The sequence below is a fragment of the Oryctolagus cuniculus genome, chromosome 1 (genome assembly GCF_964237555.1).
Source record: "Oryctolagus cuniculus chromosome 1, mOryCun1.1, whole genome shotgun sequence".
In the NCBI taxonomy this organism is placed as follows: domain Eukaryota; kingdom Metazoa; phylum Chordata; class Mammalia; order Lagomorpha; family Leporidae; genus Oryctolagus; species Oryctolagus cuniculus.
The window spans coordinates 56,878,838-57,126,170 of record NC_091432.1 but is presented as its reverse complement, the minus strand read 5'-3'; the positions used below and the strand labels follow the sequence as shown (position 1 = coordinate 57,126,170).

The window sequence follows — 247,333 nt, the reverse complement described above, 5'->3', positions numbered from 1 at the left end:
AGGGCTCAGGCTCCGGAGTCCGCCTGCTCGCCGTGGCCTCTAACTTGACCCAGCCCCGAGTGTGAGGACCCACAGCCCTTCCGGCCGGGAACGATGGGGCACAGGGGCCCCCAGAAAGTGTCCTGTAAGCCCATGAACCCCAACGCCATCTTGGGGCTCCCGGGAGGGTGGTCGTGGAGGAGAGAGAGAGAGAGAGATCCCCGAACCTTGTCTGGCCGCAACACACACTCTGCGCACTCAGTCCTCATGTGGCCCTCGCAGCTGCTGTGACCCCGTCACAGCGCGCCGAGGGCGCCCCCCACCCCCGCCGGATCCCGTGGTGAGGCACCCTGAGGCTGGCTCCTCCCTGACACACTGCCGGGTGCCGCCACCACAGAAGATGTTCACTTCACTCCAAACCTGCCGAATGTATCTTTGGGGCAGCCTAAAAAGTAATGGGAAATGTGGCTAGAGGTCAAGGGTGGGCCACCAAGAATGAGAGCTAGCCCCAACCTCGCCCCGGGGGGACATAGGTGGCATCTGTGACCACTTGAACTCCTACACGCCAGCTGCAAATCCAGCCGTGCTGGCCCGGTCCTCCCAGCAGGACAGGGCTCCAGGGGCCAAGGGCTCCCCGTGCACAGATGGCTGCAGCCTGTCACACACAGCACCACTCTGGGAACAAGTGCAGTTCACGTTTAGATGCAACCAAACAACATCCTCGAAGCTTCTCCGCACGGCATGTGTTCCATATCCTCCTGCCCCACGCCCCGCCAGAAAGTCTCTCTCTTGTCAGGAAAAAATGAATGTCACAAAAACTAGCTTGTGCACAAAAACATAGTCGTCTTCCTGGGGGCCAGCCACCACCCTGAGCCAGCCGCACCCTAGGCTGGCCAGCGCCTCCAGCTGCCAAACATGGCTGGGGGCGGGGGGCATGGCTGAGCCTGCCTCTTTGGGGTGTTGCAGATGAGAGTCTGAGAAAATCACTTTTCTGTGCCTGTTTTCCTCTTGACCTTTTCCCGGCCAGCGAAGGCAGGCAGGTTGCGTCCCTTTCTGGCTTCTGCCCCTCCCGCCCACCCCCTTTTGTTGGGTGCCGGGAGAAGCACTCAGCTATTTCTCGTCATCGGGGTGCATTTCGCCCATTTGTAAATCTTCACTTAGTGAAACGTCCTCTCGTCCTCTCCGCCTTTGTCCCTGTGTCCCTAATGGTGGCCATAAATTACCGCCTTCTTTTCTCTCTGCTGCATCAGGCTTCATTGCTCTTGAAACGATCAAAGTTATTTCTTTTAAAATCCAGCTTGAAACTGCCCATTGTGTGGCACAGACCTCGGCGGCTCCAGTCAAAGCGGAGAGATACAGAAAGCTGCCCATTAAACTCTGAAGGAGCCCCCTCGGCCCCCTGTGCCGAGAAGCCAGTCATGGGTTCTCCATTCCTTTCACTGGTTCCCCCAAATGTATATCAGTAAGAGCACCGATAATAAGACTTGGTGGGGTTTTGGGGGGAGGAGGGGCAGCCCATGAGGGTCAGTTTTTGTCATATTTTCTGGCAACGTTCACCACTGACCCAGATCTCAAGAAGTGTTCTGAGTGCATTTTGGAACGTGCTTTCGGCTGGTTGGCTTCCAGAGTCCTGGGCAACCTCTCTGAGACGTGAGGGTAATGTGGATGTGGTTTGCAGGGGGATTTCCGTGGGAGGAAGGCGCCGGGGCAGAGCTGGGTGCAGAGGTGCACGCGTTCTGTGCCGGGAGCCGCTGGGCTGGGCCTGCGCTGGCTGCTCTCTGTTGTACAGCCGAGTCCCGGGCTTCTCGAGAGAGCCTGCTCCTGGACTGAAGCTGGCACTTCCTCTCTCTCTCTCCCTCTCTCCCTCTCTCCCTCTCTCCCTCTCTCCCTCTCTCCCTCTCCCTTCTCTCTCCAGGATGACAGGTTGTGAACCAGGTGTGAGCGGGAGGCTGCCCAGCCGCTGAGCCTGCGGGGAGCCTGGACATGGCCGGTGACCGAGTGAAACCGCATTGCCAGGCACACTCAGCACCCACCCTTCACGACCCCTCAGTGGCCTCTGGGGTGCTGACCATTTCCTGCGTGTGAGAAGCCCCCTTCCCTGGGCTGCCAGCACAGCAGGCAAGCTCCTGGTTTTCCTCCTACCTCTCAGGAAATTCCTTCTCCATCACCTTGTTGGGATCCTCTTTTATACCCACTCCCTGGATGCCAAACTACACACCTCCGGTCCGGATCCACCCGCCAGCTTCAGTTCCACGTACGCGTCAGATGGCTGGCGGGTCCCTACCTTGATTCCCAGTGGCTCCCGCCGACTCAGCTGTTCCAGCTGGAGCCCATCTTCTTGCTGGAGCTTGCCTCTACTCTCCTCGAGAGAAGTGCACCTCCGTTCTGCCAGCACCATATCAGAGACCTAACCTTTGCCCCGGACCCCAGTCTCTTCCCTGCCCACCCCATCAGGGCAGTCCAACCAGTTCTACCTTCCCACCATCCCTCTCAAAACCATCCCCTCCCTCCACGCCTGTTGCCTGGGCTCAGGGGCTCATCAACCCAGCTTGCTTCTTACTGGTCTCACCATGTACAGTCTCTCTCCCCTTCAGTGCCTCTGACACAGGGGTTGCCAGGGTAAAATGTAAATGTCCTTACGTGGCCCCCAGTCTTCCTCAGACTAAAGGCAAAAACTGCCCTGATAAAGTACCCTGCAGAAGCACTGGGCAGCGACTCAAGAACAGCACACGACCCACTGCTCGGCGTATACCCGAAAGCACCCGTGTTCACTGAGACGTGTACAATGGTGCTCACAGCAGCCCCACCTACACTAGCACACAACTGCAGGTGCCCCAGGCACCCAGCGATGAGTGAAGGAGCACATCATGGGGTGCTTGCTCATGGGATGAACAAACTGACTCATGTAACAACCGGGAGGCAGCTCATGAGCACCATGTTGAGTGACAGCGGCCAGGTGCAACAGGCACATATTGTACGAGAACTCCCCTTCTATGGAGCTGAAGAAGAGGCGGAACTGATGAGCACTCATAGAGGCCAGGTAGTAGCTCCCTCTGGGGATGGCAACTGACTGGGAAGGAGATGAAGGAACCTTCTGGAACGATGGAAATGTTCTAGATCTTGATCTGCGTGGTGATTATATGGGTTCCTACATATGTAAGTTTTGTTTGGAATGTTGACTTAAGCTTAATGCACTTCATACACTTTGCTGCAGGCTTGTCTTCCCTCAATACGTACATTGAAACAGGGCCTGCCTAGCCAGACCCGTGTGACCTACTTCCCTCCTGTCTTCCAGCCTCCCTCCCCGCTCTACCCCACCCCCCGGCTTATATCAGCAGTTGGCCATTTCTCCCCCAGATGTGTACGTCTCTTCCTTGGCTCACGCTGTTCCCTTTGCAACAAGTAGGTCTCAACAAACATTTGCAAAAAGAAAGTGCCACTTGATTAATAAATAGCCTGACACCCCAAGGAAGAGGTCTTTATTGAGCTGTCCCCCCGTAAAACAATGACATATATGTGAGACTACTTGAGTCTTCCGATGCCCGAGAATTAATGCAGAAAGGGAAAACTCTGCTCTCGCGCACCCATCTAGTAATCCACCCCCCCACCCCCACCCCAGGATGGCTTCTGTTTCTCCGGGAAAACTCTCCCAGGCAGTCTGAGTTGGATGTGCATCTCCCTGTTGTTTACCCACCCTCACCTGCTCCCCCCTCCCTGGGGCAGCCTCCGCATCCCCAGCTGCAGGCTCTGGGGTGGGCTTCAGGCCGGGTCTCTCCCTCCATTCCCCCACCCCCACCCCACAGCCGCAGTTCAGGGATAAGCAGTGACAGCACTTGCCGCGAAGGCTGCAACGGAAGAGCGCTCGCCTCTCCCTTGCCATGCGGTTGTGGTAAATGAGAACCGTCGCGGCCGTCATGACGCACCGGGAATTTTGATTTTAATATTGTCTTCCTGCAGATGTCATGAAATGATTCAATGGCGTCCCCCTAGATGGCTTCACTCTGAGCATTCAGCTTGTCACCTCACAGACTGACCCACAGCAGAGACCTGCACCGAGCATGCCCAAGGCGGGCGTGACCAGAAGCTGTGGCCCAGGGGGTTTTGATGGTGGCACCAGCACCACTGTCCGCTCTGGCATCTCATGGCCAGCTGGATGCCCACACCGCCAAACTGGATCCCAGGCAATGACAGAGCGGGCAGCCTTGTCCCTGCGGCTGGCGAGAGGAGGTGACGCCTGCTGTCAGTGTGGTCAAGGATGGGTTGCCTTCGTTTATGTTTTAAAATAGGATTTAAGAACTCAGGCAAAGGTGGTTTTGTTTGTTTAACATTCCAAAATAGACCTGTTTTGTACTGGGTTGTTTTGGGTCTAAATGTGGAGAAGGTGGTGTTTCCACTTTTGCCATAATAAAATAGAAATGTAGGAAGGGGGACAAAGAAAGAAAACTGTCATCCTTGGTAACAATTGGTTTTCTGAAGTTTTATCTGAAAGTAGCATTTTTTTCCATCTAATATAGTGATTTTTATATTTCATTTCTATTTCTATGCTTGCAAATATTTGCTTTACAATATTACAGCAGTTTTTGAAAGCAGAGATTCAAAGCTCTTCAAAGAATTCGAATCCTGCCTGGTACACTTTACCACAGCATCCCTGGGTTTGTAATAATTTACTGACACGACTTCCTGCCTGAGTGCCAGCAATGCCTGCCCTGCGCTCAGGCCAGACCGTTACTGTTTCTGCAGACGTCACAGGGGCCGGGGCTGGGGCTGCACAAGCAAGCCAGCTTCCTACTGAGCATCTCCATGTTATGTCCATGCAGACTCCAGCTGACCTGATGGGCCCAGGGCCCGGCCCAGCTGCCCTGGGACATGGGGGGCTGTGGCTCTGTCCCGAGGCGAGTGCTCGTGCTCTGGGCAGGTAGGCCTGAGCCCACAAATGCCTGTGCTGGCACCCAGTATATCTCTATATCTGTGTGTACCACTGCCCCACCAGCCTTTGTTTGCAAAACACAAACTCAAAGATGAAAAGGTCAGGAATTTCAAGATGGCAACAGCAGGACATACAACCAAAGCAGAGACCCTTTGGAAGACCAGGTCCTATCTGTCTGCCCATGCCTGCTGCTCAGCTGAAAGCCAGCCGTCCTCGCTGGAGCTTCACGGGGCCCATCCCGCCCGCGAGTGCACTTCACTCCCAGCCCTCAACAGTCTGGGACAGCACGGCAGCTCCAGGCCCTCGACCTGGCCCTCAGCCTGGAAAACTCCTCGTGGCCGTGGCTCGTCCTGTGAGACTCACTCCAGGGTCATGTCCTCAAAGTGTTTCTTAACAATGCACAAATGCTGACCATAGCATCCACCGCTCGGCTCCGTTTGTTCGAGTCCCCGCTGTCTGCCCGGCTTGCCTAAGAGCAGGTGGTGTCTCTGATCTGTCTCTGCTTTCCCCAGGCCAAGCTGGGCCTGGAGCACAGGCGACACTCAGCAGAGATTTGTTGAAAGAGTCAAGCTCTCAAGGATAAAGTATTAGGATATAAGCTAATTTTATTTTGTTTATTAGGATATAAGCTAATTTTTATTTATCTTATAAGAGGGAAGTCATCAATGCTATCTAAAGAAATGGAGACGGAGGGGCCGGCACTGTGGCATACCAGGTGAAGCCACTGCCTGCAGTGCCAGCCTCCCTTATAGCACCAGTCTGAGACCTGGCTGTTCCACTTCTGATCCAACTCCCTGCTAATGCACCTGGGAAGGCAGCAGAAGATGGCACAGGTGCTTGGGCCCCTGCACCCACATGGGAGACCCAGAAGAAGCTCCTGGCTCCTGGTTTCAGCCTGGCCTAGCTCTGGCCGTTGTAGCCATCTTGGGAGTGAACCAAGAGATGGAAGACATTTCTCTCTCTCTCTCTCTCTCTCTCTCTCCCCCCAAACTGTTTCAAATAAATAAATAAATCTATTAAAAAAATTTTTTTTTGACAGGCAGAGTGGACAGTGAGAGAGAGAGACAGAGAGAAAGGTCTTCCTTTGCCATTGGTTCACCCTCCAATGGCTGCCACGGCCGGCACGCTGCAGCCGGCGCACCGCGCTGATCCGATGGCAGGAGCCAGGTGCTTCTCCTGGTCTCCCATGGGGTGCAGGGCCCAAGCACCTGGGCCATCCTCCACTGTACTCCCGGGCCACAGCAGAGAGCTGGACAGGAAGAGGGGCAACCGGGACAGAATCCAGTACCCCGACCGGGACTAGAACCCGGTGTGCCGGCGCCGCAAGGCGGAGGATTAGCCTGTTGAGCCACGGCACCGGCCTATTTTTTAAATTTTTAAAAAAGAAATGGAGAGTGAAGAACATCATAGAAAGTTATAAAGGCAACTACAAGAATAAAAATCCAAGATTTCCAAATAGCAGAAGAGCCATGCACATGAAATTGACCCCAGAAGAGAGGTAAATGATAGAGACCAGTTTGTATGGAAGGAATAGAGAAAATTGTCAGAGCTGCCTACTCCCATAAAAGCAACAGGCCCAGATAACTTCACACAGGGAGTTCTGAAAAATGTATACAAATATAATCCTAGTGTTTTTAATTGCTCCAAACCATAGAAAAATATTTAAAATTTTTTTATGAAACAGGTATACCACTGATACCAAAATGTGGTAATACTGTACAACAGAAAAACAAACTGCAGATCAGTATAATTTATGACCAACAATTAAAAACTCTCAATAAAAAATTATCACCATACCTAAGGGGGATATATTGCAGGGTCCAGGGATTGTTGAATATCACAAAACTAACTTACATAATTAATCATAACAGATAGATTTCAAAAGGAAAAGCACATAATTTTTCCACAGATATCAAATGGCATATGAAACATTCTTGATAAAAAATTAATAAGATAATTTCTTTTTTTAAAAAAGATTTATTTTATTTATTTGAAAGACAAAGTTACAGAGGTAGAGACAGAGAGAGAGGTCTTCCATCTGCTGGGTCACTCCCCAGATGGCTGCAACAGCTGGAACTGTGCCTGATCTGAAGCCAGGAGCCAGGAGCTTCTTCCAGGTCTCCCATGTGGGTGCAGGGGCCCAAGGACTTGGGCCATCTTCTACTGCCTTCCCAGGCCATAGCAGAGAGTTGGATCGGAAGAGGAGCAGCCGGGACTAGAACCAGCGCCCAAATGGGATGCCGGCGCTTCAGGCCAGGGCGTTAACCAGCTCCTTCACAGTGCCGGCCCCGTAAGATATTTCCTTAACATGAAAAAAATCTTTATCAACCCAAAGCCAACATCAAACTTAATGAGGAAACCCTATAAGCATTTCTATTAAATTCTGAAACAAAAATGAGATGATCACATCAACATTGTTTAATACTTCACTGGATTTGCTAATTTACTTGTGTTAGTCAAATTAGACAAAAAGGTATAAAAATTGGAAAAAAGGAAATATTGTAAATGATATAGCTAAATATGTGGAAAACAAGAAAATCAACTAAAAAGCTATGATAAGCAATAAGAAAACACAATAAAGTAGTAGGGAGCAAAATTAATATACGGAAATCAAATTTTCTCAATATGAATGATAGGATAGATGAAAAGACCCTATTTTATAATAGCAACAAAAAATTAAATACCTGAAAAGAAACTTAGCAGTATTTTATTTACTAAGGCCCATATGAAGAGAATCTCTAAAACACTACTAAACAGAACTCCCCCCCCCGCAAAATTAAAGCAAGTAATAATATAATGTGTTCTTAGATAGGACTACACAATATAAGATGCCAATTCTCGACAATTCAATTTAAAATTTTTGTTGCAGTCTTTAATAATTTTAATTGACATTATAATTGACCATATTTAGAAGGTACAATGTGATATTCAATACATGTATATGATGCATATTTCAAGGTTTAATGTGATACAACAATTGTTTTACAAATAGGATTTTTTGAATTACAATAAGTTCATACAGAAAAATGAAGGAGCAAACGTTGGAACTAAAAAATGTGAAAAGAAGAACAAGGTTTGTGGATATGGATCAGCATAGATATTAAATGATGTTACGAAGTCTCAGTCATTAAACTAGTGCAACACTGGCATATAAATAGACAGATGGACTACAAGAGTAGAACAGCAGATCCAGAAATGGGGTCAACATCGCACATAGATATAAGATAACAAAGCTGCCAGATCAAGTTACTGGAGAAAATGTGCACCATGACATAAGTGTTATTGGAATAAACAGCCATTTAGACAAATATGAACATGAATTCAATCCTCGTGTCTCACAAGTTTAGCTTCAATTAGATAAGACTTAACTTTAAAAAAATTTAAAAATACTAAAAGAAAAACAAGAACATGCCTTTCAACCTGTAGTAAGAAAAGCCTTCTGTAACCCAAAATCCAAAAGCCATAAAAGATCATTAAAGTCAACTCTACACACATGAAAAAACACTTGGAAGCTTAGAAAAACACCGTAATTAAAATTAAAGAATTAATAATATAGGGTTGTCATTGTGGCACAGTAGGTAAGGACGCTATCTGCAATGCTGGTATCCTATATGGGTGCTGGTTCAAGGCCCAGCTGTTCCACTTCCAGTCCAGCTCCCTGCTAATAATCTGGGAAAGCAGTGGAAGGTGGCTCAAGTGCTTGGGCCCTGACCCATGTGGGAAACCCAGAAGAAGCTCCTGGCTCCTGGCTTCAGATCAGCTCAGCTCTGGCCATTTCAGATGTAAACCAATGGATGGAAGAGCTCTCTCTCTCTCTTGCTCTCTCTCTCACTTTGTCTCTAACTCTACCTTTCAAATAAATAAAATCTTTAAAAAAAGAATAAATAATGAACTGGGGAAATAATTTCATAGAAAAACAAGTAATCTCCTTAATATATAAAGAGTCACTAAAAGTCAATAAGTAACCCAACAAAAAGTATGCAAAGGCCATGAATAGACAAGAAATATAAAGGAATTTTAAACATGAGAAAATACTTTTGACCTCTTCCCATAATGAATAAAATACAAAATAAAGTACCAAAATAGAAATGTTTACTTAATACACTGACAAAAATTCAAAGTTTGCTAATACATTCTCATGGCAAGACTGGAAAAAAACAGGCATTTCAAACCTTGGAAGTAAGACAATATACTGATACAAGTTCTACAAAGATAACTCTTAAAATATCCTTTTTTTAAAAAAGATTTATTTATTTACTTGAAAGTCAGAGTTACACAGAGAGAGAAGGAGAGGTTGAGAGAGAGAGAGAGAGAGAGAGAGAGAGAGTCTTCCATCCGCTGGATCACTCCCCAGTTGGCCGCAACGGCCGGAGCTGCGCCAATACGAAGCCGGGAGCCAGGAGCTTCTTCCCAGTCTCCCACGTGGGTGCAGGGGCCCAAGCACTTAGGCCATCCTCCACTGCCTTCCCAGGCCACAGCAGAGAGCTGGACTGGAAGCGGAGCAGCCGGGACTTGAACCAGCGCCCATATGGGATGCTGGCACTGCAGGTGGCAGCTTTACCCATTATGCCACAGTGCTGGCCTCTAAAATATCTATTTAAATTTAAATATTTCACCCAACAGTTCCAATTTGTTAGTTTATTCCACAGATACACTCTCAAAATAAATATGTGTGTGTATATATATATATATAAAGTTATTCATCACAGCATTATAGCAGCAAAATATTAGAAATAGCTCAAATGGCCATCAATAGGGGATTAGAAATATAAATTATATGACACCCATAAAGTAGAACATCAAACAGCTGGAAAAATGAATAAAAATACTCCATATGTTCTCATATGTCCCAGACAGACTTTTAAATGGAAAAAAAGGTGGGACCGGTGCTGTGGCACAGCAGGTTAACACCCTGGCCTGAAGCGCCGGCATCCCATATGGGCGCCGGTTCAAGACCCAGCTGCTCCTCTTACTAACCAGCTCCCTGCTATGGCCTGGGAAAGCAGTAGAAGATGGCCTGAGTCCTTGGGTCCCTGCACCCACGTGGGAGTTCCAAACAATCTCCTGGCTCCTGGCTTTGGATTGGCGCAGCTCTGGCCGTTGCGGGCTTCTGGGGAGTGAACCAGCAGATGGAAGACCTCTCTCTCTCTCTTTCTCTATGTCTCTCTGTAACTCTTTCAAATAAATAAAATAATTAAAAAAAAATAAATGGAAAAAAAGGTACCTTGATGATGTGTATGCCTTTTGTGTAACAAACATTGGCTTGTGTATACCTAAGGCATCTCTAGAAAGATATGTACAAAATTAAGAATCTGGTTACCAGTGCAGGGATAGAACAGGTGGGTGGGGGTCAAGGTTGGGAGGGAGACTGTCAGCGGTTATCTCCCTATCCTCTTTAGTGCAGAGATAAAGTGACCATACTGTCATAAAAGGAGGAGGAGGAGGACCGCAGTGGAAGTGCTTTTTATTGTCCTACTGCCAGGGCAACTCAAAACCAAATGGAGTCCAGATGCCAGCCATGTTTGAGAATCGTAGTGTCCATTATGAAGGACTTTTCAGATAGTTCCCCACGGCTCAGTGTTAGCCACAGAGTGCAATACAGACTTTTTACTGCTGCCCTACAGTTGTTGGCACGATCATGGAGAATTATCCTCCTGGAACAATTTACGACAAACAGGCAACAGACAACATCTTTCAAATTCTTGTGGCAACACTGGTAACTATCACCTACAGCCCGTGGGAAGAGAATAGGCAATCAAAATACACACACACACTCACACACACACACTTTGGTCAGTGTGATTTTATATGATTAAAATCACCATACCAGATTTCTGATTATAGAAATGCCGCAATCCTTTGAAATTAGCTCACAGAGCCTATTAATATGATAACAAGTTAAGATATGGCCTGTGGTTTCTTTCAATTACCTGGTGATCCGTTTTGCAATTTTATTGCAGGTAACTGGCATACCCTTTCATTTATAATGGGGCAACACAAAGCCAGTTTGTCTACCATTTATCTCTAAAATATTGTTCATACCAGTGTTGAAGGGAAAATAAAATAGAAAATAGACCTCATTCATCTTGCATAAAAAACTGGACAGCATATATGATAGAAGCAGGGATTATAGCAATTATGCAAATACATGTGTTGAAAAAGTACCCCCAGCTTCCATCCTGCTACTTTGGCATCAAAGGGGGAGGGGAGCATGCCAAAGTTTCTTCAAACATAAGCTAACCGCCTTTATAATTAGGAAAAGAAGGGGCATCTTAAAAACAGGGCCCATGCTGTGGCACAGCAGATTAAGCTACCACCTGCAGCGCCGGCATTCCCATGTGGGCACCAGTTCCAGCTGCTCCACTTCCAAGCCAGCTCCCTGTTGACGGCCTGGGAAAGCAGTGAAGGATATCCAAAGTCCTTGGGCTCCTGAATACACACAGGAGACCTGAATGGAGTTCCTGGTCCTCGGCTTCCTCTTGGCCCAGGCCCAGATGTTGTGGCCATTTGGGGAGTGAACCAGAGGATGGAAGATCACTCTCTGTAACTGCCTTTCAAGTAGATAAATAAATCTTTTTTTAAAAAATGTAAACAAGTATCAGCTGAGCATGCAGTCAGACGGGAAGGGTAATGCTGATTCTGTCATTTTCTACCTACAGGATCTCAGACAGGTCACTTGAACATCTCCAAGCCTCAGTTTCCCCATATTGAACAGAGGATGACCATACCTGCTGTGCGGATTGTAGTGAGTCACGGGTGAGATGATGCCAGTGAAGTGCAGAGTGCGGGCTCTGGCAGAGTGGGCGCGTGGTAAAAGGGCCTCCCACCCCTTGCCCACCTGATAGAGACAGGTCCCCTAGAGGCCACGCCCGGCCTGAACTCTAATTCCCAAGTCCCTCTACTCAGGCTACGCTCTCGCTGTGCCAACTGACAGATGCTTGCCCCTGCTTGTTTGGAGAAACCTGGTTATTAATCTACACCCGTGACATGACTGTAGTTTCAAAACCTAGAATTTGGGGAGATAAGCTAGCTCTGTCCAGATCCACAGGGTGGATCCCTCATTATGCTAGTGAGAAGGTGTCAGTGCAGAAGACTCAAGTGACCCCAGGTATTTTAAGCCGAAAGTTACACAATAGGAGAAAAACCGAGAGCTTGCAAAATAACTGGAAGCACTGGAGGGGTGAGCTCTCGGCTGGGCCTTGAGGAAGGGTTCCTGGAGGACACCAGAACCGGCGACCAGAGAAGCCACTTCCTCCGCGGCAGCGGGCGGCCAACGTCAAGAACGCACCGGGTAGCCAGGAATGCAGCCCCTTGAGCTTGAACTCTGTCTACGGAAACCTGGACACATGACTTAACCTCTCAAGCATTGAGACAAGGACGCTGTCATCACAATTATAGCTTCTCACACCTCTACGCTGGTTAGCAGACTCATCTCCAGTCTTGCTCGCAAACCAAAACAAAGCCAAAAGCAGGTGGAAATAGCCACAGCTTTCGCATCTCCCACAAGCGTATTTCAAAGGCAGAAAGTCAGTCACATTCGGAAGCCCAGCTGCAAGGGTTTGAGCTTGTCACTGTTTGAGCTTGTCGGCCTAGGCAGCGCAAAAAGCCATAGTGGAAGCCCTTGGAGTCAGTGCTGAGTGCCAAAGGAACAGATCCATCACAGAGAGCCGCCCAGTCCCTGGGAAACAGGGCAACCTCCCACAGCACCTGTCGGTGGCGGAGCCCACGCTGGAAGCTCACGGTGCCCACGGGATGTGGTAGACATTTTTTGGTTCCTCTGTGAGTATGCATCTCTCTTGCTCTTTTGCTACAAATGCATACATTTTCATGTATTCATTTCATTCAGGCACCTGCTCTCCCCTTAGCAAACTCTTTATAAAACCAAATGGATTATAAACAGGGCCAGGCGAGACAGGTCTGGTTCCTCTCAAGCACGGCTTTATTTCCCTTTTTCACCACACGTGTATCAGAACTCTGAGTGCATGGAGTCATTATACTGATTTAATTTTTTTTGACAGTTAGACAGAGAGAGACAAAGGTCTTCCTTTTCTGTTGGTTCACCCCCAAAATGGGCACTACGGCCGGCACGTTGCGCTGATCTGAAGCCAGGAGCCAGGTGCTTCCTCTTGGTCTCCCATGCGGGTGCAGGACCCAAGCACTTGGACCATCCTCCACTGCCTTCCCGGGCCACAGCAGAGAGCTGGCCTGGAAGAGGAGCAACCGGGACAGAATCTGACGCCCCAACTGGGACTAGAACCCGGGGTGCTGGCGCCACAGGCAGAGGACCAGCCAAGTGAGCCGTGGCGCCGGCCTATACTGATTTAGCAAAGTACTGATTTAAATCCTGGTGACACACAGACAACTTTGTATCTTACAAAACTTGATAGAAGTGCTTACAATAAAACGAAGAAAGCAAAACCCATGTGAATTGCCTCCTACGTTTTTGAATTGCGTTCTAGTACAGGTTGTAAGTCTCACGACTGCACACCAACAAAGTGTGACTGGTGCTAAGGAGAGGAATTTATATCCAAGTGATTTTCAAAATTGATGCTTATGGGTGGTTGCTGTGAAAATCTATTTTTTTCAAGCCTTCTTCCATAGTATTTTGCCTGTCTCTGAAGAGCCTCTTGGAGTGAATAACCAGTATACTAACTGATGGGTTAACCACATGTATGAGAACCCTTAAGCAGCAATCAGGAAAAACTGGGAATATTCAGTTATGTTTATGATGGCATGAAACGCTGGCGAGAGTAGAATAAAAAACTAAAGAAAAATTTCTGCAAGCATTTTTCATTTTTAAAATACAAATATAAAACACTGTAATCATGGCTGGCGATCAGTAAAGGTAAAAAAGAGAGTTGGTTGCTGTTTTCTCTCTGTGTAACTCTGCATTTCAAATAAATAGCCTCTTTTTTAAAAAGTGCAAAGGTCCAACATGGGTGTGATGGGATCCTAGAAGGTGAACCGAGAAAATGTGAAAAAGCAGCATCTGAAGGGTCAGCTGGTAAAAGCTTCCCAAAACTGATAGAAGGCGGCTGGCGCCGTGGCTCACTTGATTAATCCTCTGCCTGCGGCACCAGCATTCCATATGGGTGCCGGTTCTGGTCCCGGTTGTCCCTCTTCCAGGCCAGCTCTCTGCTGTGGCCCGGGAGTGCAGTGGAGGATGGCCCAAGTCCTTGGGCCCCTGCACCCACATGGGAGACAAGGAGAAGCACCCGGCTCCTGGCTTCAGATCAGTGCAGTTCCAGCCATGGTGGTCATTTTGGGGGGTGAGCCAACACAGGGAAGGCCTTTCTCTGTCTCTCTACCTCACTGTCTATAACACTACCTTAAAAAAAAATTAAAAAAAAAAAAAAAAACCTGATGGGAGATGAGGCCCATTGTGAAGCCTGGGTTAAGTCCACCTTGAAAGCAGCAGAGAATAAAAACAGTTGACCTTGAATGGGACAAGGAGGCTGCCAGGCAATTTCTCAGTGAACAGAGTGGAAGCAGAGACCATGGATATCTTCAAAGTCCTGGAAGAAAATACACACCTCTTCAGAGCCCTCTCCTTAGTTAAAATGGGCTTCCAAAGGATGAGGTGGTCGAACTCCAGCCAACGGACATTAATGGAAGGTCCTACAGGATGCTCCATCTGCAGAAGGAAGATGACCCCAGGCAAGCGGCAAGGAGAGGCAGCCAGATGCCTGTCACAGGAATAAATCAGTAATAACAACAACCCAATAATAGCGTCCGATGGGGTTTAAATACACAGAAACTATATATTCATCAACTATCAGATATTTTACTGTATAATAGATATAAGTATGCAAATACATACACATATAGAGAGAATTAAAATATGTAACAACAATAGCATTTAAGAGTAGAGAATAAATGGAGTCATTATTCTAAAGTTCCTTACACTGTCTGGAAAAAGTAGGATTGATCATTTGTATGGGACATTGATAAATCAACACGTATTATAATTGCATGGGTAACCACTAAAAGAAGAGCAAAAAACACAATTACCAAGCTAACAAAAGGGGAAAATAGAATAGCAGAGGCATCAAAGCATTGAAATTACACAGATAATTATCTTGAGCTAAAATTAATAACAAGAGAAAACATAGGAAATAAAACCCCAGGAAATAACCCGCGTAATTAAGCACATTGGTACAGGAAAAGAGGAAAAATGATGAATTTTATGACCATCTCAAAGGTGCACAGAATCTTTTGATAAAGGTCAACATCCTTTCACGATCACAGTGCTTAGCAACCTAGGAATCAAGGGCAACTTTCTCAATCTGACGAAGAACTTCTACCCCACAGCTAACAGCAAGGCTGTATTTTATGGTGAAAAGTTAAAAGCATCTCCTTTGCAACTGGAATCAGACAGGACCCCACCTGTCATCTAACCCTGGGCTGGAGATTCTGGGTAAGTCAGTAAGAGAGGGAAATAATTAAAAGCCTAAAGGTTGGAAAGAAAAGCTGTGTTCATCATAACGTAGATCATTCAAAGTAGAAGTAGAAAAATATTTAAATACAGATAAGTCATAGAATATGGCAAACGGTATTACTGAAGGCCTCCATGCCTTCTGGAATTTCAGCATAGCTATACAACTTGTTGTGACCAAATGGTATATGAATCTTCCTGGTAGAAGCTGTAAGAGCCAGCTCATGGTTATCCCCATTCTCTATTTTCTGTGTCTCTCGAACCAGGAAGAGGTGGTGGGATGGATCCTCCACTGGGCTGGGCCCATGAGTGACTGTGGAGGGCAGAGCCTTCACTCAGAGCTGCAGTGGACTTATAATGTGAGCGAAAATCAAATGCTAGTGAGGATGTGAGCGTGTGTTTGTTAGTGCAGCATAACCTGGCCTATCCTGATGGGTACACTTAATGAGTTTAGCAATGTATCTGAATGCAAGAAAAATCAAATGTATTTCTTTATAGCAGCAACTGCAAAGAGGAGGTAAAAATTTCAAAGGTATCATTTACAATGGCATAAAAAGTAGTGAGTACCTTCAGGGAAAATTTAATGAAAAACGTGTTACCTTTACCAGAAACTATAAAACAGAGAATCAAATGAGACCAAAACAAATGGAGGGATACAACAACAAGTTCATGGATTCAAGGCTCAATATTGTAAACATGACGTTGCTTCCCATATTCACGTATAGATTAAATGTAATATCAACCAAAATACTAGCAGTTTTGCTTCTGGGAATTAACAAGCTAACTCTAAAATGCCCAGAAACATGAAGAATCAAAAATCATCAAAACAATCCTTTCTTTTTATTTTTTTGAAAGGCAGAGTTAGAGAGAGAAGGAGAGAAACAGAGAAAGAGATCTTCCATCTGCTGGTTCACTCCCAAGATGGTCACAACAGCCAGCGCTGGACCAAGTTGAAGTCAGGAGCCAGGAGCTTCTTCCAGGTCTCTCATGTGAGCAGCAGGGGCCCAGGCACATGGGCTATCCTCCACTGCTTTCCCAGGTGCATTAGCAGGGAGCTGGATCACAAGTGCAGCACCTAAATGGGACACAGGCGTTGCAGGCAAACAGCCTTACCCACTATGCCACAGAGCTGGCCCCAAGAAGATCTTGAAGAACGCAAGATGGAAAATCTTGGATATTGATTTATGATACAGCCATGGCAATTAACCTTGATACTGGCAGGCATGTGGACAAATAGATGAACAAAACAGAGTTTAGGTAAGGATCCACATACTTAGACCCTTAATTTTTTAAATTAATTTTTAATTATTTGAGAGACAGAGAATGAGCTCCCATCTACCACTTCACTCCCCAAATGCTCACAACCGCCAGGACTGGGAACTCCATCCAGTTCTCTCACATGGGTGGCGGGAACCTAATTACTGCTGCCTCCCGGTGTCTGCATTAGCAGGAAGCTACAATCAGGAGCTGGAGCTCGGACTTGCACCCAGGTACTCCAGTGTGGGATGTGGGCATCTTGGCTTCTCAACACCCACTCCCAGACTGCCAGTTTTGTGTTTTTTTTTTTTTTTTTCAAAAGATCGTACTAACAACGGTGGACAGGGGAAAATCCTTTCAATAACAGTGCTGAATCAACTGGAAAAGCTTTTTCCTTTAAATTTTCTTCTCTTTACATATTATTTGCTCCAATATTTCATCTACTGGGTATCTATATAATTTTTTAAACCTTAAAAATAAAATAGGGGGCCGGCGCCGCGGCTCACTAGGCTAATCCTCCGCCTAGCGGCGCCGGCACACCGGGTTCTAGTCCCGGTCGGGGCGCCGGATTCTGTCCTGGTTGCCCCTCTTCCAGGCCAGCCCTCTGCTGTGGCCAGGGAGTGCAGTGGAGGATGGCCCAGGTGCTTGGGCCCTGCACCCCATGGGAGACCAGGAAAAGCACCTGGCTCCTGGCTCCTGCCATCGGATCAGCGTGGTGCGCCGGCCGCAGCGCGCTGTCCGCGGCGGCCATTGGAGGGTGAACCAACGGCAAAGGAAGACCTTTCTCTCTGTCTCTCTCTCTCACTGTCCACTCTGCCTGTCAAAAAAAATAAAAATAAAAAAAAAATTAAAAAAAATAAAAATAAAATAGGGGTCAGCATGTGGGACCCCAGATTAAGCCACCACCTGCAACGTCACAGCATCCTGTATTGGAGAGCTGGTTCAAGTCCCCACTGCTCCACTTCTGACCCAGCTCCCTGCTAATTCCTGGGAAAAGCAGCCTTTGGAAGATGACCCAAATGCTTGGGCCTCTGTTACCCACGTGGGAGACCTGGATAGATTTCCTGGCTCCTGGCTTCAGCCTGTCCCAGCCTTGACTGTTGTAACCATTTGTGGAGTGAATCAGTGGATGGAAGATCTCCTTGAGATCTCTCTCTGTCTCTTAGTCTTTCAAATAAATAAAATATTTTTTAAACTTTTATTTAATAAATATAAATTTCCAAAGTACAGCTTTTGGATTACAGTGCCTTTTCTCCCCCATAACTTCCCTCCCACCCACAACCCTCCCCTTTCCCGCTCCCTCTCCCATTCCATTCACATCAAGATTCATTTTCAATTATCTTTATATACAGAAGATCAATTTAGTATAAATTAAGTAAAAATTTCAACAGTTTGCACCCACATAGAAACACAAAGTGTAAAGTACTGTTTGAGTACTAGGTATACCATTAATTCACATTGTACAACACATTAAGGACAGAGATCCTACATGGGGAATAAGTGCACAGTGACTCCTGTTGTTAACTTAACAAATTGACATTCTTGTTCATGGCGTCAGTAATCACCCTAGGCTCTTGCCATGAGTTGCCAAGGCTATGGAAGCCTTTTGAGTTCGCCAACTCCAATTTTATTTAGACAAGGTCATAGTCAAAGAGGAAGTTCTCTCCTCCCTTCAGAGAAAGGTACCTCCTTCTTTGATGGCCTGTTCTTTCCACTGGGATCTTACTCACAGAGATCTTTCATTTAGGGTTTTTGTTTTGTTTTGTTTTTGTTTTTGTTTTTGTTTTTGTTTTTGTTTTTCCCAGAGTGTCTTGGCTTTCCATGCCTGAAAGACTCTCATGGGCTCTTCAGCCAGATCTGAATGCCTTAAGGGCTAATTCTGAGGCCAGAGTACTGTTTAGGACATCCACCAGTCTATGAGTCTGCTGTGTATCCCGCTTCCCATGTTGGATCGTTCTCTCTTTTTTAATTCTATCAGTTATTATTAGCAGACACTAGTCTTATTTATGTGATCTGTTTGACTGTTAATCCTATCATTATGATCAGTTGTGAACTGAAACTGATCACTTTGACTAGTGAGATGGCATTTAAAAGATAAAATACCATGTACACACAAAAATCAATTCCAGGTTAACTGTGCATTAAAATGTGAAAGGCAAAACAACATTCTAAAAGACAATATAGGAAAATGCCTTCATGACCTCATGGTAAGGAAAGACATCTTCAACAGGGTTCCAAAAAAAGCCAGGCCAGCGCCATGGCTCACTTGGTTAATCCTCTGCCTGTGGCACCTGTATCCCTTATGGGTGCCAGATTCTAGTCCTGGTTGTTCCTCTTCCAGTCCAGCTCTGCTGTGGCGCAGGAGTGCAGTGGAGGATGGCCCAAGTGCTTGGGCCCTGCACCCGCATGGGAGACCAGGAGGAAGCACGTGGCTCCTGGCTTCGGATCGGCGCCGTGCCAGCCGTAGCAGCCATTTTGGGGGTGAACCAACGGAAAGGAAGACCTTTTTCTCTCTCTCTCTCTCTCTCTCATTGTCCACTCTGCCTGTCAAAAAAAAAAAAAAAAAAAAACAAACAAACAAAAAAAAAAACCAAAACCACACAAACACACAAGACACCACCACACTCCCAGCAAAGTGGCTGAAAACAAGGAGATTGGTGGCATGAAGCGTCGTGTGGGATGCAGAGCAGGAAATGCACTCACCAAGCTGGTGGGAAGGAAAGCTGACACAACCACTTTGGAAAAGAGTTTGACACACAGTCCTGCCAGCAGTCCCCAGTATGTTTGCACAAAAGACTCTAACAGAATGATCCTAGCACTGTTATTCATTATCATTAAGCTTACAAACCCAAATACCCAATAACAACAGAACGGACAAAGAACTCCACATCGGATGGCTTCTCTGTAGTACAGTGTTTGGCAATTAAAATGAATAACTTCAGCCACATAAAAAATACGAATGACACAAAGCTAATGGTGAGCCAGAGTTCACACCATATGATGCCATTTGTGGTGAGCTGAAGGTGAGGTGAGGGGCATGAGAGGCTGTGGATATCAGTAACGTTCTCCCCCTTGGTCGGGGCAGGAGTTATGCAAGTGTTTTCAGTTTGTGAGAATCTGCAGAGCTATAGATACATTTGTGATTTGTGCACTTTGCTGTTTGTGTGCTGTGTTTCACTGTAAAAACTTAAACAGCAGGCCAGGTATTCAGCGCAGTAGTTAAGATGTCACTTGGGATGCCCACAGCCCATATGGAAGTACCTCGGTTCAAGTTCCTGCACTGCTTCCTATTGAGTTTCCTGCTAATGCATACTCTGGGGAGCATCAAGGATGGCTCAACTGCCTGAGTCCCTGTCACCCATGTGGCAGAACTGGATGGAGTTCTTGGCTCCTGGCTTTGACCCAGCCCAGGCCTGGTGGTTGTGGACATCTGGGGAATGAACCAGAGGATGGAAGAAATATCTCTCTCTTCTCTCCCTCTCCCTCTCCTTCCCTACCCTAAGACACTCTGCTTTTCAAATAAATTATAAAAGAAAACAAAGAAAAAAAGAAAAATCTTACTAGGAAAGTACTGAATGATAAAATGGAGGAAATCTTCTAAAAAACAAAGCCAAAACAAAAACAGAGATGAAAAAATGAGCAAGTGTTAAGATGAAATCCAGGGCATGTGATATATCAAAAATTGATATTTCAGACAGAGAAAAGAAGGAGAGACCATCCAAGAAATAATTTAATAAAATTCCCCAAAACTAAAGCTCAAGAATTTCCCAAAAAATTCTGAGGGCCTATCCAATGCCTACAATGTGTGAAAATACACATACACACACCTAGCAAATTCCATCAGGAGAAACAAAAAGATCCTTCGAGCTTCCAGAAGGAAAAACCAGATCTCATGCAAAGGATCCAACACTGGAATAGCTTTGGATTTCTCAGTAGCGACATTAGAAGTTGGAAGGCTCCAGGCAGCGCATTTAAAACTGGGGCAGTCCTAGAAGTCTGATTCTTCTCTAAAGCACTCTGTAAGGGAAAAATAACAAAACTTTCATACACATAAAAAAAAACTTTAAAAAATGGGGTATTTCTAAAAGATTATTTATTTATTGAAAGCAGAGTAACAGAGATAGGGATAAACAGAGAGAGAGAGAATGAATGAATATGAATCTTCCATCTGTTGGTTCACTCCACAACAGCCGGGGCTGGGCCAGGCTGAAGCCAGGAGCCGGGAATCCCATCCAGGTCGCCCATGTGGGTGGCAGGAGCCTAAGTACTTGGACCACTTTCCAGTGCCTTTCCAGGCACATTAGCAGGGAGCTGGATGGGAAGCAGAGGAGCTGGCACCCCGATATGGGATGCTAGCATGGCGAATGCAGCTTAACCCACTGTGCCCCAACACAGACCCCCCTGTGGGGAGCAATCCGGACTGGACTGAGTTACTGGAATTAGGACTTATTCTATGCATCTGCTCTCCCACAATATGGCGCTGGGAGAGAAGTAAACAGCTTCCGCACAGCTGCCTCCAGTTCAACCAATAAACTGTAGGACCTACTCCTGATTGGAGGAGAGCAGCGTACTCGGCGTGTGGGCAGCCGAGTTAGGATTGGTGGAGGAGGACTATAAAGGAGGAGAGAGACGGCATGCACCAGGAACATCTATGGGGAACATCTAAGGGAACCCGTGCAGCCCCCGAGAAAGCCGGCCGGCGGTGTGCCGCTCCCCTGCGGAAGTGGGGAATGTGGCCAGGGGGAACTGCCCTTCCACGGAGGTGGAAGGGATAGTAGCCAACCCGGGAAGAACCAGCAGCAAACCCGGGGAGGGCCGAGCAGACGAAAGAACAGCGCAGGGTCCTGTGTCGTTCCTCCACGAAGAGGGGGAGCGACATAATGGTGCCGTGACTCGGATATGAAGCCTAGGCAGGGTTTAGTGTCGTTCCTCCACGAAGAGGGGGAGCGACATAATGGTGCCGTGACTCGGATAGGAAACCTGACTCGGATAGGAAACCTAGGACGGATAGGAAACTTAGGAGGGAAGAAACGGGAAGAAGCAGGAAAATACCGGAGAGAGAGAGACTAGCGAAGAGCCTAGGGGAAAGCCGGACGAGAAAGGTGCCGGAAGAAGCTATTGAAAGCCTAGGCATAGACTTGGATACGGACTGTGGGAAAGAAGTTAGGATTGAAAGCGAAAGTGAAAGCTTTCATAGACTCGGATGCGGACTATGGCGGGAAAGCTAGGAGACTGAAAGCGAAAGTGAAACCTGGAGGAGGCTTGGACTCGGATACGGACTGTGGGGAGAAGCCAGGAGAAATGAGGGAGGAATATTGTTGGAAGAAAACTTAAGGAAACATACCGGGTAGAGAGAAATGTTAGGGAGGATGAAGCCGCGAGTGCAGGCCGAGGCGGAGATATAAGCCACCTTGGAATTCTTCAAGTCACCCCGGGGAGCAAGAGGCGAAGATCTGGAACCAGAGGCAGAGACGTGGGCCGCCAGGTTGAAATTCGCCAGGTTAGTCCGGGGAACTTGGACTGAATGCCGGTGGTGGCGGAAACATTCGCGGAAGCCGCTGCGTGCAGAGAGAGCACAGAGCGTGAATAGATGAGAGAAGCGCGGGCTGAAGCGGCGCAAAGCCGGGAAGCCGCCGCGGGGCGGGCGCCGGCGGGGCGAGGCGCCGGGAAGCCGCGCAGAGCCGTGAAGCTGCCGCGGGGCGAGGTGCCGAGAAGCAGCCTCGGGCGGGCGCCGGGAAACCGCGGGGATAAGAGAAATAGAAGTTTAGAAATAAAATGAGAGAAATAAGAATGCTGGGAGATAGAAGTAAAATGGGAGAAATAGGAATGCCCGGAGATAGAGAAATAGAGAAATAGAAAGGCCTCCCCTCAACATGGCAACGAGAAAGTTTGGATTCGGTCTGCCTGATTAAGTGAGGCGATGAGCACGATGAGCACCTGCGGGCAGCTAGCAGCTTATGCACCGCAGGTCACCGAAGACAGGCACGAATTAACATCAGTAAGGCTTCCCCACAATACAACAATGAGAAAGCTTGGATTCGGTCTGCCTAATTAAGGCGGTAAGCGCCAGCAAGCAGCTCGACCAGAGTATGAGCTGCAGGTCACCAAAGATAGGCACGAACCAACACTAATAAGTCTCCCCCACAATAAGGCAATGAGAAGGCTTGGATTCGGTTTGCCTGATAGGGCTTGTAAGCCCCTGCAGGCTCGACCAGAGCATGCGCTGCAGGGCACCGAACACAGGCACGCATCAGCGCCTAAAAACCTCCTCACAACATGGCGAAGAGAGGACCCGGATTCGGTTTGCCTGATTGATAGGACTTGTAAGAGCCTGTGGCAACTCTAGCAAGTAGAGCAGAGTGTGTGCCGCGGGACACCGAAGACAGGCGCGTATCAACGCCAAAAAATAAAAAGAAAGGGGGATCTGTGGGGAGCAATCCGGACTGGACTGAGTTACTGGAATTAGGACTTATTCTATGCATCTGCTCTCCCACAATATGGCGCTGGGAGAGAAGTAAACAGCTTCCGCACAGCTGCCTCCAGTTCAACCAATAAACTGTAGGACCTACTCCTGATTGGAGGAGAGCAGCGTACTCGGCGTGTGGGCAGCCGAGTTAGGATTGGCGGAGGAGGACTATAAAGGAGGAGAGAGACGGCATGCACCAGGAACATCTATGGGGAACATCTAAGGGAACCCGTGCAGCCCCCGAGAAAGCCGGCCGGCGGTGTGCCGCTCCCCTGCGGAAGTGGGGAATGTGGCCAGGGGGAACTGCCCTTCCACGGAGGTGGAAGGGATAGTAGCCAACCCGGGAAGAACCAGCAGCAAACCCGGGGAGGGCCGAGCAGACGAAAGAACAGCGCAGGGTCCTGTGTCGTTCCTCCACGAAGAGGGGGAGCGACATAATGGTGCCGTGACTCGGATATGAAGCCTAGGCAGGGTTTAGTGTCGTTCCTCCACGAAGAGGGGGAGCGACACCCCCCTAGGGGCATTTCTGGAATGTTTGCTCTGCAGGGAATAAACTGGGAAAGAAGAAAGCATGGGATCCAGGAAGAGAAAGCAGCTGGCACAGTTGAGGACAGTGACCACAGCCTCTCTACAACCGGCTGTCCCGAAGCCCAGTGTGACAGTGGGCACTGGGCAGCCACCAGTCCAGATGGATCAGGTCAGAAGGTCCAGGAAAGACACCTCTAGGGGCTTTCACTATGGCTTAATGGTTTAAGCTGTGCCTGTGATGCCAACATCCCACATGGGCACTGGTTCAAGCTCTGGCTGCTCTACATCCAATCCAGCTTCCTGCTAATGTGCCTGGGAAAGCAGCAGAAGATGGCCCAGGTGCTTGGGCCCCTGCACCCACATGGGAGACCTGGAAGAAGCTCCTAGCTCCTGTCTGGCCCAGCCTTGGCTATTGCAGCCATCTGGGGAGTGAATCAGCAGATGGGAGTGTTTCTCTCTTTCCTTCATTCTGTGTGTAACTCTGCCTTTCAAATAAATGATAATAAATCTTAAAAAAAAAAAAAGACATATCTGAGAAGATAGGAATGCATAGAATAACTGAAGCAAAGGAAGGAGAGGCGATTGGAGATTTTGACAACCAGGCTGGAGTTTGGGGTTAAATGAGTAATTAACACAAGAAAACTGAACAAACTCAGAAAGGCTACTTGGCGTTAGGGCTGTGCTGGCGCCGACAACACTCCCTGGCCTCTACATCTGCAGGCTTGTCTCCTTGCCCCTCTGTCCATGGGCACTGGCCTCAGGACACTCCCAAATAAACACCCTGGACCCTAAGGGCCATCTTAGAGTTCGCTTTCCAGAACCCAACACACAGTACAACACAACTCCAAGGGAAGGCGCTGTGCCACACAGCCAGCAGCAGCATTTACGGTACCAAGATTACGTAAATTCTGCTGCCCAATCAACCAAAACTTCCATCGCATCTGGAGGGCGGGAGGATATGGAGATGGGTTAAGCCACCATCCTGGGCACAGGAGGCAAGTGGGGCAAATCCTTCACGTCCATCACGAGAAATACTATCTTAACATGAAAAACCAACACGCAGCAATTCTAGCCAGTTATTTAGTGCCAGAGTTAAGTACTAGAATAATTCACCACAAGGAAGGTGAACGTGTTTGCCTCTGGGGAGGCAGAAGGAGGGAGCATGGGTAAGGAATTGCTATTTTTCCAAGCAAATTTTACAAATTGCTTGATGCAAGTTGAGTCTATCTAGCCTTCTAACAACACTGCTAAAATCAAAACATTGAGTCTTGGCAGGGAGATTGGCTGGATCAGTAATTCTCTCCGTACAGGACAGCACACAGGGCCTGGAAATGATGCTGAGGAGGACTGTTTATTAAAACGGAAAGATGCTCATAATATCATGCTAAGTGGAAAAGCCACATTACAAAATGAGGTGTGTGGAAAGCCTCTGAGGGCCAGACAGCAAAGCGCAGGGAGCGCCGTGCGGTTTCCATTTCCTTCCCTCTGCTCATGCTGGAAGCTCAGGGGCCTGCTCTCTGTGTGTCCCCGAATCTTCTAGTCTCACAGGGGCATCCTTTCTCTGAACACTTAACCGAAGAGGGCTAAGATCTGCCACACACTGTGCAAATTCCAGAGCCCTCCCCAGCGTTGCTGCCTGTTTCCAAATCCTCAGTGTGCAGGTTCACTCTCAGTTCTTCTTCCTCTGCTCTCGGTTTCCCTGGCATCCTGCTCGCCACAGCTGTTCCCTTCTCTCTGTCCCCAGTTAACCCCAGCATGAAGCACTGCTCCTTGTCTGCGTTTTCTCCCAGAGACGATCCCAGACACGGCACTGCTGAGGCCGGCTGTTACGCGTGGCCCCGAGACAACTTCAAGTCAGCAGGCGCATTCCTGTTGCTGCATGTCCTGGTTGTCCTCACTTCCCGGAGACTCTCACTGGACAATCTCTTCCTCGCCTCCACCAGGGGAGATGGATGTCCCATATCTTTCTTCCTTCCTTCCTTCCTTCCTTCCTTCCTTCCTTCCTTCCTTCCTTCCTTTCTTTCTTTCTTTCCTTTTTTGACAGGCAGAGTGGACAGTGAGAGAGAGAGACAGAGAGAAAGGTCTTCCTTTGCCGTTGGTTCACCCTCCAATGGCCGCCACGGCCGGCGCGCTGCAGCCGGGGCACCGCGCTGATCCGATGGCAGGAGCCAGGTGCTTATCCTGGTCTCCCATGGGGTGCAGGGCCCAAGCACTTGGGCCATCCTCCACTGCACTCCCTGGCCACAGCAGAGAGCTGGCCTGGAAGAGGGGCAACCGGGACAGAATGCGGCACCCCGACCGGGACTAGAACCCGGTGTGCCGGCGCCGCAGGTGGAGGATTAGCCAAGTGAGTCGCGGCGCCAGCGGATGTCCCTATTTCTGCCACCAGACCCAACTCTGTGTCTCCTGGCTCCTCACCTGCTACGGAGCTGCCAAATCTCCAAGCCCTTCCTTGTCTCGTGCAGAGCACGTGGTCTCTGTTGTGGAACCTACTTTTTCCAGCAGGAAAATCCTGGCCTTTCACACACAAAAGATCATCAAGAACCTTTATGAGTCATCTCTTCCATCCTGAACAAGCAGCTGGGGTCCAGGCCTCTGTCTGTCTTCCTATTACACATGTAATGGCTGCGCAGTTTCTATAATGACTCTGCATCGCTTTTGTAATTATTTTCCTATCAGAGGCACCATGGAAATCGGGAGTTGGCTGTTTAAACAGCATCAGCTGGTGAGCGAGTAGAAATGTCAAGTCCCATGACCCCAGCAACTTCCCATGGGCTCCTGCTTTGTGCTAAGCTGGGGCCAAGTCGAGGCTGGAGCTTGGGCAGAGTTCTGCAGGACTGCCATGCCCAGCCAGACAGCCCGGCGGCAGGACTCTTGTGCAAAGTGTGGACTGTGCACCAGCCGACCACAACACCTCTCTTGATGTCACCTGCCCAGGCCTGGCACAGCTGCAGTCCCTTCCCTCAGGAGCTTTCCCCGAGAGCCCCTCCCTCACCAGCCTATATATCAGCTGTGTCAAGTTTGCTCACCTCCCCCCAGGCCTCAGTTTCCCCACCTATAAAATGAAGATAATAATATGTATAAGAACACAGAGCAGGCATTGTGGTACAGCCAGTTAAGCCACCACTTAGGATATCAGCATCCGATATAGGAGTGCCGGTTTGAGTCCCAACTACTCTGCTTCTGATCCAGCTTCCTAGTAACGCATCCTGGGAGACACCAGATGATGGCTGAAGAGCCTGACTCCTGTCATCCACATGGGAAACCCAGATTGAGGTTCTTGGTTTTGAGCTGACCCAGGCCTGGCTGTTGCAGGCATTTGAGGAGTGAGCCAGGATGATTCTCTCTCTCTTCCCCCATCACTCTGCCTTTCAAGTAGATGGAAATAAACAAACATCTCTAAAAGCCAATAAAAATACTAAAAAGGACATAATTTTAAAAATAAAAATTTTGAGAATCTAATGATACTGGTAAAGTGCTTGGAGCAGGGCTTGGATGTTTCCGTCCGGTTAGTGATCATCACCATCGTTGTGACCGTCACGGGTCCCCACACTCTGCCCTTGACCAAGACATCACAGAGTTTTGTGCAGGTGTTATTCACTTCTCTTTTTTTTAAGATTTACTTATTTTTTTTTTTTTTATTTGAAAGTCAGAATTACACAGAGAGAGATGAGAGGCAGGGAGGTTTTCCACCTGCTGGCTCACTCCCCAATTAGCCACAACAGCTGGAGCTGCACCGATCTGAAGCCAGGAGCCAGGAGCTTCCTCTGGGTCTCCCACATGGGTGCAGGGGCCCAAGGACTTAGACATTTTCTAATGCTTTCCCAGGCCATAGCAGAGAGCTGGATCAAAAGTGGAGCAGCCAGGACTAGAACTGGCACCCATATGGGATGTCAGCACTGCAGGCTGCGGCTTTTACCTACTAGACTACAGCGCTGGCCCCGTCATCCACTTCTGTTCACAGAGTATCCAGCACAGGCTAGCAGTTCAGAAACTGCCTGAGCAGCTATGTCCTGAAACCCCAGTCACTTCTGTGATGTCCCTTAGAAAATTCTGCTTTCTGTCCCCAGACTTAGTCACGATTTCTAACCAGATTCTTCCATTAGCCACGCATCAGAGAAACATTAAGAGCAAGATAAGTAAAGGTCAAATTGGGCCCAAAGCATTGCCTGCTTACAAAGGGAACCTCTGAGTGAGATCGGGTCCCTTCCATGTGGCCGCTGCGGGCTGGCCCCTCTTGCCAAAGGGCGGCTCCTACTCAGTCTGAGCTGTTCCTGGGGAACAGTCTTCCCAGGCAGGTGAAGGAGCCCCCCACCCCCCCGACCCTGTAAGGGAGGAGATCACCCACCAGACAACAGAATACTGTCTCCCCCTCGGAATTCGCATGTTGAAAGCCAGCGGGCAGAGATGGAGCAAGACAGCCACGGACTGAGGCACTGGGCGGCCGTCTCCCCACGAAGACGACTGGGAGTTACTCATGCACGAGCTGCCCTCAGAGTGAAGGGCGCCAGGGAGGAGAGGACTTTGCTCAGAGCTCAGGGCTGGGCCTGTGGCAGTGAGACGCAGCACCAGCACCAGATAAAAGCCGCAAGCCCTCTATCCCCAGGCCACTGCCGCAGATGGAGCCTCTTACACTTCATTCGGAACAGCACACCAGATGCTCCTGTGGGGCAGACCTGGGATAGGGGAGCCCTCTGGGGCTAAAACAGCCACAGCGCGTCCACAGCAGACTTGAGGCAGACCTCAGTATAGGGCGCCACCTACTGCTAAAATACCAGAAGTGTCCATAGGCAGAAAATCCGGACAGAATTTGCAGAAGGCAGGTACAAAGAAAGCCAGATTACCAACGTTGGAAAAAAACCCTAATCCATCACTGCACAGACATTGTCACCTGCCAACAAGCATCAAGAACGTCCAGGGAACCAACCATTACGCCACCTAATGAACAAAACAAAGTGTCAGAAACCAAACAAACTCTCAGATCCAGAATTTAAACCAGTCGTGTGGAGATTGGGCCTAGCAGTGAAGCACCAGTTGGGACACCCACGTCCCATGACAGAGTGTCTGAGTTCAAGTGCTGGCTCTGCTTCCAATCCGGCTCCCTGCTGATGCACACCCTGGGAGGTGGCCGATGATGGCTCAAGTGGTGGGGTCCTGGCCAGCTATGTGAGAGACTTGGGTTGGGTCCCCAGATCCCAGATTTTGCCTAGCCCAGCCCCAGCCATTATAGGCATTTGGTGAATGAACCAGCAGGTAGGAGTGCACATTCTCTTTCTTAAATAGGTAAAAATAATTAATTACTTTAAAAATAAAATGTTTCAAAGAAACAAACAAACAAAAAAAGAAACACAGAGAATGATTCATTACTGTAGCAAAGAAACTTAACAGAGAGAGGAAAGTAATTTCCAAACAAATTTTTGAGTTGAAAAGTACATTAAGGGGCCGGTGCTGTGGCATAGCTGGTAAAGCTGCCGCCTGCAGTGCCGGCATCCCATATGGGCGCCAGTTCGAGTCCTGGCTGCTCCACTTCTGATCCAGCTCTCTGCTATGGCCTGGGAAAGCAGTAGAAGATGGCCCAAGTCCTTTGGCCCCTGTACCCGCATGCAAGACCCAGAGGAAGCTCCTGGCTCCTGGCTCCAGATCGGCATAGCTCCGGTTGTTGCAGCCAACTGGGGAGTGAACCAGAGGATGGAAGACCTCTCTCTCTCTCTGCCTCTCCTTCTCTCTCTGTGTAACTCTGACTTTCAAATAAATAAATCTAAAAAAATATACAGAGGAAAAAAAGAATGAATATGATAGCATTACAAGAGAAAATATCTGGGACTTGAGAAGGCCAGAGGAGTAGAAGGTATATTCAAGTAATAGCAGAAACTCTCTCAACCTACAGAACTATCCAGATATGTGAAGGTCAGAGGTCACTGGTCACACTCAACTCAACCGAGGATACCCCAAGACAATACAGTGAAGTTCTACCAGATTAAAGATGAAAAGAAGATTCTTAAAACTGCCAGAGAAAAGAATCCATTAACACATAAGGATGTCCCAGTTCACCTAATTTCTCAACTGAAACTACAGGCAGAGAGAGATGAGACTTTGACAGTACTAAAGGAGAAAAAAAAAACACCCCAAGAATACTGTACAACAAAGGTATCCCTTAGATATGAAGTAGTGACAAAATTTTTCAAACTGAAAGAGATGCAAACAAGTAAAAATATCATAAGATAGGGACTGGCGTTGTGGCACAGTGGGTTAAGCTGCCACCTAAAATACCAGCATCCTGTGTAAGTGCCAACTCAAGTACCAGCTGTTCCACTTCTGATCCCAGCTCCTTGCTAACACACCTAGACACAGCCCAAGCACTTAGGCCCCTGCCACCCACGTGGGAGACCAGGAGGGAGTTCCAGACTGCTGGCTTCACCTGGCCCAGCCCTGGCCATTGCAGTCACTTGAGAACTGAACCAACAGAAGATCTCTCTCTCTCTCTCTTTCTCCTCCCTCCCTCTCTCTGTTAACTCTGCCTTTCCAATAAATAAATAAATCTATTTAAGAGATAAGAAATCCACTGAATAGAGTCTAGAAATAAACCCACGTATCTACAACTAACTGATCTTTTTTTTTCTTTTCTTTCTTTCTTTCTTTCTTTTTTTTTTTTTTTTTTTTTGACAGGCAGAGTGGACAGTGAGAGAGAGAGACAGAGAGAAAGGTCTTCCTTTTGCCGTTGGTTCACCCTCCAATGGCCGCCGCGGACAGCGCGCTGCGGCCGGCGCACCACGCTGATCCGATGGCAGGAGCCAGGAGCCAGGTGCTTTTCCTGGTCTCCCATGGGGTGCAGGGCCCAAGCACCTGGGCCATCCTCCACTGCACTCCCTGGCCACAGCAGAGGGCTGGCGTGGAAGAGGGGCAACCGGGACAGAATCCGGCGCCCCAACCGGGACTAGAACCCGGTGTGCCGGCGCCGCTAGGCGGAGGATTAGCCTAGTGAGCCGCGGCGCCGGCCTACAACTAACTGATCTTTGACAAATGTGCTAAGAATGCTCACTGGAGAAAGGACACCTTTTCAATAAATGGTGCTTGGAAAATTGGACAATCACAAGCAGAAGAATGTAGCTAGACTTCTTTCACCATATTAAAAAAAAATTAAGAGTTGACTAAAGACCTAAATATAAGATCTGAAACTACAAATTTTAAAAGAAAACATAAGAGAAATGCTCAGCACATTGAAATGGGCGAGGGTTTTATGGACCATACCCCAAAGGAAAGAAAAGCAAAATAGACATATGGAATTTCATCTAACTATAAAGCTTCTGCACAGCTAAGGAAACAACCAACAGAGTAGAAACCATCTACAAAATGGAGAAAAGTATTTGCAAACTGTGCATCTAACAAGGGGTTAATAACCAGACTATATAAGGAGCTCAACTCAACAGCACAGGAAAAAATAATCCAGTCATAAAATGGCCAATAAAGACACTTGCATCCCACATTAGAGTACCTGGGGTCACTTCCAGGTTCCAGCTCCCGACTCCAGCTTCCTGATGGTTCAAGTGATTGGATTCTTGCCACTCACATGAGATCTGGATTGCACTCCTGGCTCCCAGCTTTGGCCATGGCCCAGCCTTGGCTACATTGTGGGAATTTGCGGAGTGAACCAGAGAATGGATGGAAACTCTTTGTCTCTATCTCTCTCATACACACACACACACACACACACACATTTTGAAAATATCTTAAATGGATAATATACCTAAATAGAAATTTTTTCAAAGGAACATATGCAAATGGCTAATAGGTACGTGTCAAAATGTCCAACATCACTAATCACCAGGCAAATGCAAATCAAAACCACAATGAGATATCACCTCACTCCGGTTAGAATGGCCATTACCAAAAGGACAAAAGGTAACAAGAGCTGGTGATGATGTGGAGAATTTATCACCACCATACCTATCCTACAAAGGGAGTTTTTCAAACTGACATAGGAAGCACATGTTGTGGGGCCAGCGCAGTGGCGCAGCAAGTTAATGCCTTGGCCTGAAGTGCTGGCATCCCATATGGGTGCTGGTTCGAGACCCGTCTGCTCCACTTCCAGTCCAGCTCTCTGCTGTGGCCTGGGAAGGCAGAAAATGGCCCAAATCCATGGGCCCCTGCACCCGCATGGGAGACCCAGAGGAAGCTCCTGGCTCCTGGCTTCAGGTCAGTGCAGCTCCAGCAGTTGCGGCCAATTGGGGAGTGAACCATTGGATGGAACACCTCTTTCTCTCTCTCTCTGTAACTCTTTCAAATAAATAAATAAATAAATCTTTAAAAAAAAAAAAAAAAAGAAGTACATGCTGTAGTATAGCAGGTTAAGTTGCTGCTTGGAAATGCCTGTACCCAATATCAAGTGCCAGCTACTCTGCTTCCAATCCAACTTCTTGTTAATATGACTGAAGGCAGCAGACGATGGAAGCCAGTCCTCACCACACAGAGCCTGCTGGCATCTTGATCCTGGACTTCCCAGCCTCCATAAACATTTGCTGTTTAAGGAGCAGGTATCTGTCATAGTGGTTCAGATACCCACATCCTACATCAGAGTGCCTAGGTTTAATGCCCAGCCGCAGTGCCTGACTCCATCTTACTGCCAATGCAAACCCTGAAGAGGCAGCACTGATGGCTCCAGTACTTGGGTGCTGCCACCCATGTGGGAGATCTGCATTGAATTTCCAACTCTGGTTCCGGCCCAGCCCGACCCTGGACATTGCAGGCATCTGGGGAGTGAACCAGCAGATACAAACTCCCTGTCTCCCTCTCTCTGCGTCTCTGTCTCTGAAGTTAATATTAATGATAAACTTTTTTTTAACTACTCAGCTTAACAGCCTTGAAACCAGTCATCCATGTGCATCTCCAGGTATTAGAGTTTGTGTTTAAAGTAGAAGAAAGGGCTGGCCCCGTGGCTCACTTGATTAATCCTCCGCCTGCGGAGGAAATGATTTCTATAAAAATTGGAGGCCAGTGCTGTGGTGTAGCAGGTAAAGCCACTGCCTGCAGTGCCAGCATCCCATATCGGCGCCAGTTCAAGATCCGGATGCTCTACTTCCCAACCAGCTCTCTGCTATGGCCTGGGAAAGCAGTGGGGCCCCTGCACCCACATGGGAGACCCAGAAGAAGTTCCTGGCTCCTGGCTTCAGATCAGCACAGCTCTGGCCATTGTGGCCATTTGGGGAGTGAACCAATGGATGGAAGCTCCCTCTCTCTCTCTGCCTCTCTGTAACTCTGTCATTCAAATAAATAAATCTTAAGGAAAAAAAAGTCAAGAAGTTGGAATAAGGGAAACAGCTAGCCTGGGAAGTAAATACAGTGTGTGGCAAAGGGTTGTTGGTAAAGTTTTATCCTTAATCTGGGTGGTTATTACAAAGGGTTCTCTCTTTATAGTTCACTGAGTTCATCTGCTTGCTTGCTTGCTTATTTATCAGTCTGGAAAGCACTGAATTAGAGCAGGTGCAGAAGCCGAGGCGGCAGGGCTGCTTGCTGAGTGAACCAAATGCACTTGATTTACCCAGGGCTGCTGAGAGCCTGGCTGCGTGCAGAACGCAGCTGACCCGCGTGTCCTTGAAATACTCAATGTGTCTGTTCTGTTCTATCACACTTCATTCCAAAGAGGGTTTGCAGCAGACTAAAACAAAACACAGTGGAAAGGGAGACATTCACCGCAAAATCAGCTGTTAGAGGGGCAGAGAAATAGATGGTCCCAGGCAAGCCGAAATTTATAAAACATGTTCACACCCACCTTCTCGGCAACATCTGCTGCACAGTGTTGCTCTTCTGCTGCTATGGCTGACCGAGGCCACCAATGCCTCCGCTAAAGCATGTAACTGAGTGCTGGGCGCAGCACAACCACCACGCAGAGCCATGATCCGCTGGCCAGGGACACCCATCATCACACACAAGAAGGGTCACTTAACTGAATGGCTTGGGCACTGGTTCAGGTTGCCAGCACCCACAAGCTGAAAGTAAGTGAAGGAGGGGAAGCACTCCCAGGTTATGTTAACAATACTCCCCTGCCCCATTCCCCTGAGACTACGGCCCCCTCACAGTGAGGGCGGGAGAGAAGAGGTCTGTTAAGCATGGGCCACCAGGCTCTTTGGTTACGAGCACACTGTCGGTGACTTGGGCAGGCCACGCTCTGAGACACACTGCACTTGAAACGAGACATGCACTCACCTGTGTCACACAGCCTGGCAGTTGTGTTCAGGCCAGGAGTTTCTGCTTCTCACACCCAGGCATCACATTCCTAAGGTGTAAGTGTGCATGAGGAATGCCACGTACCAGTGATATGGCTCCAGCTTTTGTGCCTGCAGTATGTTCACTGATCCAGTCCGTATCTCCTGGGCACCTGCTCCAGGTCCTGTAATACTCATCAGCCCTTGGTCTCCCACTCTGGATTTGGGGCCCACAACGACACCCCTCCCCAGCTCAGACAGACTTTTGACTCTGCCACGCAGCCCTTCCAGCCCTCCATGCCTCTGCTCTGACTGTTCTCTTGATACACAATGCCCACTTGTCTAGCAACCCTCAACCCTGGGCAGCAGTCAAAATGCTCAAGGCCTTCACAGGCGTCATACACCCCTACAGCACTTGCCTCTGAGTTCCTGGAGGGCAAGTCTAGGTCTCGGTCATCTGTGCAGACCAGGAACCAGGGCAGGCCTTGACACAACAGAGCAACAACTGACACTACACACTCATATAAACCCGATACTGTTCTAGCCATGGTGAGGCATGTTAAGCGGGTTCTATGGCAGGTTCATGAAAAATGAATCTAAAAGATGCTTGCTTCAAGGCAAAAAACAAAACAAAATCCATCCCTATCAGAGATCTTCAAAAAACTCACGGAATATGTATACCATGAAAAATCTATGCATGGGTTTCTAATTTTTTTGCATCAAAATACACAATTTTTTTTTTAAGATTTATTTATTTATTTGAAAGAGTTACACAGAGAGAGAAGGAAAGGCAGAGAGAGAGAGAGAGAGAGGTCTTCCATCCACTGGTTCCCTCCCCAATTGGCCACAACGGCCAGAGCTGTGCCAATCCAAAGCCAGAAGCCAGGAGCTTCTTCCAGGTCTCCATATGGGTGCAGGGGTCCAAGGATTTGGGCCATCTTCCACTGCTTTCCCAGGTCATAGCAGAAAGCTGGATGGGAAACAGAGCAGCCAGGACTCAGATCAGCGCCCATACGGTCTGCTGGTATTGCAGGCGGCAGCTTCACCCGCTACGCCACAGCGCCAGCCCCTATACATGCATCTTTTAATTCCATTTTCCCACAGACTTTTTTTTTTTTTTTGGAAGTCCCCTCAGAAATTCTCACTTATTCCTCACAACACTAGGACAAGCTCTGTCCCTGTCCCCACTGTATAGGTGAGTACACTGCAATTCATGGAAGGCAGGGCACTCTCGCTAGGTCACAGTAGCACAAGGATTCAGCTCTGCAGTCTATAATCTTCATCTACCAGCAATGAAGTCACTTCTTCAGATGTTTACTGCGCCCATAGCACGTGCCAGGTACTAAGTGAGCAGAGCAGGCCAAGTTCTACCCTCATGCAACTTATACTGAGAATTAACAATTAGTATAGTGCTTGTGTCAAGAAGAAAAATAAAGAATAACCTACATAAATAATGTGACCAGCAGGAAGTGCAGATCTTTTCGAGGGGTCATAGCAGTTCTCGCTGAAAACATCTGAGCAGAAAGTCAAGCAAGGAGCAAGCTATCAAGAAAAAGCCACAAGCTTGGAGGGAGGCCATCCTGGAAACTACAAACTACTTATGGACTGTGTGGTCCTGGGCAAATGACTCAACTTCTCAGCTTCCATTTCCTCGCCTATAAAACTGGGATCATCTACACTTGCCTTATTGAGTTGAGAGGAAACAGAAGAGATGCAAGACCCTAAGGTATGGTCAGCTTAAGCCCAGGCCCACAGTATGCATACAAAGCTGAGTTCCAAGCTGCTCTTCCTGCCTGGCCAGGAGTCTCCTTTTTTGCTCCAGAGGATGCCTGCCTCCCTTCACTATGCCTCTCCCACCTCCTCGGGCAGCGGCTCACTCCCACCCGCTGCTGACAGGATGCCACACTGCAGCCGTCCTCAGGCTTCCGATTCCAATTCCTTTTCTCACTTCCTGCCAAACCTTTTACCACCAGCACTCACCACCAGCCAAGCACAAAGGGACAAGAGACAGTCTCCATTACCTAGGAGCTCCGGGTCTAGGGAATAGGCCCAATGGGGAAACAGGCAGTGACAATCCAGAGGGGCCACATTAGGAAATGACTGGCTCTGCCCAGGAGGTCGAGGAAGACTTCACTGCAGGCGACTCCAAAGAACACCATGAGCAGGAAGTGGATGAAGGGAAGGCACTCTAGACAGAGGGAACAGTACATGCAAAAGCAGAGAAGCTGGGCTGGTGCTGTGGTGTAGCAGGTAAAGCCACTGCCTGCACTACTGGCATCCCATATGAGCGCTGGTTCCAGTCCCGGCTGCTCCACTTTTGATCCAGCTCTCTGCTATGGCCTGGGAAAGCAGTAGACAATGGCCCAAGTCCTTGGGCCCTGCACCCACGTGGGAGACCTGGAAGAAGCTACTGGCTCGTGACTTCGGATCAGTGCAGCTCCAGCAGCTGCAGCCAACTGGGGGAGTGAACCAGCGGATGGAACACCTCTCTCTCTCACTCTGCCTCTCCTCTCTCTGTGTAACTCTTTCAAATAAATAATATTAAAAAAAAAAAAAAAAGGCAGAGAAGCAAAAATGACAACACTGATTGGTTGGAGGTGCTCCACCAGATCATGCTATACTTTTGGAGCTTCCTGACAAAGCAGCAATCTTGGTTCCCAAAGCACTGACAAAGCTCTACAACCTGGCATCACTGGAACATCAAACACTTCTTTCAAGAGTTTTTTCAGGGGGTCAGCATTGTGCATACAAGGTTAAGCTGCCATCTGTGGGTGGCATCCCACAATGGGTGCCGACTGAAGTCCTACCTGCTCCAATTCCAATTCAGCTCCCTGGTAACACCCCTGGGAAAGCAGCAGAGAATGACCTAAGTCCTTGGGCCCCTGCACCCACATGGGAGACCCAGATGCAGTGCCTAGCTCCTGGCTTCAGGCTGGCTCAGCCCTGCCCATTGTAGCCATTTGAGGAGTGAACCAGTGGATGGAAAATCTAACACTGCCTTTCAAATAAATAAGTAAATCTTTCAAATTAAAAAAAAAAAAGCTTTTCTTCCCCAAGGTAGACAGGGTCTCCTGTGTCCTATATTCTCATAATTGGTCTTCCTTACCCTCTCAGGAAGTAGTGCATAATGCCAATCAAGTGACAATCTTTACAACACTGGCCAGACCTTGTGCCTTCTGTGCCTTAGTCTACTCCTCTATGTAGGAGGAAAATAATCTTTGTCTAATCGCTCTCAACTAGACACGAGTTAACAGCTCTGAGAGCTGCTGGCACTGCAAGGGAAAGGACCCAGGAGGTACCAGGCGTTCAGGGAATCCTGAGCAGCACAATAACCCTCAGTAGGTTGGTAGAGGGAGGTGGTGACATAGTCACAGCCTTCTCGGGTCTAACTGTGCCCTCCCCTATCCACTGCTCAAAACACCCCCCGAAAAGTCAGTATCCCACACAGTTTGTTTTCAGGTGTTTTATTAAGTGGGCCATACTGTAGCTGGTTTCTAAGTTGCAAAACAACATAAATTTAACAATAATAACACAGCCAGTTAGATTGTGACAAGCTTTTCCTTTCTTTAAAAAAGAAAAAAGAAAAAACATACAATGGAGGGTTAAATAAATAATATGTTAAAAAAAAAAAGAAAAAGGTAAAGAAAAACTTGTTAAAACATGCTCATGTTTACTTCTGTGCAACTGTGTGCCAACAGGAAACGTGATTCTCAGCACGGTGACAGGTCCCAGCATGTCTCCTTCCCAAATAATACTGATAACAAAGAAAAGACATGGGACTGACTCATCAGTGCCTGTTCAGAGGCACACTAAAAATCCCTTTGACTGGAGCATGGGGCTTCCTGCTCAGCACACCTGGGTGTGGCCGTGAAAGCCAAATATCCTTAATAATGTTAATATAGAAAACATTAGTTTAAAAACGATGTGGAATGGCCTCATTCACGCCACTGAGCAAGGAAGTGGAACTACCCTGCACGCGGCGCCAGGCTCAGTCCAGGGAGGCCTCAGGCTCCCCGTACGTGGCCATGCAAGGGAGGGCACCAGCTTCAAAATAAGCGGCACCAGCCTCGCTCCCTCTCCATATCACTCTTTCACATGAAAGTGTGTAAAAAGTAAATCGGCAAATAAACTCTAAAATAGATTATTTGTTCCAAAAATCCTCTAGTTTTCTTTTTACATTGAGTGTACAGCTCCTCTCCGTCTCCTGCACAACTCTAGGAAGTCCCTCTGGGAAGGAGGGGTTGAGTTGCCAGATGAGTCTTTCTCCGTCCTGCTGATAGCTGGTGCTGGCAGGTCAGATATCGATGCCCTTGACAAGGGATGTCTCCAGCGTGATGTTGAACTCCTGCAATGTCTGCAGCACGCGGATGAGGGAATTGACAAGTGTGTGGTCTTTGATCAGCGCCACATCCTCATACATGTGTGCAGTGATGGGGCAGTCGGCCAGTAGAGCAATCCAGTGATGTAAGAGGTGATCTCTGGTGGGGTAGGAACAGCCCACGTGGGTCAGAGGAGCAAAGGACAAGAAAAAGAGACAGTTAGTGCAAGGCCAAGGGAGAAATACTGAACTAAGGCTGAAGCTGGAGAAGTGAACAGCCTCCTTTTCCTCCCTAATACAGCTCAGCAAAAAGGTCTTCCAGCACTTTAAAGCCTCCCACTAGCAGCCACCCAGCCCCAGGAACAACGACCCAACCAGATGCAGATGGGCCCTCTCATCTGCCAACTAGGTCTGCTCTTCCTCCCCTACCTGCCTCATACTCCGTGGGCAACTCCACTACCAATCAGACAGGAGACTGTAGGCAGCACTGCTCCATCCATCTCAACAGCCATCTTTCCCAGAGCACCACTCCTCCCCACAGCTACCACCACCAGGAATAATAGGCATCAACACTCACTTAGTGCATGTTGCACTCATGAGAAACTTAACCTTCATGACAACCCCACGATATGAGTAGGCACTGTTATTAAATTAGTGTACACAGAGATTAAGTAGTTTGTTCAAGATCGTACTGCTGTAAATGGCTGACCTGGGACATGAACCTAGTGAGTGTAGTTCTAGAGTCTGTTTTGTTTTGGGGGGCTTTGTTTGTTTATTACAAGAGGCAGAGAAAGAAAGAAACACAGACAAACAGATAGAAAGGGCTCCCATTTGCTGGTTCACTCCCCCAGATGCCCACAATGGCCAGGGCAGGGCCATAAAAGGAGAACATAAATCATTTCTTCTATGAAGGTAGCTGGGACCCAATTACTTGAGGCATCACCACTGCCTCCCAGGGTCTGTATTAGCAGGAAGCTGGAGTCAGGAGTTAGAGCTGGGAATAGAACCCAGCCATTCCAATGTGGGACATGGGCCTCTTAACTCTTAGGCTAAAAATCCATTCCTACAGTCTTGTTTTTAACTACTGTGCCAACTCCTTCCCTTTTGTGGCCTGAATAAACTGCAGCCTTGGGGCCAGCATTGTGGCTTACCGCCTGCAACTGTGACATCCCACATGGGTACCGATTCAAGCCCCGCTGTTCCACTTCTAATCCAGCTGCATGCTAATGTGTCTGGGAAAGTAGTGGAGGGTGGCCCAAGTGCTTGGGCCCTTGCACCCACATGGGAGACCCAGAGGAAGTTCCTGGTCCTAGTTCAGACTGGCCTAACTCCAGCCATTGTAGCCATTCAGGAAGTGAACCAGTGACAGAATATCTTTCTCTCCAGCTCTCTCTATAACTCTGCCTTTCAAATAAATACATAAATAAATAAACCTGCTGCCTTAACTTTATCTGGGCTTCATGTCTCTCATCTGGTCTACTTGAATAGCCCCTCAACAACTGCATCACTGTATCACTTTGATGCATACCACCCATGACATAAAATTAACATTATTTCAGTTCCCTGATTAAACAATTTTTGTCATAATAGAAAAGCAATCTTTCTCTGTCCCAAGTCCCCAGAGCTCTTACCTGCCTTTCAACTGTTTCCTATTACTGGCCTTACTAAACATTCCACCTGTCATTTCCTTCCATTACTGGCTCACCTCAAACACCACTTCACCCTGGATCCTCTGATCCTTCTCCTCTGTATGTTCAGCACACCTTACGAATGGGCACTTCTTTTTTTAGACTCTCAACGAATTTCCACCTCATATTGTATTTAAATTAGGACAAATGAACTTCTGAACAACAGACACCATGTTTCATTCTGCTCTCTTCCAGTGACCTTCCATAAGGCCTGGCATGTTCAAATGTGCCTTGAAGGAATATCAGATACACTCTGCTTCAAAATTTCCTAGTGAGGTAGTTTTGATCCTTCCCATCAAAGTGTGGCCCACTGTCCCCCAGTTACACTCACACTCTCCTCCATACTCCCACAGCACCCACACATACACAGGATACATGAAGGAAATTAAGGGCCCCCCACGAGGCCCTCCACGAACTCCTCTGCATAAGAGCACTTCCTCTTGCCCACCCCTGCACCATGTGAGACCTCTGGCACCACCTCCAAGGTTCACTGCTGCACACTCTGGGCCCTAGGGCTGTTAAGTACCTGGCTCCCAAGCACACCAGCATCTGGAATTTGCCATCTTTGCCGATGTTCCGGGGATTGTTGTTGATTGCAGTGACAAATCGGCAGAAGTTCCGGGCCCTTGTATGCCAGTTTTCCTCAGGTACTACTTCATTCTGCTCCAATGTCTCATAATAGGTTTGTGCTTTTTCTGTGAAGAGTAGAAAAATTTTCCAGTGACAAAGGTTCTTAAAACAGAATTGTCTGGGCCAGCGCCGTGGCTCACTTGGCTAATCCTCCGCCTGCGGCGCCAGGACACCAGGTTCTAGTCCTGGTTGGGGTGCCAGATTCTGTCCCGGTTGCTCCTCTTCCAGTCCAGCTCTCTGCTGTGGCCCGGGAAGGCAGTGGAGGATGGCCCAAGTACTTGGGCCCTGCACCTGCATGGGAGACCAGGAGGAAGCACCTGGCTCCTGGCTTCAGATAGGTACAGCGCGACAGCCGTAGCGGCCATTTGGGGGGGGGGGGTGAACCAACGGAAAAGGAAGACCTTTCTCTCTGTCTCTCTCACTATCTAACTCTGCCTGTCAAAAAAAAAAAAACAAAACAAAACAAAATAAAACAAAACAAAAAAACCAGACCTGTCTGGGGCCGGCACTGTGGCATAGCCAGGTAAAGCCACTAGCTCCAGTGCCGGCATCCCATATGAGCGCCGTTTTGTGTCCCAGCTGCTCCACTTCTGATCCAGCTCTCTGCTATGGCTTGGGAAGGCAGCAGAAGATGGCCCAAGACCTTGGGTCCCTGCACCCGCATAGGAGACCCAGAAGAAGTTCCTGGCACCTGGCTTCGGATCAGCGTAGCTCCAGCTGTTGTGGCCAACTGGGGAGTGAACCAGGGGATGGAAGACCTCTCTGTCTCTCTCTGCCTCTCCTTCTTTCTCTGTGTAACCCTGATTTTCAAATGAATAAATAAATCTTAAAAAAAAAAAAAAAAAAAAAAAAACACACACACAGACCTGTCTCTGGTGGTCCTGCAGTCACATGGTATGGGCCTCTCCAAGTCCATGCAAGTAACTTAATGAGAATACCATGAATGTTTGGGTATCACTGGTCACATTTCCAAATGAACCTATGTTTTCTATGCTTATTTTTAAAATTTATTTTTATGTGACCCTTGACATAAAAATGGTCTTTTCCCTTGTCTGAATATACAAGAAAACTCCAAGGATGGTTTCTTGCATAAAAATTCTTCAACTGAGTACTACAGGGCTTGAGCTCCAATAATTGTAAACCAGCTTTTTGAATACAGAAGGAGAAAGTATGAGAACTCAGGACTAGCCCAGGCAAGATAAGTGATAGCTAGAAAGAATCTTTTCTGTCTGTTCTCAGGAGAATCCAGGGCTCTTACCATTCCCTCAAGGAAAACCCGGGCAAACAACAATGGGTCTAATCTGGGAGCCACCTGATTTGGATTCTGCACTGCAGCCCCAAGGGTCGGCACCCAGGCTATGTTAGTGAATTCCACTATTTCTATGCATGCTCTTCCCACCCTCATGCCCGAGCCCAACTCACCCAGAAAATCCCAAATGAAGACATTTTTGAAGAGCCGTGGTGATTTAAATCCATGCTGGAAAGCCTGTTCCAGGGCCGAGACAAGGCCACACTCTCCACAAAGCAATAGTGTCAGACTGCCTCGCTGGGTAAGGAAAAAGGGGAGAGCACCAGGCTTGTCTCAGCCAAGCTGCACCATACACCAATGCACACCCAAACCCTCAGTCCAGAGCTGAAAGGGCAGCAAGAAAACTGCAGGGACCACGTAGCACAGTGGTAGCTCAAAGCAGCTCCCAGTGACAAGCTGTGAAGTGAACGGACGAGTAACTAGATGATGGATCTGGGACACACACAGGAAGAATCCCCATCAGGAACACAAAGTTAGTAAGGTCACTGTTCAGAGGCCTAGGAAATCCAGCAGAGGACAGGAACAGGCACTGCTCACTGGGGCCCAAGGGACTGGGTCATCAGTGTAGAGGGAAAACAGCAACCCAAGGCAAAGACACCCACCAACCCCTGCTTAGCAGGGAGTTTGTTTGTTCTCAAGTAGCTGAGGTACACACATTACAAGTCTGTGGGCTGTCCATGCTCGTGGGCCTGGAAGAGCACAATGAGATATCCAAGAAAACAATGTAAGGCCCTGGAGTGGAGGGCAGGAAGGCTCACCTCTTTCTCAGGCTTATGAAAGTGCTTCACAATGCCATTCACTGCCTCCCCGATGGACTCCTGGATCTGCCCAGTGTTCAGCTCTGATAAAAAATCAAGCAGACATCCCTAACCAATCTGATAGGCTAACAGGACTCAACTAACTGCAGGAGACTGGGGGCATAGGGAGGGCTCATGGGTGGGGCAGGGCTGCTACACCCTGGGAAATAAAGGCTTTTCCCTATCCAACTAACTTGTCCCAAATTTTTTGGGGGAAAATGAAAAGCCAGTAACTTAAGAGATCTGCCTCTGATTGATGCTGGTAAAGTTTAATTTCAATTTTACCCTGGAATTTTAGGCAACTAAAATAGGGACAATACTTGACTGGGAAGCCCAGGAACCAGGCAGAAGGCCAAAAAGCAGACTCCTCTCCTCTACAGGATCAAACATAATCGAAGCACCAGGCTTGGCTGCATGAGCTCTCCTCTCCATCCTGGCCTCCAAGGAGAGTGTCAAATGCCTGTGGCATTTTGCAAGCAGAGGTGGTTCCTGAGGCAGCCGCACAGGCTGTGATCTGGACTCCCATTCAAAGGTTCACAGAGATCTGCCCATTCTCAGGCTATGTGGCTGGAGGGCCCAGCCCTTATCCCACTTACTGGGCTTATTGTTGGGCGAGATGGTAACAAGCCTCCTGATGACGCTGGGGGACTGCTGCAGCGGCGGGGTCCGGCATGGCCTCTCATCCACCTCGGGCTGACATGTGAGCAGCTCCCCAACCAGGATCCTCTCCAGGCTTCCGTCATCCATGCCCTTTCCCAACCAGCGGCCACAAGGGAACCTGAAAGTCAGGCAATGGCCTGTCAGAGCTGCTAGCTCCTCCAGTGCCCTTCCAGCAAAAGCCACCAACAAAGGCCATCCCTGGGGACAGGCTCTGAAACCAGACTGTAGAATTCCTCATGGCTCTGTTTGTCCCACCGTATGCCATTACAATCATTACATGAGTGGCATGGGTGGCCTGGACCTGTGTCCAGCAATACTGTACACCTTCACTTGGAATTTCTTTTCAGGTGCAAGAAGTCACCTGAGCACATCACAGCCTGAAGGGTCTCCTTGAGAACCCCACAGGAGCAAGCAGCAAAGACAGTTCCTGGAGGCACACTCTGCCCCCCATGTCAAAGCACAGCTGAGGGAACACTTACTTATAGGTATGTCCTGTGATCTCATTCCTGACCAGCACGTACTCCACCAGCCATTTAGCATAGAGTCCTGAGTTATCATGGCCAATCTGTACAGTTGTGAGCTTCCCCAAGTTCTGGCACTGAGTGAGAACAGAGAGGATGGGATAGGTCAGGAAAACAGGAGAAAGGAGCCACAGTCCTTGGAGGCACCATAGCAGCTGCGGGACACAGCTCATGGCTCAGCACTATCCGATAAGCTGCCCATGGCTGAGAAAGAAAATGCTGCTACATGGAGAAAGAATAGTGTCTATGAGCAGGATGCTCTGGCAGAGGGTTCCATGATCTCTGGGCTCAGGAACCAAAGAATTTTTGTAGAGGAAGGTATGGAAGTCCGAACATGTAAGTGTCTTCCAGTCAGAGACTACGCAGCCAGGGCAGGCTTCCCCTCCTCAGGGATAAGCCTTGGCTCCAGCCCCAGATCATCTCAGGACAGGTGAGCTATGCTGATGCATGACACTGTACAAAGAATAAGGCCTCCATAAAACCCTGCAGAAAACTCCCCAAAGCTACGGTTGCAAAATCAAATCCCCATACAGCCTGAGGGTGTAGCCTCCAGCAACACATACCTCAAATGTCATCTCTAGCACATTCCTGGGAATCTGCAGGATCTGTGTCTCACCCAGTTCTCCCGAGATACAAATCCATGGGTTGGCGGTAAACATGGATCCCCCCAACTTCTTGCTCGGTACTATCAGAATGTGGTACGGGATCACTGTTAAGAGAAAACCACAAAGGTACTGAGGGGATCAGGAATCCCTCCTATACCTAATGGGACCCTGACTTGCCCCAGGCATTCTGGTATTATTATGGCTGCTGCTGCCCTGGCCCCAGAAAAGCCCTGGCAGAGCAGGGCCCAGGACTTAGGCCCTGGCTGGCTTAGAATACCAACCACTCCCTCCATCCCAATCTTTCTCTTCCCAGGGTTACCATCCAAACATCAAAGATCAAAGCTCATTTTCAGGCTCAGAACTAAGTGAACTTGTTCTTAAAACAATATTACCAACTCATGACTTGTACTGAATTGTTTGTCAGATCACTCTTCAACCTACCATAAACCCTAATGACAATCACAACAATCTTAGGAAAGGTCACACAGGTAGTGTGACTGTTCCAAGGCACAGGGAGGGAAACAAGTGGCCTCAGGCCTTCTAAATTCATGTCCAGAGCTACCACTCTGAAGCTCATAGCCTTAGTTTCTGAGAGGGAGTATACAGTGTTAGAATGAAACAAGAGTCTGTGCTACTGAGGAACTGGTCGAAGAACTAGCCAGGGGTCAAGTTCAGACTTGTGGCGAATCTGACATCAAAGGAAGATGAGAATGGAAGAGCCTTAGACCATATAAAATCCCCTTTCTCAATATGCAAAATACGGAAAGTGAGGCCTCACAAACAGTGAGGTGGGGAAGAGCCGGGTCTGGACTCAAACTTGCCATCTGGAGTTCTTTCTGCTACTTCAGGAAGAGCTCTTTTTCCCTTTGGCCTGATCGGAAACCTTTTGTGATGCCCTTGGAAACCTTTTGACACTCTGAGGTCAAAACAAAACGGACATTGCTTGTAGGAATGCAGGGAAGTGAACCATACCACCCCACCAACTTCACTCTTCTTTCATGGTCTCAGGCTTCCAGAGCAGTGCCTAGGTTGACACTGACAACACCAGGCCAGGAGGACCAAGCCCCTGTGTTCAGAATGAATAAGAAGTTTCACAGAAAACACAAGGCAAGGGCACCTGTCACCTCACAGAAGCAGAGGCAAATATATATAGAAAGTGTAAGGGACACTCTTCTTTCTTTAAAAAGGGAACAGTGAGTGAGCCTTAAGTAGGTTCATGAAGACCCCTTAAGAAGGGCAGTGGGGCGGGCAGGGCTACTCACGGATAGTTGTGAAGACATTGGTGAAGCAAAAGTAATCGACGGCATTGAAAGAGAGGAGGTGATAGAGGAACTGCTCCTTCTCGTCATCACAGCGCAGAAAGGCATAGCGCTTGTACAACTTTCTGTTGGAGAGGAGGCAACACATCAGTCTCCCAGTTAAAAGGAAGGCAAAGAAGCTACAACACTCAATTCTGGAAAGAGACAAGAGAAGCTTAAGATCTTATGCTCCAATTCCCTCAGGGCCACCCTGTAAAGGAACAAAGCTCGCTACTCTATTTAACAGAAGACCAGACAGAAAATGACTTAAGCCACCACAGGAACAAGGAAAATCAACACTATATGAAGGTTGATTTTGCTATAATGTCAGGTGTCAGGGGTCATGCAATCTCCTGTCCTAAACTGAGGGCTGAACTTAAATTTCATCAGGAATGACATGGATCCAACCAATCTCCTAGTGAGGGTGTCACCCTGTGTATGGTGTGTGAGTAGCAATGATTAGAGGTCTGTGACCACCACTCATTACAAGGCCTACTCTTGAACCCTTGGCAGGCCTGAAGGCCAGAAGACAAAAAAAAAAAAAAAAAAAAAAAAAAACTGGACGTACCCCACAGCAGCTCCTGAGGTGATAAAGGACAGTCCTCAGCTCCTGCCTTTGATCCAGGTCACAGGCAATGAAAAGCTGTGCAATCACCCTTCCCATCTTTCCAAACTTTGTCCCTGTATTCCCTGCATCCTACCAAAGACCAACTCCTTTGCCTGACATCTCAGGCCTTCTGCACCTCAAAGCAATGATACCTTCCCCTAAAAAAGGGGACATCAAGAGTCAAATATGAAGGTCCCCATGAGAGAAATATGCACATACAGAGAACAAAAGAAGGCAACTATGCTGCTTGCCTGGATAGCATTACTGTGGCCAGAAAGGAATTTGGTTCAATAGATCTACAAGGTCCCACCTAGACAGGCTGGCTAAGATAATTCAAAGATTATTCACCAACTGAGGCCTCTTACAGAGAGGTGTTAGACAGGGAAGGACCTACCCTCAAATATAATCTATGTGAATAAATCAGGTAAAGGCCGTGGTATGAGAGTGTCCATGATTCCCAAATCAAAGGCTCTGGGAATTTAAAGAGCCATAAAATGGTACTGGAAGGCCTTCCAGAACAAGAGGGGTCTGAGGGACAGGACATATTTAGACAAGTGTTGTACAGGATGATGGTCAGGTATGGAAACCAGTTTAGCTGGAGCTGAAGACTCAGGGAAGTGATCAGTTAACAATAGAGGCTGAGAAGTTTGGAGTCAAGGAAGGAAGGCATTAAATTTTCAGGCTAAATGGTTTGCAATTTGTCCTGTGAACAATAGGTTTCTGTAATTTACCCCAGAGATAAAAGAGAGCCACAACCAACTTCAGGAGATTTAAATTTAGTGAAGGTGAGAGATGAAAGGAGAATGAGGATTAAGCCAAGACAGAGTGACAAAAACATAAGGAGACAGGTGGGGCAGAAACTAAAGACTTTAAATCTGTATGTAGGAGATAAAGCAAAGAAAGGAGTAAAAAATGACTCCAGATTTTACATGTAGGTCGGAAGAAAGAATGGGAGGGTAGACATTTAGAGAGAACAATGATGGCATTAACAAAAAGTCTGGGAGAAAAGTAGTTACGGTAAAGATTCTGTGAGGTCTGCTTTTGTTCTCTCTGAGCTACAGGTAAAATATCTGAATGCAACTAAGTGCAAGCCTGAGGCTCAGAAGAAAGGTCAGAGCTAGAGCTTCATATGTGGGAGTCACCTGCTCAGCAGTGACAGAAGTCATGAAAATGAGTGAGATCACAGGTGAGAGAGAGAGGGAGAAGAAGACAAAGACAAAGAAAACGCATGCGCACAGAGAATGGAGGACTGTGGAAGCCAACACCTGGAAAGGGTTACAGGGGAAGGTAAACAAGATGGTAGAGGTCGTGGCAGCCATACAAAGTGAGTTCAAGTGAAGTGGACACTATGCAGTACTAGTCATGGCAGAGAGATCAAAGAAAAGAACTTCAAGGCTCCCTCTACAGGAGTTACCTAATTTCTCCCTTTAGATTTTATAATTCATTGAGTCCCATAAATCTATGTCCTCCTTACCTTGACTCCTCCCTACCCCGTCTCCAAGGTGCTAACAGTGTTGGGGACTAACTGGAAATCCCAGAGATTCAGGAACATTCTATCAGGACATCCTTTCCCGAGGCTGTCCTACTAGGTGCCAGGCAACAAGCTCAGCACTAGGAAAACCACATGATTCATGCTCTCACATAGAGTGAACTTTAATACGTGGCAAGCACATAGATTAGGATAACACAGCACCTTGGTGGTAAGCAGGGATGAACAAATGCTCTAACAACTGTTGTGCATCTGTGGTGGAGAAATAGACCACATCACCAGGGAGTCCAGGAAACTTTGGCAACAGAACATTTGCCTAGACCCCGAAGGAATTTACCAGGTGGACAGAGGACAGAGACAGGGTCAGCAGGCAAAAAGGGCAGAAGGCATCCTGAGAAGGGTGAGGGGCACAGTGTGACTGGAGAAGGATAAGTGAAGACCAGATGGAGGGGTAGGTGGCTTTGATTAAATTCCTCTTTCTCTCTCCCTACACCCCATCCAAAGTGCAATTTGTGGCAGCAAAACTCTCCTCATTTTCCACTCACTGAAGTAGGACAGAGGTCAGAATATCAGGTGAGGAGTTAAAAATTACTGAGTAAAGTCTAAACATATCATCTCTAAAGGCTTTCAGTTCAAAGAAACCAAGATTAGCTTCTCCACCAAGGTCATGCCCTCGACCCTAGATCGACCCATGTCTTGACCTTCATAAAGTTCTTAAGTTTGACCCCCTCTTAGTTGCCTCTCTGCCTCATCCTCCTGACTACAGTCTCTCCTAATAGCCACTGTGGCTCAAAAACAAAACAAAACAAAAAAACAAAAACAAAACGATGCCTGCCCTGTCAGGCCTTGGAGTCCACATAGCTACAGCAAGTGGTATTTCCAGGACACAAGACGGTTCTCTAGATTCTGATGTGCAACATGTCCCTTCTAAACTCTGGACTTACGTGTTCACTTGCTCTCTTTCAGTTCTCCTCCAAGTCTCCAAATTTTCTTCCTAAACCTTTCTGTTCCTTTAGAGAATCAAACTGAAACACTAAGAATTGAGATTTCCTGTGGTAAGAGTTTGGCACAGGGGTTAAAACACCACTTCAGATGCCAGAAAACCAAACCAGAGTGCCTCTTTGGAGTCTTGGCTCTACTTCTTATCCAACTTCCTGCTAATGTACATCCTAGGAGGCAGCAGGTGATGGCTCAAGTGGTTGAGTACCTGCCACCCATTCAGAAACCATGATGGGAGCTCCTGTCATTGGCCTGGCCCAGCCCAGCTGTTGCAGGTATTTGAGGAATGAAATGGAATCTCTCACTCTTTGTCTATGTACCTCTGCCTTTCAAGTGAACAACAACAACAAAAAAGCAAACACAAAAATAAAGATAAAAATTGTTTTTAAAACAACAAGGCCAGCATTGTGGTATGGCAGGTTAAGCCACTGTCTGGGACACTGGCATCCCACAAGGGTACCAGTTTACATCCTAGCTGTCAGAATACTTATCCAGCTCCCTGCTAATGTGCCTGAGAAAGTAGCAGAGGATGGCCCAAGTACATGGGTCCCTGCCACCCATGTGGAAAACCAGGATGGAGTGCCAGGCTCCTGGCTTCAAACTGGCCCAGCCACAGCCACAGCCTCAGTGGTCACAGCCATGGGGCAATGAACCAACAGATGGAAGATTTTCTCTCTTTGTCTCTCCCTCTCTGTAACTCTACCTTTCAAACAAGTAAATCTTTTTTAAAAAAAATAAAAAGAACAATGACTGCTTCTTAATTTCTCAAGTCAGCTCTCTAATCCGTCAAAGTTCTAAATCTGGTTTCTTACTACAGTTCACACACACACAAACATTATATTTAACTCTGCATAAAATCAGATCTGTAGGTTTAATCAAACAGCTTACATAAAATTTTCCCAAGGTCCACTTCTCTGATTTATCATCCACAGAGAAATCACATAATAAAAGCTATAAAAGGATAATACAAAGAGATAACTACAAAAAATCTTTTTATTAAGATTTTTATTTATTTGAAAGGGAGAGTTACAGAGTGGCAAAGGCAGAGAGAGAAAGAGGGAGAGAGGGAGAGGGAGAGAGGGAGGGAGAGGGAGAGAGAGAGAGGAAGGTCTTCTGTCTGCTGGTTCACTCCCCAGAGGGCCACAATGGCTGGAGCTGTGCTGATCAGAAGCCAAGAGCCAGGAGCTTCCTCCTGGTCCCCCACACAGGTGCAGGGGCACAAGCATGTAGGCTATCTTCCACTGCCTTCCCAAGTGCATTAGCAGAGAGCTGAATCAGAAGCAGAGCAGCAGGGACTTGAACCAGTGCCCATATGGGATGCCGGTGCAGCAGGCTGGGGTTCTAACCTGCTGCACCACAGCACCAGTCCCACCTACAAAAATCTTAACCCAAAAAAATCCCACCATATTTGCCAGTGAAGAAAAAGCCAATCAAATTCCACATAAGAAAAGACAGAAAGGTGGTAGGAATGGAGGGAGACAGCCTACAAGAGTTATCTGAAAGCCCTGGTAATCTCTACAGCTTCTCAGGCAATGGCCAGAGAGGAGGAAGCAATTGTTTGCTTTGGGCTAAGCGCTGGGCTTCATGGAGAACAAAAGGGATACAGCAAAATCTCAGAAGTTTCCTTTTTTTCTTTTTAAGATTTATTTATTTACTTAAAAAGCAGAGAAAGAGAGAGAGAGAATAGAGAGACATCTTCTATCCACTGGTTCGTTCCCCATATAAACGGCTGCAACTGCCAGGTCTGGGCCAGACTGAAGTCAGGAACCTAGAACTCTATCCAGGTCTCTTATGTGGGTGGCAGGGACCCAAGCACTTGGGCCATCCTTCACTGTTTCCTATGTCGCACCAGCATGGAGCTGGAGTGGAAGCAGAGCAGCCTGCCATGAGTCAATGTTCATACGGAATGCCAGCATCTTGCAGCAGCTTGCCCCACTGCACCACAATGCCAGCTCCAGAAGTTTCCTTTTAATTCTCCACTCCTTTGCTCATCAGGACAGGAATGAGACAGAGGATATGCATCATGTTCAGGAAGTATGAATGTCACCTGAATGCACTCTTTAGGAAAGCTACTTTTGGGCATACAGGTTGAGGAAAGGGAAAGCAGATATAGCAAAAATAGTTTTCTATAGATCAAAAGAGGAGAAGAAAACTGCATACACAATTTGACTGCAGGTGGATGTTACAGCAATGTCACATTGAATACTCCCCCTTCCCAGACAGTTTCTAGTTCCTCCCCATCAGTCCTGAAAGCCTCATTCTATTCCAGGTGAGCAGGCTTACTTGGTGAGCTCGTGTTCTGACAGAAGTTGCTTCAAGTGTCTGGAAAGTAACTTTTTTTCCATGGAGAGTCGCACCCATGCTCTGGCCTTTCCCACGTCAGTCTTGATTTCCCCGATGTTCTGGATATGCCTAAAGAAGGAATGAGAAGCAGAGGATATGAAGCAACATGAACTCAATGCCAAAACCTCCCGGTAAAGCCAAGGGAGCCTGGTGCAGCAGCCCTAATGCATCCTGGAAAAGCCCGTGTCTCTTGTCCAAATTCTGAGTTCCCATATAGCACTGCCAGATATGCTCACTGTAGTTGGGGTGGGATGGGTAGGGAGAGGCAATATAACCCTCAAAAAGTCAGGCTAACCCTTCACCCTGGTATAGTCCTCCCAAAATGCCAGGAAACCCAACTCTACATATGCACCTCAAAGCAAAAGATCAATTAGGAGGGTTTCTTGGTTAACTGAGATGCTACCACAGCCACTAAAAGTCTGTTCTGCAAGGTGAACACCTAAGCAGCAACTGAATACAGGATTTTAGAGGCTTATTACATGTGAACCCAGACTGACCTCATATCCTGAATCAGAGAGATCCTCAGGGGAGACATGACTGCACTGGCATCAGACTTCCTCCGTTCTGAATCGAAAAATATTCCTAGAACAACAAAATTGGTCACATCCAAAGAGATGTGAATATCCGAACAACTAACTACCCTCCTTTATCTCAAATCATACATTTCCACAGGAAACAACTGATTACATTGGTAAATTTATAAATCACTTCATAAATATTAGTTTCCTATCAGAGATCGTATTTTATATTTTTATGCATATTATCTCATTTTGTTCATTAACAACTTATAAGGCAGCCAAGATATTATCATCATTTTCCCAATTTCCACTCTGAAGTTCTTAGATGTTAGTTGCTTTGCCTAGGTCACCAAGTAGCTAAATCAGGACTGGAATGCCTGTCTCCTGGCTTCTCCTCTCTTGTGCTCTCAACATAACACAGTGAAGCAATGCTTCCACTTGGAACTACTATTCATGCCCTTTTTTAGCTTCAAAATGAACTATAAAGAACAGGCATTTGGTGCAATCGTTAAGATACTACTTGAGATGCCCCCATCCCACATCAGAGGGCCTGGGTTTAAGTCCTACCTCTGCTCCTGAATCCAGCTTCCTGCTAACGTGCACCCTATACCTTCAAGTACTTGGGTTATCTGCCTCCAATGTGGGAGAGCCAAAATGAGTGAGTTCTGGGCTCCTGACCTTAGCCTTCCCCAACTCTGGCTCTTATTGGCATTTAGGGGAACAGATCTCATTTTTCAAATAAAATGAAAATGAACTTTCAAAAACTTTTTATTCTTAGAATTGTATCTATTGGGGGCCGGCGCCACAGCTCAATAGGCTAATCCTCCGCCTGCAGTGTTGGCACACTGGGTTCTAGTACCGGTCGGGGCGCCAGATTCTGTCCCAGTTGCCCCTCTTCCAGGCCAGCTCTCTGCTGTGGCCCGGGAAGGCAGTGGAGGATGGCCCAAGTCCTTGGGCCCTGCACCCCATGGGAGACCAGGAGAAGCACCTGGCTCCTGCCTTCGGATCAGCATGGTGTGCCAGCCGCAGCGCACCAGCCGTGGCGGCCACTGGAGGGTGAATCAACGGCAAAAGGAAGACCTTTCTCTCTGTCTCTCTCTCTCACTGTCCACTCTGCCTGTCAAAAAAAAAAAAAAAAAAAAAAAAAAAAAAGAATTGTATCTATTGGGGTTGGTGCTGTGGTGCAGCAGGTTAAGCCTCCACCTGTGGTACTAGCATCCCATATGGGCACCGGTTCGAGTCCCAGCTGCTCTGCTTCCAATCCAGCTCCCTGGTAATGTGCCTGGGCAAGCAGCAGAGCATGGCCCAAGTGCTTAGGCACCTGCACCCACATGGGAAACCTGGAAGAAGCTCCTGGTTTCCTATCATCCTAACTCTGGCCCTTGCAGCCATCTGGGAAATGAACCAGTGGATGGAAGATTTTCTCTCTCTGTCTCTCCCTCTCTCTCTAACTCTGACTTTCAAATAAATAAATACATTTTTAAGAAAAAAAACAATTGTACCTATGACCTAAATTAAGTCTCTTCTGTTCATTTTAATAATAAATTTGAATTTAAAAGGGCTACATAAGAGCTAAGGGAACGTGTAAAGAAACTATTCTACAATGCTTGGTACCTCTGAAAGGGAAGACTCAATACCTTTATAAGCTCATGTCTGGCTCAGTGTGTGAAACAGTGTTCTCAGCACCAAGCTGATCAAACTTTCTGGCTACTGCTTATCCCTTAGTAGTAATTCCTATAGTCTTCCTTCCCAAGAAGACTAGGCTCTCACAACCAGAAAGTGGACCAAAAAACTCCTCATACAGCTACCTAGGAAGCCATTATGCCTGGTTTTTAGACAATTATCTCCCCAGATTCATGCTGAGAATAAACAGTTCAAGGGCAAAGAGTTCATGCCTATCTTGAATCCTACCTAACCTATTTTTATCAGTATGAGAACATCTGGGGCTGGCACTGTGGCAAAGCAGGTTAAGACGGCACTTATGATGCTGGCATCCCATACCTGAGTACCAGATGGAGTCCCAGCTCCAGCTCCTTGCCAATATACATGGAAAGGCAGAGGAGGATGATCCCAGGGCTTGGGCCCCTACCACCCATGTAGAAGACCCAGATAGAGTCCCTGGTTCCTGGCTTAGGCTTGGCTCAGCCCTAGATATTGTAGCCATTTGGGGGAGTGAACCAGCAGATGGAAGATTTCTCCCTCTGTCACTCTTCTTCTGAAGGAAGGAAGGAAGGAAGGGGAAAGGGAAGGGGAAAGGGAAAGGGAAAGGGAAAGGGAAAGGGAATGGGAACGGGAACGGAACACTAACTCTCTGGCATACAGGGAAGAAGGGAGGATGGTATGAAGGAGGAGTGCAGCCAAGTGAATGAAGTGAGGCTGTCCTTGAAGGGACTGTAAGATGATGGAATAAAGAACACAGACTAGGAGACAAGAGGCCTGGCTCCTAATCTGGCCTCTTCCAATGACTCACTATGCAATCTTAAGTAAATTCAATTCCTCTCTGGACCCTTTACCTCTTTTTGTAAAATCAAGGGGCTGGACTAGATGTTCTCTGGAATTCCCACAAACTGACATGTTCATTAAGCTAGAAACAAAAGGAAGAATAAGGGATCATTTAAACCAGGCCTTAAATTTGTGGAGTTGCAAGGAAGGATACTGACAAACAGTTCTCTTGCTTAACAGGACAATCTCAATGCCCATGTCAGAGAAATAAGACAAAAGACTAAAAACAGTTTGCTCTAAACCTAAGACACCAATAGTGGAGTAAAATCTCAGCTCAGAAAAGACTGGCCTCTTGCTGATAGAAGTTTTCTATCTCACTGATCAAAGGGTCTAAAAACACATAATGAAAGCAAATCCCACAGCTTTGGTATGCTCTGTGGTTCAAAGAGCCTGGTGGCTCAATATTTAAAATATAAAACATTCCAGAGCTTCATCAACCTGAAAGAGTCTGCTTCAGAAGATCACTCCAGGATGTGGGAAAGTGGCTGCAGGCACTCTGTCCAGTGGTACAGAGGCTGCCTTACCTGAGGTACTGAGGCTGCCCGACGTGAGTTTTCTCTGCCGATTTTCCTGGTAATGTAACAGGTGGGACCACAAGGCTGATTTGCCCTGGAAACAGGACAAGGAGAAACACCTATCAGTTTAGATTTCAGCGATCAAGGCTGTGAATATATACAGGCTTTTGCAAAAAAATATCAGCACAGTTTCTTGTTTCAATGTATAATATATTTCCTTATTAAAGCACAGGAAAAATATAAAGATTGGAAAGGGAACAGAAAAAGGAAATGATTCCCTAACAGGAACAGAAAAGAGATACCAAAGACAGCCTGGGAAGGACTAGTGGGTAAGAAAGAAAAAAACCAACAAAATGAAACAATCTGTTGGGCTCTGAACGATCTGTTGATGGTTTTGCTTGGGCAAAGCATGATGGCTTTTGCACAGAGGAATGGACATCCAGTCTATATGACTCTATGATAGTTCCTGAATTTCCAAAAACATTGAAAGTACTCTTGCCCTTAGTGCAGGCTGGGTAAAATAAGTCATCACTACGATGAGGATTCACTACTGGAGACAAGTTGAAAAAGCCTACAGTAAAAGTAAGCTTGTACTAACTGCAGGGTAGAAATAAACTATGGTCAATAAAATAGTACTCCAGCATATGGAACAGTAAGAGTTCCAGTTTGGGGGCCAGCATTGCAGCACAGCAGCTGTTCCACTTCCAATCCAGCTCCCTACTAATGGCCTGGGAAAAGCAGTGGAAGATGACCCAAGTGCTTGGATCCCTGCCACATACTTAGGAGACCCAGATGAAGCTCCTGGTTCTTGGCCTCAGCATGGCTTAGCCCTGGCCATTGCGGCCACTTGGGGAGTGAACCAGCAGGTGGAAGACCGACACCTACCTACCTACCTACCTCTCTCCCTCTCTCCCTCTCTCCCTCTCTCTCTCTCTCTCCCTCCCTCCCTCCCTCCCCCCCTCTATAATTCTGACTTTCAAATAAATAAATACATATTTTTCTTCCAATATTGTTTTCAGTTGCATTTTTTTAAAGATTTATTTATTTATTTGAAAGGCAGAGTTAGGGGCCGGCACTGTGGCGCAGTAGGTTAATCCTCCACCTGCAGCACCAGCATCCCATATGGGCATCATTCTAGTCCCAGCTGCTCCTCTGCTGATCCAGCTCTCTGTTATGGCCTAGGAAAGCAATGGAGGATAGTCCAAGTGCTTGAGCACCTGCACCAGCGTGGGAGACCCAGAAGAAGCTCCTGGCTCCTGGCTTTGGATCTGCTCAGCTCCAGCCATTGCAGCTATTTGGGGAGTGAACCAGCAGATGGGAGACCTTTCTGTCTCCCCCTCTCACTGTCTGTAACTCTACTTCTCAAATAAATAAATAAAATATTCAAAAAAAAAAAAGGCACAGTTAGAGAGACTGATCTTCCATCTGCTGGTTCACTCTTTAAATGACCACAACAGCTGAGGCAAGGCCAGGCCAAAGCCAGGAGCCAGGAGCTTCTTCCAGGTCTCTCACGTGAGTGCAGGGGCCAAGGACTTGGGCCATCCTCCGCTGATTTCCCAGGCACAGGGAGCTAGATCAGAAGTGGAGCAGCAGGGACTCAAACAAGCATCCATATAGAATGCTGGCGCTGCATGCCGTGGCTTTAACCCACCTCTCAAATAAATGAACATCTTTTTAAAAATTTTCTGTTTCTGGGGTCAGCGCTGTAGTGCAGTAGGTTAATCCTCCACCTGTGGTGCCGACATCCATATATGGGCGCCAGTTCTAATCCTTGCTGCTTTCTTCCAATTCAGCTCTCTGCTGTGGCCTGGGAAAGCAGTGAAAGCCCAAGTCCTTGGGCCCTTGTACCCGCATGAGAGTCGAGGAAGAACATAGCTCCTGGCTTCAGATCAGATCAGCTCCAGCCATTTGGAAGTGAACCAACAGAAGGAAGACCTCTTTCTCTGTATCTCTCTCTCTCACTGTCTGTAACTCTACCTCTCAAATAAATATATAAAATCTTTTAAAAAAAATTTTGCTTCCTGGCATATTCACAGAGTTATGCAACCATCACCATTATCTAATTTTAGAAAATTTTCATCACCTCAAAAAAAAAAAAAAAAACCTACATACACATTGTCACTCTCCAATCCTCGCTTCCCATAGCCTCTGAAAACCCTTAATCTACTTCTGTCTATGGATTTGCATATTCTGAACATTTTATACAAATAAGGTTGCACGATATAGGGTCTTTTGTGTCTGACTTCTTTCATTTGGCATGTTTTCAAAGTTCATCCACTTTGTATCATGTATCCACTGTATGATTCTTCATCCCCTCTATTGTTGAATAATATTCCACTGTGTGGTTACAGCACGTTTGGGTATGCGCTCATTAGCTGATGAAGGCTTGGGCTGTTTCCACTTTTTGGCTACTACAAACAATGCTGCTCTGAACCTTTATGTGTAAGCTTTTGTGGAGACATGTTTTCACTTCTCTTGAGTACCTACCTAGAAATGGACTTGCTGAATATAATATAACTGTTTATATTACTACCAGACTGTTTTCCAAAGTTGCTGCAACATTTTACATTCCCATCAGCAATATATAAAGGATCCAATGTCTCCACATCCTTGCTATCTTTAATTTAGGTATCCCAGTGGCTATGAAATGGCATCTCATTGTGTTCTGTTGGATTTTTAAATATACAGCTACACAATGGACAGCACAGGTACACAGGAAAATGTTTTTGCAGGATAGGTATGGCCAATTGTTTGCCATCCCCCATTAAACGGAAACTCTAAGAAAGCAGAAATCTGGATCTGTTTTGTTCACTGAAGTCTGTCAAGTGCCTACAACAGTGCTTGACATTCTGTAGGCTCCCAACAAATATTTGTTGGATACTAACATGTACTTTATAATTTTTCCATGATAAAACTGCTTTTTAAATTTTTTCAAACTTAAAAATATATAAAAGTTGGGGCCAGTGCTGTGGTGTAGTGGGCTAAACCTCTGACTGCTGCACCAGCATCCCATATGGGTGCCAGTTCAAGTCCCAGCTGCTCTACTTCCAATCCAGCTCTCTGCTATGGCCTGGGAAAGCAGTGGAAAATGGCCCCTGCATCCATGTGGGAGACCCAGAGGAAGCTCCTGATTCCTGGTTTCGGATTGGCTCAGCTCCAGCCACTGCAGCCATTTGGAAGTGAATGAAGACTTCCTTCTCTGCCTCTGCCTCTCTGTAATTCTGCCATTCAAATAAATAAATCTTATGTTTTTTTAAACAAGGACTATATTTCCTTTTTAATGATAGGTAGAGTTATAGACAGTGAGGGGACGAGACAGAAAGGTCTTCTATCCTCTGGTTCATTGCCCAAATAGCTGCAATGTCCGGAGCTGAGCAGATCCGAAGCCAGGAGCCAGGAGCTTCTTCTGGGTCTCCCACATGGGTACAGGGGCCCAAGCACTTGGGCCATCTTCTACTGCTTTTTCAGGCCACAGCAGAGAGCTGGATCAGAAGAGAAGCAGCTGGGACTAGAACCCGTGCCCATATGAAATGCTGGCACTGCAGGCGGAGGATTAACCTACTGTACCACAGTGCTGGCTCTATCAAATACACACACACTCAACTTCCTGAGGATTTCTTTCAGATAGTTAAACCACCTGCATAAAAGGAAATGTTAATACCAGGTCTTTTCCCACTGGCTAAGGAGAGTCAATGAAGGCCCTTGGAGCATGTTTGGTAATTCCAGTGCTCCAAGTTCTCTTTCTTTTCTATCTCTGGATTAGGCCAGTGATAAACAAGATCTCTCAGGTTGGCCTCCAGCTCTACTCCTGGGAAGGAAAAAGCAACTTTGAAAAAGTCTGACAGAGATTTACAAAGTTTATTTTTAAGTAAAATTGCTTGGATCACATTTATTTACTAATTTGTTTAACTATTTTAAGTCTCACTCAATGAGTGCTGTCATTCCCTCAAAGCCAATCAGCTAAAAAAAAAAAAAAAAAAAAAAAGAATGTGGGAAAGAGCCAGTGAAAATAGGAAGGAAAACAACATGCTTAGCAGGGAGAAGTCATGCATCAATTACCTGTTTCACTTGTAGCCCATGACTCCAGATTCTCTCCAGGAGGTCACAAAGGCTGGCAATCAAGGTATTCTCCTCCACTCCTGTGATATTCACCTCCCCATGCCCTAATTCCACAGCCTCACGGCCCATCTTCTCCACCAGCATCCTCTTAGTCTAGGAATCAGTAGATAGATAACCACAATAAGGAGGATCACACACAATCAAAGAGGAGTATGGCAACCTCACAGCACATCTGCTGGGCTGAGAGGGACAAGATGAGTAAACCAGAACAAAGTATATAACTACGTAGGTCAGGTTGTAAGGAATACATGCTTCAGAAGTTTAGTTAAGAAGGAGACAAGAATGCAGCAATCACTGTATGATTCTTGGCAAGTGACTTCATCACTCTGGATTCAAATTGATGAAATAAAACCTTTTGGTCATGCTCATCTCTGACACTCTCTGGTTCTTACTGCTTAAATAACTTTACTAAACAAATCTTTAAGCATACATGTTAGTATTTAAGCTGTCAAAGGGATAAAAATTTGAGGAAGACCATATACTTTTTTTTTTTTTTTTTTTTGACAGGCAGAGTAGACAGTGAGAGAGAGAGACAGAGAGAAAGGTCTTCCTTTTCTGTTGGTTCACCCACAATGGCCGCTGCAACTGGCGTGCTGTGACCAGTGCACCACGCAGATCCGAAGCCAGGAGCCAGGTGCTTCTGGTCTCCCATGCGGGTGCAGGGCCCAAGGACTTGGGCCATCCTTCACTGCACTCCCGGGCCACAGCAGAGAGCTAGACTGGAAGAGGAGCAACCGGGACAGAAACCAGCGCCCCAACCGGGACTAGAACCTGGTGTGCCAGCGCTGCAGGCAGAGCATTAGCCTATTGAGCCGTGGTACCAGCCAGATCATTTACTTTTAGGCACAAAAATTTCAATTGCTTATTTTAAAACCATTATCAAAAACACACACTGTATAATGATAATCAGTTTTAATTAAATACTATGTGCCAGGCACTATATGAAGCATTGCATTATTCATTTGGTAGTTTTAACAATTTTATGGGATAAATACTACTATCATTTCCAGTGTATCAGTGAGGAAAATGAGGTCAGAAAACTCAAGTAATTTGTATAAAATCACACAAGCGAGGCTGACACTGTGGTGCAGCGGGTTAAAGCCCCAGCCTACAGTGCCAGCATTCCCATATGGGCACCAGTTTGAGTCCTGGCTGCTCCACTTTCAATCCAGCTCCCTGTTAATGTGCCTGGGAAAGCAGCAGAGGATGGTATAAGTGGGCCCCTGCACCCACGTGGGAGACCTGGATTAAGCTCTTGGCTCCTGGCTTCAGATTGGCTTAGCTCCGGCCGTTGTGGCCATTTGGGGAGTGAACAGCAAATGGAAGCGCTCTCTCTCTCTCTCTCTCTCTCTCTGTATCTACCTGCCTCTATAACTCTGTCAAATAAATAAAATAAATCTTAAAAAAAAAGAAAGAAAGAAAAATCACACAAGCAAAGTTAGCAATCTGTCTTTTGAACTCAAATTTGCCTCAATTTTGAATTCAAGTTCCTAAGTAAGGGCCAGGGCCAAGATTGTGGTACAGTGGGTAAAGCTGCTGCCTGCAAGGCAAGCATCCCATATGGCCACCAGTTTAAGTCCCAGCTATTCCCCTTCCAATCCAGTTCCCGGTTAATGGCCCCAGAGCTTGGGCCCCTGCTACCTATGTGGGAGACCTAGAAGAAGCTCCTGGTTCCTGATTTTGACTTGGCTCAGCCCTGGCTACTGCAGCCATCTGGGGAGTGAACCAACAGACTGAAGATCTCTCTCTCTCTCTCTATACACACACACACACACACACACGCATCTTTCAAATAAATGAAGAAATTTTTAAAAAAAGGAATGAACCAGTATATGGGGGCTCTGTTTCTTAACAATAACAACAACAAAAGATTTAAGTGTACCTATTAATTTGTGACATATAAAAACCTAAGGGGCTGGTTTTGTGGCACAGTGGGTTAAGCCTGTGGCACCAGCATCCCATGTGGGTGTCATTTCGAGTTCCGGCTGCTCCACTTTCCAATCTAACTCCCTGTTAATGCACCTGGGAAGGCAACAAAGGATGGCCTGGGTCCCTGCCAACCATATTGAAGACCTAGAAGAAGCTCCTGCCTCCTGACTTCCACCTAGCCCAGCCCTGGCCATTGTAGCTGTTTGGGGAATGAACTAGTGGATGGAAGATCTTTCTTTCCCTCTGTCTCTCCCTTTCTCTGTAACTCTGCCTTTCAAATAAATAAATGAATCTTAAAAAAAAAATACTAAAATGCAGGGTAAAATAATCACTTCTAATCCTACTTTTCAAAAGCAGTAATTCTTAGTATTTTGGCACCACTTGATTCCAGCATTAATGGTTTATTATAAAATATATCATATATACAAATATTATTATAACCAGCACCCAGGTCAATAAATAAAACACTAGTCATCTATACCTTTGAAGTACGCCATATGATCTCTTCCAATCACCTTTCTACTCTTGGAGTGATCACTTACACAATGAAACTACAGAAAAGCAAGGAAATTACTATCACCTATACCTGTTTCCCTAAACAATACAACTTGGGTTTGCCTGAATTTTTTTTTTTTTTTTTTTTTTTTTTTGACAGGCAGAGTAGACAGTGAGAGAGAGAGAAACAGAGAGAAAGGTCTTTCTTTTGCCGTTGGTTCACCCTCCAATGGCCGCTGCAGCCGGCACACCGCGCTGATCCGAAGGCAGGAGCCAGGTGCTTCTCCTGGTCTCCCATGGGGTGCAGGGCCCAAGCACTTGGGCCATCCTCCACCGCACTCCCGGGCCATAGCAGAGAGCTGGCCTGGAAGAGGGGCAACCAGGACAGAATCCGGCGCCCCGACCAGGACTAGAACCCGGGGTGCCGGTGCCGCAAGGCGGAGGATTAGCCTGTTGAGCCACAGTGCCGGCTTTTTTTTTTTTTTTTTGAGTAGAGTTATAGACAGTGAGAGAGAGAGAGAGAGACAGAGAGAAAGGTCTTCCCTCTGTTGGTTCACTCCCTAAATGGCTGCTACGGCCGGCGCGCTGCACTGATCCGAAGCCAGGAGTCAGGTGCTTCCTCCTGGTCTCCCATGCAGGTGCAGAGGCCGGTTTTCTTTTGTGATAGGCTTTTTCACTCACCTTTACGCTTGTGAAATTCATCCATGTTGATGGGCTTAACTACTCTCCATTTCCATCATTGAATAGCATTCCACTATATGAATAAATATACTATATTTATTTTTTCTCTTACTGATTGGTCTTTGGGCTATTTCTAATTTAGCTTTTTTTTTTTTTTTTTTTTTTGACAGGCAGAGTGGACAGTGAGAGAGAGAGAGAGAGACAGAGAGAAAGGTCTTCCTTTGCCATTGGTTCACCCTCCAATGGCCACCGCGGCTGGCGCGCTGCGGCCAGTGCACTGCGCCTATCGGAAGGCAGGAGCCAGGTGCTTCTCCTAGTCTCCCATGGGGTGCAGGGCCCAAGCACCTGGGCCATCCTCCACTGCACTCCCTGGCCACAGCAGAGAGCTGGCCTGGAAGAGGGGCAACCGGGACAGAATCCGGCACCCCGACCGGGACCAGAACCCAGTGTGCCAGCGCCGCAAGGAGGAAGATTAGCCTACTGAGCCGCGGGCGCCAGCAAATTTAGGATTATTACAAAGAGTGCTGCTAAAGATTTCTTGAACATACACCCTGGGACATGCTCTCAAAGTTTCTCTAGGGAACATATCAAGGAGAAGAATTACTAGGTATAATTTTGTTTTCCAAAGTAATCATACAAATTAATACTTCTAACAATACAAGAGTTTCTATTTCTCTACTTGTTAGTCAATACTTTGTGGTGTTAGACTGATTACTATATTTCTTCAATTCTAAGATGCACATTTTCCCACAGAGTAACAGCTGAAAATGGTATGTATCATGGGGAATGAACCAGCAGACAGGAGTTATGTGTGTGTGTATCAACTAAATAAGTAGTTTTTAAATGGTATGTGAAAGTATTCCTCAGTCATCAATGGCCAGGCAATAGACATAGGAAGTTGTTACTGGCGTGGCATGCATCTCAAAACTTGAGAATGAAGACAACAAAGGAGCACTCTTATAAGACATGCAGCATCAGCAATTTTCTTGATAGCAGAAAAGACAACATTATATAGGAAAATAAGGATGTCAATGACTCAGAGTAACCAACTTTAGTTTTTTTAAAAAACACTTAAAAAATCAGTACTAATATACTATTCTAATTTTTAGCATTAATAATTTCTTCTGCAAGAAAAATCATTGGGGGTCAGCGTTGTGGTGTAGTGAGTAAAGCTGTCGCCTGCAGTGCCAGCATCCCATATGGGAACCAGTTAGAGTTCCGGCTGCTCCACTTCCAATCCAGCTCTCTGCTACAGCCTGAGAAAGCAATAGAAGATGGCCCAGGTCCTTTGGCCTCTATACTCACATGGAAGAGTGACTCCAGACTTCAGATAGGCTCAGCTCTGGCTGTTGCAGCCATTTAGGGAGTGAACTAGCAGATGGAAGACCTGTCTCTCTGTCCCTCCCTCTCTGTAACTCTGCCTCTCAGATAAATAAATAAAATATTTTTAAAAATTTATTTCCTCCTATAAATGACTACTACTTCAACCTATAAATGAGTGTCACTTAGAAACCAAAAACGTAAGAAAGTATTTTATTCCACTAATAAATAAACATACTATTCCAAATTAGTTGAACTGCCATAAAAATCACAGTATGCTGACTTGATTGAAAGACTTTTTTTTGCTAGAAGACAAATTTAAATTCATAAATAAGATGTTAAAAATTAAGAATGATTGTCTTTATAAAGAAAAATATCTAAACAACCTGAGTAATACACTTTGGCCTGGCACATATGAGGTACTCAGTAAGTTCCTGTTTCTGAACCTAAGAGATTACTGCCATCAGATTAAAACAGAGAAGTAAAACATTTTCACATATGTAAGATTAATCTGCTAAAGTCAGTGAAAACTAATCTGCTGTAATATGTGAGAATGAAGACTAATCTGATTTCAAGTAACGTAAAACATCCAGAAACTGTCTCTCTCAGTTTTAAATATGTATATTGTTTACATCAAGCAAATCATACTTCTCTCAATAAATGGTATATTTTATTTTTTAAGGTTTTATTTATTTATTTATTTTTGACAGGCAGAGTAGACTTTTATTTAAAACAAATATATCCAATTCCAAGTTAACAGAATCTTGAAATTAGTATTAGATCACTTTTATTAACAGTATTTTTAAAATCAAGAAGGGTTTCCAGGGTTGGCATTGTTGTATGATGGGTTAAGCCACCATCTGTGATGCTGGCATTCCATGTGGATGCTTGTTTGAGTCCATGCTGCTCCACTTCCAATTCAGCTCCCTGCTAATGTGCTTAGGAAAGCAGTGTAGGATGGCCCAAGTGCTTGGCCCCTGTATCCATGTGGGAGACCTGGGTGAAGCTCCAGGCTCTTGGCTTTGGCCTGGCTCAGCCCGGCCTGTTGTGGCCATTTGGGGATTGAAGCAGTGGATGGAAGATCTCTCTCTCCATCTCTCCCCACCGCCCCCCAACTCTGCCTTTCAAAGAAATAAATGAATCTTTAAAAAAAAAAAAAAAAGTAGTCAGAGCCAAGCTTTGATCTCACCTTTTCTGCCAAGCAAAACAACACACACACAGAGGAGAGGTGTCCATGGCTCACCTTGTTGCGGCATTCCTTCAGCAGGCCCTCTACAAATTTCCAATTTGTTTGGGCAATCACTGATGGCGAGAGGTTGGACAGTTTGGGCTGGCGGATGGTGCTGCCCATATTTCTGGCTTCCTGGATGTACTTCTACATCAAACAAAAAATGCAAAGGCCCTTTGTCCATGCAAACCAAACCACAGGTGACAAGTACTGATGGGTACCTGAAGAGGGCACTATCACCCACCCTTTCTGACTTAACTTTTTCTAGGATCAGATAAAGTTTGGAGAAGAAAATTTAAAATAAAATTTTCCTACCCAAAGAAAAACTGAGATAATTATTTGCTTCTGCTAATGTAAAGTCTTCTATGAACTTATTTAATGATATGAGGCAAAGATCGTTACACATAGCTAAAGGATGTGTAGCTCACCGTGCAAACTCAATCAAATCTTATGGTACCACAGAGAAAATCACCTTCCCAACCAAGATGGGAAGAATTTAACTCTTCTGTCCAAATCAAAGACATCTATCTAACCTTTCTAAATTAAAACTTGGAAAATAAGACTGCAAATTCAAAACAATGCCATGTCTTGCTTTTCTAAAATGTGCTGGCGATTCTCTACACATTGTTTTAACAAAGAACCCACCCACTGCAGCAAATTGCACGCTGACATCCTCCATATCTCAGGTTCAAGACCAACATTTTTATCCCAGAGTTCTCCCACTCCCCCATATGTTATTCCAGCAATACTATGTCCACTCTCTCCCTTGGTCCCTTAATCTTCCCTTGCTTCCAATCACAAAGTTAGGGCTCAATTACCATTACTGGGGTTATGGCTTACCTGCCTCCTAACTTGTTAGCTATTTCCATAACTCCCTCTTCCAAATTATTCTGTCCATAGCCTGTTACACAACACACACCAAGCCTTAGATCACCATTTTCTCTCCTTGAAATGTTCTTTTTCTTTAACAATCCTATCATCCTCCAAAGCTTAAACAAATATTGGCACCTCCTCCAAATAGCTTTGTTTGATGATTATTTCAAGTACAACTGATCTCTGCTTTCTCTAATCAGTGACAAAACCTTGTTTTGGACCTCAAATGGCCATTTCAAAATAGTGTTGAACTGAAGTTATTTGCGTACCTGACTATGCTCCCTTAAAAAACTGGTATTTCCTGAGGGCAAGGCTGCCTCCTTGTCATTTTCATATTTCAAAGTGCTTACCTCAATAACTTTGACCAAGAAAATGTGCTCAATAAACACTGCTAAAATAGTAATACACAGGTGAGAGGTTTATTTCCATTTAACCTGACGAGATCCAAGGGAGACTTTAAAACAATATCAAATACCAATATCCCTGATGTTACCTTCACAATAAAAGCAAGCACATCTGTATCCTGAAAATCAGTAGTTAAAAATTCATAATCATATCTTGCAATTTTAATTTATTTCTTTAAAGAAACAGCAATAGTATAATAGGCTATTTATTTTCCTATTCACTGAGGTGTCAGACATATATGAAAAACAGTATGCTTTATTGGGTTCTATGTCTGTAGGATGAAAAGTAAAGGGCCTTTTCTCAAAGAGAAATTTCTGAACAGGTTTCTGAAGGTGAAGCCCCATTTTTACAACTTCTCTGCACCTATAAAAGGTGGGGTATCTAACCTGAGATTTATAACTAGAAACTGTACTAGAAACAAGTGGCAGTAGAGCTGAGATATTCAACTTATAATGAGGACTCGGTAATTCTATTCAATAAATCCTTGGGGCCAACATCACAACACTGTGGGTTAAGCTGCCACATGTGACACCAATATCCCATGTGAGCGCAGGGTTGAGTCCTGGCTGCTCCACTTCTGATCCAACTCCATGCTAATGTGCCTGGGAAAACAGTGGAGGATGTCCAAGTACTTAGGCCCCTGCTACTCACGTGGGAGACCAGATAGAATTCCAGGCTCCTGCCTTCAGCCTGGCCCAGTACCAGTCATTGTGGCCATTTAGGGTATCTATCTATCTATCTATCTATCTATCTATCTATCTATCTATCTATCTATCTATGTCTCTCTCCTTCTCTCTGTAACTATCTTTCAAGTAAATAAATGAACCTAAAATCTAACTAAATAGAGGCTGGCATTGTAGTGCAGTGGGTTAAGCCTCTGTCTGCAATGCCAGCACCCCACATGAATGCTGGTTGAAGTCCTGGCTGTTCCCCTTCCAACCCAGCTCCCTGCTAATGAGCCTGGGAAGGCAGCACAAGATGGCTGAAGTACCTGGGCCCCTGCCACCCATGTGGGAGACCCAAATAGAGTTCCAGGCTCCTGGTTTCAGCCTGGCCCAGCCCTGACTGTTGCAGCCATTTGGACAATGAAACTCTGCCTTTCAAATAAATAAATAAATCTTAAAAAAAAATAACTAGAACTTAAAATAACATTCCTCTCCTTTAGTCCTCTTAAAAAAAATCAAGATTGCCTGTTTAAAGATACAGAAAAAGTAGGAAAAGGGTATCCCTTTCATGGGGTGGGCATTGTGGGGCAGCAAGTTAAGCTGTCCCTTGGGACCTCATCCCACATCAAAGTGCTAGTTCAAGTCCCAGCTACCATAATTCTAATCCAGCTTCCTGATAATACACCTAAGAAGAAGCAAAGGCACAAGTACTTGGGTCCCTACCAACACATGGGAGACCAGATGGAGTTCCTGGCTCCTGGTTTTGGCCCAACCTAGCCCAGTTTTTTGGCATCTGGTGAGTGAATCAGCAGATGAAAAATCTCTCCCTCTCAGCCTCTCTCTCACTCTGCCTTTCAAATAAAAAAATTAATAATTTTCACAAAAACAAGATTAAGTATCCCTTCCTTAGAATCAGAGATTCACAGCACTAATCCAAGTTCAGTTTTTCTGCTTTTCCCTCTAACTTTTTTCCCATCATAACACACAAAATAGCTTCACCAATTTAAAAATAATTTCACCCACATTTCAGACTCTCACCTTTTAAGGTTTTTCTGGCACCCACCCAGGGAGTGAATATTACGCATGAGTAAGTATGGGGAGCACCTACAGGGTCAGTGACTAGCTGCCACTTGGAAAATCACCTACATTCTGATTTGTCATAAGCAAGGCCTAGCATCAAGAACTAGATCATTACTAACTCTTCTTAATGGAAAGAGATCATTGCTGGGGCACTTGAATCACACCAGAGACCAAGGAAATGAAAAGGAGGAATGCAAAGCATGGTAACAGAGTCATTCTTAAGGTATCTTACCTCTCTCTGGTCATTATCTAAACGCAGGTGTTCTGTGTGTTGCTTCTGCCGATCTTTCCGCCTCCACTGAGCAGGGGCATTCCTTTTTGTCCACCTGACAGATTCAAAGCAGGCGATTAAAAGCACCCACTAGAAAAGGAAGGTCAACTGATAGGGGGCTGGCATTGTGGCACAGCAGGTAATGCCAAAACCTCTAACACCAGCGTCCCATATGGGTGCCGGTTCAAGTCTTGGCTGCCCCACTTCCAATCCAGCTCCCTGCTAATGCACTTGATAAAGCAGCAGAGGATGGCCCAGGTGCTTGCGCCCCTGCACCCACATGGGAGACCTGCAAGAAACTCCAGCTCCTGGTTTTGGCCTGGCCCAGTACTGGCTGTTGCAGCCATTTACGGAGTGAACCAGCAAATGAAAGATCTCTCTGTCTCTCTCTCTCTCTGTAACTGCCTTTCAAGAAAATAAAATATATCACAGCCAACGCCATGGTGTAGTAGGTTAAGCCTCTGCCTGTGGTTCAGGCATCTAATCTGGGTGCCGGTTTGTGTCCTGGCTCCTCCTCTTTCAATCCAGCTCTCTGCCAATGGCCTGGGAAAGCAGTGGAAAATAGCCCAAGTGCTTGGGCTCCTGTACCCTTGTGAGAGACCAGAAGAACCTCCTGGCTCTTAGCTTCAGATCAGCCCAGCTCCAGCTATTGCAGCCATTTGGGGAGTGAACTAGCAGATGAAAAAACTTTGTCTCTCCCTCTCTCTGTTAGTAACTCAAATAAATAAATAAGTCTTAAAAAATATATATATATATATTTAAAAAAAAAAAAAAAAAAGGTCAACTGACAGGAGAAAACTTGAATGTCCTGAAGCCAGCCTTGGCACAGGTAATCACCAATGTCACCAGAAAGAGCTCAAAGACCTTCAGGAAGAGCAGCTTAAATAACTGTGACTGAACAAGAAACAGATAACTCCCTGGAGAACACAGATATAGGTGTCTTGAGACATCTACAAAAACTTCACATGCAGATCCAAAACAAAAGTCACTCCATTCTGTCTGGGCTTTGATACACTCACCTTTAAAAGTAATCTAAGATATCTACTTTCTATTCAAGTTCCAATGATTTCAATCACCACTTTATTGATGACACAAAGCTAGCTTAGCTATTGTACAGGAGCTAGGCATAAAAAATTATAACTGACTTGCAGTCTGGCTTTTTGCAGGTCCTGGGTATGTGGGATATTGGACACAGGAGCTGACAGGTATTCTGTCACCTGTTTCTAGTCTAAACAGGGTCATCTCGGTCTTTTCCATACTTGTTTTATAAAATTCAGGGGTCATCTGGGGATACCAGCTCCAGCCCAGATACTGGATGCTCCTTAGTACTATGGCTTGGGAGCTGGAACAGGGAATCTTTGGGATTGACTTACTTGTTGCTGGCTGGCCCCGTGGAAAGCACATCAGACTGCAGTTTAGGGAAAAAGCCTGGCTCATATTTCCCTTGTCCAATCTTCATGTCAAGTAAATGTGGGTGAACTGCAGTGTGGTCGATTTTTGCCAGACGCAGCTCAATTGCTTTTTCTGAATGAGAAAATAAAATAAAAGTCAAAACTTTTTTCAAACATTGTTTTTGAAAAGCTACCTACCCTTCCACTTTCCAAGATAAACTGAAAAAGACTGATTTTTACCCTTCTGCCTGAAATAACAGGGAGAAAACACGGGTAACATGCAAAAATCGATGAATTTCAAAACACTGGACAATGGTGCTGCGATGTAGTATAGTAGGTTAAGCCTCTGCCTGCAGCACAGGCATCCCATATGGGCACCAGTTCTAGTACTGCTGCTCCTCTTCCAATCCAGCTCCCTGCTAATGGCCTGGGAAAGCAGTGGAAGATGGCCAAAGTACTGGGATGCCTGCAACCATGTGGGAGACCCAGAATAAGTTCCTGGCTCCTGGCTTCAGACCAGCCCAGCTCTGGCCATTGTGGCCATTTGGGGAGTGAACCAGCAGGTGGAAGACCTCTTTCGCTGTCTCTCCTTCTCTCTAACTCTGCCTCTCAAATAAATAATCTTGAAGATAAGAAAGAAAGAAAGAAAGAAAGAAAGAAAGGAAGGAAGGAAGGAAGGAAGGAAGGAAGGAAGGAAGGAAGGAAGGAAGGAAGGAAGGAAGGAAGGAAGAAAGAAAACACTGAACATCATGCAATGAAAGAAGCAGAAAACAAATAAGGTTATCCCTACAACTGCCCAAGCTAACGGCCTTGTGGTGGTTTTCAGACTTTGCTACAGAGAAGGGAATCTAGGCAGAGGCACTCACTTAAGAACAAGGTGGCTGAATTAAGAGGACCAGAAATGGTAACCCACATTAGATTCTGCTGTTATTACGCAAACCTCTTTAAAATATAAATAGCTCTCTTTCTCTCCGTCTCCTGATCTCTCTGTCTCTTGATCTTTCTCTCTTTCTCTTCCTCTCTTTTTTTCCTTCTTTGCCCCTTCCCTCTGGTCTGTCTGGTTTCCCCCAATAAATCCTTTCCCTTACTCCAGTGTTTGGTGTGCTTAGTAGCGGCCTTACATTGGTGCCATGACTTGGATCCATGCTCCCCCAGTGACTCTCCTCTCCCTTCGGGGATCTCTGAGCTGCCCTGGGGTCCTGGATTTCTGCCAGTCACAAAACACACCCCCGGAACTCCTTCGACGCCACCAAACACTCCATGATCTCCATCCACACATCGGCCTTCCAAATTCTGAGGTAAGATGCAGAATTCCCACGGCAACTTCTACAGGTTATGGTTCTTCTCTTGTCTAAAAGTCCTGGTACTGGGCACCAACCACAACTCTGGTCTCTACAGACTCTGTGTACGGGCAACAGTGGATGTGAGTGATGACTCAACCTCCTGTTTCCCTTCTATGGGCTAAGCCCTGGGCTCCAGTGGGTGCATGGGTGACGACCCCATCCTCTGTTCCCATATCCTCTCATCAGACAGCTGAGATCTCAGGACACCCAATATCTGCCGATCTAACTCTACAGGTCACCATGGGAGCTTCTTTCTTCCTGCATTCCAATTAAGTAATATGGTCCCTCCCAAATTGCCTCCAGACCTGAAATGCCAACCCTGATAGCTCTATCACTTCTGTGAGTGAGCAGGAAAATGGAAGGAGATCCCATATGTTCAAGCCTTTTCTATCTTCTATCTAAACCTTCTATGTGTACTTCCTGCTCTCTCACCCAGGTCCTATTGGCCTCCAAAGTTTCTACTAGAGGTCAAGGGCCTGAGCCAAACCCTCTGCCTTCTATGTCCCCGACTCCAGCTCTTCACTGTTTCACTGTACATCTATCTTCCTCCCACCCAAGAATTCCAACTTTATCTTAGAACCAGGCCTGGTCCAAAGCCTTAGCAAAGGATCCTCCTGCAAGTTTGGGAATGGCCATCTCCATGCTTTCACTTTCCAGCCCTGGTCCTCCAACTGGTCTTTGCCCCTCCCTCTCCTGTTCCAGTTTTACCATAAGAATAGCAAGGGAGTGGTAATCCTATCCCGAGCTCCCTGCTAACAGAGAAACAAATTAGGTATCCCATCCTTCCAATCGCTCTTTTGTTTTTATCATGAGCAAGCCAGACAGGAAAATTAGGTCTTTTGACCTCCACCCCAATGGACTTCTTGTCTTTGGTCCTCTAGCCCACAAGCAACTTTACTAGACATTAAATTTGAAGAGGTTTCTCTCTCTGAATCTAGGAAGATTACTACCTTTAGAAATATTGCTTTTAACTCGATGAACTTATTTTTCAGTTTATTTTTAACAGGTTTCCGGGTAATCAGTATTCAATGAAACAGCAATGGATAATCAGTACTTGTTTTAGATGAATGCAATTTTAATTGAATACTGACAGAGATATACTATCAGCATCTTAAGTCATTTAGGTGTAACTGCTAATTTAAATTGAGTAAAGCAAATGAAATAAACGCCTCTAAATGTAAGCTTTGGTACTCTCAGCATGTTATATTCTATAGAAAAACTATTTGGGTTTGTTTAACAAATATGTTTTCATAAACTGTCTATGAAAAATAGTTCAACACTACTTAAGGTAACTCATACTGAAATCTGATGTGTTACCTTATTTAAAAAATGTTGTCTTAATTCGGAGATTTTTAACAGGTTATTTAAAATGTAAATCAAGGAAATTGGCAGATGGAAAACATCACAAGTATAGATATGTGCGCTTGGTAAGGAAGGTTAAGAAGGAAAGAGTTCTTTTGAATAAAGAAAGGACATGGTTTGTAAGAATGACTTCATCCTGAAGGTTAGTTTACTTTAGACTGGAATGGAAATGACAGAACGTTTCAAGTAAGTTGAAGAGGGTGTATGGAAGTCACAGAAGCTTATGAAATAAAGAAATTTTGGATATAAAAGCTATTAATCTATTTCTCTTTGACATAAAATCTGATCCTCTCGTAAAGCAATCAAAGTAACCTATTATGTTCTCTTGATGTCTCTGTTAAATTCTAATTGTTTAAAAACAGCTGAGTTTTTTATTAAGAGCTATGGGTTATTTAAATATATGTTTATTTTCAAATTTTGAATAATCACTTTTTTTTTTTTTTTGACAGGCAGAGTTAGACAGTGAGACAGAGAGAAAGGTCTTCCTTCTGTTGGTTCACCCCCCAAATGGCCGCCACGGCCGGTGTGCTGTGGCCAGTGCACTGCGCCAATCCGAAGCCAGGAGCCAGGTGCTTCCTCCTGGTCTCCCATGCAGGTGCAGGGCCCAAGCACTTGGGCCATCCTCCACTGCCTTCCCGGGCCACAGCAGAGAGCTGGACTGGAAAAGGAGCAACTGGGACAGAATCCAGCACCCCAACTGGGACTAGAACCCAGGATGCCGGCGTCACAGGCAGGGGATTAGCCAAGTGAGCCACGGCGCTGGCCCAAATAATCATCTTGCAACAATGACCAAATCTGGTCCATATCATGTCATGATATTAAGGGATCCTAATTCAACAAGATATTTTGGATTTCGAGCATTCTAGGCATCTTTAACAGGCATTCAAAAAAAAACTCCAAAAAATTTGGACTTTGACAATTTCCAGATGGGCTCCTGGAAATGTCAAAAACACGTATCTCTTATCTTGTAGAGACACCAACTAATCCGGCTATTTGGATTATATTAGAAGTACTGTCAGGATGTGAAGTGGTGCTAAATTTTAAGTTCTCGTAATATAAAATGCTACTGATACAAACATCTGAAAGTTAAATATGTCTAATGATCTTGAGTTACTAGAATGATGGTTATCTTAATGAGAAAGGCCCAGAGGCCTAAAAGGGTAAATGCTTTGTAAAATCCTACAGGTGCTTTTGAAAATACTGTGTGAAGTATTGTTGGTTAATGAGTTTATAATTTTAAACATGGCTATTTGAAGCATTTTGTCATCCACAGTTTTGTATATCAGATCTGCTACTTATGAAACTAAAACATTGTTAGTTCTGTGTTTAGCTATCCTCCTATAGGTTCCAATGGACTTTTTCCAGCCACTTCTACCATATTCAGTACTTTGGGATGGCTCTGTAAACAGATGAAGCCAATAATGCACTACAGGTTCCAACTAGAAGAAAGTATGGTTAACTGAGGTTACTAAGAGCAGAAAGTAATTTGAATCAACTGGTAATTTAAAAAACAGTTAAAGAGTTTAAAAAGCTATTACTGAAACTGCTTTGGTGTTCTATCTTTCATGTTATGTTATATGTGTATATATATTGTATGTCTACATGGGAAAATTTATTAAGAACTTTGTTTTAATTGGCTTACAGATAAAAGACTGACCATAAACTTAAACAGCTAAAATTAATCAAAGATACATTTTGATTCATGTGACCTGAATCTTTGTATCAGATATTTTAAATTTGTTGGTAGACAGACCAAAAACATTTTATATGCTTGTGCTTGAATTTGCTGGTTAAACAAGCTACACCATGTCAGATATTTAAGAGATATTTCCAAATACATGTATTCTTAAAATTTATAGAAGGCATTGGACCTTCTGGTAAATGTTTTCATAAGTTGTTATTTAATGGTTGAAATTGCTTGCTAAGTTTTCATTTGATATTGCTATTGTCAGTAAGCAATCTGGAACTTGCTCCCTCATTTCTTTATTCTAAGCCCTACTTTTCCCCTCATTTCTCTATTCTCTTTGAGGTAGGAAATTGACTATACTGAAGGACTCTCTAGGATACACAATTTGATTTTTAGATCTTATAAAAGGGACGACTAACATTTTCTATAATAGCATAGCCAAAAGGAGAGCTTAAATTATAATTTCACAGCTAGATTTACTTCGCCCTTAGCGCAGTAAACAGGCAAAACCTCCCTTTCAAACAAAGGGAGAGAAAGTTTTAAAGTGAAGACACAGCTTTCCTCATGGGCACTGTCTACCTCAAAATAAACCACTATCAGAACATGCCTGTGACTATAGACTTCTAGTTTAGGCCACCGAAGATTAGAGATGGGACTTGAGCACCCCCTTGATTTGCATCCTCTGGTCTGCTTTAACAAAAACCAAAAGGAAAAGAAAGCTAGGCATCAGAAGCAATGCAAAGATAGCTGGCAGGCCAATTAATGGCTGCTTTACACAGCAATCTACCATCAAGGAGACCCAACAGGCCAGTGCCCGAATTGCTTTTCGATGTAGAAAGCCAGGGCTTCAGCAGAAGTTAGCTTATGAAGGGCCCTGGCAGCTTTGTCAGCCAAGAGTTGGATCACTGGAAATGGAACTGCCCTGGAGTCAAAGGACTCTCAGGTCAGAGCCACAGACCTTGCTGGCTCCAAGCTGAAAAGCCCTTCACTCAGCCCAGCTTCCAAAGTGATCACTGCTGCTGAGGGGACGGCCAAGTAGGGTCAGCAACATTGCAGGCAGAGCTGTAAATTTCCTGAGATATGCCACCTTTACCTGGCCAGCTCTCCTCCCAGGCCAGCTAGGTAATGGAAGTCAACAGGGTGCCTTTCCCAAGGAGGTGCATACCTCCCTTAAGATGTACCCCATATGAAGAGAGAAGTCTGGGCCTCATAACTGATAAGACCTTAAAGCCCACGAGATTATTTTTTTTTATTTTACTTGTTTTAATCAAGTAATGTAGCTGTTGGAAACAGGAACTTTTTTTTTTATTTGACAGATAGAGAGAGAGAGAGACGGAGAGAAAGGTCTTCCTTCCATTGGTTCACCCCCCACATGGCTGCTTCCAATCCAGCTCCCTACTGATACACCTAGGAAAAAGCAGTTTATGGTGGGAAATCCAAAGGAAACTTCAGGCTCACACCTTTGGCCTGGCCCAGCTCTGGCCATTGTGGCCATCTGGGGAGTAAAACAGCAGATGGAAGCTCGCTCGCTCTTTCTTTCTCACTCTCTGTAACTCTGACTTTTAAATAAAGAAAAAAACCTAATAAATCTAAAAACTGGATATTTCAGAAGATCCATAAAATTCATAAAATTGATCAGGAATCTTTTTTAAAAACACACAAACTGCCAATGCGAAGAATAAAATAGGAGCTGGTGTTGCTGTGTAGAGGATTAACCCACTGCCTGTGATGCTGGAAACCGATATAGGTGCTGGTTCAAGTCCTGGCTACTCCACTTCCAATCCAGCTCCCTGCTAAGGTACCTGCAAAAGCAGCAAAGGATGACCCAAGGACTTGGACCCCTGTCATCCACATGGGAGACCTAGATGAAGCTCCTGGCTCCTGGCTTTGGCCTGGGCCAACCCTGGACATTGCAGCCATTTGGGGTGTGAACCAGCAGATGAAAGTTCACTCTCTCTCTTTCTGTCTTTCCTCTCTTGGTAACTTGGCCTTTCAAATAAATAAATAAACTAACTGGGGAAAAAAGAATAAAAGAGGTGACACTGCTATAGATGGAACAGACAGTAGAACAGACTATTACAAAAAAGATAAATTTCTTTTTTTTTACCAAAATCAACTTATCTTTTAATTCTATTTTCCATGAACATTCTGATGTATACTCACATGATCGAATATAGATATAATAATTAGATATTTCATATATATATATACAGCAAATGTAGTACATTATTCTGGTATGCCTTAACAAAAAGAGCTACAAAATTCTGCAAATAATGGGGAAACTTTAATATGGATTAGCTATCAGGGAATATTAGGAAGTTATTACTATTTTCTTAATTCTGATAATAGTGCCTGTTAAGGAAAATGTTCTTATTCTTAGGAAATGTATACTTAAGTATTCAGGGACTGAAATATCATATCTAAAAATCAGTTCCAAATACTCTCACAGAAAAAAAAATACATATGAAAAAGATTTGTAATCATTGAATTTGAGTCATAGACACAGAAACACTTGTTGCACTATTGTTTCAATTTTGCTGTGTGAAATTTTTCATCAGAAAATATTGGAGACTGGGTGAAGTTTCCATAATCATGGCAGAACCTTTTCAAAGAAGGTTACTGTGTGAGTATTCCACTGAGACTCTTGGTGCCAAGGACGACAGATCCAATTAGGTCACAAGAAAGAGAAAGAAAGATAAGGAAGGAAGGAGGGAAGGAAAGAAAGAAGGAAGGGAGGGAGGGCGGGAGGGATTATTTTTTAAGGATGCAGGTGGACTGGACCTCAAGCAGGGACCTGGCCCTCATGGGGTACTCAGATAGCTCTGGGAACTGCCTGCCCTCCATGGCTCTCCGAGGGACCACCACATGCTTCCTCTGGGTCTCCACATTTGTCGTCCTTTCCAAACTTCCGTCACCTTCTCAACTCTCCTGTAAGTCTCCCTTTGCTTTCCTCAGTTTCAGATGACCACAGTCAGAAACATTACACACATACACGCCCTTCTGAAAACCTATCGATCTCTCTCCCCCTCTCTAACTCTGTCAAAATAAACAAATAAATATTTTTAAAAAGAAAACAATATGACCATTCTCAGCACTTTTATTTGACCACGTACTACAGATTGTAGCCATTGTACCAAGACACCTAAAATGAGGAGATGGGTATTTGTCGCAGTGGTTAATATGCTGCTTCAGATACTCACACCACATATTGAAGTGCCTGGGTACAAGTTCTGGCTCCACTTTCTTTTTTTTTTTTTTTTCTTTTATTTATTTATTTGAAAGAGTTACAGAGAGGTAGAGACAGAGAGAGAGGTCTTCCATCCGCTGGTTCACTCCCCAAATGGCCTCAGCGGCCAAAGCTGAGCGGATCTGAAGTCAAGAGCCAGGAGCTTCTTCCAGGTCTCCCACGTGAGAGCAGGGGCCCAAGCACTTGAGCCATCTTGTACTGCCTTCCCAGGCCATAGCAGAGAGCTGGATCAGAAGAGGAGGAGGCCGGTGCCGTGGCTCACTAGGCTGATCCTCCGCCTTGCGGCGCCGGCACACCAGGTTCTAGTCCTGGTCAGGGCGCCGGATTCTGTCCCGGTTGCCCCTCTTCCAGGCCAGCTCTCCACTGTGGCTAGGGAGTGCAGTGGAGGATGGCCCAAGTGCTTGGGCCCTGCACCTGCATGGGAGACCAGGATAAGTACCTGGCTCCTGCCTTCTGATCAGCGCGGTGCGCCGGCCATAGAGTGCCAACCGCGGCAGCCATTGGAGGGTGAACCAAAGGCAAAAAGGAAGACCTTTCTCTCTGTCTCTCTCTATCTCACTGTCTACTCTGCCTGTCAAAAAAAAAAAAAAAAAAAAAAAAAGAGGAGGAGCCAGGACTAGAACCGGCACCCATATGGGATGCCAGCACCCCAGGCAAGGCTTCAACCCGCTGCGACACAGCGCCGGCCCCCTGGCTCCACTTTCAATTCCAGCTTCCTGCTAATGTACATCCTGGGAGGTAGCAGCAATGACTTGAGTAATTGGGTCCCTGCCACCCATGTGGGAAACCCAAATTGAGTTCCAGACTCCCAGCTTCAGCCAGACCCAGTTCTGATTGCTGCAAGCATTTGGACAGTGTACCAGTAGATGGAAGAGTTCTCTTTGACTCTATGTCCCTCTTTCAAAGAAATAAAAATAAATAAAGTCCTTGGGCCCCTGCACCCACGTGGGAGACCTGGAAGAAGCTTCTGGCTCCTAGCTTTGGACTGGCACAGCTCTGGCCGTTGCAGCCAAGTAGAAAGTGAACCAGGATGGAAGACCTCTCTTTCTCTCTTTGCCTCTCCTCTCTCTGTAATTCTGACTTTCAAGTAAATATACAAATCTTCTAAAAAAATCTGTGGAATGTACAAAAGATAATTTATATGGTTGTAAACAAAATATAAACTTACAAACTATTATATGTCTATGTATGAGCAATAAATGATCAGAAACTAAAATTAGTATTACATTAGCATCAAATTTAAAAAGCACAAAAAAATCTTTAAATACTTGGGCTAAGATTTGACAAAAGATGTGTAAAACATGTATCCTGAAACTATGTAACACTGTTAACAAAATTAATGAAGATTTAAATAAATGAAGAGATATGCCATGTTCATGGATCAGAAGACTCAATATTGTTAATATGCCAAATACAAATCAAATCTTAGAAGGTTTTTTGTAGAAATTGGCAAGCTGATTGTGGATATATATAGAAATAAAGAAACCTAAAATAACCAAAACAACTGTGAAAAGAAGAAAAGAGTTGCAGACTATCACTATCTGAGTACAAAAATTAACATAAAGCTATAGTAATCAAAACACTGTAGAATTGGCATAAATTGGACTAACAGAAAAATGAAACAAAACAGAATTCAGGAAAATACACACACATATAGATCGATCACTGACATGTACACCAACCCATAAAGGCAATTTTTTAAAAATTTATTTCATTTACTTGAAAGGCAGAGTTACACAGACAGAGAGAGATGGAGAGACCGAGAGATCTTCCATCTGTTGGTTCATTCCCCTGATGGTCGAAACAGCCAAGGCTGGGCCAAGCAGAAACCAGAAGCTTCTTCTGGGTCTCTCACATGGGTGGCAGAGGCCCAAGCATTTGGGCCATTTTCCACTGCTTTCTCAGGGGAATTGGCAGGAAGCTGGATCAGAAGTAGGGCAGCCACGACTCAAACTGGCACATATGGGATGCCAGCATCACAGGCAGCAGTTTTACCAGTTACATCACAATGCCAGACCCAAAGGCAATTATTTAGAGAAAGGACAATCTCAACAGATGCATATCCGGGGCTGGTGAAGTGGCCTAGCACGTAAAGCTGCCACCTGCAGTGCTGGTACCATATGGGTGCCAGTCTAGTCCCAGCTGCACCACTTCTGATCCAACTGTCCATTATGGCCTGGGAAAGCTGCGGAAGATGGCCCAAGTATTTGGGCTCCTGAACCCATGTGGAAGATCTGGAAGAAGCTCCAGGCTCCTGACTTTGGATCAGCTCAGTTCCAGCCATTGTAGCCATTTGAGGAGTAAGCCTGTAGATGGAAGATTCTTTCTCTTTCTCTCTCTCTCTCTCTGCCTCTGCCTCTCTTTAACTCTGCCTTTCAAATAAATAAATAAGTCTTTTAAAAAACAAACAAACAAAAACGGATGGAGGGGCTGGGCCGTGGCTCACTTGGTTAATCCTCCACCTGCAGCGCTGGCATCCGATATAGGCGCCGGGTTCTAGTCCCGGTTGCTCCTCTTCCAGTCCAGCTCTCTGCTGTGGCCTGGGAAGGCAGTGGAGGATGGCCCAAGTGCTTGGGCCCCTGCATCCGCATGGGAGACCAGGAAGAAGCACCTGGCTCCTGGCTTTGGATCGGCGTAGCTCCAGCCGTAGAGGCCATTTGGGAGGTGAACCAACAAAAGGAAGGCCTTTCTCTCTGTCTCTCTCACTAACTCTGTCAAAAAAAAAAAAAGATGGATATCCAAATGGAAAAAAAAATGAACCTGGGTTCTATAGCTTACACAACTTTCAAAATTAATTTGAAATGGGACTGGTGCTGTGGCGCAGTGGGTTAATGCCCTGGCCTGAAGTGCCGGCATCCCATGTGGGCACCAGTTCGAGACCCAGCTGCTCCACTTCCCATCCAGCTCTCTTCTATGGCCTGGGAAAGCAGTAGAAGACAGCCCAAGTCCTTGGACCCCTGTACCCACATGGGAGGCCAGGAAGAAACTCCTGGCTCCTGGCTTCGGATCCAACTGGGGAGTGAACCAGTGTAGGGAAGACCCACCCCCCTTCCCTCTTTCTCTCTCTGCCTCTCCTCTCTGTGTAACTCTGACTTTCAAATAAATAAATAAATATTTTTTAAAAAATGAGCACTGCCACAGCTCTTTAAAAAAAATAACTTGAAATGGATCATAGGTCTAATACAAATATAAAAACTTCCCAGGGGAAATACAGAAGAAAAAAAACTATGTGACACCTTAAATAGGCAAAAATTTCTTAGATGCAATAAAAGCACAAACCATAAAAATTAGGGTTCATCAATATTAAAAAGTTTGCTTTCCAAAAGACACTGTTGAGAGAACAAAAAGACAAACCACAAAGTATGAGAAATATTTGTAAATCACGCATTTGATTAAAGGATTTATATCTAAAATATACAAAGAACTTTCAAAACTCAATAGCAAAACAAATAATCCAATAAAAAATGGATTAGGGGAGAGCACTGTGGCTCACTTGGTTAATCCTCCACCTGTGACACTGGCATCCCATATGGGCGCCAGGTTCTAATCCTGGTTGCTCCTCTTCCAGTCCAGCTCTCTGTTGTGGCCCAGGAGGGCAACTGAGGATGAACCAAGTACTTGGGCCCTTACACACCCACACAGGAGACCAGGAAGGAGCACCTGGCTCCTGGCTTCGGATCGGCACAGCACTGGCCATAGCGGCCATTTGGGGAGTGAACCAACGGAAGGAGACCTTTCTCTCTGTCTCTCTCTCACTGTCTATAACTACCTATCAAATTAAAAAAAAAAAAAAAAAAGGACTAAAAATCCAAATAAACATCTCACCAGAGAGGATGTATCAATGACAAATAAACAGATGAAAAACTATTTACCATCAGTAGTCACTAGGTACACACAAATCAAAATCATGGTTAAGATTCTGCTTGAGGGGTTGGCGCTGTAGCATAATGGGTTAAAGCTCTGGCCTGAGGCACTGGCATCCCACATGGGTGCCAGTTCTAGTTCCGGCTGCTTCTCTTCTGATCCAGCTCTCTGCTATGGCCTGGGAAAGCAGTACAAGATGGCCCAAGTCCTTGAGCCCCTGTACCCACATGCGAGACCTGGAGGAAGCTCCTGGCTCCTGCCTTCAGATCAGCTCAGTTTTGGCCCTTGCGGCCATCTGGGGAGTGAGGAGGACTTCTCTCTCTCTCTCTCTCTCTACTTCTCTCTTTAACTCTTTCAAATAAGTAAATTAAATAAATCTTTTAAAAAATGATTCTACTTGAAGCTATTAGAATGGAAATAGAAAATACTAACCAATGTTGGCAACAATATGGGAGAACCAGAACTCACACACTGCTATGTACAATGTAAAATGTAAATGTAAAATGGTACAACTACATTCGAAGACAGTTTGGCAGTTTCTTTTAAAAGTTAATATACAGATACCATATGATCTGATTGTTCCACTCTAAAACTAAACAATCTCTTTGACACCCATCTTTCTGAAATGAATATACAAATGAGGATTAGTTAATTCTTTCTTCCACATTTGAAACTACATTATCTAGCCACAACTGAAACCAAAATAACTCTAATTAGTATGCTGCAATGTTGTTCAATACATACATTACAGATAGGATGATAACTGATTGCCTCAAACCTCTGCAGACAGGTAGGACCTCAAGGGGCTAGAGAGCTTCTGGGTTTTATAGTCTCTAGCTATAAACAGACCTTTCCCCCTTTACTTCAATATGCCACACAAAATATTGTCGTTTTCAAGTATAACCCAACCTGAAAAACATTGTGAAGTCCTGATTTAAAGCAACAATACAGTTTGGGAGATGGCACTTTAAAACCACAGTCCTTTAAAATCTCCATCAAGTTGTCCAGGTACAAAGTCTTAGACAGGGTTCACAAATCTGAAGCCTAATGTGTTCCAGGATGCAAGGATGACTATGAAAGAGTAATTAATCTACCTGCACAGGCAATATGTCCTCAAGCCTTAGCCAACAGGACTGTCTTGGGCTGGAAAGGAGTTAAAGTTAGACAATAAAACATATAAAGTCACTGGGGCCCGGTGTTGTGGTATAGTGGGTAAAGCCGCTGCCTGTAATGTTAGCATCCCATATAGGCAACCGTTTGTTTCCCAGCTGTTCCACTTCTGATCTAGTATCAGAAGATGGCCCAGGTGTTTGGACCCCTGCTACCTAAGTTGGAGGCCTGGAAGAAGCTCCTGGCTCCAAGCTTCTACCTGGCCCAGCCCTGGCTGTATCTGAGAAGTGAACCAGCAGATGGAAGTGACTGTCTGTCTGTCTGTCTGTCTCTCTCTCTCTCTCTCCCTCCCTCCCTCCCTCTGTAACTCAGACTTTCAAATAAGTAAATTTTTAAAAACAAATGTTAAGATCACAAACAAGACAATGTCAAACTGTCACCAGTTATATCTTCCAAAGCTAAAAAAAAAGTTCATTCATTAGGCAAATATTTGTTGAGTACTTACCATATGCTGGGCATTTAGTATGTAGTTTTAATACTTGGTAAATGAACAAAATCTACAAAAAAGGCTATAACAAAGACATTGAACATCTCACAATAAACTTAAAAACACTACTAAATCTAATAGTTTAAGCTGAGACTATTCTGAGCTAAGATGATCTAGATGGCAGCCTCTGGATAAAAAAAGGTAGGTCTAATCATTCATGCACCAAACAACTTCTTTTTTTTTTTTTTTTTTTTTTTTTTTTTGACAGGCAGAGTGGACAGTGAGAGAGAGAGAGACAGAGAGAAAGGTCTTCCTTTTGCCGTTGGTTCACCCTCCAATGGCCGCCGCGGCCGGCGCGCTGCGGCCGGCGCACCGCGCTGATCCGATGGCAGGAGCCAGGAGCCAGGTGTTTTTCCTGGTCTCCCATGGGGTGCAGGGCCCAAGCACCTGGGCCATCCTCCACTGCACTCCCTGGCCACAGCAGAGGGCTGGCCTGGAAGAGGGGCAACCGGGACAGAATCCGGCTCCCCGACCGGGACTAGAACCCGGTGTGCCAGCGCCGCTAGGCGGAGGATTAGCCTAGTGAGCCGCGGCGCCGGCCACCAAACAACTTCTAATATCTGCATGTGCTATGTGCGATGTTCCAGAGCTGGGGGAAAAAGAATGAGGAAACACAGTCTCTGCCCCTAATCTGTTTCCTGAGAATGACAGCTCAAAAGAACAGAGACCAAACTGGCGGCAAGAACAAAGCACCAAAGCACCTCAGGAGCAGGGAGGAGTAATCAAGTGACTCAGCCTGGCAGCATCAGAAAAGTTTCACAGTACACAAACTGGCTAGGCTTTTTCAACAAACACTGTCAACTGCTTATTTATAATTCATTTACCCCTAATATTGTTCAGGATAGCATTATACCCAGTTCCATGTCACAGCCTTTCCTGCTCTTAAGGATGGTCATATAACATGATTCTGGCCTATGAGAAATCAAAGTTTTGAATTTCTGAGGAAGCTCTTGCTTTCTCATAAAAGGGGGAAAACAGAGCTAGCATCAACCTTCCCCTCCTCTTGCACTGAATATGAATATAAAAAGCCATTTGTAACTGTGAGGCAACAGAATGAATACAAAAGTCAACATGCTGAAGATGGCCAAATAAAAAGACAGAATCTCAGTTTCTGATTACACTATTTAGCAGCTGAACAAACACCGGTAACCACCAATTCTGCACTTCTTGCTAATCTGAGAAAAATAAACAACATTTGCTTAACTATTGCTGATTACCATCTACCACAGTGGGACTCATTCTTAACTGACACAATGTTAAAAAGGATGAGAAGTTGTTTATCAGGTGGGGGGGGGGGCACTGCAGGCAAGGGTAACAACATGCAAAAAGGCAGAAACAGGGACTTTTTTGACATAATCCAACAGGTTACAATGGACAGCTGAAAGGAAGCTTTACCTGCTTCGTTCACAGTGGTACACTTCTGGTACATAGATGTGCGGAGAGTAGGTGTCCGAACATTCAACAGCCTGATCTTGTCTACTCGGGAATCAAACACCCGGAGCACAGGATCTTTATCATCATCATCATGACACATGATTTTGTTGTCAATGAAAGAAGCAAACATCTGCGTCTCCAAGAATCTTGAGAGGAAGGGCAGGTAGGGCTCAGGCTGATCTGACAGAAAAGATGCCTGTTAGGACCAAATGAAGAGTTATTATCAGCTTTGACCAGCAAAGATAACAGACCAAATGGATGTAGGTTAGTTCTTCTCTGGAGCTTCCTAAGTCTTTATGAAAAGCTGGAAAATTCTTTCTTCATACACACACACACACACACACGTTCAAACATCCTTCAACACTGGCCCAAACTTACTCAGGTACTAATCAGACAACCAATCTTCCCAGAACACTGATTCAAACCAAATGGGCATCACTGCCTTGGGAGAGCCCACCTGTTCTTTAAAAGTAACAAGCTCTATTTTAACATCAGAAGGACCATGAAACTTGTTTCCAACAATATTATGAAAGAAAAGAAAATCTCATATTGTTACTTCTTCAAGATATGACTCTAAATTCTCTTCTCCAGAAGGATTACACTCACTTTATCAAAATTTTGCATCTGCTCCCTGTTGGTAAACCAGGATTCCTTATCCTGGCTCGGCTGAATGACAAACACTTCATAATCTGCAAACATCTGAGTGAAACGATTTGCAAAAACTTCCCGGATCTGAATGTTCAGCTGGTAAATCCTGAGTTCTTCTTCATCACACTGAACCTTGAGATCCTTATTACTGCTAGTATCTTCACATACTTCCAGCTACAAAAAAGAAACGATGTGAATACACAAAGAAATCCAACTCCTCTGATTTTTTCACAGTGGTCATTTACCTAGCAGCAAGTGGTTAGAATAAATGAAGGGAAAAAATAAAAGAAAGAAACTGATTTTCACACAAAGAAATAAATAATGAAAGAGGTTCACTTGAAGGTCTCCAGCAGAGAGACCCCAGTTCTCTGTCTGTCTCTCTCTCACTAACTCTACCTGTCAAAAAAAAAAAAAAAAAAAAAAAAAAAAAACAGGACTAGAAGTCAAGAGGCACAGTGCTAGCCTCAGCCTAGCTACTTCTGAGGCATTTAATCTTAAGCAAAACACTTAAGCTCCTGAAACTTCAGTTTCTTAATAATAACAATCACATACTATTATTAATACCTGCTTCATATGCTTTAGGCTGCAGTGAAACTCTAGGGAAAAGGATCTGAAAGAGATCTGAACATAAGGATCACCATCGTCATCCCTCCAAGTCACTCTTAGTGTTCACACAGAATGACAACAGGCTCTCTTTGATGTCCAAGTGAGAAGCTATCTAGATTTATATCCAAGTAGCATTTAGTAAGATAGCGTCATGAGTCCAGTGCTGTGGCGCAGTGGGTTAAAGCCCTGGCCTGCAGTACCAGTATCCCATATGGGAGCCGGTTCAAGTCTCAGCTGCTCCACTTCCGATTCAGCTCCCTGCTAATATGCCTGGGAAAAGAGCAGAGGGTGGCCCAACTTCTTGGGTCCCTACACCCACGAGGGAGACCAGGAGAAAGCTCCTGGCTCCTGGCTTTGGATTGGCTCAGCTCCAGCCACTAAGGTCATTTAGGGAGTGAACCAGCGATGGAAGATCTCTTTCTCTCTGTCTCTACCTCTCTCTGTAACTCTTTCAAATAAATAAAACAAATCTTAAAAAAAAAAAAAAAAAAAAAAAAAAAGATAGTGTCTGCCTGAGCTGAATCCAGAGCCTCTCACACACAGCAGTCTTTTACTACTCCTTATGCCTCACCCTGAACTGGATGCCTTCCCATCCTATGCCTTAAACCAGGTCAGTACCTTAGCACAGACCAACCTTGCCGTAGACTTCCACACAAAAGCACCTTACCTTTTCCAGGCTCACCCCAGTCCTCTTGACCAAGGCTTGTAGCCGGGCGATAGTTTCATTCTCCTTGAGGAGCTCACAGGAATGCAGAGGGGAACCAGCAATGTTCCCATTCCTCTTGTCAGAGACAAACTCAGAGGCTCGGAGCCTCTTCAGCTTGGAGGCACTCTCGCTGCAGTGAAGGTTGCCCTCAGGGGGAATGCCAAACGCCATGAGAATCTCAGACACTTCCTGGACAAACTCCAATTTATTGGGAAACTGAGGCAAGTCCTCTGGCAGTTCAATGAAGTGGTTGTCAATGTCCACAAAGCAGAGGTTAGCCTGGGAGTTACAACAGAAGGAGGTTGTGAACCCCAGGTTTTTAGAAAGGATAATGAACATGAGAGAGAAAACACCTAAAATGGATATGTATGAAATTTATTTAAATAAATAAAGATGGGACTCAGAAATCAGACAGACCTGAGTTCCACTCTTCCTTTTGCCAGTTTCTAGGATGTATGATTTAACCTCTTTGATTTTATTTCCTCAGCCGCAAAATGAAGATAAAGTGATAAAAACACTTATGTTACAGAGTGGTGAGAATATTACGCTATCACAGTTGTTAACACAAAATTCTTACATATGATGTAAATACTCATTAAATGTTTGACAAGAAGCAGACATTGTAGTGCAGTGGGTTAAGCCACCACTTATGACACAAGCATCTATGCCAGTTCTAGTCCTAGTTGCCCAGCTTCAGATCCAGCTCCCTGTTAATGCACCTGGGAAGGCACAAAAGACAGCCCAAGTGCTTGAACCCTTGCCACCCATCTGGCAGAGTTGGATGGAGTTCCTGGTTCCTGGCTTCAATCTCACCAAGCCATATTGTTCCTGGCATTGGGAGAGTGAGGCAGTAGAAGGAAGATGGATCTAGATCTTGATATATCTCTCTCTGTGTCTCTCCACCATCCCACCCCCCAAGCTCTACCTGTAAATAAATAAATAAATATTTTAAAAATAAATGTCTGACCAATTTTTGAACGTTAGGAGTGAGTTAGAATGTCTAGGTGAGTTAGAATGTCTAGGGGCCGGTGTTGTGGAACAGCGGGTAAAAGCTGCCATCTGTGATGCTGGTATCCATATAGGCTAGCTTTAACATTGCTCCTGGCTGGCGCCACAGCTCAATAGGCTAATCCTCCGCCTGCAGCGCCGGCACACCAGGTTCTAGTCCCGGTCGGGGCGCCGGATTCTGTCCCGGTTGCTCCTCTTCCAGGCCAGCTCTCTGCTGTGGCCCGGGAGTGCAGTGGAGGATGGCCCAAGTGCTTGGGCCCTGTACCCCATGGGAGACTAGGAGAAGCACCTGGCTCCTGGCTTCGGATCAGCATGGTGCGCCGGCTGCAGCGTGCCGGCCGCGGCTGCCATTGGAGGGTGAACCAATGGCAAAAGGAAGACCTTTCCTCTCTGTCTCTCTGTCTGTCTAACTCTGCCTGTCAAAAAAAAAAAAAAAAAAATTTGCTCCTGCCCTGGCCTGAAGAGCCAGCATCCCATGTGGGCACCAGTTCTAGTCCTGCCTGCTCCTCTTTCGATCCAGCTCTCTGCTGTGGCTTGGGATAGCAAGATGGCCCAAGTCCTTGGGCTCCTGCACCCACGTGGGAGACCTTCAAAAAGCTCCTGGCTCCTGACTTCAGATCAGCGCAGCTCCAGCCATTGCGGCCATTTGAGGAGTGAACCAGTGGATGGAAGACCTCTCTCTCTGTCTCTACCTTTCACTGTAACTCTGTCTTTCAAATAAATAAAAAATAAATCTTTAAAAAGAAAAAAAAAAAAAAAAAGAATGCTCCTGGAGGAGCCACAGCAGGTTAAACTGACACCAGCATCTCATGTGAGTACCAGTTCAAGGATCAGTTGCTCAGATTCTGATCCAGTTCCCTGCTAATGCTCCTGGGAAAGCAACAGATTGCCCAAGTGCTTGGGCCACTGCCACCCATATGGAAGACACAGAAGAAGCTCCTGGCTTCAGCCGGGCACAGCACCCACCATCACAGCCATTTGGGGAGTGGACCACTAGCAGATGGGAGACATCCATCTCTTCCTCCCTCAATCTGTAACTCTGCCTTCCAAATTAATAAATCTTCAAAAAGAAAACAGACTATTCCTGGAAGCAAGACAGCACTATTATACACTGCTGACAGGGTAAATAAGCTGAATTAACAAAACAGAATTCAGCAATATCTAGTTATCCCTATTCTACACAGAAAACTAACAAAAATAGGTTAAATAAATGTCTGTTCTTGTGTCTCTTTTTCTCTCTCTGCCTTTCAAATAAAATGAAAATAAATTTAAAAAATGGAAATAGGATATGAAAGGCAAACAGAACAACTTTTGAATAATTAACTTCAAATACATGAAAAGATGTTCAAAATCTTGTAGAGTTGTAGAGTAAACTGTCACCTGTGCTGCCGGCATCCCATATGGGTGCTTGTTCATGTCCCAGCTGCTCCACTTTGGATCCAGCTCCCTGCTAATGGCCTGGGAAAGAAATGGAAGATGGCCCAGGTACTTGGGCCCTGTCACCCACATGGGAGACCGGAAGATATTCTTGGCTCCTGGCGTCAGCCTGGCCAGCCCTGGCCATTGCAACCATTTGAGTGAACCAGAAGATGGAAGCTCTTTCTCTATCTCTCCCTCTCTCCCTCTGTAACTTTGCTTTTCAAATAAATAAAAAGAAAATGTCACCCCTCCCAAAAAAGTGTTCAAAATTTCAATTCAATCAAGAAATAGGAAAAAAAAAACTCACCTATGGGACCAGCAAATATTACAGATTTATAATGTCCAGTGCTGACAAAGTTATTAGGAAACACATATTCCACAGATTGTTATTGGGAACGTAAACTGATAGCTTTCTAGGGATAATCTTAAAGGCCTTTTTTTCCCCAGCTCAGTCCAAGAACTTAGAAAATTCTAGTACTTTTATCTGCCTATGTGTTCCTCCCTAATCCCATCCCCCGGTTTATACATTCCCATTCCCAGGTAATCACTTTTCTGAATGCTATGTTTATTAATTTTTGTCTTCTGAGTTTTATCACATGTGTGTCTGCCTTTACATTTTTACATATTTTAAATTTTTCTATTAGGTTTTTAAATGTTGTACAAGGTTATTATTACTTTAGCAGTCTTTCAGTACTTTCAATTCACATTAGGTTGAGATTCAGCCATTTTGTTGTGTGTAGCTATACTTCACTCACTGTCACTTTCACATTACATTCCATCATATGAATTTATTAATTTTTCTATTAAAAATTGAGTTTCCAGATAACTGCATTTCCACTGTTATACATGTTTTCACATGTGTAAGATCATTTTGGATATATCTTAGCAATGAACTGCTGTTATATGGTATGAAGATGTCCAATTTTCTAAGATATGCCTAGTTGTGTTCCAAAGTGGTTCCAACAATTTACATTTTTACTGGCAACCTAAAGGGATCCTTCTCAAAACATATTTCTATGGCACATTCCAGGTTGGTTATTGGGAGAAAATGCAGATCTCTGTATACACAGAAATGGCTCTGAAAAGTTGTCCTTTTGTAAAAAAAAAAAAAAAATCTATTTACATTGATAAATAGAGGATGCAGAAAGAAACCTTCCCATTTGATACCTCTCTTTCAGCTCATGAAGACATTTTCACAAGAAGAAGAGACTGGGGTCTTTGTAACCTGGCTGAGAGGGATTAGCACAGGTTTCTGTGACTGTCATCTGCATAATAAGACAGCTCTGGCTGTGTACCTGTTAGCCCACCTGCCACAGCCTGTGCCACCTCCCTTTGCAGAAGTCCAAACCCCAATCCCTTTGTTAAACTCTAAATAAAGCTTAGCCATCTGCCCCTCTTGGAGTTCATATCGAATGAGCATGGCTCCTGCGCTTAGGCAGATAATAAAACCTGCATGTAATTTTTCCAGTTGTCAGTCTCTTATCAGTTTATTTCACAGACTAAAATTACAGAAACTTCAGAGGGAAAAAAGGAAATTTAAATCTTTTCCATGCTTTTCATCCAATTTCCTTCTAAATTTTGTCAATGAAATAGGAAATAATATTCTATTGTGCATCTGATTTATATTGCCATATTTAGTGATAAAGTTAAGAAATGTATATTTTTTGTGCAATTCTTGATCATATCTTATACCAGTTTTCTATTGGGTTGTTTATCACCTTATTGATTTGTACAAGTTCTTTATATTCCCTCAGTGCCATTTGTAGGTCACATGTTTTGTGTGTGTGTGTGTGTGTGTGTATCTTCTAGTTTTTATCTTTAAGATGTGATTCTTAATTCAGAAAATCAAATTTATCAATCTTTTATTTTATGGGTAGTACTTTCTGTAACTTGTTTATAAAATCTTTCCCTACCCTGAGGTCAGACAGGTATTCATTAATATTGTCTTCTAAAACATCTAAACCTATGCTTTTGACATTTAACTTTTTTTCAGACAATTTATTTATTTTTATTTGTAAGACAAAAAGTGAGAGAGAGAGGGAGAGATAGAGATCTTCCATAGGCAGCTGGTTCACTCCCCAAATGGCAGCAATAGCCAGGGCTGGGCCAGGCCAAAGCCAGGAGCCTCCATCCAGTCTCCCATGAGAGTGGCAGGGGCCCAAGTATTATTGGAGATAGGCTACTCAGGGTTCTTGTCTTCATACAAGAAAACAATTCTGACATTAGAGTCGTGGAAAGCAAAGAAGCAGGGTTTAAAGAAAAGAAGTAATGAGGAGAAGTACACCTGGTAGGCCAGCCAGGTGGACATCTCAGTACATGGCTGAGAGCCTAGACTACATTCAGACTCAGGTTTTTATGAACATGAGTATGGGTCCCCTGTTTCTTCTCCCCACCACTCTCTTCTGAGAAATTGTGAGTGGGGATTTCTGAAAGTGGAGTTCCTGAAAATCTTTCCAGAAATCTTATCAGCACAATGTTATGGGACCTAATAGCCCCTTTAGTGCAGGGCTGCGGAATAAAGGATTAAAACCCATTTAACAGAGTTAAAAAACAAGAGCAATTACTTTAGTCATGATTTCTGGTCTGCTTTCAGGACCTGTTTCCTTATTTCATTGTGCAAAAAATCATTTTCTTTAAAAATTCCCATTTTCAGGGCCGGTCTTGAGGTTTAACAGGTAAAGCTGCCACCTGTTACACCAGAATCCCATATAGGTACAAGTTTGTATTCCAGCTGCTCCACTTCCAATCCAGCTCTCTGGGGAAAGCAGCAAGATGGTCCAAGTGCTTGGATCCCTGCCACTCATATGAGAGACTCAGATGAAGCTCTTAGTTTTGGCCTTGCTATGGTTAGTAAAATGGTGCAGTCTAACCTAAGGCGTGATCTACACCCTGACACCATCCTAGGCTCTAGCCCTGGGCTGGGCTGCCATTGCTGGAAGCCAGGTGACCACGTGGCCCAACCACCTGTGTCAAGCTCCACCCCCATCCTAACAGGATTCACCGCCCACCTCCTGGCAAAGTTTTAAAAGGACCTGTTCCTAAACACATCTCTCTCTCTCTTCATCTTCTGATCTCTGTCTCCCTATCTCTGTCTTTTGATCTCTCTTACACTCTCCTCTTTCTCCTTCTTCATGTCTTCCCTCCAGTCTGTCAGGTTTCCCCCAATAAACACTTTCCCTTACTCCGGTGTTTGGTGTGTTCTGTGGCAGCCTTACAGCTATTATGGCCACCTAGGGAGTGAACCAGCAGATGGAAGACCTCTCTCTGTAACTCTTGACTTTCAAATAAATAAATCTTTTTTTTTTTTTTTTTTTTTTTGACAGGCAGAGTGGACAGTGAGAGAGAGAAACAGAGAGAAAGGTCTTCCTTTACCGTTGGTTCACCCTCCAATGGCTGCTGCGGCCAGCACGCTATGGCCGGCGCATCGCACTGATCCAAAGCCAGGAGCCAGGTGCTTCCTCCTGGTCTCCCCTGCGGGTGCAGGGCCAAAGCACTTGGGCGATCCTCCACTGCACTTCCCTGGCCACAGCAGAGAGCTGGACTGGAAGAGGGGCAACCAGGACGGAATCCAGCGCCCCAAGCGGGACTAGAACCTGGTGCGCCGGCAACGCAGGCGGAGGATTAGCCTATTGAGCCAAGGCGCTGGCCTCAAATAAATAAATCTTTTAAAGTAAAATAAAAATTCTCATTTTATTTGGCCTCTCTCATACACATAGGCTAACACCTACCTGGCTATCTTAACACAAGTATTTAGGCCATCTTCTGCTGCTTTCCCAGGCATTAACAAAAAGCTGAATAGGAACCAGCACTCCCATATGGGATGCTTAACCTGCTGTACCACAATGCTGGACCCAATATTGCAACTTCTTAATCCATCTGAAGCTGATTTTGTTATGGCATGAAGGATTTTTTTTAATTTTTAACTTTTTTTTCCTATAGATATGCAGTTTTTCCAGCTTCCCTTATTAAAAAAGAGTCTAATCTTTTGGCATGGTACTGCTATTGTAGATCAAAATCATGTTCAATTTATCTATTTACCCCCATGCCAGTCAATACTGTATTCTAAAAGAAAAGGTAGAAAGATAACGTATCCAGCTCACTGTAACTATTCCCTAAACTCTCAATCTATTAAAACTGCATGCTTTAATATGTCCATGCATATCTCATTCAGTAAGTATTTGTTGAGTGCATAAACTACCCTATCAATCTATAACTAAAAAAAAAGAGTTTTCCCATCTCAAAAATTCAAAGACTAGATGAATCACTCTAAATTTCACTTTCCAGAATTCTTGCACTAGATAACTTTGAGCCCTGCCCAATTAAACAGCCAATAAACATTTAACACCTAAAATTAGACTATTTTTTTTAAGACTATAAATGTTGGGGCTGGTGTTACAGCATAGCAGGTTAAGTTACTGCCTGTGAAGCCAGCATCTCATATGGGTGCCAGTTCAAGACCCAGCTTTTCTACTTCTGATCCAGTTCCCTGCTAATGTGCCTGGGCAAGCAGCGGAGAATGGCTCAAACTGCTTGGGACCCTGCACCCAAGTGGGAAACCCAGAAGCAGCTTTAGGTTCCTGGCTTTGGTCTGGCCCAGAGCTAGCTAATGTGGCCATGCGGAGAGTGACCTAGCAAATGGAAGAGAACTGCCCCATTCCTTCTCTATCTAATTCTTTTGTTCGAACAAATAAAAATAAATCTTTAAAAAAAAGAAAAACCCTCACCTCCTCTGGGAAGCCTTCCCTGATTACTTCAGTTTACTTTTACCTTCTTCTTCTTTAAAAAAAAAAAAAAAAAAAAAAATTGAGCCGGCGCCGTGGCTCAATAGGCTAATCCTCCACCTTGCGGCACCGGCACACCGGGTTCTAGTCCCGGTCGGGGCGCCGGATTCTGTCCCGGTTGCCCCTCTTCCAGGCCAGCCCTCTGCTATGGCCAGGGAGTGCAGTGGAGGATGGCCCAGGTGCTTGGGCCCTGCACCCCATGGGAGACCAGGAAAAAGCACCTGGATCCTGGCTCCTGCCATCGGATCAGCGCGGTGCGCCGGCTGCAGCGGCGGCCATTGGAGGGTGAACCAACGGCAAAGGAAGACCTTTCTCTCTCTGTCTCTCTCTCTGTCCACTCTGCCTATCAAAAATAAAAAAAAATAAAAAAAAAAAAATTAATGCTATCAATCCATTAAAAAATACTAAAAACAGAATTAAATCATTTAGTCAAGAAGATCATCTGTCTCCTAAGCCCTGACAATACAGGTAACAAAACAAGGTACTGTGTATGACCCACCAGAGCTGCACAACACGATCATTTACCCCCTCAATTCTCTCTTTAGAGGAAATAAAAGCAGTTTCTCCAACAGGAAACATAAAGGCAGCTAAAAATAACTGCAGCTACTCAACAATGCTTGGTTGGCTTTTCCCTCACTGCTGTGAGCCAAATATAGTGTCTATAAAGAATTTTAGAAACTCCAAAGGCTGTGTCCACATTTATGGATGCTCCTGGTCAGAGGTGGCTATAAGAAAGAAAGCAGCTCAGGCACACTTTAGAGATGGGTTAGAGTGTGATGCACCAAGAACCATTCTTTGCAAAACTGGCTGAAACAGAAAAAGGTAAGAAGACAAAGTAAAAGGTCATTTAATTTATTAAGCTTGCATAATAGTCTCATGCTATATCTTCCCAGCGTAGAGGGCTCAGACAAGCAGCAACAACTTACAAAGCTACCACAAACTCCTCAGCTAAGAAGAGACCAACACCTGTAGAATAACTTTAAGCAGTGGTGTGGAAGAGGCACTAAATCTCAAGTGACCAGTTTTCCTATGTTAAGTTGTTGCCTTGCTGGGAGAGTCCAAGGGAAGACTTGGTTGCTCTGGGGAAGTGACCATGTGGATTCCCCAAAACCAGACTCTCCCAAATCCCTTCCTGCAGGGGTCATAGGGCCCCTTCCCACCCCCACATTCCTAACACCAAGTCCCAACCAGCCTCTCCCTGCAGTCTATCCTTGCATTCTTTGTTGACAGGGAATTCACACAGAGAGGCCAGAAGCTTAGGCATAAAGACTTCAGCAATGATGGGAATACCAAAAAAGTAGAAGCTTCAATACCCCAGAACAAACACACTATAAGGTTTCTTAACCCATGACATCTCAAACAGTCACATTAAGAAAATGGCTGGGGGCCTGTGCCGTGGCTCACTTGGTTAATCCTCCGCCTGAGGCGCCAGCATCCCATATGGGTACCGGGTTCTAGTCCCGGTTACTCCTCTTCCAGTCCAGCTCTCTGCTGTGGCCTGGGAAGGCAGTGGAGGATGGCCCAAGTGCTTGGGCCCCTGCACCCACATGGGAGACCAAGAAGAAGCTCCTGGCTCCGGATTGGCGCAGTGCCAGCCGAAGCAGCCATTTGGGAAGTGAACCAACGGAAGGAAGACTTTTCTGTCTCTCTCTCTCTCTCACTGTCTAACTCTATCTGTCAAATAAAAAAAGAAAGAAAGAGAGGAAGAGAGGAAGAGAGGAAGAAAGGAAGAAAATAAATGGCTGGTCTCCCAGGAGCCTTTTCATACATCCACATACATGAAGTACAAAGGAAATGATACCATGAGATCTTACAGGGAACAGAACTTGCCCTGAGTACACAGCAAGCTGATGCCAAAGATGAAAATAAAACTGGAAGGGACATGCTGTGGTATATTGAGTAAAACCACCATACTGGCATCCCATATGGGAGCTGATTTGAGTCCTGCCCGCTCCATTGCTCCACTACGTGATCCAGCTCCCTGCTAATGAACCTGAGAAAACAGCAGAACATGGCCCAAGTGCTTTGGCCCCTGCTCCAACCTGGAAGACTCAGAATAAGCTGCTGGCTCCTGGCTTTGGACTGGCCCAGCTCTGGCCATTGTGGCCACTTGGGGAGTGAACCAGAGGATGGAAGATCTCTCTCCCTCTCCTTTTCTCTCTAACTCTCTCTCTAACTCTTTCAAATACATAAAAAAAAACTTTAAAAAAAAACTGGAAAATATGGCTTCTTGCTTAGTGATCTACTGTCTAGATTATGTACAAAGCATGCCTTATTTGTATTTCTACCCTCAACCACTTTTTATTATAGCTCTTATTTGGACTAAAAACTCCTCTTTTTCTAATCTTTGACAGCTACTCTTCAGGTGCATTTATGAGGACAGTAGGCAAGTACACACACACAACACACACAACACACACAAATACACAAAAACAGTATCCCAACTCAGTGGGTTTTTTTCCTATCATTTAGATCTTTTCCTCCTTATTTAATCTTGTCTTCCTCTAAAGAGTACAAAGCTCTATAGAGTCAAGAGAAAAAAGGGTAAAAATGGAAGAAGGTACAAGAAAAACATTTTGATTCTAAAACCATTGGAATGAGAAAAAGCTAAGGAGTACATTTGATTATAATTTAAGTATCACATGTGTGGTCCCATTATCACAGCATTCATCAAAAATGCTGCCCAGATCCAATTCCATGAGAAAACTTTCTTTTTGGGATCCCTTACTTATATTTCTGATGTATGTAAAATTCTCTCCACAAAGGAATTTGTGGCAGAGAGAGGAAACAGAGTCATGTTAACACTGGTTTATATATTCTCCAAAACCTTCTCATTAGGCCTTTCTAATGACTAAGAAATTCAGAGTAAAAATGTCCATTCCCCCCCCCCCATTTCATATTGGCCACAAAAATAACTAGAGAGGCTGGCACTGTGGCACAGTGGGTTAAATCCCCAGGCTGCAGAGCCAGTATCCCATATGGGCACCGGTTCACGTCCCAGCTGCTCCTCTTCCGATCCAACTCTCTGCTATGGCCTGGGAAAGCAGTAGAAGATGGCCCAAGTCCTTGGGCCCCTGCTCCTGGCTGCTGACTTTGGATCAGCTCAGGTCTGGCCACTGTGGTCATCTGGGGAGTGAACCAACGGAATGGAAGACCTCTCTCTCCCTGGCTCTACTTCTCTCTGTAACTCTTTCAAATAAATAAATCTTTTTAAAAAATACTAGAAAGGTAGATCAGTTATATGTTTAGCTGCAAAAAAAAAAAAAATGAAAAATTTGGGCTGGGTTATGGTGCAGCAGGATAAGCAGCCATCTGCAACACCAGCATCCCATATGAGCACCAGTTCATGTCCTGATTGTCCCACTTCTGATCCAGCTCCCTGCCAATGTGCCTGGAAAAGCAGCAGAAGATGGCCCGAGTCCTTGGGCACCTGCCACCCATGTGGGAGACCTGGATGAAGTTCCTGGCTCCTGGCTTCAACCTGGCCAACCCTGGCCAATGTGGTCATTTGGGGAGTGAACCAGCAGAAGAAGATCTCTCTCTCTCTCTAACTCTGCCTTTCAAATAAAATTCTTTAAAAAATTTTTTTTGAAAAATAAACCAATCATTCTGATCATGCTTTAAAACTAATTTAGAATGAAGTAGGAAATAAACATTTTTCTAATAAATTCTTCTGGTATTTGAGACAACAGGAAACAGAAGCAGTCCATCCTCCCAGCCAAAAAGCAAGAGCATTCTCTCAAGGCCTTCCTAAGTTTCTAAAACTGGATCAAGCACCACAGGAATCACTATGATCAGGTTAATTTATACGGATCAACTGTGTCTTTAAAAGAGAACCACTATAAATGTCCAACTACTCAAGTAGTTATGAAATTATATAGGGTTTGTTTAAAATAATAGGGAGTGGGAGGAACAGAAATAAAATACAATTTAATATGATAACTGATAGGGCTTGTTTAAAATAATAGGGAGTGGGAGGAACAGAAATAAAATACAATTTAATATGATAACTGCTGAAGCTGAATGCTCAGAAAACAGGGATTCATTATACTATTCTGTGTATTTTATTTAAAATTTTACATCATAAAAACTTTAAATAAATGTCTTCAAAAATATCTAAAATATTGTTTGAAAAATATGTATAAAAAAGCAATTCACCATAGTATAAACATAGATTATAATATATATACATCTAATGATAAAGATGACCAGTGTTTCTAAAATACTACAAATTGAGCTAAAAGTTCACTGTTTTCACTTTTTTCATGTTCCACATGAAAAGTTATTCATGTTCCACAAAATGAAAGAAAATAAACTTGACGACACCATACTGGGCCCAAACCAAAGCCCTTTGTCTCCCCAGACCCAGATCAAACCAAAGGAAACACTGACACTCTCACCTCTTGAGGCAGTTCCAGCTTTGAGCGGTCATCCAAGCCATTGGAATGCAAGCCCATCAGGTATGGAACAGGAGCATCTAGGAAATGCAGGAGAGAAGCCGGGAGAATAGGAACATAGACATGCTGCCACTGGAAAGGAAACATGAGAGCTGTAATTGTCTCTGCCACGGTCATCAGTCTCTGGTAATCTAAGTAAAAAAGAAAAGAAAAGAAAAAAGGCACATAAATGAACCAGTCAAAAATGAGTCACTTGCTTTTTAAAGTAAGCTAAAACCTCCAATATGATTTCATACGTACAAAGGATCAGGATAAATTTGCAAGGGTGTGTTCAGTGTGATTTCCCTGTGGATGTCAGACAGACAACTCAGAGACCCTGGTGTATACCAACTTGAAATACACCAACACACATATACACAGGTCTCTGCTAGTATATGGAAATCTGAAAAACAATAAATAGCACCTTGCTCCAAATACTACCCCAAAATGTTAAGTAGGTTCTGTTAAGTAGAAAGGGAAGGGGGGGAGGCGGGGAGTGAACAGAACAGAAAGAAAAGGAACAGCACTTTGGATCTCTGTTCAGCATGGAAGGTAAAACAGGTTCATCTACCAGTCAGATATATCTCAAAGCATCCTGGAATAGAGTTTATGTGAGCTTCGCCTTCAAGATCAAGCACAAAAACCCACACATGCAGAAGCCGGTTTTCCACACTAGCCAAGTCTGCCCTACACATGGCTACCCTTCCTGAATGGGAACAGCACAAAGTGTTATTTAACATTTCAGTAAAAATCTTCCCTAAACTTGAAAGATCCAGATCAACTTCAGTGACTCGAAACTCTTGTTGCAGGTCAGAGAACACAGCCTGTAAGGGAACACTCGTACTTAATGTTTGGCTTTTCTTCACAATATAATTATTACTTTTTTTTTCTTGTTTGCTTCTGTTTGGCTTATTTATTTATTTTAAATTTATTTGAAAGGCAGAGTTACAGAGAAATGGAGGAAGAAAAGGAGAGGAGGGAGGGAGAGAGAGAGAAAGAGGGAGAAAGAAGGGAGAGCGAGAGGGAGAAAGGGGGTGGGGGGAAGAGAGAGAATATCTTCCATCTGCTGGTTCATTCCTCAAATGGCCACAAAAGCCAGGACTGGCCCAGGTCGAAGCCAGGAACCAGGAGCCAAGAGCTCCATCTGGGTCTCCCACATGGGTGCAGGGGTCCAAGTACCTGGGCCATCTTCCACTGCTTTCTCAAGCATATTAGCAGGTAGCTGGATAGGATGTGGAACAGCTAGGACTTGAACCAGCAACCACACGGGATGCTGGCACTACAGGCAGCAGCTTAATCCGTTGTGCCACAGAGCTGGCCCCTGTTTTTTTGTTTTGTTTTGTTTTGTTTTGTTTCAAGCGAGTAATAAAATGGTAAAGCCAATAAAATGACTGTTTAAAACTGAAATTTAGGGAGCAGGCATTTAGCCTAGAGATGAAGATACCCACATCCTTTGTCAGAATGCCTAAGTTTCATTCCTTGCTCCAGCTCAATATCAGTTTTCTGCTAGTGCAGACCCTGGGAGGCAGTGATGAGGGCTCAATTAATTGGGCTCCTGCCACCCACACTGGAGATCTGGATCAAGGTCCCAGGTCCCAGCTCTGGCCCAGCTCTGGCCACCATGGGTATTTGAGCTATGAAGCAGCAAATGGGAATTCTATCTATCTTCCTTTCTCTCTCTTTGCCTTTCAAACAAAAATAATAATTTTACAACTGAAATTTAAGAAACAAATGGGATAATGGGTTTAGGCATTTAAGAATAAAGAAAGAAATTAATTGTTAAAAGATTTATTTATGTATTTATTTGAAAGGCAGATTTCATAAAGAGAAGAAGAAATAGAGAGAGAGAGAGAGAGAGAGGAGAGAAACTTCCATCAGCCATTCACTTCCCAAATGGCTATAACATTTGGGGCTGGACCAAGCCAAAGCCAGGAGCTAGGAGCTTCTTCCAGGTCTCTCATGTGAGCAGCAGGGGCCCAACTACTTTAGCCATATTCCACTGCTTTCCCAGACTCATTAGCAATGAGTTGCATAGGAAGTGGAGCAGCCAAGACTCAAATCAATGCCCATATGGGATGTCAGAGCTGCAGGAGGCAGCTTAACCCACTGTGCCACAGCACCAGCCTCCGGTAAATGGATTTTAAATTCATAAGAGTACTACCCTTCTGGCACAGCTCTACTATTACAATAACTACTTGGAATGATGGCATCTCATATCAGAGCACAGCACCGATTCAAGTCCTGGCTGCTCTGCTTCCCACCCAGCTCCCTGCTAAGGCTCCAAGGAAGGCAGCAAGAAATAAACCAAGTGCTTGGACCCCTGCCACCTTGTAGGAGATCAGGACAGAATTCCTGATTCCTGGCTCAAGCCTGGTCCAGCCCTAGTAGCCCTAGCCATTTGGGGAGTGAACCCGTGGATGGAAAATTGCTCATTGCTCGCTTGCTCATTCGCTCACGCGCTCTCTCTCTCTCCCTCCCTCCCTCTCCCTCTTTTTTAAAGGGAAAGGGTTTATTGCAGGAAACCTGATAGACAGGAGGGCAGAAGGTAGGAGTCAGGAACACCATCTGGATTTCCAACATGAGTGGCAAGAATCCAGGTACTTAGGCCATCATCTGCTGCTTTCTAGGTACATTAGCAGGATGCTGTATCAAAAGAATAACAGCCTATCTGAGATCTAACTGGCACTGGGTTATGTGATACAGGTGTCCCAAGTGGTGGCTTAACCTGTACCACAACGCCCACCCCTGTAAGTAACTTTTTTAAACTAATCTGCTAAGCACATATTTGGTGCCTGTCCCCAGTTCCTAGCACAGATTTCTAACATTCTTGACATTTTTTGCATGCAAGTGAGGTAATTTGTGACCAGGGGCTCCTGAACAGTTCAGGACAGGTGCTGGTCATCAAAAATGTCAAAGCACAACACTGACCTCAGGGAAGGGGAAGAGGGCTGGAGATTGACTCAATCACCAATGAGCAATGATTTCATCAACCACACCTTACTAGTGAAGAGGCCTCCATAAAAAACCAGTCAATGGGCCGGCGCCACAGCTCACTAGGCTAATCCTCCGCCTTGCAGTGCCGGCACACCGGGTTCTAGTCCCGGTCGGGGCACTGGATTCTGTCCTGGTTGCCCCTCTTCCAGGCCAGCTCTCTGCTGTGGCCCGGCAGTGCAGTGGAGGATGGCCCAGGTACTTGGGCCCTGCACCCCATGGGAGACCAGGAGAAGCACCTGGCTCCTGGCTCCTGCCATCGGATCAGCACGGTGCGCCGGTCGCAGCGCGCCGGCCGTGGCGGCCATTGGAGGGTGAACCAACGGCTAAAAGGAAGACCTTTCTCTCTGTCTCTCTCTCACTGTCCACTCTGCCTGTCAAAAAAAAAAAAAAAAAAAAAAAACCTGTCAATGATAGGATTAAAAGAGCTTCTGGGTTGGTGAGCACACTGAGGTGTTGGAGGGCAGCACACTCAGAGAGGATATGGAGGGTCCACACAGCTCTCCCCAGCCTTTGACTAGACATCTCTTCCATTTCAGTATTCCCCAGCTGTATCCTGATAAATGGGTTAATGGTAAGTAAAGCACCTACCTTGGCTCTGTGAGCCGCTCTGGCAAATTACCAAACATAAGAAGAGATTCTAAATTTTATATATATATATATTTTTTGACAGGCAGAGTGGACAGTGAGAGAGAGACAGAGAGAAAGGTCTTCCTTTTGCCGTTGGTTCACCCTCCAATGGCCACCGCGGCCGGCGCGCTGCAGCCGGCGCACCGCGCTGATCCGATGGCAGGAGCCAGGAGCCAGGTGCTTTTCCTGGTCTCCCATGGGGTGCAGGGCCCAAGCACCTGGGCCATCCTCCACTGCACTCCCTGGCCACAGCAGAGGGCTGGCCTGGAAGAGGGGCAACCGGGACAGAATCCGGCACCCCGACCGGGACTAGAACCCGGTGTGCTGGCGCCGCTAGGCGGAGGATTAGCCTAGTGAGCCGCGGCGCCGGCTTTTATATTTTTTAAAGATTTATTCATTCACTTGAAAGTCAGAGACACAGAGAGAAATGGGGAGAGGGAGAGGAGGAGAGGGAGAAGGAGAGGAAGAAGGACAGAGAGAGAGAGAGAGAGATCTGCTTTCTGCTAGTTTACTCCCCAAATGGCTGCAATAGCAGGGGCTGGGACAGGCCAAAGCCAGGAGCCAGGAGCTTGGATGCCATACGCGTGGATGGCAGGAGCCCAGGCACTTGGGCCATTTTCTGCTGCTTTTCCCAGACCATTAGCAGGGAGGCAGGGAGCTGGATCAGAAGTAGAGCAGACGGGCCACAAACCAGCAACCATATGGGATGCCATATTGCAGGCCGCCGGCTTTACCCACTACACATCGCCAGCCTCAAGTGGTTGTGAAATTTATAACCTGATGATCAGAAGTACAGATGACCCAGATTGAAAAACCAGCACCTTTCCTGGAGGAAGGTAAGCAACAAATGAATGTTAAATTTAGACCATCAGTAAATTTAGACCAACGCGGTAAATTTAGACCAAGGAGGTAAAAAGCCACCGCCTGCAGCGACGGCATCCCATGTGGGCATGGGTGTGAGTCTCCATTGCTACACTTCCGATCAAGCTCTCTGCTAAGGCCTGGGAAAGCAGTGGAAGATGGCCCAACTCCTTGGGGCCCTGTACCCGTGTGGGAGACCTGGAAGAAGCTCCTGGCTCCTAGCTTCGGACTGGCCCAGCTCAGACCACTGCGGCCATTTGGGGACCTCTTTCTCTCTGCCTTTGCCTTTCTGTAACTCTGCCTTTGAAATAAATAGCAAATAAAAAATTCTAAAAATTAAATTTAGACCATTGCGAGCTCTGCTTCAGTTTCTTCTGTGATGCTTCAAAACCAGAGGGCACCCAGACACTTCTTCACCTGTTTTCTGCTGAGAGCCTCCTGCTCAACTATTACCTTAACAATTATTACATAAAGAATTCTCATGATTCTCCAGATGAGACTTCAATTCTTACATTTTTCAATTTTTATTCCAGATATTAATGTTTGTAAATAGCCCACTCAAGAACAATTTTTTTTTTTTTTTTTTTTTTTTGACAGGCAGAATAGACAGAGAGACAGACAGAGAGAAAGGTCTTCCTTTGCCACTGGTTCACCCTCTAATGGCCGCTGCAGCCGGCGTATTGCGCTGATCCAAAGGCAGGAGCCAGGTGCGTCTCCTGGTCTCCCATGGGGTGCTGGGCCCAAGCACTTGGGTCATCCTCCACTGCACTCCCTGGCCACAGCAGAGAGCTGGCCTGGAAGAGGGGCAACCGGGACAGAATCCAGCGCCCCGACCGGGACTAGAACCCGGTGTGCCAGCACCGAAGGCGGAGGATTAGCCCATTAAGCCATGTGCACTGACAAGAACAATTATCTTAATAAGACCCTTAGGCAACCTAAGAATTCTTTTTGAAATTCAAATTTAAGATGAATCAAAAAAAAAAAAAACTCAAAAAAAAAATCTTCAGGTGATATTTAAAGCTGAAGGTCTAGAGGCAGGCATTTGGCCTATTTGTTACACTGCTGACTGGAACACCAGCATCCCAAATCAGAGTTCCTGGGTTTGAGTCCTGGCTCTACTCCTGATTCCAGTGTCCTGCTAATGTACACCTTGGGAGGTACCTGGTAATGGCTTAAGCAGTTGGGACCCTGCTACCCTTGTGGAAAACCTGGGTTGAGTTCCAGGCTGCAGGCTTTGGTCTGAACAAGTCCCAGTGATTACAGGCATGTGTGGGGAGTGAACCAGTGGATGAAAGAACTGTATGTATGTATGTGGCTATGTCTACCTGCCTCTCAATTTTTTTTGAAGAGCAGAACATTTAGTCTTACTGTGCCCCAATACTAACTCTTCAGCTCTTCAACACATATTACACAGAATAATCCGCCCCCCTTCAGTGTACACACACACACACACACATAATATCTAAGAGTTTTTTCCAAAGGCTAAAAGTCTTTTTAATCACTAGAAAACTAAAAACCTCTTCCTCCCTTACTGTAGGTCAGTAAAGTAGGTGCTACTATTTTATGTGGCTGACCTTCTTAATAAGTCTGCTTAGGGACAATAAGATCTCCTAGAGGGCAAAAAGATACTCTAGGTAGTCCCTGAAGTGCCACTGCTTGGAGGCTTCCTGGGCACTGCACAGCACACAGCTGCAGTGTCTGGGAACATCCACTCTGTAACCATAAAACAGGGCATGTTGAATGCAAGCAATGGGCTTTCTCAGCTCCTTAATAGCACATTTTTCTTTTCTTTTCTTTTTTTTTTTTTTTTGACAGGCAGAGTGGACAGTGAGAGAGAGAGACAGAGAGAAAGGTCTTCCTTTGCCGTTGGTTCACCCTCCAATGGCCGCCGCGGCCGGTGTGCTGCGGCCGGCGCACCGCACTGATCCGATGGCAGGAGCCAGGAGCCAGGTGCTTTTCCTGGTCTCCCATGGGGTGCAGGGCCCAAGCACCTGGGCCATCCTCCACTGCACTGCCGGGCCACAGCAGAGAGCTGGCCTGGAAGAGGGGCAACCGGGACAGAATCCGGCGCCCCAACCGGGACTAGAACCCGGTGTGCCGGCGCCGCTAGGCGGAGGATTAGCCTAGTGAGCCGCGGCCAATCCAAATCAACTGTACACACTTCAGCTCTAAGCAACTGTCTAGGTTCTGTGTCAGTTCCCCAAACACTATAATAGGCAATTATTTTTAATAAAGGAGACAATGTGCCGGCGACACGGCTCAATACGCTAATCCTCCACCTAGCGGCGCCGGCACACCGGGTTCCAGTCCCGGTAGGGGCACTGGATTCTGTCCCAGTTGCCCCTCTTCCAGGCCAGCTCTCTGCTGTGGCCCGGGAGTACAGTGGAAGATGGCCCAAGTGCTTGGGCCCTGCACCCACATGGGAAACCAGGAGAAGCACCTGGCTCCTGCCTGCGGATCAGTGCGGTGCTGGCCGCAGCGCACCAGCCATGGCGGCCATTGGAGGGTGAACCAATGGCAAAAGGAAGACCTTTCTCTCTGTCTCTCTCTCTCACTATCCACTCTGCCTGTCAAAAAAAAAAAAAAAAAAAAAAAAAAAAAAAAAAAAAAAAAAAAAAGAAAGAAAGAAAGAAAAGAAAGAAAGAAAAAAAAAGGAGACAATGTGCCGGCACCACGGTTCAATAGGCTTATCCTCCGCCTGTGGCACTGGCACACGAGGTTCTAGTCCCGGTAGGGGCGCCGGATTCTGTCCTGGTTGCCCCTCTTCCAGGCCAGCCCTCTGCCATGGCCCAGGAGTGCAGTGGAGGATGGCCCAAGTACTTGGGCCCTGCACCCCATGGGAGACCAGGAGAAGCATCTGGCTCTTGCCTGCGGATCAACGTGGTGCCCCGACCACAGCGCGCCGGCCGCAGCAACCATTGGCGGGTGAACCAACAGCAAAGAAAGACCTTTCTGTCTATCTCACTGTCCACTCCACCTGTCAAAAAATAAATAAATAAATAAAAGGAGACAATGCAAAGTGAACTGAAATAACAACCACCACTCTGAGTAGTGAGGAGGGAGTAATCAGCACATGTTAATGACTCTCCAGGTAGAGAGAAAAAGACACTAAACTTGGGATCACTCTACAGATAAGCAAACAAACTAAGCATAGTGCTTTACATTAGAAATCTAATTATAAACTGATCTTAGACACATACTCCTATGAAAAATCTAAGAATGTGGGTGCTTCTAAATATTCTTTGTTCTCAGATGACAACCTAATCTGTATATCCTGGTATGTCCAAGATGCATTATTAAATGAAAGCAGCAAGGTGCAAAATAACTAGTATGCTCCTGTTTGTGTATAAAGTGTACCTGGAAAAAAATAGTGGTAACCTCCCTGAAGGAGAACTAGGGGCCAGAGATGGAATCTTAAACTTCACCTTACATTTTTTTGTAATGTTTTAAATTTCTACCACATATGACTGAAATGCTATTCTGCAAGTTCTGTATTAATATATCATAAATATATCATAAAGTACATATATTTAATAAATTAAAATTCATTTATATACACTTAATACCTAACATAAAAATAATGCATTGTTTAAAAATATTGAGGAGGAGGGAATTTTAAAAATTGAGAATATTTCTCAGTGATAGGATTCTGGGTCAAAGAAAAAAGAAACTTAACTTTCTCTGCATAGTTTACTCACATTTCATGTATTTACTTTATTCCAGAGGTAGAGAGAGCGAAAAAGACAAACAAAGATCCCATCAGCTGATTCATTCCCAAAATGCCTGCAGTTGACAGAGCTAAGCCAGACTATGGTTAGGAGCCAGTAAGCCAATCCAAGTCTCCCACATGTGTAGCAGAAGTTCAACCATCATAACTATCACCTGATGCCTCCCCAGGGTACTTTAACAAAAAGCTGGGATTGAGAGAATTCAAATATAGGCACTCCTATGTGGGATCCAAGTGTCTCAACCAGCACCTTAATTGTAAGCCAAACATCAAACCTTACATATTACTTTTTAAAGAAACTACTATATTCATTAGAAATTCATAAGAAACTTGATCTCAGGCTACCGCAAGAGGCAAAGAGATTTCATTTTATTCCCTTTGGAGTTGTTTGATTGTATGCCTTAAGCATGTATTACTTTTGCAATTAAAAAAAAAAGTTTAAAGGTAGGTGTTTGGCCTAATGATTAGGCCCAGTTGTAAAGGTTAGTAAGTCTCCACCAGCAACACTGGCATCCCATATGGGTGCTGGTTTGAGTCCCAGCTGCTCCACTTCCAATCCAGCTCCCTGCTAATGCATCTGGGAAAGCAGTGGAAGATGGCTTAAGTGCTTGGATCCCTGCACCCACGTGGGAAACCTGGAAGAAGCTGCTGGCTCCTGGCTTCAGATCAGCCCAGTTCCAGCCACTGTGGCCATATAGGTAGTGAACCAGCAGATGGAAGACCTGTCTCTCCCTCTATAACTCTGCCTCTCAAACAAATAAATCTTTAAAAAAATAAATAAATAAGAGATGCCTGTATACTATAATGGAGTGCCTGGGTTTGATACCTAGCTCCAGTTACTGACTCTAGCTTCCTGCTAATATGGATGCTGGGAGACAGCAGGTGATTGCTCAAGTAATTAGTTCCCTGTCACCTTCCTGGGAGAAATGGATTGAATTTCCACCTCTTGGCTCCAGCCCTGGCTGCCACTGATTGAATTGTACATGTAACAAGCATCAGTTGGTTACATTTGTTGCAAACTTGTTTTGTTACATTTATTACTAGATTATACAATTTAGCCAAATATTATGCAACTAAGTGGTAAAATATGAGGACAAACATAGCATTATAGTGGTTTGAGTCCCAGCTACTCCACTTCTGATCCAGCTCCCTGCTAATGCAGCTGGGAAAACAGCAGAAGATGGCCCACGTAGGACCCTTGCACCCACGTGGGAGACTTGGCTCCTGGCTTCAGTCTGGCCCAGCCCATTTGAGGGAGTGAACCAACAGATGAAATTCTTTTTTTCTCCTTCCTTTCTTTCTTGTTTTCTTCCTTCCTTTCTTTTTTTCTCTCTCTCTCCTCCCTCCCTCCCTCCCTCCCCCTCTCCCTCTCTGCCTCTCTCTGTAACTCTTTCAAATAAATAAATCTTTAAAAAAAAAAGGAATGGTTGTTTCTTTGAAAACGAAATTAAATACTTTAAGAATACTCAGCAGGCCAGCGCTGCGGCTCAATACGCTAATCCTCCGCCTGTGGCGCTGGCACACAGGGTTCTAGTCCGGATTCTGTCCCAGTTGCCCCTCTTCCAGGCCAGCTCTCTGCTGTGGCTCGGGAGTGCAGTGGAGGATGGCCCAAGTGCTTGGGCCCTGCACCCCATGGGAGACCAGGAGAAGCACCTGGCTCCTGCCTTCGGATCAGCGCAGTGGGCTGGCTGCAGCGTGCCGGCCACGGCAGCCACTGGAGGGTGAACCAACGGCACAGGAAGACCTTTTTCTGTCTCTCTCTCTCACTGTCCACTCTGCCTGTCCAAAAAAAAAAAAAAAAAAAAAGAATACTCAGCATGTGGTACAGCAGATTAAGCAAGAACTTGCGACACTAGCATCCCACATTGTCGGTTAAAGTCTCAGCTGCTCCATTTCTGATTCAGCTTCCTGCCAATGCGTCTGGGTAGGCTATGGAAGATGGCCCAGGAAGCTTGCGTTCCTGCCAGCCATGTGGAAGACAACAAAGGAGTTCCTGGTTCCTGGCTTCAGCCTGGCCCAGCTCCAGGTGTTGCAACTATTTGGGGAGTGAACCAGCAGATAAAACATCTCTCTATCCTCTCTAAATCTCTCTCTCTCTTTCTGCTCTCTTTCTCCATCTCTGTCCCTCTGCCTTGCAAATAAATAAATCTTAAGAAAGCATCGTAAGATGGGGCAAATGCTTGGGTCCCTGCACCCAGGTGGGAGACCTGGACGAAGTGCTCGGCTCCTGGCTTCAGACAGACCCAGCTCTGGCCGTTTTCAGCCATCTGGGAAGTGAACCAGCAGATGAAGATCTCTTTCTCTGTCTCTCCTTCTCTGTACCTCTGCCATTCAAATAAATAATTTTTTAAAGGTTAAAATGGTGTATAAAAAAATCTACAGGTAATCTCCACTCAGGTTCTGTAATATTCTTTAGTTCTCACTCCAAAGAAAGGAAGAAAGAAAGGAAGAAAAAAAAAACCTAGAAAACCTAATCAACACATTATGGATATAGTTTATCCAAGGAAAACAATGTAGGCATCTGATTTGTGGACTCATAATCTAGGGAAATACATATACCCTTCATCAAAAGTTAGCTAACTATACAGTTACATGTTTTGAGTTAAACTGAGTTTAATGGATGTATATATCATTTTTAGGATTACCAGACTGAACTTTTTCAATTATCCAATCAATTATCCTACTAGATCACATCAGATAAAGAGCTTCTGCTCTGTATGTAATTTTAAAATAGCCACTAACAAATTGTATTTTTAAAAAAACAATTTCCATATGGGCCAAAGAACATGTGTTTCCAGTAGTAAACCAAGACAATATCACATAAAATGTCCACTTCAGTCATCTAAAGTTTTACACTTTCATAGTCTTACAATTTAGCACTTATTTTTCCTGAGTAACACCTCTTTTCCATTCAGAAGGCAGGTCATGCAGCAGGCAATACCACTTGCAGTGCTGATGGCATGTTTTTGGCCCACAAAGATTCCCAACCACAAAAGGATGATGCCTTTGAATCACAAACAAAATTACTTCCAGAAAACCAACCTGAATCATTTCCAGAACTCTATTAATAAAAGAGCATAATAACTTCCAACCAATAAAAGGCAATCCACTTCCTTTTAGCATCAGTTATACTCAGCAATGCACAAGAAGAGTTTCTGGAAAAGCTTTTCCTTGTCCATGTTAATTGTGACATTAGGTCTTGAGTTCAATTTGATTCTACACAAAACCAACTCAACCGCATTTCAACCTTTTACAATTCCTGTTACAGATACAAGATATTCTGTGAAACACAGAAGCAGCTCAAATGGAAGACTATATTTTTTCAATCAAATTCCTTGTTTCAATCCTCCATTCCTTGTTGTTAAGCATTCTCACTGTATTGCATTATAGGTACCTAAATGCCAGCTGTATCTTCTAATACCCTAAATACCTAGTTTGGCTTCCTCTTTTCTATTCTGTTCTAAACCAGACAAATCTTGGTTATTCAACTAAGTCTCTGTTTCAAAGTACTTTCCCAAGCTCCAGCCAAGAAACAGGAGCTAGGAAGCAACATGACTTGTCTGAATCTATACCTGATCTGAAACAGGAGTCTGCAACTTCATATTTTAAGCCAAAAGTTACAAAATGAAGTCTCAGGAACCACATTCAGCCAACAGATGCTTTTTCTTTGATCTACAGTATTTAACGAGAACATTGCTGCCAATATCTAAAAATCAAAGACTTTATATAAAAAATATGAGTCCTTGGGGATGACATTATGGCACAGAAGGTAAAGCCGCTGCCTGTGACACTGGCATCCTATATGGGAGCTGGTTCATGTCCTGGATGCTCCACTTCCAATCTATCTCCCTGCTAATGGCCTGGAAGATGGCCCAAGTGTTTGGATCCCTGCCACATACATGGGAGAGCTGGATGAAGCTCCAGCTCCTGGCTTTGGCCTGGCCCACCCCTAGTTGTTGCAGCCATCTGGGGAGTATACCAACAGGTGGAAGATCTCTCTCTGTCTCTCCCTCTCTCTGACTTGAAAATAATTAAATAAATAAATAAATAAATCTTTTAGGAAAAAAATCTGAGTCCTCATGAGAAACTGGAAGATTTAGTAACATCAAAAGGGCATCCCCATAAGAAATTAACTAGAGCTGATTACTGGCTGTGCACTTTAGATGGAGAATGTACTCTTCAATTAAACAGTCTCCATTACTTCACCTTCAAACTATATCCATAACTCAACCATTTCATACTAATTCATGGTTATCTACTTAGTCTTAGCCAACACCATCTCTCACCTGATTATTACAATGGCCTCCTAACTGAACTCTTCGTTTTCTACCACTTACCCTTTTGGGGGCTAGAATGATCCTATTAAAGTTAGAAGCTATTCATTCATTTATTGAACACCCTTATATGTACCAGCTACTGCTCTAGTACTTATAACACATCAGCAAGCAAAAGGCAAAAGTTCCACTACTGTGTGGTTAAATATCATTCTTTTGCCCATGAACCAATCTGAACACTAAAATAATTATAGTAATGAATTATGACCTGAGTAAAATAAACCTCTCAGTCCATACAATAAAAAAGCATGAAATATTTTTCCTTATAGCACAATGCCAATTAATAAATACAAAGACAGAAAATCATCTTTCAACCATCACAGAAATAACTGATTCAGACTAGAATTATCAATAGATGTTAAAACTATTAGGCAAGGGGCCGGCACTGTGGCACAGCGGGTAAAGCCACCGCCTGTAGTGCCGGCATCCCATATGGGCACCAGTTCTAGCCTCGGCTGCTCCAATTCCGATCCAGCTCTTTGCTATGGCCTGGGAAAGCAGTAGAAGACGGCCCAAGTCCTTGGGCCCCTACACCCGCATAGGAGATCCAGAAGAAGCTCTTGGCTTCAGATCAGTGCAACTCTGGCCTGGCCATTGTGGCCAATTAGGGAGTGAATCAGTAGACAGAAGACCTCTCTCTCTCTCTGTAACTCTTTAAAATAAATAAATAATCATTAAAAAAAAAAAACTATCAAGCAAAACTTTGAAGAGAAACAGTATAGTCACAAAAGCATTTCAAAGTATCTCCATTTAAATTATTTATTAATTATAAAGGAAAAAATTATGAACCGGTGCTGTAGCATAGTGGGTAAAGCCGTTGCCTGCAGTGCCGGCATCCCATATAGGCACTGGTTCGAGTCCAGGCTGCTCTACTTCTTTTTTTTTTTTTTTTTGACAGGCAGAGTGGACAGTGAGAGAGAGAGAGAGACAGAGAGAAAGGTCTTCCTTTGCCGTTGGTTCACCCTCCAATGGCCGCCGCGGCTGGCGCGCTGCAGCCGGCGCACCGCGCTGATCCGACGGCAGGAGCCAGGAGCCAGGTGCTTCTCCTGGTCTCCCATGGGGTGCAGGGCCCAAGCACCTGGGCCATCCTCCACTGCACTCCCTGGCCACAGCAGAGGGCTGGCCTGGAAGAGGGGCAACCGGGACAGAATCCGGCGCCCCGACCGGGACTAGAACCCGGTGTGCTGGCGCCGCTAGGCGGAGGATTAGCCTAGTGAGCCGCGGCGCCGGCCCCAGGCTGCTCTACTTCTGATCCTACTCTCTGCTATGGTCTGGGAAAGCAGTAAAAGATGGCCCAAGTCCTTGGGCCCCTGTACCCACATGGAAGACCTGGAAGCTCCTGGCTCCTGACTTCAGATCAGCTCAGCTTCAGCCATTGCAGCCATCTGGGGAGTGAACCAGCAGATGAAAGATCTCTCTCTCTCTCTCTCTCTCTGTCTCCCCTTCTCTGTAACTCTGTCTTTCAAATAAAGTAAATGAATCTTTTTAAAAAATGGTAACTTTCCAGTTAAGAAATCCAGCAGAGGCAGGCGTTTGACTTAGCAGTTAAAACACCACCTGGTTTGGTGTCTACATCCCATACTGGTGTGCCTGGGATCAAGTCTCGGCTTTGCTTCTGAGTTATTTCCTGATAATGCATATCCTGGGAGAAAGCAGGTGATTACTCAAGTACCTGGGACTCTACCACTCATGTGAGAGACCCAGACTGAGTTCTAGGCTCGTGGCTTTGGCCTGGCCCAGCCCTGACCGTTGAGAACTGATCCAACATATCAAAGATATTCTCTGTCTGTCTGTCTGTCTCTGTCTCTTTCTCTGGCTGCCTCTGTGTCTCTCTCTGCCTTTCAAATAAATTTTCTTAAAACACTAGCTGACACCAATCTTAATTGAGTTAAAATGGTTAAAACTAAAATCATGGGGCCAGCATTGTGGCATAGCAGATTAAGCTGCCATCTATGATGCTGATATCCCATGTGAGCACTGGTTCAAGTCCTGGCTGCTCCACTTCCAATCTGGCTCTCTTCCTGGGAAGGTAACAGAGGATGGCCCAGATACTTGGGCCCCTGTCTCCCACATGGGAGACCTGAATGGAATGCCTAGCTCCTGGTTTCAGTCTGGCCCAGCCTCAGCAGTTGCAGCTACTTTAGGAGTTAACCAGCAGATGGAAGATCTCTTTCTCTCCTCTGTATCTCCGCCTTTCAAATAAATGAAATGAAATTTTTAAAAAAATTACATTAAACAAACAGAAAGAAACAATACATCCTCATTTTCTCAATATACAAAGGTTCAACCTTTATGAATCCTCAGTTTTACTGTCAGACTGAAGACAGAAATAACTCCACAGAATGACAGAACTGACCAAACATCAGCTTCCAGTGACCATCTCCTCCTGTGGACTTTTAGTTCCTTTTGAGCTTCAATCAGAAAGGATACAAAGAGGCAGGGTTCCCCTCCCAGACTGCCATAGCAGTCATCATAGCATGATGATAGCCAATCAGAAATATGAACCTTCTTGTATTCCATCAATTGGCCATCCACCACCTGCAAAAGATCTAGGTTTTGCTCAAACTGTCCCAGCCCTTGACCATTATAGTCAGCTTCACTGATCTGAGCCTGGAAAGCAGGGAGGTACTATGCAGGAAGAGACCTCTAGTAAGCAGACTTACGCTGTGAGTAGAGCAGGATTTGAAACTCCAGAAGGGCACAGGTAAAAAGCTGGAACACATTTTCCACCCCAAGCAGTTCAAAGACTTCTCTGACGGGAAAGTCGAATAGGGGAAGCTCATTGGTACTTGGCCTCTGGCAGATTACTGGCCCATAGACTCCGGAAAACTTCAAGGACCGGCCAGGAGGTGGGAGTGGCACCTCATAGAGTACATTATATATGTAGCTCTCAAGGGGCAGTGGAGGTGGCTGAGGTGAAGTGACTGCCTGGTGGAGTTGTTCCAGCACACTCCGGCATGCCTTCATGAAGGACATGGGTGTGATGAGACAGATGCACTTAGAGACGTAGAGAGTGTCCCGGCTAATGTCGTAAGAGTTGAAGCGCTGCAGCTTGGTCCCAGGAGTGCCATCATCATCCTCCAAGCCACTCTGGTCTTGGCCACCAGCAAGGGCAGTGCGTAGGCCATCATACTCAGCATTGTGCATGTGGTAGAGGGTCTGCATTGCACTGCAGATCTGCTTGCTAGTCACTTCTTCATAAAAGGTGAGGGCAAACCCAAATGTCCGAGAGCCATCCTCCCTTGTGATAATAAAGGCATGGAACTGGGGCTCCCTGGGATCAGCTTGGGTCTTGAATGCCAGCCCTTTGGGCATACACAGCTGCAAAAAGCAACAAACAGTAAGAATATTTACTGATGAATTCCTTTTCAAAACTATCAATTTATTCCTTCACTCACTCATTCATTTATAGAATACCTATTATGCTAGGTGTGTATCTTCCCTAAAGCTCTTCCATTCTAAGGCAAGACAAATATTAAATAAAATGATGATGTACTTATTAAGGCTATAGATCAGAAAAAGCTTCTTCAGAATGAGGTTATGCTAGAATTCATCAGGCAGACAAAGGAAAGAAGGGTATTTCAGGAATAGGGAGAACACATATAGATACGGAAATAAAAGAAAGATTGGAGAATTTAGGAAAATAGTAAATAGTTAAGCATAACAGCATGATACTCAGTAAGATACATATTTGGAGATGATGCTAGAAATACATCTAGGCTGGCACCGCGGCTCACTTGGCTAATCCTCCACCTGCGGCGCCGGCACCCTGGGTTCTAGTCCCACTTGGGGTGCCGGATTCTGTCCTGGTTGCTCCTCTTCTGTTCCAGCTCTCTGCTGTGCCCCAGGAAGGCAGTGGAGGATGGCCCAAGCGCTTGGGCCCTGCACCCGCCTGGGAGACCAGGAGGAAGCACCTGGCTCCTGGCTTCAGATCGGCGCAGCACGCTGGCCATAGCGGCCATTTGGAGGGTGAAACAACGGAAGGAAGACCTTTCTCTCTCTCTCTCTCTCGCTAACTCTGTCAAAAAAAAAAAAAAAAAAAAAAAAAAAAAAAAAAAAAAAAACCAACTCTCTAAAAATCAGATACATGAAACTTCACAGCTAAAAACAAAACAAACTTACCTAACGGCTTTAGACTCTAACCAGCTCGCAAAACTCTTTTAATATTAAAAGAGTGTTCAAGGGTAGGTGCCTGACATAGTGTTTAGGATATCATTTGGGATACCTGAACCCTACAATGGAATGCCTGGGTTTGATTCCTGGCTCCAGCTCCCAATTCTAGCTTCCTGTTGATGCAGACCCTGGGAAATAGCAGATGATGACTCAAGTAACTGAGTCCCTAACACCCATGTAGAGACTTGGATTGAGTTCCTTCCTGGTTCTGGCCCTTGGTTCCAGTTCCTAGCTCCAGCCTTTGCCACTGTGGGCATCTATGGAGTCAGCCAGCAGATAGGAGTTCTCTTTCTCTCTCTTTCTCTCCCTGCCTTTCTCTCTCGGCCTCTCAAGTAACATATATTATTTTAAAGCATTCATTGGGGCTGGTGCTGTGGCACAGTGGGATGAGCATCTGCCTGTGGTGCCAGCATCCCATATGAGCATTGGTTCATATTCTGGCTGCTCCTCTTCTGATCCAGCTCTCTGCTATTGCTAGGGAAAGCAGTGGAGGATGGCACATGTGCTTGGGCCCCTGCCCCTGCATGGGAGTCCCGGAGGAAGCTCCTGGCTCCTGGCTTTAGACTGGCCCAGCTCCAGCAATTGCGACCATTTGGGGAGTAAACTAGCGGATGGAAGATCCGCCTCTCAAATAAATAAATAAATCTTTAAAAAAATGTTCATTTCATATAAACCAAGGAGCTTACATAATCAGTATAAAAATATACTTTTTTCACTGCAACTCAGATAGGTTATATAAAGAAACTTGGACAGTTAATCAAACTGACCTGAATCAATCAGTCCCCATTTTCCAATTTTACATGAACCCAGCTATTCAAATAAAATACCAACAGCCTGAGTTAATACAAGGACATCACATATTATGTTATATCCATTAGTCTTGAACTTGACTTCCCAAACCCAAGGTGTTTCTAGAATACAGAATATTAAAATTAAATAAGCTTTGGATTAGGAGTCAAAAAACTTTGATGGTGATACTTGATTTCTTCATCTGTGAAATGATAATGACATAATTTATTCTACTTACTTTGAAAAATAACAGTATTAAAAATTTAACAGAGAGGGAAGGTGTTGTGGTACAGCGAGTTAAGCTGCTACTTGGGATGTCTGTATCTCAAAACAGAGTGCCTAGAATTGAGTCCTACTTCTGCTTCCAACCCAGCTTCCTGCAAATGCATAGCCTAGGAGACAGCAGATGATGGTTGAAGTATTTAAGTCTCTGGCATCCATGTGTGAGAACCAGTGGAGTTCCTGGCTCCTGGTTTCAGCCCAGCCCAGCCCAGTCCCTGCTGTTATGGGCTTCTGAAAAGTAAATCAGAAGACTGGTATCGGTATTTCTCTCTCTTTCTCTGTCTCTGTCTCCCTGCCCCCCGCCACCCCACCGTTGCTCTGCTTTTCAAATAAAAAATAAATACATAAAATTTTAAAATGTAGCAGAAGCAATACAAAGATGTAGTTAGAGCAAAAGGCTGTAATCAGATTACATGTCCAAACTCCAAATCAACTACTTATTAGCCATATGAACTTGAACACATTACTTAATGTCTTTGGATCTTCGTTTCTTCATCTGTAAAATATGTACACTTGTGTATTTATGTATTTATTTACTTACTATTACTGATGTAAGGGAACCATGAAGATTAAATGACTTAATTCATATAAAATGATCACTGAAGTGCCTAGCACAGGGTGAATATTCAATGAAGATTGGCTTATTTGTAGCAGTATTCTATGATACTGTAAATGCTGTCCTATCTAAAATCATGATGAAACAAAAATACTTATTTCTGCCATATCACTGAGATACATACAGTGCAGAATTACAGAAAACTTCAAACTTCACTCAAGTAATCAATGCGATAAATAATCAACAGCTCAGTACTACAATATTTATTGACCCAATACTGTTTATCTGATATAATAGAAGCACATTGTGACTTTTAATATATCTGATATATTCTAAATATTTGATATATTGACCAAAATGCAGAATCATGAATAATATGCATTTTAATTCCTTCTTCAAAAGTGATTAGTTCTTGATAGGACCACTGGAATCATAGCCTCACTTCACATGCCTACTATAAATTACTCTGTAAATTATCTAACACTTGTAGCTAACAAATACTAACCATTCCCACTGCATCTTGGTCAAAGGGATTCCATTCTACATTCTCAGGATATCGTGCAAGGACCTTGGACTTGAATGTTCGTCTCAATGGTGTCTGCTCAAAATTTTCCCCTGTAAGAAAAAGAATGAAGCAAATTATCTCTCTAATGTCCCTTTAAATCACAGAGTTATGAATGTCTGAGCTTGGTACTCCAGCAAGGTACAGAAATGAAGGCAAGGAGGTTAGTATGCCAACCATCTAAGAACAGGAAAGGCATTAAAGTTATTAGGTCAGTAAAGAAGCTGAAAAAGTATAGCAGAGTTAATACTGGATACCCTAGCTGTCTTTGCTTTTCTCCAAAATGAAATTATTACTACAAACCCAATGGTTAATTTTCTCGGGAGAGAAGAGAAAGCACACAAAATAATAAAAGACTGTATCCATCTTTTTTCCAGTCTGAAAGTCACATTTAATTTGTTTAAAGTCAACTGAAAACATAACAGAAATATTAATTATTTTAAATTCTTAAAAAATGCATTCCTATGATCCTGAAAAAATAGAGACTAAAAGATACAGGAATATTAAGGAAGCAGATTTCAAAGTAAATCTAATGAGCTATTTTGTCAATTCAGAATCATTTGAAATGTCTAGAATTCTACTTTGTTTTCTCCTTCCCCCTCCTAAAAACACTAGAGTAAATTGAATTTAGGAATATTAAAGGAAGAACCAAAGAACCCACCACCTAGAAGGATACAAATCTGAAAAATATGGTCAAAAAAGGCACAAGAAAGTTAGAAGGCCAAAGGGTACAAAATGACACTAGGGTGATATATTTAAGAACCACCAGAAAGTGTTAGGTGTTCTCAATTTTTTGTGTTTACCTTCAGTCGTACTTGAAATGAAAAGGCTGGCACCATCCCTGGCTTTAGAAGCCTGTATGTACTGGCATAATGCTATATGATAAATGAAATAACAGAGTATTACAACAAAGCAGTGTTATTCAAACTTTTTTCACCGTGCCTCCAGTGTAAAATACATTTTATATAACAGAGCAATAAGTATATGTATATATATATAAATTTACTTAAAATTTTCACAAAACAATACTTACCTTTACTGTATGTGATGCCCTGTCATATTTTCTATCCCATATCATTAAAACAAAAGAATGCTGACTCGAAGACCTACTAATGGTCACAATTCACAGTTTGAAAAACATTAAGATTTAATAAGTTTGAAAAACAATAAGGTTTAATAGAATGAAGAGCTCAACCAATTCCAAATTACTACAAAGTCACCAGTGCTTTATCCAAAAAATATTGCCCCAAAGGGTTAGAGAATTGGTGTTAAATTAAATATGTCTAAATAGTACAAACAAGTAAGTTTAGTAGATGTCATAGAAAAATATACGGAAACATGATCAAGGACAATTCAGGTAACCGAATCTCATGACTATTTACTGAGAAACCATGTAACACACCAGGGTCTTCAGTACTGGAAAGGATAGAGATGACCCAGATAAGGCACCTACCCTCAAGAATGTCACTACCAAAGCTACAGGACAAAGCACCTTACAAAGAGCCACTTTGTATGGTGCTTAATTATTATCTGGGAGGCTCCAGATCTTTAGCCTATGTGTTCTAACCACAGAGAGTACACCTGCCCAGAATCCTGTTAACCTGCCCTAGCTGACAGAACAAATTCTGATCCAATTAGATAGTTTCTCAGAGTGGTATTTGGAACTCAGAGTAACTGGCAATTATTAAGGAAGATGCATTCTTCACCATTACAGGATGAGATGAACTTAAGTCAGAAAATCCTTCACTCTAAATGCTACCAGAGGTACCTAAAATGTTTCTTACAAAAAAGTTTGTAATACTTCTAGAGCACTTATTCCAGAAACAAATAATAATTCCAATTAGACAATTATTGTTTTTAAAACTAAAATGTCTATTCTACTTACCCTGAGGTTATGTCCATCCTCAGAAGCAATCACTTATACCTAATTTTCAACTTTCAACAAGACCTTTCTGTTAGGAAAGCAAGTACCACAATTTCAATTCCCCTCCTTTCCTGATCCCTTCTTCTGAAACTTTTCAAGCAAACTTTATCTCTCAAGATATGTTTGGGCCGGTGCTACAGCTCACTGGGCTAATCCTCCGCCTGCGGCACAGGCACCCTGGGTTCTAGTCCCGGTTGGAGCACTGGTTCTGTCCCAGTTGCTCCTCTTCCAGTCTAGCTCTCTGCTGTGGCCCAGGAAGGCAGTGGAGGATGGCCCAAATGCTTGGGCCCTGCACCCGCATGGGACACCAGGAGGAGGCACCTGGCTCCTGGCTTTGGATTGGTGCATCGCACCAGCCATAGCGGCCATTGTGGGGGGAGGGTGAACCAACGGGGGAAAAAAAAAAAGGAAGACCTTTCTCTCTGTCTCTGTCTGTCTGTCTCTCTCTCTAACTCTCCCTGTCAAAGAAAATATATATATATATATGTTTGTTATTCTTCTCTAAATAAAGGACTAACAAAATCAGCGGGGAGCTGGTAAGAGCTGCAGAAAGGAAGGATTGCAAAGAGCTTTCTCAGAGCTTTCAGCAGTACCTGCAAAGGGCCTGCCCATTTACTGTACGGCAGCAAGCAGCTATCATAATAATGATCTTCTCTATGGTCTAAACTTCTCAGAATGTATTTTTAAATTGCATTCAGTTCGGAGAGAAGATAAATATTTCTTTCTCCTAAGCTTCTTCACTTCTAGTTGTCAGTTTACTCATCATCTTCCTAACTAGGCTAGAAAATCCCCTCAGTTAAAAACCACAAAATAGCTGAGCATACTTAAGAATCAGAGCAGTTACCACATCCTGTATGAAAGCTTTTCAAGAACGATGCTCTCCTAAGATGGTTAAAAGCTTCCTCCTAGTAAGACAGGATGAGCTTTCAGAGAATGGATTGCACTGCGGATGGGGAGAATTATAAACCAGTGAGATGAAGACTGGAGCCAGAGGTAATAAGCAAGCTGAGCCGATTTGAGTGGCCAGAGAAGAGAGGGGAGGCCATGAAACTGAGCAGAAGTATTGATGGAGCCTGTCTCCACCATGTCTCCACCACTACCTCTCCACCTCACATCCCTTATTTTTTTATATGTATCTATTCTTTGTTTCTTTTTTGTATATTTTCATTTTATTTGAAAGGTAGACAGAGATACAATCAGACAGAAATCTCCTATCCACTGGTTTATTCCCCAAATGCCTTCAACAGCCAGGGCTAGGGAAGCCAAAGCCAGGAACACGGAACTCAATCTGGGTTGCCCACATGGGTGGTAAGGACCCAACTACTGGAGCCAGCATCTGCTGCTTCTTAGCATGTGAATAAACAGGAAGGTGGATTGAAATAGTGAAGCCAGGACTGGAACCAAGCACATATGGGATGCAGACATTCCAAGCAGCAACCTAACTGCTGTGCCACAGGTGCCATCATGCCCTTATTTTAATAAAAGCTAAGAGAAAGATGTCTTATGAAAGAATCAGGTTCGGAATAAAGGGACCATGCAGATGCCAATCTTAGATGAAAGTCATTCTATGAATTAGACCAGACTAGGAACAGGAACATACAGTATTTTCACAGCAAGAAAGGAGGCATGTAAAGGAGGTGTGTATGAGGGCTCTGACAGGTACCCTATAAAGAATGTCAGAAAAGTAAGAGAATAAGAAGATATACAAACTAACATCTCTTACTGAAACAATTTAATTTTTCATCATTTACTGAGGGCTTGAGTTTTAAAAATAAACATTAAAAACACCTGCAGAAACCCATGTCCTGAAAACTGTGTCACATACAAATATTTTAAATTCTCAATTATTTAGACCTCTGGAAATTCAAACAATATTAGAAATAAGACATCACAATCACACTGTTCAACTATCTTAGAAACACCGGCTAATTATTTTTTTTTAATTTTTTTCTATTTATTTATTTGACAGAGTTATAGACACAGAGAGAGAGAGAACGGTCTTCCTTCCATTGGTTCACTCCCCAAATGGCCGCCACGGCCGGCACTGCGCCGATCCGAAGCCAGGAGCCAGGTGCTTCTTCCTGGTCTCCCATGCCTGTGCAAGGGCCCAAGCACCTGGGCCATCCTCCACTGCCCTCCCAGGCCACAGCAGAGAGCTAGACTAGAAGAGGAGCAGCCGGGACTAGAACCTGGCGCCCATATGGGATGCCGGTGCTGCAGACAGAGGATTAACCTAGTGAGCCACGGTGTGGCTTTAATTTGTTTTAATACAGAGTATACAAACATCAGCAGGTTTGGATATACAGGTGCATTTCTAACAGCAACTTAAAAATTAGTCAACTAGGAGCCAGCATTATGGTGTAATAGATTGGAGCTACCACCTGTGATGCCTGTTTCTTACGTGGGTACCAGTTCAAGTCCCGGCTGCTCCACTCCTGATTCAGCTCCCTGCCGAATCCTGGGAAGGCAGCAGAAGATGGCCTAACTGCTTGGGGCCCTGCCACCCATGTGAGAGACCCAGAGGAGGTACCTGTCTCCTGGCTTCAGGGTGACCCAGCCCTGGTCATTGCAGCCAATTAGATAGTAAACCAGCAGATGGAAGACCTCCATCTCTGTCTCTAACTCTTTCACTGAAAAAAAAAAAAAAAAAAAAAAAAAAAAAAAAAAAAAGTCAACTAAAATTTGCCTCTGGGCAAATAAATCAAAACAGGTCTTTTTTTTTTTTTTTTTTTAAGTCTACATGCCTTACAAAGTCTACTAATGGGTTCTTTTTTTTTTTTTTTTTTTTTTTTTTGACAGGCAGAGTGGACAGTGAGAGAGAGAGACAGAGAGAAAGGTCTTCCTTTGCCGTTGGTTCACCCTCCAATGGCCGCCGCGGCCAGCGCGCTGCGGCCGGCGCACCGCGCTGATCCGATGGCAGGAGCCAGGAGCCAGGTGCTTTTCCTGGTCTCCCATGGGGTGCAGGGCCCAAGCACCTGGGCCATCCTCCACTGCACTCCCTGGCCACAGCAGAGAGCTGGCCTGGAAGAGGGGCAACCGGGACAGAATCCGGCGCCCCAACCGGGACTAGAACCCGGTGTGCCGGCGCCGCTAGGTGGAGGATTAGCCTAGTGAGCCGCGGCGCCGGCTCTACTAATGGGTTCTAATAGGTTCTTTGTGCTGCTATTGGTATTGGCCCACCATTAGTACTAACATGATTTGAACAACCCTAAATGGAGGACATTTAAGCTGGGAAGCTTCCAAAGAACCCCTAAATTCTCTTAGGTGATTTATAAAATGCTATATGAATATATGTGTATTTTTCTGGTGCAAGAACCACATTTTCATCAGATTTCAGAGTTCCATAACTCAAAATAGTTAGAAACTCATGGCTTCAAATGTTTCTCTTAATTGGTCAGGAAACATTTGACAGTATATAGATTAACCTAAATGTCCAGGTTTTCATACAAGCTAAACATATACACTATTAAAAAACTGCTTTCTAAGCTGATAATGACCAAATTAGAAGAACGTTATTTTCTCCTGTCCTATCATGAGAAGCTTAATGTTGACTAAGTGCAAAATTTTCTCCTTTTAAACAAAAACACAAGTGAAGAAATTAAAAAAAAAATAGATCTCCAAAACTTCTGCCTGAAGTACAGTGACATTTCTGAAAATCGGAAAATGTAGACCAAAATCTCAAAGTTGTACATTCATGCTAATGTATTACATTTGCAGAGACAATGACAGTTTTAAAATGGTAAAAGCAGATATAAAAGGTATATCCCACACAGGTACCCTGAGAGAGACCTATGTGATGAAACCCATGCTGGTTTATGCTGATTCACAGGAAGCAACTACAAAACATAGTGCCAGGTTAGATTCAAGCTTCATTAAGTAACCATCTCCTACTCGGGTGCAGGGGCCCAAGGACTTAGGCCATCTTCCACTACTTTCCCAGGCCATAGCAGAGAGCTGGATGGAAAGTGGAGCCGCTGGGACTCAAACCAGTGCCAATATGGTATGCTGGCACTGAAGGCGGTGGCTTTACCTGATATGCCACAGCACCAGCCTCAGAAATTCATTGTTTAAAAACCATCTAGGGGCTGGCACCGCGGCTCAATAGGCTAATCCTCCGCCTGTGGCACCAGCACACTGGGTTCTGGTCCCAGTCGGGGCGCCGGCCGGATTCTGTCCCAGTTGCCCCTCTTCCAGGCCAGCTCTCTGCTGTGGCCCGGGAGTGCAGTGGAGGATGGCCCAAGTGCGTAGGCCCTGCACCCCATGGGAGACCAGGAGGAAGCACCTGGCTCCTGCCTTCGGATCAGCAAGGTGCACCGGCCGCAGCGGCCATTGGAGGGTGAACCAACAGTAAAGGAAGACCTTTCTCTCTCTCTCTCTAACTCTGCCTGTCAAAAAATTAAAAATTAAAAATTAAAAAAATGCATCTTGGCCGGCGCCGCGGCTCACTAGGCTAATCTTCCGCCTTGCGGCGCCGGCACACCGGGTTCTAGTCCTGGTCGGGGCGCCGGATTCTGTCCCGGTTGCCCCTCTTCCAGGCCAGCTCTCTGCTGTGGCCAGGGAGTGCAGTGGAGGATGGCCCAGGTGCTTGGGCCCTGCACCCCATGGGAGACCAGGAGAAGCACCTGGCTCCTGCCATCGGATCAGCGCGGTGCCCCGGCCACAGCGCGCCAGCCGTGGCGGCCATTGGAGGGTGAACCAACGACAAAAGGAAGACCTTTCTCTCTGTCTCTCTCTCTCACTGTCCACTCTGCCTGTCAAAAAAAAAAAAAAAATGCATCTTTCGGATGTCGCAAATCTCAAAGAGAAAAAAATAAGGAATAGTTAGGTTAATAAAGTTTTCCTGATTATATATCATCTAGAAATAAAAGTAAAAAGAGGAACAGTTAAAGCTCACTAGAATCCTAGTGACTTCAAATCATGCTTAGACCCTTACTTAACTCTACATAACTTAAGACATCTGAAAAGAGACAAATTGTGATTTATGCCATATTTCAAAAAAATAAAGGTAGTATAAGAAAAATCATTTTCAAAAAATTTAAAGCAAGGTACTGGCACTCTGGTATAGTGGGTAAAGCCACCACCTGCAGTGTCCACATTCCATATGGGTGCCAGTTTGAGTCCTGGCTGCTCCATTTCCTATCCAGCTCTCTGCTATGGCCTGGGAAAGCAGTAAAAGATGGTCCAAGTCCTTGGGCTGTGTACCCATGTGGGAGACCCAGAAGAAGCTCCTGGTTCCTGGCTTTGGACTGGCCCAACTCCAGCTGTTGTGGCCATTTGGGGAATGAATCAGCAGATTAAGAATTCTCTCTCTCTCTCTCTCTCTGTCTCTGCCTCTCAAACAAATACATAAATCTTAAAAAGAAAATTTAAAGACAGAATGCTAAAGGAAGAAAAGAGTTTGGCCTAACAGGTAGGATACTGGTTAAGATCCCCTCATCCCATACTGGAAGGCCTGGGTTTGGGATGGAGTTCTAGCTCCTGATTCCAGCTTCCAGCCAATGCAGATCCAGGGAAGCAGCAGTTGATGACTCATGGATTTGGGTCCCTGCCACCCACATAGGAGACCTGGATTGAGTTCCTGGCTCCTGGCTTCAATTTCAGCTCAGCTCCAGCTGTTGTAGGCATCTGGGGAATATGTTAGCAGACAAGGGATCTCTAAGTAAAACTGCTTCCTGCAACACTAGTATGTTCACGTCCGAACTACTCCACTTGTGATACAGTTCCCTGTTAATGGGCTTGGAAAAAGCAGCACAAGATAGCCCAAATGTAGGGCCCCTGGCATCAACATGGGAGACCCAGATCCTGGCTTCAGTCTGGTACAGTGTTGGCAAAAGCAAATGGAGGAGGGTGAGGACCTGTAAGGCTCATCTGTTCAGAGTCTTCTTGGACTCTGTGTAGAGAATCCAGATGAAGCAGGACCCCTCAGGAATGATGATGTGGAGGAAAAAGGAGAAGAGAGTGACCCTTTTTGGTTTTATACTTTGGAGATTTTTTTCCCAAAGATTTATTAATTTTTTTTTTTTTTTGACAGGCAGAGTAGATAGTGAGAGAGAGAGAGACAGAGAGAAAGGTCTTCCTTTGCCGTTGGTTCACACCCCAGTGGCCACTGCGGCCGGCGTGCTGTGGCCAGCGCACCTCACTGATCCGAAGCCAGGAGCCAGGTGCTTCTCCTGGTCTCCCATGCAGGTGCAGGGCCCAAGCACTTGGGCCATCCTCCACTGCCCTCCCGGGCCACAGCAGAGAGCTGGACTGGAAGAGGAGCAACCGGGACAGAATCCGGCGTCCCGACCGGGACTAGAACCTGGTGTGCCAGCGCCGCAGGCAGAGGATTAACCTATTGAGCCGGGGTGCCGGCCAAAGATTTATTAATTTTTTTGAAAAGCAGAGTTACAGAGACACAGAAGTAGAGAGAGAGAAAAAGAGAGAGACATAGACAGAGGTCTTCCATCTGCTGGTTCACTCCCCAAATGGCCGCAATGGCCAGTGCTGGGCCCTCCTGAAGCCAGGAACCAGGAGTTTCTTCTGGTCTCCCATGAGGGTACAAGGGCGCCAAGGATTTGGGCCATCCTCTACTGCTTTCCCAGCAGAGAGCTGGATCAGAACTGGAGCAGCCGGGACTTGAACCAGAGCCCATATAGGATGCTGGCACTGCAGGCTGCAGCTTTACCCACTACGCTACACTGTCGACCCCAAGTTCTAGTTTTTGTGACTCACCTTGGAGAAGAGGAATTCTGTTTTCCACCACTCACTTCTGGGGAGAAAGTGGGGTAACAGGATGGCATGAAAAAGTCAAAGAGATTTAGCTTCAGAGGCCTTCCGATCTCCTTTAGGTCAGGTGTCATACTTTCACATATTGCTTTCTAAGCCCCAACAATTTCTTGTAAACTGTACAGATCACAGCTTGCTTGTAATATATGATACTCTGAACTAATTCAAAGCAAAATATTACAGACTGGGGTGCATATTTGGCCTAGTGGTTAAGACACCCATATTCCATATAAGATATCTGCCTGCAGCTACTGACTTCCAAATTCCAGCTAATACAGACCCAGGGAGAATAGTTCAAACAGTTTCGTTCTTGCCAACAAATGGGAAAGCTGGACTGAATTCTCAGCTTCAATCATGGCTTGATCCATTCTGGCCATAGCAGGCATTTGGGGAATGAATCATCAGATGGGGGAGTGCTTCTATCGCACATGCTCTCTTTCTTACTTGCTCACTGTCTCTCAAAAAAAAAAAAAAAAAAAAAAAACAACTAGGGGAACAGGTATTTGGTGTAGCAGTTTGTGTTGCCACTCAAGATACCCACATCCCATGGCAGAGTGCCTGGTTCAAGTCCTGGCTACTCTGCTTCTGATCCAACTTCCTGCTAATGTGCATCCTGGGAGGCAGCAGGTGATGGTCCAGGTAAGAGGTCCCTGTCACCCATGTGGGGAACTTGGATGAAGTTCCAGGCTCCTAGCTTTAGCCTCCCCAGCTCTGGTGTTATGGTCAACTGGAGAGTGAACCAGCAGAAGGAAGATTTCTCTCTTTCTCACTGCCTTTCAAATACAAGGAAAATAAGTTAAAACAATTTTTTTTTAAATATTGCAGTGGTAGTGCTAGTGTCAGGTAAGAAGTGGTAGATAAAAATAAAATTAATTAACTTATCAATTAATTTTGAAAATAAAATACGCTGGGGGTCAGGATATACCATCTAAAAATATGCCTGTAGGAACCAGATATGGCAGTTCAAACTATATTGTTAGGTATTATTTCCAGCAGGTTATTTTGGGAAACTGCAGACATAAGCCAGCTAAAAAGCTGGCTTTATGCAAAGGAAATTTACATCTATAAAGAAAATCTACATTTGTAAAAAGTACCAGTATCAGGAAGATGGCTATTCTCAGACAACTTTTTATCTGAAAACAAGACAAACTTTAGTCATCACAATGCCTCCCCTCACCCTCCCATAATTTTTGTTCCCATCACCCACAAAAGCCCCAAGCCACAACTCCTCTATTTTTTCTAACCTTTATGGTTTTTTTTTTTTTTTTTTTTTTTTTTTTTGGTTTTTTTGAAAGGCAGAGACACAGAAAGAAGTCTCCCATCCTTTGGTTCACTTTTCAAAGGCCCACAACAATCAAGGACAGGCAAGGCCAAAGCCAGAACTGTCTGGGTCTCCCATGTATGTGGCAGAGACCCAAGTACTTGTCATCTGTTGTCTGTCAGGGTACACATTAGCAGGAAGCTGGAATGGGATGACAGCCTGACCTTGAACCCAGGCACTCCATCATGGGATGGGAGCAAATTACTACACCAAATGCCCACCACCACTGCCTCTTTTCTGTAGCTCAGGATGCTACACAGACTTCAATTACTTAGACCTTTTTCAAGTTTCATGTTTTGAGGAATTCCCACGTGTATGCATGTCATTAAAATGGTTTTCCCCTGTTAATCTGTCTTATTTAATTTGTAGCCCAGCCAAGGAAACTAGAAGGGTGAAGGGAAGCCAATATTCCCTCCCCTCCAGTGAAAGGAGGTAGAATATAAAAAAATAGCTCATCCTGCTCATTTGTGCCTAAAAAAAGGTGAATACTAGAGCATTAGCATGTCATGTTTCTCCATTAAAACTGAAATGTAATGAAGTATTTATACAATATTAACAAAATATTTGAAAATTTAAAAGAACAAAACTTTAAATTCAACTCAAAGCTGAAACAACTGTAGGAGTCCTGACTCATCATCTGTGAAGAGGTTTGCACAGCTGTGTTATTCAGAACAAAAGTAATACCCATCATTCCCTATCTTGTTACTAAAAATTTCCCTGGCAAGAAAAAGTATGTGTAATTCATAACATAATACTTCTTTATGGTAGAAAATCTACCACCAAGACTCTGGATTTGGTTTCCAAATTCAGTCAGCATTGGTCTCTCATAAAATACCAGATATGAATAAAAAAAGTCCTCTCAATTAGCAGAACAGGGATAGCCCCTCAGAGTCTTTCCACACTGCTCCAACAGTAAAACCCCAGGTACAAGTAACAAATGAGGCTAAAACAGAAGTGCAATCTACCAGTAAATGAGCTTATTAAGAGGAACATAATAGACAAGAAGCTAAGGTTTTCTACGAGTCCTCAGAAGAAAACAAAGACTAAAGCCACCACTGCTGCCAAATCATTAAGCAGAAAGCTACATGTTCTTAGAAGGAGAATAAGAGTGAAATTTTTTATATATATTAATTTACTTCAAAGACAGAGTTACAGAGAAAGAGAGACAGAGAAAAAGATCTTCCATCCACTGGTTCATTCCCCAAATGGCCACAATGGCCAGAGCCAGACTACGCAGAAGCCAGGAGCTTCTTCTGGATCTCCCACAAGGGTGGCAGGGGCCTAAGGGACTTGGGCCATATTCCACAGCTTTCCCAGGCACATTAGCAGGGAGCCGGATCAGAAGTAGAACAGCCAAGACTCAAACTAGCACTCATATGGGATGTTGGCACTTGTAGGTAATGGCTTAACCCACTGTGCAACAGCATTGGCCCTGCAAGTTATTTTGTTAAAGACTTATTTATTTATTTGAAAGTCAGAGATACAAGGACAGGGAGAGAGAGAGAGAGAGATAAAGAGAGAAAGAGAGAGAGAGAGATGTTCCATCTGCTGGTTCACTCCCCAGATGGCTGACAACACCAGGAGCCAGGAGCTTCATCAGGGTCTCCCACATGTAGGGGTCCAAACACTTGGGCCATCCTCCGCTGCTTTTCCCAGGCCATCAGCAGAGACCTGGATAGGAAATGGAGCAAACGGGAAACAAACTGGCACCCATATGAGATGCCAGCATTGCAGGCAGCAGCCTTACCTGCTACAGCACAACATTGGCCCCAAGAGTGCAAATGTTATAATCATTCTACCTTTTCTATGTCAAGTATCTTTTACATCTCTCATGTTTTCTTATTCAGACTATGAAAATTAAACTGCTCCATTTAAATCAGCCTCTCTAAAAACACCACTCTTCCTTTCTTGGAGAATTATTATGCCTATTAATGCTAAAGGGGGGACCCCAGCAGAATGACTAACGGAGTAGAAATTTCCCGGCAACAGTGGCAGTTGATAGTCTGCAAATTATTACAAATACCATCATCTTCTGGATAGCCTATGTTCTGACTATGCTTCAATATTACCTAAACATACCTCATGACTGCCTACTCATCCACCTTCCTTCCATCCCATTCACATTCTCCTTGCTGAAGTTCTTACTATCCTTCAAGACTCTGCTCAAATGCCATCTTTTTTTTTTTTTTTTTTTTTTTTTTTTTTTTTTTTTTTTTTTTTTTGACAGGCAGAGTGGACAGGGAGAGAGAGAGAGACAGAGAGAAAGGTCTTCCTTTTGCCATTGGTTCACCCTCCAATGGCCGCCGAGGCCGGCGCCCTGCGGCCAGCGCACCGCGCTGATCCGAAGGCAGAAGCCAGGTGCTTCTCCTGGTCTCCCATGCGGGTGCAGGGCCCAAGCACTTGGGCCATCCTCCACCGCACTCCCTGGCCGCAGCAGGACAAAATCCGGCATCCCGACCGGGACTAGAACCCTGTGTGCCGGTGCTGCAGGCGGAGGATTAGCCTAGTGAGCCACGGCCTCAAATGCCATCTTTATTATGCATTTTCCCTAATCGCACTTAACATACATAACTCTCCTATCTAGTATCGAGTACTCTCTAAAAGAGCTAAATGGCAGTATCATACTGAGACTTAACTGAAGCAAACATTTACATTTAATTCATTTCAGTTCTTATAACTCAGTTTCCAGTCAAAGTGTAATTCATTAAAAAGAACCAAATTTATGCTTTTTCCCTAGTACATACTAAACTTTGATATCAGAAAATGCAACACTGAAAAGGTCCCAACCAATAAAGGGGTCAACCATAAAGTAAGTTCAACCAATCAGATAGCTGTTTAAAAAAAAAAAAAAACACCATACTCTTTGATCTGCTAAACCTACTACAATATTACCCAAAAGGCATCAGAAAAAAAAAAAGACAGTATACACTAAAATAGCACTCAAACAGCAATAAAAAAAAAAAAAAAAAAAGTAGTACCTCACAGCACAGCTATTTACAACTTAAAAGAATTTAAAAAAGGCAGAAGCAAGTGTTTAGCTTAGAGGTTAAGACACCAAATGCCCATGTCCCATATCATAGTACCTGGGTTCAATTTCAACTCCAGTTCCTGACTATAGCTTCCTGCTAGTGTAGATCCTAGGAGATGGCAGTGATGGCTCGAGTGTTTGAGTTCCTGTAATCCATGTGAAAGACCTAGATTGAGTTTCTGGCTCCTGGCTCAGAATGTGAATGGCCTCAGCCCATCCCCAGCCATTGCAGGCATTTGGGGGAGTAAACCAGCAGATTGGAGCTCTGCCTCTATTTCTCTAATTTTTTATAAAATCCAAATTAAATGTATAATAACAACAGAAAATCTGGCACATCAATGTAATGAAATGCAATGTAAGCATTAACTCAACATATAATGGGGAAAAGTTGAAACCATTTCCTCTGAGATCTTAAATAAGATGTCTACTTTCACCATTTTTTAAATTACTTACTTTCATTTATTTGAAAGGCAGAAAGTTAAAGACAGGGATAGAAAGATCTTCCACCCACTGGTTCACTCTCCAAATGCCTACAAGAGCCAGGACTGGGCCAGGTTGAAGCCAGGAGCCTGGAACTCCATTAAGGACTCCCACATCAGCCGGTGCCACGGCTCAATAAGCTAATCCTCCACCTGCAGCACCGGCACACTGGGTTCCAGTCCTGGTCGGGACGCCGGATTCTGTCCCGGTTGCCCCTCTTCCAGGCCAGCTCTCTGCTGTGGCCAGGGAGGGCAGTGGAGGATGGCCCAAGTGCTTGGGCCCTGCACCCCATGGGAGACCAGGAGAAGCACCTGGCTCCTGCCTTCGGATCAGCGCGGTGCGCCGGCCGCAGTGTGCCGGACACGGCGGCCATTGGAGGGTGAACCAACAGCAAAGGAAGACCTTTCTCTGTCTCTCTCTATCCACTCTGCCTGTCCAAATAAAAAAAAAAAAAAAAAAAAGGACTCCCACATCAGTGACAGGGACCTAAGTATTAGAGTTCACCTGCTGCCTCGTATGGTACACATTAGTAGGAAGCTAGAATTAGAAGCAATGCATGATGTCAAAGATGTAGGAAAATGGAAATTCTCATATAATATTAGCAGGAATGTAAATTACTGCAGCCCCTGTGGAAATAGTATGAAGATTTCTTTTTTTTTTTTTTTTAAGATTTATTTTTTTATTTGAAAGGCAGAGTTACAGAGAGGCAGAAGCAGAGGCAGAGAGAGAGAGAGAGAGTCTTCCAGCCGCTGGTTCACTCCCCAGATGGCCATATCGGGCAGAGCTGCACTGATCTGAAGCCAGGAGCCAGGAACTTCTTTTCAGGTCTCCCACATGGGTGTAGAGGCTCAGGGACTTGGGCCATCTTCTATCACTTTCCCAGGCCATAGCAGAGAGCTGGATCAGAAGTGGAGCAGCCGGGACTTGAACCAGCACCCACATGGGATGCTGGCACTGCAGGCGGCGGCTTCACCTGCCATGCTACAGCACCAGTGCTGGAGATTTCTTTAACAACTAGAAATAGAACTGCCGTATGATCCAGTAATACCACTACTGGCTATATACTCAAAACAAATGAAATCATATCAAACAGATACCTTTACCACCATGTTTATTTGCAGTACTATTATAATAGTTAGGGAATGGAATCAATCAATGAATGCATAAAGAAAATGCAGTACACACAAACACATACACATAGAAATATTTAGTTATCAAAAAGAATGAAATTCTGTCACTCTCAGAAAAATGGATGGAACTGGAGGACATTACATTAAATCAAATAACCTAGACACAGAAAGACAAATACTATGTGTTCCTTCATATATGGAAGCTATAAAATTTTTTTTATTTTTTTTTTATTTTTTTTTTTTTATTTTTTTTTTTTTGACAGGCAGAGTGGACAGTGAGAGAGAGAGACAGAGAGAAAGGTCTTCCTTTGCCGTTGGTTCACCCTCCAATGGCCGCCGCGGCCGGCGCGCTGCTGCCGGCGCACCGCGCTGATCCGACGGCAGGAGCCAGGAGCCAGGTGCTTTTCCTGGTCTCCCATGGGGTGCAGGGCCCAAGCACCTGGGCCATCCTCCACTGCACTCCCTGGCCACAGCAGAGGGCTGGCCTGGAAGAGGGGCAACCGGGACAGAATCCGGCGCCCCGACCAGGACTAGAACCCGGTGTGCCGGCGCCGCTAGGCGGAGGATTAGCCTACTGAGCCGCGGCGCCGGCCCTAAAATTTTTTTTATTGAACATAGTAATAGGAATTACTAAAGCCTAGGAGGTGGTGGAAGGAATATGATAGAGGAAGGTTTAATAATGAGTACCAACTCAGAGTTAGATAGAAGGATAAGTTCCTAGTGTTAGCACAGTAGGGTGACTATAATTCACAATAACTTATGAAATATTTTCTAAGCAAATTTTAGAGAGGTGCTCTAAGGCTACAATCACAGAGTAATGACAGAGGAGGAAATGTTAATTGCCAGGATTTGGTCAGTACACATAGCATACATGTACTGAACTGTCACATTGTACCCATAAAAATGTACATTATTGTAAGTCAAAAAAAGCAGCAATTTACGTAGTAAAGGGGACTGAAAGTATCCATTCATTACTATATAATTTCTGAGTTAAGAAGTCTAGACACAGGCCGGCGCCGCGACTCAATAGGCTAATCCTCCACCTAGCGGCGCCAGCACACCGGGTTCTAGTCCCGGTCAGGACGCCGGATTCTGTCCCGGTTGCCCCTCTTCCAGGCCAGCTCTCTGCTATGGCCCGGGAGTGCAGTGGAGAATGGCCCAGTGCTTGGGCCCTGCACCCCATGGGAGACCAGGAAAAGCACCTGGCTCCAGCCTTCGGATCAGCGCGGTGCGCCGGCCGCAGCACACCGGCCTCGGCGGCCATTGGAGGGTGAACCAATGGCAAAAGGAAGACCTTTATCTCTATCTCTCTCTGTCCACTCTGCCTGTAAAAAAAAAAAAAAGTCTAGACACAACAAGGGTAGTCAAAATTTTTAACATCAGTGGCTCTCAACTACTAATGATAGCATCACCATTCTTAATATTCAAAAAGCTATATATAACATTTATGAAAATATTTTATAAGCCAATTAAAAGGTCAGACTTTTTTTTTTAATTTATTTATTTATTTGAAAGGCAGAATTACAAAGAGAGAGGAGTGGCAGAGTGAGAGAGAGAGAGAGAGAATGAGAGAGAGGTCTTCCATCCAATGGTTCACTCCCCAGTTGGCCACAATGGCCGGTGCTGCACCGATCCAAAGCCAGGAATCAGGAACTTCTTCCAGGTCTCCCACACGGGTGCAGGGGCCTAAGGACTTGGGCAATCTTCTACTGCTTTCCCAGGCCACAGCAGAGAGCTGGATGTGAAGTGGAACAGCCAGGACTAGAACCAGTGCCCATATGGGATGCCGGCACTTCAGGCCAGGGAGTTAACCTGCCACGGCACAGCACCAGCCCCAAGATCAGACTTCTTTATCTTTTGCAGGAAATATATTAATCTCATAGGTACTAATTACTATAAAGCAATTAAGACTTTTAATTGGGGGCCAGCACTGTAGCACAGTGGGTTAAAACACTACTTGCAGTGCCAGCATCTCATATGGGCCCTAGTTCAAGTCCCGGTTGCTCCACTTCCTTCCGTCTCCCTGCTAGTGTGCCTGGGAAAGCAGCAGAAGATGGCCCAAGTCCCCTGGGTCCCTGCCACCAATTTGGTAGACCCAGAAGAAGCTCCAGGTTCCTGGCTTCGGCCTAGCTCAGCCCTGGCCATTAAGGCTTTTTGGGGAGTGAAAAAGTGGATGAAAGATCCGTCTTTCCTCTCTCTCTGTAACTCTGCCTTTAAAATAAATAAATAAATCATTAAAAAGAAAGTTTTAATTTCCTATATCTTTGATTAACCAAGAATTTTTTTGAAAATAAAAGTTTGCTTCATTTTAAAACAATAACTAAATTGAAGCATAAGCCAAATTCAATACTGATACAAATGTAAGTTTCTTGGGAGGTCAAAATGTATCAGGTAAATTTTCTTAACATCTCTGAAGGTAGAAATTTTGAACAATACAAAACAATTAGAAGCAATGCAAAAACATAAGCCACAGTTTAAATATAAGCTGAATAACCAAACCATGTAAATTACCTCGGTTTTTGGAAATATTTGAGAACAACATACGTATTTTTAATAACTTAAAGATGAATGTCTATTCTTAGTGTTTCTTACTCCTCCCAGGAAGCATAACTTTTTTTTTTTTACTAGATTTAAATAATACAAATACTTACTCATGGTAGAAGATTCTGGCACTAACTATAGCTGAGTTTATCAGAAATAGAAAGTCATGAGAACTTACTAATAAGCATTTAAAAATCACTTATGGTAAAGTCCTTAAAAGCCCTAGATGAGAAAGACAGGTCTCTACTTTCTTTCTTTTCTTCTCTCTCTCTCTTTTTTTTTTTTATTTGAAAGGGAGAAGTACAGAAATAGAGAAATCTTCCATCCACTGGTTCACTCTCCAACTGGCCACAACAGTCAGGGTTAGGCTAGGCTAAAGCCAGAAATCCAGGACTTCTTCCAGGTCTCCCACGTGGGTGCAGGGAACCAAGGACTTGGGCCAGCCTTAGGAGCTGGATCAGAAGTGGAGTAGCCAGGTCTTGAACCAGAGCCCATACGGGATGCTGGCATCACAGGTCACAGCTTAACCCACACACCATATTACAGCACTGGCCCCCAGGTCCCCACTTTGTAATAACACCTGAAGTTTACATTGCATAATGTAATTTACTGGAATAGCATTCTACAAAATAATAATAATAATAATTTATAGGAAATTCACCTATTCAGTAATGTTTCATTAAAAATATTTGGCCAAAATACTAACTTTATAAACTCCATTATGTTGACATTGCCAGAGGTATTAACTTAGCATCATGTCACCTTAATGATACCATTTATTAAATAGAAAGGAAAATGATACATTCTGATTTTTACTTAAAAGGAGATTTAATTCCATAATGTGATTTGTCCCTACTTGAAAATTACATTTTCTTCCTCAGCACTGAATGGCAATGAAGTAAGAGCATCTTCCCTAGTCCCCAACTTCCCTTTAGTGGAAGGCATTATAGAATCTTGGCATTGAACATCATCTGGTTCTTACTCAAACCTAGCTCCAAAAAATGTGAGAGAGAATTAAAGATATAAGTTCTGTTCAAAGCAATATTTCAACCTCAAATATTTCACCCCAACAATTTATGTTATAGTAGCTGCTCCATTACTGAATAGGAAATTATCACTGAAAACAATAACAGTACTCTCCATTGCTGTCATTCAGTACTAATTTTTACATAAATTGTCATATCCAAACATATGCATATAAAGCATTTGAACAGATAAATTATTAAAAATGCACAGTTACATTCACAAATGTCCTTTCTAAATATTCTGAAATTTTACAAGTTTTTCAAGACTGGAAACCAGAACATCCTGGCTACATATCAGAACCTGCAATGTTATGAGGAGCTCTAGAACTTACCATGTTAATCAAAGCAAAACTTTCGTTATTGCTTTGTCCTCAAATTACATTTAAAAAGCAGACCACTGAATATTAAAACAGGATTTACTAGATAGTATTGATTTCTACTAGCCAAACACAGCCATCACAAACCAACAGCTAAACCCTGGATCATCTTTCTCACTCAGCATACTGTCTTTTAGGAGTCTAAGACATTTTCAATTAAAGCCTTATATCAACACCTTCTCCAAAAACACATTTCTATTCAGGATTTATTTATTAACTGAAAGGCAGTGTTACAGAGAGATGGGGAGAGAATGAACCACTGGTTCATTCCCCAAATGACTGCAACAGATAGGGTTAGGCCAGGCCAAAGCAGGAACCCAAACTCTATCCAGGCTTCCTATGTGGGTGGCAGGGACCCAAACACTTGAGCGATCCCCCACTGCTTTCTCAGGCACACCAGCATGAAGCCAGATTGGAAGTAGAGCAGCCTGACATGTTCTGGTGCTCATATTAGATGCCAGCATTACAGGCAGCAGCTTAACCCGCTGCACTACAACATCAGCCCCCACCATAAAATTTTTTTAATTAAAAATGAATTTTTTAAACATTACCACAGTACTATTATTAAGCCTACAAAAATTTAACCAAAAAATATTCAATGCCAAATATCTAGTCTGTTAAATTTCCTTAACTGTCCCATAAATGTTTGAAATCAGCTTTCAAAATTACTAAGTATACCTAAAGGAAACTACTATATAATGGCCATTAATCATAAATAATAATAATAATGTTTCCAGGAATATGTTTATATATAAAGTTGTTTAAGAACATGAGAAGTGGGGTGCAGGTAATATTTTTTTAAGTAAACCACAAATTAGAGAAATGTCAGGTCTGGCATAAGATCAGATAAGAAGGATAAACAGAGCCAAGCATGATTTTCAAAATGTTTAACAATCAGTGCAGTGGGAGCACCAACCAAATAGAACAAACCTGGCCATAAACGTATGACATATGGGCTAGCTATCAACAGTGGATAAAGCCCTAACTAAAGAATAAGTAAAGAAACCAAGTAAAGAGTGCTCAGAAATCTGCTTCCCATGCTGTCATTCAATTCTGTGTGCAGTACACCATAAGCTACAACCACATCTGACACAAGAAAATTACCACACGTCTTGATAAACATTATCTTCTACTTGGCACAAGCTGTTAACTGCTGGATCACTATAACTGCAAGTGATCATTCTTATATCTATCATTTGAAATGGGCAAAGAAAGTCCTCTTTTAAAAAAATAACATGATAAAGTAGAAAGCGTTCTTTATTGTGGCATGACCTGGAATATAAGCTGCCACATCTAAAAGTGAAAACTATAGTATATGGCACTGATAACTAGGATAGTTAGTGTCCTTCAACCTACTGCTTGGAGGTCACACCTCTTCTGATGAGTTAACTTGCCAAGGAAGGCAAAAGGTAGTCTCGTGTGACTGTTTAGAATCCTTAGCATGGCAGGTAAAGCCACCACTTGCAGTGCTGGCATCCCATATGGGCATTAGTTGGAGGCCTGAAGATAGTCTAGTGTGACTGTTTAGAATCCTTGGTTGGGGACACCTATAGTGCTGGCATCCCACATGAGCGCCAGTTCGAGACCCAGCTACTACACTTTTTTTTTTTTTCTTTTTTGACAGGCAGAGTTATAGACAGTGAGAGAGAGAGAAAGGTCTTCCTTCTGTTGGTTCCGGCCGGCGCTACGCTGATGCGAAGCCAGGAGCCAGGTGCTTCTTCCTGGTCTCCCAAGCGGGTGCAGGAGCCCAAACACTTGGGCCATCCTCCACTGCCCTCCCAGGCCACAGCAGAGAGCTGGACTGGAAGAGGAGCAGCTGGGACTAGAACCCGGCACCCATATGGGATGCCGGCGTCGCAGGTGGAGGATTAAACAAGTGAGCCAAGGTACCAGCCCTGCTCCACTTTTGATCCAGCTCTCTGCTATGGCCTAGGAAAACAGTAGAGGATGGCCCAAGACTTGGCCCCTGCACCTGCATGGGAGACCAGGAAGAAGCTCCTGGCTCCTAGCTTCGGATCAGCAGAGCTCCGGCCATTGTGGCCAACTGGGGAGTGAACCAGCAGATTATAGACCTCTCTCTCTGCCTCTCCTTCTCTCTCTCTATGTAACTCTTTCAAGTAAATAAATAAATCTTAAAAAAAAAAAAAAGAATCCTTTCATAAACAGAGGACAATCCCTGATTATTTTCAAATTAATCTAAAACAATACTCCAAAAGGAAGAGAAGGGGAGAACTCTAGAAGGAAAGTGAGGGCCGGCGCCGTGGCTAAAATAGGCTAATCCTCCACCTTGCGGCACCGGCACACCGAGTTCTAGTCCCGGTCGGGGCACTGGATTCTGTCCCGGTTGCCCCTCTTCCAGGCCAGCTCTCTGCTGTGGCCAGGGAGTGCAGTGGAGGATGGCCCAGATACTTGGGCCCTGCACCCCATGGGAGACCAGGAAAAGCACCTGGCTCCTGCCTTCGGATCAGCATGGTGCGCCTGCCGCAGCGCGCCAGCCGTGGCGGCCATTGGAGGGTGAACCAACGGCAAAAGGAAGACCTTTCTCTCTGTCTCTCTTTCTGTCCACTCTGCCTGTTAAAAAAAAAAAAAGTGAGAAAGCCTACAGTTCTGGTTTGATACAATCCAAGCCTTAAGCGCATCACTCTTATCTTCCAGGGCTCCAGTTTCTCGACTTGCATTTAAGGCTCCTGTCAATTCCCAATCCCATCTCCCATTATGCCCCTCTCTCCCTCTGTACACATTATCTGTACTGATTTATTTAGAGTACACCAAATAGGGAATGCCTTCTCTTGCCTTCCTTCTTTTGCAGATGCTATTATTTGCCCAGAATACCTTCACACTCTTCTTTGCCTAATTAATCTACATTTATTCAAATGAGTAGTTTCAAGATCTATAGTATTCTAACACTTCTCCATGCCCAAGGTCTTCTGGAACTCTTCTATGGGGATCTATCATGAAAGCCACTTATTGGTCATAAAAACAAATCTGCTTCTTTGAATATAGTCCATACGACAGACTTTCAGTTCCCTCACTGCTCTAGTTCCTAGAACTAAAATCTACTCTGAGTATAGTCTAACACTATTTAAAAACAGACCACCCACTCCCTGTTCTGATAATCTATCTATGAAAGCAAGCTAAAATCTCAACTTTTGGCAACTAAACAAAATTTGGCCGTAAATCAAACTTGAAATCAACTAAAACCTTGCATTTTTAAAATATATTTATTTATTTATTTATTTGAAAGGCAGAGTGACAGAGCGAGAGCGAGAGTGAATGAGAGAGACCATCCATCCACTGCCTCACTCCCCAGATGGCTGCAACAGCCAGGGCTGTGCCAGACCAAAGCCAGGAGACCAGAACTCCATCCAGGTCTCCCATTTGGGAGCCAGGGGTCCAAGTACATGGCCCATCATCTACTGCCTTCCCAGGTACATTAGCAGGAAGTTGGATTGGAAGCAGAGCAGCTCTGACTCAAACTAGCACACCAGATGTGGGCATCACAAGCAGCCATTTTTAAACAAGCACTGCTATAATCACATCTCTTTTCTGTATTTCTACTTCTGCATAACCTATTTTATCACGGAACTCAAATTTCTCCCCCATCCTCAAGTATATCTAAGTCATTCTGTCAAAACATCCTGAATTCAGGGGCACAGTAGGTTAAGTCACAGCTTGGAACACCCACACTCCTTACTGGAGTGCAGGGGATCAAATACTGTCTCCATTTCCAGTACAGCCCTCTGCTATTGTGCCTGAAGACAGCAGATGATGGCCCAAGTACTTGGATCCTTACCACCTACACAGGAGAACTAGATGGAGTTTCAGGCTCTTGGCTTTTGGCAGGCCCAATCCTGGCTGTGGAAGGCTTCTGGGGAGTGAAACAATGAATGCAAGATCTTTGTCACTCACTATCTGTCATTTTGCATTTCAAATAAATAAATCTTTTTTAAAAAATCCTAAAACCAAAAATGACGGCTGATAATATAATTCCTTTCTTCCAGTGTATTCACCTTAATGAAGAAAATGTAGTTAGTCTGACCTAAAACAGTCTTAGTGGATTCATGATGGCTGTTAAGAATCCATTGCTTTTTCTAAACCCTGCGCTTAATATATTCTAAATTTTTTTTACAAATACATCAAGCTCTTACCTTCATCTCAGCCTTGAAAATATGTCTTTTGGGGCCGGCACTGTGGCACAGTGGGTTAACACCCTGGCCTGAAGTGCTGGCATCCCATATGGGCGCTGGTTAGAAACCCGGCTGCTCCACTTCCGATCCAGCTCTCTGCTATAGCCTAGTAATGCAGTAGAAGATGGCCAAAGTCCCTGGGCCCCTGTACCCACGTGGGAGACCTGGAAGAAGCTCTGGGCTCCTGGCTTTGGATCGGTGCAGCTCCAGCCACTGGGGCCAATTGGGGAGTGAACCAACGGATGGAAGACCTCTCTCTCTCTCTGCCTCTCCTCTCTGTGTAACTCTTTCAAATAAATAAATAAATCTTTAAAAAATATGTCTTTTGTGGTAATTCAATCATTCCTCAAAAGTTAATGTCATTGACCAAATTATCTTATCACAAAATTCTTTAGAACTCTGGGATATAATCTGTCTGAGTCAGGAGACTTTAATTCATTCAGAGCAATCAAACGGTCCTGTATAAATTCCTAGCAATCTCAGTTTCCATCTTCTCTTCCCAATTCAGTTTTATACTTTCCAATTTTAAAATAATTTGCCTTGATCAAAGGGAGGAAAAATCTTTCTGGGCCTGCAGATAATTTTCTCAAATGTAGTTACTTGGGGTTTAACATTTAGAGTATCAGCCAGCATAGAGTATCTTTCTTGAAGAAATATGTACCACCATAAAATTTCTTCTCTCCTTAGATCCTTCAAAACAAGTCCATAAATTTGCTCAAGGATGCAAAAATGCTAATTATAACACAGTTCTTACCAGAGCAGCAAACACCAAAAAGCCAATCTATTATAAAATGAGCTAAAGAAAAACTTTTAAAACAGACATATCAAGGCCAGCGCTGTGGTGTAGCAGGTAAAGCCACTGCCTGCAGTACCGGCATCCCATATGGACACTGGTTCGAGTCCCGGCTGCTCCACTTCCGATCCAGCTCTTTGCTATGGCCTGGGAAAGCAGTAGAAGATGGCCCAAGTCCTTGGACCCCTGTACCCAAGTGGGTGACGCAGAAGAAGTTCCTGGCTCCTGGCTTCGGATCGGTGCAGCTCCATCCGTTGCAGCCATCTGGGGAGTGAACCAGCAGATGGAAGACTTCTCTCAGTCTCTCTCTGCCTCTCCTTCTCTCTCTGTGTAACTCTTTCAAATAAATAAATAAGTCTTAAAAAAAAAAAAAAGACATATCTCTGCTACCATAAACAGAAGAAAATATTAATTCTCCTTCAAAGTAAAAATCTGTCCACAATTTGACATATCAACCTCTCATAATAATAAGAGAAGATAAACTTACTTTACGACTTCTTGGGGCCAGAGTTGTAGCACAGTGGGTAAGGCCACTACCTGCGATGCTAGCATCCCATATGGGCACCAGTTTAAGTTCCAGCTGCTCCACTTCCCATCCACCTCCCTGCTAATGTACTGGGAAAGCAGAAGATGGCCCAAGTGCTTGGGCCCCAGCCACCCATATGGGAGACTTGGATGAATCTCTTGGCTCCTGGCTTCAGCCTGGCCCAGCCCTGGCCATTGTGGCTATCTGAGAAGTAAAAGAGGATGATAGATACCTCCCTATCTCCCTCCCTCCCACTCTCTCCCGCTCTCTCTCTCTCTCTCGCTCTCGCTCTCACTCTCTTTTTCCATACTTCTGACTTTCAAATAAATATTCTTTTAAAAAAAAGACTTTTTATAGTAATAATATGTTTAACACAATTTACTAACCACTAAAATTTCACCATTCGCTCAAAGCACAAAGACTAGCATTTGTTTGACAAAATGTGCATTAAAAGCATTGTATTGGTCATTATCAAAGACTTGTTGTACTTCAGGCACAGCTGTGAGGGCAATAGAAATGTTTCCCTTTGACTTTGTAGAATGCTTAAAAAAAAAAAAAAAAAAAAAAAAAAACAGCCAGAGCTTTTTCAGTCAGTACAGAGTAGTGATGCAGCACTGTGTATAAGAGGCCTAGCTCTGGGACTGCAGATCTACATATGAACGGGGAAACAATAAAGCCTTCAGAAAACAACACAGAACATCTTCCTGATCCTGCAAAAGAAGATATAGAAGGCACTACACATAGTAAGAAAACTGATAAATTGGACTGTTACAATTTAAAACTTTTGTTCCTTGAAAGTTACCATTAAGAGAATAGTAAGGAATCACATAGATTACAAGAAGGCATTTTCATACATGTAACTGACAAACGACTCCTATAAAACATATAAAGAATTCCACTGAATCAGTAAGAGAAAAAAAGACCACCTGAAAGAAAACTAGCAAAGACATGCAAATAGATACTTCAAAAGTATACAAATCCCTGATAAACTTATGAAAAGTGATCAACTTGATTATAATAATCCAGAAAATGCAAATTTAAATAGCTCAATATTATTGCTCAATATTATTTGGGGCCATCAGAATAAAGCAAAAGAAAAGGAAGGAAAGTGCCAAGTGTTGGTGAGGATAGGGAGCAACATGCACTCTAAAGCACTACAGGTAGAAATGTAAATTGGTACAACCATAGTGGAAAACCCTACGGTAGTATCTACCAAAGCTGTACATAATATATAAGATAACCAAGACCTGGCAACTTACAAAAAGCTACATATACAAATGTTCACATGTCAATATCATAATATTCAAAGTGTGGAAACTAACCAAGTACTACCAACTCTAGAATTGAAAGATAAGCTGTCATAAAGTCACACAACAGAACTATATGGAAAAAAAAAAAAAAAAAAAGAACTAAAAGGTGGGCTTGGAGGCCAATGTTGTGCCATAATGGGTAAAGCTGCTGCCTGTGACACCAGGATCCCATATGGGTGCCAGTTCAAGTCCTGGTTGCTCCACTTCCAATTCACTCAAAGAGTTAGAGAGAGAGAGAGAGAGGGAGAGAAATCTTCCATCCACTGGTTCACTCCCCAGAAGGCTGCAACACTCAGGGTTTTGGCTGGGCCAAGCCAACTCCAGGAGCTTCATCCAGGCCTCCCATGTGGGTGACAGGAGACCAAACACTTGGGCCATCCTCTGCTGCTCTTCCGAGGCTGTTAGCAGGAAGCTGGATGGGAAGTGGAGCAGTGGGGACATCAACTGGCAGCCACAGAAGATACCGCTTTACCCGCCATGCCACAATGCTGACCCTAAATAAATCATTAAAAAAAGAGCGAGAGAGGCACCAACATGGCAGCAATTCAAGGAACAAGAATAAGGAAGACAACATGATGGCCCCAAAGGAACGCAACACTTCAATACTAGAATGTGAAAATGAAGAGATTAAAGAAATGCCAGAAACAGAATTCAAAAAATTGATCATGGGATTACTTAGAGAAGTAATCAGAAGCAAATCAAAGAACTAAAGAAATCCGTACATTACATGAAAGAAAATTTTTCTCATGAAATTGATATTTTAAAGAGAAACCAAAATGAAATATTTGAAATGAAGAATTTAATAGAACAGATAAAAAATGCAGTGAAAAGCCTTAACAACAAAATTAGTGAGGCAGAAGAAAGAATATCTGAGTTAGAAGACAAATATGGAAATTTTACAGTCAGATCAAAAAAGAAAGAAGAAATTAGAAAACTAAAAAACAATGTTGGAGATTTATGGGATACTATCAAATGACCCAACTTATGGGTCTTAGGAGTTCCTGAAGGCATAGAAAAAGAGAATGGATTAGAAGGCCTTTTTAGTGAGAAATAATTACAGAAAGCTTCCCTAATTTGTAGAAAGAAAAGGATGTCCAAGTATAGGAAGCACACAGAACTCCTAATAGACATGATCAGAAAAGATCTTCACCACCACACATTGTAGTCAAACTCTCCACAGTAAAACATAAAGATTCTAAAATGTGCAAGAGAGAAACACCAGATTACTTTCAGAGGATCTCCAATTAGAATCACAGCTGACTTCTCATCAGAAACCCTAAGGCTAGGAGAGAATGGCGAGATATAGCACAAGTCTTAAGAGGAAAAAATTGTCAACCCAAAATACTGTACCTTGCAAAGCTCTCATTTATGAATGAAGGTAAAATAAAGACCTTTCATTGGGCCGGCGCCATGGCTCACTAGGCTAATCCTCCGCCTTGCAGCGCCGGCACACAGGGTTCTAGTCCCGATCGGGGCGCCAGATTCTGTCCCGGTTGCCCCTCTTCCAGGCCAGCTCTCTGCTGTGGCCCAGGAGGGCAGTGGAGGATGGCCCAAGTGCTTGGGACCTGCACCCCATGGGAGACCAAGATAAGTACCTGGCTCCTGCAATCGGATCAGTGCAGTGTGCCAGCCACGGCGGCCACTGGAGGGTGAACCAACAGCAAAAAAAAAAAAAAAGGAAGATCTTTCTCTCTGTCTCTCTCTCACACTGTCCACTCTGCCTGTCAAAAAAAAAAAAAAAAAAAGACCTTTCATAATAAATAGAAATTGAAAATTCATTTTCACTTGTCCAGCCTTACAAAAAATGCTGAAGGATGTGCTACACACAGAAACACAGAAATATGGTCATCACTATGAAAGAAGGTGAAGGCAGAAAATCTCCCAGTAAAGGTACAAAGGAAATCCCAAGTAAACAATAGGAATATTTATAGGACAATGGCAGGGCCAAGTTATTACTTATCAATAGTAACCTTGAATGTAAATGGCCTCAATTGTCCAGTTAAAAGATACAGACTGGGGGCCGGCACTGTGGTGTAGCAGGTAAAGCCCTGGCCTGAAGTGTCATATGGGCACCGGTTCGAGTGCTGGCTGCTCCACTTCTGATCCATAGCTCTCTGCTATGGCCTGGGAAAGCAGTAGAAGATGGCCGAAGGCCTTGGGCCCCTGCACCCACATAGGAAATCCGGAGGAAGCTCCTGGCTCCTGGCTTCTGATCGGTGCAGCTTGTCATTGTGGCCACCTGGGGAGTGAACCAGTGGATAGAAGACTTGTCTGTCTGTCTGTCTGTCTCCCTTTCCCCTTCTCTGTGAAACTCTTTCAAATAAAAAAATAAATCTAAAAAAAAAAAAAAAAAAGATGAATGGATTGAATGGATTAAAAACAAAACCCATCTATCTGCTGCCTACAAGAAACACATCTCACCAATAAACATACATGCATACTGAAAGTGAAAGGATAGAAAATGATATTCCATGCTAACAGAAACCAAAAAAGAGCTGGTGTAGCCATCCTAATATCAAATAAAATAGACTTTATCACAAAAACTGGTAAAAGAGACAACGAAGGGCACTGTGCAATGATTAAGGGTTCAATTCAACAGAAAGATGTGACTAAAATAAATGTATACACACCTAATTACAGGCACTTGGCTATTTAAAAGAAATGTTAATGGATCTAAAGGGAGACATAGACTCCCATACAACAGTAAAGGAGGACTTCAAAACCCCACTTTCAGCAATGGACAGATCAACCAGACAGAAAATCAGCACGGAAACAACAGTTAATTGACACTATAGACCAAATGGATCTAACGATATCTACAGAACTTTTCATCCTACAATTGCAGAACACACATTTTTCTCAACAGTGCATGGAACTTTCTCTAGGATAGACCACAGGCCAGGCCATAAAGCAAGTCTCAACAAACTCGAAGGAATCAAAATCATACCGTGCATCATCTTTGACCACAATGGAATGAAGCTGGAGATCAACAACACATGGAGACTGAATAGGATGCTCTTGAATGAACAGCAAGTCATTGAAGAAATTAAAAAAAAAAAAGCTGTTGAAAGTTTTTTTTCATACTATTGAAATCTTTACATAGTATAGAATTAATCTGTGTATAAAGTAAACTGAAAGTAGATCTTAGTAAAAAAATTAGAAAGTTTTGGGGCAAAAAATTGAAATCCATATATTTTCCATAAAGTTTTTGAAAATCCCTCATAAAATCACAAATCATTACTTCTTTAACATTTTGTAAAGCTTTCACACATCATGAGAAAAATAGTTGCCTCAGCGTTAAGGGTCCCCAAATTCAAATCTCTGCTCTGATATTAACCAGTTGAAAGAACTGGAACAAGAAACCCAGAACCCTCCCAACATACTTTGTTCCTCTGCACAACAGGTTTGACAATTCTAACCAGTTGCTGCTTCTCATCTATAAAAAAATGTTGACTACTTCAAATTTATTTGTTTATATAATTATTTGAGAGGTAAGGAGATGGAATTCCCATGTGTTAGTCCACTCCCTAAAAGCTCACAATAGACAAGGTGCAGCAAGGTCATACAGCATAAGCTCTAACAGTTAAGATGCCCATGTGTCCTATCAAACTACCTAAGTTTGACTCCCAGTTCCAACTCCTGATTCAAGCTTCTTGCTAATGCAGACCCTGGGAGGAAGGAAATTATGGGTGTATGTGAAGTAAATCAGCAGGTGGGGGAGCAATCAATCACTCTCTCTCTCTCTCTCTGCCTCTCAAATAAAGTAAGTTTTAAAAATATAGTGTAAATGAAAGGCTTAAAAAAATGGTGATGGGGCTGGCACTGTGGTGTGCTGGATTAAGCTAACACCTATGATGCCAGCATCCCATATGGGCACCAGTTCATGAACTGGCCACTCCACTTCTGATCCAACTCCCTGCTAATGCACCTGGGAAAGTAGCAGAAGGTGGTCCAAGTCACTGGGCCCCTGGCTTCGGACTGGCACAACTCTAGTCATTGCAGCCAATTGGGGAGTAAAATAGCAGATGGAAGACCTCTCTGTCTCTGCCGCTCCTTCTCTGTGTAACTCTGACTTTCAAATAAATAAATCCTTTTTTTTAAAAAATAATAGGGCTGTAAGGCTAGTCATTTATTTATTTATTTTTAAAGATTTTATTTATTTGGCTGGTGCCGCGGCTCAATAGGCTAATCCTCCGCCTGTGGCGCCAGCACACCAGGCTCTAGTCCCGGTCGGGGCGCCGGATTCTGTCCTGGTTACCCCTCTTCCAGGCCAGCCCTCTGCTATGGCCTGGGAGTGCAGTGGAGAATGGCCTAAATCCTTGGGCCCTGCACCCCATGGGAGACCAGGAAAAGCACCTGGCTCCTGCCTTCAGATCAGCGCGGTGTGCTGGCCACAGTGCGCCAGCTGTGGCGCCCATTGGAGGGTGAACCAACGGCAAAAGGAAGACCTTTCTCTGTCTCTCTCTCTCTCTCACTGTCCACTCTGTCAAAAAATTAAAAAATAAAATAAAATAAAATTTTATTTATTTGAGAGACAGAGTTATAGACAGTGAGAGGGTGAGACAGAAAAAAGGTTTTCCTTCCACTGGTTTACACCCAAATGGCTGCAACGGACGGAACTGAGCAGATCCAAAGTCAGGAGCCAGGAGCGTCTTCCAAGTCTCCCATGTGGGTGCAAGGGCCCAAGCACTTGGGCCATCTTCTACTGCTTTCCCAGGCCATAGTGGAGAGCTGGACGGGAAGAGGAACAGCCAGGATTAGAACCGGCGCCCATAAGGGATGCCTGCGCAGCATGTGGAGGATTAACCTCCTGCACCACAACACTGGCCCCAGCAGGCTAATTTTTAAGTTGATAATTTTGGAAGGCATGAGAATGATGTTAGAAAATATCCAAATGGCCCTTGGCAGAAAAAGGTTCCCCACATATGCTTTAGACCTGAGGTGGACTGAATGGTAGTCCCAGAAAATATATTTCCACATCCTAATTCCAGAACCTATGAATGTTATCTTCTTTAGAAAAAGGATATTATAGATATAATCAAAATTCTTAAGATGAGAGAATCCTAGATTACCTAAGTTGAACCCAAAATCCAAAGAGAACTATAGGGTCCCACGCTGTGGCATAGATGAGTAATCACTCTGTCTCTCTCTCTGCTTTAAAATAAAAATTAAGAGTTGGTACTGTGGCACAGTCAGTTAAGCCACTGCCTGTGATGCTGGCATCCCATATAAGTCCTGGCTGCTCTCCTTCCAATACAGCTCCTTGCTAACACACTTGAGAAAAGTAGCAGAAGGTAGTCCAAGCACCTGAGCCCCTGCTACTCAACAGGAGACCCAGATGGAGTTTCAGGCTCCTGGCTTCAGCCTGGTTCAGCCCTGATTCTTGTAGTCATTTAAGGAGTGAACCAACATAGAAGATGGCCTAAGCCCTTGGGCCCCTGTACCCACTTGGGAAACCCAGAAGAAGCTCCTGGCTCCTGGCCTCAGATCAGCCCAGCTCTGGCCATTGCTGCTATTTGGGGAGTGAACCAGAGGATGGAACACTTCCCTATAACTCTGCCTTTCAAATAAATAAATAAATACTAAAAAAAAAAAAAAAAAAAAAAAGAAAGAAAGAAAGAAAGAAAGAAAGAAAGAGATATCCAGTCTAGCAATTTGTTGCAGGAGCCACGGGAAGCTAGAAGCTAATATATCCTGCAAACCAAATTCCTTTACCCACCCCATGTCTACGGCAAACTCATCAGCTCTCCTAAGCAAGAAATTCATAATCACCCTTCAAAGTATCCTACTCAAAAAGTAAAAACAGAACTACCATATGATCCAGCAATCTCACTACTAGAATACAGTCAAAAGGAAATGATCAGTATCTTTGTGATCTATACCCTCTTGTTTATTACAGTACTATTCACAATAGTGAGGAAATGGAAACAACCTAAGGTCCATCAGTTGAAAATGTAGTAAATATACATAATAGGATACTATTCAGCTCTAAAGATGAAATTCTGTCATTTCCAACAACATGGATGGAAATGGAGGACATTATTTTAAATGACATCAGGCATTAAGACAAATACTGCATGATCTCACTCGTATGTGGAATCTAAAAAAGTTGATCTCATAGAGTTAAGAGTAGAATAGTAGTTACCAGAGGCAGGGGGATTGGAGGACTGGGGGGTTGGGGGATTGGGGAGATGGAGAGAGATAGAGATGGAGACGGAGACGGAGACAGAGACGGAGAGAGAGAGAGAGAGAGATAAAGAGAGAGAAGGAGAGGGAGAGAAGGAAAGGTTGATCAACAGATTCAAGTATTCTATTGCAGAATACAGTGACTATAGAAAATGTACTATATTTTTTAAAAAAGGTAGAAGGGTTTTGAATGTTCTCTCCACAAAGAAATGGTAAATGAGTAGATACATGTACCCTGATTTTAACATTATACAATGTATACATTTATTGAAACATCACATGGTACCCCAATGTATAAGTTTAAAACAATTTTACAAATGATTTTTTTTTTATTTTTATTTTTTGACAGGCAGAGTGGACAGTGAGAGAGAGAGAGACAGAGAGAAAGGTCTTCCTTTGCCGTTGGTTCACCCTCCAATGGCCACCGCAGCCGGCGCGCTGCGGCCGGCGCACCGCGCTGATCCGATGGCAGGAGCCAGGAGCCAGGTGCTTTTCCTGGTCTCTCATGGGGTGCAGGGCCCAAGCACCTGGGCCATCCTCCACTGCACTCTCTGGCCACAGCAGAGAGCTGGCCTGGAAGAGGGGCAACCGGGACAGAATCCAGCGCCCCGACCGGGACTAGAACCCGGTGTGCCGGCGCCGCTAGGCGGAGGATTAGCCTAGTGAGCCGCGGCGCCGGCCCGTTTAAAACAATTTTAAAATATATATTAGAAAAAAATTTTAAAAGCATCGCAATCTGTCTTCTCCACTGCTCCCCTCCAAAAAATGAACAAGAGAAATTATAACAAGCATATAAACAAGCAACTCACAAAACAAATATAAAAGATTAAGAAATAGTTTTTTCTTTATTTTAGTAGTAAAGAAATACAGATAAAAATATATCAAAAAATGGAAAATGCCAAATATTACCAAGGATGCACAGAAAGTAGAAATCTTATATACAGTTAATAAGAATGTAAAATGGTAGAGCTGCTGTAGAAAACAATTTGACAATTCCTTAAAAGCTTTATAAAGTTATCAATATGATCCACCAATTCTATCAAACAGATATTCAAACAAAAATTTATTCAAGAATGTGCATAGCAGCACTTTTAATAGCAAAAATGTGGGAACAATTAAAATGACATTAAAAATGAATGGACGGGGGCCAGCGTTGTGGCCCAGTGGGTTAAGCTGCAGCCTGCAGTGCCGGCATCCCATATGGGTGCTGGTTCGAAATCCAGCTGCTCCACTTCCAATCCAGCTCTCTGCTATGGCCTGGGAAAGCAGTATAAGATGGCCCAAGTCTTTGGGCCCCTGCACCCACATGGGAGATCCAGAAGAAACCCTAGCTCCTGGCTTCAGATTGGTGCAGCTCCAGCCATTGCAGCCAATAGTGGGTGAACCAGCAGATGGAAGACCTCTCTCTCTCTGCCTCTCCTTCTCTCTCTGTGTAACTCTTTCAAATAAATAAATAAATCTTTAATTAAAAAAAAAAAAAGAGACTGAGCTTTGCCTATGAGACAATAAACTGTGAGATATTAAACATGCTATTAAAAAAAAATGAATGGACAGGGGCTGGTGTTGTGGTGTATCAGGTGAAGCTGGCTTCCCATATGGGTACTTTAAAACCCAGCTCCTCCACTTCCAATCCAGTTCCCTGCTAATGCACCTGGGAAAGCAGCAGAAGATGGACCACATCTGGAGAGTGAATCAGTGGATGGAAGACTTTTCTCTCTATCACTCTACCTCTCAAATAAATAAATAAAATCTTTCAAAAAAAAAAAAACCTGCATTTCCAAGTTGGGTATGCACCAGAATCACCTGGAGAGCTTGTTAAAATACAAGTTCTGAGTCCTCCCCCCAGAGTCTGGTTCAGTGGGATGCTGCCACCTTCACCTCTAACAAGTTCCCCAGGTGATATGGATGCTGCTGGTCTAAGGACTAGGTTTTAAGAACTGCTGTTCTAGATCTTCCCTAAATTTATCTTCATGGATAACTGACTGAAAGGAAAGGAAAGCCATTTGTTCAGGTAAGTATAATCATGGGTCCCTGAATGGATATGTTGTTTACTGTTAAATGAGGGATCTGTTAAATCTTATTCCATTTCTGTGCAAAGATAAAGTTAGAAAATAAATCAATGGGGACGGCACTGTGGCAGAAGGTAAAGTCGTCGTCTGCAGGACTGGCATCCAATACCGGTACTGGTTCGAGAACCAACTGTTCCACTTTCAATCCAGCTTCTGTTTCCTGTTAATTGCCTGGAAAAGCAGAAGATGGCCCAAGTGCTTGGACTCCTGCACCCCAAGTGAGAGACCCAGAAGAATCTCCTGGCTCCTTGATTGGCCTAGCTCTGGACACTGCAGCCCTTTGGGGAGTGAACCAGTGGATGGAAGATTCTCTCTCTCTCTCTCTCTCTCTCTCTCTCTCTCTCTCTGCCTCTGCCTCTGCCTCTAACTTTGCCTTCAGATAAATAAGTAAAAATAATTAAAAAAAAAAAAAAGATGGCCAAATGCTTGGGGCCCCTGCACCCACAGTGGGAGACCTGGAAGAAGCTCCAGGCTCCTAGCTTCAGCCTGGCACAGACCCTGCTGTTGCGGCTATTTGGGGAGTGAATCAAAGGAAGATCTTTCTTCCTCTCTGTCACTCTGCCTCTGAAATAAATACACAAGTTTGAAAAAAAAAAAAAAAAAGTATAAGCCACCAAATAAAATGTTTATAAAGTATATTCAATGACATGAAACAATATTCAATACACATTTAAAAACATGGAATTAGTAACTTAAAAGATAAAAAACTGTATTTCTCAATCCCAATTTTATAAATATAAATTACATATATGTATATATATTTTCATTGCAGGTATTTTTGAAGTTTTGGTATATTTCTTACAAATTGCTTTTATTACAAAGAAATATATGTGGACCAGTTAGGGAAAATATTCCTAATGAGGAATTTCCACAAATCAATCAGAAAAAGACATAGATCACAATAGAATTATGAGTAAAAGAGCTGAATAGGAAATTCATAACATACAAATATATATGAAAGATATGAAAAAATGTTCAGACTCATAATAATGAAATTCAAATTAAACAAAGCATTTTCTTTTTTTACTTTGTTGAAATATTTTTATTCAACAAATATCATTTTTTTAATTTATTTTTTAAAGAATACAAATTTATTAAGTACAATTTTAGGAATATAGTTATTCTTCCCACCATATCAGCCTCCCACCCACACTCCCACCCCTCCACTTCCTCCCTCTCCCCTTCCCAGTCTCATTCTCCATTAAGATTTATTTTCAATTTAAAAACAAAGTATTTTCTTTCTAATTGATGGGAAATTATTTAGAAAAACAGTAGCATTTAATTGCAGGTATAGAGAAACTGGAATTTTAAACACCAATGGAAGGAGTCTGAATTGATACAACCTTTGAGGAATGCAATTTGGCAATATCTACTAAAATTTTAAATGTACATTTCTTGACTCAACAAAGTCCAATTTTGGCAATTAATGCAACTTATGTGGCATCTTCTATGACGTTTTCTGTAAACATATAACATGCTATAATTTGAAAGAAGCTCCCTTCACGTTGCTCGAGTAGGATTCTATTTCTTGTAACTAAATAATTCTTAATTGAGGCCGGCGCCGCGGCTCACTAGGCTAATCCTCCGCCTAGCGGCGCCGGCACACTGGGTTCCAGTCCTGGTCGGGGTGCCGGATTCTGTCCCCGTTGCCCCTCTTCCAGGCCAGCTCTCTGCTGTGGCCAGGGAGTGCAGTGGAGGATGGCCCAGGTGCTTGGGCCCTGCACCCCATGGGAGACCAGGAGAAGCACCTGGCTCCTGGCTCCTGCCATCGGATCAGCGCGGTGCGCCGGCCGCAGCGCGCCGGCCGCGGCGGCCATTGGAGGGTGAACCAACGGCAAAGGAAGACCTTTCTCCCTGTCTCTCTCTCTCTCTCACTGTCCACTCTGCCTGTCCAAAAAAAAAAAAATTCTTAATTGGACCAGTGAATTGTTTTTCCCTGAAGGACAGTAAGATGCATTACAAAAATCTCCCATTCTCTGGTTCACTCCCTAAATGCCTGCAACAGCTGAGACTTGGCCAGGCTAAAGCCAGAAGCAAGGAACTCAATCTGGGTCTCCCCCATGGGTGGCAGGGACCTAGGTATTTGAGCCATTACCTGCCACCTCCCAAGGAGTACATTAACAGGAAGCTGGAATCAGAAGCAGAGCTGGAACTGGAACCAGGCACTCCAATATGGGATGTCAGTATCCCAAATGGCATCTTAATGGCTGTGCCAAGCACCTGTTTTAATCAATAGAATTTAAGGAAAATACAACTTGATATTTAGAAATATTCATGCTAGAATACCAAGTGAAAAAAGTCAAAACAAAATTTTACATTTCATATTACCACTATGTTAAATACATATACATACACCCTCACAAGGTAAAAACATAAGTAAAACTGCAAAGAACTGATCTGGGTGATAAGTATATCAATATACACACATACAAAAGTATATTAAGGTATGCACTTACAATTTCTTAAATTGTGTTTAAGTCCAATTGCAATAAAAAAAAAATTCTAAAAATTGGGGTTGGCATTTTGGTGCTGCAGGTTAGGCCACTGCCTGTGAGGCTGACATCCCATGAGTGCCAGTTTGAGTCCCAGTTGCTGCACTTGAAATCCAGCTTCCTGCTATTGTGGCTGGGAAAACAGGACAAGGCGGCCTGAGTGCTTGGGCCTATGCCTTGCACACTGGAGACCTGGATGGAGTATCTGACTTCTGGCTTCAGCCAGGCGCACTCCCAAGCCATAGCAGCCATCTGGGGAGAAAACCAGCAGATGGGAAATCGTTCTCTGTCTCTCCCTCTCTCTCTGTAATTCAGCCTTTCAAATAAATTAATCTTTTTAAAAAATTCTAAAAAGTGAAAGCTACCATATAAAGATGCCAAAATTCTCAAAGAGCTTAGTTCTGGAAAGTGTAATTATTATCAGTGACTTATATAATTTCTAAGATTCCTATAAAAAATAGTGTTTTGATCTTCTGGTCATCGATAGCCAGACATAAAGGCCACGGTAGGCACAAATGGCAGCAGCAGAACACTGGCCAGCAGGGTATTACTGGTAAGGAAGAAATTTCCATCTCAGCGTGTGTAAGAGCACATAGAGGGGCCAGCGCCATGGCGTAGTAGGTAAGGCCACTGCCTGCAGTGCCGGCATCCCATGTGGGTGCTGGTTCAAGTTCTAGTTGTTCCACTTCCAATCCAGCTATCTGCTAAGGCCTGGGATAGCAGTACAAAATGGCCCAAATCTTTGGTCCCCTGCACCCCCATGGGAGACCCAGAAGATACTCCTGGCTCCTGGCTTCAGATCAGCTCAGCTCCAGCTATTGTGATCATTTGCGGAATGAACCAGAGGACAAGACTCCCCCTCGCCCCCCACCTCTGCCTCTCTGTAACTCTGCCTTTCAAGTAAATAAATAAATCTTAAAAAAAAAAAAAAAAAAAAAAAAAAAAAAAAAAAGAGCACATAGAAGTGCTGTGAAGAGTGATGATTACGTTCACCCACACTAGATCAATCAGTGTGACTACCTCTTGCCCAGCTTGGCCCATGTGAAGCACCTGTCTGCCATCCAAAAAGCCTTGAAAGAGAAGGAAAAGGCCTCCAGGAACAGCTTCACCAAGGATGAAAAAGTCAAATTGTACCACATTCATTTAAATGACAGCTTTGCTGAAATAAACAAGGACATGGACAAGTGGAAGATGGTTGTAGGCATGGGCATTGTTGATTCTTCAATGGCTTCACTACTCTAGCTCTGATCTGAGAGAAACACTACATGTGTACCCATCCCATATACTCTGACAAAGAGGTAGTTGCCAGGCAGACATTCAGGGCTTCTCTGCATAATGGTACTATATGAGAAGAACAAATGGAAGAAGAGCTTGCTGCTTACAGATCTGAGGCTTCGGGGAAAAGCTGCAGAGGATGGCCCAAGTATTTGGCCTGCTACCCACGTAGGAGATCCAGAAGAAGCTCCTGGCTCCTGGTTTTGGCCTAGTCCTGCCTTGGCCATTGAGGCCATTTCGGAATTGAACAAGCAGATGGAAGATTGGTGTCTGTCTGTCTCTCTCTCTCTCTCTCCCTCTCCCTCTCCCTCTCTCTCTGTAACTCTTTCAAATAAATAAATAAATCTTAAAAAAAAAAAAATCTGCAAGCCAGCACTGCGGCATAGCAGGTAAAGCCACCACTTGCAATGCCAGCATCCCATATGGGCACAGGTTCAAGACCCAGATGCTCCACTTCTGATCCAGTTCTCTGCTATGCCCTGGGAAAGTAGTAGAAGATGGCCCAAATCTTTGGGCCCCTGCACCCACATGGGAAGACCCAGAGGAAGATCCTGGCTTCAGATTGATGCAGCTTCGGCTGTTACGGCCAACTGGGGAGTAAACCAGTGGATGGAAGACCTCTCTCTGCCTCTCCTTCTCTGTGTAATTCTTTCAAATAAATAAATAAATCTTAAAAAAAAAAATCTGAGCTTTCCTGTGTTCTGTCACTTCATGTAACTTCCCAAATTTACCAGAAACCTAAATGTTAAACAGTACCAATCCTAATAAATGACCAGTTTATGTGGGAGAAATAATATTTTAAAACTCAATTATTTTATGACCGGGACCGCAGCTCACTTGGCTAACCCTCTGCCTGTGGTGCCGGCACCCCGAGCTCTAGTGCCGGTTGTGACACCAGATTCTGTCCCAGTTGCTCCTCTTCCAGTCCAGCTCTCTGCATTGGCCCGGAAGTGCAGTGGAGGATGGCCCAAGTGCTTGGGCCCTGCACCCGCATGGGAGACCAGGAGGAAGCACCTGGCTCGTGGCTTTGGATCGGCGCAGCACCAGCCTTAGCGGCCATTTGGGGGTAAACCAACAGAAGGAAGACCTTTCTGTCTCTGTCTATAACTCTACCCGTCAAAAAAAAAAAAAAAAAAAAAAAAAAACCACACACACACAAAGAATAAATCAAAGATAACACGGTTCTTCAGGGTCACACCCAGAGCATGACCCTATGCAGTAAATTTTGCAAGACATAAACTGCAAAGCCAGAGAATATTTTTCCCTCTCTTGAACCCCACCAACACAACATTATCCTTTCTTCTCTTAAAGAACTGATCCTTGGGGCCAGCACTGTGGCATAGAGGGTAAGACCACTACCTGCAATGCTAGCATCCTATTTGGGCGCCAGTTCAAGTCCCAGCTGCTCCACTTCCGATCCAACTCTCTGCTAAGGACTGGTAAAACCAGCAGAGGATAGCCTAAATCCTTGGGTCCCTGCACCCACGTCAGAGACCTCAAAGAAGCTCCAGGCTCCTGGTTTCAGAAAGGCCCAGCTCCAGCCATATGGCCATTTTGGGCGTTAACCAGCAGATGAAAGAGCTTTCTCTCAGCCTCTGCCTCTGTAACTCTACCTTCCAAATAAATAAATATTAAAAAAGAAAGAAAGAAAGAAAGAAAGAAAGAAAGAAAGAAAGAAAGAAAGGAAGGAAGGAAGGAAGGAAGGAAGGAAGGAAGGAAGGAAGGAAGGAAGGAAGGAAGGAAGGAAGGAAGGAAGGAAGGAAGGAAGGAAGGAAGGAAGGAAGGAAGGAAGAAAATAAAGAACTGATCCTTGTTTCACAGTGCACCATCTACCCTTCTCTTCACCAGCACACAGGCAGCACAGAACCTAAGGTCATAAACTTCGCAGAGCCGAGACTCACAAGAAAAGGCTCAATGGAGGAAGGCAGGAAGAAGGTTGCAAAGTGATTCCAGATAGGCATCCACCTATGATAGGATCACTACTGCCTCCCAGGGTCTGCTTAAGCAGGAAGCTTGAATCAGAAGCCAGAAGCCAGCATGGAACCCAGTACTTTCATAGGCATCTTAACCACCAGGTTAAACACCCACCCATAAGGCTTTTATAACCAGGAGAAAAAGTGAAGTGCTTTTAAATGACTATTGTCAAGTAAAGACACTGGGAAAAAAAGAAAAGAGACATCTAATCATACAAAATTAAATCTCTGGTTTTCTTCAACAATATAATAATATATCCCAAAATTAATACCTACCTTCAAAACTAGACTAAAACACTAGGACCATTATTCTAAAACTATAAAAACAAAGAAAGAAACAACATAGCTTAGAAAAGAACCAATTCTTTTGATATTCATGGAAAGTAATTCTAACATATTAACATTATAACAAATGTTACATAATAAAAATGCATCTTTTATAAATTGTTTATCCACTTATTGTTTTCTAAGTTGTGGCCTGTGATTATTTCTAATTCCGCTCTTCTTCTCTCTGTGATTATTTCTAATTCAGTTCTTCTCTCTTCATGTCTTTAAAATCCTAAAAATATGGTTACTTCCCATATTCTTTCATTCTAAAGAATATGGATAGTTAACTGGAGGTCACAGGCAGCCCCCAAATTACAATCACAAATGATGTAAACTCAGGCGACACTAAGGGATTTCAAAGAAGACAAACCTCTTACATAAAACTAAAATCCTGAAATAGTTATAAAAAAGAGCTTCTTAGAAGGAAAGCTCTAGGGGCCTGCATTATGGCATAACAAAAAATGGTAGAGCCACACTGCCTGTGATGCTGACATCACATATGGGCACTGGTTGGTGTCTTGGCTGCGCCACTTCCAATCCAGCTCCCCCTACTTAATACGTCTGGAAAGCCCCAGAAGATGGCCCCAGTGCTTAGGCCCCTGCCACCCCCAGAGGAGGCCCAGATGAAGCTCCTGGCTCCTGGTTACAGCCTGGCCCAGCACTGGCTGTTGCAGGCCCTCTGGGGAGTGAACCAGCAGATGGAAGATACCTCTCTCTCTGAAGTACATCTTTAAAAAAAAAAAAAAAAAAAAAAAAAAGGAAAGCTCTAGTAACTAGTCTAAAAAAATTTATTTTTTATTTTTAAGGTTTTTTTTTTTTTTTAAGGGAAAGGGTTTATTGGAGGAAACCCAACAGACCGAACGGACAAGAAAGAGAAAGAGAAGAGAGCCGTAAGAGATCAAGAAAGAGATAGAAAGACAGAGAGATCAAGAGAGAGACACGTGTTCAGGAACATGTCCTTTTGAAACTTTGCCAGGGGGCGGGCAGGGAAGCAGGAACAGCAAACTCCATTAGGATGGGGGTGGGGCTGACACCAGTGGTTGGGCCATGTGGCCACCTGGCTTACAGCAATGGCAGTGGGGGCTAGAGCCTAGGAGGATGTCAGGGTGTAGATGGTGCCATAGATAAGACTGCGCCATTTTACTAACATTCTCCCTTTTGTTTTTGATAAATCAGCAGTTGTTTGGGATTACATTAGTCCCAAAAGTCCAGCAGGGGTAGAGGGACAATGATCTGTCTTTAGAGCTACTTCCTGCAACGTGTATTTATTTGAAAAAAATATACAGAGAGAGAGAGAAGGGGAGACAGAGATTTTCCGTCTGCTAGTTCACTCCCCAAATGGTCACAATGGCCAGGGCTAGGCCAGACTAAAGCAAAGAGCTTCCTCTGAGTCTCCCATGTAGGCACAAGGGCCCAAGCACTTGGGTTATTTTTGCTGCTTTCCCAGGTAGATTAGCAGGGAGCTAGATTGGAAGTAGAGCACCCAATACCCGAACCAGCACCTACATGGGATCCTGGCATTGTCACAGGGAGCTTTATCTGCTAAGCCACAACACCGGCCCCAGAAAAACATCTCTAGAACAGAGAAAGAATGGGTAAGGAAAGAGGACAAAACAATCACCAACGGCATTACTATAATTCAGAAAACAAGTGACCTGCCTCCTCTCCTGACATAGTTTCTCTGTTGCAGTGTGGCTTGGGAACTGAACCACAGCTCTGCTATTCAGCGATTAATCCCCACATCTATAATGAAAAACATTTAAAAATAAAAACTTCATCAATAGTGAAACAGCATACAGAAGAGGTAGATCCTAACAGTTCTTACTTATTGAGCAACATTGAACCAAAAAATTATATTTCAAGTGGGACTGAAAAAAATTTAAACGATTTAAAAGCATATTATAAAACCCTAAAGTCATTTATAAATATTAATCCTTACCATCTGCTGAAAGTGCTAACTGGACTATCTTTGATTTCTAGCTCTAACATTCTTCATTCTGTGATCAATATAAACAAATGTACATTCATATCATGTTTTGCCAACTGGAAACCGTTTACAAATCCCAGACTCACAGACCGGAATGAAGCTGACTAGGTGGAACTTCCCTCCACAGACCTTCTCACTGCTCAGGGCTCTCAGCCGTCCAGGAAAGCATTTTAAACTAAGCGAGTTAGTGAAGTCCACACAGTAGACCTCAGATGGCCTAGCAAAATTTGACCGGACTTACCCATCACACTAATGAACATCAAAAACTATTAACTTGGTCCTCTTTAACAGGAAGCTACCAGAGATTCCACAGATGACAACCAGGCAAATATTCTAAGATTTGAGAGACAAGTCATCTGACTATACCTGTTACCATTGTATTTCCTGGAAATACATGTGATCCTGGGAGCACACTGAAAACACCCGAGATCTTGCATCATCTCTACTCTCACTTTTCATCATGCCAGGATCCTGCCACTCACAGACTCCGAACAGGGTTCAACGTACTCCAAACTAACACACAGAATCACAAAATATCTGGAACAGGGGTATTTGAAGAGCATTTGCCTCATTAAGTAACTTTTAAGAACTAAATCCAAACCCCTGGGAAGGACAGCCTGTGTTTAATCACTCAATTCCACAGGAATTCACCAGCTGCTCAAAGGCAAGCCTTTCTCTTTCTCACTTGATCCTATGCAATATCCAGCAGGCACCTAAAACATAAAGTATAGGTTCCCTCACGGGTACCCAAGTTCCTGAGAGACTTCTAAGATCCCTTTAGACTAATCTGAATCCAAGACTGGCAAGAGGAATTGAGAAGCTGAGCCAAAGCTTTCCATTAGGGTTAGCCAAAACACAAGTTTATAAAAGGATATGGGATGGGAAAAAAGGGTGTTGCCAAAAGAGGCCTTAGGCAGAGAAAACTTTATTTTTAATCTAGGAAGGAAGGAAGGGCTGAACAGTGTAAGAGAACTTTGTTTAAGCACCAAACACTGTGACTCAGGGTTTCCTCCTAAGAAGAAAGAAGCAGGGCACCAATGTCCTTAAAGTAAAATCCACTTATTTTCCATGTGGTCCTCCCCACCTGAGAAAGTCAAGTACAGTTCTCTTATGTTCTGACAATATTCAGTCTCTCCAACTGAAGTTAGTGGGTGTCTTAGGGACTGTGCCCTAATACAGCAGCCTTGACCTCCGCAAATGCCTGAGGGAAGCTATCAGGACTCAAGCACTGCTGCAGCTAGGAATCTAGGCTTCCCAACAGAGATGCCTTTATAAAATGACCATAAGGGAATCTGCCCCAGAAGTGACAACCTGGCAGAGAGGATAAAAACTTTTAAGTTTAGGGCCCAGCGTTGTGACATAACGGGTAAAAGCCGCCACCTGCAGTGCCGGCATCCCATATGGGCAGCGGTTCAAGACCCGGCTGCTCTGCTTCCGATCCAGCTCTCTGCCATGGCCTAGGAAAGCAGTGGAAGATGGCCCAAAATGGCTCCTGGCCTCAGATCGGCGAAGCTCCTACCACTGCAGCCAACTGGGGAGTGAATCAGCAGATGGAAGACCTCTCTCTCTGCCTCTCTTCTCTCTGTGTGTAACTCTGACTTTCAAATAAATAATAAATCTTTTAAAAAAAACTTTAAAAAAAAGAGATGTACCTATGCAATTTATATTCATTAAACAAAAGCTTTCTTAAAAAAAAAAAAAAAAGAAAGAAAAGAAAAAGATTACTTCATATCAATTCCCAGTTTGAAATTGGCTCACTTAGGTGTTTGCTTTGTTCTGTTTTAATTTGGAAGGCAGAAAGACAGAGACACGGAGATCTTCCATCCACTGGTTTACTCCCCAAATGCCTGCAATAAGCAGGGCTCTGGTAGGCCAAAGGCAGGAGTTCAGAACTCAATCCAGATATCCCACCTGGGTGGCAAGATTCAACTACCCGAGCTACTATCTGCTGCTGCCTCCCAGGGTGTACATTAGCAGGGAGATAGAATCTGAACCAGAGCCAGGACCCAAACTCAAGCATTCTCAAACTTTTTAGAGTTGTTTCATCTCTTGGGAAGGCCTGGCTTTTTTTCTTTAAAATAAAACATCTGTCTCAGCCATCAAGGATATGCAAATCAAAACCATAAGATACCACCTCATACCCACTAGGATGGCTATAATAAAAAAAACAGTAAGTGTTGGTGACAATACAGACACTGTTGCTAGAAATGCAAACCAGTGCAGCTGCTTTGGAAAACTGATTGGCAGACAGTCAAAAGGTTAAACACAGAGTTACCATATGACCTAGTGACTTCACTCCTAGATATATAGCCAGGAGAAATGAAAATACATGCCATATAAAAATGTATCCACAAATGTTCACAGCAGTGTTATTCATAATAATTAAGGAGTGCAAACAACCCAAGTGTCCATCAACTAATGGACCATCATATTATAGAATATTATTCAGTCATAAAAACCAATGTCTTGGAGCCAGAGTTGTGGCATAATGGGTTAAGCCACCACCTGCAATGCCAGCATCCCATATGGGTGCCGGTTTGAGCCCCGGCTGTTCTACTTCCAATCAAACTCCTTTCTAATGTGCCTGGGAAAGCAAAAGAGCAGGGTCCAACTGCTTGGGTCCCTGCACTTTAAAGGAGACCCAGATGAAGCTCCTGCCTCCTGGTTTTGGTCTGGTGCAGTCCCAGCCTTTGCAGCCATTTGGGGAGTGAACCAGCGGATGGAAGATCTCTCTCTCACTCTCTCTGTAACTCTACCTTTCAAGTAAATAAAATAAATCTTCAAAAAAAAAAAAATGACTCAATGACACATGTACAACATAGACAAATCTTGAAAACATTATGCTAAGTGAAAAAAGCCAGTAAGAAGAGACTAGGCGATATATGATTCCACTTACATGAAATGTTCAAAATTGGCAGCCTACAGAGATTGAAAGTAGGTTAGCAGTAGCCTACAGTCAGGAGTTAATATTATGAGAGAAAATGGGGAATAACTGTTTATGAGTATAGGTTTTGGGGGGAGAATAATGATCATATGCTAAAATTGATTATACTAATAGTGATGACTGTACCATTCTGTGACTATACCACAAATCACTAAATTGAATGCATTAAAAAATAAGTGCAGGCCGGCGCTGTGGCATAGCAGGTAAAGCCGCTGCCTTCAGTGCCGGCATCCAATACGGGCACTGGTTTGAGACCCGGCTACTCCACTTCCGATCCAGCTCTCTGCTATGAACTGAGAGAGCAGTGGAAGATGGCCTAAGTCCTGGGGGCCCTGCACCCATGTGTGAGACCTCAAAGAAGCTCCTGACTCCTGGCTTCAGACTGGCCCACTCCAACCATTATGGTCACCTGTGAAGTGAACCAGCGGATAAAGGAGCTCTCTCTCTGCCTCTCTGTAACTCCACCTTTCAAATAAGTTTTTAAAAAATCATTTAAAAAATAAGTAAATTGCATGGCATATGAAATATATCTAAAAAAGTCACTTGTGTATGCATGTCTGGTGTATATGGAGGGTACACATTTAAGTAATACAACAAATGGGGCAAAATGTTCATAATTCTAAAGAATGTCCTAGAGTCCTCTGTTCTATTCATGTCAATGTTTCTTTTAAGTATAAAATTATATCAAAAGTTAAAACAAAAAATTATGATACCCATAATGATGATCACACACAATACTCTACATTAAAATTAAACAGAAACCTGGACTAGGGGAAAAAACGCCATAATGTCTGCTCTTGCCCACACAACACAAATGTTTACTTGCCTCTGCCTCCATCAGATTACTACAAAGAATGCAAAATAAAAAAAAATTTTTTTTAAAGAATGCAAAATATCCTCAAGTAGCAAAGGAATGAAACACAGCAAGAGAAGACAGATATTCTCCCACTTTCACAGGACCTCATTTCCTCATCTGTAAAATCAGAAGGTTATATCGTTTTTCAAGGGTGCATCCATGTTTGACATCCCATAATTCTGAAGTTCTAATATAGCACAATACGGTTAAGGAAGACTATGAACTGATGAGTCTTCAGGTTTTTCTGGACAGTTAGCAGTTTTTCTCTCCTAAGAGTGACTTGAACAGACGATTTCAGTGTATTCTCAATGTTTTAAGTAAGTTCATACAGGCTCCTTGCCAGTCTCCATCTTTCCTTCTCTCTATCCCTTTCTCTTCAACTCTTGGCAAGTCACTCTGCTAGAGCCTGGGAAAGCTGGCATACTGGATGAAAGAACTCAGGATACTTACATGCCAATACTGAGACTGGGTCAATTCAGAGGAACTTAGAGATACCAAGGTGAGAAATGAGTCATAAGGATTCTGGAACCTTAATTCTCAGGCAGATGGGAAAAGTAAACTCAAATCCCACCTCACCACAAAGTCTTCTGCTGTCACGGATGCTGACAATAAGAAGAAAGGAGGGGCTGGTGCTGTGGCATAGAGGGTAAAGCTGCTGCCTGCAGTGCCAGCATCCCATATGGGTGCCGGTTCGTGTCCCGGCTGCTCCACTTCTGATCCAGCTCTCTGCTATGGACTGGGAGGGCAGTGGAAGATGGCCCAAGTTCTTGGGCCCCTGTACCCACGTGGGGGACCCACAGGAAGCTCCTGGCTCCTGATCAGCACAGCTCTGGCTGTTGCTGCCAACTGGGGAGTGAACCAGCAGATGGAAGACCTCTCTCTCTCTCATTCTCCCTGCCTCTCCTTCTCTCTCTGTGTCACTTTGACTTTCAAATAAATAAGTAAATCTTTGGGGAAAAAAAAAAAAAAGAGAAGAAGAAGAAGAAAGGAAAATGAAGATGCCAGGACACAACCACATTAAAGGGATGGAAAGAAGGACTGGACTCTACTACCGTCTGCCTCCTCACTTAGGATGGACCAACAGAAATAGAAAACCAGAAATTAGAAGCCATTCTTCCAGATTTCCTTATCTAACCAATAAGTTCAAAAAAGACAGAAAACATATACCATTTCCAAAAGTTAACCAGATTTGTACTTTACCCATAGATTACCTTGTTCTACTTCCAACTCAAAGTACTTCCTCAACAACCAGAAAAAAACAAAAATCAATTTTCACACCTTCCTCATCTGCTTGCACAACAAAGAACTACATGACTTGCTTAAATGCTTGAGTTTGCAAGAAAGGGGAAGGAGAGGACAAGGCGAGACTCCTACAAAACCCAGTGATCTCAGCCCCCATCATCACAGCAAGCTGTGCTCACTACCCTAAACAGAGGCACAAATCTTACCCCTTCTCCACAAAACCAGATGGAACACTGGAGAGCTTTGATTTGCTCATTTTGGGTTCACTTTTTAGGAAGCTACCTGAGGTATGCCCACACAATTTAATTTGCTTGGAGATAGAGACTCCTCAGCACCTCCCTAGAGAATCTAGGTGCAATTCACAATTTCCTGAAGTTTTACTGGCTATGACATCATCAGTTTGGGAGCTCTAAGGCAGGCTGAGAAGAGAAAATGCACCCTGGAGAGTCTCAGCATGGACTCACAGAGAGCTATTTGTATTCCATTTTGTCTTATTCAAAGATTCTCTCTTGGTAGTCCAGATTCCCCTACCAACCCCCAGAATGAAATGAAGGAGAAAAAAAAAAAAAAAAGTCCTTCAATCAGTGCCTATTCTAACAAAGGTCGCCTATTAGATAGTTTTGGCATTCCACTACTGCAACCACATTTTAAAAAGACAGAAATGCTCTCCTTTGTATATTTTATACAACTCAACCCCCTTTCTTTATTCTTCCAATAAGCTTTCACATAGTACAACAGAGAATAATAACATTTCTCTTTTAATGAAATGAGATTTTTTTTCACATTTTTTGAGAGTCTACTTGATGAGATTTTTTTTTTACTTATATTCTCTCTTCCCTGGCAGAATTATTCAACTCATCCCCAGTCACAGAGATAGTCAACAGCAAAACAGAAATGTTTGACCCCAAAACCCATTAATAGTACTTCCCAGCTTCATTCCTATATTTTATCATTTGCAAACCTCTCTATTTTCCAAAACCTATGTCTATACAATTTAACACATACTCAAAAGCACAGCATAAAAATAACATTGATTTATTCTACCACCTTAAACTTTCTGTTAAGAAGACCTTTGTTATTTTCAATCTTTCTCAACCTGTTAATGCTTTCTAAACATCTGCAGTCAGGCCAATGAGATGCAGTTGAGCGTCATGGGAGGAGCACAGGACAAAGGGTCAAGTTATTAACCGGGATTTAGCACTACTATCCTTCCTGGGCCTCATCTTCCTCTCTGAGATCCTTTCCAGCAACAATACCTTGAACTGAATTCCAACTGCTGCATCAGGCTACAAACTTAATCCATATAAGACCAATAAAAAAATTAACATCTGTATTATAAGTATCTGAGTATCTAAAAAAGTGAGCCTGAAACAATAAATAACCCAACAAAAGGCCTAATGGTAACTATATCACCAGTTCATGATTTTTTTTTTTCATCTACCTACTAGTAATTTGAGGCAATTCAGTATCTTTTCTGGCCTTCTTAAGGCACCAATTTATCTCAAATTTTTTTAAAAGAAACAGTCTATGTTTTGTCATTTGAAGCATGCACACAACTTTTTTTTTTTCCCCCAGAAGAAACCCTGGAATTTTTCTGGTGACCAAGCAATCTGTCCTGTCATCTCTGAAGCAAAGTAAAATTAGTCAGCAGGCTGTGCACTTTGGAGAGTGACCACATCATGACAGAAAAGTGCAAAGGAGTTTCCCTCATCAAATCAGGATGACACAACTTAAAAGTCTGACACAACAAACCTCCGCCCACTTGAAATCTGCTCACGGGATGCTCCAGCCAAAAACTTTTCCAAGTTGTTGCAACTCCAAGGCTCCAATGGTGGTGCAGTGGAATTCAGGGGTGTTTTAATAATCCTGACCCTGATCTGCACCGAATGCCAGATGTGATCAGGGCCCCTCTCCACTCCCCCACTACCTTGGCTTGGAAAGATGGCTTGAGTAGCCTCTCCACAAGCCAGCCCCCTCGGACACACACCAACGACCCTGGTCCTCAAAAGGGACATGGATTACTTTTCACAAAAGGGCATGGCCGGGGGCCGCAAGCCCTTCCCAGCGCCAAGGGACCTTCCATCCTGGTGCGGGCCAACTTCACTTTATTACTTCACGTCCCAGCCAGAGGGGCAGAGCAGGAAAACCCAGGGGCCTGCGTTATAACGGTTTTGAGGAACTGGTGTCACAGGCTTGTTGGGAAGAGGCCAGATAAACTCACCAAGTTTTTGTTTTGTTTGGCCCGGGGTGGAGCGGGGCAGGCTTACTTTCACTAGGACGCGGGATGCCTTTTCTCTCCCTATCGGGTGTTTAGAAGACAAGTTTCCCCTAATTCGACACTAACTCTCTCATCCCTGCCCTCGTCCCTGTGGCCGACCACAGGCCCGCAGCGCCTGGGGCCGGAGCGGCCGCTCGCTCCCTCTCCGCGCAGGGACAGTCCGGCCGCTTCCCTCCTCTGGCCAACGTCCCCCTCGCCCGCGCCGCCCGGAGCCCTCCCGACGACCCTCACCCGGTTCCCGGGACAAAGCGGGGTGCGGGAAGCGGGACGCTCTCCTCAGGGCCCCGAGTCGCGGCGGGCACTGCGCGTACTCACCCGACAGCTCGTCCGGCTCCAGCCCGGTCTCGGTGTCCAGCCCGCAGATGACAAAGTAGTCGGCGAAGCGATTGGGCGCCGAGCCCCCACCGCCGCCGCCACCGCCGCCGCCGCCACCGCCGCCGCCGCTCATGGCGCCGGGGCCGAGACGGGCCGGGCCGTGCGGAGCGGCGCGGAGCCCCCGCACCCGGGCTCCCGCCCGCCCGCCCTCAGGCCGCCCCGCCCGCCGCTACCGCGGCTCAGGCCGCCGCCCCCGGCCCTGGCCCGGTCCCCGCGGCCGCCGCGGCTGCCGTGACGGGGCAGGGGGGCACTGGGCCCCCCCGCGCCGCATCCTGGACTCCTTCCCCTCTGCGCCGCCGCCGCCAGCCGAGAGCGCCGCGAGCCGGCGGAGCTTAGAGAAGGGCGGAAAGCGCCGGGAAGAGCTCCGCCGCGGCCCCCTCCCGCCGCGCCTGCGCAAGCGCCGTCGGGGAGGGGGCGGGCGCCTAGCCGAAAGGATGACGTGATGCTCTTCAGGCCGCGCGGGCCGCAGCTTCCCTGGCTGTCGCCGCAGCGCAACTGTCCGCTGCCGGGTCCCCCGCAACCGCCACCTCCCGGACTGCGACTCCCTTGGGGAGGGCTGAGGAGGTGCAGGAAGAGTGGGTATATATCCCGCAGAGCTGTGGCCCTGGTCCGTGCTGCGCCGCTCTCCTGGTCACCTGCTAGAGGCCCTAGACCTCTTTAACCCGGCGTGTCACGGGCTCAGGTCGCAGGACTAAGCTCAAGGCCTGCCCAGTAGAGTCCCTAGGCTCAGCCTAGTCGCCCCCTACGGCGCCTTCTCCCTGCCCGCCTACCCTGGTCTTTTCCTCAGTATACTGAGTTGAGGATGCCCCCTTTCTCTTTTGAGGGCGTGGGCCAGCTGGTCTTAAATGTATCCGTGTCTTGGCCGGCGCCCCGGCTCACTAGGCTAATCCTCCGCCTAGCGGCGCCGGTCGGGGCGCCGGATTCTGTCCCGGTTGCCCCTCTTCCAGGCCAGCCCTCTGCTGTGGCCAGGGAGTGCAGTGGAGGATGGCCCAGGTGCTTGGGCCCTGCACCCCATGGGAGACCAGGAAAAGCACCTGGCTCCTGGCTCCTGCCATCGGATCGGCGCGGTGCGCCGGCCGCAGCGCGGGGGCCATTGGAGGGTGAACCAACGGCAAAAGGAAGACCTTTCTCTCTGTCTCTCTCTCTCACTGTCCACTCTGCCTGTCAAAAAAAAAAAAAAATGTATCCGTGTCTTACAGATGGGGAAGCTGAGGCCCAGGGAAGGTTACATGGAGTTGAAGAGACAAAGCCTGGACCAGGATTCCGGGCTGGAGGTCACCTCCCGGCTCCCTATCCTCCAGCCAGGCCTTTTCCCACGCACCTCTCTTCCCCTCTCCTGTCACTCCGGCTCATCCCTTCCTCCTCTTCACTGTGGGAATTATCAAGTCCATTCTTTCCTCTTTTTTAAAGATTTATGTATTTATTTGAAAGAGTTACACAGAGAAGGAGAGGCAGAGACAGAGAGAGGTCTTCCATCTGCTGGTTGACTCCCTAGATGGCTGCAAAGACCAGAGCCGCGCAGATCCGAAGCCAGGAGCTTCTTCCGGGTCTCCCACGTGGGTGCAGGGGCCAAAGGACTTGGACCATCTTCTACTGCGTTCCCAGGCCATAGCAGAGAGCTGGATCGCAAGTGGAGCAGCCAGGACTCAAACCGGCACCCATATGGGATGCCAGCACTGCGGGCAGAGGCTTCACCCGCTACGCCAGTCTCAGCCCCTCAAGTCCATTCTTGAGCAGCTTTTCCTGCAAAAAGAAGGTGAGAAACGGGGCAGGGGGACACCTCCTGGTCCTTTTCCTGGGACCCTCCAAACTCATTTTCACAGAAGCGAGGCAGGGGTATCCTTCTATCCCTTGAAATGGAAGATCAGAGGCCCAGAAGGCTTTACAGTATAGCGGTCACTCGCATGGGCTCTAACATAATCCTCAAATTTGAAACCTTGCTTTATCATTTGTTGTATCATTTTGGGCAAGTTATTTAATCCCTAGGCGCCAGCAGTTGTGGTTTTTGTGAAGATTACAAATATAGGCAAAGCAATGAAAATAGTGCCTGAAACACAGAAGGCATTCAGCAAATGTTACCGAAGTTATTAGCACTGATATTGTTGTTCCAGAAAGGATTGTGCTCAAGATTTGCTCTGGCAGGCTGCCACTAAACTGGTTTCCACAAAGGCTGAGCCAGGGTGCTCTCCTGGGTTCTCTCCTGGATAATTCTCTTAAGTATTGGTTCCCTGGGGGAGGATGGCCTGGAGGTCACAGCCAACATCACTCAGCACACAGCAGCCACACCTCCCTGTATCTAACCTGCTTGAACTAATGGGAGGAAAGTGAGGAGAAGGTAAGGTGCCATTCAGAGGGATGGAGGCCCCAGCCTATGCTGCTGTTCCATGCTGTGAACACCAGCAGTAGAGAAGAATCAGAGAATGCCAACAGTTACAGAGCATAGCAAGGACAGCTCTCCAGGTTGGAAAATGATCAGGGAAGGTTTCTAGAAATTTTTACTCTGACCTGAGTTCTGGAGGATCGACAGGAACTCCTCAGGTATAAGAGGAAGGGAAAAAGATGTTTGATGCAGCATGTGGGACGATAAGGAGTGACAGATAAAAGTGTGTGAAGGCAACAGCAAGCAGTTCATCAAGGCTAGAGATGGAGATATGAAAGGAGTCAAACCAGGGAGGGAGGAACAGGACACAGTGAAAACAGCCTCAAATGCCAGGCTGAAGAATTACTCCTGAGGGCTGGCATGGCTCAGCAGGTTAAAGCCTTAGTCTGCGGTGCCAGGCACTGATTCAAGTCCCGGCTGCTCCGCTTCCCATCCAGCTCTCAGCTATGGCCTGGGAAAGCAATAGAAGATGGCCCAGGTCTTTGGGCCCCTGCACTTGCGTGAGAGGCCTGGAAGAAGTTCCAGGCTCCTGGCTTCAGATTGGCACAGCTCCAGCTACTGTGGCTGTATGAGGACTGAACCAGTTGATGCAAGACTTCTGCCCCTCTCCCCCGTCTCTCTGTGACTCAGCTTTTCAGATAAATAAATACTTTTTTTTTTTTGACAGGCAGAGTGGACAGTGAGAGAGAGAGAGAGAGAGAAAGGTCTTCCTTTGCCGTTGGTTCACCCTCCAATGGCCGCTGCAGCCGGCGCACCACACTGATCCAAAGCCAGGAGCCAGGTGCAGGGCCCAAGCACTTGGGCCATCCTCCACTGCACTTCCGGGCCAATGCAGAGAGCTGGCCTGGAAGAGGGGCAGCCAGGACAGAATCTGGCACCCCAACCTGGACTAGAACCCGGTGTGCCGGTGCCGCAGGCGGAGGATTAGCCTAGTGAGCCGTGGTGTCGGCCAATAAATAAATCTTAAAAAAAAAAAAAAAAGAATCCTGGTGTCATCGTCCCCCACCCCTACCCCATCCATTCTATGGTTCAGCGATGCGGTATCAAGTCCAGGCTGCGCCACTTCCGATTCAGCTCCTTGATAATGTGCCTGGAAAGTCAACAGAAGATGCCCAAGTTCTTGGGCCTCTGCCACTCGTGAGGGATACCCAAATGGAGAATCAGGCTCATGGCTTCAGCCTGACCCAGCCCTGGCCATTGCTGCCATTTGGGGAGTAAACCAGGAGATGGAAAACCTTTCTCTCTTTCTCTCCCTCTCTCTGTAACTCTACCTCTCAAATATATAAATAAAATCTTTTTTTAAAAAATCTTAAGAAAATTAATCCTGAGGCCATGGTTGTGGTGCAGCCAATCAAGCTGCTGCTCCCAACACCACCATCCCATAGTGGAGTGCCAGTTCCAGTCCTTGCTGCTCTGCTTCTGATCCTGCTCCCTGCAAATTTGCCTGGGAAAGCAGTAGATGATGGTCCAAATATTTGGGCCCCTAGCATTCAAGTGGGAAACCATATGGGGGAGTTCCATGTTCCTGGATTCAGCCTGTCCCAGCCCCCTGCCATGGCATCCATTTGAGGAGTGAACCACCAGATGGAATATTCCTATATTCCTTCCTTCCTTCCTTCCTTCCTTCCTTCCTTCCTTCCTTCCTTCCTTCCTTCCTTTCTTTCTTTCTTTCTTTCTTTCTTTCTTTCTTTCTCTTTCTTTTTCTTTTTCTTTCTCTCTTAAATGAATCGAGAAAGAAATACAGAAAAAGAAAAGAAGAATCGACCCTATAGGGTATATGGATGGACAGGGCCAACTGGGAGGAATTTAATCCAAGGAATAACAAGATCTGACCTACAGCTTAGAAAGTTTACTCTGGGGTTCATGTGGAAGAAGGGACTTGAAATAGGAATAAATGTTATCAGCTTAAAAATCCAGACACTTTCAATCCAGTGTATCCAGAGTGATCAGGTATTGGAAGACCTCTCACACTAACTCAACTCATAAAACAAGTTAAAAAGAAAAGCAGAGGCTGGCTCTGTAACCTAATGGGTAGAGCACCACCTGCAGTGCCGGCATCCCATATGGGCTGCTTCTCTTCCGATCCAGCTCTCTGCTATGGCCTGGGAAAGCAGCAGAAAATGGCCTAAGTCCTTGGACCCCTGTACCGACGTGGGAGACCCAGAAGAAGCTCCTGGCTTCAGATTGGCCCACCTCCCGCTATTGCAGCCATCTGGGGAGTGAACCAGCGGATGGAAGAATTCTCTTTCTCTGTAACTCCGCCTTTCAAATAAATAAATAAACAAACTTTTTTTTTTAAAGGCAAAATTGTATTAATTTGCCCAGGGAAATGTAACTGCTCAGAGGCCCAGAACACTCAATTATAAAGTGATCTCCTTCCCAGTAGGAAATACATTTGGCAGAGTGGTTTCTTCTTAGAGAGTCAGAAAAAAATATAGAACTGGATTTTTTTTCAAAGATTTTTTTTTATTTGAGAGGCATAGCTACAGATAGACAAAGGGAGGTCTTCCATCCACTGGTCCACTCCCCAAATGGGTGCAACAGCTGGAGCTGTGTCGATCTGAAGCCTGAAGCCAGAAGCCAGGAGCTTCTTCCAGGTCTCCCACATAGGTACAGGGGTCCAAGGACTTGGGCCATCTTCTGATGCTTTTCCAGGTCATTAGCAGGGAGTTGGATTGGAAAGGGTGCACCCGGGACTCAAACCAGCACTCAAATGGGGTGCCAGCACTGCATGTGGAAGCCTAACCCTACTACGCCACAATCCTGGCCCTAGATATTCTTTTGATTTAATGTTTAAATTCCTCCTCTCATTCTTACTAGTTGTGTAAACTGATGACATACATTAGCCTCTCAGGAATTAGAATTGCATGACACAGCAGGTAACACATCACTTGGGACATCAGCACCCATATCAGGCTATCTGGGTTTCAGTTACAAATTCACCCCAAATTCTAGGTCCCTGGAAATACACACCCTGGGAGGCAGCCAGTGATGGCTCAGGTACTTGAGTCCCATGAAAGATGGGGTTCTGGGCTCTTCATTTCTTCCTGGCCCAGTCCTGGCTGTTGGCAGGCATTTGAGGAGTGAACCAGCTGATGGAAAATTTCTCAGTCTCCCTCAGATTCTTTTTTTTTAATTATTTTATTTTTGACAGGTAGAGTTATAGACAGTGAGAGAGAGAGAGACAGAGAGAAATGTCTTCCTTCTGTTGGTTCACCCCCCAAATGGCCACTGTGGCTGGCACCGCACCAGCCCAAAGCCAGGAGCCAGGTGCTTCTTCCCGGTCTCCCATGTGGGTGCAGGGGCCCAAGCACTTGGGCCATCCTCCACTGCCCACCCGGGCCACAGCAGAGAGCTGGACTGGATGAGAAGCAGTCGGGACTGGAACCTGGCACCTATTTGGGTTGCTGGCGCCACAGGCAGAGGATTAAAGTGAGCCACGGCGCCAGCCCCCGGATTCTTTCAAATACATGAAAATAAAGATTAAAAAATTTTAAATAAAAAATTATTGAAAGTAAGAATTTTTTAAAAAATTTATTTATTTGAAAGTCAGAGTTACACAGAGAGAGGAGAGGCAGAGAGAGAGAGGTCTTCCGTCCGATGGTTTACTCCCCAGATGGCCGCAACAGCCGCAGCTGCGCCCATCCGAAGCCAGGAGCCAGGAGCCTCTTCCAGGTCTCCCATGTGGGTACAGGGGCCCAAGCACTTGGGCCATCTTCTACTGCTTTCCCAGGCCATAGCAGAGAGCTGGATTGGAAGAGGAGCAGCAGGGACTAGAATCTGTGCCCATATGGGATGCTGGCACTTCAGGCCAGGGTGTTAACCCACTGCACCACAGCACCGGCACCTCTTTTTTTTTTTTTTTTTTTTTTTTCAAAAAAATGTGGAATGCTTCACAAATTTGTGTGTCGTCCTTGCACAGGGGCCATGCTAATCTTCTCTGTATCGCTCCAATTTTAGTATATGTGCTGCCGAAGCGAGCACCGGCACCTCTTATTTATTTATTTATTTAAAGAGTTATAGAGAGAGAGGAGAGGCAGAGAGAGAGAGAGGTCTTCTATCCAATGGTTCACTCCCCAATTGGCTGCAACGGCTGGAGCTGTGCTGATCTGAAGCCAGGAGCCAGGAGCTTCCTCCAGGTCTCTCATACAGGTGCAGGGGCCCAAGGACTTGGGCCATCTTGTACTGCTTTCCCAGTCCATAGCAGAGACCTGGATCGGAAGTGGAGCAGCCCGGTCTCAAATGGCGCCCATATGGGATACCGCCACTGTGCCACAGTGCCGTCCCCAGATTTCTTTTTCTATTATTAAAATGGAGGTAGGGGGTCAGCACTGTGGTGTAGTGGGTAAAGCTGCCACCTGCAGGGTTGGCATCTTCACTTTCAATCCAGTTCCTTGCTTATGGCCTTGGAAAACAGTGGAAGATAGTCCAAGTGCTTAGGCCCCTACACCCACATGGAAGACCTGGAAGAAGCTCCTGGCTCCTGGCTTTGGATTGGCCCAACTCTGACCACTGTGGCCATTTTGGGAGTGAACCAGCAGATGGAAGAAATATCTCTCTTACCCTCTCTCTGTGTAACTCTGCCTTTCAAATAAATAAATACATATTTAAGAAATGATAGTAGACTAGACACAAGAAAACTTACCTTCATCATTTTTAAGTGGCATTAAGGACATTCAGGTTGTATGTGACCGTGGTCTCCAGAGTTTTTTTCATGCTGCAGAACTGAAACTGTACCCATTAAATAGTAATTCCTCATTCCCGCATCCCACACCAGCTTCTGGAAACCACCATTCCACTTTATGTTTCTATGAATTGACTAATCTCAGTACCTCATATGAGTGAATCATACAATATTTGTCACTGGGGTCAGCACTGTGTCACAGAGTGTTAAGCTGCCACCTGTGATGCCAGCATCCCACATCAGAGCACCAGTTCAAGTCCCAACTGCTCCACTTCTGCTCCAGTTTCTTGCTAATGCATCTGGGAAAGCAATGGAAGAGGGCCAAATTACTTGGGCCCCTGCCACCCACGTGGGAGACCCAGGTGGATTTTTAGGTCCCTGACTTCAGCCTGGCGCAGCCCCTGTCACTGCAACCATTTGGAGAGTGAACCAGCACATGGAAGATATCTCTGTCTCTTTGCCTCTCTGTGTAACTCTGCCTTTCAGATAAATAAGTCTTTAGAAAACATATACACAGGAGCTGGCTTTGTGGCATAGCAGGTAAAGCCACTTGTGACACCAGTATCCCATATATGTGCCACTTTATGTCCCAGCTACTCCAATTCCAATCTAGTTCCCTGCTAATGGCCTGGAAAAAGCAGTGGAAGATGGGCCAACTGGTTGGGCCCCTGTCACCAATGTGGGACATCCAATGGAGTTCCAGGCTCCTGGTTTCCTCCTGGCCCACCTCTACCCATTACAGCAATTTGGGGAGTGGACCACCTGATGGAAGATTCTCTCTCTCCCTCTTTCTCTGTTATTCTGCCTTTCAAATAAAATAAATCTTAAAAAAAATTGTGGGCCCGGCACCGTGGCTCACTTGGTTAATCCTCCGCCTACGGTGCTGGCATCCCATATGGATGCCAGGTTCTAGTCCCGGTTGCTCCTCTTCCAGTTCAGCTCTCTGCTGTGGTCCAGGAGTGCAGTGGAGGATGGCCCAAGTGCTTGGGCCCTGCACCTGCATGGGAGACCAGGAGAAGCACCTGGCTCTTGGCTTCCGATTGCCGTAGTGGACACTGGGGGGTGAACCAACGGAAGGAAGACCTTTTTTTTTTTTTTTTTTTTTTTTTTTTTTTTTTTTTTTTTTTTGCAGGCAGAGTGGACAGTGAGAGAGAGAGAGACAGAGAGAAAGGTCTTCCTTTTCTGTTGGTTCACCCTCCAATGGCCGCTGCGGCTGGCGCGCTGCGGCCTGCACACCGCACTGATCTGATGGCAGGAGCCAGGTGCTTCTCCTGGTCTCCCATGGGGTGCAGGGCCCAAGCACTTGGGCCATCCTCCACTGCACTCTCTGGCCACAGCAGAGAGCTGGCCTGGAAAAGGGGCAACCGGGACAGAATCCGGCACCCCGACCGGGACTAGAACCTGGTGTGCCGGTGCTGCAAGGCGGAGGATTAGCCTAATGAACCACGGCGCCGGCCGGAAGACCTGTCTGTCTCTCTCATTGTCTAACTCTGCCTGTCAAAAAAAAAAAAATTGAGTGGCTTATTTAAAATAACATAATGTCTTCAAGTTTCATCCATGTTGTAGTATGTGTCAGAATTTCCTTCATTGTTGAGTATTATAGATATATTTATATATGTGATAAAATCTTTACATTGTGCCCACAAAGCTCTTCATGATCTATGCTCCCATTCCCTTCCCCTCCCACCTTGGTGATAGTAAAGCTAGTTGCTGAAACAAAGAAACACAGTAACTGTGGCTTAGCACTGAAGTTTATTTCTTGCTCACAGAACACTCCAGTGTGGGTATTCTTGGTCAGCCTTTCCTGCGTGGGCTTGAGTCAGAGATCCAGGCCACACCCTTTCTGTCTCCTATTTTGCCCTTCTTAGAACCTCATTCCATACACAGTTTCTTCAAAATATGCACTTTCAATTAACTTTTTGAAGGCTGCTTATATGCATACATTTGAAAATTTTTTGTGTCAAAATAAACTTACCTTTAAACTCCTTTTTTTTTTTTTTTTTTTTTTTTTGACAGGCAGAGTGGACAGTGAGAGAGAGAGACAGAGAGAAAGGTCTTCCTTTGCCGTTGGTTCACCCTCCAATGGCTGCCGTGGCCAGCGCGCTGCGGCCGGTGCACCGCACTGATCCGAAGCCAGGAGCCAGGTGCTTCTCCTGGTCTCCCATGGGGTGCAGGGCCCAAGCACTTGGGCTATCCTCCACTGCATTCCCTGGCCACAGCAGAGAGCTGGCCTGGAAAAGGGGCAACCGGGACAGAATCCGGCGACCCGACCGGGACTAGAACCCAGTGTGCCCGTGCCGCAAAGTGGAGGATTAGCCTATTGAGCCACGGCGCTGGCCTTCAACTCCATTTTTCATGAACCTTTTGGAGTACCCTTGTATTATGTCCCAGATATTTTTTAAAAATTCTTACTTTCAGGGCCAGTGATCTGGCGCAGTGGGTTAATGCCCTGGCCTGAAGTGCCGGCATCGCATATGGGTGCTGGTTCTAGTCCCAGCTGCTCCTCTTCCAATCCAGCTCTCTGCTGTGGCCTGGGAAAGCAGTAAGAAGATGGCCCAAGTCCTTGAGCCCCTGCACCCACGTGGGAGACATGGAGGAAATTCCTGGCTCCTTGCTTCGGATCCGTGCAGCTCCAGCCCTTGCGGCCAGTTGGGGAGTGAACCATCGGATGGAAGACCTCTCTCTCTCTCTCTCTCTCTCTCTCTCTCTCTCTGCCTCTCCTCTCTCTGTGTAACTCTGACTTTCAAATAAATAAATAAATCTTAAAAAAAAAAAAAGAGGTTTATTATGAGAGATTGGAGCTTACATGGGTATGGAGGCTAAGAAGTTCCTTGTTCTCTCTGCTAGTTGGAGGCATGGGAAAGTCAGCAGTGTAACAGCCTGAACCGGAAAACCAGGAGGCCTGGTGTCCACACAGAAGATGAATGTCCTAGTTCAGGACATTAGTAGTTAAGGCATCTGTGTCCATATGGGAAAACTCAGGTTTGATTCTCAGCTCTGGCTCCTGACTCTGGCTTCCTACTGTTGCAGACCCTGGGAAGCAGTGGTGATGGCTCAGGTAATTGGGCCTCTGCTACCCATGTGGGAGACCTGACTTGAGTTCCTGGCTCCCAGCTTTGGCCAGTTGAGGGCATCTGGAGAGTGAACTAGCAGAGGGGATCAATCCCCATCCCCCTGTCTGTCTCTGCCTCTCAATAAAGTGAAAGAGCAAATTTGCATTTCCTGTGACATTTTGTTGGATTCAGGCCCTCAATGGACTGACAGGATGGTGTCTACTTAAACTGATTAGGGCATCTCAGTCTACCAATTTAGATGCTAGTCTTTTCCAGACATCCTTTCACAGACACACCTGCAACCCAATATTGCCAGCTATCTGGGCATTCCTTAGCCCAACCAAGTTGAAAACTAAAATTAACTGAACACTGTTTTAAAAATAGCATTAAAATTTTTTATATATGTTTTTTCCCTTCTTCCAGTCTGCCCTCCTCACACAAGATTAATCAGGGCCAGCGCCGCGGCTCACTAGGCTAATCCTCCGCCTAGCGGCGCTGGCACACCAGGTTCTAGTCCCTGTCGGGGCGCTGGATTCTGTCCCGGTTGCCCTTTTCCAGGCCAGCTCTCTGCTGTGGTCAGGGAGTGCAGTGGAGGATGGCCCAGGTGCTTGGGCCCTGCACCCCATGGGAGACCAGGAAAAGCACCTGGCTCCTGGCTCCTGCCATCGGATTAACGTGGTGCACCTGCCGGGCGGCCATTGGAGGGTGAACCAACGGCAAAAGAAGACCTTTCTCTCTGTCTCTCTCTCTCACTGTCTCACTGTCCACTCTGCCTATAAAAAAAAAAAAAAAAAAAAAAGATTAATCAGCCAGGGCCAGAGCCGTGGCTCACTGGATAATCCTCCACCTGCAGTGCCAGCATCCCAGATGGGTGCCGGGTTCTAGACACGGTTGCTCCTCTTCCAGTCCAGCTCTCTGCTGTGGCCCAGGAGGGCAGTGGAGGATGGCCCAAGTGCTTGGGCCTCTGCACCTGCATGGGAGACCAGGAGGAAGCACCTGGCTCCTGGCTTCGGATTGGCGCAGCGCTGGCCGTGGCGGCCATTTGGGGAGTGAGACAACGGAAGGAAGGCCTTTCTCTCTCTCTGTCTCACTGTCTATAATTCTACCTGTCAGATTAAAAAAAAGTTAATCAGCCAGCCATATAACACTGTTCCTGCTACCCCACATCAGTCAGAATTGATGGTGGGACTAGTGCTGTGGCATACTGGGTAAAGCTACCACCTGCAGTGCCAGCATCCTATGTGGGCAACAGTTCGAGTCCTAGCTGTTCCACTTCCAATTTAGCTCTCTGTTATTGTGTCTGAGAAAGCAGCAGGAGATGGCCCAAGTGCTTGGCCCCACACCCACATGGGAGCCTGGAAGAAGCTCCTGGTTTCTGGCCTGGCCCAGCCAGGCCATTGCAACCTTTTGGGAAGTGAACCAGCAAGTGGAAGATCTCTGTCTCCAACTCTCCTTCTCTCTGTAAGTCTGCCTTTCAAATAGGTAAATAAGTCTTTACATTAAAAAAAAAAAAAAAAGAAGAAGAAGAAGAACAAAACCTCAGGAAGCAGGAACATCCCCAGACAATGTCTGATACCCGAAGCAGACTAAAATATGAAATTGAGCAATAGGAGGAACAAATTGTTGATTGTGTCCCCAAGTGATACAACTTCCCCAAAATTGCTGTGAGCATGTACACGCATTCATGCACAGGTATATGTCTATTTGAGCTTATTCCTATGGCTAAGCAAGCATTTGTTCATAGGGATGATCATGTATATATATTTGCTTTTATATACTAGATGTATATTTGTGTATTAGCATGTGTAAGTAATTGTTTTGTGTGAGTGTGAGAATGAGGGGCAGGGTGGTTGGCTCTCCCACAAGCTCAGGACTGACTCAGAGTGTGCTCCCTTGACCTCTCTCCCCCCCTCCTGTGTTTGTCCCCCTGGACTGAGCATTTTGAGAGTCTGAGTGGATGGCCTTCTGTGTGCTGCAGCCAGCTCTATCCCTTAGCCTGAACACAGTGGCCTGCTTATTCCCATCAGTTTAAAGACCAAGAGCTTCCTGGAAAGGCGGAATGGCCTAGGGAGGGGAAGTAAAAGGCCACTGAATCAGATCCCAAAGGAAGATAAATTTAGCCATAGTAGAGCTCTCAAAGATTTGGGAGGTTGATGGAATTGCTTTAAATCTTGATTATGGTAGTGGTTACATAATTGTGGTTTCTTTTTTAACTTCTGCTTATTTAATTTTACTTATTTGAAAAGCAAGAGACGGAAAGACAGAGTTCTTCCATCAGCTGGTTTACTACCCAAATGTCTACTACAGCCAGGGTTGGGTCAGACTGAAGCTGAGAAAGGAAACGTCAATCTGGGTCTCCCATGTGGGTGGCAGAGACCCATCTACCTGAGACCCTGACTGAGTTCTCAGCTCCCAGCTTAGTCCTGCCCCAGCCCTGGCCACCATGGATAACTGAAGAGTGAATCACCAGATAGGAGCTAGCTTTCTATTTCACTCTGTCTCATTGTCCTTCAATTAAGCTGTTTTTTTTTTTTTTTATTTTAAAATAGAAGAACCTTTGAGAACTATTTTATTGCTTTTCTACCTTAGGGATCCTATGAATAGAAAGATATCTCTGAGGGGCCGGCACCGTGGCTCACTTGGTTAATCCTCTGCCTGCGGCGCCAGCATCCCATATGGTTGCTGGGTTCTAGTCTCAGTTGCTCCTCTTCCAGTCCAGCTCTCTGCTGTGACCTGGGAGTGCAGTGGAGGATGGCCCAAGTGCTTGGGCCCCTGCACCTGCATGGGAGACCAGGAGGCACCTGGCTCCTGGCTTCGGATCGGCGCAGCACCAACTGTGGCGGTCATTTGGGGGGTGAACCAATGGAAGGAAGGCCTTTCTCTCTATTTCTCTCTCTCTCACTGTCTGTACCTCTACCTGTCAAATAAAAAAAAAAAAAGGTATCTCAGAAACAAACTGAATTTATAGTCAGTTTTCCATTACCAAAAGATTCATTCTCTGGTGCACATAATTTTAATAAACACAAGATATGTGGACCACAAAGAGTTTATATGATTCCAGATAAAAGCAGGAGTGGATTTTTTTGTTGTTAGTCTATGCAGGCTTCTCCTGTGTAAGAAAATTACTGCCAGGGGGTAAATTTTGCCAAATGTTGAAACTGCCCATAAGCCTTCACTACCAGTCTTTGTGCGCTGCCAAAGGCCAGCAAAGAACCCCTGGCTCTGATTCTCTGAGTGGGAGTCAGGGAGGGGCTGGGCCATCGCTAGAGCTGCCACTCAGCTCCTGCCTGCCCCCCACTGGGGTTGCTCAGCTAAGGTTCTGAGTCATCAGCATTTATGCCTCTGGCTCTTGAGGTTCCTGAGGTGTAACAGTCAGAGCCGCTGCTCACGTTTCTACAAAGTGCACCATGAAACGTCATTCCTTATCATTAACTTCTATAGCTATCATGAAAGTTTTTAAACTGATGGCAGTCAAATTATCTTAGGAAAGGGGCATCTTTACCTTGCAGCCACCCTCTGAGCTAACCCAGGCCTATAGGCTCTACCTTGCCCCCCACAGTGCTGCTCAGCAGCAGGACACAGGAACTTGCCCAACAACCAAGTCAGCAGCCAGCAGCTGCTGTGCTCTTCCTTCTGTGCCTCTGCTCCCTTCTTCTCTGTCACCTTTCCTCTTCACTGTTACTTAGAGCTCTGTACTAGATGCAGTAGGTTGGCAGCTAACATCTGTTCCCACCTCCTTCTACTGTGCCCAGGGCCAGCTTTGTGGGCATCTTGCTTTCGCACAGGGCTCCATGCTTGGATGGTCACACACAGAGTTTAACGCTCTGCTGCTGTTGTCTTAAAATTCTCAGTAATTTTATCCTTGCATGTGTTTTGTAAGTGAAGTCTGATAGGAATGACGGGTCTCAGAATGGCAACCTGACAAGCTGAGACTTAGAACCACCGCCTACAATGCCAGCATCCCATATGGGCACCGGTTGGAGTCCCAGCTACTCCACCTCAGATCCAGCTCTCTACTATGGCCTGGGAAAGCAGTAGAAGATGGTCCAAGTCCTTGGGCACCTGCACCCGCATGAGGGACCTAGAGGAAGCTCCAGGCTCCTGGCTTCAGATCAGCACAGCCCCGACATTGCAGCTATCTGGGGAGTGAATCAGCAGATGGAAGACCTATCTCTCTCTCTCTCTTTCTCTGCTATTCTATCTTCAAATAAATAAATCTTTAAAAAATAAAATTAATTAATTAAAGAGTCCCCACTATTATGCTTCTGATTCAGCTTCCTACTATTGCATACTGGGAGGCAGCAGAGGATGGCTCATGTGCTTGGAGCCTGGCCCAACACTGGATATTACAAGCATTTGGGGAGTGAAAACAGCAGATGGAAGATCTCTCTGCCTTTCAAGTAGATGAAAATAAACATTTTTTAATTTTTTTTTTTTTTGACAGGCAGAGTGGACAGTGAGAGAGAGACAGAGAGAAATGTCTTCCTTTTGCCGTTGGTTCATCCTCCAATGGCTGCTGCGGCAGGCGTATCGCGCTGATCCGAAGCCAGGAGCCAGGTACTTCTCCTGGTCTCCCATGCAGGTGTAGGGCCCAAGCACTTGGGCCATCCTCCACTGCACTCCCGGGCCACAGCAGAGAGCTGGCCTGGAAGAGGGGCAACCGGGACAGAATCTGGCACCCTGACCAGAACTAGAACCCGGTGTGCGGCGCCGCAAGGCCGAGGATTAGCCTAGTGAGCCACAGCGCCGGCCTAAATGTTTAAAATGAAAAAAAAATGTTTAAAATGAAAAATTTTTTAGAAGTCAAACAAACCAAGAGTTACTTATTTTATTTAATTTACTTGAAAGTCAGAGTTACAAAGAGAAGGCGAGAGAGAGAGAGATCTTCCATCCATCTGGTTCACTCTCCAAATGTCTGTAATAACTAGGGCTTAGCCAGGCGCCAGGTGTTTCTTCCAAGTCTCTCATGTCAGTACAGGGGCTCAAGCACTTGGGCAATCTTCTGCAGCTTTTCCAGGCCATTAGCAGAGAGCTGGATCAGAAGTGAAGTAGTTAGGAAAAACCCGGTGCCCATATGGGATACTGGTGTCAGGTGGCAGCTGTACCCACTGCCACAATGCTGGTTCCCACCCCCACCTCCTCACCATGCTTCATTTCATCCTTTACCACTAAACAGAGTAGCTCCAAGCCCAGCTTCTCCTTCCAAAATTTGCTACCCATTTCTAACCACTCTTCTCCCTACCTGCCCACCTCCCCACCACCATTCCCAATCCCTTTATGCTTCCTTTGCTTCAAGCATTACCAGTTGGTGGGGCCCTCAACAACCTTACTCCAAATTAGCAAAGTTCTTGACCTCAAAGAGCTCATGATTAGTCAGGAAAGGCAGAAGAGTAAATAAAATCTAACCATACTGGAAACTTTATCAGCTATACAAAATAAGGGAGGCCACCTTGTGGTTTAACAGTGAGACTCCAAAGACTACCCTTTTTTTTTTAATTTAGTATTTTATTATTTTTGCCTTTTTAAACATTATTTTTATTTGAGGCTGCCAGAGACACAGATGGACAAATCATCCATCTGCTGGTTCACTCTCTCCAAATGTCTGCAATAGTCAGGGCTGGGCCAGATGGAAGCCAGGAGTCCAGAACACAATCCAGATCCCCGACATGGGTGGTAGGTCTCAGGTAATCGAGCCACTATTACTGTCTCCCAGGTTACACACTAGTAGGAAGCTGGCTCAGAAGCAGAGGAGCCAAGACTGGAACCAAGCCTTTTGATGAGCAGTGTAGGCATTCCAAGCAGGAACGTAACCTGTGCTGAATGCCCACCCCCAGAGATTGCCCTCTAATAAACATATCCTATTACCTGGGGGCATTTGTTCATACCTAGCAACCTTGCTAAAACCTCAGTTTAGTTTATTAGTTTATTCTGCTGGGATTTATTTGAAAGGCAGGGTTATGAGGGGTGGGGAAGGGAAAGAGAGTGGTATCTTCTATTCACTGGTTCACTCTCCAAATGGGCACAATGGCCAGGACTGGGCTAGGCTGAAGCCTAGGGCCAGAGGCTTCATCTGGGTGTCCTATAAGGGTGTAGGGGTCCAAGTACTTGGGCCATCATCCACTTCTTATTTATTTGAAAGGTAGAGTTACAGAGAGGCAGAGGAAGAGAAATAGAGAGAGGTCCTTTACCTGCTGGTTTACCCCCCAAAATGGCTGTAACTGTCAGAGCTGGGCCAATCCAAAGCCAGAAGCCAGAAGCTTCCTCCAGGCCAGGTCTCCCATACTGGTACAGGGGCCCAAGGACTTGGGCCATCTTCTACTGCTTTCCCAGGTCATAGCAGAGAGCTAAACCAGCAGTGGAGCAGCCAGGACTCGAACCTGTGCCCATATGGGATGCCAGCACTGCAGGTGGCGGCTTGATCTACTATGCCACAGTGTTGGCCCCCATCATCCACTGTTTTCTCAGGAGCTGGATTGGAAATGGAGCAGCTGGGACATGAAATGGCGCAGATATGGGAGGCCAACATTGCAAGCAGTGGCTTTATCTGCTATGCCACAAAAAAGCCCCTCAACTTAATATTTTTAATTAGAAGGGCCTATTCATCTTTCATCATTTTTTTCTAAGATTTATTTGTTTGAAAGGCAGAGTTACAGAGACAGATGGAGAGAGAGAGAGGTCTATCCATCCACTGGTTCACTCCCCAAATGGCTAGGAGCCACAAGTTTCTTCTGGGTCTCCCACATGGGTACAGGGGCCCAAGGACTTGGACCATCCTCTGCTACTTTCTCAGGAGCATTAGCAGGGAGCTGGACTGGAAGTGGAGCAGCTGGGACTCCATCCAGTGCTCACATGGGATTCCATGGCTTAAACCCGCTGTGCCACAGCCCCTCATGAATTTCTGAGATTCCTATCATGTCTGAGCTGTAAGGATCCCAGACCATAAAGCTCACTTACTCCAGAAATGTGGTGCAAGCTTAACAATATCCTCACCTCTCCCAGGTTGGGTGACTATCAAGTTTGTGCTAGATTAAAAAAGAAAAAGGAAAGAAAAAGAATCAAAATAGAGCATTGCAACTCAGTAAGTCCACCGAGGAGTAGGTGCTTAACCGAGCATTAAGAATGCCCACATTCCACACTGGAGCACCTAAGTTCCATTGCCAGCTCTGGGTCCTGACTCCAGCTTCCAGCTAACGCAGACCTGAGAGGCAGCAGTGCTGGCTTAATTAGATTCCTGTCACTTCTGTGGATTGTGCTCCAAGCTTTGGTCCTGGCTGTTGTAGGCATCTGGATAGTGAACAACCAGGCTTGTGGCATTCTGGGAGTGAAACAGCAGATGGGAGCGCTCTCTCTCTCTCTCTCTCTTTACATATATATATTTAAAAAATAAATAAAAATAAAAATCCAGCTTCTAATCTAAAGTACAATCACTGAATGATTACTTGCACATCAGGGATGCTTTGGCCCTTCTCACTTACTCTTCTCATTTCAAAAAGCCAGAGAAGGGGCCGGCCCTGTGGCACAGTGGGTAAAGTCGCCACCTGCAGTGCCAGCATCCCATATGGGTGCCAGTTCTAGTCTCGGCTACTGCACTTCCAATCCAGCTCTCTGCTATGGCCTGGGAAAGCAGTAGAATCGGAAATGTGCAGCTCTGGTCATTGTGGCCAATTGGGGAGTGAACCAGCAGATGGAAGACCTCTCTCTGCCTCTCTGCCTCTCCTCTCTCTGTGTAACTCTGACTTTCAAATAAATAAATCTTAAAAAAAAAAAAAAGAAATAGTACACTAAAAATTACTAGAGTCTGAGAGAGAAACCACTGACTAAGACAAGAACAGTCTCGCTTTTATAGTGTTAACTTCCTAGTTAGTTTGCTCACCACCTCTCCGCTGCAGAGGTTTGTTCTCTTGTGGTTTTTATTATGTAACTGGGCAACTTCAAGACATGGCTGATGCTTGATTTTATATTTGGCATCAGGCCAAGCCTGTGAATCTGTGTATAAAGGCTACCAACTGTATTTAGGGACAAAACAGCTAAAGCCTACCAAAAGGTGGTTTTGTGTGTGTGTGTGTGTGTGTGTGTGTGTTTAAGATTTATTTATTTACTTGAAAGTCAGAATTACCCACAGGGGAGAAGGGAAGGCAAAGAGAGAGAGAGAGAGAGAGAGAGACAGTCTTCAATCCACTGGTTCACTCCCCAGATGGCCACAACGGCCAGAGCTGTGCCGACCCAAAGCCAGGAACCAGGAGCTTCTTCTGGGTCTCCCACATGCGTGCAGGGACCCAAGGACTTGGGCCATCTTCTATTGCTTTCTCAGGCCATAACAGAGAGCTGGATCGGAAGTGGAGCAGTCTGGACTCAAACTGGCGCCATATGGGATGCCGACACTGCAGGCGGTGGCTTTACCAGCTATGCCAAAGCGCCAGCCCCAAAAGGTTCTCTCATGACAGTCAACGATAATGGATCTGGCAAAACTGGATATTCTCTTGGGAGAAGAAAATACATCCCACCTAAAGTGGGAGCTAGTTTTCTAACAGGAAAAAAAAATCGTATAAGGAAAAAAATCGATAATATGGACCAGGAAAATACTGTGAGAAAAGAGTAAATACAACACACATACACAGAAGTAACAAAGCTTCTCCTGAATCCAAGCTCTTTTATTTTTAAAAGGCTGATAAAAATTTACTCAAGTATCTTTCATACAGGTATATTTAGTGAACTTTGTCCAAAAAGGCTGTGTTTTAAGTTTATTTGTAAAAATAACAAAAGCTTTATCACCCAGTCTCTGGCCAGTAATAAAAGAAGAAAATCTTATTAAAAGTAACAATAAATAATTTCTAAGAAAATGTCAGGTGACATGAGAATACTATATTAATCTATATATTTTCTTTGTATTTACAATAAATCCATTTATTAATACTGTGACAGAAAAAAATAAAGAATTGATCCACATTATGTAGCAGAAAATAAGTTTTGAAGATGGTTATACCTCTCATAACAAAAACACACAAGGGCTTCTCACACAGCTGAAGTACTTTTCAACATAACGACAGTTTTGGGGTAAAGGTAAAACTGACAGAGTACTTTAGATTGGCTACGTCCTAGAATCAAGGAATCCAAGGCATAACCATTCACCAAGCAGCAAAAGTGGGTTCATTTTTCCAGAACTATTTAAATATTGTATTTCCCATGTGAGAAATTAATTTTACTTTGTAAGTTAGAAAAAGTAAAAACACTAACTGGGAAACTGCATTAATCAAAAGCAGTCCCAAATTAAAGAGCCAAACAGAAATGAAATAAGGCATTCGTATAGGTATACCATGCATGAAAAGGATAATTACATAACACCTTCCTTAATGACTAGACTAATAAATAAATGAGGTAAATTTTAGTCACTGGGACAAACTATATTTAACTACTGATGAGCTGTCCTTCCACTGTTTCTATTTCAAAATATAATTAACCTAATGTTTAAAAACTGCATACTTTGAGTGTTTGCGTTTTAGATCCCCTCCTGTGATAGAGGTATTATAACAAAATAGTATCTGAGCATACAAATTATCAACACCAAATATGATACAGTTATCATGTAATTCATGTTTTGTATATGTACAGTGGAAATACTGTAAAAGCTAGAAAAAAGAATGAAAACAGCCTAGCCAGAATTTTAAATTTCAGACTAGTGCATGATAAAAATTTAGAACAGAAAAAATAAAATTCACAAAATAGGTAACTTGCTATCTTTTCCATATTCTGTGGTCAACTAAGATGTAATCTCTAAACAAATCCATAACCTTAAAGGGTACAAAGAGGAAGAAAACATAAATCTCTTTATTAGTTATCTGTTTTATTTGCTGAAAGAAGGCTAACATTAGCAAGAACTGTCACACTATTTATAAAGTCTAGAATATATATTTTAGTTATTAGACTTAAAAGAGAAAAATATTAATTGAATATTTTCTACCACATTGCTATTATCTATAACTACCTTTAGTACCATAATTTATAAGATGTCCACCATTAACTAGGCAGCATTTTTCAGAGTATATCAATGTCAATTTATGCTTTCTTTGTCCCCTTGCCATTTGAAACCATTATTTTAAACTATCTGATAGGAAATTTTATTTTACAAATTCCTTGTTTCAATTACTGAAGATGTGATTTAAAAACATAAATGGATGCACCTGCCAATCTTGAGATGATGATGATGATGATGATGGAAGGAAAATGAAAAACTTGGCAATTTGGCCCTCCAGGAGAGAGAACTCTTCCCTGTACCTGCACCTCCTGCCTGGCAGAGCCCTGGCATGGACGCTACCTGCATTATCATCCAGCTCAGGCACTGTGACCAGGGGTGGCCACCCAGGGGCTGTGCCTGTGTCCCCTGCCCTTCCTGGCCACGGGTGAGGGTGGGGTTTCGTGTCTGGCTGCCCCGCTAAAGCGACATTGTGTAGACTCTCTCTGGTGATGAGTAACCTGGCTGTCACTGGTTCTGCATGTCCATCCCGTTAGCACATGGTCCCCAGCAGACTTTAGCAGGGCACGAGGGCTTCCATCAGTTCATAAAACACATTCAACACACAAGCAGATTATTTATCACCACCCAGTGACACCAAGTGTGACAAAATGTTTGTGACACCTCTCTGAGGACGAACAGAACCCCTGACACTCTATTTGGAGCTGATACGGATACTATATTTGGAGCAGGAAAGAAACCTTGGTTCTTGGGGGCTGGTGTATGGCACAGTAGTCTAAGACACTGCTTATGATGCCAGCATCCCATAATTCAAGTGCCTGTTCAAGCCCTGGCTCCGAGCCAGCTCCCAGTGTAAGCACTTCCTGAGAAACCAGTAGAAGATGGCCCCAGAACCGTCCCCTGCCACCCCCGTGAGAGACCTGCATTAGTTCTAGCCTTTTTGAAATAATTTACCTTATTGATTTGAAAGGCAGAGTTACAGAGAGGGAGGGAGGAAGAGAGGGACAGAAGCACACACGCACACACACACACAGAGGTCTTCCATCTTCTGGCTCACTTCCCAAATAGCCACGATGGCCAGGGCTATGCCAGGCTGAAGCCCTGAACCAGGAGTTTCTATCAGGTCTGCTACATGGGAGAAGCAGCCTAAACATTTGAGTCATCTTTGGAAGCTTTCCCAGGCGCATTAGCAGGGAGCTGGATCGGGGGTGAAGCTGCTGAGACTCAAACCAGCACCCATATGGATGCCAGCACTGCACCACTGGCTTAACCCATTACACCACAGTGCCAGCCCCACAGGCTCCTGGCTCAAACCAGCCCACCTGGCCATTGCGGCCATGTGGGCAGTACGCAGAGGATAGAAGATCACTTGACTTTTCAAATAAATAAATCTTAAAAGAAGCCTGGGCTCCGGCGCTGTGGCATAGCAGTAAAGCTGCCGCCTGTGACACTGGCATCCCATATTGGGAGGCTGGTTTGGGTCCCGGCTGCTCTGCTTCTGATCCAGCTCCCTGCTAATGTGCCTGGGAAGGCAGAGGAAGATGGCCAACTACCTGGGGCATTGCCACCTGCTGGGGAGACCTGGATGGAGTTTGGGTGCCTGCCTTCAGATGGGCCTAGTCCAGGCAGGGTAGCCATTTGTGTGGGCTGTGGCAGGTGAACCACGGATGGAAGATTTCTTCGTCTCTTTTGCTCTCTGTGTGTGTGTGTGTGTGTGTGTGCATTTGTTGCCCTCTTTCTGTTACACTGCCATTCAAATAAATAAAATATAAAAATGAAATAAAGTCTAAGAAACACATTTTCCTAGGAGCTTCCTTTGGGATTGACACTAAGAGCCCACGGAGATTCCACCCCCTCGTTTTAGTCCAGTGTGGACAAGATAGGACTTTAGCAGCATGTTGAGGCTACTGCTGAGCAGAGCTGGGGGATACAGAGTCTCGGGGCCATCACATACCTCGGGGGAGATGGACTTTCTAGAACCAGGTGGGTGTGCAAGGCTCCCACCAGCACTGGGGAGGAGTGATGAGAATGAGAGCTGGGGGTGTCTCTCGTCCTTACGGCCGCAGCTTTGCAAAGTGGATGGGAACTCAGCTTTTCTAGGGCTGTGCTACTTGAAGGGACTTGGAAAACTTCAAGGAAATGGAATTAAAGGATAAGACTGTTTGGTGCCAAACTTCATGGTAAAAGTATGCTAAGTAATAACTATCAAGTTTCAAAACTGGTTTGGATTAAATAAAAAATTAATTCTATTTATGTGATGAAGTTTAGGAAGTACCCCGTGTTTCATCTTTATTTATCTGCCATAGAAAAGTCAAAATTTTGGGGCAGTGCTGCGGAGTAAGAGGTAAAGACACGGCCCAGGGTACAGGCATCACCTATGGGCACTGGTTCAAGCCCTGACTGCTCCACTTCCTATCTAGCACTCTGCTATGGCCTGGGAAAACAGTAGAAGATGACCCAAGTCCTGGGACCCCTATCTCCATGAGGGAGACCTAGAAGAAGCTCCTGGCTCCTGGATCAGCACAGCATGGCATTTGTGGGCATTTGGGGAGTGGACCTGCAGATTGATGACCTCTCTCACTCTTGGCACTTCTGATCCTGTGTAACTCTGCCTTTCAAATCAATCAAAGAATAAAGAGAAAGAAAAAAAAAACATAGAAGTAAGATTGGTATTACCTTTACTTAATGGAAAACAGTAACAAGAGTCATCATACTTTAATTTTTTTGGCTTAAGTAATAAAACTGTAGTGAGAATTCCTGGGGTGCTGGTTCTTTCCTCCCAGCCTTGAGGAGGTGACCAGCACTGCAGGAAATCACGGAGAAATCGCATCGTGCAATGTCCCTGGGCAACCGGAGGAGGGGTCATCTCCCCAAAGAGGGTTCCTCTCCCAAGAGGGCTTGGGCAGTCGGTGCCGAGGGACCACCACGTGTTCCTGGGGCCCACGGCTGTGCTGGGCCCTGGGGGCTCCTCAAGAACTGCAGGAGACACCGATCCACCTGCCATGTGGGGCGGGGGTTCCCGGGCTCATTTCCTACCTGAGAGGAGGTTGTGGCTTCCTTGGGAGAAACACTGGTCCCAAGGAGACAGACTCAAGGCTGTGATGTGGCCAAGTCTCCTCGTTTCTGGGCTGTGTAGGTCCTGAGGAGTTGAAGCAGGGAGTCTCATTTTTTTTCTAAGTTGTATTCTATTTGTGTGAGAGTGAAGAGGGGAAAAGAGAGTGCTAGTGAGGGAGGGGGGAACTCCTCCATGATCTGATACACCCCACAAATGACCTCCAGGACTAGGCCAGGCTGAAGGCAGGAGCCAAGTGTTTTGGCTGTTGTGACAGGAGCCCAGAACCCCAAGTGCCTGGCAGAGCCTCGATTCCTCCCTACCAGGCAGAGGACAGTCTCGTGGATGTAGCTTTCTCAGCTGCCACTGATTGGGCCTTCCCTGTTTGGACTGCATGGACCCCACTACCTTCTGGGCTTCCGGGGTTTCTGCCGAGAAATCTGACGATGACTTAGGGCGAAAGGGTGACAAAGTCACCTTCCTCTCAGCTCTGGAGATGTGGACAGTGTACCTGGTGGTGTCTTGGGCAACAGAACACGTGTTGAGTTTACCGAGGCCAGAGATGTTGTTCCATCATTCAGAGACCCATCACTCAGAGGGTAAAGGCAAAGGAGGGGATATACTAAGTGGAGACACTAGGAGGTCTTCAAAAGACACAAATTATTATCACCTTTTACACTAGAAAAGAAAAGACCATAATAAAAAGAAAAAAAAAAGACCACCGAAGCACCATACTTGTTTGAATTTCTCAAAAATTAAGTATCAATCCCTATCACCAATCAAAGGCAAAAGCTTTTAGGGTATCTTTTTAATTTAATTATAAAATTCCTGCAAAAACCCCCGTGAATTATCTGCAGCCGTGATTGGTCAATTTCTTGCTCTGACTTCATAATGCCTCACTGTTATGAAAGTCGTATTATTACAGAGTCCCTGGCTGGGCTGGGATTGGTCCATTTCTCGCTCTAACTTCATAAGGCACCATTATGTGAGGTGAGCCCCCAAAAAGTATACATAGCGGCTCCGGGGGCCTGGGTTTTCGTCCGCCTTACCCAGAGAGCACTCTTTTGTGATCTGTGTAACTAGGACCATCTAACCAGCCTTTGCGCTTGTTGGTCCCTTTGTGTTGTAGGCAGTGCAGTGAGGGTCAGTGATTAGCTAGCGTGTGTCGAGCGAGTTAGGGAGTCGAGAGAGCGTAGTTAGGTGACCGGCAGCATGAAAGGCCCCTGGGAAGTCCATCCTCCTCTGGACGGGTACGACTTCCTATATGTGCTCGGCCGGGGCAGCTTCGGCCTGGTGAAGCTGGCCCGGCACCTTGCATCGGAAGAGTTCATGGCAGTTAAGATCCTCCTGCAAGGCGCCTCTCCCAGCAGCCTGCTGTCCGCTCAGAGGGAAGCGGACATTCTGAGGAGCCTGCGGCACGACAACTTTGTGCGGCTGCTGGAGGAGCAGCACACGAGGACGCACCTGTTCCTGGTCATGGAGCTGGCGACCGGGGGCTCGCTCCGGAGCTACGTGCAGGAGCTGGGCGGCCTGGCCAAGGACGAGGACAGGGCCCTGTTGGCCAGGCGCTGGCCGCCGTGAGCTACTGCCATGGCCAGCGCGTGGCACACCGGGACCTCAAGCTGGGCAACCTGATGCTGGACGAGCACGTGAACATCAAGCTGGCGGACTTCGGGCTGAGCCTGTGGCCGGAGCAGGGCACGCTGGTAAGGGGCTTCTGCGGGACCCCCCCAGTACTGCGCACCTGAGGTTTTCCTTGGGGAGGACTACGACGCTTTTAAGACTGATGTGTGGAGTCTGGGGGTGGTGCTGTTTGCCATGCTGGAGGCCACGGTGCCCTTCCGCGGCAAGGACATGGACAAGCTGCAGGACCGGGTGCTGCGTGGCACCTACGTGGTGCCACGTGGCATCAGCCTGGCCCTGCAGGAGCTGCTGGCGTGGCTGCTCTCTGTCGACGCCTCGGGGAGGCCCAGTGCGGAGGATGCCAGGACCTACTCGTGGTTCGGCCCCAGCCAAGAAACCGCCCAGGAGCACGAGGAGGGCGCAGTCACCCCGCTGCAGCCCCTGGGCGTTCCCCGGGACCCGGAGGCCAGGGAGTACCTGGCGGGCCTTGGCCTGCTGCCAGGCATGGGGACTGAGTGGAGGCCAGGCCCTCAGCCCCAGGATCCCGCGGCCCTGCCCAAGTCCTCGCAGAGCAGCAAGCGCCGCCCCCCCCCAGAGGACTACTGCTTGGCTCTGGTGTCGAGGTTCCATGACAGCATGGCCGACGTTTCCTCCGCACAAAGCGACTCCTCCGAGGCCTCCAGTGAGTCTTGCCCTCCCCCTGCCTCGGGGCCTCCTGTAGCTAAGCCCAAGGCCCCGAGGTGACCCTACTCTTGACTCTCCCCTACCAGGCCAGCCACTGCAGGAGAGGAGCCCTGCTCCCAGCGCCACCCCCGACTCCCCCAAAGTCTCCAGTGAGTCTTGCCCACTCCCCACACAACCACTGACACCTTGGGGCCTCCAGGAGCTGAGCCCAAGGCCCCGAGGTGACCCCACTCTTGACTCTCTCCTACCAGGCCAGCCACCGCAGGAGAGGAGCCCTGCTCCCAGCGCAGCCCCCAACTCCTCCGAGCCCTCCAGTGAGTCTTCCCCTCTCCCTCCCAGCCCCAGCCATCTCGGGTACTCTTGTGGCTGAGCCCTAGGCCCCCTTGGTGACCCCTTCTTGACTCTCCTACCAGGCCAGCCACCGCAGGAGAGGAGCCCTGCTCCCAGCGCAGCCCCCAAGCCAGCCTCCAAGGCGTCGCCCTCCAGCCCCAGTGCCAGGAGCCGTGTGGACCTCGCAGAGCCAGAAGCTGCCGCAGCTGCCCGTGAGCCTGAGGGGGCTGGGACCGCAGCCACCGCTGACACCACAGCCAGCGCCCAGGGCAAGAGGCAGGGCCGGCGCGGGGTCGGCAGGAGGATCCTCCGGTTCCTGCTGAGGGCGTGCTGCATCCTGCTGTCCCGAGGGAGCAGCTCTGGTCACTGCTGCTGCAGAAAAGCCCCCAAGTAGCCTCGCTCCGCCGCCGTCACCAGGAGCAATGCGCAGGCTGAGCTCACTGAATGTTTTCCTTTTCTTGAGCATTTGCAAATGCTTCTCATGAATAAAATTCACCTTTGTGTGTGGCTTTGGGCCCGTGTGATGTCTGGGTCCCTGTGTGCACCTTGGGGAGGTGATGGAGGTATGGGCGGGTGGCTCTCACGGAAAGAAAAACGTTGTGCTTCTCACCTGAGTGTGGATCACAGAAGGGGTGACCTCCTAGAAGTAGAGCATAGAGTGATGCCTCCCAGAGGCTGGGCGGGAGAGAGGGAGGGAGGGGAGTCCCTCGTCCACATGGCACAGGCACACGAGGGTCGGGGTCTGAGGTCTCTGGCACAGCAGGGAGGTCCCAGTCCACAGAGCTGAGCATTGCAACAGAGCTGTCAGTGTCCTATCCAACATCTCCTGTGTCGTCAAGGGAGAACACGACCCCATTCCCCTGAGGGCCATGCACCTGGCCTCATGGGGTCCGGGATCTACCGGCTCTGCAGTCCAACAGCTGCAGGTGGAGCCGGGCAGGATGTCTACACTGCTGTGTGCCCGGCCTGCCCAAGGTGAGGCCCACATGTGGCAGAGGACGCAGGCAGGACGAGGACCTGGTTGTTAGTTCAGGAGGCCCCCGGCAGCACCCAGCCCTTCCAAGTTTCCTCCCTGGGCTGCCCACAGGCCGACTTCACCAAGGCAGAAGCTGCAAGCTCCATCCGGGTCTCGCAGGTGGGTATCAGGGACCCTGGCCGTGGGCCATCCCCTGCTGCTCCCAGAGCGCACACCTGCAGGAAGCTGGAGTTGAAATGCTGCTGGCTCTCAAACGCAGACACTGGCCCATGCGTGCTGCTTCCCGAGAGGGGTCCCCACACCTGCCCCAAGCCCCGCACCTCTGTGGCATTGTTGGAACCATCATGAGCTCTACTTGAAGGACGCATTCTTCTGCCCTTGAATCTTTGAAGAGTCAGGCCAGGCAAAGACGAGGACATCCATTACAACGCCAGCATCCCCCGTGGGAATCTCACACAGCGGGATTTCTTAGTCTCTGGAGGGGCAGCGTTGTGACACAGCTGTCAGTGCCGCCGCCTGAGACACCGCATCCCACATGGGTGCAGCTTTGGGCCCTGCTGCTCCACTTCCGATCCTGCTCCCTGCTCACGTGCTGGGAACGCAGCAGAAGATGGCCCAAGTGTTAGTGCCGCTGAGGAGTCCTCGGCCACGCTCGCAGCCCTGGGACACAGGGCTGCAGGGCAGAGGGACAGGAACACAGTTAGCACAGCCAGACCTGCTGTCCTCATGGATCCTTACCACAGCCCAGTGGGGGCCAGGCACCCTGATCAGAGCATGTGTGTGTGTGCGCGTGCATGTGTGTCCGTGTACACCGTGCATCATGTCTGTGCCTGTGTGCGTGTGTATGTGCATCACGTGTGTCTGTGTGTGTGTGTCTGTGGGTATCGCTCATCATGTCTGTGCCTGTGTGAGTGTGCATCATGTGTATCTGTGTGTCTGTGTGTGTGTGTCTGTGGGTATCGCTCATCATGTCTGTGCGTAAGTGTGCATCATGTGCATCTGTGTGTCTGTGGGTATCGCTCATCGTGTTAGTGACTGTGCGTGCCTGCATCATGTGTGTGTCCGTGTGTGCGAATGTGTACCATTCATTATGTCTGTGCATGTATGTGTGCTGAAACGTGGATGAACCTACAGCTAATGACTAGATTTGAGGATTAGGACCAAGCCCAAAGCCCACTGGCCCTGGTCAGGGGCTGAGGTGACGGGGGGGGGGTTGGGGGGGAGAGAGGGGAGGCGACCTGGGGCAGCATTGATCTCTCAGGGAGGGGGGGCCTGGGGCAGCGTTGATCTCTCAGGGAGGGGGGGCCTGGGGCAGCGTTGATCTCTCAGGGAGGGGGGGCCTGGGGCAGCGTTGATCTCTCAGGGAGGGGGGGCCTGGGGCAGCGTTGATCTCTCGGGGGGGGGGGGCTTGGGGCAGCGTTGATCTCTCAGGGAGGGGGGGCCTGGGGCAGCGTTGATCTCTCGGGGGGGGGGCTTGGGGCAGCGTTGATCTCTCAGGGAGGGGGGGCCTGGGGCAGCGTTGATCTCTCAGGGAGGGGGGGCTTGGGGCAGCGTTGATCTCTCGGGGGGGGGGCTTGGGGCAGCGTTGATCTCTCAGGGAGGGGGGGCCTGGGGCAGCGTTGATCTCTCGGGGGGGGGGCTTGGGGCAGCGTTGATCTCTCAGGGAGGGGGGGCCTGGGGCAGTGTTGATCTCTCGGGGGGGGGGGGCTTGGGGCAGCGTTGATCTCTCAGGCTTCTGGAGCTGAGGCCAGGCCAGGGCCTGCAGAGCTGCTCCCAGCCTCACAGAGGCCGCCTCCCCTGGCCTTCTCCCCTGCTCACCAGGCAGGGCGGCCCGGGGCTTCTGTCCTGAGACGGCCCTGAGCCCTGGCAGTCTCCTCCAAGCCCGCCTCCCCAGGCTCCTGCACACACTGTCACGCCGGGGGTGGGGCGGGACGTGGCTGGGAGGCCGCGGGCATAGTCAAGCTCTCCACGCCTTCCCTCCCACTATGATGGGAAGTGCTGGGGGCCCTAAGCTAGTGTCCCGAGCTTTTGGAAGGCCTCGCTGCTGTCCTTTTCTTTCATTAATTAATTGATTTGAAAACCAGCGTTACACACAAAGAGAGGCAGAGAGAGAGAGAGAGAGAGAGAGAGAGAGAGAGAGAGAGAGGAGAGAGAGGAGAGAGAGTGTTCCATCTGCTGGTTCACTGTCTAGATGGCCGCAACGGCCGGGGCTGCACTGATCCGAAGTCAGGAGCCAGGAGCTTCCTTTGGGTCTCCCACGTGGGTGCAGGGCTCCAAGGACTTGGGCCATCTTCTACTGCTTTCCCAGGCCACAGCAGAGAGCTGGATTGGAAGTGGAGCAGCCAGACTTGAACTGGCGCCCATACAGGATGCCTGCACTACAGGCAGTGGCTTTACCTGCTATGCCACAGCGCTGGCCCCCCTACTGCTGTTTCAACCTAGGCTGACCCTGTGGTCATAGTTCACAGGGCATGGTTAGCACCTGTGCCCATGTGCGTGCTGGGCAGCTCCTGGCAAGGAGAGCTTCCCCAGTGGGCCGCCAGGGCTGGGGCCTTCGTGTGCTGCTGGAAGTCAGGTGGTGAGCGCCACTCCTTTTGCCTCGCACTCTGGGCAGCCTTGTCTCTTCACCCCAGAGCGCCCTGGAGGTATTGTTTCAGGTGCTTGCCCGGATATCAAAAAGTTGGGGGAATTCTGTCCCGGTGGTCAGGGACCGCACAGGCGCTGAGTGCTCATCCCACAAGGCTGGCCTAGGATGGCTGGGACCAACCACTGGCCGAGAGCAGAGCGTCTCCAGTCCACCGTGCATGGGCAGCTCATGGGGAGCCTAAGGCGCGGCTCCTCAGAGCCTGTCCCCAAAGCGTCTGCCCCCTGAAGGTCCCGGAGTGGTCATGCTGCCTTCAGCGGCCGCGCCCTCGGGGCTCCCGCTCTGGGACACCAGGCAGAGAGCCTGTTCCATTTTCCTTGCTGCCTCACTGGGGCCCTTCATGCTGCACACAGGACTTGTGTTCGTGTTCCGCCCTGAGGCTACGATGCTGAAAGTGACACCTGAAACACTGAACTAGTGATTTCCAGGCGGTGTGGACAGCGCCAGCGCCCGGCAAGTGCAGGGCATCCCAGGAGTTCCCATGGGGCAGGGAGACTCCCGAGGATGGCGGTCACTGGCCGATCCTGGAGAACTGGAAGTTCACTGGGCGGGGCCCAGAGGCTCCTCCAGGCCGAGGAGGCTTGCTTGGGCTGCTGCTGTGGGGCCGGAGAGACCTGGCTTGCAGAGGGCAGCCGGCCGCTCTGTTGGGTAGGCAGGTAGACACCAGCCTGTGTGTGTGTGAAAGAGGCCTAAGGGAAGACAGGGAGTTCGCTGGGGGAGGAACAAGCAGCCTTAGCACGCCTTGGAGAACAGCCCAGCATTTGCACGTCAAAATCCTGCCCATGTCCCCATCAGTTAGGTGGTCCCAGCCTGCCCCCTGGAGATGTCCCGGGAAAACATTGGGGAAGAAAACTCTGGGAGAATTTTTACAAGTTTCACACCCAGAAAGCCCATTGCCCAGCAATATCCTAGAAGCTGGGGGAGGAGAAGCACCAGTCAGTCAGAATGTAGGTTCAGACATGAGTTGCCCATTTGCCCTGTTGGATGCACTACCTCCTTAAACCCTGCTAGCTTGTTTACCACTACTCTCCTCTCACATTGGAGACAATGTTGCAATCACAGCTAATTTGCTGTCGTTAATAAGCTGGTGGGGGTGGGGGGAGAGCCTTGCCAGGGAAGAAGGGGAGTAAACCACATCTTGGGGTAATACAATCTCTCAGTCTCATTTCTGCCTTGTTCCCTCTCCCTGACTCTGCAGAGACGTCCATTCACTGATGGCCTTGGCCTCAAATCAGACCCCGTTCTCCAGGGTTAGCCCCTGCGGTGTGGGGGGGTGCCTGGATGCCCGTGTCTCAGCTGTCACCCAGGACTCTGCTCCCCTTGGCCATCACTAGAGAGCTCTGCGGCCACCCTGGCTGGCTCTAAGAGGATGGGCCAGCCCAGGGCCATTGCTTCAATTGCCCCAAGTGCAACTGTATCCAGACTGGGTGTTAACAACAGAGTGTCCAGGTGCATGGAGGACAAAGGGGAAAAAATGCAGAAAGTGCCTGGAGACAGACTCTGTGCCAGCCAGGGCTGGCTTCTGCTCCCTGGGGGTCCCCTCTTGCCTGGACCCTGTCCCTCCAGACTGTGACAGAGGTCTCCCTGTCCCAGCCCCTTGTCCTTGGCGCAGCTTTACCTCAGCCCCCAAAGGGCAGCATCTTCAGACAACATCAAATGAGTCCCTGCAGGGCAGACACAGCCACCCTTTGGCTTCTCAACTTCCATTCACCACACTCATGTGTTTCGTGCAGAAGGAAAACAACTCTTGGGGCCAGCATTGTGGTGTGGTGGGTAAACAACTGCTTCAAGGCTGGCATCGCATACTGGAATGCTGGTTTCAGTCCCAGCTGCTGCACTTCTGATCCAGCTTCCTGCTACTGTGCCTGGGAAAGCAGCAGGATTGGCTCAAGTGCTTGGACCACTGCACCCATGTGGGAGACCTGGATGGAGTTCCTGGCTCCTGGCTTCTGCCTGGCCCAGACCTGGCTGAGGCAGCCATGCACCCAGGGGCTGGGCGATCTCTTTCTTCATCCCTCTCTCCCTCTGTTTCTTCGCTTTTGAAGTAAATAAATTTAAAAAAAAACAACAAGAAGAAATAGGGGCTGGCGGTGTGGCATAGCCAGTCAAGCTGCCACATGTGAGGCCAGCATCCCATCTGAGCGTCAGTTTGTGTCCTGGCTGCTCCACTTCTGCTGCAGCTCACTGCTATGGCCTGGAAAAGCAGCTAAAGATGGCCCAAGTCCTTGGGCCCTGCACCCATGTGGGAGACCTGGATGAAGCTCCTGGCTCCTGGCTGTGGCTTGGCTCAGTCCTGACCATTGTGGCCACTCAGGGAGTGCACAAATGCATGGGAAATGTCTCTCTGTCTCTCCCTCTCTCTTTGATTCTGATTTTTGAATAGGCAAGTAAATCTTTAAGAAACAGAAAAAAGGAAGGAAAGAACCCTTATGTTTGCATTTAACCTTCTCAGCCTGTCTCCAAAATGAAGAGATGCAGAATCCCAGCAGCCACTGTCTCCATCTCTGGGCAGTCTTCACACTTAACCCAGGTCCAACGCCACCAGGATCCCGTCCCCCAAGGACTGCATGGGGAAAAGGATAAAGAGGTGCTTACTATAAACACACACACAGAGTACACACACACAGCACATGGTATACACACACACAGTACACAGTATACAGCACACACTCACAGCGCGCACATGGAGAGCACACAGTACAAACAATACACAGCACACACATGGCACTTACAGCACACAGTACACAGAGCACACACACAGCACACAGCACACACACACCACACACAAACACTACACAGTATACACACACACAGCACACACAAACACGGCACACACACAGTACAACAGAGCACACAAACAGCACACACAGCACACAGTATACACAAACACAGCACACAGTGTACACACAGCATACACACACAGCACACACAGTACACAGTGAAAGGAGCCAAGAGCCACCATAAAAAACAATGGGGCTCCTGAGACAAACCGTTCCAGAGACGGCCTTGGGAAATGGGGAGTAAACCGGTTCACAGAGAAAGCAGTCAGCTACTAACCAGAGATACACAGAACACCTGCCTTGTAGATAAGCCCCTTCCCTACGCTTGCTCAAGGTTAACAAAGAAAGCTGCAAGGCACGTAGCAACCTATTCCTCTCTCCTAGAGACCCCCTCCCCTAATGTATCCCTTTGACCTAGTACTTTTCCACCGACATTACCACTTCAGACTGCCATACAAGGCCCGCTACTGAAAATTATCCAATGAACTTACGCCAGCCTATAATATGTTAATTTTGTGGTTTTGCCCTTTAAAAGCTGTGTGAGATAGCTGCTCGGGGCTCCTCTCACTTGCTTGCTGCTTGCAGCAGTAGGGGGCCCATTTGTACAAATGAAATAAAGTTACCTCCTGTTCTATTGCATCGTCTGGTCCGGAGTTTGTGTTTCTGGGGTCGTCACAAGAGGACACCGCTTTTGGGGTCCTACAACAGGACACACACAGCACACAGAGCACACGGCACACACACAGTACACAGCGCACACACATAGCACACAGGGAAGAAAATGGTCATAGCTGCTGCCCTCCTGGACCTGGAGGGGTCGTGTGCCCGCAGAGACGTCTCACACTTTCTCTCCCACTCCTCACTCCACACATCCTGTACTCTCACTGGCTGGGGCTGTGTTTCTGATGTGGTGACCTCAAGTGCCGCTCCCGAGGTCCCTGTGTGCTTCAAGGTCCCACCTTTGCTGATCGCCCTGGATGTCACCAAGGTTGGTGACCGCACGTGAGCGTTCTGAGGAGCACCCCAGACGTCCTTTGCTCCACATGCAGCCCCCCTCCCTCCACCGAGCAGTGGCACCCCAGTTTCTTCTCGTAATCAGAGTCGGTTACCCCTTCGCTCTGCTCCCGGTTCAGCGGCATGAAGACCCCCATGGGTGGGGAGGGGGGTCCCTCGTCCAGTTCCATGGAGCTGCAATTGTGTCCCTGGTGGAAGCCAGGACCTTCAAGCCCAGGAGCTCAGAGGCCAAGGGGTAGTGTGATCGTGAGAGGTGCCGCTCACCTCTGTCCCTGGCCTTGGTATTCAGGTGATGGGAGGGAAAGCGGCACGTGGAGTTTCTGACCCAGCGCATAGCCACATCCCCTGTGACAGAATTCTAGCCTGACTTCCCAGGTGTTTCTGCCACGTCTTAGTCCCCACATGATCCCACCCACCTGTCTGCACAGCCCCCCTTACAGTGGGCTCCCGACCCTTGCTGCCCACTCCCAGGGCTCCTCGCACAGAAGTTCCCAGGCCTCAGCCCTTCCACCATGCCACTGTCATGCCAGGGCCTTTGGAAACGCCGGCGCCCAGCCCCATGCACACTGTCCCTGGCCTGAACTTTCTCTGGCATAGCCCACGCTCACCCACGCCCCCCAGGGGAAGATGTCAGATGTCCACTGGACACCTTGAGGACACCCCCTGGCTGCCAGCTGTGTCCTTCAGGTGCCTGGCTTCTCTACACATCGCAGGCCTGGGCACTGCCCCTGTACACCCAGGCAGGGCACACAGGGTACCCTGAGCCCTGGGGCAGTTCTCACAGCTGCCACTCCTCCTCCCAAGGAAGGTCGCTGACCCCTAAGCCAGGAAGGAGAGGAGGCAACCGCTGAAGCCATTTAAGGAGGGAATGTCTTGTTCTGCCTGGTAAAAGAACACAGCAGCAGGGCTGGGAGGGGCGCTGAAGCTGAACAGAGCAAAGGGCCTGGGGGAGGGGAGGCTCAGCCCCAGCAGCCTTGGGGAGATAGGGAAAGCAACAGATCCGAACCTCCCCAGGTCCTCCTCCAGGCCTCTGGCTACTTGGTAAACTTGCAACCAAGACCTCAGCCTGGAGGGAGTGGCCTTCAGCATAGTGGTTAAGATGCTGGTTAGGGGACCGTGTCCCACCAAGGAGTGCCAGGGTTGATTCCTGCCACGTCCGGCTCCTGACTCCAACTCCCTGCTAACGCAGGCCCTGCAAGGCAGTGGTGATGCCTGAAGTAGTCGGGTCTCTGCCACCCCGTGGGCGATCCAGATTGAGTGCCCAGCTCCTGGCTTCAGCCAGGCCCAACCACAGCTGTTACGTCTGGGGAGCAACCCAGTGGCTATGAGCTCTCTGTCCTCTGTCTCTCTGCCTCTCAAATAAATACACAAAAAATTTTAAAGTTGTCAGCTGACATCAACAGTGGGGAAAACAAGGCAACAAGAAGGTGGGTGTGGAAGGGCATTCAATACAGGATTCTGAAGCATTCCCGCCCCGCCCCACCATCAGCTCTTCCTTGCTTCAGCCCCTGGGAAGGTCAAGAACTCCTAGGAAGAGCAGTGACTAATGATAATGCGGAATCTCTAACATTTACTGACCCCCACCCAGCTGCTTTACATGCACTACTTAACTTTTAAACATTACCTTACTGAAATGCAGAGAGGCAGAAAAGAGATCTTCCATACACTGATTCACTCCCCAAATGCTCCACAGCATCTAGGGCTGGGCAAGGTCAAAGCCAGGAGCCCCGAACTCCATCCGGGTCTCCCATGTGGGCGGCAGGGACCCAAGTGCCTGAGCCATCACCTGCTGCCTCCTCGTATGCACCTTGGCAGGAAGCTGGACTGGAAGCCGAGCTGCCACGCAAATTCACGGGAGCCCAACATGTGATGCCGGATGTTGTCCCAAAGAGCCTGTCAGAACAGCGCCTAAGAAAGTACTTTTGTTATCTCCATTTTACAGATAAGAGAGGCACAAGGAAGTTAAGCAACTTGCCCAAGGCACAGAGCCTCTAGAAAAGTCAGGATCTGAAACCAGACTCTCCAGCAGTTGGGTTCCCATCCATCGCAAAATACGGAGTTACTGTGACAGTCCTCTCCGTTTCCGGGAGAGAATGGGGGTCCAGCCTCCCTCTCAGCCCCACACCCTGCCTCCAGGCCTGATGGGTACCAGGTCTTTAAAGAACACAGCTCCTGCCCAGGAAAGAGATCAAAGAGACAGCATGGCTTCCCACCCCCAACACAAGTGTCCCACCGCTCTGTGCTCCCAGAGAGCAAAGTTCTCGGGCCTCCCTGTCCTGCCCATCCCCAGTCTGCAATGTGCTCACACACGAGGGTCCCTGTTGGTCAGAGGAGTAAGGCAAGCTACTGGGACAACAGTACAGGGGCCCTGCTGAGATGCTGCTGCTCACTCTTCCGCTCCCCCCAGGTGGGGGTCATAGGTCAAGTGGGACTCCCTAGTGAGGTGGAATCCAAGCCCCGCCCCGCCCCACCCACCTGCAGCCACATCTGTCCACTGCACCCCACTTTTTTCACTGCCGGATTTGGAAGCAGGACCACTTTGTCCCAAGCGTCAAGGGGGAGTGGCCTCCAGTAGGGAGCCAGGGGGGCCTAGGACTAGAAGCCCCTCTCTCCTGAGGGCACTCTACAAAGCACCTCCTCCCTGTCCTCAGCTCTCTCCAGCTTCCCTAGTCAGACTGGGCGCCCACAGGAGGGTTTGTTGTGAATTCAGGGAGTTGTTGCTAAGGAGGGAAGGGAGGGAGGGGAGGAGGAGGCTGTGTGTGTATGTGTCTGCTTATGCATATGTGTGTGAGCCTGTGCATGTGTGTCTGCTGTGTGTATCTGTGCATGTGCGTGTCTACATGTGTGTAAACTTATGCATTGTGCAAGCTTATGCATATGTATCTGTATGTGTGTCTGCTTATGCATGTATGTCTATACATGTGTGTGCATGTGTCTGTGCGTGTCGGGGGGGTCTGTGTGGGTGTGTGCCTCTGCCTACACGGGGCAGAAACCACACTGAGGTGGCTTTGACTCAGCCAGAGGGGGCCAAAGCCAATAAGGGGAGCAAGGAGCAAGTACTTGGGAGGAACAGGAAATAGTACCTTGCCCTCCAGGGTGATCAGCCGAATCTCCCGCCTCCCATGGGGGTGGAAGAGACAGGGAGGAGGGGGAGGGAAGACGACGTTAAGCTTGGAGAAGGGCTAGAACCAGTGGAGTTGGGCTGGACCCAGCCCACCCAGCCCTGCCCCCACTCCCAGCTCCAAGCAACCAGGTTCCAGGTTGTTGAAGGCTACTGGCCCAGTGGCAGCCCCAGAAGGCCTCCCCCGCAGGGGGTGGGGAGGGAAATGAAGGGAAGAAGTGGGAACAGAGAGCCCAGAGGGAGCCCCAAAGACAAAACAGCCGAGCAGGAGGCTAAGCCGGGGTGACGCCGCGGCCACTGCAGACAGAGCGGGAGGCTGAGGAGGATGTATGCAGGCACGCGGACCTCTCACCTCGGGACTAGTGGGTGTCAGGCTCAGGCTCGGGATGGGGGCTCCCTGTGGAGAGAGGGTCACAGATGGAAGCCCCCACCAGCAATCCAGGCCCCTGCTCCTCCCAGCCCGGTCCCAGCCCCACACCCAGCACATAAACATGTACACACGTACATCTGGGCTGCTCAGACACCCCCCACCACGAGGACTTCTGTGGATTGGCTGGCAGCCAGGCCTGATCCAGCTGCTCCACCATGCCACTCCCCCTCCCTGGAAGCAGGAAAGGAGAAGGCACTGGAAGACCTCCGTGCTCCCAACGGCTTGGCCCCACAGGGAGAGAGGAGGGGCGGAGGACTCCCACGACCTGGCCTGAGAGGGGAGGGCACTGGGGGGGACCTGGTGAGCCAGGCTCCCAGGGCCAGCCACCCCTGGAAAAGAACGGCTGTGGCTCCAACATAACAATGACAGCTCCTCAGCTAGGGCCCTGGTCCCCTGAAGACACGAAGGCCCGGGGCCCTGGTTTGGGTGGGAGGGCCAGGACCCAGGGAGGCAGCAGGGGAAGCTGGCTGAAGCCCCCACGACAGGCGGAGGGAGGCTGGTGGCTGGGCTCAGTTTGTATTGGGGGGGTCAAAGGGGAGTTCTTTTCCGAAGAATTCTGGGAGAGAAGCCAACTAGAGCAAGCTGCTAACCGCCCCTCCCTTTCTCTCACTGCACTGGGGTGGGGGTGGGGGTGTCCCTGCCAACCAGACTTAACCCTCTCCCGCCTATTGTTCCCAGGCAGGCCGGAGTTGCTGGGCAGGGGGCCCGCAGCTGGGCTCGGCTTCCAAGGCTAGGGGGCAAGCAGCACAGGGCATCTGCCAGCACGCGGCTGGGTCCACAGGCCCCATCTGGCACTGCTGGCCCCGTGGCCACCTGGGTGACTTTTCTGGGCTCATCTCCCGAAGGTGTCTGTAGTGACGTGTGTGTGCGTGTCTCAGAGACAGACATTGAGAAACAAACTGAAAATTCCTTGCCAAGGCCGTCCCCGTGCCGGGTCACTGAGCACTGTACCAACCTGTGCCTCTACCCCTCCCTTCCTCCCTCTGCACTCTGGGACCAGGGGCTGCGGGGGGTGTAAAAGGGAGAGTTTCTCCTTGTGACCACCTCCTGCGCTTCCTCTGTTGGCTCTGGGCCCCAACAGCCGGTGTCCTGGCCCTATTCTCCTGCACTGAGTTGTTCACATACTCCAGTCGCCTGGGACCCCAGGATGGGAGACTGAGTATGATAATGAAGCTTCCAGCACCTAAACCACCCCACCCTTTTCCTCCCCTCCTGCAGATCACTGTCTGGCTGCAGCAAGAGGCAAGGAGGTTAAACAGCAGGAAGGACTTTCCAGGACCAGGGCTACAGGGGTAGGCGGCCCCTCTCGCTGCTCCACGGGCTGTACGTATGAGGGTCCGGTCTTGTTTTGTATTTGTCTCTAGCTGGAGAGGTCTGCATTCCTGAATGTCTGTACAATTGTCCCCAAGCCCTCTGTGAAGCAAGTAACCCCACGGGTGGGCGGTTCCCCGCCCTGCCCTTGTATGTCATCAGAACACAGAATGGGGAGGGACACTTCAAAGTGCTGGGTGTCCACAAGGGGTGGCACCAGCTGGTGTATCCCACAGTCTCCCTGCTCCACGGCCTGCTCGCTCACTCTTCAAGGACCACAGAACCTGCCAGAAGCCTGGGCCCCACGCCAGGAAACGTCCCTATCAATGGACAGAGGACTGCACGTCCCAGGGCACTATGGGAGACCTGTGACCACACATGCCAGCCATGTTGCCAGGAAGGAGGAGAGAGGCAAGGGGACGGGCAAAGCCCTGCACACACCTCAGAGAGCCACGGCCAGCAGACACTCCCCACACAGAGCCCCTGCCACAGCGAAACAACCGCCAGCTCTTCAGGAGTGGCCCCTGAGACCCAAAGAGACTCCCACACCATGGAGGCAGGCCCGAGAGCTCAGGAGACACACAGAAGTGACACCCACATGCGGACACACACAAGGTAGTATGTGGGCCATGTGCTGGCGCACAAACTCAAACACGCAACCTTGCAAGGCACAGCGTGGGGAGGGGAGTCGGGGCAGGTGGGGAGTGCTCAGGGATTTCAAAACAATCTTGGTTTGGAAATGCTGGAAATGCTGGATTCACGGCCATTCCCAGTTGAGGCTGGGGGGGGGTGTGGAGAGCAAGGGGGGGAGGGGAAGACAGACCAGCAGCCTGTATCCCAGAGCACTGCAGGACGGGGGGGGGGGGGGGGGGGGGGCTGGAGAGGAGGAGTCCCAGCCCCTGGGGAAGGGGGCCTGGAAAGAGCCACCAAGGTCAGGAGGGGCAGGGAGGGGCAGGGAGGGCCCGGGCTGCTGGTGAGGAAGCCACAGGGAGGCCCTGGCTCTGGCCCTGGACAGGGAAAGCAAGGAGGGGGGGGGGGGGGGCGTGCCTGTACCTCTTCCCCATCAGAGCAGTGGCGACCAGCTTCTCCCCTCCAGAGTAACACCCTGGCCCCCTTTCCCCAGCAGCCAGCAGAGTCCCAGGGGGAGCTGAAAGCTAAGACTCAGGGACCCCGGTTTTCCAGGGCTCTCCACTCTCAGAGCAAGATGGGGGCGTCCCATGGGCACCCAGGGCTTCCTTCCCCTCCAGAGAGAGGGTAGACCCTGGGGGAGACTGAGTCAGGGCAATCTGCTCAGCACCCAGGAAGTCACCCCTCCCAGGGCAGCCAGAATGCCCTTGCTGCCCCTCCCCCAACCTCCAGGGGAGGTCAGGCCAGGCTGGGGGTGGGGCTCTGGAGGCCTGGCCCTGGCACCCAGCGGAGGAGATTCCAGGCTGTAACTCCAGGCCGCCTTCAGGGCCACCAGTCCAAGTGACATTCAGGAGCTCCCGTGCAGCGCGGGGGCCCTTTTTCCCTGAGCCGCTGAGCCCCTGGCCCTGGCCGCCCAGCCCCCTGGCTCCAGCTCCGGGACTTAGAGGACGGGCTTGAGGAAACTCAGGACCCCTCTCCCAGCCCGGGCTAAGCCCCGGCTGAGCCCCTCTGGCCAGTGAGGGCCTCCTCTCTCAAGGTCCCACAGGCTGGCTCTGGGTGGGCAGCTGTTGGAGCTGGCAGGCAGGGGCACAGATGCCAAGCTGGAGCAGCCAGGCGTACAACAGGTTGAGGCAGTCCTTGGAAGAGTCGGCCCCACCCCAGGGAGAGCGGGCCTGGCAGAGGCTCCCTGCCCGCAGCACGCAGCCTGTACCCGCTTGGCTCCCACGGCTGCCCACTTTCCCACAGTGCCATCCCCCTCCACCCTCTCCCCCAGGTCAGCACCCGGGCAGTGCCCAGGGCTCTGGTACAAGAAAGCCCAGGGTGCCGTTCTCTGTCAACCCTGGGTGCCCAGGCCCTGCCGGCGCCCCAGTCTCAGCAACCAGGAAGCCCGGGATGAGTGACCCAGCAGCAAGGCAGCAGGAAGCCCAAAGTGCCCCCCTCTGCCTCCTTGCAGGCCTCTGCTGATCCTGGAAAGCCTGGATACGGATACCCTGGCTCCCAGGAGCTGCCTCGGGGCTCTGGGACTGGACCGCAGCCTGTGGTGCCAGAGGCAGTAGGTGGGTGCCCCCGGCCCTTCCTCTTAGACTCCCTGAGGGGAGGCTGCAGGCCTGGGTGACTGCTGGTTCCCTCCACTCCTGCCAAAGCTGCTGCTGTCTGCCACCTTGGTGCTTCTCTCCCACCCCACTCCTGGTCTCCACTGAGCTCCATCCTAGCCACTCCCCACCCCCTACCCCGGCAGGCAGCCCCCCTTTAATCTAAAGCAGGTGCCAAGCGTTCCAGCCCTTGCTGAGTCAACACTGCCACCCGCCAGGTCTCTGGCCTTGGTCATGGACTTGGTCATGGACATTGAGTACACTGCCCAAGACTCCTCCATAACCCAGGAGCTAGGAGCTCAGCAGGGTCATGGGGGCCCAATGCAGGGTCACTAGGTCCCAGATCACCACCGGCGTGCTCACTGCCGCTGGCCGGCCTCAGTGCACCAGCAGCCCCCCAGGGTCCTGTCATAGCCGTAATTAGACTGTCTCTAGCCACGGGACCCTCCTACCCTGGGCACAAGAGTCACTGTGGATTCAAGATAAAAGATATTCCACCCCTCCCCAGCATCCTTCTCAACACGAACCCCTAGCCCAGCTCCACCAGGATCCACGCAGGTAAGCAGAGAACCCCAAAAGAGGTGGCCAGACGCTGGCCTCCAAGGCCTGGTCCTCCAGGGCCAAGGAGGCAGAGGCCCCCACCCCCGGGAGCCGGTACCTTTCTGACACGAGATGCCCTGTCTCCCCCCCTGCCCATTCTCCCTCTGTCCTGAGGCTTCTACCAGCAGGACCTCTGGAGTGACACCAGGAAAACAGGGCCTGAGCCTGCTCTTCCCCTGGGGCCATGAAATTGTGGTCCTGACCCAGAGGACGCAGCCCAGCCTACACTGGGGGCCAGCAGAGGAGCCAGTGGCCCAGGTCAGAAAGAAGTAGCTAGCTGCTCCTTGGAGAGCTAGGGAGAGGGGAGAAGTAGGCAGTGGAAGCCCGCCTGCCTGTCCCAGAGGTCTCTCTTGCAGAGAGCTGCTCAGGGCTGGTCGCAGGGCTGTAGCAGGTACAGTGCGCAGCTGGCCCTCCTACGGGAAGGGAAGGGTCCGCGGAGCCTGGGAGGGAAAGTGAAAGACCGAGGGGGCCCGGGAGCCCCTTTCCCAGGGCAACACTCTTCCTCCAGGCTGTAGCCGTCCCCCAGACACAGACACAAACACACATCCCAAGCAGCAGGCAGACAGGAGGAGGAGGAGGGAGGGGGTATCAGCACAACCCGGAAGGAAGGAAGCTGGACAGACAGACAGAAGCCCAGCAGGGCTCCGCTGCTTGGCGCAGACACCTTCCAGCCGCCCCACTTCTGAGCACTCGTGTCTTCCTCAGCCCCCACGAGAGAGGAGAGTGGAGCAGACCTGGCCTCTCTGGGCAGCGCTGGGATGGGTCGTCCCCTCTCCTGTGGAGTCTCACTTCTCTCCCCCACATTCTCCTCCCCAAGGACCCCTGTGGACCAAGGCAGGGGCCCCCTCCCTTCAGCAGTATGGGGACACCTCCAAGGAACTGTGGGACTGCCCTACCCCCACCCCCACCCCCAGCCAAGCCCACACCACTCAGAATCCCCAGCAGCCACAGCCTCTGCTGCTCACAGGCAGTGCTAGGGGCAGAGGGTGGCCCCGGCGCTCCCCCAATGCTAACCCACCTCCTTCCGCTGGCTCTGCAGCCCAGGGGAGGAGGGCTGGGGTGCTTAGACCCACGGGATGGGGGAGCCTGGGAGGGGACTACATCCTCCCCCCCAGCTGGCCCAAGGACGGCCTTGTTCTCTGTGCTAGAGTGGCAGGGTCCCCCTGCTGCCCCTAAGCCCTCCTCCCTGGGCTCTGGGGCTGCCAACCTGATGGGGTGCCCAAGAGTAGCCTCTGCCGGCCCTGGGGGTGTCCCCCATCCCTTAAACAGCCAGGGAGTGTGTGCCAGCCGGCAAGAGACAATCAGTCTGTGTTTCCCCCTCCCCAATTCAAACTGGTGCTCTATCCTTCGCACCTCTGCTGGCCTGGCATGACTTTCGCCCTCGCCCCCAACCCACCCCTCACCTCGCGCGGGTCCGAGGGTCCTGACGCCAGGCCGGAGCTGGATGCCATGACCAGGTCAGGGTCGGTGGGTGGCTTGAGGTCCTTCTGATTCACAGTTGGAGGTGCGGAGAGGGCGGGTGTCGCTCCCCCTCTTCGTGGAGGAGCAACACAGGACCCTGCGCTGTTCTTTCGTCTACTCGGCCCTCCCCGGGTTTGCTGCTGGTTCTTCCCGGGTTGGCTACTATCCCTTCCACCTCCGTGGAAGGGCAGTTCCCCCTGGCCGCATTCCCCACTTCCACAGGGGAGCGGCACACCGCCGGCCGGCTTTCTCGGGGGCTGCACGGGTTCCCTTAGATGTTCCCCATAGATGTTCCTGGTGCATGCCGTCTCTCTCCTCCTTTATAGTCCTCCTCCGCCAATCCCAACTCGGCTGCCCACACGCCGAGTACGCTGCTCTCCAATCAGGAGCAAGTCCTACAGTTTATTAGTTGAACTGGAGGCAGCTGTGCGGAAGCTGTTTACTTCTCTCCCAGCGCCATATTGTGGGAGAGCAGATGCATAGAATAAGTCTTAATTCCAGTAACAGTCTAGTCCGGTTTGCTCCCCACAGATCCCCCTTTCTTTTTATTTTTGGCGTTGATACGCGCCTGTCTTCGGTGTCCCGCAGCACACACTCTGCTCTACTTGCTAGAGTTGCCACAGGCTCTTACAAGTCCTATCAGGCAAACCGAATCCGGGTCCTCTCTTCGCCATGTTGTGAGGAGGTTTTTAGGCGCTGATGCGTGCCTGTGTTCGGTGCCCTGCAGCGCATGCTCTGCTCTGCCTGCAGGGGACTTACAAGACCTATCAGGCAAACCGAATCCAAGCCTTCTCATTGCCTTATTGTAGGGGAGACTTATAAGTGTTGGTTCGTGCCTATCTTCGGTGACCTGCAGCTCATACTCTGGTCGAGCTGCTTGCTGGCGCTTACCGCCTTAATCAGGCAGACCGAATCCAAGCCTTCTAATTGCGGTATTGTGGGGAAGCCTTACTGATGTTAATTCGTGCCTGTCTTCGGTGACCTGCGGCGCATAAGCTGCTAGCCGCCCAGGTGCTCATCGCCTCACTAATCGGGCAGACCGAATCCAAGCCTTCTAATTGCCATGTTGAGGGGAGGCCTTTCTATTTCTCTATTTCTCTATCTCCGGGCATTCCTATTTCTCCCATTTTACTTCTATCTTCCAGCATTCCTATTTCTCTTTTACTTCTAAACTTCTGTTTCTCTTATCCCCGCAGCTTTCCGGCACCTCGCCCCGCCGGCGGGTTCCCGGCTCTGCGCCGCTTCAGCCCGCGCGCCTCTCTCATCTGCGCAGCTTCCCGGCTTTGCGCGGCTCGGCTTTGCGCGCTCCGCGGTCTCCACGCTTAACCCTTTCGCGTCTGAACCACGGCCTACGCCAGCGTTCCCTATCTATTCACGCCCCGTGCTCTCTCTGCACGCGGCGGCTTCCGCGAGTAACACAGCGTAGCTTGCGTCTCCGCCACTAGGATTCAATCTAAGTTCCCCGGGCTAGCCTGGCGAATTCAACCCAGCGTACGTCTCCGCCCCACGATTTGGCTTCCCGTCCTTTGCTCCCCGGGCTAATCAGACGGATCCCAATCTGGCTTACGTCTCAGCTTCTGGTTTCAACTTTTCGCCCCCTATTCCCGGGCTAACTTGAGAACCCCAAAGTGGCTTCCGTTTCCGCCTCGGCCTGCCCCCCGCGGCTTCAATTTCCCTAACACTTTTCTCTACCCGGTATGTTTCCCTAAGTTTTCTTCCAACAATATTCCTCCCTCATTTCTCCTGGCCTCTCCCCACAGTCCGCGTCCGAGTCTGTTTGTTCTAGCTTTCACTTTCGCTTTCGACCTTAGAGATTCCTCCCAGCTTCCCCCTGTAGTCCGTATCCGAGTCTATGCCTAGGCTTTCAATAGCTTCTTCCGGCACCCTTTCCGTCCGGCTTTTCCCTAGGCTGTTTGCTAGTCTCTCTCTCCGGTATTTTCCCTAGGCTGTTTGCTAGTCTCTCTCTCCGATATTTTCCCAATTCTTCCCGTTTCTTCCCATTTCTTCCCTCCTAAGTTTGCTATCCGTCCTAGGTTTCCTATCCGTCCTAGGTTTTCTATCCGAGTCACGGCACCATTATGTCGCTCCCCCTCTTCGTGGAGGAGCAACACAGGACCCTGCGCTGTTCTTTCGTCTACTCGGCCCTCCCCGGGTTTGCTGCTGGTTCTTCCCGGGTTGGCTACTATCCCTTCCACCTCCGTGGAAGGGCAGTTCCCCCTGGCCGCATTCCCCACTTCCGCAGGGGAGCGGCACACCGCCGGCCGGCTTTCTCGGGGGCTGCACGGGTTCCCTTAGATGTTCCCCATAGATGTTCCTGGTGCATGCCGTCTCTCTCCTCCTTTATAGTCCTCCTCCGCCAATCCCAACTCGGCTGCCCACACGCCGAGTACGCTGCTCTCCAATCAGGAGCAAGTCCTACAGTTTATTAGTTGAACTGGAGGCAGCTGTGCGGAAGCTGTTTACTTCTCTCCCAGCGCCATATTGTGGGAGAGCAGATGCATAGAATAAGTCTTAATTCCAGTAACAGTCTAGTCCGGTTTGCTCCCCACAGGCGGGCAGGCGGTGATCTTTTGATCCTGGACGCCTTGATCTCAATCCCAGCCCGGCCCGGGAGAGGGTGTCCGGGAATCGCGGGGCGCCTGGGTTCCTGCCTCCCAACTGCGGAGCATGGTCGTGGGCGCCGGGCAGCGACGGGAGAGCGCGCGCACCCGCCCGGGCCGGGGCTCGGGGCTGGGGTCTCGGCCCCAACCTCAGGGCTCCGGCTCCTCCCTCCCTCCCTCCTTCCCTCCCTCCCTTCCTTCGCCTCCTCCTTTCACTTTCCCCGAGGCCCGCGGGGACGGCGGGCACGGGGCGGGGAGGGGGCTGTCTGGGCGCTTATTGTTGGTCGGACGCCGAGGGTCCGGGTCGCAGCCCCCTGGCGGCGCGGCGCCGGGGGACCCAGGCGTGCGGGCGTCCGGCCAGCTGGCTCCGGGCGGCGGAGGTGGTGCAGCGGCCCCGAGTCCGGGGCATGTCCGGCCACTGGCTCCGCCGCGCGCCGCCGCCTCCCCGGGCTGCCCTGCGCTGCCGGAGCCTCGCTCGCCCCTCCGCTCGGCTCCTCTCCCCAGCCTGAATAAGCTTCGGGGCTCTCTGGCTGCCTCCTTCTGCCTTCTTACCAGAGCCCGGAGAGGCCCCTGTCAAAATAAGAGCTCCCCCATCTCGCTCGCCTCCTCGCCCGAGCCGGCTCCCCCAGCCTCCCAGCGGTCTGACTCGGTAAGGCGCCCGGCCGGCTAGCGGGAGGCAGGTTGGCCCGGGGGCGGAGAGAGGGGCTCTGGCCCTCCTCTCCTCCCCACTCCCGAGCACGGGGCGGAGCATCCCAGGCTCGGCTCCGGAGAGATTTGACAAGCCTGGCCTCCAGTCTGCCCTGGTTGGTAGGAGTGGGGGTTGCCTGGACACCCGCGCGCACCCAGCTCTGCTCCTGTACCCACCCGCATCCAGGATGCGCTGAGCATCTCCTTATTCATGTGTCTCCTGGTGGACCATGAGGTCCTGGAGGACACAGATGATCGTTTTCATCTCGGTCCTCAGCAAAGCTGAGTGGATGCTGAGAAATTGTGGAAGTGAAACCTTTGTCTTCTCAAAAGAGCTCGCTCCTAACCTCCAAGTGTCAGTCTCTCTCTTTCAGTCACACACACGCGCCCTATTGCACCGTGGATGCAATGCAAAAGAAACTGTAAAGCACTTTTTGAAAGCATTTCACATGTTATGTCAATGATCACCCCTCACCTGCTAGAATGATGTTATGGTCCCATTACGGGAGACTGAGGCGGGCCTTACCGAAGGACTTACTCGGGGGGTTACACAGCTAGAAAGTGGCGAGTCCAGAGCTAGAATTTCCATCTCCCTATCCCATGTCACTTTCCCTCCATCCTACTGGTCTCGCCCCCTCCTCCCTGGAATGATCACCAGGTGACAAGCGTTTCCTCCTGCTTTGGAAAGAAAGGATACCAGCAAGTGTATTCATTTGCTGCTCCCCTGCCCCTCTGCACGGACGGTCTCCCAGGGTCTCCAGCCCTCACTGACCTCCCTGCCTTCCGACACCTGTCACATCTTTACCCTACCCAGGACCCAGATGCTGGAACTCCTTCCCCTGAGCCCGTGTCTGGTCGCCACCAAAGACTCCCTGGGGCCTCTGTGCTCCTCACAACAGGACTTCAGGATCTGATGCATCCACGGTGCGAGCCGCTGGGCACTGGGCAAGCTTGGGGGCAGGCCGACCTGGAAAGACGACCTCCACCCACCCAGCCCAGCTTGTGTCTGACACATCACAGTCTGCAAAGTCCTTTCATGCGCACAGTGGCAGGATCCTGCTTTGATCCCACGAAGAGAACTTTGCAAGTGCCTGCTGACTGCTGTGCACGCACCGCGTTAGGTCACGGGTGGCAGCAGCACGATCCTACCAGGTGGGAGGAAAAGAGAACCGAGGTCCGGAGAGGCGGAGCTCTGCTGTGGGAGATTCCAGCACCTACACTAGTGCCTGGTCCGTGGAAACAGGCGTCAATTTCGTCTCTCTCCGGGGTCCCTGGAGGATAATACAGGCCACGAGTTCTCAAACAGGATGCTTCTAGAAGAGCGCACGCACAGTCTTGCATTACATACATGACCAGCCACGTGGTCATATGGTGCCCTTGGGTCATTGGCCCAGAAACCGGGGTTTGTAGGGGTGCGTGATGGATAGGTTCCAAAGGGGTCTCTTACATACGGTGCTCCCGTCCTGGGGAGCGGCCATGTGGAGCGCTCCCCTGGGTGGAGCTGTGACTCACTGACCCAGCGTAGGCTCCAGGTTGGGATGCCGAGCAGACTAGGGGCAGCCACGAGTTCTGGGTGGGACCCGGGAGAGAGCGAGGAGCCAAAGCACAGGCTGAGGGCAGCCCGCGGCGGGAATCGAGCGGCTCCCTCTACTGGCGAGCGGGGGAACCGCGGCGATTTCGGTGTATCTGTGTGTCACTGAGTCACGAGGGGTGTCACAGGTGTGTCAGCGAGTGGGGGTGCCAGCGCCACGCGACACCTCGCTGGAAACGGGCGCGCACATCTGTCACGGCTTACTTAGGGCCTGCAGAGCGTCTGAGATGGGGCATCCCGAGTGCCCGGCGTGGCTGGGGCGCACGGCTGCCCGGTCGGTTCCCCTCACCGGTCCCGCGCACAAGCCAGGGAAGACGCGAGGGCTCCAGGCCGCGAGGACCGTTCCCGGTAAGGGACTATCCCGTCAAACAACCGGGCGCCCAAGAAAGAGTTAACCGCGAGCCCCACAGCGACCGCAGTCATTGGCTCAGGGCGCTGTCCGTCAGCGTGCTGGGGGCGGGGCTTGCGGAGCCGCCGCCGGATCGCCTAGAGCTCCTCACTTGCCCCTCGACCCCCACATCCTCTCGCCGCTGGGCTGCTCCCACACCCCCATCTTGCTGGCGACGCCTCCCGGGCCCTTGAGGAAGAGCGGACCGGGCCTCCTGGCGTCCCCCACTCTCTCCAGCTGCCTGGCTTCCCAACGGAGGGTGATGATCACATAACAGAATTGCCGGGCAGACCCGTGCCAGCGCCCCTCCTCGGAGCCTTCCCCGGGGCCTGGCACCTGCCGCGCAGAGCCTGCTGCGCCGCCGCCCCGGTGGGAGACCCCGGGCCCCCAGAAGGCCCAGAGGCCGAGTCCCGAGGCGCGGCGGGCGCCAGGCTGGCAGCCGGGCCGGCGCCCCGCAAGGTCTCAGGGTCTCGCCTGCGGTCGGGTGGCTTCGCCAGCGCCTCTCTCAGACTGTGGGACCCACCCGGCCCCCTCCAACTTGAACTTGGAACTCGGGAGCCAGTAAAGGTGGGGCCAGAGGGCGCAGAGGCCAGGGCCGGAGAGGGAGAGGAGTTCGGAGACGCCGCGGGGACTGGGCGAGGGGTCGGACGGGGCGGCCGGGGCGGGCGGGCTCTTATCCTGACAGGGCTCCCGCCTTCCCCGACTGGAGGGTTTGGAAAAACTGAGCAGGCAGACTAGGCTTGGCTGGAAATCCTGCAGCCCACCCTCCCGGGGACACAAAGCTGCGGGGCGGGGGCGGGGGCAGGGCGGGGGAGGAGAGCGCGACCCCGCGGAGGGCAGGGCCTCTTTTGGGGCTGGGGGCCCAGGGGCCAGGTCCCCTCCCTGCTGTCTGCTTCCCCCTTCTCCTCTTTGCCCCCTTCCTCCGCGGCCTCCTCCCCCTCCCTGTCTCCAGTCTTGCCGAACTCCTTGCGTCCCAGCCTGGCGGACTCCGGGGGGGCTCCGGAACCCGCTCCCGCCCGCAGCTGAACACCTGGCGGCCCGGAACTCGGGCAGGTCAGGGCCGGGAAAGGCTGTCCCGCGCAGACCCCGGCCCCGGCGGGCTCCCCGGCGCACGCTGAACGGTCTCCCCGCCCAGCTCGCACTCTCCGCGTCTCTCCCTCCGCTCTCTGTCTGCCCTCCTTCTCCCCGCCCCGACCGCTGACTGCGGCCCAGGCCCCCGGCAGCGCGACGGCGAGGGGAGCCCGCGAGTCTGGGTGCCCTAACAGCCTCGGCGTTCTCCCCTGCGTCCGCCGCCGAGGCCCAGCGCAGGTGACCACAGCTCCCGCCTCGCTCGCCCCCCAGCGGGGTTCTTCCAGCCCTTCGGCCATCCCCAGGGGCGGAGAGTGCCAGTCTCCCCCGGAGACCCTGACCTCACCCTGCCCCAGCCTCTCCCCTGTCAGATGTGCACCCCCGAATTCTTGTGGGAACGACTCTGCCTGAGGGAGACGCCTCGGACTCGGCCGGAAGGGGTTAACGGAGCTAGCCGGCTCTACGTGAGAGCCAGGTGAGGTCCCGCCCACCTTGGCCGTCAGGTGCGTGTGGGTGGGAAGAGGAGGGACACTGACCTTAAGGACGGCTCGTTTTTTTCCTCTTGCCCCCTGGTGGCTAGACCTGGCTTAGCAGCGCCGCCGGCAAAAACATGCTCACGTGGGGATTCGCGCAAGGACGTTGGGGACAGCTAGAGGGTCCTTCCCTGAGAACTGCACCGTCCGAGGGAGGGAGAGCTCTCCGGGGAGGAAGAAGGGAGCTCGCAGGACCCCTACCCTTGCTGTCCCACACAGCGGGCTGCCCCAGCCACTCCCAACAGATCCCTGCCCTAGCAACTCCGCTGGAGCCGGGCAGAAAGAACACAGAGGATGCAGGCCGTGCCCTCCGAAGTCGCCATCTAATAGGGACGCGAGGGAGTTGCGTCTGCCTCTCCTTTCTGCGCCCCAGGCCCACCTCCAGCTCACATGCCCTCCAGACCCCAGTATCCAGCAAAGCCCTGGCCGGCTTCAAAGCTCTCACTGGCAGTCCTGCCCCCTAGAGCCTTCCGCCCCTCCAACCAAGCGGCCTGCTGGGTTCAGGTCATCAAAAAATCCCCCTGAGGGATTGTGGGTGCTCACAACCACTGCCTTTCTCCCCAACAGCCCTCCCAGAATGGCAGAGCCCACGGTCACCCAGGGCCAAGCTGTTGCCTCACTCACTCCCCTGCCCGCCTCCCTCTCAGATCTCCTATGCGGGCAGTGCTGCCCCTACAGGTCGCCATACCCGACTCAACGTTTGCCTTCCCCTCCCCTGACCAACTCCGTCCATTTAGTCCTACCATGTGCTGGGCACTGCTTATGCTTGTGACAAGACATATGAGGTCCTGGCCCCCCTCACAGCCTGGTTGGAGACTGACAGCCAGTAACAGGCAGGCTCAATTCAGTGTGATGAGGGCTTGGGCACACTCAGGGGAGACATATGTCCCAGACTTGGGACTCCAGAACAGGGAATGACATTGGAGCAGAGACTTCTTCCAGCCATGGGTGTGGTTCTGTTCAGGCAGGTGGTGTGTGTCGCTGGGGGCCTCCAGACACAGCAGGAGCCCAGCAAGAGGTCTCAGCCAGAGACCTGTGGGGCTGCATTCCCATACAACCCATTTCTCATCCATTCAATCCACGTTCCAGGAGGAGGCTGGCCTGGGAGTCCAGTGCATGTGACCTTGGCCTAGGTACTCCCTCTCGCCGGGCCTCTGTCTCTTAAGACATACAAAGGAGTGAGTGTATCTGCAAGGCCTTCTTCACCCTGCAAAGAGAGATTAAATGGCAAGCTAGAGAGAGAGAAAACTGCTTGGCTCCAGTCCACGTGGGAGGACGGAGTTCATAAACCAGGAGCAGGGCCCCCGAGGAAGTCACAGCCAGGCACCTCTGCTTGCCCAACGCCCCACCTTGGTCGTTCTAGGTGCTGGGAACATTGAATTCATGCCCTTAACCGAAGGCTGGGGGGACAGTGCCCACAGAACATGCTTAGTTGCTGCATGAATTTGCTCTTATATGCAGTACTGTAGAGCTGCTACTTGCAGGAGATGGGGAAGGGACTTAGGTAAAATCACGTGGGGGCCAGCGCTGTGGCTCAATAGGCTAACCCTCCGCCCGCGGTGCTGGCACACCAGGTTCTAGTCCTGGTCGAGGCACTGGATTCTGTCCCGGTTGCCCCTCTTCCAGGCCAGCTCTTTGCTGTGGCCCGGGAGTGCAGTGGAGGATGGCCCAAGTCCTTGGGTCCTGCACCCACATGGAAGACCAGGAGAAGCGCCTGGCTCCTGGCTTCAGATCAGCGCGGTATGCCGGCCGCAGCGGCCATTGGAAGGTGAACCAACGGGAAAGGAAGACCTGTCTCTCTCTCTCACTGTCCACTCTGCCTGTCAAAAAAATAAAAAAATAAAAAATCACGTGGCTGGGGAGTGGCAGCTGGCAGAAGTCCCCAGGCCTCCTAATACCCCATCCAGACTCTTCCACAACACCACTGTGCCTCTTGTGTCCAGCATTCCATTGGACTTCTTCCTGTGTCTGGCTCATTGCCCTGGGCGGCCACAGGATCTGGGAAGGCAGGCCTGGCCTCCCTATCTGGACATCGCCCCCCCTCCCCTCCCCCGGCCTGAAAGGGTGCTCAGAAACCTCCATCTTCCAGGCCCCCTTTTGCCCCCTCGTCAGGACCCTATTCACGTGCGTGTCGCTCACTGGCTCACTGGGCCAGGCCCAGCCTGCCGCAGGGAGGCTCCCGGGAACTTTTCCCACATTCCTAGAGAGGCTCATTCTTCGCTACAGAAAGGCCTGATTGACAACGCCCGGGACGTCTGCACAACCAAGCGGCTCACTCACTCCCTAAAGAACCCTAAAGGCAGCTTCAACAGGCAGGCAATAATCTCCCAGAACCACTGCAGTCAGGAATCCACGGTTGTCACCACCAGGCTTTGGTGAAAGGGCCCATGGGAACCACCACCACCACCACCATTTTAAAGCACTCCCAATTTTGCGTAGCCTTCCTCACCCCTCCCTGCAGAGAGAGGTTATGGAGGTACTGTAGCTTTTAGGGTTAAAAAAAAATGTGAACACATCCGCAATGGAGTTGAACTCATTCCGTTTAGGCACTACGAACCGGTGTTGTCACTCACTGTGTATGACCAGTATTCACCCACTTTCTTGACTTCACCGAAACCAAATCTTAAAGACCACATTAATTTTTCAAAGGGAAAGAGACAACTAATTGTACAAACTGTAAACACACACACATACACACACACACAACAAATCTGTAGAAATGTTACTCCAGCATAGCAGGACACAAAGTATCAGCCTGTGAGCAGTGAGCGTGTGTAACCCTTTGTGACTCCTGAGCCCATGCCGTCTCCTAGGTTAACCCACAGAGGACACCCTCCGTCTTACTGATACTGTAGGTTTACCGGTTTCTTTTTTAATTAACTTCCCTGTGAATAACGAGCCCCCCAGACGTGACTCGAGCCCTTCAATGGTTCTGTTCTTTCACACACGGCAAACCCACCGTCCATTTCCGAAGAGGCTTCGGCCCGGAAGGCATCTTCCGACACATTAGTGCACAAACGCTTCCAATTAGACTGGAACTGCCAGAATCAGATGTAAGTGAGGAGTTTCTCTCGTGCCCCTACTGCATGGTATCGATTTTTAATAAGTTGTTGCAAATTTGTTTTTATGAAGAAAAGGGGAAACCTGCTGTCTTTCCTGCCTGCTCTTCCCAGAACGTGGGTCGGCCCGGCCACCGTCCCCTGCTCAGGTCGGGGTGCAGGCCAGGCTCCCAGCTCTGTCCCTACCTTCATACACTGCCCTTCCCAGCCTTCTGAGGTAACACAGCAGCCCTGTGACCATGGGACCCCAACTTCAGAGTGATCCAAGGGGGAGAACCTGACCACAGCTGGGCCAATAAACCCTGCTCCAGGATTCCTCCCTGGGAGAGATTCACTCGGCACCAACACAGAGGAAGCAGAATCAACAGCTGAAGCCTGATGGGGTCTAAGCCCCTGGGGAGCTGTGCCTGGCAGCACCCTGGACCCTGGCGTGCTCCATCCACCAGCCTCCTTTAGATTCTCTATCCTCCCTTAAATTACCCTTTTTCACATGGTGAGTTCAAGGTGGGCTCCCATCACAACCAAATGATTCTTAAAAAAGATTTATGTGAAAATTACAAAGAAGGAGGGAGACAGAAAGAGATCCTCCATCTGCTGGTTCACTCCCCAGATGGCTGCAACTGCCAGGGCTGGGCCAGGCCGAAGCCAGCAGCCAGGACCGGGATCCCCACGTGGGTGCAGGAACCCAAGCCCTTGGGCCATCTTCTGCTGCTTTCCCAGGCCATTAGCAGGGAGTTGGATAGAAAGTGGAACAGCCAGGACTTGAGCCAGCACCCATGTGGGATGCCAGTGTCACAGGCAGTGGCTTTACCCCGCTATGCAACAACATCAGCCCCCAGCGACCAGAAGGTTCTTGACTACTGTGGAATGCTTGCTAACTCCCTGGCCCCGACTGCCCCCCAGGCCTCAAGAGCCTGCAGAGATTTGGCCCTGGGGGCTGCTACCCCGTGAGCCGCCTGCACCTCCTCCAGCCTGTGGCGCCCTCAGCTGGCAGTTCCATGTCCTCCTCCTGGACCCCAGACAGGAAATCCACTCCTCCTGTTTTCGGGAGAATGCCGTTCACTCACATGGCACTGGGTGCCTCCTCATGCTGTCCCCTCTCCACCCCGCACCCTGAGCTTCCTGAGGGAGTCCGAGCTGCTTCCTTGGCACAGCTGTTCCTCCCCGGGGCACAGAGCAGATTCCCCAGGGCTCAGCAGAATCAACCTTTTGGAGCAGGCCCATCAGGTTGGTTGCTGGACCTGAACCATCAGAGCAAAGGCAGAGGGGGCTATGGGACTGGTTCAGGCCTCAGAGAGACTGGCAGACTTCATCAGGGGGCTGGGCCCACAGTCTTCCAGGACGGGGGTCCTCAGTGGTGGAGCTCCATGCACGGTCCCTGTTCCACACCACCTTGGGAGGCAGGCTGTGCAAGGACAGGAGTTAGACAGGTCCAGTGCCGAGGAGGGATTCACCAAGGCCACGGGATGAGTCTGTGGCACAGGCAGGAACAACTGGAGTTGTGTCTGGTCTCACTTCCTACCTCACCCAGACTCACAGAAATCAGCGCTGGGAAGCACTGCAGCGAGTGTCCTGTCCAACCCCTCACTCTGTTGGGGGAAACAGAGGCCCGGTGAGCGAGCCAGGGTCAGCCGGAGGTCCCGCGAGGGCAGGCACGGAACATCGTGGAACCCGGATGCTCTGGCCGCGAGGCTCAGCTCTCGTCTGTTGGGTCCACTTCCTCACCCTCGGCCCTGAACCACAGCAGAGTAAGCAGAGTGGCGAGACACCAGCACACGGAGCCACGTCTCAGCTGCCACGGACTCCAGACATCTTCACGCGTCCCCACCCCATGGCTGGGTGCGTCCCTGGGCACGTCTGAAAGGGAAATGCCGTGTGCCAGGGAAAGCCCTCCCTCCCTCCCTCCTGGCATCACTGGCGGCCTTCACGCCTCGCTGGGCCCCAGGACCAGGGTGTGTGTGAACCCAAGTCGAAAGGGTGGGCCCAGGCGAGCGCGGCACACTCCCTTCCGGTTACAAAGCGTCCTCTTTGTCTTCCTTTTCTCGTGACTGGCTCATTTCTGAGGTAAAAATAAAATCAAATCAGAATATTTGCTAGCTTCCCAGTGAGTGGAAGCCCTGAAGTCTCCTCATCCTAGGACGCACAGACAACACTGGGATGGGAAGAAGGTTCCAGAACCAGTAAGGCTGGACCGCCTGCCAGGCCTGACCCTCCGGGGTACTCACCTACAAGGATCTTCCTGGGGACAGCTCTAACTGCCTGGAAGCCGGGGACGGTAGAGGAGGCGGGTTCTGGGGGGGCTATAAAATGCAGGCTGGTGGCCACGGGCAGTTCTGCCTCTCCAGCCCCCTTCCTGCTAGCCTCCTAGAAGCACAGCTCTAACTCTGGAAGGAAAGAAGGGAAGCTATTGGGAGGGAATCTGGAGGGACCGCCCTTGCTCCCAGTTCTGACTGAGATTGGCTCAGGGATATGCTCATTTTCCAGGCCCAGCCAATCGGAGCCCTTCCCAGGATTTCTGTCCCAGGTTTGGAATCTTGACCTCCAGCTGGAGAAATGAGAAGAGAGGCATGGGCTCTGTTCACATCATCTAGGCTCAAGGACCAGCAGTAACTAAAGCCCTTGAGCATCAGCTTTGAGCAAATATGGTCTCCTTTCTGCTTCCAGAGGGTGGAGTTCCAGATGCCTAGAACCAAACGAAATCTGTGGGATGCAGGAGGGCTCCTGGCTGTCTGAAACTTGAAAGTTCTACCCCTCTCCTGGTGTGTGTGTGTGTGTGTGTGTGTGTTTGGTTTTTTTTTGACAGGCAGAGTGGACAAGGAGAGAGAGACAAGACAGAGAGAAAGGTCTTCCTTTGCCATTGGTTCACCCTCCAATGGCCGCCACGGCCGGCGCACCACGCTGATCCAATGGCAGGAGCCAAGTGCTTCTCCCGGTCTCCCATGGGGTGCAGGGCCCAAGCACTTGGGCCATCCTCCACTGCACTGCCGGGCCACAGCAGAGAGCTGGCCTGGAAGAGGGGCAACCGGGACAGAATCCGGCACCCCGACCGGGACTAGAACCCGGTGTGCCGGCGCCGCAAGGTGGAGAATTAGCCTAGTGAGCTGCGGCGCCGGCTCTCTCCTGGTGTTGATGGACATGTGGGAAATAGCTCCTGGCTGAGCAGGCAGGTGGCTAAGGACATCTGTGGGGACAGGGGGCTCAAAGAAACCACAGGAGACTGAGAAGGGGGTCCTTGGGCCAGGCCGAGGATTGGAGGTCCTGCATGTCCCTAAGCAGGGCCCTGTGATTGTTCCACCATCTCTGCCTTGTCATATGTCTGTCCCTCACCTTCTGGGCTCATCACATTCTGCTTAGCCTTGAAAGGCAAGGTCTGGGCAGCAAATGATGGTTACATTCTCCTGAGAAAAGAAGTACCTGGGGCCGGCGCTGTGGTGTAGCGGGTAAAGCCACTGCCTGTAGCACCGGCATCCTATATAGGAGCCCGTTCAAGTCCCAGCTGCTCCACTTCAGAGTCAGCTCTCTACTATGACCTGGGAAAGCAGAAGTGCTAGGCCCCTGCACCCTCACCAGAGAACCCAGAAGAGGCTCAAGGCTCCTGGCTCCTGGCTTCAGATCTGCCCAGCTCTGGGCCTTGGGGCCATTTGGAGAGTGAACCAGCAGATGGAAGAAATCTCAGGCTGGCGCCGTGGCTCACTAGGCTAATCCTCCGCCTTGTGGCGCCGGCACACCAGGTTCTAGTCCCGGTCGGGGCGCCGGATTCTGTCCCGGTTGCCCCTCTTCCAGGCCAGCTCTCTGCTGTGGCCCAGGAGTGCAGTGTAGGATGGCCCAAGTCCTTGGGCCCTGCACCTGCATGGGAGACCAGGAGAAGCACCTGGCTCCTGGCTTCAGATCAGCACGGTGCGCCGGCCGCAGCGGCCATCGGAGGGTGAACCAACGACAAAAGGAAGACCTTTCTCTCTGTCTCTCTCTCTCACTGTCCACTCTGCCTGTCAAAAAAAAAAAAAAAAAAAAAAGACTTGGGTTTGAGTGCAACTGTTGTGTCTCAAGGAAAACACAGCACATGCTTTTTTTTTTTTTTTTTTTTTTTTTTTTTTTTTTTTTTTTTTGACACGCAGAGTGGACAGTGAGAGAGAGAGAGAGAGAGAAAGTTCTTGCTTTTCCGTTGGTTCACCCTGCAATGCCCACTGTGGCTGGCACGCTGTGCTGATCTGAAGCCAGGAGCCAGGTGCTTCCTCCTGGTCTCCCATGGGGTGCAGGGCCCAAGCACTTGGGCCATCCTCCACTGCACTCCCGGGCCACAGCAGAGAGCTGGCCTGGAAGAGGGGCAACTGGGACAGAATCCGGCGCCCCGACCGGGACTAGAACCTGGTGTGCCTGCGCCGCAAGGCGGAGGATTAGCCTAGTGAGCCGCAGCGCCGGCCCAGCACATGCTTTTTTAAAAAAGATTTATTTATTTGAAAAGCAAAAATAGCAGTGGGGAGTGCGGGGGTAGGAAGAGGAGACAGCAATCTTCCATGTATTGGTTCACTCCCCAAATGGCCGCAATGACCAGAACTGGACCAAGCTGAAGCCAGGACCAGGAACTTCCCGGGTCTCCTATGTGAGTGGCAGAGGCCCACAGATTTGGGCCATCTTCTACTGCTTTCCCCGGTGCGTTAGCAGGGAGCTGGGTCAGAAGCAGAGCAGCCAGTGCTAGAACCAGTGCTCTGATATGGGATGCTGGTGTCACAGGCGGCGGCTTAGTCCCCTGCACCACATCACCAGCCCCTAAAAACATTCTTCCAAGTGAGGCTGGCACACAGCGTGGCAGTGCAACCTGGGAGCTGGGCCTCCTGGCCCCTGATGCTCTCATCGCTGCCCTGAGACAGGACAGGCCCGTGCCCCAGGCAGGTTAAGTCCAGAAGGCACGAGGAGCCAGTCTGCTTCCGAGGACTGAACTGAGGTCTGTCGTTTCTGAACTTTCCACGGATCCCTGCGGCAGACCTGCAGGCACCATTCAGGTATGAACAAATAGGAGGCTGCCTGTGCGTGGCTGTGCGCAGCGACTGCCCGTGTGCACCCTCTCTGTGCCGCCTCGGCTGGATTGGTAGTGACTCCCCGGTGCTATATGGAGGCGGATCCCGAGGCCCCAGCTGAGCCTACAGGAGGCAGTGTCAAGGTTAGCTAATCTGCCACAGGGGTGAAGAGAGAGGGGAAGAGAGGTGCCCTGCCAACCCTGAGTTTATCACCGACCAAGCTCAGGCGTTGGAATCTGGGTGACCTGGGAATGAACGCTGCTCTAGTCTCCTGGGCCTCAGTGTGTTCATCCCAGAAATGGATGTGCTTAAGTCAGGGTATGGGCTCAGCAGCAGCAACAAAGAAGCCCCAGAATGCTGGGGCCTAAAACAACTTGGGAGAATCGAGCGGTGGCTGAGCGGTGGCTCTGTCACCCTCAGCGTGTTGCTTGTGCCTGTGGACCGCAGGTGCCTACTCCTGTTCTTGCCATGTCCCAGCCAGATGAAAAGGGAGCTGCACCAGGGGAGCAGGTGTGCAGCATTGGAAGGTATGACCCAGACGCTGCCCACGTCACCTCTCATCTCCCAGGAGTGCTGGGTCATCACGTGGCCACACCCGGCTGTGACTTGGTGGGAAATGGTGTTTTCAGCTGGGGAACCATGTGGCTGGTTTGATAGGTGTGACAGGTGCCCCAGGGCTGCTGCTAGGCTCTCAGCAGGGTTGTTGGGCGCAGCGGCTCCTTGTGCCCCACTCTGGCACTACACAGGCCTTCCGCAGCTTACCGGATGCTTCTCTTCCCCTGGCCAGGAGCTGGTGAGGATCCTGCACAAGGCGCTGGAGGCTGCCCAGCAGGAGAAGAGGGCGTCCAGCGCGTACTTGGCGGCCACCGAGGACAAGGACCGCCTGGAGCTGGTGCGGCACAAAGTGCGGCAGATCGCCGAGCTGGGCGATCTGCACTGTGTCGGAAGGGATGGAGGACCGAAACCCAGCTCTGCCTGGCTGCCAGGCCAACGCTCTTTGGGCATCAGTGAGAAGGGAAGAGCGAGCTTACAAGTGAGGCTCCATCTGCCCACTGACCGTCCCCAGCCAGCCCCAGGGGGAGGGCTCACTGGTTTGCCTGGATGGGAGGCCGCCTTCTGGAAGCCAAGGGAAGCCCTCGGCCAGGAACTCTCTCCCCTGGGTCACCAGGGATGTCTTTGAGCAGAATGCCCTCAATTCACTTTGGTCAGAAACGAAGTCAGCGGAAACAAAACAAAACAAAACAAAACATCCCAGCCAGCCCTTGGGCCCTGACGAGAGGTTAAAGTGCACAATCTTTCCTTATCATATTTGCTGGGAACAGACATTCCATGGGTGGGGCGGGCAGCCCCCTTGTGATCTGGGGGAGCGGGGTGGGGGACACAAAACAAGGACATGGCTGGTGTGGTGGGTGCGTGACAGACTGTCGGTGAACATGGCAGAGTGCCTGGTGCCAGCCGCTAAGTCCCCATGGTCCCCAGCACAGGAGTTACTGTGTTAATGTGTGGCATTTATCAGAGAGTAACAAACATCTTGGGTGATGGCAGCCCTGGGGGCCTGTGAGTCCGCCTGCCTGGCACCCCAGCTCTCCACGTGCAGGCCGTGCCCTTTCTGCAGACTCCCCACTCCAGAGAGGCTGGGGGAGGGGCTGGACTGGCCGCTGGAGCTGGCGGCCCTGCCCACCCGCTGCCCCTGGCAGGAGGGAGGAGAAGGGCTGGCCTGGGGCTGGGGACGTGCGTGCAGAGGGCGGAGGCGCTTTCTCCAGAAGCCCCAGCCTCTTTCCGAGGCTGCTTAGGGACACGGTGACTTCCAGCTGTGGTGCACCTGCCTCTCTCCTTGTCTAGACTTTTTTTTTTTTTTTTTTTGCAAGTTTCAAATACACCAGCTCCTCCTCGTTGGCGGGAGGAATGATTTAGGAAGAAGTCATTTCCATTCCTCTTCTTTGTGAAAGAATAAGAACTTCACAAATAAGGCTTGAGGTCAGGTGCCAAGGCCCCCGTGTCCTGTCCCCCTGAGTGCCGTCCCAGCAGTCCCGAGAGGCCAGCTGTGGCGCCCAGCTTCTCCGCAGCCAGAGCTGACGGTGCTCCTGGAGCAGACGGCCCTGCCCAGTGTGGTTGCGTCGCTGGGGAGGCCCTGGGCCTCCCACCTTACAGGCCCGAGACCACGACTCGGAAGGAGGGGGGCACGTGTCTGTGGCGGGGGCTGACACAGCTGGCATCCACGCCTCCAATGGACGGGAGGTAGGCGTGGTGGAGGATGGGGAGCTGGAGGGACAGCCGGCGCTGGATGCTGCAGGGAAGGACAGGGAGGAGTGTTAGTGCAGGCAGCCAGGCTGCTCCCCAGAGAGCTCCCTGATTCTCTGACTCCGAGATGTGCCCAGCCAGTCACCTCCCCAGCCAGCCAGCACCAGCTACAGCCCTGGGCATAACCAAGGGGACTGCAGTGGACAAGACAGACGTGTTCTGCTGGAGCTCCTGGGCCAGATCACTGAGGCGGGGTCAGCTGGGACACAGGGCTGTGCTGCCCAACCCCCGCCTCTCTCTTGTTTGCTAACCTGGCAAACCCCCGATGCACCCCAGCAGCCCTCTCCTCCCTCGCTCCGGTGGGGGCCTCTGTGTCATCTGGGCGCATGTTGTTCCCTTCTGGAATATTCTTTCTCTGCCTTTGACCCCCACAAGATCCAGTGTAAAGGAGTTGAATGTTTGGCCTAGCAATGAAGACATCTGCGCCCTATTTCCTAGTGCCTGGGTTGGGCTCTGGATTCCGGCTTCCTGCTGTGCGGATTCTGGGAGGCAGTGGGTGAGAGCTCTAGTGGTTGGGTCTCTGCCACCTGTGTGGGAGACCTGGATTGAGTTTCTGGCTCCCCACTTCACCCCCACTTTCCTTTCCAGGCATCTGGGGAGTGAGCCAGCAGATAGAGCTCTCTGTCATTCTGCCTCTTGAATAAATGTTAAAAAATTAAATGTCATCCTCTATATGCTGCCTGCCTTAGAGCATGAGCCCCTCTTTCCTCGAAGTCCCCCACCCCCCGCCAGCCCTTGGTGAACACCCAGTAAGGACAGCAGTGAACACTGGAGGTGGGCTGAGCCAGGGGAGGCTTGCATGGTGTGGAGGAGCAGCACCCTTCTCGCTGCCACACCCTCAGTGGTCCTAGGGACTGTGGTGTAGCTAAGTCACGCTCGCTGTTGAGAAGGCTGGTTTTGGGGAGCCTGCTCGGGGACGGCCCCCGAGCTCCGTGCGGCTAGCTGCAGTTTTGCGTCGTTCTCCACTGCACACCTTGCGTACTGTAGTTCCTGAGGAAGCCACGGGGTTCCGACGCCTCCTGTGTCCTCGGTGCCTGGATACCCAGGTGCAAAAAAGCCCAATAGGCAAAAGAAGTTGCTATTTCCATTACCAGATGAGGGAAGAGCAGGGAGTGTGTGTCACTAACTCACGGAGGAGAAACCAGGACTGGGGAAGCCCAGGCTCTTCGGTAATGCTGCACAGCTTTATGGTGGGGACAAATCCATTCACAAGGGCTACCTCATCCCAACAGGGGGTGCCCCTGGGGTTTACTTAGGGTGACGATGAAGCGCCATTCCCATTCTCCAAGCTCCTGTTGGCCAGAAAGCCTTCTCCCAATATTCCCCTCACAGGTGTGCCTGGGGCTAGAGCGCTCACTTTGAAATGAAAGTGGAACCTGTATAGTGATGGCCACGATCTAGTGCTTAATGCAAGGTGGTGGGAGCCAAGAGTTCAGGAAGAATCAGCTGTGACGGGGGAGGGTGCCCTGGCTGGCCCAGGCAAGGCGGGTATCCGTCCTGCGCTTGTCAGAGTCACAGCAGTCTGCAGTTAGGATGCTGTTTTGCTTTTTTGTTCATTGAACACACACTTGCCAAGAACTCGCTCAGTGCTGGAAACCACGTCCAGCCCAGAGGCACCTGGAAGACTGTTCCATACCATCAAGGTGCTTCCACCGCTGTGGAGGCAATGGATAGGTAGGCTGCCAGCCACTGCCAGGCAGCCACCGTCAGCTGCTCTGGGCTGTCAGAGGCCCAGGCCTCGGAGCTGATGGGGCTGACAGACTGTCAGCTCCAACACTCAGTGGCCCATGCGAGGCTGCAGTTGGTGGTTTGGCTGCCCTTGCTGCTTTCGCCCTGCTTGTCACTGCCCAGAGGCCAGTTCAGAGTTCAGGTTCCCAGCCTCTGCTTCCCCTGTGCTGGAGGGTGGCGAGAACCACAACCACCAGGTGTCAGGCCCATGCTAAGACGGCACCGTCTCGTTGAGTGCCCTCTGTGCAGCCATTTTAAAATGACACTCCCACCTCTCTTCCCTGACTTCCTGTTCCCCCAAGCACCTGTCATTCAAACACTCACACATGTCTTGCCTTTTTTAATGAAGTTTTCCTGCCAGAGAGAATGGGAGCTCCACAAAAAGAGAGATTTTGTGTGTTTTCTGCAGCAAAGTGTCCCCAGCACCTATACCTGACACCTGGGAAGGTCTCAGGCCTTCAGTAAGTGCCTTTAGCAGGGTTCAGTTTCAGGCATCACAAAGGCAGCATGCTATGGTGGAGAACATGGGATCTGATGATGTACAAACCCAGGTTCAAATCTCAACTCCTGCACAGAGCAGCAAGTGAGCTTGGACAAGCTGCCTCCCTCTTTGAATACCGGTTTTCTCCTCTGTAAAAGGAAGATCATCATTTGACCTGCACTCCAGGGTTGCTGTGGGGTTTAAATCAAACAAAGGCTGGGAAAGCACAGTGCCTATTATAAACTGCCGTGCGGGAGTCACGTCCTGTTGGGGGACTATTCTCAAGGAGCAGGTACTTACTGTTCTGGGGAGTTTATATCTTCTATAGGATCTTTGCATGTTCGAGAGGGCTCTGTTGTGTTCCACTGTAGCTGGGGATTTTGATCAAGGTGATTTTTTAAAATGGCTTTTCCCCCATCTGAAATGATAACATAGTTAACTCAGTTTTAAAAAAATCCACAAGGACCAGCAGTGTGGCACAGCAAGTGAAGCAGCCACCCGTGATGCCCGCATCCCAGGCTGGAGCTCTAGGTCAAGCCTTGGCTGCTCTGCTTTCTGTCCAGCTCTCTGTGAATGCGCCCGGGAAAGCAGCAGCAGATGGCCCCTGCCACCCACGTGGGAGACCTGGATGGAGTTCCTGGTTCCTGGCTTCAGCCTGGCCCAGCTTTGGATGTTGTGGCTCGTTGGGGAGTGAGCCAATAGATAGCGGATCGATCTCTCTCTCTCTCTCTTGCTTTTCAAATAACTAAATCTATTTTTGAAGGAATTTATTTATTTGAGAGGTAGAGAGAAAGGTCTTCTATCCAGTGGTTCAGTCCCCAAATGGCTGCAATGACCAGAGCTGGGCCAGTTGGAAGCCAGGAGCCTGGAGCTTCTTCTGGGTCTCCTGTGTGGGTGCAGGGGCCCAAGCACTTGGGCCATCCTCCACTGCTTTCTCAGGCCATAGCAGAGAGCTGGATTGGAAATGCAGCAGCTGGGATGCCAGCACCACAGCTGGAGGCTTAGCCTACTATGCCACAGTGCTGGTCCTAAACATTTTTAAAAACTCAAGGCAAGCTTCCTAGGATACTGCTCAAAGAGAGCAAATGAAAGAGCCACTGTCTCTCTCTGTTCATCAAACTGCGGTCTGTTTAACAGCTCTCTCGGGGCCAGGGCTGTGAGTCGAGGAGCCTGTGTCCAGGGCTGGAAGCAGTGTGCTGTGGGCTTGTGGGGCCTGCTCTGGGCCCCCCTTCTTCCAAGAAAAAAATGGGGGGAAACACAGAGAGTCAAGGGGCACCGTAACTTAGGATGCCAGGATCTCATTTAAAGGCCCCTTCATGGTGTGCAGGGCTACAAGGACGAAGAAACGCCTGCAAGGTGTACGTGTCAACCTAGAGGGAAAAAAAAGGGGGTACATTTCTCTCTACCTGACCACCTAGCACCGGCATCTTGTAATTAGCTGAGAAAGGATGGGTGCCATTTTGGTCATGTGCATTAGCGGTGCCACCCCGTGTCCATATGTCCAGCAACCAGTCGAGAGGAGATGCATGTCTGGTTGGGAGAACTGACAGAGGGCTGGGAGCTTGTGACTGTGGGAGCCTTGTGTGTTGGGACTGTGAAAACACTGTAGCTGCGTGGAATGGCACAGGGTGTGGCTAGGACTTTGGGCAGTCACTGTGATTGGCTCCACCTGCTCCGGGCGCCTTGATTCCCTCGTGAGGGTCATTGCTGCAGGATCTGTGTTCACACCAAGGACTACACGGATCCTTTGTGTGGTTCTTGTGGCAGCGTGGATGAAAACTTCACACGCTAGGGCTAGCACCCAGGCATTGGTCTCCTCTGAGGAGAGGAGGTGAATGTGAGCTGAACAACCTCCCCTCTGAAAAAAAAAAGATTTACCAGCCAAACTTGGGTGTCACCTTAGTCACTCCCCTCACCCTGCAGCACTGAACAGAACTCCCTGACCACATTCAGCACATGCCTCTGGTTATCCACTGAAAGGGAAGACACTTCAATAAGCCACAGAGGCATAGTTCAAAGATAAAAGCCATCACAGGAGGTCAAAACAAAACAAACCTCAACAAGTATCACCACAAATGCCTAATAATAAATGTAGCAATTCAAGAAACAAGAATAAGGAAGACAACATGATGCCCCCAACAGAACACAACACTTCAATACCTGAATGATATAAAGAAGAGGCTGACGAAATGCCAGGAACAGAATTCAAAAAGTTGACCATAGGATTACTCAGAAGTAATTAGAAGCGAATCATGAGCTAAAGAAATCTGTACATGACATAAATGAATTTTTTCCCATTAAATTGAGATTTTAAAGAGAAGTCAAGGCTGGTGCCGCAGCTCACTAGGCTAATCCTCTGCCTGCGGCGCCAGCACCCGGGTTCTAGTCTCGGTCGGGGCGCGGGATTCTGTCCCGGTTGCTCCTCTTCCGGTCCAGCTCTCTGCTGTAGCCCGGGAGGGCAGTGGAGGATGGCCCAAGTGCTTGGGCCCTGCACCCGCGTGGGAGACCAGGAGAAGCACCTGGCTCCTGGCTTTGGATTGGCGCGGTGCGCCGGACACAGTGCGCCGCTGGAGCGGCCACTGGGGGGTGAACCAACAGAAAAAGGAAGACCTTTCTCTCTGTCTCTCTCTCTCACTGTCCAGTCTGCCTGTCAAAAAAAAATATATAAAAAAGAGAGAAATCAAAATGAAATATTGGAAACAAAGAATTCAAGAAAACAAATAAAAAGTATGGTGGAGGGTCTTAACAACAGACTCAGTGAGGCAGAAGAAAGAATATCTGAGTTAGAACACAAATCTCTGGAAATTCTACAGTCAGACTAAAAAAAAAAAAAAAACAAAAGAAATTAAAAAAAAAAAAACTAAAAAACAGCATTGCAGATTTAGGGGATACTATCAAACGATTCAACATACAGGTCTTAGGAGTACCTGAAGGTATGGAAAGAGAGAATGGATTAGAAGGCCTTTTTAGTGAAATAATATAGAAAACTTTCCTAATTTAGAGAAAGAAAGGGACATATTAGGAGAGGAAGCACATAGAACTCCTAACAGACATGACCAGAAAAGATCTTTACCATGACACATTGTAATCAAACTCTCCAGAATTAAACATTAAGAAAAGATTCTAAAATGTGCCCTACAGAAAACACCAGATTACTTTCAGAGGATCTCCAATTAGACTCTCAGCTGCATTCTCATCAGAAACTCCAATTCTTCTCAAACTATTCAGAACAATCCAAAAAGAGGGAATCCTCCCAAATTCTTTCTATGAAGCCAGCATCACCTTAATCCCTAAGCCGGAAAAAGATGCAGCATTGAAAGAAAATTACAGACCAACATCCCTGATGAACATAGACGCAAAAATCCTCAATAAAATTCTGGCCAATAGAATGCAACAACACATCAGAAAGATCATCCACCCAGACCCAGTGGGATTTATCCCTGGTATGCAGGGATGATTCATTGTTCGCAAATCAATCAATGTGATTCACCACATTAACAAACTGCAGAGGAAAAACCATATGATTATCTCAATAGATGCAGAGAAAGCATTCGATAAAATACAACACCTTTTCATGATGAAAACTCTAAGCAAATTGGGTAGAGAAGGAACATTCCTCAATATAATCAAAGCAATTTATGAAAAGCCCTTGGCCAGCATCCTATTGAATGGGGAAAAGCTGGAAGCATTTCCACTGAAATCTGGTACCAGACAGGGATGCCCAGTCTCACCACTGCTATTCAATATAGTTCTGGAAGTTCTAGCCAGAGCCATCAGGCAAGAAAAAAAATTAAAGGGATACAAATTGGGAAGGAGGAAGTCAAACTATCCCTCTTTGCAGATGATATGATTCTTTATTTAGGGGATCCAAAGAACTCTACTAAGAGACTATTGGAACTCATAGAAGAGTTTGGCAAAGTAGCAGGATATAAAATCAATGCACAAAAATCAACAACCTTTGTATACACAGGCAATGCCATGGCTGAGAAAGAACTCCTAAGATCAATCCCATTTACAATAGCCACAAAAACAATCAAATATCTTGGAATAAACTTAACCAAGGACATTAAAGATCTCTATGATGAGAATTACAAAATCTTAAAGAAAGAAATAGAAGAGGATACCAAAAAATGGAAAAATCTTCCATGCTCATGGATTGGAAGAATCAATATCATCAAAATGTCCATTCTCCCAAAAGCAATTTATAGATTCAATGGGATACCAATCAAAATACCGAAGACATTCTTCTCAGATCTAGAAAAAATGATGCTGAAATTCATATGGAGACACAGGAAACCTCGAATAGCTAAAGCAATCTTGTACAACAAAAACAAAGCCGGAGGCATCACAATACCGGATTTCAGGACATACTGCAGGGCAGTTCTAATCAAAACAGCCTTGTACTGGTACAGAAACAGATGGATAGACCAATGGAACAGAATTGAAACACCAGAAATCAACCCAAACATCTACAGCCAACTTATATTTGATCAAGGATCTAAAACCAATTCCTGGAGCATGGACAGTCTATTCAATAAATGGTGCTGGGAAAACCAGATTTCCACGTGCAGAAGCATGAAGCAAGACCCCTACCTTACACCTTACACAAAAATGTACTCAACATGGATTAAAGATCTAAATCTACAACCCAACACCATCAAATTATTACAGAACATTGGAGAAACCCTGCAAGATATTGGCACTGGCAAAGACTTCTTAGAAAAGACCCTGGAGGCACAGGCAGTCAAAGCCAAAATTAACAATTGGGATTACATCAAATTGAGAAGTTTCTGTACTGCAAAAGAAACAGTCAGGAAAGTGAAGAGGCAACTGGCAGAGTGGGAAAAAATATTTGCAAGCTATGCAAATGATAAAGGGTTAATAACCAGAATCTACAAAGAGATCAAGAAACTCCAAAACAACAAAACAAACAACCCACTCAAGAGATGGGCCAAGGACCTAAGTAGACATTTTTTCAAAAGAGGAAATCCAAATGGCCAACAGACACATGAAAATATGTTCAGGATCACTAGCAATCAGGGAAATGCAAATCAAAACCACAATGAGGTTTCACCTCACCCCAGTTAGAATGGCTCACATTCAGACAACAGATACTGGTGAGGATGTGGGGAAAAAAGGACACTAATCCACTGTTGGTGGGAATGCAAACTGGTAAAGCCACTGTGGAAGTCAGTCAGGAGATTCCTCAGAAACCTGAATATAACCCTTCCATACAACCCAGCCATACCACTCCTTGGAATTTACCCAAAGGAAATTAAATTGGCAAACAAAAAAGCTGTCTGCACCTTAATGTTTATTGCAGCTCAATTCACAAGAGCTAAGAGCTAAGAGCTAAATGCCCATCAACAGTAGACTGGATAAAGAAATTATGGGATATGTACTCTATAGAATACTATACAGCAGTCAAAAACAACGAAATCCAGTCATTTGCAACAAAATGGAGGAATCTGGAACACATCATGCTGAGTGAAATAAGCCAGTCCCAAAGGGACAAATATAATATGTTCTCCCTGATCAGTGACAACCGAGCACCTAAAAGGAAACCGGTTGATGTGAAATGGACACTATGAGAAACACGACTTGATCAGCCCTTGTCCTGACTGTTGAGGAACAACTTAATACTTTATACCTTTTAGTATTTTTTTTTTGTTCTACTTAATACTATAGGTTGAACTCTTTAATTAACACACAACTCTTCTTAGGTTTTTAAATTTAACTGAAAAGTGATCCCTGTTAAATATGAGTGGGAATAACAGAGGGAGAGAGGGAGGAGATGTACAGTTTGGGACATGCTCAATTGGGCTTGCCTCAAATGGTAGAGCTAGAAACGTGCCAGGGGATTCCAATTCAATCCCATCAAGGTGGCATGTACCAATGCCATCTCACTAGTCCAAGTGATCAGTTTCGGTTCACAATGGATCATAATGAAAGGATTAAGAGTCAAAGGGGCTTGCGCCGTGGCTCAATAGGCTAATCCTCTGCCTGTGGCGCCAGCACCCCAGGTTCTAGTCCCGGTCGGGGTGCTGGATTCTGTCCCGGTTGGCCCTCTTCCGGTCCAGCTCTCTGCTGTGGCCTGGGAGTGCAGTGGAGGATGGCCCAGGTTTTTGGGCCCTGCACCCGCGTGGGAGACCAGGAGAAGCACCTGGCTCCTGGCTTTGGATCAGCGTGGTGCGCCAGCCACAGTGGCCATTGGAGGGTGAACCAATGGTAAAGGAAGACCTTTCTCTCTGTCTCTCTCTCTCACTGTCCACTCTGCCTGTCAAAAACAAACAAACAAACAAACAAAAGAGTCAAAGGGATCACATAAACAAGACTAGTGTCTGCTAATACTAACTGATAGAATAGAAAAGGGAGAGAACAATCCAACATGGGAAGCGGGATACACAGCAGACTCATAGAATGGCAGATGTCCTAAACAGCACTCTGGCCTCAGAATCAGCCCTTAAGGCATTCGGATCTGGCTGAAGAGCCCATGAGAGTATTTTAGGCATGGAAAGCCAAGACATTCTGGCAAAAAAATAAATAAATAAATAAATCCTAAACAAAAGATCTCTGCGAATGAGATCCCAGTAGAAAGAACGGGCCATCAAAGAAGGAGGTACCTTTCTCTGAAGGGAGGAGAGAACTTATACTTTGACTATGACCTTATCTAAATAAGATCGAGTTGGTGAACTCAAAAGGCTTCCATAGCCTTGGCAATTCATGACAAGAGCCTAGGGTGATTACTGATGCCATAAATAAGAGTGTCAATTGGTAAGTCAACAACAGGAGTCACTGTGCACTTACTCCTCATGTAGGATCTCTGTCCTTAATGTGTTGTACAATTTAAATTAATGCTTTAACTAGTACTCAAATAGTACTTTACACTTTGTGTTTCTGTGTGGGTGCAAACTGTTGAAATCTTTACTTAATATATGCTAAGTTGATCTTCTGTATATAAATATAATTGAAAATGAATCTTGATGTGAATGGAATGGGAGAGGGAGCGGGAGATGGGATGGTTGTGGGTGGGAGGGAAGTTATGGGGTGAAAAGCCACTGTAATCCTAAAGCTGTACTTTGGAAATTTATATTTATTAAATAAAATTAAAAAAAAACTTATGTGATACAGTAAAATCAGTGTTAAGAGGAAAGTTTATAGCAATTGGTACCTACATTAAGAAATTGAAAAGGCACCAAATAAATGAGCTATCAATGCATCTCAAGGACCCAGAAAAACACAGCAAACCAAACCAAAATTAGTATGAGAAAAGAAATTATTAAAATTAGAGAATAAGTGAAATTGATACCAAAATTCACACAAAAGATCAGTGAAATAAGAAGCTTTTTTTTTGAAAAAATAAATAAAACTGACAAACCACTGGCCAAACTAACAAAAAAAAAGGGGGGGGGGGAAGAAGACCCAAAAAAAGAGAAGACCCAAGTAAAATTAGAGATGAAAAAGGAAATGTAATAACAGACATGACAGAAATAAAAAGAATCATCAGAAATTACTACAAAGAGCTGTATGCCAGCAAACTGGAAAACCTACAAGAAATGGACAGATTCTTGGACCCATACAACCTACCTAAATAGAGCCATGAAAACACAGAAAACCTAAACAACCCAATAACCAAGATGGAGACTGAATCAGTAATGAAGACCCTCCCAGCAAAGAAAAGCCCAGGACCAGATGGCTTTACTGCTGAATAGTACCAGACATTGAAAGAAGAACTAGCTCCAATTTTCCTGAGCTATCCAAAGCAACTGACTGATTCTTCCAATCCATGAACATAGAAGATTTTTCCATTTTTTTGTATCTTCTTCTCTTTCTTTCTTTACTGTTTAGAATCAATATCATCAAAATGTCCATACTACTGAAAGTACTTTACAGATTCAATGTGATCCCAATCAAAATACCAACAACATTCTTTACGGATATAGAAAAAAAATGGTGAAATTCATATGGAAACATTAGAGACCCTGAATAGCTAAAGCAATCTTACAGAGCTAAAACAAAGGCAGAGGCATCACAATACCAGATTTCAAGACATACTACCGGATAGTTATAATCTAAACAGCCTGGCAGTGGTGCAAAAACAGATGGTTAGACCAATGGAACAGAATAGAAACACCAGAAATCAAACCACACATCTACAACCCACTTATCTTTGACAATGGAGCTAAAATCAATCCCTGCAGCAAGCGCAGTCACTTCAACATATGGTGCTGGGAAAACTGGATCTCCACATGCAGCAGTAGAAAGCAAGACCCCTACCTTACACCTTACACAAAAATGTACTCAAAATGGATTAAAGACCTAAATCTAGATGCAATACAATCAAATTGCTAGAGAACACTGGGGAAATCCTGTAAGACATTGGCATAGGTAAAGAGTTCTTGGAAAAGACCCCAGAAGCACAGGCAATCAAAACCAAAATTGACAAATGGGATCACATCAAATTGAGAATCTTCTGTACAGCAAAAGAAACACTCAGTAAAGTGAAGAAGCAGAAGGGGAGAAAATAGTTGCAAACAATGGAACTGATAAAAGATTAATATCCAGAATATATAAAGAGATAAAAAACTCAACAACAACAAAACAAATAACCTAGTTAAGAAATGGGCAAAGGACTTAAACAGGCATTTTTCAAAAGAGGAAATCCAAATGGCCAACAGACACATGAAAAAATGCTGAGGAGCACTAGCTGTCAGGGAAATGCAAATCAAAACTATAATGGGGTTTCATCTTACCCCAGTTAGAATGGCTTTTATACAGAAATCAACAAACAACAAATGCTGGTGAGAATGTGGGGAAAAAGGTACCCTAATCTACTGTTGGTAGGATGTAAACTGGTACAGCCAATGTGGAGACAGTATGGAGATACCTCAGAAACTTGAATATAGACCTACCACATGACCCAGCCATCCCACTACTGGGAATTTACCCAAGAGAAATGAAATCCACATATAAAGAGTTATCTGTACCCCTATGTTTATTTAACCTCAGTTCACAATAGCTAAGATATGGAATCAACCCAAAGGCTTGTCAACCAAAGACTGGATAAAGAAATTATGGAATATATACATTATGGAATACTACACAGCATTAATAATAATAAAAAAAGACATCTTGTTGTTTCCAACAAAATGGATGAAACCGGAAAACATCATACTTAGTGAAATAAGTACCAAAAAGACAAATATCATATGTTTTCCTTGATTTATGATAACTAACAGAGCAGTTTGAGTCCTGGCTGCTCCACTTCTGATCCAGCTCCCTGCTATGGCCTGGAAAAGCAGTGGAAGATGGCCCATATCCTTGGGCTCCTATAACCCCATGGGAGACCCGGAAGAAGCTCTGGCTCCTGGCTTCAGATTGCTCCAGCTCTGGCCATTGCAGTCATCTGGGGAGTGAATCAGCAGATGGAGGAATTCTCTCCCTCTCTAACTCTGACTTTCCAATAAATAGATAAATCTTAAAAAGAAAATCACAAATTACAAAATTCAAAATCCACAAGATGTCCTATAACATACGTGACACTGACTTTAAAAGAAAATGAGTAAACGTTATTTACCTTCCCCTAAATGCACAAGACAAAAACTTTGGGAACTGGCATAGAAATAAATTAGTTCAATGCACAAATCAAAGGCTTACATTTATATTTATACCATAGTACAGGAAACCAAGGCTGACTATGTTCTCCCTAAACTTACTGAGTTCAGTAAGTATCCAACACAGCTAGTCACACATAATTCCTTGGTTAGCTTCTCTCATCTAGGGTCTGCTTGCCTCCCTTCCAAAAGTGTAGAATGAAACATCACCACTTGGAACTTTGCTAAGCTTTTAACCCAGGCTTTTAATCAGAGCTGGGCAGTAGCCTAGAGGTTAAGAAATGGTGTAAATGGGCAGGCACCGTGGCCTATCAGGTAAAGCTATTGCCTGCTGTGCTGGTATCCCATATGGGTGCCGGTTCGTCTCAGCTGCCCCATTTCCAATCCAGCTCCCTGCTAATGTGCCTGGGAAAGCAGCAGAGGATGGCCCAGGTGCTTGGACCCCTGTACCTACATGGGAGACCCTGAAGAAGCTCCTGGCTCCTGACTTTGGACTGCACCAGCTCTGGCCCCTGTGGCCATTTGGGGAGTGAACCCGCAGATGGAAGATCTCTCTCTCTGTCTCTTCCTCTCTCTCCCTTTTCCTGTAACTATGCATTTCAAATAACAAATCTTAAAAAAAAAAAAAAAGGATGGCATAAGATGCTCATGTCTCACACTGGAGTAACTGAGTTTCACATCTGGCTTCAGCTTCCTGCTAATGTGTACCCTGGAAGGTAATAAGTGATGGTTCAAGTAGTTAGGTTCCCACCATCCATGTGGGAAACCTGGATTGAATTACTGGCTCCTGGCTTTGGCCATTGCAGGCATTTGTGGGAGTGAATCAGTGGATGGGAGCTCTCTCTCTCTCTCTCTCAAATAAAAGAGGTTTAAAAACCTGTAGCTCCTCTGGTAGCAGTATCCTATGCCTAAAGATTTTACATTTAATCAATGTCAAGCTACAGTTCCCCAACATCTCAATCTCTTTTTTTTTATTTTTTTTTATTTTTTGACAGGCAGAATGGACAGTGAGAGAGAGAGAGAGAGAGAGAGAGAGAGAGAGGAGAGAGAGAGAAAGAAAGGTCTTCCTTTTGCCGTTGGTTCACCCTCCAATGGCCGCCGCGGCCGGCACACCGCGCTGATCCGATGGCAGGGGCCAGGAGCCAGGTGCTTTTCCTGGTCTCCCATGGGGTGCAGGGCCCAAGCACCTGCGCCATCCTCCACTGCACTCCCTGGCCACAGCAGAGAGCTGGCCTGGAAGAGGGGCAACCGGGACAGAATCCGGCGCCCCGACCGGGACTAGAACCCGGTGTGCCGGCGCCGCTAGGCGGAGGATTAGCCTAGTGAGCCGCGGCGCCGGCCCAACATCTCAATCTCTAACTGCCTGCACCATCCTACTTCTGGCAAGCTTGTAACTCATCTCTGAGGGGCCAGTGCTGTGGCACAGCAGGTAATGCCATCGTCTGCAGCACCAGCATCCCATGTGGGCACTGGTTTAGACCCAGCTGCTCTACTTCCAATCCAGCTATCTCCTAATGACTCTGGGAAAGCAGTGGAAGATGGCCCAAGTCTTTGAGCCCCTGCACCCACGTGGGAGAGCTAGAAGAAGCTCCTGGCTTCAGTCTGGCCTGGCCCAGTTCTGGCCAATGCATTCATCTGGAGGGTGAACAAGTGGATAGAAGATTACTCTGTCTCTCCCCCTCTGTCTATAACTCTACCTTTCAAGCATAAGTAAATAAATAAATCTTAAAAACAAACAAACAAACAAACAAACAACAAAAAAAAACAGGGGCCGGCACTGTGGTGCAGTAGGTTAATCCTCTACCTGTGGTGCTGGTATCCCCTATGGGTGCCTGTTCTAGCTCCAGCTGCTCCTCTTCAGCTCTCTGCTATAGCCTGGGAAAGCAGTAGAAGGTGGCCCAAGCACTTGGGCCCCTGCACCACATAGGAGATCCGAAGAAGCTCCTGCTCCTGGTTTCGCATAGGCCCAGTTCCAGCCGTTACAGCCATTTGGGAGAGTAAACCAGCGGATGGAAAATCTCTCTGTCTCTCCCTCTCACTGTCTGTAACTCTACCTCTCAAATAAATAAATAAAATCTTAAAAAAAAAAAAAAAAAAAAAACGAACAAAAAAAACCACCTCATTCCTGAAGCCAAAGTTCAAATAGTTCCTTCTCTGAAGTTTCCTCAACTTCTCGGGTAGAAAATGTTCTTTTAATTACACTGCCACTACAGTCTGTGGAGACTTTTTTGTGGCAACTAATTACTGTATTTTTCCAGCTCTGACAAATAAAAATTGTATAAATTCAGGGTGTACAATGTTGTTTCGCTATACACTGGGAAATCCTTTCCACATATCAAAACATTGTATTTGCTATGGTATAGAATCCAATACATAAATATTTATTGAATGAGTCACTTTTGACTTTGTGAAGAGAAAATTCAGAATAGAAAAGAAATAATCTTTACAATTGTGTAGATGGTGGAAAGAAAACAAAGGAAATAATTTCTAACTCTAGTTTCCATGTTTTAGATCAAGTCTGAAAACTGCTCATCAGAGCAAGGCCAGGTACTTTTACATCTCAGATTATTTCTCATCTTACTTCATCTTTCTTTTGGCTGTGACCTCACTATAACCAGCACCTATAACTGAGAGCACGTCAGAGTACCAGCAACCTGCGCTGCTCCTCTAGCCTACCCACCCTCTAATCACATTTATATTCCAACAAATGTACCTCTTTAAGCAGAGCTCCCTCCACCCCAAGGGACCTGGACACCAACCAAGCTTCAGGTGTAGTCCTGCCGCTGTGTATATGAATAATGAATTTACTTCTCTTACTTTTAATTGCACATAGGCATACTTTGAGAAAGCTTGATGTCATCAGGTGGAAGTGCCCCCTGACTCTGTACCTGAGGGTGCGTTTCCACTCTGAGTGTGATGGCTTACATTAGATCATGTGACAGCTGTGTCCCAGTTACCTGCTATTTTGATATTCATGTTGTTATCCAGCAGGAGGTTTTCAGCCTTGAGGTCACGATGCACAGTCTTTCGACTATGACAATAATCAACAGCAGAGAGGATCTGCCAGAATTTTCGCCTGGCTTCAGACTCATTTAATCGTCCATGATTAGCAAGATAATCTATGAAAGAGAGAATTTAGAATTACTCACCAAAGTATAATAACTTCACCATTCGTACTGAGGGATTTATTTTCCTCAAAAAGCTTCTATTTATTAATTTTTAATAAACAAGGATTAGTGTTCAAATCACATCCTGTTTTCCAAGTTTCTTGCTTTTGGAGAAATAATTCCAATCATACTTCAGTGGAGTCCAGATGAATGGTGACAGTCCACACCTAAAACAATTCAAAATTCTTTAAAAATTTATTTTCACTTTATTTCAAAGACAGAGAGAAAGAGAGATAAATTAATTGACTGATCTTCCATCCTTCGGTTCACTCTGCAAATGCTTCCAACAGCCAGAGCTGTGACAGGTCAAATCTAGCAGCCTGGTGGCAGAGGCCCCAAACCTTGGGCCATCTTTCACTGCCTTCCCAGGCACACCAGCAGACAGCTGGATCTGAAGCGGCACTCCAACATGGGATGCTGGCATAACAAGTGGTAACCTGACCCACTGTGCCGTAATGCTGGCCCTGCCACATGCTTTTTTCAGCACTGTAGATACTTAAATAGCTTTTAAAAATTATTTATTTATTTGAGACACAGAGAGACAGACAGCACCCTTCTGTTAGCTTGCTCTACAAATACCTGCAATGGCCAGGTCTGAGCTAGGCCAAAGCAAAGAGCTAGAAATTCAATCCAGGTCTTCCACATGGGTGGGGTGGCAGCCATGCAATTTTCTGAACCTTTACTGCTGCCTCCCAGGATCCATATTAGCAGGAAGCTGAAATCAGGAGCTGGTGGCAGGAACTGAACTCAGGTACTTTGAGTTGGGACGTGGGTGTTCCAACTGGCGTCTTAATTGCTAGGCAAAAAGCCTGCTCCTGTAGATATTTTTAACATTTAAAATGGGGCTTCCAATGAAGGCAGAGGAATCAGAATGTCTGGGTTCAATTTTTGTTTTCACGCTTGCTAGCTAGGGGACCTTGACCTCCTGAATCCTCAATATGCTAACCCCAAAATAGAGGTAATAATAGAATCTATCTTACAAGGTTATGTGAAGATTAAAAGAAAAAAAAAGTCAATCAAAAAAAGAAAATAAAAACTCTGGTTAATGACTAACATACAAAAGTTCTCAGAAAGTTTGCTGCTATTATTCAATTATCACACTATTGGTGTTTGGTTCTTTTTTTTTTTTTTTTTTTTTTTTTTTTTTTTTTTTTTTTGACAGGCAGAGTGGACAGTGAGAGAGAGAGAGAGAGAGAGAGAGAGAGAGAGAAGGTCTTTCTTTGCCATTGATTCACCCTCCAATGGCCGCTGCAGCTGGTGTGCTGCGGCCGGCCCACCATGCAGATCCGAAGGCAGGAGCCAGGTGCTTCTCCTGGTCTCCCATGGGGGTGCAGGGCCCAAGGACTTGGGCCATCCTCCACTGCACTCCCGGGCCACAGCAGAGAGCTGGCCTGGAAGAGGGGCAACCGGGACAGAATCTGGCACCCCGACTGGGACTAGAACCCAGTGTGCCGGCGCCGCAAGGCGGAGGGTTAGCCTAGTGAGCTGCGGCGCCGGCTATCAATTATCACACTATTGGTGTTGTTATATTAGGCTACCTTTCTTTCCTAACCACTCTACTATTTGGACCTTGTAATAAGGTTTCTACATTTCACGACAACTGAAACTGCTTTAAAGTTATTAGCAACTCTGTTAGGCTAAAATCATTACCTTTTCCCAGTTATCATTTTTTTAAATGACCTTTCAATTATATTTGGCTCTTACTTGGTCTTGAAATAAACACCTCTCCCTATTGATTCTGTATTTCTGTGGTTCTCTTCCATTCCTTTCACCAAGAGGTACTTCTTTCTCTGCTCACTCCATAAAACTACTATTATCTAATGTGGGCCTTTGTCTTTGCTTTTCTCTTTTCTTTTTTTTTTTTTTAAAGATTTATTTACTTATTGGAAAGGCAGAGAGGCAGAAAGAGAGAGAGAGAGAGAGAGAGAGAGGTCTTCCATGCACTGGTTCATTCCCTAAATGGCTGCAATGGCTGGAGCTGGGGTGATGCGAAGCCAGGAGCAAGAGCTTCTTCTGGGTCTCCCATGCAAGTGCAGGGCCTAAGGACTTGAGCCAACTTCTACTGCTTTCCCAGGCCATAGCAGAGAGCTGGATGTTCTGAAGTACAGCAGCAGGGACTCGAACCAGCGCCCACATGGGATGCCAGCACTGCAGGTAGCAGCTTTACCTGGTGTGCCACAGCATTGGACCCACCTTGCCTTTCTTTTGCTACACTCATTCCTTCATAGAATTAATCTAAACAATCTCATCTTTGATCTGCATTATTCTTAGCTGGACATTGCTAGTGTTTTTTTGTAATCTAATTGTGCCTCTCTAAGGGGCGCCTTTTTAGTCACCTCAGCCAAGAGATGCCTTAACACTTTGAACTGGGGCTGTCTGCTCACAGACCCCACTGAGAATCTAATGAAAATTAACATGCATACAAATGTATAAATTTACTTTGCATACAATTTCAATGGGGACTGTAAAATATTAGGTTAGTGAATTCTGCCCTGAGGCTTCTATTCATTACTTGGAAATTTTATAAAAATAATCTAGAGATTTGCCAGTCACATTTGACCTTCTAACAGTTACTTCATTGCATATCTACACAGATTTTCTGGTCACTGCAATGTTATCAAGATTGACCTCATCTTTCTTTTTATAAACTTCATTAACATTGTCTAAGTCACTATAACTATCACCTTACAGTCACTGAACCTCAAAAATTTTATAGTTCTTAATAATTCATATATATGACCACCAATGAATACTAAAACTGTGGTTCTCAATGTATGTCCATAAATTGTGTTTTTTTTTTATTTTATTTTAATTTAATTTTTTTTTTTACAGGCAGAGAGACAGACAGACAGAAAGGTCTTCCTTTGCCATTGGTTCACCCTCCAATGGCCGCCCCAGCCGGTGCACTGCGCTGATCCGAAGGCAGGAGCCAGGTGCTTCTCCTGGTCTCCCATGGGGTGCAGGGCCCAAGCACCTGGGCCATCCTCCACTGCACTCCCGGGCCACAGCAGAGAGCTGGCCTGGAAGAGGGGCAACCAGGACAGAATCTGGCGCCCTGACCGGGACTAGAACCCGGTGTGCCGGCACCACTAGGTGGAGGATTAACCTGTTGAGCTGTGGCGCCAGCCATAAATTGTTAACTAAGGTCCTAATAATTAGGTTTCAAGTTATACAGTTTTAGAAAAAAGTTTATTTATTTTCATCTACTTGCAAGGCAGAGTGACAGGACAAAGAGAGAGGAAAGAGCTGCCATCCACACGTTCACTTTCCAAATGCCTGCAGTAGATGGGGCTGGGGCAGGCTGAGCTTGAGGCTCAGAATTCCATTTGGGCCTCCTACATGGGTAGCAGGAACCCAAGCACTTCAATCATCATCTGCTGCTTCCTAGGATTCATTAGCAGAGAGCTGGACCAGACATGCAGGTGACAAGACTTGAACCAACATGTCAATATGGGATGCAGGTATCCCAAGTGGTAGCTTAACCCACTGCACCACAATATCTTCTCCAAAGTTTTATGTAGTATAATTAATCAATGTTTTTGTTCTGCTCTTATCATAAAAATCTAAATTTCATAGCACAGTGCCTACCAAATAATAATTGCTCAATGAATGTTAGCTACTATCATCATGATAACCATCCCTCTCAAGTGGTATCCCTTCTGTTCCCCTGGTGGAAGGGGCAGATGCCCCCAGAATCTTACCAATGAAGTGGGAAAACCAACCCAGATGAGTTCCCTTGTTTCAGGGATGTCAAAATCTTTTTTTAGGCCGGCGCCGCGGCTCATTAGGCTAATCCTCCACCTAGAGGCGCCGGCACACCGGGTTCTAGTCCCGGTTGGGGCGCCGGATTCTGTCCCGGTTGCCCCTCTTCCAGGCCAGCTCTCTGCTGTGGCCAGGGAGTGCAGTGGAGGATGGCCCAGGTGCTTGGGCCCTGCACCCCATGGGAGACCAGGAAAAGCACCTGGCTCCTGGCTCCTGCCATCGGATCAGCGCGGTGCGCCGGCCGCAGTGCGCTGGCCGCGGCGGCCATTGGAGGGTGAACCAACGGCAAAAGGAAGACCTTTCTCTCTGTCTCTCTCTCTCACTGTCCACTCTAACTGTTAAAAAAAAAAAAAAAATCTTTTTTTAAGCCACATATCCTTCATCCAGAAACCATTAGCATACCTCAAAGTTAGAGATGAATAACTGTCCAAAACATTAATAATTTATGCAATTAAATATTGCATGTTATGTTAAAAGGACTTAATTTGCAGTGTCTTCAATTTGCAATTTGGGAGTAAAAGGCTGATGCCGATAACATTTTATACTTAAATAGTCCTCCAAAAACTCAGAAAATTAATAGTCAGATGTTCCTAACCCATACATTCACAAAACTTTTACATTTCTAATTACTAAATTTGAAGAGAAATAAACAGTATTTTCAGGAACATGACCTCTATGAGCCTGAGGCTCCAAGAAGGCAATCAAAAGTGACTCATGGGGCCAGCGTTGTGATGCAACAGGTTAAAGCCCCAGGCTGCAGCGCTGGTATCCCATATGGGCACTGGTTCAAGTTTTGGCGGCTCCTCTTCTGATCCAGCTCTCTGCTGTGGCCTGGGAAAGCAGTGGAGGATGGCCCAAGTCCTTGGGCCCCTGTACCCACATGGGAGACCCGGAGGAGCTCCTGGCTCCTGGCTTCGGATCAGCTCAGCTTTGGCCATTGCAGTCATTCAGGGAGTGAACCAGCAGAATGGAGGAAATTTCTCTCTCTCTCTGGTTCTACCTCTCTCTGTAACTCTTTCAGAAAAAAAAAAAAAAAGTGGTTCATTTGTGCTCCTCTAATGACTCTGAAGAACCACTGTTTTTTTTTTTTTTAATCCATTTATTCATCTGAGAGGTAGAGTTAGAGAAAGTGAGAGGGAGAGACAGACAGAAAGGACTTGCATCCACTGGTTCACTCTCCAAATGGCTGCAATGGATGGAGCTGGGCCCATTCGAAGCCAGGAGACAGGAGGCGCAGTAGCCAGGACTAGAACTGGCACCCATATGGGATGCTGGCACTGCAGGTGGCGACTTTACCCACTATGCCACAGGGCCGGCCCCTTCTCTGGCTTTTTGAAATGAGAAGAGTAAGTGAGAAGGGCCAAAGCATCCCTGATGTGCAAGTAATCATTCAGTGATTGTACTTTAGATTAGAAGCTGGATTTTTATTTTTATTTATTTTTTTAATATAGAGAGACAGAGAGAGAGAGAGAGAGAGAGAGAGAGAGTGCTCCCATCTGCTGTTTTACTCCCAGAATGCCAAAAGTCTGGTTGTTCACTATCCAGATGCCTACAACAGCCAGGACCAAAGCTTGGAGCACAATCCACAGAAGTGACAGGAATCTAATTAAGCCAGCACTGCTGCCTCTCAGGTCTGCGTTAGCTGGAAGCTGGAGTCAGGACCCAGAGCTGGCAATGGAACTTAGGTGCTCCAGTGTGGAATGTGGGCATTCTTAATGCTCGGTTAAGCACCTACTCCTCGGTGGACCTTACTGAGTTGCAATGCTCTATTTTGATTCTTTTTTTTCTTTTTCTTTTTCTTTTTTAATCTAGCACAAACTTGATAGTCACCCAACCTGGGAGAGGTGAGGATATTGTTAAGCTCTGCACCACATTTCTGGAGTAAGTGAGCTTTATGGTCTGGGATCCTTACAGCTCAGACATGATAGGAATCTCAGAAATTCATGAGGGGCTGTGGCACAGCGGGTTTAAGCCATGGAATCCCATGTGAGCACTGGATGGAGTCCCAGCTGCTCCACTTCCAGTCCAGCTCCCTGCTAATGCTCCTGAGAAAGTAGCAGAGGATGGTCCAAGTCCTTGGGCCCCTGTACCCATGTGGGAGACCCAGAAGAAACTTGTGGCTCCTAGCCATTTGGGGAGTGAACCAGTGGATGGATAGACCTCTCTCTCTCTCCATCTGTCTCTGTAACTCTGCCTTTCAAATAAATAAATCTTAGAAAAAAATGATGAAAGATGAATAGGCCCTTCTAATTAAAAATATTAAGTTGAGGGGCTTTTTTGTGGCATAGCAGATAAAGCCACTGCTTGCAATGTTGGCCTCCCATATCTGCGCCATTTCATGTCCCAGCTGCTCCATTTCCAATCCAGCTCCTGAGAAAACAGTGGATGATGGGGGCCAGCACTGTGGCATAGTAGATAAAGCCGCCACCTGCAGTGCTGGCATCCCATATGAGCACTGGGTTTTTCCTAACTGCTTACTTCTGATCCAGCTCTCTGCTAATGGCCTGGAAAAGCTGCAGAAGATTGCCCAAGTGCTTGAGCCCCTGTACTGACATGAGAGACTTGGAAGAAACACCTGGCGCCTGGCTAAGCCCTAGTTATTACAGCCATTTGGAGAGTGAACCAGATGGATGGAAGATCTCTCTCTCTCTTGCCCTCTCTTTGTAACTCTGACTTTCAAGTAAATAAAATAAAATAAGTAACTCTTTGTTTGTTTGACTTCTAAAAAATATTTCATTTTAAACTTTTTTTTTATTATTCATTTTAAACATTTAGGCCGGCGCTGTGGCTCAATAGGCTAAACCTCCACCTTGCGGCACCGGCACACCAGGTTCTAGTCGCAGTCGGGGCACCAGATTCTGTCCCGGTTGTCCCTCTTCCAGGCCAGCTCTCTGCTATGGCCCGGGAGTGCAGTGGAGGATGGCCCAAGTCCTTGGGCCCTGCACCCCCATGGGAGACCAGGAGAAGCACCTGGCTCCTGGCTTCGGATCAGCGCGGTGCGCCGGCCGCAGCGGCCATTGGAGGGTGAACCAACGGCAAAAAGAAGACCTTTCGCTCTCTCTGTCTCTCTCTTACTGTCTACTCTGCCTGTAAAAAAAACCAGCGAGAGAGAGACAGAGAGAAAGGTCTTCCCTTGCTGTTGGTTCACCCTCCAATGGCCGCCGCGGCCGGCGCGCTGCGGCCGGCGCACCGCGCTGATCCGATGGCAGGAGCCAGGTGCTTCTCCTGGTCTCCCATGGGGTGCAGGGCCCAAGTACTTGGGCCATCCTCCACTGCACTCCCTGGCCACAGCAGAGAGCTGGCCTGGAAGAGGGGCAACCAGGACAGAATCCGGTGCCCCGACTGGGACTAGAACCCGGTGTGCCGGCGCCTCAAGGCAGAGGATTAGCCTAGTGAGCCGCGGCACCGGCAATTTTTTTTAAAGATTTATTTATTTGAAGATA

General features: G+C 47.2%; 4 protein-coding genes, 2 long non-coding RNA genes and 1 other non-coding gene across 12 annotated transcripts; 3 read left to right on the top strand and 4 right to left on the bottom strand.

Annotated features, from left to right (window-relative positions):
- Positions 1-37,239: 37,239 nt before the first annotated feature.
- DENND5A (DENN domain containing 5A) lies at positions 37,240-165,704 on the bottom strand. 5 transcript variants are annotated; one of them, XM_070073634.1, is made up of 23 exons: positions 165,505-165,703; positions 116,954-117,025; positions 116,094-116,203; positions 112,452-113,109; positions 97,210-97,397; positions 85,563-85,880; positions 84,248-84,463; positions 83,603-83,837; positions 69,030-69,180; positions 67,618-67,711; positions 64,378-64,509; positions 58,650-58,802; positions 54,600-54,684; positions 51,553-51,637; positions 50,996-51,124; positions 45,582-45,703; positions 44,278-44,423; positions 43,673-43,791; positions 43,130-43,311; positions 42,495-42,577; positions 41,850-41,973; positions 40,358-40,492; positions 37,240-38,269 (listed from the first exon to the last, which is right to left on the bottom strand). In XM_070073634.1, exons 1-23 carry the CDS (start codon positions 165,635-165,637, stop codon positions 38,190-38,192), a joined length of 3,750 nt encoding a protein of 1,249 aa, XP_069929735.1. In that variant the 5' UTR covers positions 165,638-165,703; the 3' UTR covers positions 37,240-38,189. The 5 variants fall into 5 exon arrangements, with proteins under 5 accessions (XP_069929735.1, XP_069929726.1, XP_051680004.1 ...); XM_070073625.1 differs by having other exon boundaries at positions 40,324-40,492; positions 165,505-165,700; XM_051824044.2 differs by lacking the exon at positions 165,505-165,703 and adding an exon at positions 157,538-157,571 and having other exon boundaries at positions 40,324-40,492.
- Positions 165,705-165,850: 146 nt separating this feature from the next.
- On the top strand, positions 165,851-168,591 carry LOC138849595 (uncharacterized). The gene is made up of 2 exons (XR_011388539.1): positions 165,851-166,139; positions 166,764-168,591. It is a non-coding gene; the product is annotated as an uncharacterized lncRNA (long non-coding RNA).
- Positions 168,592-171,821: 3,230 nt separating this feature from the next.
- LOC138847735 (U6 spliceosomal RNA) lies at positions 171,822-171,928 on the bottom strand. The gene has a single exon (XR_011385683.1). It is a non-coding gene; the product is annotated as a U6 spliceosomal RNA (small nuclear RNA).
- Positions 171,929-184,311: 12,383 nt separating this feature from the next.
- LOC138847631 (protein SPT2 homolog) lies at positions 184,312-217,758 on the bottom strand. Its single transcript, XM_070066925.1, has 5 exons — positions 217,723-217,758; positions 207,839-214,566; positions 200,379-202,272; positions 197,405-197,523; positions 184,312-192,791 (listed from the first exon to the last, which is right to left on the bottom strand). The coding sequence occupies exons 1-2, from the start codon at positions 217,756-217,758 to the stop codon at positions 213,625-213,627; spliced, it is 978 nt and encodes a 325-aa protein (XP_069923026.1). The 3' UTR covers positions 184,312-192,791; positions 197,405-197,523; positions 200,379-202,272; positions 207,839-213,624.
- LOC103350336 (probable serine/threonine-protein kinase samkC) lies at positions 190,518-191,871 on the top strand. 2 transcript variants are annotated; one of them, XM_070073575.1, is made up of 4 exons: positions 190,518-191,008; positions 191,097-191,159; positions 191,262-191,324; positions 191,424-191,869. In XM_070073575.1, the coding sequence occupies exons 1-4, from the start codon at positions 190,522-190,524 to the stop codon at positions 191,732-191,734; spliced, it is 924 nt and encodes a 307-aa protein (XP_069929676.1). In that variant the 5' UTR covers positions 190,518-190,521; the 3' UTR covers positions 191,735-191,869. The 2 variants fall into 2 exon arrangements, with proteins under 2 accessions (XP_069929676.1, XP_069929667.1); XM_070073566.1 differs by having other exon boundaries at positions 191,097-191,324; positions 191,424-191,871.
- On the top strand, positions 212,994-225,798 carry LOC138849593 (uncharacterized). The gene is made up of 2 exons (XR_011388534.1): positions 212,994-213,122; positions 223,625-225,798. It is a non-coding gene; the product is annotated as an uncharacterized lncRNA (long non-coding RNA).
- On the bottom strand, positions 224,675-240,132 carry LOC138849589 (gamma-aminobutyric acid type B receptor subunit 2-like). The gene is made up of 3 exons (XM_070073601.1): positions 239,919-240,132; positions 227,648-227,765; positions 224,675-225,124 (listed from the first exon to the last, which is right to left on the bottom strand). Exons 1-3 carry the CDS (start codon positions 239,935-239,937, stop codon positions 224,983-224,985), a joined length of 279 nt encoding a protein of 92 aa, XP_069929702.1. The 5' UTR covers positions 239,938-240,132; the 3' UTR covers positions 224,675-224,982.
- Positions 240,133-247,333: the final 7,201 nt, after the last annotated feature.

Excerpts from the sequence above, each read along its gene's own strand:
- DENND5A (XM_070073625.1), bottom strand. The coding sequence starts at position 165,637 with ATGAGCGGCGGCGGCGGTGGCGGCGGCGGCGGTGGCGGCGGCGGTGGG. Across the intron at positions 97,398-112,451 it reads AATCCTGCTCTACTCACAGC|ATTACCAGAGACTGATGACC; the intron begins GTAAGTCTGCTT and ends TTTTTTACTTAG. Across the intron at positions 40,493-41,849 it reads CTTCATTTGGGATTTTCTGG|AAAAAGCACAAACCTATTAT; the intron begins GTGAGTTGGGCT and ends TACTCTTCACAG.
- LOC103350336 (XM_070073566.1), top strand. The coding sequence starts at position 190,522 with ATGCTGGAGGCCACGGTGCCCTTCCGCGGCAAGGACATGGACAAGCTG. Across the intron at positions 191,009-191,096 it reads CGACTCCTCCGAGGCCTCCA|GCCAGCCACTGCAGGAGAGG; the intron begins GTGAGTCTTGCC and ends CTCCCCTACCAG. Across the intron at positions 191,325-191,423 it reads CAACTCCTCCGAGCCCTCCA|GCCAGCCACCGCAGGAGAGG; the intron begins GTGAGTCTTCCC and ends CTCTCCTACCAG.
- LOC138847631 (XM_070066925.1), bottom strand. The coding sequence starts at position 217,758 with ATGCCTTCCGGGCCGAAGCCTCTTCGGAAATGGACG. Across the intron at positions 214,567-217,722 it reads AGCCTCTTCGGAAATGGACG|GGTCTCCGGGGGAGACTGGC; the intron begins GTGGGTTTGCCG and ends GGGTGAGGTCAG.
- LOC138849589 (XM_070073601.1), bottom strand. Across the intron at positions 225,125-227,647 it reads GATATAAACTCCCCAGAACA|CATCCAGCGCCGGCTGTCCC; the intron begins GTAAGTACCTGC and ends CCTTCCCTGCAG.